This window comes from Xyrauchen texanus, chromosome 17 (genome assembly GCF_025860055.1).
Source record: "Xyrauchen texanus isolate HMW12.3.18 chromosome 17, RBS_HiC_50CHRs, whole genome shotgun sequence".
NCBI classification, from domain to species: Eukaryota; Metazoa; Chordata; class Actinopteri; order Cypriniformes; family Catostomidae; genus Xyrauchen; species Xyrauchen texanus.
In genome coordinates, this window is record NC_068292.1 from 16,602,284 (window position 1) to 16,884,048 (window position 281,765).

Here is a 281,765-nt window from a genome sequence, read left to right on the forward strand (position 1 = left end):
GGGTGACAGACCCCAATCCATACTGGAAAGACTCCTGCAGTTGGTAGAAAGAGACTTTATTTTACATGCGGCTAGGAATAAAGGCAAGTTGTGCTGGGAGGATTGCTGTGGCTCACTGTGGGTGTCAGTTCCCCTGTGGCTAACGAGCATGAGTATAATGCCAATATTAGTTATTTATGTGCACTGCAGGTCATGGTATAAAATTAATAAATTAAGTAAGTGTTAAGGGCCAGTGTTTATACAAAGATTTTGTATGATCTGTAATATTAATGACTAATGTCTTTGCAGTTCAGCCTGGATTAACTGCTGAAGTTCAAATTGATGCATTGTCCTTTGTTAGTTGATTTAGGCAAATAATTGAAAGACTATTTATTCCATTTTAATTATTCATTAGACCAAGGTGATGCAGGCAGAAAACCTGCTTACACGTTACAAAATGATAAGTGCAAGTCATTTGTAACTGTGATAAGTGCAGTCTCTATTGTGATGGGGCCTAAATCCTGACCTGACTGGATACTACATTTTCTAGTATTTTCAACTTAAACAGGAGATTTGAAATCAGTCTATAATTAGCCAGTTCTCCAGGATAAAGTTGTGGCTTCTTAATAAGCAGTTTAATAACTGCCATTTTAAAGTTTTTGGACATGTCCTAAGGATAGCGAGGAGTTAATAATATTAAGAAGAGGTTCTGATATTACAGGGGATACCTCTTTTAAGAGCTTAAGTTGTATTGGATCTAACAAACATGTTGTGGCTGTTGATGTTTAGATAAGTTTTGTTAACTCTTCATGACCTATGACAGCGAAGGATTGAAGTTGCTCGTGAGGAAAATTATGAGATACTGTTTTCTATGGTACTGTGATAGCCGATTACATTATTTCAATTTTATTTCTGATTATTTAAATTTTATCAGTAAAAAAATAGATGAAGTCATTACTATTGTGCAGCGATGGAATATCTGGTTCAGTTGAGGCTTTATTCCTAACAAATTTAGCCACAGTAATGAATAAACAGCTATGATTGTTGTGGTTATTTTTAATGAGTTTGCTAAAATATGCTGACCTGGCAGCTTTTAGTGACTTTTAGTGTCTGTAGCTAAATAAAAACACGTCTGGATACATTTTGTTGTACAAGATAGTTATCTTTAACTACTAATCTAATAAATACAAAAATATAGATCAATGTAACATAAGAATACAGTGCATACATTTTTTAAATATGTTATGGAAAAATAACACTGGGAGAAATGCAAAACATTTTATTTAGCTATTTTTAGTTTTATAAGCTAGCATTTCAAAATCAAATCAAATCAAAATCAAATCACTTTATTGTCACACTACCATGTACACAAGTGCAACAGTAGGTGAAATTCTTGTGTGCAGTTCCGAGCAACATAGCAGTCATGACAGTGACGAGACATATACCAATTACAATAAACAACATACTTACACAAAACAATTTACATATCAAATGTACACATACTTACACAAAACAATTTACAAATCAGATGTACACATACTTACACAACACAATAATTATATACAATGCAGAATATAGAACAGAATATACAATACAATACAATAAGTGGGAGTATATGAAATATATATGTGTATATATATATATATAGCAGTTGTATTGAGGAGAATATGTTGACAGTCCAGTGTGAGATTATAGATTAATAAAGTGCAGTGCTAATTATTGATCCTGATAGATCAAGAGTTCAACAGTCTGATTGCTTGGGGAAAAAGCTATCATGTAGTCGGCTGGTGCGGGTCCTGATGCTGCGATACCGCCTGCCTGATGGTAGCAGTGAGAACAGCCCATGACTTGGGTGACTGGAGTCTCTGATGATCCTCCGAGCTTTTTCACACACCGCCTGGTGTATATGTCCTGGAGGGAGGGAAGCTCACCTCCGATGATGTTCCTGGCAGTTCAGCACCACCCTTTGCAGGGCTTTGCAGTTGTACGCGGTGCTATTGCCGTACCAGGCGGTGATGCAGCCAGTCAGGATGCTCTCTACAGTGCTGGTGTAGAACCGTGTGAGGATGTGGTGGTTCATTCCAAACTTCCTCAGCCGTCTCAGGAAGAAGAGGCGCTGGTGAGCCTTCTTCACAACGGCCTCAGTGTGGACCGGACCATGTGAGTTCCTCAGTAATGTGGACACCGAGGAACTTGAAGCTGCTGACTCTCTCCACCGGTGCTCCATTGATGGTGATGGGGCTGTGTTCTCCGTCTTTCTTCCTGAAGTCCACAACAAGCTCCTTGGTTTTACTGACGTTGAGGGAGAGGTTGTGCTCCTGACACCAGCGTGTCAGAGTGTGCACCTCCTCTCTGTAGGCTCTTTCATCATTGTCAGTGATCAGACCTACCACCGTCGTATCGTCAGCAAACTTAATGATGGCATTGGAGCTATGTGTTGCCACACAGTCATGTGTGTACAGGGAATACAGGAGTGGGCTGAGAACACAGCCCTGCGGGGCTCCAGTGTTGAGGGTCAGTGATGAGGAGGTGTTGCTGCCCATTCTAACCACCTGACGTCTGCCTGACAGGAAATCCAGGATCCAGCTGCACAGCGAGCTGTTTAAGCCCAGAGCCCGGAGTTTCTCATCAAGCTTGGAGGGCACTATGGTGTTGAATGCTGAGCTGTAGTCTACAAACAGCATTCTCACATATGTGTTCCTTTTTTCCAGGTGGGAGAGAGCAGTGTGTATTGTAGATGCAATGGCATCATCAGTGGAGCGGTTGTTGCGGTAGGCAAACTGCAATGGGTCCAAAGAGGGGGCAGAACAGAGCAGATGTGATCTCTGATTAACCTCTCGAAGCATTTGCTGATGATGGGGGTCAGAGCAACAGGACGCCAGTCATTTAAGCATGTGATTATAGCTTGCTTCGGTACAGGCACAATGGTTGATGTTTTGAAGCATGTGGGGACTACAGACAGGGAGAGGGACAGATTGAAAATGTCCGTAAAAACACCAGCCAGTTGATTCGCGCACGCTCTGATGACGCGGCCCGGAATGCCGTCTGGACCCGCGGCTTTACGGATGTTCACCCGTCGGAATGATCGGGTTACATCCACAACAGAGACGGAGAGTGAATCAACCTCTGTAGCGTCAGCAGCGAGTGCTCTCTCCGCGAGGGCGGTGTTACTGTCCTCAAAACGAGCATAAAATGTATTAAGTTCGTCCGGGAGAGATGCAGCGGTGTTCATGGCGGAGACTTTATTCCGCTTGTAGTCCGTGATTGTGTTAATTCCTGCCACATACTTCTAGAGTCAGTGGTGTTGAACTGGCCTTCAAGCTTGTGCCTGTACTGGCGTTTAGCTGCACTGATAGTGTTACGGAGGGCATAACTGGCTTGTTTACGCTCCTCCGTGTTAGGAGAATTAAAGCGGAGGTCCGCGCAGTGAGTGCCGCGCGAACATCGCCGTTAACCCATGGTTTCTGGTTGGGGTATATCCGTATAGTTTTGGTCGGAACAACGTCCTCTACGCACTTCCTGATGAAACACGTTACGCTGTCAGCGTAAACCTCGATGTCGTCATCAGAGGCGGACCGGAACATCTCCCAGTCCGCGTGATCAAAACAGTCTTGTAGCGCAGAGTCTGATTGGTCCGACCAGCACTGGATCGTTCTGAGGGTGGGTGCTTCCTGTTTCAGTTTCTGCCTGTAAGCGAGCAGAAGCAGAACGGAAGAATGGTCCGATTTGCCAAATGGGGGGCGGGGGAGGGATTTGTAGCCTTCCCGGAAGGGAGAGTAACAATGATCCAAAACCCGGTCCCCTCGTGTGTTGAACTTTATGTGTTGGTGGTATTTTGGGGCGATTGCTTTGAAGTTGGCTTTGTTAAAGTCCCCGGCAACAATGAACGCAGCCTCAGGGTGCGCGGTTTCCTGCTCACTTATACACCCATACAGTTCATACATTTAACACAAATACAATATTTGTATGATTTCCTCATTCAGAGATAAGCTATATGTTTTCACTCTCTATTGTGCTGAAGCAGATGTGGGCATTGTTGCGTTTGTTCTGCTGCCTTTTGCACCACCTCTCGTGTCATGTATAGAAACGAAAGTGCTTCCGAAAAAGAGGTTGCAAGATTGCAAAAAGTTATGTAAAATGTGGGGTCGCTTGTATTGGGGGTTGTGGTGGCTGACCTTGGTGCCCCTTCAAAAAAAAAAACATTTGCATGACACTGCTGTCTTGGCCCACCTTGGCAACCCCATGCCTGTAACTGTTCAGCCTATTGCCCCCATACATCTTAATGATGGAAGCAGTTCTGTCCAGAAACACTGTTTTTTGGGCGAATACAATCCCATGTAAAGCTATCAAAGCGCCACATGCAGTATCCAGGTTGACATCCACAAACCGTGTTATTTTGGTATGTACATGATGAGATCACCTTTGCATTCTCTGCCAGAGACACATTGAAAGAATGAGAGAAAAGGCAGAGTAAGCACCTAAACAAAACTAACACATCAACATTTTTATTAGATATTAATTTATGACTTCATTAGAAAAGTAATGAAAAGAGAAGATCATTATAAAATATTTATGCCTACTACGCTTATTGCATTTCTGGCATCTGAAGCAATTTGGAAAATAATTCATCTTGTTTTGGTAGGTCCCTTCTGCACATTTCTCACATTGCGACATCATGCCACTGGAGCATTTCTTTATCAGCTTATACCCTAAAGAAAGAAGAGTAGAGAATTCAATTCAATAGATCTGAACCAAACTTTAGTGACAGAAACAAACATTAGTGGCAGTTTTTGGTTAAACCTAATGTGTGCAGGTTAATTTAGTCATATGTGTTACCACATGATGTACAGTATTTTACTATACACACACACACACACACACACACACACACACACACACACACACACACACACACACACACACACACACACACACACGTTGTGTTTCCATGTTTTATGGGGACTTTCCATAGACATAATGGTTTTTATACTGTACAAACTTTATATTCTATCCCCTAAACCTAACCCTACCCCTAAACCTAACCCTCACAGAAAACTTTCTGCATTTTTACCTTTTCAAAAAACATAATTTTGTATGATTTATAAGCTGTTTTCCTCATGGGGACCGACAAAATGTCCCCACAAGGTCAAACATTTCAGGTTTTACTATCCTTATGGGGACATTTGGTACCCACAAAGTGATAAATACACGCTCACACACACACACACACACACACACACACACACACACACACACACACACACACACAGACAGTTGAAGTCAGAAGTTTAAATACACTTAGGCTGAAGTCATTAAAACTTATTTAACCACTTCACAGATTTCATATTAGCTAATGAAAGTCGTTTAGGACATCAACTTTGTTCATGGCATGATTCATTTTTCCAACAATTGTTTCAGACATATTGTTTCACTTAACAGACTATATCACAATTCCAGTGGGTCAGAAGTTTACATAAACTAAGTTAACTCTCCCTTTAAGCAGCTTGAAAAATACCAGAAAATCCAAGAAAAAGACTTTAGGCAATTAGCCAATTCGAGTCAGTTGGATGTGTACCAGTAGATGCATTTTAAGGCCTACTTTCAAACTCAGTGCCTCTTTGCTTGGCATCATGGGAAAATCTAAATAAATCAGCGAAGACCTCAGAAAAAAAGATTGTGGACCTCCACATGTCTGGTTCATCCTTGGGAGCAATTTCCAATCACCTGAAGGTACCACCTTCATCTGTACAAACAATAGTGCGCAAGTATAAACACCATGTGACCACGCAGCCATCATAACACTCAGGAACGAGACACATTCTGTCTCCTAGAGATGAATGTATTTTGGTGCAAAAAGTACAAATCAATCCCAGAACAACAGCAAACGACCTTGTGAAGATGCTGGAGGAAACAGGTAGACAAGTATCTATATCCACAGTGAAACAAGTCCTATATCAACATAACCTGAAAGACTTCTCAGCAAGAATGAAACCACTGCTTGAAAACCATCATTAAAAAGCCAGACTACAGTTTGTAAGTGCACATGGGGACAAAGATCGTACTTTTCGGACCTCTGGTCTAATGAAACAAAAATTTAACTGTTTGGCCATAACAACGCAAGCCGAAGAACACCATCCCAACCCTGAAGCATGGGGGGTGTCAGCATCATGTTGTGGGGGTGCTTTGCTGCAGGAGGGACTGGTGCACTTCACAAAATAGATGGCATCATGAGAAAGGAAAATGATGTGGATATTTTGAAGCAACATCTCAAGACGTCAGCCAGGAAGTTAAGGCTCGGTCACAAATGAGTCTTCCAAATGGACAATGACCCCAAGCATACCTCCAAAGTTGTGGAAAAATGGCTTGAGGGCAACAAAGTCAAGTATTGGAGTTGCCATCACAAAGCCCTGACCTCAGTCCAATAGAAAAGTTGTGGGCAGAACTGAAAAAGCGAGCAAGGAGGCCTTCAAACCTTACTCAGTTACACCAGTTCTGTCTGGAGGAATGGGTCCAAATTCCAGCAGCTTATTGTGAGAAGCTTGTGGAAGGCCACCCAAAACATTACTAACAAAGTGTATGTACATTTCTGACTACATGTGATGAAAGAAATAAAAGCTGAAATAATTCTCTACTATTATTCTGAAATGTCACATTCTTAAAATAAAGTAGTGATCCTAATTGAGCTAAGACGGGGAATGTTTTCTACGATTTAATGTCAGGAATTGTGAAAAACTTTTAAATGAGTTTAAATATATTCATCTAAGGTGTATGTAAACTGACTTCAACTGTATATAAATTATAATTGAATAAATAATCAGTGAGTAATGTCTGGCTCTGAAAATAAATTGTTACTGTACATTTGACAGTATTTTTAATGAGACTGTGCTTTAGTACATAATGCTCAATTCAATGTACTGTACCTGGAGCACATTTATCACAGCAGAAACCCTCATTCCAGTATTCATTTTTAAAACATTCTCTTTTGTTGCTGGCATTACGCTGCCCCACCGAAACTCCTGCGATCTGCCATGAAAGTTTAACAGTTCAGACAAAAACAACACAGGAAGCTCAACTTTTGTCTTGGTATGTCTTAAATGATTACATTATGTCATCAATGGGCTGGCTCTTGAAACTTGACATAGCCTACTATGTCTCTGTTCTCTTAAGAATAACTGAACCATTACACAAAGTATGCTGATATTTGTGAATGTAAAATAATTGCACTTTATTCAGACTCACCGCCAGTAGCATCAAAATGTGAAGTGCAAGTTTTCTCACATGTTTTCCTTGGTTGTCTTCCATGGATGTTAAATGGTATGCAATAATTCTTTCGGGGGAAAAATAAGATTAGTATATTATGTTATTAGTATTATATACATATATTTCAATTTTGAAAGAAGAAGCTAGTCAATTATACTGTATTACTGTTAGGAAACTTGTCAGGGTTTTGCAGAGAATCAACAGAGGCTCAGGACACAAACGCAGAGTTGGGAATATATTCATACAAAAAGGCAAAAAACAAATATAAACTACCCTGCAGGGGAAATAAATAATCCAGGCTGGGGCAGAGGTAAGTTAAACCCATATTGAGTCCAAATGGTGGATTTATATAAAGTTAAATTGGCATTTTGTTACTTTGGGCTGATAGAGCAACCATCCAGCCAATTACATGTGAGTTTCATGAGCCGAAGCAATAGATCGTAATAGATCCTAAGTCAGACAGTATAATTATATAATATTAGCTCCTTTTTTATCTCTTGGTGTGCAGTCGACAAACTGTAGGAAAAAAGTGATCTGCTGTGTTCTCAGAAGATTCTCAGACACTTACTGAAGTGAATAAATATGTGTACTTTTTTTATACGTGAAAACATACAGACATTATTGAAACTCAAAATTATTTTAAGACTATTAATGTTGTCTTTTGATAAAACTAATGCTTTAAATCTCAATTAAAGTATATTTTTAGGTCTTTAGACATACACATTTTAAAGGATTAAAATTTTCTTTTGACAGTTGATTCAGTGATTAACTCTTTTCACACAAGACACTCATTTGTCACCAACTTCAGGATCCAGATACCATACACCATGCTCACACAGAGACAGACAACAAAACACAAGACAGACATATGACGATGATGTCACAGTCCTGTCACACAAAAATCCAGAGTGACATTACTGTGACACAACTGTGATAAAATATTTAATATTTATATTCTATTGTGTGTAGTACAAAAGTTACAGTATCTTCAACAACAAAGAAGTTTCTGACTTAACAAGCCACACAAGTTAACATGTCAGGCATCAAAGATAAATATAAATCTTTCTTTACTTCATTCTAGACACTGAAATTAGACATTAAAGCTACTTAATTATGTTATTGAAATATTAAATTCCTTGAACTCTATTATTAAAGAGACCATTACACTACCTTTGCTCTGTTTTGGAAAATAAAATTACTAAGCATCATGTTACAGAACTTATTGATGGAAACAAATGAACAAATCTCTTGATTTTATCTGACTATATTGTATAGTGTATAAATATTTATGACTTTACCTCGGTCCACAATCGAATCTAATGTCGGCTTTAAGGTCCGGTGGCAGTTTCCATCAAACAATGAGACAAGAAAGATTATTGGAAGTGCTTACAACTTGTCTTATATAACACAGAGGAAGGAATTTTCTTTATTTGTTACAATCATTTGTCGTAATTTTCACAATGTGTGTTTGCCCACACAATAACTGAAGCTCACGACTAAATTTCACAATAATTAAACATTACTAAACAGGTCTGGTCAGATTAGTCATCACTAGTCAGTAACAGGACCGGAAAACCCCATTCAACCCTTCACAGAGGAAGTGATGTGCCTCAAATCTAGGAAGTAAATGTAAAGTCAAGTCAAGTCAAGTGGTGTAGTAGTACATGTAAAGGAAAACATACAGTACATTTTGAAAAAAAGTTATTATAAGATTTACACATTTTTAATTGCTTGTAATATTAATCTTTTGACCTCCTAATAAACACTCTAGCTTTCTTTTTGACCTTAGTAAATTGCTTCTTAACACGTGATTCACATACAACTGTATTATTGCTGGGTGATTTTAATATCCATGTTGACACTGACTCAACTATTTCTAACGAGTTGAAGTCTAAACTTGATTGTTTCAATTTTACTCAGCATATACATTTTCCAACTCTTTGTCAAAGGCACACACTGGATTTGGTTGGCTCAACAATCTGTCTGTATTGGGAACCTTCGATGGTACAGTACTTTCCACAGTGCAACAATTAACTCCCTTCTGGAAGACCATGCACCTGTTAAGTGTAGACTGGTTCCTTCTTCTCATTCCTTCCCATGGTATAAGCCTGAATTGTGGGCTATGAAAGCAAGGACCAGAGTCTACGTGTAAGCCGGCTCTTCAGGAAAACAGTTTTTTCTGTTTACTCTGTGGCTCTCTCTGATCACATTTCACAATACAAAGCTGCCCTGAACGCTGCACAGGCTAACAATTTTTTGACCCTGCTCCAACTCCTCTTAAACGCTCTTTTCATGCTATCATTACACCAATCTCTCACCTGATTACTGCCTCAGGTATTTTTCCATTATCATTAAAAACTGCGGCTGTCACCACTAGTTAAGAAAGACGGTTCTGACCCTTCTGTACTACAGTATTACAGGCCTATTTCCAACTTTCCTTTTGTGGCCAAAATACTTGAGAGAGTGGTTGCTTCTCAACTGCAGGAACACATAATTTCTAACAATCTCTTTGAAGCCTTTAAGTCATGTTTAAGAGCTACACAGCACGGAAACGGCATTATTACTACTAGGCACTATCATCTCAGCAGATACAGGTTCACTTAATATTCTACTTGTACTAGACCTTAGTTCAGCTTTTGACACGGTATGCCATAAAATCCTTCTCACTCATCTTTCAGCTATAGGCATCTCCTTAAATCTTAAATCGCCTTCAGTGCATTCAGAATTCTGCAGCTATATTTCTTTCTTCCAGTAAAAATTTTGCTCACATCTCTCCCATACTTCGATACCTCCACTGGTTACCAATCACCTATCGCATTCAATTCAAGATATTGATTATTATTTTTAAAGCTCTTCACTCACTTGCTCCACAATACATAAATGATCTGCTTAGCCCTTACACTACCGCTCGCACTTTGAGATCCACTGGTGTAAATCTCCTGAATGTCCCGAAGTTTAGGTTGTCTTATATGGGAGGCAGGTCATTCACGGCTGTTGCTCCTCGACTCTGAAACACTCTACCACAACCTCTCTGGGATCTCACCACTCTCTCTCCTTTTTTAAATCACTAAAACTCATCTCTTCTATTGGCTCTTAGTTATTTTCTTTCTGTGTGTACATGTTTGTGTGTATTTGTTTTATTCATATATTTACTCCTTTGTAAAGCGACCTTGAGTTTAAGAAAGGTGCTATTAAAATAAATGTAATAGTAGTAGTAGTAGTAGTAGTAATAGTAGTAGTAGTAGTAGTAGTATATTAAACACACATTTTTTGCCCTCAAGGAATATACTGGAATAAGTCACCAACAAAATATGACTTACAGTAAATTCCAGTAAATTGTCTGACTCGCAAGGGAAGTTGAACTCTCTAATGATACCATGCTAGATTTTTCCTCAGCACAAAATTATGCTTGTATTGTAAATGTCATGCTTTGCACATACTGTAATTGATAAGAGACTCAAAAATTATTTGGTTACTCTCTTTTTATTACAGTGTATTTTGCCTATGTCTAACTTCCAGTAATCCCTGTGTTTGGCCATTTTGTTTTTTTGCTCCATTCTTTGATTCTGTGCTTTTAATTAATCAAACTTAATTGGGAGTTCACTCTCAAATTATTGACAGGGGAATATTCCAGGATGGCTAAATATTTTAATTTGAACAGTTGATAGAATGTGTGTATTTTTATTCAACAAAGGGGGGCTAAAATTACTTTTTTACTGATGGTGTTCTTCCAGTGTTTAATGCAGAAATAGTCTCCTTGAGAAACTCTTGCTCAACTCTACTGTACAGTTTGCCAAGGCATGCCTTAGTAGAGATGAAAAAGGTCACAATGCTAATAGAGCTGTATATATATATCATAATCTACACACCCTTAACTTGAGAATATAAACCAGAGATGGGGTTCAAACCCACGAGGACTATTGCAGGCTGTTTTGACATTTAATTATGTAAATATCTTATGTAAGGTTAAGGCAGCGAGATACCTTGATTTGGGGCCAATTAATGAAACTTCAGTCCGTATTGAGCTTTAAGAAGTTAGCATCCATCCAAAATCTTAAGTCATGGTGGCATGCAATTAGTGACGGTGGTGGGAATGGTATAGAGGAACGATAACTGACAACTCTGAAGCTCCATAAAGCACATAAAGCATAAAAATAATCCATACAACTACAGTGGTTAAATCCATGCCTTCTGAAGCGATATGATAGGTATGGGTGAGAAACAGATCAAAATGTAAGACTTTATTTTACTGTAAGTCTACACTTTCATTTTCCCTTCCACATTCTGGTGTTAAAATTACTTTCACATTCAGCCTCTTACTAGTTGGGGCTGGTTAAAGGTGGATATTTAAAATTAAAAAAATAACTTATTGTAAATATTTACAATTCTTCCCATAAGGCCTGCACCCCTGAGACTTCTCTTTACTGTTGTACATTAAACTGGTGTTGAGTGGGTAGAATTCAATGAAGCTGTCAGCTGAGGACATGTGAGGCATCTATTTCTCAAACTGATGTACTTATCCTCTTGTTTAGTTGTACATCTGGCCTTCCACATCTCTATCTGTCTTTGTTAGAGCCAGTTGTGCTTTGTCTTTGAAGACTGCAGTGTAAACTTTGTATGAAATCTTCAGTTTTTTGGCAATTTCAAGCATTGCATAGCCTTCATTCCACAAAACAATGATTGACTGACAGGTTTCTAGAGAAGGTTGTTTCTTTTTTGCCATTTTTGACCTAATATTGATCTTAAGACATGACAGTCTATTGCATAATGTGGCAAATCAAAAACAAGCACAAAGACAATGTTAAGCTTCATTTAACAAACCAAATATCTTTCAACTGTGTTTGATATAATGGCAAGTGATTTTCTAGTACCAAATTATTAATTTAGCATGATTACTCGAGGATAAGGTGTTGGAGTGAAGGCTCCTGGAAATGGGGCCTGTCTAGATTTGATAAAAAATGACTTTTTTCAAATAGTGATGGTGCTGTTGTTTTCACATCAGTGATGTCCTGACTATACTTTATGATCAGTTGAATGTCACGTTGGTGAATTAAAGTACCAATTTCCTTCCAAAACAGCTTTTTTTTATTGTTTAATTGCAGTGTATTTTGTCTATGTCTAACTTCCAGTAAACCTTGCTCAACTCTGTACAGTTTGTCATGTTGTATTAGAGATGAAAAAGGGTATAAACACAATGCTAATAGATCTTTAAATAATTGCATAACCTGTCTACACCCTTTGCCATCTCTAGATTGCCTACAACCTTGAGACTAGACTCCATAGGTGATTTCTGCCTAGAAGGGAACCGTCGGGCTAGAAACTCTCAGAAGATTTGCATTTGCTGATACTAAAGTTTAGGGTTAGAGGTTTAGGGCTATATGGATAGGTTAGTATTGGTAGGTGTAGAGTTTCTTTGAGACTATATATAAACAACACAGTATATGAATGTAATTTGCGACTTTCCGCAAGGTTCCCTTCTACACACGGGCTTCAGTTCCATGAGGATCTGAGGCCATTAACACCTTAATTTTTTAACCAACCTGGTTACAAGTCCTCTAAACACACATGCACTGTCAAAATTACGGTCAATTATCTGGAAAGCATCACATTATAATTATTGGGTACACACATTTCATAACCATGAAAATTTGGTTTTGCTATAATATGCTGCATAAAATGTATCCTCTAGAAATCCACTGGAATCTTTACTATCCCATATTGCCAAAGGAGAAGACTTCATATTCAAAATGCTGAATTGGGGGGCTCTTTTCAACTGTGATATATACCAAGAAAGTTGTTTCTTGTGGTTAAATTGTATTTGTTTAACAAGACTGATTTCTTTTCTTGTTGATTTTACATCATAAATTTGGGTAGCAGGACAATGCCCAAGTTATGATGTCCGGGAATGTATTCATACTAAAGAACATCTTTAATTAACAGCCAAAAAGCATGTTCTTAAAGGAATATCAATACAAGCTGACTTCAATCGATAGCATTTGTGGCATAATATTGATTACCACAAAAAATGATTTAGACATGTTTCAAATCAAGGTAACAGTGAGTCACTTACAACGGAAGTGAATCAGGTCAAATTTTGGAGGGTTTTAATGAAGAAATGTGACGCTTATAAATTAAATGCACTTCATGAATTCTTCTGTTAAACTTTGTGTATTATTTCAGCTGTAAAGTTGTTTAAATCATTGTTTTTCTGTTGTTTAGGGTGTAGAGTTTATGGTATTATTTCGTCATGGCAACAAAGTTGTAAAACTGGATGTAATGCTATTCAGCTAATGTTAATCATGTTAACAAGCATAGCCTACTGCTTGTGGGTATACTTTTGAGACAGTTTAATGTTTTCAGATTAGTCCCATTCACTTACAACCGATTTTTTTCTTCCTTTTTTGGGACGAGTCAAAATTTATTTAAGTGGTAATCAACATTATGCCCAAATGCTTTTGATTGAGCTTAACTTGTAGGCTATTGAACCCAGAATATTCCTTTAATTGTTGAAATACAGAATGCAAATTTGAACGCAGCTAGTTTCCTATATTGTCCGTGTCAAACAAAAACAAACAAACAAACAAATATAAATAAATTACACTAATGTAAAACACAGTGAGCGATGCAGATCAAAGTCAAGGCTTTGATGCCACTAGTTTAACACTTGTGTATGTGTTCAGGATTAACAGTATATCTTGTGTACTGAGGAACATTGTGTAACGCTCTTTGCATTTTTACAAAAATAAATACAAATTATTTATATACTTATATATTCAAAGCTTTTATTTTGAAATTCCGTGTTTCCGGTTGTCGTTAGAGTTTCACATTGTTACGCTGCTGACGGCGATTTAATTGCTATTGTTAGCAGGCTAGCTCTTCAGTGAATACTCAGGTGAAAGTGCATTGAGAAACACTTGATATATGTAAACGAGAAGCACGTTGACGAGTAAGAAACGGTTTGTACACGTGCCATTAAGTGGATGAAATCCAGCTTTAAATGGGATGATGTTGTCCAGATAACGACGAGGAACGACTGAATGTTTAATTGCTAGCCTAATGTATTAGCCAGTTTGTCATCTTAATTAATTAAGCAAATGCGTACTCATTGCATCTGCATCTCTTACTAAGAATAAGCTAACTATTATTTATAGATGGGTTCAACTCATGGCTTAACGTGTCTCGTTGTTTTTATGAATGTTTTGGTTGTGGATCGCTGGTGTTGAGTTTTGGTAGTTACTGGCTGTCAGTCTATCATTTGACTGTTTTTCGCGCGCGCGTGTGTTCAGGAATAAGAGAACACTAGGATGCTGTGCACCATCTGACACCAGCTTAGATCATTGCTAAACCATTTCTTTATGTGACGCTCTACTGCATGCATATCTGAATTTAACATTGTTTAAAGAAAATGTTATTTTACATCTGCATTTTGTCATTACTAGTTTTTTCAAGCATTTCAATGCTTTTGAGACTTTGCAAAAAAGTGAAGGGCATGAGTTTAAGCAGATATGATGGATATTTTGGGATGTCTTTGCCTATATAGATTAAAACTGAACTAACAGAAGTATGAACGATGCGGAATCAGCCACGAGAAAGCACGCAAATTCACGAGAGCTACAGAGTGAGTGCACACATAATCTGAATTATATTTGACTAATAATGCATGTGTGAGCTGATGTCACATCAAAAATGACCCATGACACCTTTGAATGTGTAATGAGAATAATGTGCATCTTAAATGTCTTTTATTCCTCTTTCTTTAGCTCCCAAGAATGAGGATGCATATGAAATCTCCATTCCCTTTGAAGATAACAACTTTGAGCAGCAGGGAGGTTTTTACAACCAGAATGAACAGAACTTTGATGGTTCGTTCAGATCATTATGATCCATTTTATGAATTGAGTTTTTGGAAATTATTAAGTTCTGTATGTTAATATGTGACAGTGTATGCTTGTGTTCCTCTGTGTTGTAATGCAGGTACTAATCCGCCAGCACCAGGCAGCTCGTACCTGTTAATCACCAACTTGCGCACCCAACTGCAGATCTCACTGGAAAAAAACTCATGGCTGCAGAAACGCATCGAAGACCTGGAGGAGGAGAGAGACTTCCTGCGATGCCAGCTTGATCGCTTTATTTTCTCAACTAAGAGTCAGGAAAGCAATGGTGAGTTGTAAAGTCATGCTGCATAAAAGATAATTTTCCAATTAAAGGAATAGTTCACCCAAAAATGAAAATTCTCTCATCATTTACTCACCCTCATGCCATCCCAGATGTGTATGACTTTCTTTATTCTTTAGAACACATATTAAGATTTTTAGAAGAATATCTCAGCTCTGTAGGTCCATACAATGCAAGTGAATGGGTGTCAACATTTTGAAGCTCTAAAATCCACTTAAGGGCAACATAAAAGTGCTCCAGACGACTCTGGTGGTTAAATCAATGTCTTTAGAAGTGATATGATTAGTGTGGGTCAGAAACAGATCAATATTTAAGTCATTTTTTACTATGAATTCTCCTCCCTGCTCAGTCAGTATCCACTATAACTTTCACATTCTACTTTTGTTTTTTGCGATTCACATTCTTCATGCATAACTCCCCCTACTGGAGAGATGAGAATTTATTATGAAAAAAAGGACTTAAATATTGATCTGTTTCTTACCCACACCTGTCATATTTTGTCTGAACATAGGGATTTAACCACTGGAGTCATATAGATTACTTTTATGCACCCTTTATGTGGATTTTGGAGCTTCAAAATTTTGGAGCTTCCAACTTTGAAGACCTACAGAGCTGAGAAATAATTCAATTTTTTTTTATTTGTGTTCTGCAGAAGAAAGAACGTCATTGGGATGCCAGTAGGGTGAGAAAATGATGAGAGAATTTTCATTTTTGGGTGAACTATCCCTTTAAGTGTGCTAATTAGAATAGTATTCATTAGAAAGTTTTGAAGGTGCCAGAATCATATATCATGATGTCAGATGTTTCAATTGAACATAAATCTTTCAGGGTGATATCGCAAAGTGTGCAGCGTTGATGATTTGGTCCCTCAAGCCAAATTGATGGAGGCTAAATTAAATTCATATGAATAGTTTAATTAGAAACTCTTTCAGTTGATGGCACTTGCTCCAAAGGCTCTGGATCCACACATTTGTCTAACCATTACAAATAAAGGCCAGACCATTAGTAGTAATATTTCAGTTATAGAGATTTTCTCCTTTCAATGCAGGTAATGATTCCAGGAGTTTTGCTTGGAGGAGGCAGCGAGAGACTGATCGGGGTAACAGACACTTCTTTCTATGCATTATTTTGATCCAGACTTTGTAAAACCATAACACCCTGCTGTTTTTATAAGATGCTTATTTTCATTGTGAATATCTGATCAATGTCCTCGCTATGTTGTTTTAACATGGTAAGGGGTAAAGTCCCTACTGTAATATAAAGAGCAGCAGAATTAATTCAGTTGGTCTTTAATCATTAACGTTTCAGATCAACAAGCAGAGAGCCAGCGGTCGGCCCACCGCCGATCATTCCAGCAGAGGCCAACCCAACAGACCTCAGCCAATCACAAGGTCATGAGCTCTTGCCCGGGTCCAGTTAGTGTTCAGATTAATTCCATGTTTGGACCTGCCCACCCTCAGACTCTTTTACAGGGCCACAGTGGCAGCACCAGCAGCAGCTGTAGTAGCAACAACAGATCCCTTGAACTGCATGGTGGGTCTTAATATTGAATTTTTTACCCGTGCTTTACCTTTATTATTTTTGTTCAACCTACTGTATGTGCCTAGAATATGCATATACACTCCCAATACCATCCAAAATGCCATAAATCAAGTTAAGCTCAGTTAACACCACTCTTTGTCTCTCTCCACTGGCTACCGGTTCATGCACGTACTAAATTCAAGGCCCTGATGCTGGCATACAAAACAGTCACTGGGTCTGCTCCAGCATACCTAAAAACATTTATGCAGAGCTACGTTCCCACCAGAAGCCTGCGGTCGGCTAAGGAACGTCGCCTTGTCGTACCAAAACATAGAGGCACCAGAACACTTTCCCAGACTTTGTTTCATAATACCACGTTGGTGGAATGACATTCCCAACTCAATCCAGGAAGCTAACTATCTTCAAAAAATGGCTAAAAACACAGCTTTTCCAAAAGCACTTAACCGGTCACTTAAAAAAAAAAAAAAACTTCTTGTTGCACTTAAATCTGTTTTGTATACTATTCTGATGATAGTGAAACTTTGTAGTATGGCACTTTTTGTACCACTGTCTCCGTAATATTTATCCTTTTGTAAGTCTCTTTGGATAAAAGCGTCTGCCAAATGAACAAATGTAAATGTTAACAGTATTTGTGGCATAATTTTGATTTACACAAAAAATGTTTTCGACTCGTTCCTGGTTTATATATATATATACACAGCTGTGACCAAAAGTATTGGCAGTAACATAAATTTAGTGTTTCACAAAGTTTTCTGCTTCAATTGTTGTGGTGTTGATTCACATTGTTTCTAGATTATTGTGCAGAGTGATCAGATGCATTTTAAGTCATTGCAAAAAGATTCATTGGCCAAAAAAAAAAAAAAGAACTTTATCACAAAAACCCAAATTTCACAGTTTTTTTGGTCCTGGCACAAAACGACCAGCTAACATCATTTCACTAATCATATCAATAGCACCTGGGATAGTGTGAACGAGTACTAGTCATGTGAAATCACTCTATCGTTCTGGTTGGATTATAAGAGCAGACTGATTGCTATAAAAGGAGGGAAGAAGTTCTTCCAATCATTGTGATCGTGTAAGCAATGGTTACTTCTAAATAAAGACATGCAGCCATCATCGCTTTGCATCAAAATGGCCTCACATGCAAAGAAATTGCTGCAAAGAATATTGCACCTGAAAGAACCATTCACCGGATCATGAAAAATGATATTTTTTTTTGTCGTCATCAACATTATGCCACAAATACTGTTAGTTGAGCTTAATTTTTGTTGAACCCAAAGCATGGTTATTGACTAATGCTGATAATATCAACATGGCCAAATATTTTATGACTTATCATCATTGCCAATACATTGGTTTGTCGTGACAAATGTAAGTTTCTCTATATTCACTGTTGTAGTATGATCAGGACATCTTAAGACTCCTGACTCAAGATTGCTGTACATCATCTTCTGCTTCCATAGAATCACTCTCTCTTCTGGGAGATGATGATGAATACCTGGAGGATAGTTACCTGGAGGAAGAGGAAATGATGTCTGGAGAGGATGTTATATCAGAAAACATGTCACTACAGAATATGGGTGCAGCTGCAAGACCCACCGGCACTCATCCAGCTCTGAAGACGAGCAGGGTCTTCAGAATTCCCAGAGGGAGAGAGAGACAGCGAGGTGAGCGTGACCGTTCAGAGTGTGGCAAAGACGAAAGAAACTATGTGTGCGCTTACATGCACATCAATATGCTGACAACTTCCAAAAATCATCTAATTCGACTCATTTGTGTTTACATGAGATTTGCAATTATTGTGTTTCGACATTACAAGTAAACAGACATGTTAAAATTAGGATAAGTCAAGTGTTTACATGCAGAGCGAAATCAGGGTATTGGGCAAATATTTCGGTGATAAAATGTTGTTCAAGGCATTTACATGACATTACATGTTATTAGGTACCTGTATAATCAGTGTTCATGTAAACACTCAATAAGGTCCTTTTGTATGGCTGGGGGCTTTTTCTCTATCTAAAGGCATTTTCTGTTTTTTTGTCTCCTTGTCAAACAATTGTTACAGTGAAAGATGCAGCAGGTGTGTTGTTCCGCTATAAAAAGATCCTTGTGACGTACCAGAGGCTAAAGAACATGTCCAAGGCCTTCCAGATCCACGGAGTCGATCGAAACACTGTGGCCTCTACCACACCAATTGCTGAGCTTCTGCTGGTAGCCCCGGAGAAGGTGGCTGAGGTGGGCGAGTTTGACCCGTCCAAAGAAAAGCTTCTGGACTACGCCCGCCGCTGTTACATCGCCCTCGACCCCCAGACTCTCAGCAAAGTGCAAGCTCTGAAGAAAAACAACCTGCTACTGCCTATCTCCTACAGGTATTAATACATACTGTATAAGCAAGGGAGTAGGAGTCATTATAACACTTTGACACTCTTCTAGAAGATAATCATTCATCCATAATTAAGTGTTCCTAGATGTTTCCCAATTATAAATAGTGATTTAATACTGAAAAGGAAATGGTATGTATCTCCTTGTAAAGTGATTTAGATTTAGAAAGGCTAAGCCTCCTTTGTCAATTGGTCTATGTAACTTACTGAAATGCAACCAAGGTCATTTACCATTCCAAATAAAAGACTTAGATATTCTTTAAAATAGGAGAGAGAGTAGAAGATAATTGAATTTGGGGATATAAGTAACTTTTATAACATTGACCTTCCCTGACATAGATTTAGTGAAGCCCACCTATCCACATCACAAGAGAACCTTTTCATTAATGGTTCAAAATGAACTCCAACTTAATCCCTCAAATTTGCTGGAAATAAAATGCCTAAATACCTAATGCCAGATTTGAAAGCTGAGGCAGGACAATATGCTTTCAGAAAAAGAGCTTCCAATTTAGAACAATTCACCCTATACCCTGAAAATTCGGAGAAAGAATTAATAATTCTATGGAGGCTAGGCATGGATCTTTTAGGGTCAGAGACAAATAATAATATATCATCTGCATAATGTAGAAGTTTATGCACCACACCTCCTGCTACAATGCCAGGAAAATCATCCTCTTTTCTTATTGCGGCTGCTAATGATTCCAGAGCAAGACAGAACAATAAAGGGGTGAGAGGACCCTTCCGGGTTCCCCTACAAAGAGAAAAAGAAATCTGAAATTAATCCATTCGTTTGCACTGTCACTACTTGTTGTTTATAAAATAACTTAATTCACCCAATAAAAGTGTTCCCAAACTAAATTTACAAAATCTTAAAAAAAAAATAGTCCCATTCCACTTTATCAAATGCCTTCTTGGTGTCAAGTGAGATTTCATCAGTCGGGGTCTGATCATTCGCTACTGAACACATAATATTTGTAAAATATCTAATATTATCAGAAGAACTATGACCATGTAAAAACCCCACTTGATCTATATGTATTATCAATGTGTAATTACTCTTTTTAATCTATTAGCCAGAATTTAGACATTATTTTTTACATCTAACTGGATCAGGGAAATTGGACGATAACTCTTCATTTGGGTCTTTTTTAAGAATGAGACTGTTCAGGGCTTATGTCATGGTTGGCGGTATTTCACCTTTCTTTAATGACTATGTGTAAACTTCTAACATAAATGGAGCCAGTTTTGTGACATAAGATCTAAAAAATGTCTGTGGCAAAACCATTTGGCCCTGGTGCCTTACCTATTGGCAAGGCTTTAATTACCTCAACAAGCTCCTCCAAAAATGTTTGAGGCAAGAAAGTATTTTTGATCATTCCTCAATTTAGGAAGTTCTAATGGCTCTACAAAGTTGCTAATATCCTCCTCAAAAGACGTGGACGTGGAACTATAAAGATCGCAATATAGATGGCATCTTGAGAAAGGAAATGATGTGGATGTATGGAAGCAACATCTCAAGACATCAGCCAGGAAGTTAAAGCTGGGTCGCAAATGGGTCTTCCAAATGGACAATGACCCTAAGCATACTTCCAAAGTTGTGGTAAAATGGCTTAAGGACAATAAAGTCAAAGTATTGGAGTGGCCAACGTAAAGCCCTGACCACAATCTGATAGAAATCAGTTACACCAGTTCTGTCTGGAGGAATGGGCCAAAATTCCAGCAACTTATTGTGAGAAGTTTGTGGAAGGCTACCCATAAAGTTTGACCCAAGTTAAACTATATAAAGGCAATACTACCAAATACTAACAAAGTGTATGTAAACTTCTGACCCACTGGGAATGTGATGAAAGCTGAAATAAATAATTCTTTCTACTATTATTCTGACATTTCACATTCTTAATATAAAGTAGTGATCCTAACTGACCTAAGACAGGGAATGTTTTCTATGATTGAATGTCAGGAATTGTGAAAAACTGAGTTTAAATGTATTTGGATAAGGTGTATGTAAACTTCTGACTTCAACTGTATATAATTTTGTTTTTGTTTTCCACACTTTTTTCTTAACATAAAGCATGCTATTAAATTGTTCATAAATAAAATTGTAATTAAATTGGCTCCAGTAAACAATAACATCAAAACCATAAAGTGAGCAAATGAGATCTACAGCAAGTTAACAAAGGGAGAAAAAAATATTACGGAAAAAAAACGTCAGGCAGGAGCAAGTGGGCAGACAACAGAACAACAAAACCTCTCGGGCTGCATCAGTATCGGTAAAATGCATGATGTTTAGTCTGTATTGTTGATTGAGTGCAGGCAAAGTTACACACTCACTCCGTTGATTTAATGAAGGCCATATCTTGTCGTGGGCATGTAAAAGTCTTACGCCCATCCTTGCTGTCAGTTCTCAGCTTTGCCAAATAGAGTAGTGCGAAGCTTACCTTCTGTTGGTGCAGCAGTTATTTTACACTCTTTGAATCCTTCCCACTTCGCTTGAGTCGATCTAGAAAGTCCAGAAAAACCATGATGTTTTGGTCCGCCCAGCTCTATATTCTTCACCACTCGTAGTAGAAAGTCTCTTGTCAGCCAACCGCAAGAATCTTGCCAGAATAGATCGGGGTCTGTCATCCGCTGCGTGAAGCTAATTGAGAGCTGTGAGTGCGTGCTCTATCTCGAGTCGGCGGCCGGCTGTATCATTCAAATTTGGAATAAGCCCTTCCAAAAACTTGACCTTCCTTTCCCTCTGGGACTCCAACAAAACTAACATTATTATGCCTGCTCCGATTTTCCATATCCTCTAGTTATTCCCACAAGCGTTCCACATCAGCCTTGGTAGCAGGCAGTTTAGCCTGTAGCTTTCTTTCGGCTGACTCTGGAAACTCGTCCTGTTTTTCAACATCATTCATCTTTGTGATCAGGGTGGAAAGTTTCACCTCCATAGATGTGATCAGTCAATGTATTTCTGCGAGGCCCTCCATGTCGATCGATTTTCGTCAGTGCTTTTTAATATCCCCACAGGCCGACGATTTCAAATTTTTCGACATCCTGCCCTCCCGGCACAGTTTAACAAACAAATCTATAAAATTGCTTAAATGGATAATTGTAGCAAAGTTTACGCGTCGCTTGCCTTTTAAGCAACCAAACCTTGCATAGTGTCACTTGACTCTCGATATTAGTATAGCGTTTCGAAGATTTATACAGAAATTAGTTCTGCTTGTTTTATGTATGAGGCCCATTGTCTAATAATGCAGGATATGATTCCAAAGACCTCTGCCTACTGTAAATGTGTCCTAAATACATATATGCTCACACACATCCTTACATAAACACACACATAAACCCTTTCATATGGACAAAACTGACCCTTGGATTGTCTTTTTTTAATATATATTTTTTTTTTCTTCAGGTTGAAAGCAACTGATAATCGATAATTGGAAGAATACAAGGAGCGACTGATTCTTATCCTGCTGTATCGTGAAACCCCTGCACTGTATTTTATTGTTCTGTAGAACACAGATTTACCATCTCAGCCTCCACATTCTGCTGTTCAGTGTACTCTGAACCAATCTACTATTACCTCTGTTCTCCACGACTCACAACTTTGTATAGGCTGCGTACTTGTGCTTTCTGGTTTGCTATTTTTAATTTCACCCCATTGTTTCATAATGTTGTATCTGTTGAGTGGTTTGGATTAATTGTAGCTACAGTTGAAGGTCCAGAATAGGCCTGACATGATAATTACATTATCGACTTATCATACGATATATGAACATTACCTCAATCATGTTTGCTGACCTCGATATTGCTACTTGTGTTTACATAAGAATGAATGTCACCAACATTTTAACCAGTCGCGCTGCTTCTGATCTCTCATCTGCTCTCTGTGTCATAGACGGGGCTCAGGCAGCTCCTCCACACACAAAGAACAGACAGTGACCGGTGAATATTACGTGTTACTCTAGGTTAATATGTGTTTTAATTGGTGATGTTTCCGTCGACTGCATAATTCCAGCCAGAAAGTTTGGAAGTATAAATGGACTTTGTTTCAAAGCTGCATTCCACAGCTCCAGTGTGGGAACATTTTGGCTTTAAGCTGAAAGAGGAGAGCCCATTAACATGAACAATCCGGCAGGGCTCGTAATTAATGCTTGTCTGCTTGTTCGGGACAAGTGGAAATTTTGAAAGGGCAAGTTAAAGAGAATTTTACTTGCTTGAACAGACAAGTAGCCTGATTAAAATCTCAATAAAGAAAGTTAACTTAATAGCGCGGGATTGCAGGGATTGAGCACAATTTTAATCATTCCTGCATGGTTCACTTTCAAAATGCGGGGAATTCCCTCTATCGCGTCGCCCTCTTTCCCTCTCGCCTTCAAGCTGCGTTCACACTGCCAGCTACTTTGTGGCTGCATGTCGCCAGTGTCTGGCGGTTAGGTCACTAGTGGTGTGTATGGAGAGTCTTAACATTTCGTTTCATTATAATAAATATTATTTTTAAAATATTAGGATCACTTGAGCTCTCACATCTCTCATATTGGCTGTCGCTCCCGAAAGTGGCTCTTCATTTGTATAAAGTTAAACATTTCTCAACTTTGTCACTTTGCTGGACACGCCCTCATCCGGTCCCCAACGGTCGCCATTGCTCGTGTTGCTGGAAGTCGCCAGCTTTCATTGAAAATGAATGAGATGAGGTTGTTTTGTCGCTGCGTGTCACTGTCAGTGTGAATGCAGCTTCACTCATGGTGCAGCATTCAGCAGCTTCAGTGGGGAAGAGTTTATTTACTGAACTTTAGATTTTACATGTATAAACCTGTTAATTGGACATGCAAATGGTGTTGTACCATGTTTCTGTAAGCCAGCGATGGGATAAAACTATTGCTCCTGTTTACAATCTACAAAGTTGTCTTCATCGCAAGCCGCAACTTTGGAGAAATCTAATTTTGTCTCATCAAATCGTGGTGCTCCTTCATAAAACATAAGGCAGAATTAGCAAAAATGCTTTGTGTAATAATACCGCCTGTAGAGTGAAGAGAAAGCTTAAAACTGACTTGTACATCTCTCACTTATCTAGAGCTCATCTAATGAATGTATCCGAAGCATTTTCTCTGCCATGTGAATCGGTCAATTTTAATTAGTATTTAACAATATACATTATAATAATATTAAAACTATAACATTAATAAATCACACACAATGAAAACATTATCTATCTTTAATATGCATATCTGTTTTGAATATACAACAGAACAGATTTTAGCTGCAAGGTTCTCTCAGGACTTTATCTGTTAAAAGTTCAATGCATTTTGTCAATATTAAACAACTGTTTTTAATTAAAATTTGGTAACACTTTACAAAAAGGTTCAATTTGTTAACATTAGTTAAACTACACCATTTAAGAATAAATAACACTTTTATATAATTTATTAAACTTGGTTGATGTTAATTCCAATATACAGTATATTAATACATTTTCATATATTTAAAATAAAAAGTTGTGCATTTTAACATTAGTTCATGCACAATGAACAATTATATATTTTTTAGTAACTAACATTAACTAAGATTGATAAATGCTGTAAAATATTGTTCATTGTTTGTTCATGATAGCTAATGCAATATGTAATGGTAATGATCCTTATTGTAAAGTGTTACCAAAAATGTTGTCATCATTACTCAACTTTATGTTGTTCCAAACCTGTCTGATTTTCTATCTTCCGTGGAACTCAAAAGGAGATGTTGGGGAGAATGTTAGTTTCAGTCTATGAGAGAGAAAAAGATGGAGTGACAGTGAATAGTGACTGTGACTAGCATTCTGCCAAAAATATAATTTTGTGTTTCTCAGAAGAAAGAAATTCAGTTATGATTTACCATCTTTCTGCACTGTGTTCTTAATGGTTCTTTGGTGTAAATGATGACGATGGAGGCTTTCTTCCTTTTTTTTTGGTCTCCGGACAAGTAACTTTTTTTTACTCTGACTGATCAAGTAAATGATCAATTTACTTTTCAAGCACATGACAATTCTTAATGTCGAGCCCGGGCCGGTATGTCGACTTTGTTTAAAAACAGTGGTAATGAAAAGTGTCAATACAACCAACCTAAAAGCTCATCTAAAACATAACCATCCCATCCACTTTTCTGAGCTGGGAACCAAAACCGTATTTGGAGATGGAGAGGGGCGTACTTTGACATTCCAATTCCAATGTCTAAATGTTCTTAAGAATTAAAAGTTAATTGTTCTTTGAAAGGGTATACTTGCATTATTATGCTATTATATTATCATTATATCCGTGGCATAAAGTGGTTTTAAAATGACAATAATATCGTTTATCACAATTATTTCTGGGACAATATATCGTTCACCAAAAGTAGTTATCGTGACAGGCCTAGGCCAGAATTGACAATTTAATCAAACATAAATAAAAAAAACCTGTAGCCGCTATGACATCAGCGCTCTGTGATGTGTAGCTCTATAGCAGGGGTAGGGAACCATTTTCCTATTAAGGGCCATTCAACGATTTACAAAAGTATTTGCCTGCATACTATTGCTTGTTTCTGATTGCTGGTTGAAAGTAACCTATTCATTCCGTTACATGCTTACGCACCAATATTTTATTACAATTTTTTTAAAAGGTCTTTCTATTATGCAATATTTTGCATTGTTATTATTTTAACTTATTTTCAGTAATTATTTTAATTGTATTTATTATTTTTTAAAGTTAATGGAATAAAGGCAATTTTTCTGTTTTTCTAATTATTTCTCAAATGGCCCCGTGGGCAGTCTAAAATGGTCTTGGCGGTCCCCATCCCTGCTCTATGGTGCTGTGTGTTGCTTAGAAGTTCTCTAACTGGGGTCACTAGGTCTATTCAGGGTGGGCCAAATTAGTGCCCTGGTTCTCCATATCTCGAAGCACTTACCTGACTGATTTAGGTCCTTCAGAGAACCAGTGCACTTCACCTGTTTTACAATGTGACTCCTCACCAAACAGCACCTGTACCTTCTCATGAACACATTTGGATTGGATTTGTGGAGTTTTTGTGCATGTGTCTCCTATTAAATGACACTGACTGTTCAGCATGTGAAATGTTTATATAATGTAAATCTGATAAAGCAGTTCATGATAAAACAGTTGGTTATAGTACTGGTCTAGTACATAGTGCAGATGCTAATGAGTATGAGTGAGCCCTCAAGTGTTCATGTTTTAACTGGTGCTGAAGTTCATTCGAAATGCTCAAACTTTCGAGTATGTGTGGATGTTTGCCAAATTCACTCTGTGTGTGTGTGTGAACGTGCGTGTGTGTGTGCCCGCACGCTTGAGATTAGAATATTCATGGCTCCTTTGAGCAGAGATTTTTACATCACAAAATAAATGTAATAAATCACAATCTTCCCCATTAAAACAACATGTTTGCTTTAGCTTGCACTTTCATTGTCATTTTACTGTCCACTACCTTTGATTACGGGTCAGGACACTTAGATTTCAGTTATGCCTCAGGAACCAATCATTTGTGGATATTTCAAATACAGTTCAGTTGATCATAAAATTTTGAAAGTTGAACATTGTGCGGTTTTCCATTCATGTTTTTTTTTAATTTCTATGTTGTAATTTGTGTTTGGTTGAGAGTAGCCACAAAGCTGTTCATAGTCTGGTCTTTTTTTTTGTCATACTGAGAGAAACATTTATTAAATGTTCAAATGATTCTTCTTGTAAATGACACTAAAGCATTTGATTTCCTACTTAACAGTGCCACTTGACTCTTATGTTACTAATGTTACTTTCCCATCATTTTGTTTTTTGAAGTAACTTGTTCCTTCTGCATCTTTTGTAAAACAGACAAAGTTTTATGTCTGATCCAAAATATTTTTAAAGGAAATCACTAGAAAAGTATTGTTCCAAACCTGTATGTCTTTCCTTTTATGGTGGAACACAAAGATGGTTAATGTTAGACCCAGTCACCATTCACTTTCATTGCATCTTTTTTCCATACAGCAAAAGTGAAGGGTAACTGATGCAATCATTCTGTTTACCTCCTATTGTGTTCCACATAGTGTAAGAAGTCATACGGATTTGGAACAACATGAGAGTAAGTAAATGATGGCTGAATTGTCATTTTTAGGTGAACTATTCCTTAAACAATTCAGTACTTTAATTCCCATTTAGGTTTTAAAAATAAAAATGTAATCTGCAAAACCATGAAATAAATTTTTATCTTTAAGTCATATTGGAGTTGCAGTATGTGCAAAAGGTTGAATGGAGAGCAGAGATGGTGTCGAACTATTCCATGACAACATAAAACCTTTAGCTTCAAAGTTAAAAACCTATTTTTATGTACATTGCATAGTCACAGTGGACACATTGGTATTGCGCCCTATTTTTGGTCTTTAAAAAAAAAAACATTAAAAATACATAATCTGTAATTATACATAAGTGTGTCCTGAATAAAAGTGCGCACAAAAAGTGAACACGATACTAAAAGAAAAGTCCAACATTTTCCACAAATCCCAAATAAACATTTATCTATTTTTAAAAGGTGCTTCCTTGAGCACAACAAAAAATCCTCTATATACCATTTTCCTGTAAGGCCACAGTCTGACAGGGTTTACATTCCACATTGAAGAGGATGTGATATTTGTTAATAACAAGTGAAAAAAAAAAATTATTGTGCAGTATTCTGCATTACTCTCATATATCCAGCTGTCACAGTTCTACAGCGAGTCACACATATCATAACGAAGACAACTAACTGTTGTTGAAACTTTGGTCCAGAAACTCCCATGACTCCCCACTTCCAAAATGTAAAACAGCCATCACCATGTGTTTCACTTGAACAGTTGGGAAGTCAAATAGAAACTGATTTGGTCTTCAGCAAACAATTATTGGATAGCTGAAGAGTCCAGCTGATGTAATTCAGCATTTTAAAAGCCCCTCTAACAAGGAGTGGAGTCCATTGGCATGGGTAAGGGCATGTCACCTAAATCAGTCAGTGTGTACACACAAAATAAATAGAAACTTCTCATGAAATTGAGGCATAAATCCATACAGGTCTTTCAGCTCTTTTCAGATAAGGCTCTGAAGTAATGCTTAAAATTGTTGAGTAATTCCACTTAAGAATCTTAAAGGCCCCCTCACATTGCAGCCGTAGCAATTTTCATGGTGTCAAGCAGGTTGCGCTTTCTTGCTTTGCCACTGACTATTGTCTCCAGGTGAGACTCCGGGGCCCAACCACGCTGCCTGTCTGAGAGACGTGTCGCTTCCACCCAGCCTGAAACGAGAGAATCTTGAATGAGATTTGGGGTGTTTGTTTTTGCAAAACATGCTAGTCATTAACACATTAACAACGTTAGTATCATGCCTGACACGTTCATGTCCAATTGGAACATGTTTTGGTGGCTGTTGTTAAGAATAAATATACAATACTCTCAGTGCAGTATTGATACAAGAACTGATTCATTTTAATTGCAGTGAGGAGACATCAGTATCTCATGTGTTGGTCTTTGTCCTCAGTAGATATCTTAAATGATGTCCTTGGCCCAGGTGGGAGGAAAAACAAGATATGTTCCTCTTTTGCAACGAGAATATTAAGGGGGTTACATACATCTACATCAAAAGCTAAGAAGTAACTTAACTTCATGAACAGAAACTCAAGGATAGGTTCGATTAAGTGTGAGACAATTCCGGGTACAAGCAAATTTCACTGTTTTGAGGCGGTATCAGAAAGCACTATCGAGAGCTTCTTTACATCTGCATCGCAAGGGTTTGAAGAACATGCAGTGATGAAATCTGTCCCCCTGATCCTATAATCAACCTGAAATTGAGGTGAAATGTTAAAAAAATTGCACTTTCTCGCCCCCTTAGAAAAAGAGAGATGTCTCAAACCTGGAATGTTCTACATGCACACTATTCTTAGCTAGGTAATCCTTCTCCCAATATAAATTGACCCTAAAAGTGGAACTTCCAGCGATCTAGTTCATTACATTAGGACTTAAGTTCTAAGTCTAAGGAACAAGAATGTGCCAAGTGTTAATGTGTACATGTACCTTGTAATGTGCTCTAGACATAATAAAGCTAAAAAGAATTTGTTCCAAGGAGCTAGGACCATCCTGAGCTGAGATACTGTGGTTTCCGTTAACATCTGCATAACCAAAATTTGTTGTGCACCTTAACACAAAGATGGCTGCCATGCAGGGGTGGTTTAGAGGCCTCTAAGATAAGTGACTAAACATTTTCAGATACAGAACCAAATCCAGTTGCTTTTGACTTCATTTACATTCTATCTTGGATAACTTAAAACTAAGGATGCACCGTTCGATCAGCCACCGATCTTTAGCTTACATCTATGATCGGCTATCCTGCCAAGATTCATCTTTTTTTAATTGCAGCACACACTAAATCACATACATTGCTAACTTCGAAGCATGACATTGCAGACTGGAGGGCGAGATTTTGGTAATTCTAAGCATTTGTGTATTTACTCTTTCAGCTATGCTGTAATTCAAGTGACTATGCCGGTTGGTTTTAGAAATGTGTATGAAAAGGTGACCCTTTTCAAGAGTCATTAAGGTAGTAATTCTGACATGTACAGTTCACAGAAAGGACAAAGATACTATAAGCAGATGTAAAAACGATTTAAACAACAAATAAACATGCAAACACAAATATAAGTATACTTGGTGTAATGTGAGTTGTGACAGAAGAGCGATTATGCACACTTTCAGTTTTACTCTCCAACACACATGCTCTTGATGTCAACTGAACATGCACACTGTCAATTTCTCATCATTCACTCATCCCAGCACTATTTTGCGAGAACCCTGATTTAAATCAGACATAAATGTTTGTCGCAATACCACTAATAACAGCTGTAACAGTTTAACCTTCAAAAAAACACATCATCTTCTTTCAGATGCTTAATCACAATGGCCTTTGATAGTGACAACAGAACAATTTGTAACTGTCAAGTCTGTTTTTTGTAAGGAATTCACATAATACAGTATATAATTTGCAAAGGTGTGGCAAAGGACAATAATGATTTAAAAAGAAATATTGGTGATTGTATCTGCCTTAAATTTCCTGAACCGTGCACCACTATTTAAAATTTTTATTTACAATGATCTTGGCCAGCATGCTTTTCTAGGCCAAAATTCTACATCAGCACTAGTGATTTTAGAGCCACTAGCTTAGAGCCAATCCAGCACTGGATGATTCAGCCTTGTAGTTAAATATTAGGGCTATTAACCAATAGGCTGTATGTTCCCACAAGAGGTGATGCCTGAGCATCACAGAATGTGCACTCCACAGGTCTGACTCTTACCTTAAAGGGAGTAATTTTAGGGGATCTTGGAGGAGAGCAGTGTCGAAGTCATACCAACTATGTACCAGAGAACCTCAGGGTTCAGTGCACTTATTTAATATACACAACATCACTTGAACCTATTATTCTGGCACATGGCTTTTCCAACCACTGCTACACAGTAATCACACAACTCTATCTCTTATTCCAGCATGATGATCAAACGCTAAACCACATGGATCTTGACCTGCCTGGTAGACATTTTGTGTTGGATGAAAGAACATCATCTCCAGCTATATCTAGCAAAGACAGAGTTTCTCGTTGTCCCGAGAAACAAGATGTGATGAAGAGGAGGGGAGGCCAGGTCTGGGCCATGACTACACACGCCCGGCCCTCAATCGGGCTAATCAGCCGAGGAGAGGGATAAGTGCAGCCATAGGCGGAAATCGCGGGGGGTCAGGACCCCCTATCTGAGGGTTGCCCCCCCCTAAAATATCATTAAAATATGTGTATTGTAAATAATATAATGATATATTCTTAAAATAATTGTTTAAGAAATAAAATAAGACAAATGCAAATGGGGCAACAACAAAAAAACCCTTGGTGTCCCCTTCAAAAATTGCTCTTGAGAATTGTTATGTTTATTGTCCGCCATTGTCCTGCAGCAGAATGTGGCAGTTCGGGAGAGAGAGCCACACGCAGCTGCAGTGTGTGTATTTGTGTCTTTTTGTTTAAATGAAATATTACTTTGACTTTAGCTGGTTCTCGCCTCCTCCTTTCCCATTTTAACATTGTTACATTGGTGCCAAAGCCCGGGAAGGAAGGAGCAGGGGACGGAGAAGTTGCTGCCGGCCACCTGGACATGGAGGAACGGCCGCCAGCCACGAGGGGAGGAGGGGCTTGCTGCCAGGGGCTGGGTAGTTCCCTACCGGCTGCCAAAATGCAGAGGGGCATTCCATCTGCCAGGGGTCATAGGACTTGCTCTGGTCCGCCCGGTGAGGAGTAGCTGTTGTCTGCCAGAGGGTGGAGGAGTGATCAAGGACCAGGTGATGGTGTGTCTGGGAACCGGCAAGCAAGTTTTTTTTCTCTCTCTCTCCTCTCTCTCTCTCACTGTCAGCCCACCTTGCCCTTTCCCTCTCCTCTTTTTGTTTTGTTTTTCCCTCTTCCCCATCACTCTGTGACTATGCATCCCCGGACCCCAATCGGGCTAATCAGCAGAGGAGAGGGATAAGTGCAGTGGAATTCAAAAGTTCGGGAGAGAGAGAGCCACACACAGCTGCCTTGTGTGTATTTGTGTTTGTGTCTTTTTGTTTAAATTAAATATTACTTTGACTGTTCAGCCAGTTCTCGCCTCCTCCCTTCCCATTTTAGCCATGTTACACACAACTTCACAACTTTGTCAGTGATTACACCATCCAGGACAGCCATAAACCTTGGGGTAGTCTTTGATGAATTTCACTGACCACATCACAAAGACAACCTGATCATGCAGATTTGCATTGTACAACATTAGGAAGATCAAAGCTTTTCAAACTCTGAGCATGTTAAACAACTCCTCATACAGGCTTTTTTATATCTAGACTGGACTACTGCAATGCTCTTCTAGCAGGACTTCCTGCTTGTACAACTAAACCTCTGCAAACGAAATGGCGTGCTTGGCCTGGAACAAGTCCAAGAAATCGCAAGTCATGCCTCTCTTTATCCCATTGCACTGGCTGCCCATGGTTTGATGTATTGATACTTGCCTATAGAACAGCCACTGTGTCCGCACACCCCATCTATACTTAATTCTTCAACTCTATTTGCCCTCCAGAAGCCTGTGATCTCATATAGGTAGGTAAAAAGTCACTTTCCCGAACTTTCACTTCTACCATTTTTTGCAGGTGGAACAATCTTCCCAACTCCACCTGAACGGCCGATTTCCTTGCAATTTTTAAGAAACGTCTAAAGACATCTCTTCTGAGAGTACATGACTCGATCCTAAATCCATTATTTTACCACTGTCACTCATTTTCCTCTCTGCTTGTACTTCTCTTTTTTTTCTTGATTTTCTCCCCAATTTGGAATGCCCAATTCCCAGTGGGTTCTAAGTTCTCGTGGTGGCATAGTGACTCACCTCAATCCGGGTGGCAGAGGACGAATCTCAGTTGCCTTCACGTCTGAAACCATCAATCCGTGCATCTTATCACGTTTGCCGAGCACAGAATGTTGAGCGCATTACCGCAGAGACGTAGCACGTGTAGAGGCCCGTGCTATTCCCTGCAGGATCCATGCATAACTCACCATGTGCCCCACTGAGAGCGAGAACCACACATTATAGTGACCTTGAGGAGGTTACCCCAAGTGACTCTACCCTCCCTAGCAACCCAGCCAATTTTTAACCTACAGCCTATTGGTTAAAGAGACCTGGCTGGATTCACTCAGCATGCCCTGGATTCGAACTCATGACTCCAGGGGTGGTAGTCAGCATCAATACTTCCTTAGCTACCCAGGCTCCCTGCTTGTACTTCTCTGAGCAAATTTGAAACTTTTGTATTGCAGGACTTCCAATATTTTTGTCTCCTTAATTACTTATGCTGTATTCCTTATTGAGCAAGTACAGTACCATTGAGTACGAAACCTACCTCATGTTCCTATAGAGGGACTGGTCATGTTTTTGAAAATGGCTCTGATCTATCGTACTATATCTATAGTACATTGCATGTGTTGCAGTGTACTGTGAGTGGAAGAAACCACATTTCAGTGGCCTCCATACAGTTGCAAAATATAATGATTCTATGTAGGATTCTTTGGAAAATGTTACTAAGGATCTTTCCTCTATGTGATAAACATTATAACTCACCATCAGTACTTTGCTTGTGAACTAATAATACATCAGCTTTCTCCAAACTGAGTTCATCTGGTTGCTGGGCAACAAAGGCTCTAATGCACTGCATTTGAACAAAATCTGCAAAGAAGAACAAATACAAAAATAATATGAGACTATTTAGATTGATATTGCAGTGTTCTTTGGAGTAGAAAGCAGCACGTACCCTCGACTGCACTGAAGTCAATCTCAGGATAAGGGCGTGAGAGTGCTGATATCCAGCGCAGTTTATCAGCTCTGAGGAAAGAGGAGGGAAATGTGTGATGGGCGCTGATTAATCCAAGTTCAAGGTGACAGCTTCCCAGTGACATCCATCAAAACTAGACTGCAAAACCCTTGACTATCTGAAATGTTTTATATTTTTGCCTTCAGACCTGTATGACCTTTTTCTGTTTTTTTTTTTTTTAATTTTTTAATTTTTGATGTTTTTCCATTCACTGCCATTGGTCCCTCCGAGTGATGATCACAAATATGGCGTCTGCAGGGAAAAGTGACGTCACTGAAACAGGTCAATAAGTGAATCTACTGTCCTCTATTACACACTATTAAAATTAGTTTAAAGCTGCACTATGGAACTTGGTGCTCTCTAGCGACATCTGGGGTTGTTACATAAAATTGCAAGCAATTTGCGGAAAGACACTTTACGTTGTGTGGCCAGAAATCCATTTTTTCCGGGACTGGCCCCTATTTAAGCACTTTTTCTTGTGTCCCTACTTATTCTGAAAAAATCTTGTTTTGTCCCACATTTCCCCTCTCCTAAAATTTCTCTATCACCTATGCAGGCTTTCTCAGTCACGTGAGTGTTCTAATCAAAGGTAGCCAAGGATACGGCTTGTAAACCAATACAATCACACCATGTTATTTGAAGTGCATGATTGGATTAAACTATCCAATCACAATCCCCTATCAATAGATGTCCAGTTAGTGAAATGATTAATGAATGAAGAGTCAGTTTGAAAGAGCACACAGATGAAACTGCAGCTGGAAAAATGTCAAGGAAGTGTGCATGTCCATTTAATGATGCTCTTCAAAAATAGATTACATTTCTAAAAAGGAGTCACAGACAGATCCTAGTAAAGTGAGGTGTGAGATTTGTGGAGCTTGCTTTTTCCCATGGAGCCAGCACCGACATCACACAGCATGTTCATACAAAAAAGCATGTGGATACTGCTAAAATTAAGTGCGCCACACCAAGTGTTAGCGTTTTTTGTTTTTTTTTGTGAAGCAAAGTTCCAAATCTGACAAGGTGCACACAAGTGAAGGAATTTTACTTATCATTCTGTTGTGCACGTCCATAGCTTTGCACATTCATGACCTGAAAAAGTCTTGCAGGCCAGGCTGGAGGAATCATTCATACCCTTTGATATTAAAAAGCAGTTGAATGCCCTGGTTGAAGCTAGTGACATGCGAGCGGATGATTTCTTTTGTGCAGTGAGAAATTAGATTTAGCATCGGTGGATTACCTCCAAAATCGGAGCTGCTCACTGGAGACCACAGAAAAACTTGAGTGGGCCCTACTGAGAGACATTCCAGATTGGAAAGACATTCAGAGTAGCCTCGAACACTTCCACTCCAGAATACCCGCTCTCAGTTTGATTGATGAAACCATGCTCTTTAATGAGTTGGCTTGCGTGAAAATCTTTGTCACTCGTCACATCACTGATTGGAGCATGAACAAGCCAGCCGTGTCTGAGAGATGGACAGAAGTTTTTCGTGAGCTGGAGAGCAAGGCCATAAACTTCGGAGTCTTAACCAAGGTCATGGAGTTAGTTTTATGCCTGCCTGGGACATATGCATCTATGGAGCGTGTGTTCTCATTAATGAACGCAGCATGGACACCGGATAAATCTCAACTCAGAGGTGAAACTCATGATATGAGTTCAATGGGAGACTTTGTTATTTTATTTTATATTGCACAGCCTCAGTTGATAATGCAAGTAAAATACTAAAAGATAAATCTGTCAGATTAGTCAACTTTATCGACAACGTCAACAATAAAAAAAAATTTCATTGTCAAATAGTCGTTTGATCTCATTTAACGTAACATGAGATCATATGAAACTCTAATGATGACGTGAGAGAGGAGCACAGCAGCTCACGCCTGACTGAGGAGTGGAAGAAAACACATGTCCAGAGGCACTCTAAACTTTCCAAACAGCTTCAGGTGATGTAGATCTCAAGATATAATGGAATTATAATGGAAAAAAAGGAAATACAGAAGCACTGTCATCGTGAAGTAAAGCAGAGCCAGATCTGGCATTCCCTTGAAGCAAAACCTGCATGTCAGAGCATCTTAAAAGCAAACAACCTGGCATTAAATCTTTAATGCATCCTTTATTAAAGTTCAAATAATAAGGAAGGGCATCATAAACAAACTACAAAAATGGCATTTCTCTGTGTGGTCAACGCCACGTCTATGAGTCACGTGAAGGGGAGAGATTGAAACTGCACCTGACTGAGGCACTCTCTGGCGCGGGGACGCCCGTCCCTCGTGTGCATTTGCTGTAGCTAGATTAATAACATGATGGATTGCAATGGATTGAATCATAATATACTGTAGCCTATGTGTCACATGTGTATCTTATTGTGAAGTAAATTGGTGATATGCAGCTCTATTAAGAAGATTAAGACTGTTTTTGTGAGCTAAAGATGGATCGAAGTGAAAATAAAGGTGAGAGAGTGTAGCCCATTATACACTGCAACAAAGTTTTTGATCAGTCTTTTTTGGCTTGTTTTCCAAAATTAATATCTAAAACGACGTACATTTACATTAGTAGCTATACTACAGAAGAAAAAATATTTTTAAATATCTAAAAACATTTTATCTAAAGATATCTAAAAGATACATTTACCTGAGAAGCAACATATAAGATATTTAGACTTGATTTAGAGAATATGTGGAAAACAATGGAAAATAAGACAAAAACTCTTGATTACAATTGTTTTTGCAGTTAATTTTTACTGAATTAAACTTAAAAAACAAAATTTTCCTTGGAATTCAGTGAATGTCATTTAGAGATATTTTTAAAAGATGATTTTGTCCTCTTTATTGTTAGTAAGCATGTTTAATACAACCTTTTAAGTCTAGGCACAAGCTGAAAAGTCGGCTAAGAGCTAATGATTAATTGCTGCAATAATCAACCGAATATTCAAATAATCTTTCTAATAATCGTTAGATTAGTCGATTATCAAAATAATAGTTAGTTGCAGCCATACTGCACAATAACACAGTAAACTAAAAACTAGAGCTGTCGATTTAACACGGAAATTCGGTGAAATTCATTTTATAAAAAATAACGCGTTAAAAAATTTTACACAATTAATCGCAATGCCCCCGGACCGTAATAAGGAAGATTCCTGAGAAATGCAAGCTTGTAGTACCACCTGTTTACTCCAGAGGGCAGTAAGTGAAATTTCAGCTGTATGGCAACTCACAGTTTATACAGTGAAGAAAACATATTACGTTCTTGCGTTCAAAACATTTGATCGAGCGCAAATTCAAACTAATCGATCTCAAGATGTGTTCTAAATATTAAACATTATTTAACTTGACACAGTGACCTAAACATTTTATGTTTATGACGCAAAGCACCCGAGACACTACACAAGCATTTATTATGAGGGCATGTCTGACGCTGGTGTAAATTGACGGGTCCTTAAACAAGCCCTCATAATAAATCTCGAACTGATTGACAAATTAAAAAAAAAATGAATATTTTTTATTTATATATATATTTAAATATAACTATGTATAATTATTTCATCATTATATATTGAATTATTGTTATATGAGGGGCTTTCAGCAAATATTTGTATATGCGATTAATTAATCGGGACACCATGTAATTGGTGATTAACAGCCCTACTAAAAACATATAAATTGACAAATTAATAATGATGGGATGATATATACCTTATTAAACATGAAAATAACATGCAGAAATACGCAATGTAAAAATTACAATAAAATGTTTAATTATTACTTTAGCAGTTATAATGGATACACACAAAACAAAAATTTATATGTACATTACTGCACTATAAAATCGGTACATTTTAAACAACTTGAGATGATTGTACATTTTATGGGGAACTACATTGTAGTAACTTGTACCTTTTAAACAGACTTGTAAACAGACTGCTAAAAGGACAATAATTGATAGCTTGTGCATTTCTGTGACTGGGTTAAAAGAAATGAGAAAGCAGCGGCACACACTCTAAGGGAACCTGGAATCTACAGCAATGTTATAAAATTCTCAAAAGTCATGAATATTAGTAAACATGTTACAGTAAGTTCACCGGACATATAGAATGCGCTTTATTGCCAAGTATGCTTACACACACAAGGAATTTGTCATGGTGAAAGAAGCTTCCAGTGCAAATGCAACCATATATACATACATACAAACATATACATTTAAAAATATATACATATAGTGATATAAAAAAGATATACAATAGAGCAATAACCTTGATCAAATATTTTATATACAAAAATACAGTTATGTGCAGGTGATGTACTGAAGAAGAGGTAGGATGTGTTTAAGAATATAAAAGAAAGATGGATTTAAGTAGGTACAGATTAATTGAATATTGCACATGGTTGTATTGACAAAAGGAAAGTGTTTTGCAGTTTTAACTGTTCATGAGGTGGATGGCCTAAGGGAAAAAACTGTGCCTGTGCCTGACAGTTCTGGTGCTCATTGCTCTGTAGCGCCGGCCAGAGGGCAACTGTTGGAAAAGGAAGTGGGCTGGGTGAGTGGGGTCCAGAGTGATTTTACCAGCCTTTTTCCTCACTCTGGTTGTGTACAGTTCTAGCAGGGTGGGTAGGGGAGCACCAATAATTCTCTCAGCAGTCCGAACTATCCTTTGAAGTCCTCTGATGTCTGACTTGGTAGCTGATCCCCACCAGGCCTTTATAGTGGTGCAGAGGACAGACTCAATGACTGCTGAGTAGAACTGTATCAGCAGTGCCTGTGGCAGGTTGAACTTCCTCACCAGGCAAAGGAAGTACAACCTCTGCTGGGCCTTTTTCAAAATTGAGTCTATGTGGGTCTCCCACTTCAGGTCCTGTGAGATGGTAGTGCCCAGGAACCTGAATGACTCCACTGCTGCCACAGTGCTGTTCAGAATGGTGAGCGGGTGTAATGTTGGGGTGTTCCTCCTAAAGTTCACTGTCATCTCCACTGTTTTATGCGTGTTCAGCTCTAAACAGCTGTTAAACTTCCCTTCTGTTTGCAGACTCATCGTCATTCTGGATGAAGCTGATGGCAGTAGTGTCATCTGCAAACTTCAGCAGCTTCACAGAGGGGACCTTGGTGATGCAGTCATTTGTGTACAGGGAGAAGAGTAGTGGGGAGAGTACACGTCACTGAGGGGCACCAGTGCTGAATGTACATGTGCTGGAGGTGAATTTCCCCATTCTCAATAACTGCTGTCAGAAAGCTGGTGATCCACTGACAGATAGAGGCAGGAATAGAGAGCTGGGTTAATTTAGTCCATATGAGAGCAGGGTTGATGGTGTTAAAAGCCAAAATGAAGTCAACAAATAGTATCCTTGCATAAGTCCCTGGTCTGTCTAGATGCTGAAGTATGTAATGCAGTCCCATATTGACTGCATCATACACAGACCTGTTTGCTTGATAGGTAAACTGCAGGGGATCCAGAAATGGTTCAGGGATGTCCTTCAGGTGAGCCAACACCAGTCTCTCAAATGACTTCATGACCACAGACATCGGATGGGTCTGATGGGTCTGTAGTCATTAAGTCCTTTGATCTTGGGTTTCTTTGGGATGTAGATATTGTTCGATTCATATGAACATGACACGCAATATAAGTTTCATCAACCTTTCCAAACAATATATCCAAGCATTATAGCAAGAAAAGAACTTCGCCAAACAGTTAACAAATAAACATTCATCCAAACTGCAGTGATGCAATCCCGAACAATGTGACAGTGACAGACTGAACAGCGTATTTTCCCCAGCCAGAACAAGTGACAGCTGGTACTTCTGGTGCATTATATTCAACTTGGAAAGTCTGATTTTCCAACTTCCTACTACTAAAAAGTGCAATGCAAAGCCACTTGAACTTGGAATTCCAACTGGGAAACTTGTGCGGAAATTTTAAACTCCAAATTCGCCGAGATGCAAGTGTGACGTCACACAAAAATGACAACATTCAGTGAGATATACAAAGTAAGTGATAAACGTTCACTTTTATTAATATCGATAAATGAGTCAAAGTTCCTACATTAATATATATTAAAGCGTTTTAAAAAACGCCTGCAGAAACAGGTGTATAAAACATGGTAAATTATACTCTCTTTTGATAATCGTACACCTGTAGCACAAATTGCTAGCGTTGCACCATTGTTTATCAGTTGGGTTGCTAGGAGACGTCTCTGGTTACAGTCAAACACCTGCTAAGCTAAAGGAGTGTTGCAGTTTTGTTTCATTAAACAAATCTTCTATTGTGCAGCTTTAATTAGTTCAACTTTTCAATATTTACCATTTCAAATACATGTATAATGTTTAAGTGTTGTTGGTTTTGGTTTCAGAGTGGAAAATGAAAAACCTTGCACTGACATTGACACTGATACTGTAATTTACTTATAAGAGTGTAATGATGCGATTATAAGGACTACTTCAAAACACTGCATAAACAAAATTGTGTTCTCCTCACAAACAAACATGCACACTAACACACTTACTGTGTATCTGTCCGCAGCAGCACGGCTTTGGGACCCATGTACAGACGGAACAGGTTTTTCTTTAAGGAATGTAGTTTGAACCTGCAGTTCTCAACCCGCAGCTCTGAGATGGGAGCATGGTCTATAACTGTAAACCGACATCCACTTTCAAATAGAAAGAGAAAACGAAAGAAAATTGAAATGCTTTAAACAGCACCAGGAATCCTTTACATTAGACTAAACATGAAAAGCCTTTGTTTATCAATTTATCAAAGAATGACATGAATGACATTACGTATGTTGCTATGCAAAGTCAAAACAGAATAACTATACATCTTCAGAAATCTGAATTTGAAATTGTAATAACTACAAATCCACCAAATAACTTTAAAACCTACTCTTTCCACAAAGAGAGCAGGAGGTAGTCATTGAAAAGGTGCATATAAACACTTCTCTCTGTCTCCTTCAGGGAGAAGTCTCTCAGTTCAGTTACGGGCCCCTCTCGCACCAGCCTACGAGACTGGCTGATCAATGGAAGAGTCTAACAAACACAAAGTCAAAACACAGTTGCTATGAACTTTCATTACACACTATACATTATATGTAGACGACATAAAGCACATATGTTCTTTCCAAAGATTGTGTTTAATGTATCTAATGCTCACCCTACACTCAAAGTCAACTTTGGCATTGAGGGACACAAGTGACTCAATGTTCTTCATTTGAGAGATACTCTCATTACTGTCCTGGATCATCTGTAAAGAAGCAATAAAGAAGGGGATGGAGACAAAGAACTGATGAGAAATTCTGATGTGGAGATGCGGAAGAAAATCATAAATACTATTTCACAGAGATCTCACCTTCTCCAGTAGTTTCATTGCTTTAATGGCCTGTGCCTCATCATTGGTCTTTGAATCTGTTCTCTTTACAATATTCTAACGACAAAGAAAAGATACATGTATGTGTTTTATACAGTATGACATCATATATTTCTGATGCACTGTTGTTGTTGTTTTCTCGGCCTTTCATTGTAACATCTTGGTCTTTGTTTAAGAAGGCAATTTCAGAGATCAAAGTCAAGAGAAAGAGCTTTTAGTGAGCTCTTGAATAATTTGCAGAATGCATGGCATTCAGTGGTTCATGGCACAGAAAAATGTGAGGGGCAGATTCAAACAGGATAGGGAAAGAAATTACCTGCACTAGCAGTTTTAGGCGTGTGATTCTTTGGAACGGCAGGATGAGGAAGGAACGTAAAGGCAGTCGTTGACAAACGGGGTTAAGCTCTAACTTTTCCACAACTCTACGGAATTCATGACTCCCATCCCTAAGAAAAGAATGAAAACAAGAAAATGAACTGGTCAAAAATGAAAGAGGAAAAGGGCATGGAACAAAACACAGTGTAAACAAATACTCACATTAATCTCTGATACGTTTTGTCCTGATATGATTGGTTGGTGAGATACGGCACATACACCTTGCGGAATCGTGGGCAGTGCTTGTTAATGATGTCACAGACGGTAAAGTGCATTATGTCACTCTCCACTTTTTCTTCCAAATGAGACAGAAAACTAGATTACAAAAGAAACAGATATAAGTGGATAAGTAATGCTTCAGTAGATTATAAATAATTTACATAGTTCAGATTTCAGAGCAGACATTATAACTGAGTGCAGAATGTTGTCATAAATTACATAACATGCTACTTAATTAAATCAATTGAATATCCTTAACACTGAGCAAAAGACTATCATTGGCCTACAGTCAACAGTAATCCATTTTGCAACTGAGTTTGTCGATCTGTCCAAGGTAGACTTGATGGTTCAAGGTTCATTTCATGATTAAAGGAGTATTTTGGGTTCAATGCAAGTTCAAATGACAGCATTCATGGCATAATGGTGATTACCACAAACAACAACAACAACACCAAAATGCCTTGTTTTCTTTTAAAAAAGCCAAATTGGAGGTTACAGTGAGTGAATGTGGCCAATTCTTGAAGGATTTAAACACAGTGTAAAGCTTATAATGTAATAAAAGCACTTACATTAATTCTTATGTTAAAACTCATGTATTATTTGAGCTGTAAAGTTATTTACATCGACTATGAGGGTATTAAGTGTTTACAGCGTTACATCATCATGGCAACAAAGTTGTATAATCAGAAATAACTTCACACAGAAACGGTTAGTAGGTGATTTAATCACATTAAAATAATGGTAAGAAGCATACTGTTTATGTCTTGTGGCTATACTTTTGAAACAGTGAGTATTTTTATATTTTCAGATTGGCCACATTTGCTCCCATTGTAAGTGCCACACTGTAACCCAGATGCAAATGTTAAATTGATATTAACACATTAAATTAATCCTAAAAAAAATTATTAAATCACCAGGGCCCGGTTTTTCAAAAGGTTTAATCCGGATAAAATTGATCCGGATTTAGTCATCCTTTTTTTTGCGATCCGTGATCACGTAATCCAGATTACTTTTGAGCCAGTTTTTCAAAGCAACATCGGATTGGATCAATCTGATCCGGATAGGAACTTTTCAGGATCACCAAATCTGGATAACCAGTGCTCAAACAGGATAGGAAATCACAATGTAGAACTATAGATATGTAAAGAGCAACAAGTAGAATAGCCAGTGTGGGGTCAATATAAGTTTATTTTTATTTGAAATGAAAACACACACATTTAAAAAAAAACTAAAAACAAGAAAAACCCCACCCCATCCTCTTCCAGCAGTCCGCTCATCTGAGACCTACAACACAAACACTGTACATTGAGGATATTTATAACAAGTTCCAAATATAGATGTATTGAATAAAAAATAAGACTTAATGTCAAATACTCCACAATAATTTCAGACTTCCTCATCTGATGTGGAGAGACCAGCTTGTCTGAGCGTAGCCTTTAGGAGGCGGATCTCAAGTCTGGCCTTGGTTTGCTGCAGTTTGGTCAGAGTCAGTTGTTCCTCTGCCAGACGAAGCTGTGCTTCTGCCCTTTCAGTCTCTTTTTGCAGAAGTGCCTTGTAATCATCATCTTTGTTTGATGAAGGGCGCTTCAAGCCTTTCCTCTGAGATCCTGTGGCAACTACCACTGGCTCAACCAATGAGGATCCAGCTTCTTCCACAGGAACAGAGCTGAGATTCAATATAAATACGCTCTCTGGATCAGCCTCAGGAGGAACTGGCAGATTCTCCTCCTCCTCCTCAATCCAAGGCTCGCCATCCCCTACAACACCTTGAATACCATGGAGAGCTTGCGACTTCTCACCTCCAATGATGTCGAGGACCACATCTGTGTAATCTCCCTCTTAAATGGCTTGTTGCCTGTTTGTGGGTTTTTGGCTTCAGCATGGTCCTTTGTTGCCCTGGCCTTAAGATTCTTCCACCGCAATTTGATTTGGTCTGTGGTCCTCCTCTGGCCAGACCCTATGGCATTCACATTTTCTGTGATTAAAATCCAAACATCATTTTTCTTTTTGTTGGTATCCTTAGCAGAATTAAAACTTCCCACTATTGTTCCATAATGGCACCGAAAACCCTCTAGTAGTGCATTGTTTTCAGCAGCAGTGAAGTTACAGCTTCTTGAGTCCATGGTTCCATTGCTTTACTATAGTGAACATTGTTCATCAATTATAGGCCTTGGGTCCAATTGCCTCAATCGAACATAAGCCAAAACTGATCAGTTGTAATAGGTGTGTTTGAAAAGACCAACTACACAGCCATATAAATCAGCCTTTCTCAGAGGATTCACAGAGAGACAGTGAAATGGCAGGTGTTGTCCACCGCCACCACCACTTTGCCAGGAGAGGATACCGTCAAAGGGTGTATGTTGAACGTACCAAGCCACTGGAGCAATACACCACTGAGGAGCAGTATGTCCGGTTTCGCTTTGGGAAGGCCTTGTGAACAAGAACAAGAATACCTTGTGAACCTTATCAGGCCAAAACTTCAACACAGAACCCAAAGGAGTCACGGTCTGTCTGTGGAAGACCAGATCCTCATTGCTCTCTGATTTTATGCATGTGGGACTTTCTATCAAGTTGTTGGTGACTATATGGGAGTGGTGAAATCAGCTGTGTGTGATGTGGTGAGAGATGTGTCAATCGCACTGGCCAGCCTGGTCAATGAATTTGTTTCTTTTCCAAAGGACAACCAGATTGCCCAGGCCAAGCGCAGCTTTTTTCTTTTGGGGAATATGCCCAATACTATTGGAGCAATCGACTGCACACATGTGCATATACAAGCACCTCGTGAGAATGAATGGGAGTTTATAAACAGAAAGGGGAGGCACAGCATCAATGTCCAACTTGTGTGTGATGCTGACCTCATCATCACCAACTGCGTTGTCAAGTGGCCTGGGTCTGTCCATGATGCACGCATCCTGAGGGAGAGCGCTCTATATAGAGACCTCCAAACCAACCGACCGGATGGCATAATATTAGGAGACAGTGCCTACCCACTCCTACCATGGCTGATGACTCCTTTTCTAACAGCAAATACACCGGCGCAGGCACGCTTCAACACTGCTCATTGCAGAGCAAGATGTGCAATTGAGCATTTAAATGGAGTTTATAAGAGGCGCTTTGCATGCCTTAACCACCTGAGAGCGGAACCACAGAAAGCATGCAACATAACCCTTGCCTGTATTGTCCTGCACAACATCGCTACTAAGCGCAATGTCCCTCTCTGTGCTGACAATGATGCACCTGAGCCCCTTGGAGACCCTAACCAACCTCCTGCATTCTGCCAGAACGAGCAAACAGGACGTGCAACAAGGGACGCAATAGTTAGACACTATTTCTGATTTGGATTTGTTTTGGATTTCAAAAATCAGTGATTGCCATTCTTTGCATTTTTTTGGTTATTCTGTAATCATTGCATGCATCACTAATAAATATTCTAAAAACAAAAATATTTTCGATTGTGATGAATATATATATATATCAGTTAGTGACAGAATAAAATTTTATTGTTTTTGGTCAATTTTGACAGCTGTTTGGGGGATTATTTTACGAGGCCAAACTCTTTCTATTTTGCTGTAGGCCTATACTGAAAGGCTGAATACGTTAAAGCCTACCTAATCACTGTAGCCTGACGGATGAACAAATACAATTAAAACCTTATGAATAAATAGGATATCTTGTAAGATACTGCATGATCCAAATATAGTATTATTTGATACATTTTTGAAGTTTTCATTACATTTTGGGCATGAAATCCACGCTGAATCCACCCTTCTGATGGGATCAGCTTAATCCAGATTTTTTGGATCAATGTGATCCAAATCCTACAAAAAAGTTCTGAAAAACCCAAACTAAAGGTTCGATCTGGATCAAAACCAAGATTGGATTACGTGATCTAATCCGATTATGTAATCCGTTTTTTCTTTTGAAAAACCCATTTTCAAGATTTGATCCAATCCGTTATCCAAAATCCTAGTGGATTACTTTTGAAAAACCGGGCCCTGCACACATATTGTACTTGAGATATAGGCAGTACTAAGAAAAATAGAGTTGTTTAATAATAATATATTGTATTCGATGTAACATTTCTATGCAATAAATGATTGTGTGATGATATGATTCTAACCTGTGACTGACGGCTCTAACGTCAATTAGCCTGGAGAAGAGCCAGTTTTTGTCTTGTGAAGTCAGGAGGACATTGAGTTGTTTGGACATGACAAAGTGCTCCACTACGATGTCTAAACTGCGGCAGTATGATGCTTCAGAGGTCACTACCTCAAACCTCACCTGGAAGAGACAGAGATTCTTCATGATGCTGTCCTCACTCATAAACACAAACACTTTTAGAGCACAACAACTATGAAAGGCACAATTATTATTAACAGATATTCCATCACTATTAAGTACGCAATGTCCAGAATTATAAATACAGTGGTCCCAAAAGTATTTTGACATTTAGACAATGTATGAATTTTTAGTGCACAACTAACAGCACATATCTATGACATTTTATTATTTACTTCTGTCTTTATTTTGAACCATTATTCTATTTTATCATATAAACCTTTCTTGTGAAATGGTTTGCTTGAAAAGTTTGCTTGTGCTCAATTACTTTAGAATAAATACTTTTATATTTTTTTGTCTAATGCAATGACAATACATATTTAAGGGTAACTTTAAGTGTCCAAATTATTTGGGGCCCCACTGTATTGTATGCGAGGTCAGTTTCAGTAGGGGATACAAACTATACAATATATCTCAAACTATTGTTCTACCTCCTGCAGACGTCTGTCATCTTTAGTGACTGTCTCGAGCTCTGAGCTGGTCCTCACTCCGGGAAGGTCCTGCCACAGTGTAGGTGAGAAGGCAGAGATGGACAGGCGAGGGGAGGGAGGTCTGTTTACGGCTTGCTGTGGCACAGCAAGACTTTTAAAGGAGTTGTTTTGGGACAACTGTGGGGGGTGTAGGGGCACTGGAGGGAGAGTTGGGAGAGGCCTGTGGGATAGCTTAGGGGAATGATTCGGAGAAGAAGATGATCGGATAGCGGAATGATCGTCACTTAACCCTATAGAATCAGAATGGGACAGCAGGATCTCTCTGTTTTGGACAACCTCACTGTACTCCTGATACAGTTGAGAGTCTGCAAGAGAGAGAGGCAGTGTAGAGTAAGTTATTGAGTAAGAGCACAAAGATCAAGTCAGAAGAAAGTAAACAGAGTAGTTAGCGAGCAAGTACAGCAGGTCAATAAATCAATAGAGCAGGGCTCCAAACCAACGGTTTGCAATGGAACTGCAAGGGGTTTGTAGGATTGTGATATAAATGCCAATGCCAATTTAAAATAAATTGATGTGCTAACTTTTCAAGCTTAATTAAAGGAGTTTACAAACAAATGTAAATTCAATAATTATTTACTCATCCCTTCATGTTGCTCCAAACAGACTTTCTTTCTTTGTCGACTGCCTCAGTCACTATTCACTTTCATTGCATCTTTTTTTCCATTCAGTACATTGAAAGTGAATGGTGACTGAGGCTGTCAGTCTCAAACATTCTGCCTAACATCTCAATTTATGTTCTATGGAAGAAAGGCAATCATATAGTTTTGGAGCAAGATGAGTGTGAATAAATTACAACAGAATTTTCATTTATAGATGACTAAAATTTCAGTCTGTTCCTCACACAAAACAATCACATGAGTTTAGAAGACTTGCCGAATAAGTCATATTTTTATGATACTTTGAGCTTGACAGCCCTAGTCCTTATTTACTTTCATAGTATGGAAAAGAGGGGCCAGGATATTCTTAAAAATTTCACCTCTTGTGTTTGACGAAGGAAAGAAAGTCATATGGGTTTGAAACATCATGAGGGTAAATGATAAATAAGGTAATGATTAAATAATAAGTTTTATTTTTGGGTGAACTATTCCTTGATATATGTTGAACAATGATATTGTAATTAATAACATTTGTTTTTTTGTATGAGACATTAAATCTGATTTATTCTGTTCAGTCAAGTTAAAATACTTGCACACGCACACATCAGTTCTGTACTCTCAGTTATCTGTGATTGATGGAGAAAGGCCAATTTTGTAAATCAAACCCGAATGAGATTTCTAACAAAAGTAAATAGATAAATAAACAGGTACAAACCTGCTCTCAGACTAGAGGACTGGCAAAGAAGAATAGCTAAGAATGACAAAAAATTCCCTGCTCTGAACATCTGAACTGCAACCACCCATGAATGTGTTGAATAACCTATATGTTGTAGATTTTGGACATTATAGCCAGTTACAATTTTATATGTACACCACCATTTATACAAAATGGCATGTGGTATGGTTATTGTCATGTCAGCACAACAATACGGTTCTGTGTCATTATACTATTTTTAGTGAACTTCAAAGACATTAAATTGGAACAAATGATTTGCAGTCTGTTATTGGCATGTGCTGAATAGCAAGAAGACAAAATTACCAAGACTTACTAAAGAATTTAGAGTTCTTCCTTGTCATTTTCCTGAAAGTAGGAGAGACATTAATGTCATCATGGTTACTGTTACGATTGCCAAAAAGAGTAAAAAGCAGGTATGAAATACTGTTAGTAGGGTTGGAAAACTTACTGTATAAACATATACAAAAGCAATACTGAAAAATGAAGGTTGTTATCTTACTATCTTTTTAACACATAATATTTTTTACAATCCAAAAACTTACAATTTGAAGCTGAATAATTTTAGCTGTGCTGAAATTCATGTATATATATATATATATAAATATATATATATATATATATATATATATATATATATATATATATATATATATACATATCGTACCTCAAACCCCCTTCACCCCAGGAGAACCAAAATTCATCCTCATCCTCATCTACACAACAAAAACAGAGAACAGAGAGAAATCAGCAAAAATCACACAACTACATGCTTTTTTTTTATCTCATACTTCTTGGGTTTTTTCTAAAACAGAATGAGGAAAATATGGAAAAATCTAAGCAAAATGAATAGTTTCAAGATCTTGCTATCCAATCAGTGAATAACTGAAAAGATACAAAAAGATACTCTACACCCTCTCAGCATGGAGCAATTTAGCAGCTCTAAAGAAAATGTGACAATGAACTAAAACCCTATTGCAATTCAAAATATTAAAGAAGCAACAAGAAAATGTACTTTAGGAAGACTTGTTAGTGAATGAATGAGAATGACTTTGTCAAACAATGGATATCTGGTAGCTCTGAATTTGGTATTTTCCAAGAAATGCTGCTGTTTAGGAGTCTTCAGCAGTCATAACTCGAACCCCCACTAGGATCCTCATGAGCCCTCTGGAGCTACGAGCTATTAAACTGAGACTACCAAAAAATAGTCCAAGGAATACATTATTACTTATGTGATATGAGAACCTAAATTCTACTTTAAAAATAGGAGCCCTGAGAAGAAACTTTTCTTTAAATAGCAATGTACATATATTTCTATTAATGTAAATAAATTAAGTACTGTTTACAGCACTGTTTGTGTTTCAGCATGTGCTAAATCAGTCATTTACTTATTACTTGATTATTTGAGATCCAATTAGAAGTCCTCATTACTGTTGAAAGGAATACTCCATTGCATTGCAAGAAAATCAACATTACAAAACACCCATATTGACACTTAGTTATGGCATCATGACTCATGGAATTTTATGGTACACCATTGCATATGCACATTCATCTCCCTACTTGACATGGTTATATTAACAGCACTGTTATATTAACCATTATAGAGCATGTTCAATGACATTACAAGACCTCTTTGCTCTCCTCTAAGATCAGTGGCCATGTTTACACTGTTTTTTATAGGAATGTCTTCTTGGCTATCCAATGACAAATGGGAAGGTGGCAAGCACAGACATGAAGTTTAGAGCTGAATTCTCTGTCATTCGAGTGGTGTATCTATATTAAAGGTGCCGTAAGCAATTTTAGCTGTTGATTTAGCCACACCCCCTCACAAGAGACCATTGTGTTGGAGTAGATGGAGGACAAAGGGTCTCCCTGACCATTCTGCTGTTTGACCCTGAGCATTTCATGACATCGACTTTTGTCACCGTACCAACTTCGTTTAAACCTGCCTTTATGTTGTCCTGTTTCAAATGAATCGTTCAAAATGCATCTTAATACCAAGTGTAAACAAGGCTAGTGATACTAAAGGGCGCAAGGTGTCCACTGTGGCCTAAATTTTTGGCCCTCCTCTCACCTGATATGTTGAAAATTCTTGTCCTGCGGTCCCTTCCAACTCCTCCTCCTCCCTCCTCCTCCTCCTCCTTCTCTTCTTTGTGTTTGTCCGTTGTCTTTTGAAACTCTCGCCTCCTTATCCGAGCCTCATTCCCAAAATCTTGAAAGCTGCTAGAGCTTAGAACAGCTTCTGGCTTTCTATCTTTCTTCTCATCTACATGCACTTCTTCCTCCCTATCTGCCTCTCCTTCTGAGGACAACACTTGCTGGACAGAACTAGGGTCCAGCAAGTCATGTTCAGATTCCTCATTGGACTCTCTCTTCATCCCTCCCCATTCTCCTTCCTCTATCAGTCCTTTCTCCTCCCTAGGTTCATCCATTTCTGTCTCACCCTCTGTTTGTGTGTTAATTTTGACGTCTATGTGTGGCACACTACCTCTTGTATTTTCTGTGTCCACAGTTACCCCTTCCCATGACTTCCGACCCAGGATCTCTTTCACAACTTTCTTGGCCCATCTGAGGTGAGGCAAAGTAGAACATTGCTTTCTTTCTTCTGAAGCACTCCATGTGTCATCCAAACTAAAATACTCTGCTTCTTTTTCTGTTTCTTGCAAAGGGCTTTCAATCTGTGAAGCCACATACCCACTGTCCTTGCATGACTCCGTAGTTTCTAACAACTCTGGTGGTAAAGGCTCACTGTCTTTTTCTGATGTCTGATTGGGAGGAGTAATTTTGCCTTCTAATGATGATACATCTTTAATTGCCTGGTCATTACTTCCTGTTCCTTTCACTGTGGTATCATGATTGCCTTTGTCTTCATTATGAAGGGTGAGGTCGTCCATCACCCTTTCAATGTTATGTTTAGTGGATCCATAATTTTTTGAGGCTTCATTTCCATCTGAAGTGTTTACTTCACATTGATTGTCCATGTCATGATCTGAATGCTGAATGTGGTCTGCATTTGCATCACGTTTGGCAGGTGACTTAGGAAGGGTCTGACTGATCACACAAAAGACTTTCACAGATTCTTTATGTCCTCTACGATCCTCTCTCTCATTTTCTGTTTGGTTTTCTTTATCTCTCCTGACCTCCAGGTCCTCAATACTTTTGGATTGTCCAGAGAGATCATTGGATGCTCCACCATCCCAAAATTCTTTACAGTCATCAAAATCATCTTCCTCTGCATCATCCCCTCCACTGGAGACTGTCACAAATCCATCATCTGCTGGAATAATTCTATTCTTCTCCTCTTCCGATTCTCCTTCACTTCCTTCCTCATTCTTCAAGCAGCCATATCTATTGCTCCTTTCTTCTTCCTCCCTGTCATTCTCCTCTACGTTATCTGCGACATTTCCCCCATCTATCTGCCTCTCTGGTTCCAGAGCTTCTCTGTCACAAGCCATGTCCCCTCTCAACCTTTCCTCCCTTTCTGCATTCACAACTCTCATGAACTCTCCAGCCTTATCTGGTTCTCTATACCAGTCCTCCTGACTCATTTTCTCTCTTTCTTTCTCTCTCTTTGGCTCTTCTTCATCTCTAGCTGTCTTGTATCTTTGGATATACCTTTCTCTTGCTTTCTCTCTCTCTGCATACTCCTCTTCTAAAGATGACTTTTTCCTCTCATTTTCTGTTCTTGGTTCCAGCCACATTTTCCGCAACTTGTTTTTAGATTTCTCAATTTCTGTTTCCTCAGCCGCCACTTTTTCCCTCCCTTCTTCTTCCCTCTGGGTAGTCCTTACCTCCTCTTCTCCCTTTGTCAGTTTCTCTTTATCAATCTTAGATGCGTTTTCTCTGTCTTTGTCCTTAAAGTTCTCTCTCTTTCCCCTCCTTTGTTCATTCTCTGCATCACTTCCTAAAATCTGCTCTCCACTATTTTGTCTGTTCTTCTCCATGTTACTTCTCTCTGTCTCTCTGTTCGCTCTCCTCCGCCTGTCCCTCTCTTTTTCCCAAAACCTATCCCTCTCTCTCATTCTCTCTCCCTCTTTATACCTTCTTCTCTCAGTTATATTCAAGTATGCATCTCTGTCTGGGTAATCTTTTCTTTTCTCCATGGTAATCTCTTCTTTTCTCATTCTGTACCTATGTCTCTCTGTCCTTTTCTCTATGTCTCTATCTCTCATCCTTTCTGGGTCTCTGTATCGCTCCCAACGTTCCCCTCTCAGATCTCGATAACCTGTCTCTCTTTCTCTTGGCATTACCATGTCTCGCCGTCTCTCTGCTTCTCTCTCTCTAAATCTGTCTTTTCTTTCTGTTTCACTGTCTCCTTCACTCTTGTAATGTTTGTGTCTTAGTTTAGAATCCTCTTCTCTCCTTCTTTCTTTTTCCCTCTCTCCATCACTATATCCTTCACTTTTTGTATCTCGTTGCCTATTTCTCTGTCCCTCTCTCTGTCTCTCAGCCCTCCTTTCCCTGTCTGAAAAGCCCTCTGTCCGTCTGTCCATAAGACGAGGATCAGACCTGCCCTCTCTCTCTTTCTGTCTGAGTCTGTCTCTCTCTCTCTCCCACACGTACCAATGGTCATTGACTCCTGGGTAACTCTCTCTCCTTCTTTCTTTAATTCCCAGGTCAAACTCCTTTTGTATGTTCCTCTGTCTATTTGGTTCCTTCTTCACAAGCTTTCTCATTTCATTTCTTCTTAACTCTTCCCTGTATTTTGCAATTTTTCTTTCATTCTGCATGTCCATGTCTCTGTATCTCCTTCTCTCTCTCTCTCTGTCCCTTTCTCTTTCACTTTCATACAGCACTTCCTTTAGTCTTCCCATTCGCAGCTCCCTGTCATGGTCTGGAAGTGTTACTCTTCCTTCTCTTTCTTTGCTTGGCCTTGTCGTCCTGGGAAAAGTGTCTCCTTTCTTCCTCTCATTCTCTCTGGCATCATGTTCGCCCTGCTCTGAGAATGATGCCCTTCCATTTGGATGTCTTTCTCCATCCCTCTTTCTCTCTCTTTCTCTTGAGTTCATCTCTCCATCTCTTCCTCCTCTGGTTGCAGGTAATCTCTTCCTCTCTCTGGTCCTATCATATGAGTCTGGCTCAATTTCTCTTTCTCTGTCTCTTGGTCTTTCCCATACTTTGTCCATTTTTTGGTCTCTCAGAATCTCCTTTTCACCCAGGTCACCTTTGCAGATTTACTCAAGGGGTATGGTCACGGTTAATTAATGCACTTGATTGACACCTGTCTCATGCACCTTAAGAGGATGGTATGTTCTGGATGGCCCAAATAGTTTGATTGGTTTCCATGGCAACAAGGAGAACCTATCAGAGATAAAAGATGTTAAGTTAAATCTGTATTTAAAAATGATTGAACCAACCAAAATTAATATTCCAATTCATATTCCAAGAGAAACACAGTCAAATGTTTTTACATGTTTGCAAACACTTCTTGTTGCAACATGTCAGATATATAACTTGGCAGCTTACATGGCTCTTATTTTTTGAAACAATTTAAGTAGAAATTTCTGCACAATGATATGAATCACATGAATGCATTTGGCAGATTATGTTATGTTATACAACCTTACATTGCATTCAAGACACACATTTTATCAGATTTTTTCCGTTCGGGATCAAACACAAGACCTTTGCATTGCTAGCACCATGCTCTACCAGTTAAGCTAAAAATACTTTAATATTTCTAAAGTGCTTTTAAATTGTGTAATAGATGTTGCTATTTATTCTGTAGACATTCTTAATACTCCTACAATCTGTGCAAAAATGTAATTAATAAGAACTCTCATTCGTCTATAACACATTAATGCAGCTGATATGCAAAATCAGCAAGCATAATAATGTGTCAGAGATGTAAAAAGAATGAAGTTGAACCAACCACTGCCCTCAGTGCTATTCTTATACCTTGTTCAGAGGCATTTCAATAATTCATGCTAATGTAAGAGCTGAGGAACTATTAAGACGGGTTACAGAATCTTAACTTCAACATGGCTGACTCAGTCAAAACATGGTGAATCATATGAAGTAAGAAGCATTAGCAAATACCTTAGAAAATGGACTGTGGTGACTAGTATCATCTCAGATGAGTCTTAGTATAAACAAATAAATGTTCTCAAGCAAGACAGAGCAGCATTCGCCTGCTGTGTGGACTTGTTCATGAACAAGTTCCAATGTTTTTTGTTTTATCAAAGGTGAACTAAAATGAGAAAAGGAACAGTTTGAAGAATAATGCAAAGGACTCACCTGAGAAGTGTCTTGGGGGACACTGCTCTCTCTCTCTCCCCCTCACTTCCTTCTCTTTCTAGACACTGCAAAATTTGGAGGAGTTGCACAACTCACAGACATTCCACCTATCAGTGTTTGCCCAATGAGAGAGTCAAAGTTGAGTGAGATAAATGCTCTGCAGAAAACACAGATTTAATAACCTGGCCAGCCTGTGTTCTACTTAATCTGTACATCTAAGCAAAAACTGTTATCAAGGAAGTAAAACAATTCTTACAGCCTTCCTTGCTCTCTCTTTCTCTCTCTCTCTCTCTTTCTCTCTCTCTCTCCCTTCCCCTCCTCCCAACCTTTTCAAATACCCAAACAAGTCTGAACAGACTGACACTTACTTTCCTCCACTGCTCCTCCTATTTTTCTTTACCCTCCAGGACTGTCTTGAATCGTAATGTAAACGTCTATATTTAAGCAGGTTTACTTCCCTTTTTATGAACTCAGTAGCGCCACAGTGATTACAGTACAGCTAGTTCCAGAATTTCACCGCTTCACTCATCTCTCCCTCACTGGCACTGCATGCTTCACAGAAACAGGAAGTACAAAGTCTGGGCGTCTATCTGCTGTGCTGTGATTGGTAGGTTTAGAGTTGCTGGGTGTGTCTGTTTTCTCAGGTATGTTGGTTAAAATACCTGAGAAAGAGTGAGAGCAAGGGGGAGGGGTGATTGAGTGTGTCCATACAAAGTAATGTTGTTTGCAAGTTGGTCTTCAGCAGCTTCTAAAAACAGATCCCAGAAAAAATCTGTAATACAGTCAAAGGTGCAGATAAGACATTATTACTGTATGTATATTAGGAAGGATATTAGGAAGACACAAGAAACAATGATGCATGTTGTATGCTTTTAGATACCTGCTTAATACATGTTTTTTAATTACTCTTAAGAGTAGGGGTACAACAGGTTAAGGTTTCCTTAAGGGGTACAACCCCTTAAGGAAAATTTGCATTTATCTGGTCACAAAAAAAAAAATACATTGAATATTGATAGAGCAACATAATTTGTGTGAAAATAAATAATGGAAGGTTGTTTCCATTAAAATACAGTTTTTAAAAAAATGTGGTGAGGGAGCCTTTTACCCCACACTTGGGGTAAAAGCCTCCCTCAGTTGGGGTAAAAGGCTCCTAGGAGGTTTAAAGTGATATTGTGTAGTTTCAGGGGCAACAGCTATAGTGCAAAAATGATCAACTAATGCATATAATTGACAAACAAGATGCTTTTCTGAGTAACAAATTAAGATAATATTTACTCAAAATTACTACTTCACTTCAACTATTACCAGTAAATTTCTAACACATTTGGCATTTTATTATTATCTACAGTATATACACTTTGAAAATTTTTCATAACTAATCAATTCGCCTCACTTAAAAAAAAAACAAAAAAAAACAACAACTGTGTTTAATAGGGCATTTACTAGCCCCTGCAACAGTGGGGTTACCCCAAATCTATCCTTATACTTACTTGGACAGTTATTGAAATGTCCTCAAACAAAACTGAAAATGATAAATATGTATTTTGTCTCAAAATAAAATGTGATAATTTGTGGGATTTTCATTAGCTACATAAATTTACAACATTTAAAAAATAATATATTGTATCGAATTGCCTTAAAATCAACCTATAGACACCACATGCAAAGATCTCATGGATCAGGACAATTTGCAGTGTATAGTGAAAAACAGGCATTTAGGACAGCGCTGTGGTAGTTTTTGTTGCTATTTAGTGTTTTTGGAATAAAATAAATTAAATGGAGCCTTTAGCCCTGTTGTACCCCATGTCTAAATATGCATGTTTTTTGGTAAACTATTCAGTTTTATAGAATATTATTGTGGTGATGATTAAAACATATTGGATGCATGTTAAAATATTCTCGAAGATAAAATACTATTGACAGATATTATATTTGTGTTCCACATTGGTAATCTCAAATGCTTTTGCTCATTTGAGCATAATTAGTTACTTTGAACTGAATATGCCATTTCAAATAGCTCACATATCCTGTCAAAGTCATTGTGAACCATTTAAAAACCTCAACTCAGTCGAGTAATTTTATCTGAAAGCAGGCAAACAAAAATCTTTCAACATAAAGCTGATTCAAATGTCCTGGACAAAGTTTAGGAGAAATAATGCACCAGCATGTTCTAGTCCAGTAAATGGCTTGCAAAAAAGGAGTAACTTGTCTGAGACAGAGTTATTTAGTTAGTTATAAGTTAATTAGATAGAAATCTGATAACAGATCCTCATTTTGAAGGAAGTATTGTAATTTAAGTACAATTTTCATACTTATGCAGCACTAAGGAGACATCAGTTTTAGCAGGTGTTATCTCTAAGAGATCCAGATATTCTATTTATCATACTTTAACCATATCATGTGTTTGAACAAATCCTGTTTTTGTACACACACACACACACACACACACACACACATGTTGGTGTACCTATCATTATGATGACTTTCCATAGACATAATGATTTTTATACTGTACAAACTTTATATTCTATCCCCTAAACCTAACCCTCACAGAAAACCTTCTGCATTTTTACATTTTCAATAAAACATTGTTTAGTATGATTTTTAAGCGATTTGAATTATGGGGACACTAGAAATGTCCTCATAAATCACATTTATAGCATAATACCCTTGTAATTACTAATTTGTAACTTACAAAATTGTCCACGCACACACACACACACACACACACACACACACACACACACACACACACACACACAGCCAAAAGTTTCGAATAATGTACAGATTTTGCTCTTATAGAAGGAAATTGGTACTTTTATTCACCAAAGTGGCATTCAGCTGATCACAATGTATAGTCAGGTCATTAATAATGTGAAAAATTACTATTACAATTGAAAAAAAAAAAAAAAAAAAAAAAAGCACATTCAGAACTTCTTAAACAACTTCAAAGAATTCTCATAAAAAAATCCTCCACATGCAGCAATGACAGCTTTGCAGATCTTTGGCATTCGAGCTGTCAGTTTGTCCAGATACTCAGGTGATATTTCATCCCACACTTCCTGTAGCACTTGCCATAGATGTGACTGTCTTGTCGGGACTTCTCACTCACCTTACAGTCTAGCTGATCACCCAAAAAATCTCAAAGGGGTTAAGATCCATAACACTCTTTTCCAATTATCTGTTGTCCAATGTCTGTATTTCTTTTTCACTCTAACCATTTCTTTTTGGTTTTCCTGTTTCAAAGTGGCTTTTTCTTTGCAATTCTTCCCATAAGACCTGCACCCCTGAGTCTTCTCTTTACTGCTGTACATGAAACTGGTGTTGAGTGGGTAGAATTCAATGAAGCTGTCAGCTGAGGACTCTGATGTACTTATCCTCTTGTTTAGTTGTTCATCTGGTCTTCCACATCTCTTTCTGTACTTGTTAGAGCCAGTTGTCTTTTGTCTTTGAAGACTGTAGTGTACACCTATAAAATCTTTTCAAGCATTGTATAGCCTTAAGACATGCCAGTCTATTGCATAATGTGGCAAGTCAAAAACAAACACAAAGACATTGTTAAGTTTAATTTAATGAACCAAATAGCTTTCAACTGTGTCAAGTCAAGTCAAGTGGTTTTTATTGTCGTTCAACCATATACAGTTAGTACAGTACACAGTGAAACGAGACAACATTCCCCCAGGACCATGGTGCTACATAAAACAACATAAGACAAACACAGAACCACATGAGACTACACAGACTAAATAACATACCTATATAAAGTGCACGTGCAAACATGTGCAAAAAGTATGGGATTAGAGAAAAAAATACTTTTCGGGGCCTGGATAGCTAAGCGAGTAAAGACTAACTACCACCTCTTGAGTCATGAGTTCAAATCCAGGACATGCTGAGTGACTCCGGTCAGGTCTCCTAAGCAACCAAATTGGTCCAGTTGCTAGGGAGGGTAGAGTCACATGGGGTAACCTCCTCGTGGTCGCTATAATGTGATTCGCTATCGGCGGGGCGCATGTTGAGTTGTGCATAGATGCCGCGGTAACACGCTCAACCAGCCACATGATAAGATGTGCGGATTGATGTCTCAGATGTGGAGGCAACTTCTTTTTCCTCTGCCACCCAAATTGAGGTGAGTCACTACGCCACCAGGAGGACCTAGGACACATAGGATGTTTTATATGTTTTATAATAATAATTAAGTATGATATACAATAATATAATACATATCATGTAATAATATACGTTTTATTTAATTTGATATCAAATGCAAAAAAAAAATAAAATAAAAAAAAATCTGCTTATGCTATGTTTTAATCTACAGTACACTCTTAAAAGAATAGTTCACCCCAAAATCAAAATTCTCTCATCATTTACTCAACCTCATGCCATCCTAGATATGTTTGACTTTCTTTCTTCTGCAGAACACAAATTCATTTTGGAAGAATATTTGAATTCTGAATATTTTTTTGCATGAATTCTGCTATGCAAAAATTTCTAAAACATTTGACTTTCTCATCGTCCGTCATATTGACGAACAGGGACTTAAAGATTCCGTCATAATCTATTATTACCCATCATATTAAATTTCATATTTTAATGATAATAAGACATTTAATAGCTTTTATTTTGGTTCACATTTTATTTTTAATCATGAACTTAAAGGACGAGCATATAGCAGATTACGCATTTATTTATTTATGAAGAGAACAGATGAACAACAGAGACACTGCACGAAGCAGATGAATGTTTTTCCCCCGCAGTGACAGGAGGCCAATAAAAGCAGCAGAAAGTGTCACAAAAGGCGACTAGTTTGCAGGAATATAAAGGAATAACATACGAATCAAATTTGCCTTGGTCTTAGAGGGGCGATTTTACAAGTTTACCACGTAAACCACTGAAAATATGTATTTGGAAGAGAGAAAAAAGCTTGCAGTTGCTTTGATAGCAGAAAGTAATAAAAGGACTTGTTTATATTTAGGTCGAAGCATTTTCTTGGTGAATTTAAATGAGTTCAATAACTGGGGTCTCTGATATTCGTAAACGATAAGGTAATATTTAATTATTAGACATTCAATGTCTCTACACAAATGTGGACATTTTTTTTATATTTCTTGTTGCTTAGTACTCTCAAAGACATTATTGGGGAAGCACATGTGTGAAAAACACTTTGGTGTGACGTCACTTCATAGACTTCAGTGTATTCTGCAGCGCTGACGTGAGTCACGTGAAAGACCCTTAACGTGTATAAATATCACTCACATATGCACATTAATCATTGCTCTTCACAATCACAAAAGTGACTGATTGTGGTTTCAAAACTGAGAATTTCTCAGAAACAACAGAACAACAATGCCCTCTTGTGAACACAGCGTAGAAGGGCTGGAGAAAGTGTAGATTTTTTTTTGTTAAAAAAAAGACTTAAATATTGATCTTTTCTCACTGTCATGTTGCTTCTGAAGACATGGATTTAACCAATAGAGTCTTATGGAGAACCTTTATACTGCCTTGGTGTGCTTTTGGAGCTTCAAAGTTCTGGTCGCCATTCACTTGCATTGTATGGACCTGCAGAGCTGAAATATTATTTTAAAAATCTGTGTTCAGCAGAAGAAGGAAAGACATACACATCTGAGGTGTCATGACGGTGAGTAAACAATGAGAGAATTTAAATTTTTTGGTCAACTATCCCTTTCTTTCTCCATAGTTCATGATAGGTTTATGTCTTTAGATGTCATGTTTTTATTTACCTCTACCTCGCCAAATACTTCATGTATAATTATTCATGCATCATGGCTTTTTAGTTAGTATCAAAAACACAGAGATGTCAAGAGGAGAGGAGATTGTCACCACAAGAGATCATTGATACCTGTGGACACCATTTATTCATGTTCAAACCAGAGGGTTGGAGTGAACCCACTGACCAAACATGAGACATGATCCTTCATACAAAAGCTTTAGACAAGCTAACAGAGGTGTTGTTACTGTTGCTCAAGCGGTTGAAATATGACACACAAGATACTTGTTGTAGTTGAATCCAGGGAGAAAGATTTTTGTAACAAAGTCACCGGCATGATCATATCAAGGACAAATATAACTTGCTTGATGAGCTACAATCGAAAGCACTCACTGGCCTCTTGAGCAATGAATAGCACTCAATCTCCCATGCTCACGTGCAGCAGATCAGTTTCCGCTTGATGCAGAGTCACATGCGGCGCCTGTTCAGTTTCACTTCCGCGTTGGGACAACAACGACTAAATCCTATCAATCATGCAATTGTTTTAACGTGAATATTGACAGGATTGCGTAGCTTCACTGTGCGGATCGATGCCTGTGGAGATTTTGACGTGATGTTGTTTAGTGTTATTTAAGGACACTGTTACGACTGTTCAGGAAGGAGAAATTGAGACCCCATTAAGGCTGGGCACAACTAGTTAGGACACACTCGCTTATATTTATTACAGTAAATACAGTAGCAGTGTTTCTGCGCATTCTGAAAGGTATGTTTGGGTTCAACTGAGTGCATTTTTCTATTTCATATAAATGTATAACGGTAGCTAATATCAACAGCATGTTGTTGCTTCATGTGTTGCCTGAGTAAAGTTACTCTTGGCTAGTTGCTTCAGAACTTTCGAACTGTTTGAGATCCACTCAGTTCAATAATTAGTGCATGATGTGATCCTGATGAAGGTATGTTGTGTTGCATTTACTTCTAGGCTCCTTGAAGTGGCCCTTTATAATTTGATGTGTGAAAGGATCCACTAATAATTATATAATCATTCAATAGCCTATATATCTATGTGTATGATATTAATACTTATATACTGAGTCTGTATGCTGCAATATTTAGTATGTGTGTATTATCTATCTATCTATCTGTCTGTCTGTCTGTTAATGGATAAATGGGCTGGCCACATTAAATAATGCAGTGTCTTTTCCCCATCAGGTGCTCCTCCTGAAAGTCATGTTGCTGTCAGTGAGCATAATCGCTCCACTGTTCGTACTGCTTGTAGGAGTGCGAGCGAAGAACAACAACACGGATAACTGCAAGCTGCTTGCCGAGAGTGAATCAGAAAGAAAAGTGCTCCGTTCACTGGAGCCCCTGACCAAACAAAAGTAAGCCACATTTGAAGTCAGTCTTGATGTATGTATGTAGGTTGTTAAAGTTGGAGATTTCATACATATCTTCATATTAACAGCTTCACCGTGGAGGGTGAGGAGAAGGACAAATACACCTACATTTTTCAGGTGTGTGGTGACGCGGATGGACTGAAGAATACAGGTCTTGTGCAGAGAGCCAAGGACAGTGGAAAGCAGACCCCAATTGGGAACTACACTCGTACTCGAGCTATTGGAGGAAGTATGTTAGAGGAATAGTTCACCCAAAAATAAATCATTTACTCACCCTCATGCCATCCCAAAGATATTTAAGAATATTTGAAAGAATATTTCAGTTCTGTAGGTCCATACAATGAAAGTGAACGGTGACCAAAGTGCCATCTAGTGCTCCGCGCATGAATCCAGCACTAGGAAGTGCAATCGAGCTTGAAATCATGATTGTTCCTAGAGACTGCAATGGCAAGATGTACTGTGAAAAAGAAGTTACATTTTAGTCTGTTCTCACCCAAAACTGCTAAATTACTTCAGAAGACATGGATTAAACCACTGGCATTTTATAAATTACTTTTATGCTGCCATGATGTGATTTTTGGAGCTTCAAAGTTTTGGTCAGCCTTCACTTGCATAGCTGAGATAGTCTCCTAAAAATCTTTGTGTTCAGTGGAAGAAAGTCATACACTTCTGGGATGACGTGAGGGTGAACTTTTAATTGTTGGTGAACTATTCCTTTAAGGTATTTTTACCATTACACATAATATAGTTTCAGTCATTCATTTTATTAGTACTTTTTTGTGTTTAATGCATCTATAGGGCAAGAATATTTAGGACAGAATTTTTTTCAACCATTTTGCTACAAATATACTTTTCTGAACTTGTTTTATGTATCTTTGTAATTAGATTATAGATATATAATAATAAAAAATCATTAATTAATTATGCATTGTCTAATATACATTTTCTGCTGATACTTTATGCATAATGACCTTTGTATTTATCTTGTGTTGTAGGTACTTAGTATCGGATACATAGGAATGCAGATTGATTTCAGATCCATATTGTAATCTTAAATAAAACACAAATACTCAAACATCACAAAATGACAGAACTGATTCCGGTGTCACAGGAAGCTGAAATAAGTGATAACTTATTTCCAACCTTAGTTCTCATTTTGTTCTTGTTGTAGGTGACTGGGTTCTGCTCATCTATGAGGGGGGAGAGAAGTATGATAGCCACTGTTCAAAAGAGCCAAGAAAAGCAATGATTATGATTTCTTGCAGCAAAAAAGCTACAGAGGTATGAATTTTGTAAAAGTAAAATTGAGCTATAATGATTGGCCTATTCATAGATATTTGCCTAAATGCTATAAATTATATTTTTGCTGAAAAATCTGTAATGCAAACTTATAAAAACAGGATTCCTTGCATTAGCACCTTCTCACTTATGTAAGGTATACACAAACATTTTTGACCTTATAACATTCTGCTGTAGCAGAAAATAACTCGAATGACTGCATTGTTTCAGCTCACTAATTGTGTTTGTTATTGATTTCTTTGTTTGCCCTTTTGTCAGAGTAAATTTTCTGTGGTTCTGGAGGACAGGGAGAGGCAACAGGACTGTTATTACTTGTTTGAGCTGGACACCAATGTAATCTGCCCTGTAACTCCATCTAAACTCAGTGCTGGCTCAATACTGCTCATTGTGTGAGTGCTTGAAAATTCTCAGAATATTCAGTTACATTGAAGCTGCAGTTGCACTTTTTTTTTTTTTTTACCTAGTGTTGGTATACAACAAAGATGTTTTTTTGCACCATTAAGCACTGAGCAGGGTTTCCATGCTCAAGGAAAACCTGGAAATATCAGAGTATTTTAAAATTGTGATTTCCTGGCCTGGAGAAGAAGAATAAAAAAATAAATAAAAAATTATATTTAATTGACTAGAAAATGTCAGAGCGATCTTTAAAAAAAATCACAAACCACAGGAAAAATCTTGGAAAATCAATGAAATTCATTGGTCAAAAAGCATGGAAACCCAGACCAAGCCGTTAGTGTAATTTAATGAGAATAATTCATGCCTTTTGATCATACATTACAGTGTGTACCTCCCTGATTAATTCTATTTTTTGTCCATAGCGCATTCTCTTGCCTAGCCGTGTATCTCACTGGTGGGTTCCTGTATCAGCGACTCGTGGTTGGGGCCAAGGGAGTCGAACAGTTCCCCAACTATGCATTTTGGTCAGAGATTGGCAACTTATCTGCTGTAGGTGTAATTATGGATGCACTTGTTTCTCTTTATTTCTTCTTTCTTTATCTTTCTGAACCATGTTTAAAGTGAGTTCACCAGAAAAAAAGAAAAAGATTCTCTCATAATTTACTCACCCTCATGCCGTCCGAGATGTGTATGACTTTCTTCTGCAGAACACAAACAAAGATTTTTATAAGAATATCTCAGCTCTGAAGGTCCATACATATTGAGTAAATGATGAGAGAATTTACATTTTTGGGTGAACAATTCCTTTAACATATTTGAAATAAACGTTTTTTTTTTGTTTTTTTCTCCAAACAGGACGGATGTGATTTTGTGTGTCGTTCCCGTGGTAATAGAGAAGAACCGCCCACATATAGAGGTGTGGCTACTGAACCACTTGGGGAGGAGCCAGAGGAAAGAGATGACCATTTACTTCCCATGTGACCAAATTAAAACAACCAGTGAGAAGAGGCTGGACAGTTTTTGGAACCCAAAGAGGAATGTTCAGTTGAGACGTGTTCCTAGTTCAGAAGTGCTGCTTTTCATTTCTCTTATTTACCAATAGCACTTATCCTCTATTTATTCCCTAAAATGTTGATTAGATATTAGTTAATTGTATAAGATCGCTAACTAGTTTTTGAATGTCCAGAGACCCACAGATACATTTTATAACAAAATTACAAAAAACATGCAACAATCACCCTTTTTTCTCTCTTTATAGGAAGTGAAAGATATCACCACTGTTTGTCAGAGCTTTACTGTGTGATATGGTCACCACAGAGATGTAGTTTGGTATAGAATATAGGTACTTATTTTTTTAGTATGATTAGAGTGGTAAAACTCAAAATGAGTTTTTAAAGGGATAGTTCACCTTAAAATGAAAATTCTCTCATTATTTTCTCACCCTCATGCCATCCCAGGTGTGTTTTAGAAGAATATTTAAGCTCTGTAGGTCCATTCAATAGAAGTGAATGTTAATTTCTAACCATACATCTCATATTTCCAGCTTGTGTTTTGCAGATTTGCATTATTTGTGTTTATTACCACCTACTGGGAAGGGAGGAGAATTTATAGTATAAAAGGACTTAAATATTGATCAATTTCTCACCCACACCTATCATATTGCTTCTGAATATATAGATTTAACCACTGGAGTCTTATAAATGACTTGAGGGCTGTTTGGATCTTAAAAAATTAGAACCCATTTACTTGCATTATATGGACCTACAGAGCTGAAATATTCTTCTAAAAATCTTCTTTTGTGTTCTTCAGAAGAAAGTCAGTCAAACACATCTGTGATGGCATGAGGGTGAGAAAATAATGAGAATTTTAGTGTGAACTATCCCTTCAAGTTCACACTCCACAACTTAAGCAACAATTAAATGTTTGGAAATGTATGGCTTTTGATTTCAGAATATAAAGAACATTTACTGAAATACATTATTTGAGAAGTTTGTGAATATTCTAGATTCTTAATCACAAATATGCTTTGCTTCAACATGCCTATTTGTTTGTTAAGGTATATCATGTTTGTACAGAGAAAGTTTAAAGTGATCTGACAAACAAGACCTCTGCTCTGGTGAGGCTTACCTCATTGTCTTTACAAAACATGCATTCAGCCTGTTACAACCTATTGATGTTTCTGAATGATGTTATTAATGATACATTTATATCATAAATGTTATTGATAGGTGACATTTGAGGAAAAATAAGAAAATTACAGAAGTGAAAGCTTTAATAGCAAACTGTTATTTGATTGACATCAGTTAACAGTTTGCAATGAAATATGTTAAACAGGTTTTCATTTGGTTGATTATCTTTTTGTTCAACTTTGTCTACTTGAATTTGTAGATATTAAAGGTATAGTTCAACCAAAAGTGAATTGTGTCCATTTGTATGATTCTTCTTCTGTACAGAATGATTATCTTTCTTGTGTGAAACATAAAAGATGTCAGTCGAAATGTTAGGGACTGATAGCCTCATTCACATTCAATGTATGGAATAAAATCCAGTGCCAACATTCTTCAAAAATTGTCCTCTTGTTCCACAGAAGAAAAAGTCATACCTTTTAACAAAATGAGGTTGAGTAGATGACAGAATTTACATTTTTGGGTGAACAATCCCTTTAATATGAGTCTTTGCCAGTGTGATCTATATTATACATTACGAAATTCCAGACTATGACAACAGCAGTATATTTTTCTTTCAAAGCAAGCTTATTCTTCAAGTATTTTGTGTTTGGTTGTACTAAAGCTTTGAGCTTGATTTTATTTGTTGTTGCTCAGTTTATTCTAAACAACCATGAGGTCATGATTATTGAGTTACAGATTTTATATGTCAATTTGAAATACTGAAGTGTCATTGAATGTATGCAAATGATTTGAATTTATTTTCTTTTTTAAGTTAAACTTTAGTTATTAGTGGATGGTGTACAGATCGGTGCGTATGATGGATGGATTATATAGATCAGTGTACACTGTACAGAATTCAAATTTCAAAAAAGTGGATAAAACGTACGCACGCCTCTTTCGTGGGCAGACAGCACTACGATAGGCTGATCCTCACGTCAATCATCGGTACACCCAACGTCAATTGGCTGCTCAACGCCATCATCACCCGCGGAAGTTTGTACACAGAAAATAGTTGTACTGTCAAATATTTTTCAGAGACCCTTCCATTTTTTTTCTCCTCAACTTCTGTCTTTCCGCATGAAACATCACCAACAAAGACTAACGAGAAAAGCATTTTTAAACGGTTAAATGTGCGTCGATGACAACAAAAGGACTTACATAAACCACGAGCACATAGCTGATAGTATTGTATCGCGGTATTGTTTAGATTTCATATTTTATAGGTCGTCAGCTTGTCAGTTTTCGAAAAAGCAGCGAATTGCCTAGTTGAGCTGCAGTTTAGCAGCTGTCCCTTCTTTTATCCGGAATTTACGTCGGAAGGGTTTAACATTGACATTCGTGTCTTTTGTTGTCATTAGCATGCTAAGCTAGCAGCTGGAATTCATTAATCTGGATACAGATCAGCATCGTCCTCCACGATCAAGTCACCATTACAGTGTCATTGGCTGTCATCCGCACACGGCGAGGGACTAGTCACTGGGACAACTGGTAATGTGAATTTTGTTTGCCTTAACTTTGCACGCGCGCTGGCCACTTAACACCGTTCACACACATATATGTGTGTGACAGAGGGAGAAGTTTATTTTTATGGTAAATATTTTGTTATTATGAACGAAATCCATACAAACTAATTTATAGATTATGTATAAAATATAGATTAATTTATTTTCTCATCCTCAAACCACCTGTCCATGTGGTTTCTGATCTGTGGTTCTGCAGTAGAGCTGCTCACTGTTTGTAAATGTATCTTTACAATATAATCCAGATGGAATGTCAACAATGTAATGATGACATGGTTCTTAATGAAGTAACTCATTAATCTTGGTGCTGTGGTTTATTATATCATGCCAATAAATTATATTTAAGGAATGAAAATTCTCTCGTCATTTACCCCCATCACAGATGTGTTTGAATTTCCATCTTCTGCAGAGCACAAAGATTTTTAGAGGAATATTTCAGCTCTGTAGGTCCATACAAAGCAAGTGAATGGTGACCAAAACTTTGAAGCTCCAAAAGCACATTAAGGCAGCAAAAAGTAATCCGTATGACTCCAGTGGTTAAATCCATGTCTTCTGAAACGATCCAATCAGTTTTGGGTGAGAACAGACCAAAATTTAACTTCTTTTAACTATAAATCATGACATCAGCACAGCAGTCTCCTTGGCGATCATGATTTCAAGCTCAATTACACTTACTTTGCAATCTAGTGCTTGGAAAATGCTTGAATTTCACAGTTAGGTTGTAAAGGTTTGAAATATGCTTGATTTGTTTTTTTAGGTTGTTTACTGTTATAAACTATCTAAAATAAATTCAAATTTGAAATAGATATTATACAGTTGTTACATTTGTTGTGTCTCGTCAGCCGCTCTTTATCTTTCTCTCTTGCTCTGCGCCAATGAAATTATGCCTGCATCTTCTGTTTCCATTAACATGCCGGAGTGCCGTTTCAGTGATAGCTGGCTGGAAGAGGAGAAATAAAATACTGTATCTCTATGCAGTAGAGCAATCAACAACAAGGAACTCAGGAACGGACCAAACAAAATCAGTTTAATAAGCAGTGTTACATGTTCTAAGGTCTTGATGAATGTGTGCCCCAGCCTGTGTCTATACAATTATCCCTCACGTATTATAGCTCTTAAAACAGCTGAAATTATTCAAAATATTAATAATAACATACTATTCTTAAAATCGTCTGATGTTTGCAGTCACATCTTATGTGTGGGAAAACAATCCCATCACACGATATTTATTTCTGCTGCAGATGTGCAAGTTTAGGTTTGATTCCACATGCATCTCATATCTTGTCACTGAATAAGCAGTCTTCATTTAGCCTTTATTAAATACTGTAGCTGGGGGCAAAATATTAGTTGTATAATTTTTGCTTTTATTTGAAGTGAAATTGTCAATTAACATTTTGAATTGGATAATATTTCAACCTTTGAGGTGCTTGAAAAAGATGATTAAGGTACCTTGAAAATGCTTGAAAAGTACTTTAATTTCACTCTTAAAAAGCTTACGAACCCTGGAAATAGGAGGTGTATGAGGTGTATTTTGGTCTGTTCTCACCTAAAAACCACTTGGATCACTTCTGAAGACTTTGATTTAACCACTGGAGTTGTATGGATTAATTATATGCTTCCTTTATGTGCTTTTTGAGGCTTCAAAGATTTGGTCACCAATCACTTGCGTTGTATGGACCAACACAGCTGAGATGAGATATTCTTTCAACAATCTTCATTTGTGTTCAGCAAAAGAAAAAAGTCATACAGATCTGGGATGGCATGAGGGTGAGTAAATAATGAGAGAATTAAATTTTTTTTTTAATTATCCCTTTAATTATATGAAGAAGTAAAATAATGAATTGCTGTAATGGGTAGTTGTACATCTGTTATAATTGTAATTATGTTCTTAGGGTTAAACAGCTACTGTTACAACTGTTGCTGATAACTTTTTTTATTAATAGGTTTTGGTAAGTTATATGTCTGTCATTTCTTTCCTTTATACTTGGATCTACATTTAAACTCAAAGTTTGATCATGTTGGGAGAATGTGGCATGAAAGAATGGGAGAGACTTGCCCTCAGGAGGAACTCTGTTACTCTCTGTAAGGAGATGGTGGTGGATGATCTGCTGGTCCAGTGTCTGCATCAAGATGAAATCCTCACAGACAGCATGGCTGAGAGCATTATGGTACAGATGGCGATTATTATGTGACTTATATAAACACTATGACGTATAACAATGATATAAAGCAATATTTAACTATATAATTGTTTATATATAAACCCATGTGGAATCTACATTTGTTTTATGTGCTGATTTAGGGAGGGAAATTACAGAATTCTGCAGAATGTGAGATTCTGAGAATACTACACATGCTATTAGTAGCTGACAGCATGATCAAATTAGGAAAAACATTCTAATTTGATCTTTTATTTAAATTTTAAAAGTCTTTTAAATCACAGTTAAATGGGGAAATGCAGCATATTGTGAATGATTTTTGTTCAGAAAAGTACATTTGATGGGTAACTTTAAAGCTACCTTACTGTTCTATTTGTTAATCATAGTCCATTAGGGTCTATTTGTTGTTGATACAGTCTGGAAAAAGCGTTATTGAAAAACTCTGTGTATTTTTTGATGGACCAAATCGCAGACTTAATTTCAGTGATGAAAGGAGTTGTAAATTGCTGATTATTTACAAGGCTAAATATTATTTTTAATTGTGGCATGATTTCCTCCTTTACAGGCTAAGCCGACGTCCCAGGGCAAGAGTCGGCATTTGTTGACTCTTTTGCCCAAACGTGGCCCCCGGGCATTCAGCAGCTTCTGTGCGGCTCTTACAGCGACAGAGCAACTGCACCTCTACAGAATGCTCGTGGAGTTCACGGAGAAAGACGTGAGTTGGTTTCTCCACTTAAGCCATTTTCACAAACAGTTATACTGACTTGACAGGTTTCTTTAAGAACAGATTGTGAAGGACCGGGAAAGTTCCCTCACAAAAGTTTAATGAGAACAGGCGAATCAGAGAGGGTAACAGATATGCAGTTATACAATTGAAGAAACGCAGAGGATGCCTTTTTTTAAAAAAAATTTTGTGCAGTTATTTATGTGATGACCTGCCCATAAAAGAAAGAGAATAATCTGTCTATAATTTGTCTATCTGTTTTGTTTATTGTCAAACTTTATTTTATACCACACAGTAATGTTAGATTTTATCTCACTTTCCAAATAGATTTTGCAATAAAATATCATGAGCTATTTTTTGTGCAAGACACAGGTACTTTAGACAAAAAGAGACAGAAGAGTGGCGGTGTGGGGTCAGTGTTACAATCACACAAGTCATATGGAAATCAAGCCACCCCAGATGTCATAGTTGAGTCAATGGAGTAAGAGGGAGAGAGTGAAACTAAAGGGGAAGTTGGAGTGTAGTTACAGTGTGCAGTTGCAGTGATTCTTTTCACAAAAAACAAACAGACAAGTACAGTATCTCCTCTAGAAGAGTGGGAAATAAACAGGCTGTAACTTTCATTATATTCTCACATAAGACCTGCAGTGAATGTAACTAAATTATTTTGTGCTTTTCTCGTTATAGAAAAGGTTTTCAGTGACCTCACTTTCTGTCCCAACTCAGGAATGTGTGATACCTGCAAAAAGAACCCGAACTCGTGGTGAGAGATTGAGCATTTTTCTGTGCAAATGTATTCTATGAATTAGTTTGTTGGCCTACCATAGATAGTTATATTTTTCCAATGCAACCCCAACTTGATTACTGAAGCATAAAAGCTTATACGGTAATTGGAAATTGTTATGTTAAATTAACCTCATATACTGTATTTGAGCTGCATATGGTTGGTTTTGTGTTTCAGAGTCTATGGAGATGTGTTTGGATGCAGACTCCCCAGTGACCACAGCTGTACTTCCCTGCACTCATGAATTCTATGAGTCCCACAGATTACAGGTGGGTAGTTGACTTGAAATACTTATGGAAATTTGACCTGCAGTGCGATATGCTATACTCCATCTTAAGCTATTCAAACAGCATCTTGCTTTTTAGAGGCTTTTATGGCCTCTAAATTGAAAAACTACATGGAATAAGATTTCTCACATCATAAGTCCATTTAAAATTAATTGGTGAAATGGTGACCAGTTACAGGACCAAATATATAGTAATTCATAAATGCATTCACATCATCCTTAACCTACAAGCTTGGTGTCAAGTACCCGCATGCAAGAATACAAAATCATCCTTTGAATGCATATACACACACACTCAAACACCCATGATATATGCATGTATTTTACGCTACGTTATGTAACTACTACATATGAGTATGTAACCACTATTTTTCCTCTCATCTCAGGCTTACGCGATGCGCTCTAGTCCGCGAGGACTGGCATTGGTGCTGAGTAACGTGAGGTTTGACTCTGCAAACACTGATCTGGACATCCGGAGGGGAGGGGAGGTGGACGAGGAGGTTCTGAGGAGACTCTTCACTGAGTTGGACTTTACAGTCAGTCTGCATAAAGACCTCACAGCAGAGGTGAGTCACACACATATACAGAGCAAAGTAATTTATTATTTATTTGTTGATTTGTGTGTATGTTTCAGGCAATGCGCAGGTGCTTGGAACAGTTCGCCCAGCGGCAGGAGCACGCAGAGTACGACTGTTGTGCTGTGTGTTTTCTGACTCATGGTGTTGAAGGCTCTATCTATGGTACTGATGGACAACTGCTGGAGGTACACACAGATTTGTAATTCTTTCTGTAACATCAACTTACTGCTTTGAAAGAAGATCATTGCATTGTCAAAGTTTGATGTGTCTCTCTGTCTCTCAGTTGGACTGGGTGTTTGAGGTTTTTGATAATGCCCGCTGCCCTCTGCTCCAGAACAAGCCAAAGATGTTCTTCATTCAGGCCTGTCGAGGAGGTGAAAAGTTATCAGTGACCAATCCAAATCGGAATCTTTGTTATTTATTTTTACTACTGTCAAGCTTACAAAATTAACCATAAAATCACCGTTGAATTTGTTTATAAGACTCATCCATTTTTTTATTCAAAGTCTCTTGAAGCCATATTATAGTTTTCATAAAAGGCTCCATTTAATATGTAAATAGTTTGAATTCACAAACTTCAGTGAATGAGCACACTCAAAGCACACACTGTGCTCATGTTTGATGCTCTGTTTTCAGCTCATTAAGTGGCTCACAATATGTGAGAGCTCTACACAAACTCCATCTTAGATGTAGATGTTTGATAGTTCGGTTCATTTGTAGCATCAATTGAAATTGGCACGGGTGAAGCATTTCACCAGATTTTGAATGCGAATCAAATTAAACTGCTGTGAACTTGCCCATGCACAGACATTCAAAAGTACTGTGTTCTACCAAAATAAGAGCCTGAGGGTTTTAAAGTTAAAGGTGCTGTAAGTGTCGATGAAATAAGTGTCCTGAGATATCTCACCGGTCTCTGTGACAGCTGTAGACTCCGTAAACCGCAAACAAAAATGTGTCCGCGGACATTGATGCTTTTCACTTGTCAATAAATTTGCTCGTTCTCATAGTGCTGTATTTGAAGCGGATCATTGAGGCTATGATTCATAATGTTTGTCAGTTGAGGATGCAATTGTGCCACTGTTGAATTTGACAGCCACAGGAATAAACAATGCTGCTCTTTTGCTCGGTTTTGGTCTCAAAATGATCTTGGGATGATGGGGTTTTGAGGGGGCGTGGCTAATTCAACGGCTCAGCTAATTGAAAGCTTCAGAACACTAAAATCACTTACAGCACCTTTAAGGAATTAAGGTTGAAATACTGTATATTGCTATTGTATAATAAAACTCTAATATTTATTATTATTAATTGTAATAGTGAAGTATAGATTATTCTTTACAGATTACAATAACAACAACACTGGTATCAAATCTGATACTGAGATTTCAGGCATTGGAATTGGGTAGGGAGAAAAAAGGTGGTATTGGTGCTTCCCCTACATTATAGGGAATGTTTTTGATTAGTTGTCAACTGATATGGGTTTTTAAATGTCCTATGATAATATCTGTTAGCAAGGTTGCAATATAATATCTGATATACAGTATATTTAAAGAATTATATTGAAATTTAATTATTACATAAGCAAAATTGCAGAATGTACATACACACTGTTTATTAGAAAATTATTGCTCTCTGTTTACTAAAAAATGTATACAAAAAAATATTTGAAAACTCCAGCATTACTTCAATCTATTAAAAGCTAACTCACCAAACAGGCACTGGTCTAGTGATATTTTTGACACTTTTTTTCCCCTTTTGTTTCAGAGGAGATGGACAACGGCGTGGACCAGTTGGATGGACAGGAGCATACGCGGTCCCCAGGCTGTGATCAGAGGGATGCTGGGCGAGAGGAGGAGAGACTGAACAAAGAGAAGGAGGAGAAAGACAGAGAGAGAGTGAGAGTCAAACTGCCCCAGAGATCAGATATGATTTGCAGCTTTGCCTCCCTCAAAGGTTTCAGTGTGTACACATTTTGTACATTCAGATTCATTTCATTAGGGTTCTATCATATTTGGCTAAATGTGTCATGTCGCTTCAATGACTTTGTGTGGGTGTGTGTGTTTTCAGGCACTGCTGCAATGAGAAACACCAAGAAAGGGTCTTGGTTTGTTCAGGAACTAAACACAGCCATCAGACAGAGTGCAAACGACACACACATGTCTGACATACTTGTGCAAGTAAGACATTTGGGTTCATAGATAAAAATGCTGTATCTTATATCACATCAGCACTACACAACATAATTTCAATATACATTTATGTTTATTCAGTTGGCTGATGCTGTTATCTAAAGTGACTTCCAGTGCATTCATGTTAGATAGCAGTGTTAATGCTCTGCTTTTCAGCAGCAGGTGTGTTAACTGATGTGTTGTGTTCCACTCGGTCTGGTAACGTGTGCTGAGCCTTATATTTACAGCAATCTAAATTCACTTTAATTGCCCACTACAAGATACTAGAGCTGCACGATTAATCATTAAAAGGTATTTTAATTTAAGTTGTTAATATTTATTTAAATAAAAACGTTTTAAAATAAAATTTGCTTACATGTTTAATACCAAGTTAAAATAGAACTGTTAATGAAGCTTTTTTCTGCTTGTTTTGCTTTTTACTTGGCGTGTGAGATACAGATTATATCGTTTTTTTATTTTATATATATATATATATATATATATATATATATATATATATATATATATATATATATATATATATATATATATATATATATATATATGCATCTAAATTTTTTTACAGGACTTTATAAAAAAAAATATTTGCAATAATCCCAAGGTGCTTTTTGGTTTATAATGTATTCATTGAGCCCTCTTGTGGACTTGTATTGGAATATTTGATTTACAACTTTATTGCATTTTTGCATAGATTGATGCAGGGAACATTTAGCCAGAACCTCTTTTGAATTATATGTTACTTTGTTTAATACCCTCATGTCCAGGTTTTGTAAATCACTGAAATAAGCATTTTTATTCAGTATCAGGAGAGAATTTATTCTATGTAAAAAAATTATGATTCTCAGTTTATCCAGAATCGTGCAGCTCTACAAGTTACTATACAAATCGAAACAACCCTATGACAGCAGGTTTTTGTGGTATTTCACCATATTAGAAGTTACTAGGCGGTCATTTAAAGGTTATTGTTAACGTTACTTCACACGTAAATTTCCAGCAGTTTTTAACCAGTTCCCATTGCAATGCTGCATACAAGTTTAGAAATTATTGGAGAAATATTACTTGCATAATAATAATAATAATAATAATACAGTTATTATAAAAGGCCTAAAATGTTTATATATTTCTGTAATTTCTTAATTTAGAAATAATAACCATTATTATTATGATTACAATTATTCATTATTAAATTACAATTATTTAATATATAGTATATGTTTAATATACAAGTTGCCTGGGTTACAAAGAAAAGTGGGACCCATTGCAAAAGTGCACAGTCTGATGAAACCTTGACTGAATTAATTCACTAAATCGTTGTTGTTCAAGGTTCATATGACAACGTGTAGCAAGCTACAGATAAAATTTTGCAATACAAATACCATATATCTGTAAATATATATGGGGGGGGGGGTTCTGAATTCTGTAGGGAACACTGGTATATAGTAGCCTACATCTTCTCAGTATGTGTGTTCTTGTGGAATCAAACCCATAACCTTGCCGTTGCTAGTAAAATGATCGACCACTTTGAAAACCATTCTCTGCTATATGGAAGAAATACATAGAGGCACAATAAAGCAGTAACCCCTCATGGCCATGTGTTACAGTGAATTTACCATGGTTACAAGGTATTGATGGGCATGATGCAAAGCTGGGGTAAATTGTGGTGAAAACAATAGACATCACAATAAATTATTGTTTCACCAATCATTCTAGTTCACAATAACTATTTAAATAAATCTAAATTTCTCTGCAGGTGAACGATCGAATTAAAAACCGAGAGGGTTACGCTCCTGGTTCAGCACATCATCGCTGTAAAGAGATGTCAGAGTTCACCAGCTCCCTCTGTAAAGACCTCTACCTCTTCCCTAAGTACTACCCCAACAGTTAGTCCACAGGCACAAAGCACACAAAACACTGCCCTCAGAACTGATGCAGTAGCAGGACTTCAGCGGACACACTTGTACATCCATCACGCACTATAAGCTCAGAACACAGACACATAGTGATGTAAATGTAATTAGACCCATTCCACGTTTCATCTGTCTCACAATCCACAGCACAATGGCGGATTAATTAGGACACTTGTGTACATTATTTACTGTGGGTTTGCAAAGGTAGAGAATTTACAGATTAAAAAAAAATTATTATAACTATCTGTCTTAGAGTGGATATGGTGCATTAAGCATCTGATCCAGATATTTTTTCCCCCTTTTCCTTTAGTAAGGAAAGAGTGAAGATGTAATTTGGGAGGATGTGTGAAAAGTGGTATCAGTTTGTTTCAGGCTTAATAGGAAGAAAAATTAAACCTACATTCAGCTTGATGCTTTGTAAGCCAATATATATTTTAAATTTACAGATTTATATTGACTTTTTTTTTTTGCATATATTTATTTTTGTCTATTTGTTTTAAGTTTTATTTGTACAGTTTTGTCTCGGTTGTTCTTGTTCTTCTGTTTCAGAAATTGTGGACCCTTTACACCCTAAAGCCAAACTATAAACCTTTCTAAGACACATTCATACTAACATTGTGCCAGTACCATAGTAAAGTAAATGGCTCGTTGGCACTTATATAACAGATGCCCTTTTTTCTGGGGAACATCTGCCCTTACTTTATTTTTGGTGTCCTTAATGCACCTTTACATGCATTATATCAACCTAAGTACATTTTAAATGCACGCTTTCTTCATAATATCAGTTAATAAATTCAATTTAATCATCCTGTATGCACCATAGCAGCTGTTTTGACTATACAATTAAATTTGCTTCATGTTTCAAAGTGAAACTATCTGCTCAACCTTGCTGCTTTGGTTAGCTCACAATAGATTCTAAAAGCTATTTATCAAACCATGAATGCATGAATGTGTTGTACATCAACATATCCTATTGCATCAAATATTTGTGTAATTCCAAAACATCCAAGAACCATTTGCATTCTAGGTATTTACCCCAATTTTCCATGAGGATTGTGGGGGTATTCGCAAAGTGAAATGTATATATTCTCATAACACTCTTTTGTAGTAATGCTTTTTTTATATGCAACAGTTTTTTGTTTGATTGTTTGGCAGATTCCTCTCACTCTTGCACATGTCTTTTCTCTTTAAACATTCACTGCCAATGAATGCACATTTAATCTAGACTGAAAATATGTGGTCTTATGAGTTCTTAAAACACCTGGAGGTGGCGGTGGAGAGTTAAAGCACTTAACCAGCACACGTTTTGCAATATAGAGGTTGCAACATTTAGACTCGCATAGTCTTCCTGTTCTGCACACACAACATTATTCCTCCTGGGAATGTAGACTGTAAATTTTTGTGTGCTGTTTTTTTCCTCTGTGTCTTCATTATACTGGAAGCATTTTTGTTAGGTTAAAGGTCACAGCCTTTGACCTTTTGACACTGTCATGGCACCCCTGAACACTTTTACATTTTTCACTTGTCGCATTTAGCTTGAGTAATCGCTCAAGACTAAATATTGTTTTCTTTTTTTTATATTATTATTTTTAATTTTTACTATTTTAGCAACCAAAATGTTTGATTACAATGTTGATGCTAATGTTGCTTTCTTGCTAATGTTGTTTGGGTATTAATTTGATATTTTAATTGATGAGCTTCTTTGGCATGGGAGAAAAATATGGGCATGAGTTGTTCTTAAATGTTAGCTGGTACAAGGTCTTGTATATCAGAATAAGGGGCTGTTTTAGAAAACTTCCAAAAATGTGCTTACCTAATGCAAACTCTGTGCCAAAATAATCTAGAAATAGTATTTAAACAAATTACTATTTATTTGATCTGATGATCTATAAGGTGTTGTCATTAATATTATTATTGTTCAAATAAACAAAAGTGGGAATAGAAAATATGTACACTGGAAAAATGTATGAATTTCATCCCCACAGTGCTAATATACTGTGCTTTGAATGAACGACTCAGAGTAGTATTAGTTAACTCCCACAGCTGAATAATAAACTGTATAATAAATGTATTCACCTAGTTTTGATGTGTTCAGAATGGTAATGGTGAAAAGCTATGTGATACTGAGCCCTAAATGTTCTTTTGGTTAAATGGAACATTTAAATGTTAGTTTTTAAAATGTCCTTCTTAAAGTGTTAAAACCCACAATGGAAGTACATGTTCAGCTGTGTTATATAGTGCAGTTTAGTCTCACCCAGCCTGAATACCAGATGAGTGCCTAGCTAACTAAATTTGAAAAGCATAAAGAATGTATTTACTGCCTTTGTCTTCTAACCAGCTATGAAGCTTGCTTAAATCAACTATAGGGGAAACTGACATTTTCTATATTTGTAATGCAAAAACTGCCATGAAATAAATATTGTTCTAAATAACTCTGGTGTTAATTGAGTTTTTTGTTTAAAGCCCGAGACCACTGATAAAAAACGAAGTTATATTTAGTATTTTTCTGATATTTTATTTTTACAAATGTTACTATCAGCTAACAGTTTAACGAAGCTGATGTTATTCCAGCATGATTTGAGAATGTCATGTGCTTCAATGGAAGCAAGGAAATCTGACCTTTTGTTCAAAGGAACATGATTATTTGCTTATTTCTATAATGTACCAAGAAAAAGAACAGAATTAATATTTCATATTTATACATAATGTTTCTTTTTTTTATTTAATAAAAAATCCTATTCTTTTTTTTAATTTACTGGATTAAATTCCATTTTAAATCCCTGATTTCTCACCTGATTTTTCAGACCCCATACAGTGTGTTAGTTGTTTGCATGCATATCGATTAGTGTGTAAATGTTAATGCACACAGAGATGCTTGTGTGTGTGTGTATGTATATGTGTGTGTGTGTATATATATATATATATATATATATATATATATATATATATATATATATATATATATATATATATATATACAGGATACACCAATCAGCTACAACAGTAAAACCACCTACCTAATATTTTGTAGGTCCCCCTCGTGCCACCAAACAGCACCAACACTATTCTTCTCACTATAATTGTACAGAGCAGTTATCAGAAGCTCCTGACCTGTATCTGCATGATTTTATGCATTGCACTGCTGCCACATGATTGACTGACTAGATAATCGCATGTATGATTGCTGGTGCCAGATGGGCTGGTTTGAGTATTTCTGTAACTGTTGATCTCCTGGGATTTTCACACACAACAGTCTCCAGAATTTACTCAGAATGGTGCCAAAAACAAAAAACATCCAATGAGCGGCAGTTCTGCGGACGGAAACGACTTGTTGATGAGAGAGGTCAACAGAGAATGGCCAGACTGGTTCGAACTGACAAAGTGTACAATAACTCAGATAACCGCTCTGTACAATTGTGATGAGAAGAATATCAGTTGGTACCTACACAATATTAGGCAGGTGGTTTTAATGCAGGTGTTTTTTGTGGCTGGTTGGTGATATTGAGCCTGTAAATGCCATGGATAGACAGGGTGGATGTTATGTTCTGTATTTGAGTATTGAATTGTTTAGTATTGGATGTCTCACTCCTTACACCTCTGTTTTTCAGAGTTGTCCTCTGCTTCCGTGGTGATACATTTTTATCCATGTGCTCGGGTTTCTCTGTCCTGCTGTGGCTGCAGGAACAACTGTCATTGTGCCGTTACCCCGATCCCGTAACACCTACCCGCCTGACCTGCTAGCCTGATTATAGCACTGTGGTCTTTGCCACAGACACTAGTTGGTACAAATATAAATCTGTGGAGGATTACTTTAATCACTTTATTTATTTTATTATGCTTTATTTAGTTGCCCATTGAGACCCTTTTCCTGGGATGTCCTGTCTGAACAGTGAATTTTCAGTGGCCAGTTGTGATATGAAAAGTAACCGCCTGCTAGGGCTGATGATAAATGTCTTAATTGTTCATTATTTTCTTATATTTTCTAATTGTGATTAATACAATTTACATTTAAATAATTATTCTTTATTTAGGCTACACATCCAAAACAATCTGAGAATTGTTTTCCTGAATTCCTTTTTGCTGTATTATATACATCAGTATATCAAGACATTGACTCTGTTTGCATGCAACATAAAACAAAACCGTTATTAAAATTTGGACTTAACCATACACAGAACGCAAACAATGGACATATCTGTGATTGATTTCAATGCTGAATTGCTGTAAAAAAAGCAGTTGCAAAAAAACTTGAGAATAGAACATTTTGATGCAACAGGAAATTACCTAAATGGAATGGTGGATTTGACACTTTTCACCATCGGTTAATTATAAAAGCTGTAATTGTAATCTTGATTTTACAAATAATCGTGCGGTCCTATCCAATTCAGAGTCCATATGCTCCACACCAAGCTATGAAGGATCGTATTGGACTGTAAGTCTTGTCATATGAGTCCAGGCTTAGTTTTGCAGCACATTTTTGTCATTGAGCATGTCACATCAGTGGATGCTTTTCCCAGCCCTCCCCCTTGGGTAACGTCCATAAACATCTCAGGCTGCAGAAGCCATCTAGAAGGAAAGGGAGATGGCAGGGAGTTTACATATTCATCAGACTGTTAATCAGAGTTGTAGTTGAAACAAAGCAGCAGTGTGATGTATTTAAAGACTATGCGGGGCATCTAGCTTTTCTCGCTGCTTAATTTAATGCTGTTGTATTGGGTCACCCCCCCACCTCCTTCCAAATCACATACTCACTCATCATGTTACAGGGGCGCCCCCGAGGGGGTGGTGCCCTGTCAAAAAAACTCCATGCTGGCCAGAAGGAACAAAAACAAAAAAAGGTGGAAGCAAAACGGAAATCCAGTTGGGAGGGGTTGGGGGGCCTGTAGATAGATGAGCAGGCATGTTGCCGCTAGTAACGGCTGCTAGTGTGGATGTCGCTAATGTGAGATGAGGCGCACGATTAGCTGTGTGCCCTGGCTAAGAAAAGACTAGCACATCTGAACCTGCATTATCAGTTCAACACAAAACATGCGTACACTCATTTGCACTCATCTGTTTCAGTCAGTCTCGCTGCTTTTCCTCATTTGTTTCATGGTGTTTTTACTCTCTGTTCATTAATTGAAAGATTTGCTGCATTGTTGCTCCAATCCTCATATTGATTTTTCTCTGTTTTAGTTTTTCTGCATTTCCAACCTGCTCTCTCCACAGAATTTTCCATTCTTCATTTATTTCCCATATCCTGACAGTGTTTAGTCTGTTGAGGATTATACGTTTCACACTCACTACAGAATGTGTTTACTATAGCAATATTGTAGTAACCATGACTCTAGTAACAACAGTAATATAGACACCATGGTTTACTATAGTTAAATTGTAGCAACCATGGCTGTAATAACCATGACTGTTGTAACCTTTTTTTGTTGTTGGTAGAAACCATGGTTTTGATGCAATTAACCATGGTTTTAACATAATAATAATATAGTATCTATACAGTAACCATGGTTTTATTATAGTTATATTGTAACCATTACTGTTGTAACCATGGTTAATTTTGTGGTTACTGTTGTTTTACTACAAATACCATGGTTAAACTATGGTTACTGTTGTAAAATCCATGGTTAATGTATCATGGTAATTTCCTTAGTTTTCATCAAAATACAATTTTTACTACAGTTATGGTTAACAGTGTAAAACCACATTAATTTCATAGTATACTGTATATCCTTTAATATGTGTAAGATGTTTCCACAATTTTCTGTTATTTCGTGCTATAACTGGTCACCTTTTCTTTAAAGTGCTTCATTTTGAATCACCTTTTAGCTTTTTGCAGGCTACTTTAATTGTCCTGCAGTGTGACAAATAATTTTTAAAAGTACAAATATGCACTATAGTCTCTATAAGTGATATTTAGGTGGTAACTATGTTTACCATGTAAACTGACTGTATTTCTGTTACTTTTGCATTGATCATTTGTGATACGTGTTTGCACCCTCTGTTCCTGTACTTGTGATGGTGTTGCTGGTGTATAGTAGTGCATTACAGGTAGACTGAGTTTGGGAGTTTGTAGATGTTGTACATTAGTGTGCATGTTGCTGTGTATCTAATTGAAGAATCACATGTCTCATAATTTTTCTTGCATGTGTGTTGCGGGTACAGTGACATAAGAGTGAGACCGCGCGTGTGTGTATTTCTCGGTTTGAGTGGGGTGTTGTGTGTAACTGAATAAATGGGTACGAGTCGGCGTGTGTATATGTTTCATATGCTGTAACACAGGAGTGAGACAGTGTGTGTGTTTATTTTTGGCTCAGTGCGAGCGTGTCGATGGCTGCCGATGCGTCGCAAAGGAAAGCTCTGAGATACCAGCAGACCCTGGTCAGTCACTGTCTTTCTGTCCCTCTCTTTCTCTCTCCCGTTGTCTTGTTGTATTGCGCCGAGGCGTTTCGCTGTCTTGCTGTTTGTGGGTGGCTTGCTGAGGTGTGTCATGGTCAGTCTGAGCTGTTCTAACCTAGAAACGCTTGTCTGCCCAAAATACGACTCTTTAAATAATGGGTCTCAGAGTCTTTAACTTCAAAAGCCAAGGCTTTAATTGATTTTCCATTCTATTCTTAGTGGCAACTCGCATGGAGTTCACTGGGCTGTTCTAGCACAACTCATGAATAGGTATGAGAATTGTCATAACCTTTGTCAGCACCCTGGTGATTAAAGACAGTCTGTCTCGGAAACTTCCATTAGTGTTTAGTCAACACTCAGTACTGGAGATCTGTGGATTAGAAACTTCCTCTTCTGACCTTTTTGCTGCTTGTTTGCTTGATGTCAGTGATTTTATGATCACCACTACTTTGCCTTTCTGAAAGCTTTCCGCCATGTCTCAATCTTTTACTAGATGTCTGCAAGACATTTGGAGTGGGAAAAGTCTCAGGATTATGAAGATTGTTGCAAAACCTCAAATGCCCTTTGAGATTATTTGCAATGTCATAGACTTGCTGATCTAAGTGGGTCTGTGGACTAAACCTCATCATTCCTGTAAGCTGCAATGTAGCTGCAGTTTTTTTGAGGTTGTGTGTATTTGTGCTAACCTACGCTGCACATCTCTGCTGCTATATGCTAGCAGAAACATGAGCATGCAGGTTAAATATATGCCTAAACCCCTCCTTCAGGCTACTGTCAGTGGCCAAAGTGCAGCCACCATACAGCAAAGGAGCGTATGGTCATCTTATGAAGTACAATTAGTTATTTCCATTGGACAGTTTATTAGGAAGGCCAGTGGATTATACAGCAGCATCAAAAAGTATTTGGACACTCAAATACATTTGAATGTTTGTGCCATTTATGAAATGTCAAACCAAGTATTTATTTTATTTACTTTTCAAGCAAATACATTTCACAAAAGCAAGTTTGTTAGGTTTCAAATGAGGAAACAATAGATATGTTGTTCAAATGTAGATTATTTGGACACGATTACCTCGGGACCAGTTGGTTAAAAGGAATAGCAATTTCTGAGACAATGTGTGTAGCATCATTTGTTTGCGGATACCTCTTGGTTTGATATTAGGAAGTCTGATCACACTGTGAATTTGGCAACAGTAGGTCGAAACTTCTGCTGCTGAAATTGTTCTGTGCTTGGTGAAATTCTAACCACTGCCCCAGTGGCCGAAGCTGGAAGTGTTGATGACTGCGTGGCAGGGCTGGACTGGTAATCCGGCATACCAGGCATTTTCCCAGTGTGCCGACGCACTTTGTGGCTGATCAGGGGCGTACTGGACATTTTTAGAACCATTTTGTGTCAACCCCGCTCAACAACTTTTGGATCAACACAACCCCCACCCACCCACACTCAACAACTTTTAGGCCAGTTGCTATGTAAAATCCCGGGGCCGATTTCTAGTCCTTACTTCCTGGTTCCCATGGTACCAGAACTTGTCTCAGAGGCTAGTAGTGCCACAGGGAAAGGTGACCAAGGATATCAAAAATATCTGATGGGGGATAATGCTTGTTAGTAGTTTGGCAGTATGGGGTCGATGTTAGGGTACATGAAATTTTGAAAGCAACGTGTTGATTTGCCATGTGATCATGTTGTATTATGTACATAAAATGAGATTCAGGCATTTGGCTTAAATGTCCAAAAGTGTTCAGATACCTTTTTGGGTCACCATATTACTGGTGGAAGAAAAGGATTGTGCAGAAAATGAGAAGAAGAAAAAAGGTCAGATGTCAAATGAAAAGAAGAGAGAAAAAAGTAGAAGATTAAATATGGCAAATGTATGTGGAGACGGGGTGGAAGAGTGTCAATTTTTCAGCTGTCAGTTTTGCACTCTCACAAGTCATTAAGCTCTCACACATAACCTCCCCTCAACCGTCAATTTCTCCACCTGCCTTCCTCTCTCCTTACCGCTCTCTCTCTCTCTCTCTGGATTCCACATCGATTTTCCTCTCCTGTCGCACAATATTGGAAGATCGCCAGGACCAGGAGCTTTTTTTAACCTCTGCAAGTTTTATGCATAAATGCTTTACTGCCTCTACTCTCCCCTTTCTGCCTGTCTCGCACACACGAGAGATTCCTTTTGGGAAAAGGATCCAGTCAAAGGAATGTTTGTGTATGTTTCATCAGAAGAGGCAGTACACTAATATACCACACTGTGAAATAATCAACATTAATGGGTTTTTTTATGGAATTACTGATATAACGTGACTCTGACTTGTACAATGCCTGTAGAACTAGTAATTACAAGTTGGAAACTCTGAATTTTATGAAAGCTCTTGAACTAAAATGGAAGCAGCCTCAGCATTTAAAGGTAGTTTAGACTACCTTATATAATAACTACTCTTTCCTGAAGTCCTTTCTTTATTTGTGAACATTTTGCAAGAACAAAGAATAGATTGATTAATTAATGTAGTGATAACATTACCATTAAATATATTTCACTGTCTTCGTACCATAGTGTAGCACTGAGGATTTATTTAATCCATTTAAGCGTTGCTATAGAAACAAATAATAGCTCAGTCCAAGGACGTTAACCGCTCTTTGTAGAATCTTTCAAGTTAACTCCACAAGAGTTGTCACAGTTAGATACAGTAATTCCAATGCAATGTGAACACAGCTTGAGGCTATTTAGCCAAAGACGGAGCACTTGTCTTAAAATGAATAGAAGAAATTGGAAGAAATAATGTTCCGCCTTACACATAAAAAAAAGCTAGCCGCCTTTTATATACAGACATCACCTGTCAGTTAAGTTGAGATTGTGCATTAGCTAGACCAGCCTGACAAATAGCATCTCAGCATCATCTGAGCTAAAGAAGCACAATTTATGCTTATTTGAAATACAGTGCATCTGGAAAGTATTCACAGCGCTTCACTTTTTCCACATTTTGTTATGTTACAGCCTTATTCCAAAATTGATTAAATTCATTATTTTCCTCAAAATCCTACAAACAATACCCCATAATGATAACATGAAAGAAGTTTGTTTTGAAATCTTTGCAAATGTATTAAAAATAAAAAACGAAAAAATCACATTTTCACCATGTATTCAGTGTTTTCTGTAGGAGTTAATACACTATATTTCTGTTCAGTAAAGAGCATTTTTTCGTAGGTCTATATAGGATCAATCCAGTGCCCAAGACATTAGTTACTTGTGACTGGTTTAAAGAATTGATTTTTAGTTCCAACAATGCCTGTTTTAATCTGAATACATAAACATTGTGTATTTATTTCAGCTCCAATATTAACAACCTAAAGCATTGACATTGTGTGTGCAATCAGCGTGACTTTGCGTCGCAGAGTAGAGTTTGCGAGGCAGCTGCAAGTAGTCTCGGCACTGAGTGTATTCTTGTTGCGTGTTGCATGCTGAGCTTAGCAGGAAACATTGGAATTGCACTAAATAAATCTATTCATCAACACAATCTTTTGCAAAATATAATATGAAGAAAAATGAAATAAAGGCGTAAACTACTTGCAACTTTTTCACACAGTGACAGCAAACAGTACTTTCTATTCAAGTATGACTGAATCTAAATTGAACCAGATAATATCCTATATTTTGTGCTTAATATTCCGTGTTAATTTGGATGCAAATATGATCTACCTCCTCATATACATTTTATTTATTGAAGAAAGTTTGTACTATTTTTAATAGCTCTCTCCAGTTACAATTTTAGAGTTTATAGTCGTTTTTAAAGGAAATACTCTTATGTAGTAATGCATAATTCACTTTATTTTCTGTATACCACTGCGCTTATTAGTTGGAACAACATAACGCGAGCCTGCTGTTGCAGTTACACTGAAGCTCAGTGTGCACAGTGTGAAACAGGCCTTCATGTGTATTCATTTACAGGAGTGTTTACTTATGAATATGTTGAACAGCACTACGTGTTGTTTTTAATGGGCACAGTTAAGTGATTTCACTTCCAGGTCACACAGCTGTGGATGTCCTCTTCTTTAGCAGAGAGGCCTCTGGGAGTCTGACTGCTGAATGACAGCAATGAACAGACACTGAGAGTAAAAGAGAGAGAGTGAGAGAGTGTATGTGTGTGTGTGTGGAGGAGATGTGCAAGAGAAAGAAGAGGAGTCATGTTTGTCGAGTCATTAATGGGCAGAAATGCAAGTAATACAGTTACGATCATGGCTTAGATTTTTTATATTCACAATGTTTTGAAAGTTACAGGCTACACTATAATATTAGAATCATACATTTCTAAAACAACCTTCTTTTTTAAGGTTGTGTGGCCTGTTTCTTGTCTTCATGGCACTTTTAATATAACTTTTCATTAATGCCCAATAGCATAATGCTTTACTGATCAGTAGTTCATGTAGATTCAAAAATGAAAATACACAAATACATTTTTCATGACATTTCTATTTATTTAAATGTGCATTTATCTAATGAGCCTGTTAAGCGTATCAAAAAGTGTCTGTCTGTCTGACATGTCTTTGTATTTATAATTTGTATCTGTACAAATACTGATTATTTCACAGGTGTAACTCAAAAAACAAAACAAAAACATAGTGGAATATACAATTCTGCCACAAACAAAACTGTTCTCTTTGAATATTTTTCAACCTGACAAATATATATTTTTTGTCCTGAAAAGCACTATTTGGGTGATTCTCACAAAAGTCTGTGAAGAAAATACTCATATTTCAAAATCAATACAAAAAATTAATTACCATAGTTGCAAGCACCAAAATACTAAATGTTAAAACACTGGCACTACTCGCCAGGCCACATGTCCATCGTATACTGCTTTTTACATCATTATGTGGGCAGAAGTTTCCATATTGGTGACACAATTCTAGATCAAATACAATTTGACATCCCTGTGCAAAGCTGATGAGCAGCATGAAACAGCAGACACAAATCAAAAGCAATAATGCACAGATGACAATGAATGAAGTGACTCATGAAAAACTTAACTTTAGGTCTAAAGCATGTCAGTACCATCCAGATACGTGCAGTGGACTAGAGCTTCAGGATTAGGAACTACAGCCATATGAATTAACAGCTGCTGACAGCCCACTGTCAATCACAGTCTCTGAATGAAGTCTGCTGCACTGTGGGTAATGTGGTTTGCTTGTGTTCACCTACAGGACACCCCCTATAAGACAGATAAAGTTACAAATATTTGAATATTTTGTGAAGGTGAAACGGACAAGGATAGAGCGGTAGAAAGGAGGAACATAGGTAAAAAGATAGAAGCAGTTTTGACAGAGGGAAAGAGAGCATAAGATGATAAGGGAACCCATCAACACCTTTGAGACTGTTCTGAATTTTGATCAGATTCTGGTGAGATTAAATCTTTATGATTTTTTATGTAAACTAAAGAGCTCTGTAAATTGAGTGTGCTCAATTTATTGTTAACAGTATTATTTTACACAGGAATCAAATATTATTATACATTGACCAGTGTAATGGATGTTATTGTTCTTTTTCAAAAGCAGTATTCTTTAATAGAATTTAATTCTTCTGCAGAAAGTCAGTCTATGTTCTAGAAGTTTTCATGTGCAGGAATTAGGTTATTGAAAGTTTTCCCCAGTTTTTTTCTATGTATTTATATGATTATGTATTAATAAAAGTTACAGCTTAATGAAACATGATGTTGGATTGTAAAAAGGTTCTGTGTAGAACTTCTGCTTCTCATTGTGTTGCTCATCTGTTACAAATACTAAGTTTAAATATGTTTCTAAAAAAAAAAGGTGTTATACATGTACTTGTGTTGATTGCTGTTTGGAGAAATGCATGAGCAGTGTTTATCCTGATCTTCTGATCTGTCTGTCAGTGAACGAGTCAAATTATATTATTATACTTACACACACACGTACACAAATGCACACACACACTGACCATTATAATTGTGTTTTTAATTAACTCTCAAAGTCACTATGTCCTTCACTGCTTGTATCTGTTAGCAACTTTCACTCTCTCTGCTCTGCCTCTCTTCCTCTCTGCACCATTTTTTTTTGCCTCAAATCCCTTAAGAGTCTAGTAAAATTGATTGTCTTATATGCAAAAATTCTTCTTTGCACTAATATTTGCATGTTGAGCTGTGAGATGGTTTGTTCTTGGTCTCATCCTTGGTGAATTTAATAGTTTTTTCATTCATTTCTGTTGTATGGACCAAAAATGACAATGGCACTATCATTGTTTGTGTGTGTGTGTCAAGATTGAGGTAAATGTAATCATACACTCATAAAATGTAAACAAGCTGTGGGTTTAGAACATATTTAATTTTTTTATTTTTGAGTTTTCAGGTGTCAAATAAGTTGTTTGTGTTTTTGAAAGGTGAAAAATTTTGGAGGTTGTATATGTGGTTGTGCAGTATATCTATATGCAGTATAGAGAGAGAGAGGTTAGACCCTCGGAGAGCTAGGCTTTAGTGGCTTTAAAGTTTAGTGTGAACTGTGGAAATCAGTTATAGGAATGTGGAAAACAGATGGAGCTGATGAGCAGAAGGAAAGAGTGTGTTTTGTACAGAGTGAGAACATGTTGTAAAGTAAATGTTTCTCTGTTCTGTGTCTATCTCACGCTGTCATTCTAAATCAGAGAATTGACCTCAGAAAATTAAAGAGACAATGATGTCGTCAGCCTTGAGTTCTCTCTCTCTCTCTCTCTCTCTCTCTCTCTCTCTCTCTCTCTCTCTCTCACACAGTCTCTCTCTCTCTCTCTCTCTCACACACACACACACACAGTTTCTAGTCTCTTACCTGTCCTGATCATGTAATAGATGAGAAAGTATTAAAAAAGCGTATGTGTGTGTGTGTGTGCGCGCGTGCGTGCAAATGAGTGTTGTTCAATAACGGGGTGTCTCATATTGTGAGATGATCTGTGGAAGAATGTCAAGTTCCTTTACAGTATGTATAATACAGGAGCTAGAAATGAGGTGGGTTTGCATTTGTCTCTATTAAATGTCAAATTAAATGTTTTAATAAAAAAAAATACACATTTAGCAGTCTTTTTGACTTTTGTTCTAATGAATTGTATAACAATACTTTTAAAACTTTCTTTAATAAGTCATTTACAAAGATTACATTATATAATGTTTCATACTGATTATTATTTTATGTATTATCATTTTTATTGTAATTATTTAATAAACTCAAAAAATATTTCTGTCTATTTTGATGATTTACGCATTTTAATTGTGTTAATCTTTAACTAAATTAAATTAACAAAACTTAAATATATTTAAGTTTCATTAATTTAATTTGATAAACTCAATTCAATTTGATGTACATTTATTACTTAGTTGAAATATGTAAATCTTTAAAAAAAGTAGAAGTTATTTAGAAATATCACGAAACTTCATAAAGTATATTCATATATTTTCACATTTATCAGCAGTGAAAAATTAAGATAACAGTTTATAATGTGCTATATAACCTACAGTGTATTAACTTCAAGCAAAGTTAGAATTAAGACTAGAAGAAGGGCAAATGGGAAAATAATAATAAAAAAGAAAAACCCTTGGAATAGTTTTCATTTGGAATGCATTTACATTTATGTTTACATTGAGTTTTACATTTTACAGTAATGTAACTGTTCAAACTGTTTTCAAAACCCAGCAATTGTAAAGTTGAATATATAAAACTGGGTTCTTGTTTAATTATAAATCTAGCTTATTTGCAATTCTCACTAATCAGGTCATTTATACATAATGTTTTGGTAGAACTTTATTTTACAGTATTTTTCTACATTTACTTGTTATGTAGTAATTACTAGATACTAATCCTAACCCCAACCCTAAACTTAACCCATATTAATTACATGTAGTTACCTAATATTACTCACTACTTTCTTGGGTAAGTACACTGTAAGTATTCTGAAAGTATATGTACTGTAAAATAAAATTTTATTGTAACATGCTTCTTTTAAAAAATAAATACATTTCATATTTTTTATCAAGTAATTAATTTTTTTTGAAAACAGCTAACTAAAGATTCACATTCACCTTTCATTTATGTTAAATAATGTATTTATATGCATTTTAACATTAGATCAATTTACAGTATATTTATGTTGTATGGAGCACTTCTTGTTTTTGAGTGTACATGTGTGGACTGAATCTGATCCCTTCAGTCTTGCACCATGTGGGGTCTGTGCTGCTCATGAATGTGTGTGTATTGAGTGTAGTGATAGGAAGGTGAAGAATGTCTATCTTGGTGGATCACTTCCTCCTTTACTGGCCAATATTGAGAGTGTGTGCTCTGTTATCATGACAGCTCATGATGTTTGCACTTGTGTTTGTGTAGCTTTGCATTGTTTTTGTTCTTTCATGCATTTTGTGGTTTGTGCAGTATTGCTTTTTATACAGTTTTGGGGGTTCTGTAAATTCTTGGGGGAAAGTTTATGTGTGTGTGTGTGTGTGTGTGTGTGTATGACAGAGAGAGAGAGAGAGAGAGAGAGAGAGAGAGAGAGAGAGAGAGAGAGAGAATACAGTATGTGTGGTTTGTGTAGAACTCAGGGGAGATCTTTTTCCATTCTGCCCTGTTAGACATAGCCTGACTATTTCTGTCTGACATATACAAATGACTGTAACTCCCCACCACACTCACACATATATAGATTCACTACATATTCCCAATTCCATAAGAACTTCCATGTATACAATCTAAACGAACAAACAGTTAGTCCAAAAAATATTTTGACATTTTTGGACATATGTGTCACTCTCAAAGCATCTGAACGTTATTTCATTAGATAAAAAAAAAAAAAGCAACTAAATTATTCTAAACCTTTTCTCAGAATTAACTTAACTTTTCTAGCCATTTTTTCTTTCACTTTACACAGGTGTCCTAGCAGGGAAACCACAGGTATAGTTCAGCACAATAACGTCACGGTTACTGTTGTAACCTTCGTTCCGTGAGGGAGGGAACGAGACGTTGTGTCGAATGAAGTGACACAAGGGGTCTTCCTTGGGAGCCTCGCGTACCTCTGAACTTGAGAAAAGGCCAATGAGAAATTGGCAGAATTTGCATGTCCTGCCCCCAGACATACGGGTATAAAGGGAAGTGGGCATGTGTCTGTCAGTCTGGTTTTTGCACTGTGGAGAATAAGGTACGGCCGTTTACAGTGGTAGGTCTAGTGCCGTGGCAGGAGGGACACAATGTCTCGTTCCCTCCCTCGACCCAGCGGGCAGCCTCAGTTTGGAGACAGCGTTCCCTTTCCGCCATCCCCTGAAGCAGACAAAGAGCTGCTCAGAACATCTAGAGCTCTGCGTCGGTCCAAATAGAAATGCAAAGAACATACCGGACACAGCAATGAGAAGGCTGGGTCTGCCTCCTCCCGGGGCAGCTTGCTTGCAGGTTCACGATCTGGTCCCTCAAGGGGGTCGTAGGAACCCTGGGCACGTAGCCTGGTCGCGATCTCAGGATATCTTGAGTATGTGCCGGATCGAACTCCAGGCAAGTGTCACTGGCAGAGAACGCTTGCAGGTCCCCAACCATCTTGATGGAAGCTAGCGCTATAAGGAGGGCCATCTTCAAGGAGAGGGCCTTGAGCTCAACTGAGTCAAGTGGCACGAAGGGCGGTCTCTGAAGGCCCGACAGGACCACTGAGAGATCCCAGGAGGGGAACAGGCTTGGCCGGGGAGGATTCAGCCTCCGGCTCCTGAAGGGACCTGATAATCAAGTCGTGCTTACCCAAGGACTTGTCGTCCACTGTGACGTGGTGAGCGATAGCGGTTATATTCACCTTCAAGGTGGAGGGGGACAGCCTCCCCTCCACCCTCTCTTGCAGGAATAAGAGCACTGACCATCTCTGCTGGTCTTCAGATCGGGAAGAACACCAATTCGCGAACAAGTGCCACTTCAGGGCGTAAAGTTGCCTGATGGAAGGGGCTGTGGCTTGATTGATCGTGTCTATGACTGCAAGTATTAGGTCAATCAGATCTTCTGCGTCCCGTCCAGGGGCCAGACGTGGAGGTTCCAGAGGTCTTGGCGCAGATGCCAGAGGGTGCCCAGGAAAGAAGGTCCTTCCTCAGGGGAATTTGCCAGGGAGGTGCTGTCGCGAGGAGCGTGAAATCCAAGAACCAAGTCTGGGTGGGCCAATAAGGAGCCACCAAGGTGACTTGTTCCTCATCCTCCCTGATCTTGCACAGCACCAGTGCAAGAAGGCTCACTGGGGGAAATGCGTACTTGCGCAGTCCACAGGGCCAGCTGTGCCCCATGAGGGGCTTCTGTCAGGGAGTACCAAAGAAGGCAGTGAGTGTTGTCCTGGGAGAGATCTACCTGTGCCATGCCGAATTGACCCCAAATCAGCTGGACCACCTGGGGGTGGAGCCTCTACTCTCAGCCCATCCACCGTCGTGTTGCGGTTTCCAGGGTTATGAGTCACTGCTGACTCCAAAGGAGGAGATGGCGGACGAGTTGTGACATATGACGAGAGTGCAAGGTGCCTTGTCAATTTATGTACGCTACCGCACTGTGCTGTCTGAATGGATCGAGACGTGCTTGCCCCGAATCAGCGGGAGAAACCTCCGCAGGGCAAGGAATACAGCCAGCAACTCTAGGCAGTTGATGTGCCAGCACAGACAGGGCCCTGTCCTGTTGCACACGGCACCCCAACCCTGTTGAGAGGCGTCTGTGGTGACCACGACACGTCTGGACACCTGCTGTAGGGAGACTCCGGTCCGCAGAAAACAGAGGTCTGTCCAAGGGTTGAAAGGCTGACAGCAGGAGGGGGTGATTACCGTACGTTATGTGCCGCTGCATCATGCCCATCTCGGGACACGAGTCTGAAGCCAGTGCTGAAGCGGTCTCATGTATCAACCCAAGTGGCGCGACCGCGGGTGAGGATGTCATATGCCCCAGGAGCCTCTGGAATTGATTTAGAGGAACCGCTGTGCCAGGCTCGAAGAGAGTGAGGCACCTGAGCACTGACTGCGCGTGTACGTACGTGAGGCACGCTGTCATTGAGACTGAGTCTAATTCCATGCCAAGAAAAGAGATGCTCTGAACCGGGCCGAGCTTGCTCTTTTCCCAGTTGACCTGTAGCCCTAGACGGCTGAGGTGCCTGAGCATGACCTTGGTGAAGACATGAGGGGACAGGGACAGGCCGAAGGAGAGGACCTTGTACTGGTACGACTGGCCGTCGAACGTGAACCGTAGGAAGGGTCGGTGTCAAGGCAAGATGGAGACATGGAAGTACGTGTCTTCAGGTCTACCGCCGCGAACCAATCTAGCTGTCAAATGCAGGTTAGAATCTGTCGCCAGCTCGCCGCGTACGGAGGTGGAGTGAATAACGCTGAAACGAGGTGGGAGCACCTGTGTATTGCTCTTTTGTGAGTGAAAATAAACTCTTTTAGAGAAATAAAACTCTTTTAGGAGGAAGAACACTCTTTTAGACTGAAGTGCTGTCGAAGCGCCCAGGGGCGTGGACTACACATTGTGCAGAGAGAGAGAATGCCGCTGGAGGTGAGTGGAACAGTAGTGACAACCGCTCGGCTCTGAAGAAAAAATCTGACTGACAGGCCCGATTCCCTTTATACTTGTATATCCAGGGGCGGGACATGCAAATTCTGTCTGCCAATATCTCATTGGCCTTTTCTTAAGTTCAGAGGTACACGAGGCTCCCAAGGAAGACCCCTTGTGTCACTTCATTCGACACAACATCGAGTGAGGGACAGAAGGGGAACTATGGACATGTTCCACTAACATTTGACAACAAGAAACCATCAAAATGCATTTTGTCTTCATTTTCAACAGTAATGTAAATCTGTTTTATCCTTTGAAACCTAACATACTTCTTTTTATGAAGTTTTATGCTTGAAAAGTATGTATATTATTTTGTTATATTTTAATAGTCAATATAGCAATATTTTAATTATATTGACTATTTTGGGCCAATGTATATACATTCAAAACAAAGTAAAACACAGTAACAGTAATTTAATTCATTTAAATGTGGGGAAGATTCAAGTCAGGATTTTCCTAACAACCAAACTATGGGTGCCATAGTCACAAAGCAATTCAGAGATAATTTTCTCTCACACTCCAAAGGTTTGCAATTTTCACTGAAGTAGCAGAATATTTTTTTATTCTCTTCACTGTGGATAATGTCATACAGTCCCAAAGCGATTTTGCTCAAGGGTAGAATATATTGACTAATGTCTGCATAATGGCTAATAGTGTTCTGACTGTCTTTCTCAGCTGTATGGGGAATACAGGGAGCAGCTGGGTAATATTGCCAGAAGGGAGGCCACACGTCTGTTGACTGAAAGGCAATGGAAGAGACATGCCGGCAATGCCAAGGTAACAAGGAGAAGCCATGGCCGAGCACATCATGTCAGCCTGGAGGCGGGGCCCATGACTTCAGGTTTAAGCCACTCCTCCTCTATAAAGAAGCCCCGCCCCTATTCCAAATGCCAAGGTGAGGGATTAAAGGAGAAATTTATGAGAAAATGAATTCTGTTTACCTAAAAATCAAGTACACTGTTTTAAACACTGGAGTGTGTTTTATCCACATCCAGAAAATGTTGCATTTTCAAATAATATGTTATGTCTAATTGCTTATAGCTGATGGCTATGAACAGCCATTCCAATGTGTTTGTGTTGCAGACTACCTGGCCCGATTCCAGAGGTATATTGTGACAAAGCTGGGGGAGGACTGGATCTTCCTGGTTCTTTTAGGTCTCACCATGGCTCTGGTTAGCTGGAGCATGGACTATGCCAGTGCCAAGAGCCTACAAGGTACAAAACATGACATATTCCATACCAGTGTTAGGTGTGAAAGATAATATTGCAAAGCAAAGATACGAAGGCTAGAGTTGTAAAGATAAGCTGTACAGCTTTCCTTTATTTTATTAACCTCTTTGGTAACACTTGAAGCCTGTATTTAAGCATTAACGGACAGAAGGCCATGGACATTTTCACAACATATTTTACAGTACTATTATATTTACATTTACTCAGTGAATTCAAAGTAATGAAAGTATGAATTCTTAGTTATGGAAGTCTTCCATTGCCTTTAATACAAATGCAAATGTTATGTAATTCATCAGTATTTTCTACACTGTAATACCGTTTTTCCTTTGCAACTTTAACCAAATATTGGTTAAAGCACTTTAGAGTTCCGACCGTGACTTCAATGAGCGTGGGCAAAAAGTGTGTCCCAGAACATTTCTATGTCTCTTGCAGCATATAAGTGGATGTATGGAGAGCTTAAAGGGAATGTGGCTTTGCAATATCTGGCCTGGGTCTCATATCCCATCATCCTTGTTGTGTTTGCATCCCTCTTCTGTCACCTGGTCGCCCCACAAGCAATAGGTGTGTACCTCTCATCCTCATTGTATTCCTGTATTATTTCCCTGTATTCTTTCTGTACCGCTATGTACAGTACATCTTTATTTTTTATCTCTGTTCAGAGCATTTAAAGTCAACATGAAATCAAAAGTGACCTACTCTTTTTTGCTTTAACTATCCTGTTTCACTCGGAAATCCATCACATTATGAAATCAAAATGGGTTGCATAAAACAATTCACATTGATTTTAAAGTCCGCCACTTATTCTAATTCTCTTTTTAGTCGTCTGTTTTCTACTATTATGCTTTCTGTTCAAAAAAGGGTATTTTTTGTCCTCAATCCATCTCAAGAAAGTACAAAACTTTAAATCTTCCTACATAAATCTTTCCAGAATGTGATAATTACAGTCTTGTTCTCTCTTCTGTTCTTTCTCCTCTCCATGCTACAGTTGTTATGACAGCTTTCGTCTAAGCCTTATGTCAGACTAAATCGTATATGGAAAATAATTTTTCATCTTTTATAATCAATGTGACAAGATAAACAGTGTGTACAATTTCAGTGTCTGTTTTCATAGATTAATTTCATACTCATTATTCCTTCTGTCTCTCTGTGCTTCAGGCTCTGGGATCCCTGAACTCAAGACTATTCTGAGAGGTGTTGTGTTAAAGGAGTATCTCACACTCAAAGCTTTTGTGGCTAAAGTTATTGGTCTTACAGCGGGTCTGGGCAGTGGCATGCCCATCGGAAAGGAGGTTGACCTGTTTTTCTTCTCCTGTTTCTATCTATCTATCTATCTATCTATCTATCTATCTATCTATCTATCTATCTATCTATCTATCTATCTATCTATCTATCTATCTATCTATCTATCTATCTATCTATCTATCTATCTATCTATCTATCTATCTATTTATCTGTCTGTCTGTCTGTCTGTCTGTCTGTCTGTCTGTCTGTCTGTCTGTCCATCCATCCATCCGCCTCTGTCTGTCTCCTATCTGTCTGTCTGTCTATCTCTTTCTAAATATATCTCATATTCCTCGATCAATTAGTTCAGTTATCTTGCTCATCAGTTGTACTAATTGCTTTTCTCCTTTTTGGATTTCAGGGAAATAAAATTTGACATGTTATATAAACGTGTCTGTGTACATACAGTACAAATTCCTTGAGTTTATCTTTGTTGGTGTTTAATAACCTCAATTAAATGAATCCTCAGGGTCCTTTTGTGCATATTGCCAGTATATGTGCGGCAGTGCTGAGCAGGGTCATGTCCATCTTCACCGGTGTGTATGAGGTAAAAATCAGCCCCACTGAGTTTGTGAGTTTGTGTATGTGGCATGAGTGTGTGCTCGCTTACTCTTCAGAAGCTGCTGACCTATATGTCTGATCAAATATCATGTAACCTCTCACTGGCACATAAATTCCAACTCTACAGCCTTTATGAGGGTTGTTTTATTAGTACCTCTATATGGATTCCAAAACTGGTCTCTCAGGACCAGTTAAAGATGAAGTGTGCAATTCTTTAGAATTAAAATACTTTTTGGGTCAGGACTATCTGTTTGGCTGACCAATGTTAGGGGGAGTGTTTGAGAAACCTGTCTGATTGTTTTTACAATTTCCTTTGGTGTTGCTATAGTGGCACAGAAATTACACACATAACCTTTAAGGGTTATGATGAACAGATCTTGGATATTAATATACTGAGTTTAACACAATGCAGCTGCATGTCTAAGTGTCTTTGAAGGTGTCTAAGTGTCTCTCTGTGTCTCCCCTAACACCTCATTAGGGCTTTATTAATATGTGATGGTATTTTTGGCATGTGTAATAACTGTGAATGTGTGTGTAACCCTACCCAAATCACCCAGAATAGTGCCCATGTTCAGGATCTGCTGGTGTGTGCCTGTGCGGTTGGAGTGGCTACCTGTTTCGCTGCCCCAGTGGGAGGCAAGTCACGCCCATTTATTATCCAGGATGCATTTCTCTGTACATGTACATAACCTACCAAGATCCAGCAATTCTGTTTTGTCCTCTATAGTTGTGAATTTCTCTGATCCCACATGCCACACTAAGTCCCACTTTATTTTAAAGAGGACATCTTGGGCTTTTCAGAGATACCAGTTATTTAGGGGATTGACTATAACTGTATTTTAACATTGTCTGACATTACAATTCAGCACATTTTATGGAAAGAGGTTATGTTACTTAATATTATTTCATCTTTGATTTATTTATTTTTTCTTTGCCAATTAGGAAACATTTATTTCTTTTTCAAAGCAGAGTCTGATTATTTTAGTACCAATAAAACATGATTTCTTTGGTCTTTAAGGCTAAGGGCATGTGTTTCACCTGTGTTGCAGACACTACAAGTGAATGAAGTTAAAAATAAATTAACAGTATTCCAATTTAAAATGAGATATTCATCTGAAATTTTATGACTTATTATTACTTATAAGTCAAGTTATTAGCCTAACTATTGCAATTAATGCAATATTGTTTTTGTATTACAAGTGACCTGAAAAAATATTTATAAAAAAATAAATAAAACAGCAAATTAGACACTCTGTATAATGTTCAGGGTACCCACGGCCATGGAAATCCAGGACAGGAAAAGTTCGAGAAATTAATAACATTTCAAATGTCATGGAAATTTCTTGAATGAATATATATTTCTCAAGATTTTTCACGAGTCGAGTCAAGTCAAGTCAAGGTTTTTATTGTCTTTTCAACCATATACAGTTAGTACAGTACACAGCGAAACGAGACAACATTCCTCCAGGACCATGGTGCTACATAAAACAACATAAGACAAACACAGAACCACATGAGACTACACAGACTAAATAACATACCTATATAAAGTGCACGTGCAAACATGTGCAAAAAGTAGTATGAGTATGTATATTTGCTCTTGTGTAGATTAAAACTTTCTTGTTTGCCATAGCGATGTTCAATTTGAATCTTTATTTTCAGTCGATTCTTTAAAAAATTTTTTTTTTTAAAAATGTTTTAGTCAAAATGGTTCACAGATCAGGCTACATGATTCAGTAACAATTCGGTCTGAATCAAAATGCTAAAAAAAAATCTTTATCCATAAATCACAAACGCCTGGAAATGTCATGTAAATTCATTGGTCAAGAAGGGTGGCAACCCTGGATCTTAAAGTTGGTCCATGTTGGCCCATGTTTACAAAAATTGTTTAATAAATCAGAATGTAAATACTGTATAAAAAGGATTCTGTTAAATATATTATAACATAACTGAGAACCTATATACAAGGTTTGGTTCATGTATGTTTAGCCGAAGTTCCGATTTCTGTGACAATGTGCTGCATAAAACTCATTTTGATTAAATTCTTATTATGTGCAGCCAATGTTCATTCAATATTTGTTAATATCTGACTCCTGGTGCCATCTACAGAAGGCACCAAATATAATATAAGAGTTTTATTTATTTAGTCATATGCCTCTAAATGTGAAAAACAACAACAATAACAACAACCTAAAAGGCAAAGGTGTTTTTGTTGGGTCTCAGGATGATACACACTTCTTAACAAAGAGAGAAAACACAGCTGATGTTCATCTCTCTATTTTCTCTCTTTTTATTCTGAGTTTATGCAGCTGGTGTGTGTAAAAAGCCTTGGTTTGCCTTTTCTTTACCACATTGGATGAATCCACACTTTTCACTGTATTCATCATTCTCTTTATTTCCTTTTTGTATTCTATCTTTTGTCCTTTCCTTTTACTTTTTTTCCTCTTTCATCTTTACTTCTCTCCCTTCCCATGCAATGTACTCACTGACATTTCTTATCTGTTCTTCTCTTTTACATCCCTTCATTTTCCTCCCCTGTAACCCCCTCCCAAAAAAATCTCTCTGGTGTCAGTAGAACCCCTATAGTTACACAGACATACTGACAGTAGGATGTGCTGTTGGGGTGGGCTGCTGTTTTGGGACTCCCCTTGGAGGTAAATCTTCTGTCTCTCTCTCTCTCTCTCTCTCTCTCTCTCTCTCTCTCTCTCTCTCTCTCTCTCTCTCTCTCTCTATCTTGATATTAGTCCTTCTTTTCTTCCTGTTCCATTTTAGCTTTATGCCTATTGAATAATTAACCTCACCAACACCTCACAGTTAAAAGCACCCGTATGGTATTCATTTATATGCTGTGCACGTTTTACATTGTATTTTAAACAGTAGATATAGTGTACTCAGAGGAGTATGTGATAAAACATTTTCACCATTAAGAGTGTGTGTGGATTTTTAAGTGTTTGTGTATGAATATTAATGCTCTGAGCATGCATTACGCAGATTACTTTTTTCTGTGCTAAGATTTTAAAGGTGAAGTCAAGTGTGTAATTGTTTCAAAGTTAAAATTCTGTCTTTATCTCAGCTAAATAGAAATAGCTGTTAGTAAGCTATTTGTCGCTTGATTTCCCAGAAAAGTGTATATGCTGTGGATCTATTAAAAGTTTGCTCTGTTTGTTTGAGCATCCCAATCCCAATGATAGATACATAGAACTTGTTTGAAAACGGATTATATTTGTAATTCCGTTTGGTGACGCTAATGGCACAGAAGTTACGCACTTCAGCTTCACCAAGAGAGACAATATTCTTTTATCTACTGCTCTCACAAAATTCTCCCCTGTACTTTCATTTGCCTTTTTTTTGCAATTTAACTTTAATCTCTTTTTCTTTTCTCTATTTTTATTCTTCTTCTCTTTCTGTTTCTGTCTCTCAGGTGTGCTGTTCAGTATTGAGGTCACGTCAACATATTTTGCAGTGAGGAATTACTGGAGAGGATATTTTGCTGCTACGTTCAGTGCCTTCATATTCAGAGTACTGTCAGTGTGGAACAAAGATTCTGGTAGGTCTGAATCACTCACACACACACACACACACACACACACACACACACACACACACACACACACACACACACACACACACACACACACACACACACACACACACACACACACACACACACACACACACACACACACACACACACACACACACACACACACTCACACACACACACACGTAGTGTTTCCATGTTTTATGGGGACTTTCCATAGACATAATGGTTTTTATACTGTACAAACTTTATATTCTATCCCCTAAACCTAACCCTACCCCTAAACCTAACCCTCACAGAAAACTTTCTGCATTTTTACATTTTCAAAAAACATAATTTAGTATGATTTATAAGCTGTTTTCCTCATGGGGACCGACAAAATGTCCCCACAAGGTCAAAAATTTCGGGTTTTACTATCCTTATGGGGACATTTGGTCCCCACAAAGTGATAAATACACGCTCACACACACACACACACACACACACACACACACACACACACACACACACACACACACACACACACACACACACACACACACACACACACACACACACATGTTGTGTTTCCATGTTTTATGGGGACTTTCCATAGACATAATGGTTTTTATACTGTACAAACTTTATATTCTATCCCCTAAACCTAACCCTACCCCTAAACCTAACCCTCACAGAAAACTTTCTGCATTTTTAAATTTTCAAAAAACATAATTTAGTGTGATTTATAAGCTGTTTTCCTCATGGGGACCGACAAAATGTCCCCACAAGGTCAAAAATTTCGGGTTTTACTATCCTTATGGGGACATTTGGTCCCCACAAAGTGATAAATACACGCTCACACACACACACACACACACACACACACACACACACACACACACACACACACACACACACACACACACACACACACACACACACACACACACTTAATTTCATGCTATATGTCAGGCTGGCCACTGCTTATTGATCTCCACTAATGAAATACAGTATCCACAAATGAAATACTCTCATGTTTTCCTTCCTCAGTCACTATAACAGCGCTGTTCCGTACAAACTTCCGTATGGATTTCCCCTTTGACCTGCAAGAACTGCCTGCTTTCGCAATCATCGGGTGAGTGAGTTTGTGTGTGCATATTTAAATGTGTATCGAGTGGCCCCTTATACTTTGGACATCTGCGTCACATTTTTTTTAAATTCAATTTCATTGCATTACTTAACAAAATCGTAAACAAAGTGTAATCTGCAAACAAATTATGACTTATCTCACAACTTTGCTTCTCTTAACCATTTTCATTGTTACAAGAACCCTAAACGCAAACACTTTTGGTCCTGAATATAAATAAAGAGTCTTAATTTAATGACTTTTTTTTGTTGTAAATGAATAAACACCCTTAATGAAATAACATTAGGCTTTAAATGTACAGTAAAGAAGACTCTACACACTTTTGGTCCTACATTTAATTAAGGGGCAATTTTTGGTTTTGAATGTAATAATTTTTGGTTGTAAATACAACGAAGGTTCTAAATTAAATAACTGTTGTGCATAAAATGTTGTAAGGTTGCGTTTGCATATATGTATTTACTAAGTAAATGCATGTAGTCACTCATTAAAAAATGGCTTGTTAGAGCTGTAAACATCTTATAACTCTAACTGATAAATGGTTAATTGGTATAAAATTAAAGAATTATTACATATAGGTCCTTTATTATATTATAATTTCATACCATATCTTTATTACATTTAGTAACAAATGTTACTACATTTATGCCTGTTATTATGCTTGGAACCACAAGTTATTATATATAGAGCCTTTATTGCATTTGGGACCAAATTTCTTTACATTTAGGGCATTTTTTTTTTTTTTTTTACATTTAAGACCAAATTTTATTACATATAGGGCTTTTAACACTGTATATTTAGGAACATTTATTACATTTGTGCCCTCAACATGTGTCCTAAAAGACTAACTACAGATGTAGTCACATTAACTATGGACATGTTTCACTTACTGTTGTAAAATTTGAAACCTAACAAATTTGTTAATCTTTGTGTAGTGCTGAAATGTTTCTTATTGTATTTCTGTGTGTGTGTGTGTGTGTGTGTGTGTGTGTGTGTGTGTGTGTGTGTGTAGGATATCATGTGGGTTTCTAGGAGCGTTCTTTGTGTATCTGAACAGACAGGTCGTTCTGATCATGAGGAGACCGACAGCTCTCACACGCTTCCTTACAAAACAGCAAGTCACCAATTATACATGAATAAACACTTTATAAAGCATTTGTTATTCTGTTATTACACCTATTATATTGGCAGTTACATTTTTTGACCTCTAGATGTGGATTTTACACATCACAGTGCTAATTAGTTGCTTGTTTATGTTTGTTTGTTCTAGTCGGTTGATTTATCCTGGTGCCGTGACACTAATTATAGCCTCCATCACGTTTCCTCCAGGCTTCGGACAGTTTATGGCTGGAGAGGTGTGTATTCACTCATATACGCATGCATTTCAAATAGTGGTTCACAGAGCTCTGGTACTTAATCTTAAGCACTTTTTTTCTTTTTTGAAAGTGCCACATTTTAAAAGCACCCTTTGAACATATACAGTATTTCTTGGTTTTTATTAGTGTTGTTGCTTTTAAATTGATCTTTTAAAATGAGATTACACTGCCACAAACAGACGTACATTTACCGTACATTTTACTGCACCATTAAAAATGAGAAAAACATGTCACTTCTTTTCTAATGCTTGATACTCATCCGTATTTATTTTTAATTACATTTAGCCTAGGCTAGATGGTTTAGTGTGCCATTTTGTCCTCTGACTGATTCTGCTGGTCTGGTCTGGTGAGTCACATGGTGAGAGTATTTAAGGGTGTTTAAGGTTTCTTTTGTGTTGCACAGTTGATGCCCAGAGAATGCATTAATTCACTGTTTGATAACTTTACCTGGACGAAGATCTGGGGTTCCCCGGCCCCACCTGGACTGGGCCGCTCTGCCATCTGGCTCCATCCAGAAGTCAGCGTTTTCGTCATCCTCCTCTGCTTCTTCATCATGAAGGTGCTCAATTTCAGATCACTCCCTTCCTCATACATGATCTTGGTCTCATGAAAAATATTTGACTGTGTCGACATTTTTGCAAAATTATATTACGTGGCTCCTTATCTCGTCATGCTCCATATCTCGGCCATTCTGAAGTCTGAAGCCATGCTAAAAGTATGTAAAAATGGCTCCCAATTAGATCAGGTTTTTGAGGTTAATGCTGTATTGAGTTTTAAATCAAGAAAAATTAACTCCTTACCAAAAACCTTAAACTAGAACCTAACTGATAGAGTCATAAAAAGCTAATGTAAGATGAATACAGATGAGGTTTTTAAGGTTAATGCTCTGTTGGGTTTTAAATCAACAAAACCTACCTACCCTAAACTTTTAAGCTAAGCTCACTCAGACTAACGTGTCAACTTGTGTGCTCTTCAGGACTTGTTTCCTGGTCCTTTGCAGTGCAAGTGCAATGCTCTATCAGTTGAGCTACTGTCCATTTTGATTGAACTTGAACAAATTTCTAAATGTAGTTGGTTATGTAATACAAAGAATAGAACAAATCACCTTATAAGTTATGTGCTATTGTAGTAGAGTGTTTTGATGTCAGTGATATGTGAGTAACGAGCCACTTAAACATTATTTAGCAAAAATGTACGTTTGTAACGTGATTCTGAGAGACCAGGTTGGTACATTTTTATTTTCTTATTCTCTCTGGCTATTTCATTCACACATAGTTCTGGATGTCTGCGGTCTCTACAACAATGCCTGTCCCTTCTGGAGCTTTCATGCCTGTTTTTATCCTGGGTCAGTCATTCAATTTTCCATCTACCCTTTCATTACAATTTAAAAATATTCACATATTAATTCAGGTTTTTAGTTCTAAAAATGCTAATTAATTTTTTTAAGCTGCAGTGTTTTTATGTTGCTGCTTCAATAAATATTGGAAATCTTGCTAGTTATGGCAGCATGTAGGATTTTTTCTTCTTTCTTTGTAATATTTTCCAACTTTAATGTGCCTACCTGCAAGTGTGCTTATATATTGTTCTGAGTAGTTCTAAAGATGAACCGTGTTTATACAGTATATTTATGTTAAATTAAATGTGAGCGTGATAAAATGTTTCTGAAACAAGCAGGAGCAGCATTTGGCCGTTTGGTGGGAGAGATCATGGCCACACTCTTCCCGAATGGAATTCTGTTTGATGGGATTGTGTATCAAATCCTGCCTGGAGGCTACGCAGTGATCGGTCTGCAAACCTTCCCCTTCCTAACAATCCTTCACACCTCTAACATCCATCATTGGTCTTAAAATAAAATCTTTTCCCACTTTTCTCCAAATGTTCTTCTTTAAATTCTTTAGGTGCAGCAGCTATGACCGGGGCAGTCACACACACGGTTTCCACAGCAGTGATCTGTTTTGAGCTGACGGGGCAGATCGCACACATCCTGCCCATGATGGTCGCCGTGATTCTCGCCAACATGGTGGCTCAGGGTCTCCAGCCTTCTCTTTATGACTCCATCATCCAGGTCAAGAAACTGCCCTATCTCCCTGAGCTTGGCATTGGCCACATCAGGTAGCACTCCCACTGGAGATTTGAATATTTACATGGGGTATACAATATATCATGAAACTGTGATATGTTGCATATTTCACTTGTTTATTATGTAAGGGATAATGTACAGACAGCTGGTTGTTATCACAAAATAAACCCTGGGGTCTTGCATCAGGCTGAAGGGATTTATTATGCATTAACAACCAGCTAACTGTACATTATCCTTTACATAATAAATGCATATTACATGCTTATTACACACTTATTACATGATACTAACCAAATTAATAAATATATTGACTTTTTATTGATTTGTGTTGAAATTATGTAATTATTTGAGAATAAATAAATCACTGAACAGCTGAAATACACCTCCGTTTTGAGTTCTGTAGGTGTTTGTTTTCTAATTAATGAATGTCTGATTGAACATAACCCAGCTTATTACAAGACTACTTGCCAGACAAATAAATAAATGGACATGAAACTGTGCATTGAAATTGTGTAATTATGACCAGCGTTGTTAACAACAGTCGATTGTTACTCAAAAATACCAGACTGCTAGATGGTGCCATTGAACAATCAGAATCGAGGATTCCAGAGAGCCGTGTAATAATCATTGTGCAATGAGTGCTGAACTTCCTGATTCATCACAGAGCCATAGAAATAGCGTTGATAGGCACATCAGTGTCAGTAATAAACAATGCGAGGGAATAGCATTCCTTGGCTCCAACATGTTTATCATTTCACTTAGAGCTGTGTTGTCTACCATGCTGAATGGGTGGAAATCCTAAGATATACATTTCTACTCTTAGTTCTGAGTTAGCATTTCGGTTGAATAGAAATAATAGAAATAATTAAGCATTCTCACATTTTGCGAGTGGTTGTTCGCAAAAATATTAATATGAAATGTAACGTAAAATGCGGATTCCTGGTATTAGGAAACCAATACAATATTATAGGGTAAAAATATCATAATCCTAAATACAATTTACTTTTCTGCATCTCTGATTTGATAATAGAATTTGTCTTCCTTTCTCTTCAAATATTATTTCTTTAGAGCATTATTTGGGGATTTTGGTCTCACACAAAGGAAACTAAGAAATGATGTACAGAAACTATCTTGCGATTGACATACAATGTCTCTTTTCTCTCCATGACAGTAAATATAATATCTTTGTGGAAGACATCATGGTGAAGAAAATAAAGTTTCTGTCACCTCAGTCCACATACAGAGAGCTGAAAAATCTACTGGAATCCACTTCCCTCAAAACCATCCCACTTGTTGACTCCAAAGGTTTGGGATGCTGATGACACTTTGAATGAATATTACAGATTATTTTGTGCAGTGTTGGGTGTGATCTGATTTCAAATTAATCAGTTATTCAAAAAGTAGTGTTAAGAGTAACATTTAAAATGATTTTAATCTGATTACAGATACTGATTTTCAATTATCTTGATTTTTTTATGTCTAAAATATTATAATTAATGTACAGTACATTTAAAACAACATGTCTATGTGCATTTCTGTGACAGCTGAAGGACAAATGTGTGATACTGAATGTATGACTTGCGTATGACAATGAACAAGGAGGAAAAAAACAGACATTAATAGAATATTTCACAAATATTTGAAATCGATGAAATTTTTTCCCTCCACTATCAGAGTCAATGATTCTATTGGGCTCCATTGAGAGATGTGAGCTTCAGGCCTCCTTTGATTGGTGGCTCTCAGCAGAGAGGCGGGTTTACAACCAGGGTGAGGGTGTGCCCAGCCCAGGGTCACAGGTCAGCTGGGAGTCCTTTGCCTTTGTGGATGAAGAGGTTGGAGAGGATAATGGGGAGAAGGTAAGTGGAGGGTTCAAGGGGCTTATCATGGGAACTACAGAAGTATTCTCACACAGAAGTATTGGCATTCCTGAAAGACCCCCTAACAGATCACTTTTGTTTTGTATTTGGTATGCTTTGAAGTGGAATTTAAGTTCTCTGCTCCGACACCAATAAACAACAAGTTATACAAAGCTAAATTAATTTTCTGTATATCAAGCTAATTATGTTGGTACATTTATCTTATGCTGTAACTCAAATAATTAACAGGAAAACACAGTCTCTGAAGAGTGTAACGGCCCACTGGGGTCTTCTAAAACCACAGACATATCCACTAATCATACCACATCTGGTGAGTTTACGTTACCTGGCAACAGCTCTACACCAAACCAACATAACGACTTTGTATTACACTGTGTCCTAACGAGGTGCAATATAGTTTCCAGCACAAGCAATTTGTCTGTCCGCACAAAACATTAAACCTTTGCGCAATGTAACAATCTGCCAATCAGAAGATATTTGATATTTATTGAGGATCAGGATTTCCGATCAATGAGATTTCACAATTGGCAGGCCTACCAAGCATGATGCCTCATACATAAAAACCTAGAGAAAATAACATGTCCTGTCATGGCTTCAGTGGGTTAGGTCAAAATCAAAAAAAGATTTACATTAAATAAAGCTTTAATCACTGAATCCCATTGCGTCTTGTTACGACACTGTGCTAGAATGTATTCAGAATACCAATTAAAGCTCATTGTGAGTTATGTTAAATCAGGCTTGACTGTTTAAGATCTGATTAGTGATGTTGCATTCTTTAAATTGTAACAGGTACCCTACAGTCAATGCGGAGGACCCTTCGTCGCCTTTTCTCATCCTCTTCCTCATCAGGGCAGGCCGAGCCACAGGTGTGTCTAGTAAAATTATTGTCACTCACAAGGAGAACACAACCTAGACTTTACAAGTGACTTACTGAAGAGATGAATGGAGTTAACATGGATAAATGAATTTAAAGCAGAATTTAACTAACATAAAAAAAACACTAACATAATCCACAAGTACAGTAAATCAAGTAAAGTCAATATTTATAATATAAAGTGGATAAAACTGGGCCCCATGTCGACAGTCCGTGCAGACTGTGCTGCTGATGAAATTTTCGTCACGCATACTGCGTGCAAAGTATATTTTGGCCTTTATGGTTGGGGGTTTTGGTTAATAAAATACATAGTCAGTAATTTGGCTAAATGCAGTTGATTTCAGAGTACATTAACTTTCTGTGGTAACATGTCCATTTTGTGTGTGATTGTGTTGTCTAAAGCCCAACGCACTTCTTGTGGATGAATGTTTCTTTATGTAAAAAAACTTTGCAAAGACAAAATTTGTAAGAAATATTTATCAAATGAGTCTACTTGTCATAGTAGTTAACAAGTATGACATGTAAGTCTTGTGGCTGTATATTCTAAACAGTGTATATTTTAACATTTATCCCATTGAAGAAGAAGTAGTTTTATTAATATAGCGCCTTTTTCAAAGCTCAAAGTAGCTTTACAATAAGTACATTTCAGAAATACATTTTATAATTACAAACTGGGGGAAAAAAAGAGAAAAAAATTTACTGAAAGCATACTGCAAATAGATACGTTTTCAGCTGAGTCTTGAAAGTGGATAGAGAGGAAGTATTATGAAGAGTAAGGGGTAATGCATTCCATAGCCTTAGAGCAACAACACAGAATGACCTTCCACCTACTGTGGACCACTGAGATCTAGGAATAGACAAAAGGCAAAGTTCAGAAGATCTAAGAGACGAGTAGGCAAATAAAGGTGAAGTAGATCAGATAAATGAACCGGAGCAAGTCCTTTTAAAGCCTTAAATGTTAGGAGGAGTATCTTAAATTGAATTTGGATACAACTGGTAGCCAGTGGAGATCATGCAGAAGAGGGGTAATGTGGGCAGAGTGCCATGTGGAGGTGAGGACTCTTGCAGCTGCATTTTGGACATACTGTAGTCAAACTCTTTGGGGTAAGGTGATAAACAGGGCATTACAATAACCAAGGCATGGTGTTATCAGAGTATGTACTAAGATTTTCAGCCAGACTGAGTGAAGATCGGAGTCGTGCAATATTCTGTAAGTGGAAGAGAGAGTTTTTAACAACAGAGGAAATACGAGAATCAAGAGAGAGAGAGGAGTTTAATTTCAACCAAGATTATGGACAGAAGGGAAGGTCTTAACATGAACCACATCATTATCAAAGCACAGGAACATTATATTTTCTTGAGTAGTGGAGCCAATTAATAATTTTTTAGGTTTGTTGTTATTGAGTTTAATAAAATTCAGGGTCATCCAGTGTTAGATGTATCTAATGCATGCATTGAGTGAGTCAGGAAGAGGTGGTGAGTCAGAGCTGGTGGTAAGGTAAATCTGGATGTCATCAGCATAGCAATGAAATTGAAGGCCAAGTTTACATATGATGTCACCAAGAGGAATCATGTAAATAATAAACAGTAATGGACCAAATACTGAACCCTGGGGAACACCTTGTGTTAGAGGAATGGTAGATTTGTAATTTTGTATAGTGATGAAATATTTTCTGTTAGTTAGGTAAGAAGTAAGCCAGGATAGACCTGAACAAGTGATGCCAATTTCAGAGAGGCAAGCAATGAGAATATAATGGCAAACAGTGTCAAAAGCAGAACTTAGATCAAGGAGGATCAGAGGATGTTTGTAGATCCAGAATCCATAAAGAGGAGGATGTCATTAACCACATGTAGAAGAGCAGTCTCAGTGCTGTGTAATGGATGGAAACCAGACTTGAAAGTTTCAAAAAGACCATTAGAATTTAGAAGACTGCAAATGTGAGGCCACTACTTTTTCAGTTATTTTTGCAATGAATGGTACATTTGAAATTAGCCTGTAAATATTCAAATTTAAATGATCAAACCAGATTAAGAATGGTGGTTACAGCAGCAGTTTTTAGTTCTGCTGGATCTGTGGCAGAGGCAAGGCAACAATTAATCAAATGTGTGATGATAGGTGAAATATCAGAGACACACATTTTAAGTAGAGTGGTGGGAGCAGGATCAAGTTAAAAGGATGTAGAATTAGACTTCATAATTAGATCACTTTTAGTAGAAGTAGGAGTGAAGGTAGAGAAAAATTTGGGTGGACTGACAAAGAATGTGGTTTATCATTGGCAATAGACTCAGAAATAGACTTTAATTTGTCTGTGAAGAATTGAAAGCCATTCACAAGCTCATCAGAGCCAGACACATCATGTTCTGGAGGCTTAATGAGTTAATTTACTGTTGCAAAAAGTGATTTAGTTCTGCATTCAGAGTTTTTAATGATTGAGGAGAGATAGGAGCAGCATGCAGCAGTGAGGGTAGTTAAGCATGTGATCTATATAAACAAATGAATGTACAGTGAATCCAGTTTTTCTGTACAATCTTTCAAGGAGACGGCCTTCAGCTTTCATAGCCCGGATCTCGGAAGTTAACCAGGGTGAGGCGTGAGTGGAGGGAACCATCCTAGTCTTAACAGTGTCATGCTTCTGAAGTGCTTTAAAATAGCTTAATTACAGATATAACAGATAGAGTCTGACAGAGGAGAGGCACTTATACAATCAGAGGAAAAATGCTGGGTTGACAGTGCTGATTTTACAGTAGGAAAGCAGATTTTACACATTGTGTAGATATTGGAAAACTGAAGCTAAAGTTTAAAAGTTTGTGTTCAGAGAAAGCAAAGTCAGAGCCAGAAACAGAGATATTAGATTAGCCAGATGTACAAATAAGGTCCAGTATATGACCCCTGGAGTGAGTTGCAAAATCAACATGTTGTATGAGATTGAAACATTTCAATATAGACATAAGTATGTTAGATTGTGCAGTATTTTCATGTATATTGAAATCACCAAGTACAATAACAGATGAAGACATAGCACAGATAATAGTAAGTAACTTTGGAGGTCGATAGATCAAGATTACAGACAATGGTGTATGACCAACAATTTTCAAGGCTAAATACTCAAAAGAGGAGACATCATGAAACTCCAGTACTCAACGCCTGCGACGGGGATGTAGTCAACTGGATCATTTGTAAAAATAGAACATGTCCATTTATTCCAAAAAATACTGATCAAATTAAATAGTGTTATGAGCAAGATAATGATCAAACTCCAAGCTCCAAGACAAACTAACAAACAAATGGGCACCAGTGTGAAGCGGCAGCACAAGCGTGCACAGCATACTCACAAGCATTCGGTAAAGATTTATGTCTTGCCCCCATGACTCCCATTAGAAGTATCTTGCTGTAAACTGTTTTTACAGTTTGGAGGGCAAGTCTAAATTCTTTTTTTGCAGTAATCAACAGCATGCCACAGATACTGTCGTTAGAGTTTAACATGTATTGAACACAAAACATTCTTTTAATAGTGTGCAGAGCACATTGGCTTGGTGCTCCATCACCCTCATGAAACGTCTGTGTTACACCTTGCCTGCTGTTGATGGCATATTACATTTATACATGGAGACAAATTTCAAAAGTTGTTTCATATTTTGGAGTGCATAATTTCACAGTGTGAGCAGCTCTCACCAACAGATGGCATTAAAGGGGCTGTGTGAAGCATCTAGAGTTGCAAAGCAGGATGAACATTTTAAGGTGTAATTTTAGTGTGAAGTTTGATCCTCCAAAAATTATCTCAGTTTGCTTTCCATTTCTTTGTATTTCTCATGCATTTCTTCCTGTAGAGCTCTGAAGCCCCCCCTGTAGCTGATAACATGAACCCTGAAGAGGTAGGGTGACACATTGCTTGATTTCCTCTGCACTTCAGACAGATGGCACAATTAGCATGGCAATTCCTGAGCTATCTGTGTGCTGTCAATCACTCACTGTGACATCCCAACTGATATTATGGTTTATTGGGTTGTTCAGATCAAAGCCTGGGAAGAGGATGAGCTGGATAAGCCGATTGACATTGATCAGATCCGCGTTGACCCCTCACCTTTTCAGCTGGTGGAGAGAACATCTTTACATAAGGTAATCCACAATCGGATTGAAATCACATGTGAATTATGGATTATTATATTAAGCCTTTTTTATGTCTTTCTAAGTGAATCATGAATTAGGTTTTACACATCTCCATATAACAACAACAGCAATTCTAGATATTCCACATTCAGAGATTTATCCAAATCCATCCATCCATCCATCCATCCATCCATCCATCCATCCATCCATCCATCCATCCATCCATCCATCCATCCATCCATCCATCCATCCTTCCTTCCATCCATCCATCCAATTACTTATCTGTTCGTCCATCCATCCATCCAATTACATGCCCATCCATTCTTCCATCCTAACATGTATAACATGTTTGTTTGTTTCAGACTCACACATTGTTCTCTCTTCTGGGTCTCAGTCATGCTTATGTAACCAGTATTGGTAAACTGGTTGGGGTGGTTGCATTAAAAGAGGTAAAGATGACTTGTTTATCTGCTTCAACATGTATCTTCCTATACCCTCTTTTTCTATCATATGTCAGTGTCTTTGTTTGGATGATTTTGCTCCTCTGTCTCTCTCTTCCTCTCCCTCTCACTCCCAGCTCCAGAAAGCAATTGAGGGTTCGACCCGTAGTGGAGTGCGTCTGCGTCCCCCTCTGGCTAGTTTCAGAGATGCGAGACGCAAGGCCAAAAAGCCAGCCCATTCCCCTTCCATCCCATCCTCTCCCACACGGGACAGAGAGTTGTGGAGTGAGGGCGTGACTACAAGAGAAACTAAAGACGAGTCAAGTGGAAGTAGTCTCCAGACAGCTGGGAAAGAGCATAATATCACCATGGGCAACAACAGCAGAAGCAGCATCAGTACATCTCAGGAGCAATTGCCATCACCTTCCACTCCCACGATCCCTCTCACTTCTCTTCATTCCGTGTCTAAAGTAGAGTCGAATGGTGATAGAGAAAGCGACGAGGAGCCTTTATAGGCCTGTTGTTTATAATTTTTCTCAAATTTAGCCCTCCAGGGGAGTCAAAACACATTATAGTGCCGCCTTTGAGCAGAGCATGACTGTAGCAGGTCACCGGAGCTGCACCAATGGACACGCTGGTGTTGGGGAGTTTTAAAAGGGATTCTCTACTCTACAGACAGAACGTTCTATTTCTTTTGAGATGTTCTTACTCAGTTATAGCCTTTATATATATATATTTATAATATATTTTATATATGGGCAGTCTGTCTGATACATCTCACTGTATGCCTTCCCCCACTATGGATCCCAATGTTTGAATGCTGTACTTGGTATTCCCTGACATATACTCTAGAAAGTGAAAATGTAGAGTTGTTATAGGAATAGATCATCCAAAAAATTTAATTCTGTCATTGTTTACTCTCATGTCATTCCAAGCCTGTTATTTGTTCTGTGGAACACAAAATGAGAAATTAGAAAGTTCAGAAGATTCCAAATACATTGAAAAGACATGAGGATGAAAAACAAATGACATAATTTACATTTTTGGGGAAAGTATTGCTTTCCATCTATCTGACCCTTTAAAATGACTTTTGGTGGTGTAACCTAGTGTCATGTTTATTCAGTCATATTCAAAAATATTTTTGACTTGAATGAGATGATTTAATTTTAGATGTTTCCACATGAAGCACAATTTTTAGTCTATCTGACAAAATAATTTTTTTACATGGTAGAGAAACAAGTGCTTTTTGTAAAATGTAATCACTAAACATTCATTTTAAAGTTGATTTTCCAAATTGTTTACTACATAATTTAAGCTACAAAGTCATTATCATTAAATCTTCATTTCATAACTACTGATGAATATCAGATTAATTTTTATTTATACTTGTGTTGTTTTAATGGTCTCATTAGCATGCAGACATTTTATCCAATTAAGGGCATGGAAAGAAATACAATTTTGCAATGTCTTAAAAATACACAAAGTGCGAAATACTGCTTTGTTTGTTTCATTTATTTGTTTGCTCTTCATTATTTTTGGGACATTTCTTTTTAAGGAATAGCAATATTCTTTAGGTCAGGGAGGCCTTTTCTTCGTGCAGGAGAGAGAGAGAGAGAGAGAGAGAGAGAGAGAGAGAGAGAGAGAGAGAGAGAGAGAGAGAGAGAGAGAGAGAGAGCACATTGGAAGAACCATCTTATTATAACCTTCAGAAAAGCATGCATAGTTATATCACAGACCAATTCTTATATATGACATCTTTGATAAGCTCAGTCAGTCAGAACCTTAAATCAATGTATTTTTGTCTGTATGTCACAGTTGGAGCATGGTGAATCAATATCTGAATCCTTTACAAAAAATCCAAAGTATTACTTTTTCTGAATATGATTCTTCCACCAAGAGGAGACAACACAGAGTTTGAGTAATAGAAAGATAACATACAAAGGGCAAGAGAGCGGAGGAAAGACAATACATCAGTTCACAGAGAGAAGAGAGAGGTAGAACAGGGGACTGTTTACAGTGTCATGCTCACAGACAGATTCGTATTGAAAGTTGGCAGTAGAATCGTACAAAAACCCATTTGAAATTAGTTTATCTGTAAACATAAATGATAAACAACTACATCCAAGAAAATACTAATGGCTTTTTGTTATTATTTATTAATTTTTATATTCCTTATCTTGCACAAAAAGCAATAAAACAAGTCATGATATCACTCCTTTGGTTGCAGTAGTATGATCTGGTAGCTTGTAATTGGAATATCAGTTCATTATTAGGGCAAAATCTTTGAGGCGTTTTTCAGAGTTGGAGGATATCTGGGAGATGACATTCACAAAATGATAATGAGGCACACTAAAATTAATAAATAAAACAAAATGGACTGACAGTGAAATTAATAACTATTTTGAACTAAAATAAATGTACGGTTAGAAAAAGTCAAAGTAATTTAATATGTCCAACCGTTACAAATGACTATACAGTATATGCTATATTAAAATTCCAAATGTTGTCCCAGTTTTACTTCAGACTGCTGCAAGAATGCTTTTCTTTCAAAGCACCATACATAGTCAAACGATTTGGGGTTAAGCACTTTTTTAAGGGCACAATGCTGAAACAACTTATGACTTCATTGCCTCTTCACTTTCACCTGTAATTGGGATATGAACTTTGAGCTAGTATTAAAGATCCTTACCCATCAGGCTACCATCACTCCATTATATGTGTACAACACAATGTTGCAGTATAGTTCTCATATACTGTACATCCATTAATTTTTATGGAAGACAGACAGAAAGAAAGAAAGAAAGAAAGGACGAAGCTTTTAAGTTTATCATTTTGCGTCATAGGTCAAAAAAATAAAAAAAAACCCTGAGGAAGAAGGATCACCATTTGGATAGCATATTCTCACATAAACCAGAAAGAGTGATATCATTACAACCAAAAGTGCCTTCATCTCGAAATAACAAATAGGTATTATACAGGCTGCAAACTTAAATCCCTCCTTAAATAAATAAATGGGTACATATTATTTCCTGTGAGCTTTACATTACACAATAACCTCTAGATAAGAGACATGGATCAAACTTGTTAAATGGTTGAATTGCTACATGTAATATTAATGTAGGCTCTGTGATGTTAGTAAATGTAAAACACTATAATTATGACATTCAATGAGATGTTTAAGATCTTAGCTTGTGGGTTTTGTAATGACAAAAAGCACACATTCACAGACTCAGATTTTCCACAGGAGCCTGACAGTGAAATAATATATACCCCAACATATACAGGAATGAGTGATCACAATTCTGTAGAAAAATAAACATTGTCCCAACATTGCATAAATAATCAGTCAATAAATAAATTCATTCAAGCCAATGCACTTGACATAGCTATTAACACTATTTCTTCTTGCCCCAAGTTTGTATTACACACAATCATCAAAGGTGAACTCTGTCCCACAAAGAAACTGTTGCAAATTCTTGGTGAATCATGCATCACAATGCAGTATGATGTAGTTATCTCTGTTTCTGAACCAGACAGCCGCTCACGTCCATTTAAGTACACACACACACACACACACACACACACTGTCAACACAATGTCTGTTGCATCATATTGACTAATAATCAGGGACCATGACAACAGGAACACGCCTGTGCAGTTCTAAATTCCAAATGGCCTGAGAGTTGTTTATGAGGTCACTTTCAACACAAATTAAAGTCCATTGCAATTCTGTTGGGGACATTTTTCCTAATTTATATTTTGGTGAATGATATTTACAGTATGTGGATCAAGGTCCTATTTTCTTCTCCCTTTGTATACAGTGAAAAGAATTAGGCAGTGGAATGCATTTAATTTATAAACAAAAACTATGACATGCTTTATTATAAAAATAATTGAAAAAATCATCAAGAGTGGTCCTGAAAGTACATAGAAGTACATGTTTGAGACAAGTTCTTACTGTAGTAATTTATTCTCTTTATTAATTAGAGTTTTGAGGTCCATCTTTCTCTTCTCACATTGCAATCATTTTCTTATTCAATGTTTTTCTCTTGTTTTTCAGTTAAAATATCTGGTCACACTTTATATTAGGTGGCCTTAACTACTATGTACAAACTTTAAATACATACAAGACTATGCAAAATTACCACATGTGCTGCAACTGAGGTTGAGGTGTGGGTAGGTTTAGGAGTGAGGGAAGGGTTAGGGTTAGGGGTGAGAGTTCTGTTTGGGGTAAGGGATGTGTTAGGGTTAGGGGTGAGAGTTCTGTTTGGGGTAAGGGATGTGTTAGGGTTAGGGGTAAAGTTGAAATGCAAGTACTTTAAATGTAATTACATTGCAACAACATATATGTACATTGTATCAAATGGTAGATAGTAAGTGCATAGTAGTTAAGGCCACCTAATATATTTTACTTTCCCCATTGGGAAATTCTTTTTCTTGTTTTAAGCATAAACTTCCCAAAATTTGGTTAGATTTATGATTCAACCATGCAAAGAACAATTTATCTATGGTGTGAGAAAAATAAACTTCATTCAAGATGTATTCACTGCAAACAAGGATTTTTAGATATTCTTATTGGAAATCAAGACAGATAAATTATATATGATACAGTATTTTGCATTAAATTGATCTAGAGATTTGGAAAACTCCCAGAAACCACTAAAACACAGCAAAAATTTAATTTACAGATGATTCCCAAATTTGGGAAATATGAGTGGAGTTCTGATGTTCCTAAGCTTACTGTTTATCTACAGGTATAGTACGTATATAATGTATGGAAGTGTGACATCTTTTCTTTTTCTGTCTCATAAACAATTAATTACCAATTCAAAAGGCAACTGTTGTTCACCCAGCAAACCGTTGTAAGTACAACAGTTATTTTTAAAGCACAATTCTCTGCTTTATGCAGACAATCAAATCACTAAACACACTGAGCTCACAGAGTCAGCCTCAAGCTCAACTCAGAGTACTGAGTTCCAGTGCAAATATCTATACAGTGTTGTATAGGACTCCAGAGTACACTGACAAACCACATGCATGCCAAAAGACACAGAGAAGAAAGCACACAATGTTACAACCCAGTATTGTACAGAAATACATAGATGTGTGTTTGTATATTTTTTTTCCTGAAAATGCCTCACAGATATAATAAAACCTTTAAAAAATGATTATTGAGGAAAGTGCGTACTTGTAAATTAAATTGGTGACACTATACAGTAAGTTCTATTTGTTAGCTAATGCATTTGGCATCACGAACAAACAATTAACAATGTCTTTTTTACACCATTTATGACATTTTGTTAATGTTAGTTAAAATAATAATACAACTGGTCATTGTTAGTTCATGTTAGTTCATAGTGCATTAACTAAAGTTAACAAATACAACTTTTTTACACTTTTTTTTTTTTTTTACAACTGATTAGATTATGTTGAAAATTAACCTTAACTAAGATTAACAAATGGTGTAAAAGTATTGATCATTGTTATGGAACCTTATTGTAAAGTGTAATCAATAAGTTAAAGGTGCACTCAGAAAGTTTTGTCTATGTTAAGATGGCCTATATGAACTTGACATTATTCTGTGAGAGATAATAGGAGGGTTATCGAGATAAAAATAGGATCTCAACATCTCAAAGAATTTAGTGAGAAGTAATTTAGAACAATAGTCTAAGGAAGGTCCTCACAAGTATAAGGGTTTGTGCATGTCTGTGTATTTGCATGTCTGGGTCTGTATGCAGTGGCCGTTCACTTACTCGTCCTCCATGCTGAAACACATGATTTAACTTAGTTAGAGGATAATAGTTTTAAAGTTTTAAACATGGACCTTTAAAGATAAAGGAGTGTTTGTATTTGTGTGTTGGAAGGGCTGATCACTGAAGATGCCACATCTCACTGCACTGCCAAATATATATCTATTTTGAATCAGTATTTTGTCTGGTTTTCCAATAAAAACAAGATCTATTTACTAGAGAAGCACAATTGCATAAGATATTAGGACTTGTTTTTAAAGAATAAATCTTAAATTAAGTTCGTACCCTATTGGCAAATAGATTTTTATTGCTTTAAACATAAATTATGTAAGGTTCATGTAAACAAAAAAAACAAAAAAATGGAGGACGAAAAATAAGCTGAATTCAAAATATATTCTTTGAAAACAAGTCTTACCTAAAATTACCCTTAAATTTTTTGCTTCTCAAGTAAACAATGTTTTATGAGTGCTTATAAAACAAAAATACTAAATCATAATCTGATCTCTCATAATTGACCTCTCACAGTAAGTATCTGTATGGGACCCGAAGGGGGCATGATCTGCGGGGCATGGCTTGAAAACACTAGTTTATTTTACAATTACATATAAAGTTGTTTGTAGTTTCTTAGAAAATAATCATGTTATTATCATAATGGTTTATTACTATGGTTTATTGTCTTTTTTTTAAGTAAAGAGTGTCACCACTCCTTGCAAAAGCATGCACATATTTATCAGAATGTACTTCATATTTGTCTTCCCGAATTCCATATTTCTCCATATCTATCGCTCCATTTCTGTCTGATTTTTCAGTTTTCTCTCCTCCTCCCCCCTTCCAAGGATTTCCTACTTCCATTTTCTGTCTTCCTCTTTCAAACATCCATAATATAAGGCTTACAAAAAATAACAGCATTCAGGTAAGCAGTTCCGGATTCCATTTTGGGTTTGAACAGTCACTTAAATTCCTTCACAATGGCATTTGATTCCTGAAAAAGGAGTTGATGTTGTTTTATTTTGCTGATTGAAATATCTGTCAAAACCAGCCCTAGTCTCACTCCGGTCACTCAGTTGGCTGCCGTGACATCAACAGATGAGGATTCTGACTCCTCCTCCTTCTCTTCCAGCTCCTCAATTACACATGGTGAGACATCAAAAGCCTTTCGCTCAGTGATTGGTTCTCCAGAGGCTTGACCTGGACTGCTTCCTCCTGTTGAGGTCACTTCCTCTCTCTGTGTCACTGGGGATGGAATTAACGTCACTGGTTCTGGTTCCATACAAAATATTACCTCTTCCTCCTAGAAAAACAAGAGATATTGGACATTAGTCTATCTACAAACTTGAGCCATTATGTATTATATTTGTGTGCTTGTTAATATTTTTTTAAATAAGAAAAAAATAACACACAGGAGTTTGAAGAATTTGCTTTTATGACTCAAACCTGACTGCAACAGAGTAAGGTGTTACTACAGAAAACTTAAAACAGGATTCATATTTTTCATGTTGCTAACTGAAATAGCAGAGGGAGATTTTGCTGTTGACAAATTATGACACTCCTTGACTGTTTATTAGTTGCTCAGCATCACAACCCTTTGTGCAGCTGTTCAGCACAAAGATCCAATATTGTGCCCAAAAATAACAGTGAACCCAAAAATATTTGAACAGTTAAGAAAATATGAATGTCAATGCATTTGAAAACAAATATCAAACCAAAATCCACCTTAAAATTAAAGGAATAGCACACGTTTCTAGATTAAATTTGTATTATTAAAAAACAATAGATATAATGTTAAAAATCTGGACAATTTTAGGTTGTCAAACATGTTGGAACATGTCCATAGTTAATAAGATGAACTACATCTGTGTGACCTGACTTCATACATCCACTAAAAAGGACATTGGGACCAGTTAGTTAAAAGTAATTGCAAAAAATTCTAGACACATATAAATTAAGTTTGCGGTAAGGTCAAGCATCAATTGATTGCAGATGTCTCTTGGTTTGATATTTTATTAAAGCTGAAGTGTGTAATTTCTACCCCACTAGCGCCACCAAATAGAATTGCAAACATAAACATTGTTTTCACACAGCTTTCCAAATATCCCTCCCTTCTTCTGCCATTGATCGAACAAAGGTATAGTCCTGCCCCCTACTCACATCATTGGTGGAGTCATTGTTGTGCAGTGATAGGTTGCTCAAAACAAACAGGATAATAAGTGTACACAGATTTTGACAAAATTAGCCCACAAATGGATTACTTATACTGTCTCTGTATATTAAGAATATGGAACAGTATTTTTACCTTGAAAAAGTTACACACTCCAGTTTGAACTAATTCAATGACATTCTACAATTTTTCGAAATGTGGCTAAAGTGTCCAAATACTTTCCAGGGCACTGTAATATAGCGCATTAATTTTCCTTCTCACCTTGATCTCTTCCTCCTCCTGGGCTTCCAGTAAAGGTGAGTGGTCTGTCGTCACCTCCTCTGTGGTGGTGACTGCTAGATTTCCCTCTACACCAACAGGCATGCCCATATAGCCAACCATGATATCTGCCTGACAGGTCTCTGTTTGCCCCCACAGATCCACCAATGGTGGGTGAATACGAGGAGGCAGACTATGGATGGTGCTGTTTGGAGTAGCTTGTAAGGAATGAGTGGCACTCTGATGTCTTTGTTCCCTTATCTGCAAAGAGAGAGACCGGTTTTAGTTTCCATTAGAACTAAAAGAACCCTACTTTTGCTATGGCTGATGAGATTTGTAGTGTTTGATTCCTCATTTGCTTCAGCTTCCTTTGCTAAATTACTGTGATAATCATGTGTGGCTCAACCATATGGGCAGATAGGGCAGAGCCCCACCTAAATATTCATCCCTTTGAAAACACAGATCCAGATTAGATACTGCTAATAATGTAATTTACCCGTAATGTGTTCAAAATGCTGACATGTGTATTTAAAAGCAGGACTAGGATACGTTTTTACTCTATTTTTAAGTAGTAATGTATCTGAAACATCTGTTACACTGTATTTGATAAGGATATATGGCTATGTGGGGCAGATAATCTGCTACTCTCCCGAACCTCATTTTTACAATGGAAATCTGTGGTCAAATATGGTACTGCACTGAGCCTCAGGTGCTTTTTCACTTTCGGGCCAATGTGAGCCAGGGCCATAAACTCCTCAGCCAGGACCAATAGCCTCTTTAGAGGGCAACAGTTAAAAAAGGGAGTGAGCAGGGTGTGTGGGGTCCAGAGTGATTCTATCTGCATGTTTCCCCACTCTGGAGACCTAAAGGTCTTATAGGGTGGGCGGGGGGGGGGCACCAATAATCCTTTCAGCAGTCCTGGCTGTACGTTGTAGTTTCCCTCTGTCTGATTTGGTGGCTGAACCAAACCAGACAGTTATAGATGTACACAGGAAAGACTCAATGACGGCTGAGTAGAACTGAGTCAGCAGCTCCAGTGGCAGGTTTAACTTCCTCAGCTGGAGAAGAAAGTACAACCTCTGCTGAGCCTTCTTTACAATGGAGTCTATGTGGGTCTCCCACTTCAGGCCCTGAGAGATGGTAGAGCCCAGGAACCTGAATGACTCCACTGCTGCCACAGTGCTGTTCAGGATGGTGAGGGTGCAGTGGGATTTCTCCTGAATTCCACTATCAACTCCACTGTTTTGATTGTGTTCAGCTCACAGTTGTTGTGACCGCACCAGACAGCCAGCTGGTCAACCTCCCATCTGTATGCAGACTCATCACAGTAATGGACGAGTCAGGAGCTTGACAGATGGGTCCACTCCATTCATTCGTGTACAGGGAGAAGAGCAGTGGAGAATAAAATGCCCAAGCCAGCGCAGTTGGTGTTCAGTGACTGTGGCCTCCATGCTTTTTCAGTTTGTCCTAGTTAGCACATCGGAATGGGGTACATGGTCATGTCATTTGATCCCCAGGATTCGCTGCAGGCATCTTATATGGAAGCGCTCCAGAAACTTAGGTGGTTTCTGTTTTAAAGATGTAACTATTGTGAGTGGTTGATGTACTATGGTGAAAACAGGCATAGTGAGTGGGGTCCTCCATTGGCATATCACCTCATGTTGACTGAAAAGCCCAGTCTGCTGTAGGCCTTTACAGCAGTGACAAGGATGGTTTTCAGGTCTTCTGGGGTGTGAGCCATACGTAAGCAGTCATCAGCATACTGCAGCTCAAGGACCTGCACTGCTGTGACTTCAGAGGTTGCCTGGAGCCTTCGATATTAAAAAGGTTTCCGTCTAGCCTGAAGTCTAGAATTATTCCACTACTGCTTTTCAGCTCGTCATGGAGAAGTTTCGTGACACATAGGACACATGGCGCCAACACACACCCTTGTCTTACCCCTGTGCGTACATTAAAAAATTCCTGTCCCCCTATGGTCATACTGGCCACCATCCCATCATGGAATTGTGACAGGATGTTTGCAAATTATTATTTTTTTTTTAGGATTTCCAAGAGTAGCTCTCGATTCACTGTGCTGAAGGCTTTGGAGAGATCGACAAATGCCATGAAAAGGTCCTGATGCTGTTTGTGCCACTTTTCTTAAAGCTGTGCAATGACACTCCAGTTCATCCTGAAGCCACACTGTGACTCAGATGTTCTGTTTTCCACCAGCCACCAGGACCTTGCCTGCAAAAGCTAGCAGCAATATGCCACGACTGTTGCCGCAGATGGATTTGTCACACTTGTATTTGTAGAGAGAGACAATGTTGGCATCCTTCCATTGTTAAGGGACACTCTCCAGGTCCCAGACCTGCAAAGTGTATTGGTGGATCATCCTGGTACACAAGTAGCCACCATGTTTAAGGAGCTCTGCTGGGATACCATAACTGCCAGGGGACATGTTGTTTCTGAGGGAGTTAATGGCTGCTAGCGCCTCTTAAAAGGTTAGTGAGTGGTCAAGGAATTGAATGGGTAGCTGATTTGGTCTTCTGCTGAAACAGTGTGTTCGTAATGGCGAGGTCATGCTCTGCACAGAGTGTTAGCAGCCTCATGCCATTCGCGTTGACCTGCCCAACACCGTGCCAACACATTACTCCACTCCATATATCATTGTTTCTTCCCACCCAAGAATTGAAGTCACTCAGAAGAAAAATCTTGTCATTCTTGGGGATACTGTGAAGGCCGTCATCTAGTAGCTGGTAGAAGCCACCGTTCATACTGTTGTCTGTTGGCAGTATTGGTGCATATGCACTTAGCATATGAGTACTATAGCGTGCCCTTGCTAGGAGGATACATAGGGTCATCAGCCTCTCACTTATTCCAGTGGGTGTTTCAGTGAGGTTTGGTAGAAGATTTTTCTTGATTGCAAGTCCCATACCATGCTGATGTTGGCCACCAAGGGCAGCCTGTCCAGAAGAAGGCGTAACCTCCTCCCTCTTCTTTCAGTGAACCTTCATCAAGGAGCCTTGTCTCGCTAAGAGCAGCGATGTCCACATTGTAGCACATCAGTTCCTCAGCAATCAGCATGGTTCTTCGTTGAGGTCTATTGCTGTCGCTATCCAGTAGAGTCTAACATTCCATGTAGCCAATCTGAAGGGGATCCTTTTCTTATTTTGACCGCAGGGTGGAATTCTCGGTAAGCACGGTAACCTACCCAGGAGATGGTAGAGTGGGCCATTTTTAGGCCACCTTTTCTAGGCCCTTCCCCTGTTGGGCAGGAGCAGTGCGGTCCCTAAATAGGGCTGCTCAGTCGCATGGGGGTCTGCCGAAAGCAACTGTTACTCAACCCCAGCTGCTAGCGACCATATACCCCTTGCCGCAGATGTGCAGGGTTCTTACTTGGAGATCCAAGGCCATTCCTACCAGCTCCAATCACCAGGCACCCCATCGCTGCCAGACTTCAACTGGATGTAAGGTCAGAAATTGTACACCATGGTCAGAAGTGGAGACCTATGTGGTGGAAATTATACTGTTTTGGGAAAATGGCAAAAATGGCAAATCTCCTGTGATGCAAGTGTTGGACATTGTTAGTGTACAAATAATAGTAATAATAATAATAATAAAATATTCAGTGTGACATTTTTTTAATGATACTTCTTTCTTGTACAGTCAACAGCGCTAAAAGTACCCAAGGTTTGAGAAACACAGAGTTATAAGCTGCTTATATCATCTGAATTCAGTCAGATTTAATTAATAGAGTAATGTGCCCAATATATGTTTTTTGACATAGTAGTTCACTCCATTATTTTATATTCCACTATATACTCCATATTCCAATTGCCTATATTTCCATAGATTGCGATGATAAATATATTTACTGTGCATTTCCAACATTTTCTGAAGAGTTCACCATTCTACACTTGGCAATAACCAAGCAGTGAAACTATACTTTTTACTGCTATACACTGCACGAATGCTGTTCCTGTTAAAATAAGTGGCAAAACAGACTATGTGAGACTTGTAGTTTTATGTCTTATTTTTAGTAAACACAGCTGTTGTTGTTACAGATGCAGACAGGCATATGGGAGTTACTGTTTTATGACTCACCTGTTGCTGTTGATACTGCAGGAGTTGTTGTTGCTGGTATTGCTGGATCTGGTGCAGGTGCTGGAACTGCTGTAACTGGCTCTGATACTGCTGCTGTTGCTGCTGCTGTTGGGACAGGAATTGTGCCGCTGCATTTGGGTCATATCCACCCTCAGTCCCCACCGCCATGACATAAGAGCCAGCAGTAGGAGAGGCCACACCTGACTGCTCATTACAGATAGGCTCCCAGGCATCAGAGGAAGAAAGGCAGTAAAGACCTTGGGAGACGTAATTGTGAGGCCACACCTCTGCAGAGGAATGGTGCACAATCTGGTCTGTATGTGTGAATGAGAGAGAGAAAATAATTATTTTGTAATGAATTAAAACAAATAATGGCAGAATTCACTAAGTATGAATTGGGCCTGCTGAAGTTTATTTGCAAGTGCCGTCTGCATTGTTTTAGCACCCGATTTACTAAAGGAATTAAATGTAGAGAATCATGGGCATCAGAATAATGCTCTTCTTCATCATTTACTTCTTCAAGTACTGCTGCCAAGATCAATAGAAAATGTATTTAAATAAAAAAATTTAATTCCTAATCGAACAAGTTTGAATCTACAGCATGAAACATACAGCGCTTCCATTTAAAGTCTGGTATAAAATTAATCTTATACTGATGTGCAAGTTATGAATGTCCAACTCAGAATTAAATAAGAACTTGGGGAAAATGTAGGTAATATAAAAGTCTTAATGAACCATTTTTATATTTTCCTTAAAATGCAAATTTAACAAATACAAAGAAACAATGTACATCAGAATAGTGCCATTTACAAATACTGTTTGCTATAGTTAAGAATAAATGGTCTGTCTATCAAATAATGGAAATGTTTTACATCATAGCAAAGAAATAGTCATTTAAAAGTTTTGGTTGTCTTTCTTTCCTGCTATCTATGCCAGAGATAATGCTAAATCTGACTGTGATTAATTTCCACCAAATTTTAAGAAAAATCTCTTGAAATGTGCCATGTCAAACACATCAAGATTGTTTCACTTTGCTTAATTTTCATTGAAGCAAAAGTAAGCAGTGTGTTTTAGTGAAATGTTGGTATCCATCTATATTGCTGCAGAAAAACATTTAGAGATATAGCGCTGAAAGATCAGTGCTATTTATGGCCTGGGATACATGCAGTGTACACAGCTCCTTTGATTTGTAGTGCTGCTAAACTAAAGTGTAGAAACAATGAGATTGGTCACCCATTGTCATGATGTCTCAAGGCCCAGATGGAACATGGTCTCAATTTTAATCTCAATTGTTTTAGTTATTAACATTTTAAATCATATCTATTGATTTTTAAGGTAAATAAATTCAATGAACATATTATTTACAATCATCAACCATTTTAGTAGGAACAAGTGTACACCTACTTATTCATGCAATTAGCTCATCAGCCAATGGTGCGACAGCAGTGTAATGCATAAAATCATGCTTAAGTTAATGTTCACATCAACCATCTGAATGGGGAAAAAAAGTTGATTTCAGTGATTTTGACCATGGCATGATTGTTGGTGCCAGACAAGCTGGTTTGAGTATTTCTGTAACTGCTGATCTCTTGGGATTTTTACACACAACAGACTCTCGAGCGTACAGAGATTGGTGTGAAAAACAAAAAAATGCATTGTTGATGAGAGAGGACAATGGACAGACTGGTTTGAGCTGACAGAAAGGCTACAGTAACTCAGATAATCACGCTGTACAATTGAAGTGAGCAGAATAACATCTCAGAATGCACAACATGTCGAACCTTGAGGCGGATGGACTACAACAGCAGGAGACCATGTCAACTTCTGTCAGCCAAGAACAGAAAGCTGAAGCAGTAGTGGGTACAGGCTCACCAAAACTGGACATTTAAAGTCTGGATAAACTTAGCATGGTCTTGTGAATCTCAACTCCTGCTGAGGTACACAGATGGTTGGCCCACTGCAGCCTCAGCTTTCTGTTCTTGGTTGACAGAGATCACATTTTACTGAGATCATATTTTTTTCCCCATTCTGATGGTTGATGTGAACATTAACTGAAGCTCCCGATCAGTATCTGCATGATTTTATGCATTGCACTGCTGCTACATGAGTGGGTGATTAGATAATCACATGAATATGTAGGTGTACAAGTGAACATAATAAAGTGGTGGGTGAGAGTATATTATAAACATATTACATACAGTATATCACAAAATATATAAATATATTTGAGTTATGAGCCCAAAACGTGACATTTCATGTAATGTTAAATTGAGACCACTTGATTTTTCCAGTAATGACAATATTGGGTTTTACATTGTACATTCACATATTCTTTTATTAGTGTCACATACAGTTCAGATGTTGAAGAGAATCTACCATCTGCATTTATTAAAGCCTTCAGAGTGTGAGACTCCAAACTAGTTACTTGATCAGAGATTTGTAACCACTCTGCCTTAGTATTTCTCATTACTGATACAATCACGTCTGTAACATGCTGTCATTTAGCATGCAGATGGCTTTTGTTGTTCTGAGCTCTCGTTTGAGTCTTGAAGGCTGTACTGAAGTGTTCAGTGGATTAGTTTCTGATCTCCTGAGAATCACGGGTCCCTGACCTTTAATTATTAATATATTCAAAACCCAATGTGCCCTGAATTCCAAATAAGCTGCAATATAGCAATTACACCCTCTCTTTAGGGGGCTTTCAGTGGAGAACTTTGTTCTTAGAGGAATCTCTTAACTTAAATAAAATAAAAATGAAAGAAAATATCTCTTTTTCAGTCATCAAGGGATTATTTGGGGATATCAACCATATCTTCTATACCTAGTCTTTGATCTAAGAGGGAAAGTTGGGCTTAATGGAAATGGTTGAGTGTTTTATTGCTGCTTATGACAGCAAGTTGACTAAATTGTAACAGCACTCATCAAGGATCACTGTGACAGGACAATCAGACTTGAAATTTCTGTTGTTGAATTGACAAAGTTTTCAGCCTTAAAGTCATCATGAATTGCTGTTTTCAACCCATTTCACTTCCATAATGTGAAATCAGGATATTCAGTAAGAAAAATGTGGGACGAGTCTTGATTTTATCCATCAAAAACTGATTAGATAGTGAAAAATAGGCATTACCAGAATGAAGGCAGACTGAATATGAGTTTGCTAAAATGATGCCTCATGTCAGCAGAAAATGAAAGTTATTTCAGAGGTGAAGCAAGTTATTACATTTTGATTTCAGATAATGAAGATATTCTTTCCTTTGGAATAACACGCACCAATTAAGATCAGGAACATTCATTGAGAAAGTAAACAGGGTAAATTTGGATTTCATATTGACCATACACATAGCAGGGAGTGTTAGTGAAATGGGTTTGGAAAAATTTAGTCAGTACCTCGGCTGGTGATGCTCTCCTGGTTGGCTTCACTCAGGTGGGCTATGCTCCCCTGGTTAGATCCAATGCTTGTGCCCTCTCCATCCATAGAGCTCCAGGCCAACAGAGTCGCCTCAGAGATCGCAAACTGCTGAAGCACACCTGATAGGATTTCAATTCAGGAGTCAAGGCTAATTATTGTGGGCCAGTTCAAACTCATAAAAACGTACTAATTTATCGTGGTTTTAAATGATACAGGTAAGAATAAGTAGAACTTAGAATAACGGTTACTTTTGCATGACATTTTGGTACTGAGACATTTAAAACATTTTACCTGCCATTTTGAAAGTAGCAGCATTTCCACTATGAACAATTCAAGGATAACCACTTAATTTTTATTTGATCTAAATTATGACATTATATCATCACTCACTACCTCTACCTGTCCTCAGACCAAACTCAATACTTCATTTAGTCAAAGAGCATATCCTGTATATTAAATTTAAAGGGTTAGTTCACCCAAAAATCAACATTTAGTCATTGTTTACTCACCCCTGTGTTGTCACAACCCCATATGACTTTCTTTGTCTTAACACAAATGGACAAGCATAATTTAATATTTATTATGGAATTATTTCTTGTGGAATAATTTATTAGACTTTTGATTTAACATTTTGCATGCTTTTGAAGCTTGAAGAGGGGGTCACCATAAACTGCCATTGAATGACATCACTGAGCTAGACGACTAGTCCCTCGGGTCAGGGCGCTGCTCACTTTGGACCTGCAAGTTCTGAACCGGGCCTCACACAGACTCCCGTTCAAAGGTGCTCTCACGGAAACTCATTGTAACATGTGTCTAGCATCTAGATTGTTTCGCAGTGGCAGACCTGAAGGATGCGTACTTTCACTTCTCACTTTTGCCTCGGCACAGACCCTTCCTTTAGCTTGCGTCCGGCTGCACGACGTACTAGTACCAGGTCCTCCCCTTCGGCTCATCCCTGCCCCCTCGCAAATTCATGAAGGTCGCTGAGGCCACCTAAGGGAAGTGGGCATCTGTGTACATGATTTCCTCGACGACTGGCTGATTCTAGCTCACTCTCGAGAGTCTCTGTACACCCACAGGGATCAGGTGCTCAGGGACCTCAGCTGTCTAGGGCTTCAGGTCAACTGGGAAAAGAGCAAACTCTCCCCGGTTTAGAGCATCTCTTTTCATGGCATGGAGTTAGACTCAGTCTTAGCAACAGTGCCCCTCACAAACAAGCACATGCAGATTTGGGAACGGTTCAGCAAAGCACAGGTGGTCCTGTTTGCTTCTCAAGAGACCTCCCACTGCCCGCTCTGGTTCTCCCTAACGGAGTGTTCCCTAAGGACAGATGTGCTGGCACACAGCTGGCCCTGGTGGCTGCGCAAATATGCATTTCCCCCAGTGAGCATACTTTTACAGGTGCTGTGCAAGACCAGGGAGGGCAAGGAACAAATCACCCTATCATCCCACTCTGACTTGGTCCTCAGATCTTAAGCTCCTCGCGACAGCACCTCCCTGGCTGATTCCCCTGAGAAGGGACCTTCTTTCTCAGTGACGGGGCTCCCTCTGGCATTCATGCCTAGACCTCTGGAACCTCCATGTCTGGCCCTTGGATGGGCTGCAGAAGATCCATGTGGCCTACCACCAGCTAGACACGATCAACCAAGCTAGAGCTCCTTCTACAAGGCAGCTTTACACCCCGAAGTGGCGCTTGTTCACGAATTGGTGTTCTTCCCGATCTGAAGACCCGCAGAGATGTGCAGTCGGGTCAGTGCTCTCATGTCTGCAGGAAAGGCTGCCCCCAGGCCATGCTTGTTCCCCTCATGGGATCTCTCTGTGGTCCTTTCGGGGTGCATTTTTCTGGGGTGTTGTGGAAGGGTCCCCCTGGCCACAACACTGAACTGAGCCACTGTAATGGCCGAAACTTGTTCTCGGCTCCTCTGTCTGCAAATTTCTCATAGACCATTTCTCAAGTTCAGAGGTAACCAAGGCCTTCAAGAAAGACCTCTAGTGTCACTTAAATCGACACAATGTCTCGTTCTCTCCATCAGGGAACGGAGGTTACAACAGTAACCTAGTTGACAGCAGGACAGCAGAATGGTGTTTAGGTAAATACCTGTAAACATGTTTAGGAGATTAATCCAAATTGAAATCTTTTTTTTTTCTTCCAGTTTTGTTTTGTTTAGTCCCTGTACTTAATCAGTGCACTGCTTTAAACCAAGAGAAAGAGATGTAGAAGGTTTTTACATAGTCATTTTTATGGTTTTATGTCACTTATGTCTTATGTCACAAAAAATTTCATCATTTCCAGGTATTAACTCAAGGACACATACAAATTTTAAATTTTGACTTCCATCAGTTACATAACTTTAATCTCTTTCACCTGTCTGTGGAAATGCTATGAAGAAGACTCATCACTTCATATATGATATCATAAATAAGAGATAGAGGCAAACACCCCAGCCACATTTCCGGCATTCTCGTCGGCATAAATAAAGTATGATGATGCATTCAGGCTGATTTCCACATTCAGTGGCAGACAGGGGCAGATGAACTGCGTGTGGTAGTGCTATTTCTTTTACCCGATCCTATGCCAAATAACAACACACTGCCTACTCAACACATTTCTTGCAGTATAAAAAAATATTTTACAGTATGTGCTCACAACAGATAACATGTTAATTATACATTATTCTTACTCTATCAGACACTTCCTTACACAAAGTAATGAAATAGTTTTTTACTACAGGAACAATCCCTCTGGAGAACTACTTTGTTAAGTGCCTTGGTTAAGGGTGTAATGGTGGTAGCTCATGAATCCAAGGGTCAAGTTTTGGCTGGTTATGGCCCCGTAAGTCTTTAATAGTAGATTTTGTAGCAACACCATCTGGACCCAAAAAGCATCTTTCTTTATTGGCTCCCATTCAAAAGTAGCCGTTTATTCTGACAAAATATTTTTGTTGTTGTAGCAAGAATCATGTTATAGCTTCAGTAACTAAAAGACAGTAGGAATACATTTTAGCCCTACATTTTTAATGTAGATCTATCATTTTCTCTTTCATCCATCTTATTAGTATCTGTATCTCACCTGCAGTGAAACGAGCCTCTTTCTCTCCTTCGCTTAGATCACTGTATGCGTCATTTTCCAGCTTGCGCTCGCGTTGGAGGTGCAGACTGGAGGTGCGTCCCGCTCCTATGCCCCCCACGCCCACCGTCTGCATGCCCCAGTTCTGCCACTCAATCATATGAGCCACGCGTCCCTGGGCCATCGCTGTCGGCTTGGTCACCTTGTCCTTCATAGACCGAGACACTCCTGAATTGGACAAACAGAGGGGTGGATGAAGGGACAATCAAGGAATTGTGCGTGAGAGTGAGGGAATTTTTGCAGATAATGGACAAAGAAAGTAAAGTAGCTTTACAGTATGAGGTCAGTCGCTCAGAGACTGGAGTGTACGGGTGGATGTAACATGAGCAAATGAAGAAAAGTGGATGGAAATTGGGTAATTGTTGTAGTTCTCAACTGGTTGTGACCCAAACATGGATCAAAGTTCTGTTCTGTTTGGGTCACGGACCTCAGGGAAAAACAATCCTAAATGCTAAATATTAAAATGCAACTAATTATACAATCATGCATAATAGGACAGCAAAATAAATAGGATTTACTTTATAAAGGAAAAAGTGGAAAATGCTTCCATTATCTTTTCTTGTTGACATCAAATGCTGTAGACACAATCAAACTTTACATTATTTTGCAGCAAATTAATCTCTTACTTGGTAGGAACCAGCCAAATTAAGCAGAAGCCAACATAGATTGGTTGTGTGGCATGCCCTCTTCCTCAACAGTTATGCAAGGTTGAAGAAAATTTTGCAGAGACTACATTTAATACATGTTGACTTGCAACAAGGATAAAGATAATTTGTGTCGACCACAGTGTGTTCTGTGTAGTGAATTATTGGCTGACGAGAGCAAAAACACACTGAATTTCAAGAGACATTTAGATACCAAACACACAAACTAAAAAGACAAGGCTTCTACAGTATTTGGCCCAGTGCTTGTTTACTACTTGTGTTAGACCAGTACATCACACTCCTGCTGTTGTTTATGCATTCACAAAATGTTAAATTAAAAAATGTCATGGTAATAACTTTGCATATGCAGATCATAATTAAAAGATGAATTAATTTTAATGTTTTTTATTTCTTAAGGACTTTTTTGTTTACGTTTGCATGATACACAATTTTGGCACTTTGTTGGGTCACCACTAGTCTAGAAGTATAATGTCTGGCACCAATAGCAAAACCAGTTGAGAACCACTGGATTACTGTCATGTATAGTAACAGTTCTGTTGGTGATGGGAATGTGTTGGATTTTGTTTAATTTTTGTTTGTTTGAAATGCAAATGACATCAATATTTAGATGTAGGTGATGATGAAATGGAAAAATAAACAATGTTTTAGCAACAATGGGTATGGAGAAAGGAATGAGGTTTGTCTTGTTGCAGTGACATCTCTCAACGCTAATAAAGATCTACACACAATACAAGACTGTCAAACCTGGTAACAGTGAAAGATAACTTAAGAAAATTCTGTGTGGGGCCTTTACATAAGACACTGCGGAATAAAAAATCAATGCTACTCGAGTAGTCTACTGTATATACAATATTTTACCACTGCATTATTGCAAACCTACAAAGCTAATTCAAACATCTCGCAAGCTCTTAAGTAATGTCTAATGAAACGATGAACATGAATTATTAAAGTTTAAGTAATGTATCTGTAAAACAGAGAAATGTATACACTGCACTGCACTTCACTGCACATTACAGTAGTTCAAAAACACAGATACAAGAGTCTGAGACACAACAATATTACAAAACAACACAGTGTCTGATCTGCACACTTCACTCCACAAGCGCTTTACATACAAAAAACCTACATATCCCATCAATATCATATCTTAGAATAAAATGACAATCCACATGGTAATTAGGGTTATTATTGTATTAAATTTTTTATTTTAATTGTATAATTTTTTTTTATTGTATTTATTAGTCTTGCTTTTAACTCTCATTTACCTCAAGTAATTTGCTAAGAATGTAAGGGTGAGGTTACATTTTATGTTAAACAAAATACTGTATGTTCCAACTGGTAAAGGTGGGGAAAATTGTGTATTTAAACCATCCGCCACTAGGCGAGAGAAGAGAAGATGGTTGGATTGTGTTTGGAGCATGGAACAAGGTAATTTGGTAGCACTGCTTGAGCACAATGGCCTCTGGCCTCTATTGTTTAGGTAGGGGAGTCAGTAATGTTAGTATCTACAGTTCAGTAACAGTAGTTTTTAAAATGACCTTGGATTTTATTTGCTCTTAAAACACTGTTTATATGCATATTTTGCACCTCTTACTAATCTACTAAACAACCTCTTTGGAACACTATTCCTGCTTCTGGGTATGATTCCTCATGACTGACTTGATCCTTAACAAACACTGAAAAACTAAACTGAAAATGATAAATCTAATAATTATAGCTTATATGAAATCTACCAAAAATGAAATTGATGTGACACTGGGAAAATAAAATATAAATAAAGCATAATAACCCAGGTAACAATGCACTATAGGAAATGTATTGCTTACTTTTCAAGGATCTACTCTATTGGGATTGTGATATTTCACCAATGACATGAGACATTGGCGAGTTTTGTAAATGGAAAAGGGAACCCATAAGGGTCCATGTTGGCTCCAACTCCTCCAGCTCAGTCTGGAGCCAACATGGGGGTTTACCATTTCACAGGACAGACACACACCTGACACACCTGTCAGAGAGGACTTAGCCAGAGCACCGATTCCATAGGCATTGGAGTTCCTCTTCTTCAGCCGAGGGAGGATGGAGGTTGTGTCCTCCATGGACAGCTGAAATAAAGGCATTGAAGAGAAAAGAATGGAAAGATGAAGAAGAAATAGATGGAGCAGGAGGAGAAATGAAATGCAAAATTGTGTGTGGCATTTTATGAAAAAGAAAGAGGTGATGAGAAAAGTTTAGATAGAATATTAGCACAGTGGTTGTAAACACTACATTTCACAACAGCCTGCTTCTTAATATCCATCCATTTGCATGGTGGGAAGTGTAGTCATTTTTTTTTTCATTTATGTCCGTAATAATGTCTAACTGCTACGGCACACCAACAAGTCACTCCAAGAGAGACAGATCAACAGAAGGAATGGGGTGTGAGATAGGAGACATCTACTGTGAATTAAATGAATATAAGTAAAGGAAAGCAATATGGAGGAATGACATTCACAACACTTACATTGACTTCATCCCATGAAAAGTCTGTTCGGCCATGCTGAGAGAAAGAGGAAGGAGGGATGGGGAAAGACAGAGTTGGGGAAAGAGAAGAAAAGAGCAAGAGACCAAAGGCCACAGAGAAAGGAGGAGAGAGAAAGAAATTGTGACAGCACAAGGCATTTAAAAAATAATAAAAAACATGTGAAGTAGGAGGAGAAACAGAGAAACAAAAAAGAGCAGAGATCAAAAAAATCCAATTCTGAGAAGTCCATTCATTGGCCGACTAAAAGAGAGGTGGAAAAAAGCAGTGCTTCATTCTGTTTGTTATTATATTTTTTTTCCTTTTAATTGGCTCTTGTGCGCTATCTGTAACAGAGTGTGAATGTGACAAGTGAAACTGGATTTTGCTGAAGAAAATGTAGGTGGTGCCTGCTCATTACAAGGGCGTTGCTACTGTACTGATTTTACTAGGTTAAATTTGCAAGTTTACATGCTTTGAAAAGGATTAATACAGCTCTCCTCTTCAACAAGCTGCATGATTTGATGTATCATTGAGGTTTGTAGTATAGCGCTGGGTGAAACACATGCCAAAATTTAAAGGAATATTTTAGGTTCAATACAATATTAAGCTCAATCGACAGCATTTGTTGCATAATTTTGATTACAACAAAAAATTATTTGAACTCATCCCTCCATTTCTTTGAAAGAAACAAAAATGAGGCACTTACAATGGAAATTAATGTGGCCAATTTTTAATAATGTGAAACTTATAATTTTATAAAAGAACTTAGATTACTTCTTTGATTAAAACTTGTATTATTTGAGCTGTAATGTTGTTTATATGATTTTTATGGTCATTTTTTAGGGTTTTAGGGTTCATGGTGTCACGTCATCATGACAAAAAAGTTGCAAAATTGGATATAAATTTACATAAAAAAAAGCAATTTTATCACACAAAATTCATGTTGACAAGCATATTGTTTATGTCTTGTGGCTCTACTTTTGAAACAGTATTTTGATGTTTACATATTAGCCCCAATTGCTTCCATTGTCCCACACTGTAACACAGATTTATGCTAATTATTTTAAAAAGGAGGGGCGAGTCAAAAATAATTTTATTGGTAATCAACATTATACCACAAATGTTGTTGATTGAGTTTAACTTGTATTGAACCCGGAATATTTCTTTAATACATAGGGTTAGGTTTTTTTTTTAAGTAAAAGTGATGCTTGCCCAAGCAAGTGCTGCTAATGAAAATACTTCAATCCCTGTGTCTCAGTCAGCTCCCTACGTCATGAATCAGTATGACATGAACAAGAATACGGGCACTGGCAAGGGTGTTGATTCACTGAACAATGGGACACTTATGACTCAGTCAACTGCGACATGCTTAAGAGCTTACACATTTAAAAACAGCTGCTATTAACAAGCAACATTGCTGTATAAATTACACTGTCATGCATTTTTGTTGTAGATATTAAAATGTACAGATTTATTATGAAAGATAAACAACATTAATAAAAAATTTAAATATACAGTAAATGAGTGTAATTTAAACCTTCTTTTAACAACTTGTGTTTAAAAAAAAATCCCTTTCATAGTAATTATAGATTAAAGACATTACAAACAACTCTTTTAAAGAAAAAATAAGGCTTTGACTTTGATTTTTGCACTTGCGCCCATCTTCTAACGTCTTGAGAAACTTTAGAAGACATGATCAAATTTCTGGTAAGTGAACATAATGTGCAGCGATGGTCATTTTTAGGAAGTGAACGTTTCAGTGCACTGGAATGATTTTAAGATTGAAGACTGACTACCTGAGGGCCAACTCACTGATCAGTGCCCTGACTACTAAACTATAGAGCTGACTGAGATGCAGACAGACATGGGAGCGCAAGCTATTTCTGCATCCACATAAAAACTATGCCTTCACACCCATTGCTTAGACAGACAAATGGATAAATAAAAGCTGCGAGCAAAGCTTGTGCTGTGAGCAAGACTATTTCTAGTTCCCCGTCTGTCACTCACTCATCGTTGGTCGACTGAAGTGACACTAGGAGCCATGGTTACCACTGAATTTGAGAAAAGGCCAATGAGAAATTGGCGAACAGAATTTGCATGTCCCTCCCCCGGACATACATATATAAAAGGATAGAATCGTGCATTTTTTAGTTAGATTTCTTTCTTTGGAGCTGAGCGGTTGTGTGATCAGCAAGCTGAATTCACTACTGTTCACTCACCTCTGCAAGAAGCTTTGCTGTTGGATCTTACTGCGCATTACCAGTGGCTTTCTCTTCTCTGCACGCCAGTGCAGTCTACACCCCTGGGGACTTCGACAGCGCTTCCTAAAAGAGCATAAGTACTGTATTCTCTAAAAGAGTACACATTGGTGTTGAACATCATTTTAAAGACACGTCTTTATAAAGATGCCTTTCTGCCTTTGTGTTGTTCCTGGATGCGGCAGATATCTCTCCACCTCTGATGGTCATAGACGTTGCCTCTTGTGTCTTGGTTGCGATCACACTGTGGCAGCGTTTGTGGATGGCTCTTGTTCTCATTGTGAGAACTTGACCATGGCATCTTTGTGGTCGCGGCTTTCCTTTCTAAAAGGAAATGCCACTCCAGCCGTCCCCCGTGTTGTGCCATCTTGAGGTTGATCCGGCTGATGATGGAGGTGATTTGGGGAATTCAGCAGGCGCAGTTTCGCCGGGTACATCCACACAAACCACCTGCCTCCCAGCATGCTCGATTGCTTCCGTCCGGGGCCGATATGAGTCCGGCTCGCCTCACAACCAGTCTGAGCTCTCCTTCAGACACCCCCCCACCCCCCCACCAGGGGGATGATGTTCAGTTCTGCCCGACCAGTCTGAAGCTGATGAGCAGATGTCTGATATGCTTGCCCATGCCACCGTGAATGTGGGGCTAGACTGGAACCCTCCATCCTCCCCTCAACCCTCACAGCTAGATGATTGGTTCCTTGGGTCAGGGTGCCACCTAAAGCCTTTCCTTTCTTCCCGGAAGTGCATGATGAGCTGACGAGGTTGTGGAGGGTACCTTTTACTGCCCGAAACCTACCTCCTCGCTCATCTGCTCTCACTACCCTCGACGGCGGGGTGGTCAACAGGTACACGGAGGTTCCCCAGATGGACAAAGCGGTTGCGGTGCACCTGTGCCCGCAAAGCGCGGCAACTTGTCGGAATCGCCCTGTACTACCCTCCAAGGCTTGTAGGAAGACGTCGTCCCTGACGGCTAAAGTCTACAAGGCCTCCAGACAGGCCTTCTCCACCTTGCATGCTATTGCCCTCTAGAAAGTCCACCAGACCAAAGCACTGCACTAGGATAGTCCTGATCCTGATGTGCTTCAGGAACTGTGACCTCGCCCTCTGGGCCACGAAGGTCACAGCGTGAGTACTCAGCGGCCACCCTCATGGTCCAGGAACTCCATCTGTGGCTGAACTTGGTAGAGATGCAGGACACCGACAAGGCTCGTTTTCTCAACGCCCCATCACCCAGTTTGTCCTATCGGTGACACTGTTGGAGACTTTGCCCAGTACGAAGCACAGGGACCAATAAGGCAAAGCACAGGTAGACCTGTTCGCTTCCCAAGAGAATTACCACTGCCTGCTCTGGTACTCCTTGATGGAGGCTCCCCTTGGGACAGAAACACTGGCACATAGCTGGCCCCGGGGGCTGCGCAAATGCGCATTTCCCCCAGAGAGCCAGGTGCAGTGCAAAGTCAGGCAGGACAAGGAACAAGTCACTGCAGTGGCCCTTTATTGGCCCACTAGTACTTGGCTCTCGGATCTCACACTCCTCGCGACAGCACCTCCCTGGTGAATTCCCCTGAGGAAGGACCTTCTTTCTCAGGGACGGGGCACCCTCTGGCATCCCCACCCAGACCTCTGGAACCTCCACGTCTGGCCCTTGGAGGGATGCGGAAGATCTAAGTGGCCTACAACCAGCTGTCGTAGACATGATCAACCAAGCCAGAGCTCTCTCTGCAAGGCAGCTTTACACCCTGAAGTGGCATCTGTTCGCAAACTGGAGTTCTTCCCGATCTGAAGACATACAGAGGTGCGCAGTCGGGTCAGTGCTCTCATTTCTGCAGGAGAGGCTGGAGGGGCAGCTGTCTCCCTCTACCTTGAAGGTGTATGTTGCCGCTTTATCAGCCCATCACGACGCAGTGGATGTTAAGCCCTTAGGGAAGCACGACCTGATCATCAGGGTGCTTAGAGGCATCCAGAGTTTGAATCATCCCAGGCCATGCCTGTTCCTCTCATGGGATCTCTCCGTGGTCCTTTCCAGCCTTCAGAGAGCCCCCTTCAAACCGCTAGTCAGCTGAGCCCTCTCCTTTAAGACGGCCCTCCTTCTCTGCCAGCGACACTTACCTGGAGTTTTGTCCAGCGGATGCACATGTAATGGGAGCCAGCTGGTAGATAGCTGTGCAGTGTGTAAACCTCACTCTCCTGACCTCAAGAGGTGCACTAGTGACTGATGCTAGAGGCTGTAGCCTTTAACCTCCTTGTTAACGCATTCACCTCCCACGTTGGAGATGCTGGCTTGAGTCCCATTCGGAGCAGGGCAACCAGGGCCGGTTGCAATGGTGCCGTGACCCGGATGGGTGTGAGGTTTAGGGGGGTAAGTGTAATAGGACCCAGCTGGTAGATAGCTGTGCAGTGTGTTATCCTCACTCTCCTGACCTGAAGAAGTGCACTAGCAACTGACGGAAGAGGCTGTAGCCTTTAGCCTCCTTGTTAGCACACCCAACTCCTTATGTTCCCAGGTTCCCACGACCCGCTTCACAGACCAGGTAGTGAACCTGCAAGCGCTGCAGCGGGAGGAGGCAGACCCAGCCTTATCACTTCTGTGTCTGGTGCATGCTTTGCACACCTACTTGGATTGCACACAGAGCTTAAGACACTCTGAGCAGTTCTTTGTTTGCTTTGGTGGACAACAGAAAGGGGTCTCCAAACAGAGGCTTGCCCACTGGGTCGTTGATGCCATTGCATTGGCCTATCACACCCAGGCCATGCCAGCCCCCTTGCGGCTTCGAGCCACTCTACGAGAAGTGTGGCATCCTCGTGGGCACTGGCCAACGGCACCTCCCTAGCAGACATCTGCAGAGCGGCGGGCTGGGCAACACCCAATACCTTTGCGAGATTCTATAATCTCCGGGTTGATTCGGTCTCATCACGTGTTTTGTTAGGTCCGAGCGCGTAGAACTCATAAATACAGTACAGCTGACCGGGTGTACCACTTGCACATAGCGCCTTTCCCCTCCACTCTGGTGAACACGTGCGCTCTTACTCCCAGGTGAGCCCATAAACTCATGCTACCTGAATAGCCCTCTGGCTCGTGAATTCAGCGGAGGAATTCCCGACCAGACCCACTAGGGGTACTAATTACTCTGTACTGGAATAGGTGCTCCACAGGTGCCAGTTATCACAGTAGCCCCCTGTGCTGTATTTTCCGCGGTACGGTCCCCTGTCAGGCGGACCCACATCTCCCTTGGGCAGTCCCCCCTGCCCCACTTCCATGTGTGTCTTGTAAGCCCATGTGACGTATTTGCCACATGTTTGACCTCCCCAGCCTGGGCTGGTTGTGGTCTCTGTGGTGTTTTTTCCCCCTGAAAGAATAGGATTGGAAAAGAATGCCTTCCCCGTCATACTGGTTTGGAACAAAATAAGAGTGAGTAAATGATGACATAATTTTCGTTTTTGTGTGAACTATTCTGTATTGGACTATTACAGTGAAGATGTTTACTACATTTACCAGTGTTAATGGTAAAGAAAATACACTATGCAGAGAGGTTTAGGGGCAGGTCAGTAGCAGAGAGCTATGTTTACATAATATTACAGAGATGTTAAGTATTTCTAGTACAAAAGCCTCTGGGTGTTTTATTTATTTGACAGGAGCATATTTTGGGTTGTGGTGCTGGATTTGCTCGAGGGTGATAAACTCTCAGCACTGTAATTACTGAATCAGATGCTGAGTAATGTGGTCTGGATTCAAAAGAACATTAATGTTATTTGAGTTTCATCTAAAGAGCCACAAATGTGGTAAATGAGGACAAATGCCTTGGAAAGCTTCAGATAAATACAACAAATGGAAAAACAATTTTGGTCATCTCTTTCTAAATCACGGGTGAGGCTGTTTCAGCTACGCCCATTAAGTTGCTTTATATCGTACTGCCATCTAATCTCTTTAGACAAACAATTGTAGTAGATTGGGGAGTAACATTTGTGTTCCAGCAAAAAAATGCAGTGTGTGCATTAAACAAGCATGTGGAAACCGAGGTCCATAAAGAAATGGTTTAAAGGCCCCTGCAAACTTCCTACAAAATCAAAGAATGAATTTGTGTGACGTGATTTAGAACAAAGTCTTGCAAAAAAAGGAGTTTGTTTCATTTTGGTGGTTTGTAACAGCTTGCCAGGGTGAACATTGAGGAAAACTTCTTACTGGCTGCTAAACATCATCTTACTGCAATTGGTCCACATCATTGGTAGGTGTGACCTGGAGCTCCACCTACTTTGAGGCAGACTGCTAATTCCTGTTCAGTCAGTTAAGATCAGTCATCATGAACATACTGACTTGTAGAGTTATAAGCGAGCTGGTGCAAATTTACCTACATCTGTACGATCTTTCAAGTAGATATTTTCAAAGACCATGTCTAGTTTTATTAGTCTACAAAAGGAATAAAATCTACTCAAAATACTCCCCATTCACCCATTCACTCTATTGTTTGATATGCTGCTTCACTCTCATGCTGTCTGCAGCTGAAAGCCATTCACACTTGGGATGAGCATTTTTTTTAATAATTTTGTATTAGAATATTTGAGAAAGAGCGTTGCAAAATTATAATTTTTTTCATCATTAAAGTTTCATCACCATTTCAAAACAACCTTATAATTAGATCTAAAACAAGCTTATATTATGTCCTGTGTTTTTTTGTTTGTTGTTGTTGATAACATTAAATAAGTAATGTGTGGGGGAAAAAATATAGAACAAAAGCATTTAAGCTCACCCAAAGCGAAGAAAAAGAAATCCCTACTAAAGTAAACTGCCGCAATTAACATACAGATTTCTAATTCAGAGACAATTGGAAAGAAATTCACAAATAGAAAGCTGGTTCACAAATAAATGTAATAAGATCCGCAAATAAAAAAAAAAAGTTTCACAAAAATGAAATGAATTCACAAATAAAAATAATGAGATTTACAAATATAAGTTAGGAGTTTCACAAAAATAAAAGTGGGATTTGGAAATAAAAAACTATTTACAAATATATTTTTTTAACACAAACACAACTCCAGCATTCCAGCATTCATTTGTGAATCGTGCACATTTATTTTTGGATCGCTTTCGGTGCATATGTGGATTGCAGCTCACATTTGTGAATTCTGAAACATTTCTTGCGAGAGCTACAGGCAATCCACAAATAGGTGGACTCCAAAAATCGTAAAGCAAATCAGATAATGGCCACATTACTCTGACCAATTGTAGCACATTCTATCTTCAACCAATCACACTGTGTTTTACTATCAGGTCGGAACCAGAGTCACAGCGCTCTCATGAGCATGGAATCAAGCACTTACAGATAAGCTCCAAAGCTACAAACTTTTAAAGAAACAGATGCCATCAGAGGAACACTATGACTTAAGGTTCATAAAATTTTCAGAATTAAATTGCACTTGACCCAGCCCATTAGCGTTTAGCATGAAAATATCTCAATTTCACGGCCATACCCACTGACTTTGCACATATGACGGATTGCATAGCGCTGTACTTATGGCATATCACTCTTAAAATAGGGGCCATAGTTGTGCAAACTCATTTCCTTATTCCTCATCCTCGAGCCTGTGACTGGAAACTGATCAAAGTTCACTATAATAAAGGATGTATAAATAATTGGACTCAAGATGGCGCCGAGTATGGCTGCTGCGTTGCGAGCTCCGTTACAACACTGCGGTTTATTGTTTGTTTTGTTTACAGTTCTTTGTTTTTTTGTCTTGGATGTTGTCTGCCTTATTGTTTACGACAGACAAACGCTTTTGGACATTAGTTCTACAATCACACATCGAAAACCGGACTTCAAATTCCTTAATGCCGACCCGCTGTTTACAAACACGCCGGCGGAGCCCTTTGTCTGTGCTGCTCGGCCGCGGAAACGCAGAAGGAAAAGAGGAAAACGAGCCGGCGTTCTCATCAGAGTAAGACGTCGTGCAAATCGACCCCGCTACCCAGTATACTACTGGCAAATGTTCAGTCTCTGGACAACAAACTCTGCGAGTTGAGAGCGCGGATCTCTTTCCAACGAGAGACGAGGGACTGCTGCGTTATGTGCCTTACAGAAACCTGGCTGTCTACGGAGATTCCAGACTCGGCCATCGAAATCACGGGCTTTTCCGTGCACCGAGCGGACAGAGCGAAAGACCTCTCTGGTAAAAGCAGAGGTGGTGGTGTATGTTTTATGATCAACAAATCATGGTGTGATCAGAGGAACGTACATTTCATCAAGTCTTTTGCTCTCCTGATCTGGAATATCTCATGCTTCTGTGTCGACCATTCTGGCTGCCGAGGGAATTCACAGCGGTTATCATCACAGCTGTGTACATCCCCCGCAAGCCGACACAGACCGGGCACTCAGGGAACTGTATGGGTGTATAAGTGAGCAGGAAACCGCGCACCCTGAGGCTGCGTTCATTGTTGCCGGGGACTTTAACAAAGCCAACTTCAAAGCAATCGCCCCAAAATACCACCAACACATAAAGTTCAACACACGAGGGGACCGGGTTTTGGATCATTGTTACTCTCCCTTCCGGAAGGCTACAAATCCCTCCCCGCCCCCCATTTGGCAAATCGGACCATTCTTCCGTTCTGCTTCTGCCCGCTTACAGGCAGAAACTGAAACAGGAAGCACCCACCCTCAGAACGATCCAGTGCTGGTCGGACCAATCAGACTCTGCGCTACAAGACTGTTTTGATCACGCGGACTGGGAGATGTTCCGGTCCGCCTCTGATGACGACATCGAGGTTTACGCTGACAGCGTAACGTGTTTCATCAGGAAGTGCGTAGAGGACGTTGTTCCGACCAAAACTATACGGATATACCCCAACCAGAAACCATGGGTTAACGCCGATGTTCGCGCGGCACTCACTGCGCGGACCTCCGCTTTAATTCTCCTAACACGGAGGAGCGTAAACAAGCCAGTTATGCCCTCCGTAACACTATCAGTGCAGCTAAACGCCAGTACAGGCACAAACTTGAAAGTCAGTTCAACACCACTGACTCCAGAAGTATGTGGCAGGGAATTAACACAATCACGGACTACAAGCGGAATAAAGTCTCCGCCATGAACACCGCTGCATCTCTCCCGGACGAACTTAATACATTTTATGCTCGTTTTGAGGACAGTAACACCGCCCTCGCGGAGAGTGCACTCGCGACTGACGCTACAGAGGTTGATTCACTCTCCGTCTCTGTTGTGGATGTAACCCGATCATTCCGACGGGTGAACATCCGTAAAGCCGCGGGTCCAGACGGCATTCCGGGCCGCGTCATCAGAGCGTGCGCGAATCAACTGGCTGGTGTTTTTACGGACATTTTCAATCTGTCCCTCTCCCTGTCTGTAGTCCCCACATGCTTCAAAACATCAACCATTGTGCCTGTACCGAAGCAAGCTATAATCACATGCTTAAATGACTGGCGTCCTGTTGCTCTGACCCCCATCATCAGCAAATGCTTCGAGAGGTTAATCAGAGATCACATCTGCTCTGTTCTGCCCCCTCTTTGGACCCATTGCAGTTTGCCTACCGCAACAACCGCTCCACTGATGATGCCATTGCATCTACAATACACACTGCTCTCTCCCACCTGGAAAAAGGAACACATATGTGAGAATGCTGTTTGTAGACTACAGCTCAGCATTCAACACCATAGTGCCCTCCAAGCTTGATGAGAAACTCCGGGCTCTGGGCTTAAACAGCTCGCTGTGCAGCTGGATCCTGGATTTCCTGTCAGGCAGACGTCAGGTGGTTAGAATGGGCAGCAACACCTCCTCATCACTGACCCTCAACACTGGAGCCCCGCAGGGCTGTGTTCTCAGCCCACTCCTGTATTCCCTGTACACACATGACTGTGTGGCAACACATAGCTCCAATGCCATCATTAAGTTTGCTGACGATACGACGGTGGTAGGTCTGATCACTGACAATGATGAAAGAGCCTACAGAGAGGAGGTGCACACTCTGACACGCTGGTGTCAGGAGCACAACCTCTCCCTCAACGTCAGTAAAACCAAGGAGCTTGTTGTGGACTTCAGGAAGAAAGACGGAGAACACAGCCCCATCACCATCAATGGAGCACCGGTGGAGAGAGTCAGCAGCTTCAAGTTCCTCGGTGTCCACATTACTGAGGAACTCACATGGTCCGTCCACACTGAGGCCGTTGTGAAGAAGGCTCACCAGCGCCTCTTCTTCCTGAGACGGCTGAGGAAGTTTGGAATGAACCACCACATCCTCACACGGTTCTACACCAGCACTGTAGAGAGCATCCTGACTGGCTGCATCACCGCCTGGTACGGCAATAGCACCGCGCACAACTGCAAAGCCCTGCAAAGGGTGGTGCGAACTGCCAGGAACATCATCGGAGGTGAGCTTCCCTCCCTCCAGGACATATACACCAGGCGGTGTGTGAAAAAGCTCGGAGGATCATCAGAGACTCCAGTCACCCAAGTCATGGGCTGTTCTCACTGCTACCATCAGGCAGGCGGTATCGCAGCATCAGGACCCGCACCAGCCGACTACATGATAGCTTTTTCCCCCAAGCAATCAGACTGTTGAACTCTTGATCTATCAGGATCAATAATCAGCAGTGCACTTTATTCAGCTATAATCTCACACTGGACTGTCAACATATTCTCCTCAATACAACTGCTATATACACATATATATTTCATATACTCCCACTTATTGTATTGTATATTCTGTTCTATATTCTGCATTGTATATAATTATTGTGTTGTGTAAGTATGTGTACATCTGATTTGTAAATTGTTTAGTGTAAGTATGTGTACATTTGATATGTAAATTGTTTTGTGTAAGTATGTTGTTTATTGTAATTGGTATATGTCTCGTCACTGTCATGACTGCTATGTTGCTCGGAACTGCACACAAGAATTTCACCTACTGTTGCACTTGTGTACATGGTAGTGTGACAATAAAGTGATTTGATTTGATTTGATTTGATTAATTTCAATGCACGGCGAGGAGCTGAGCAGGGGCTGTCTGCGAACAAAAACTGACTCTGGAGAAAATGTGTTGACAGGGGTGGGGATGGAAGGGTGTGCAGGTAGTTTGGGAGGGGGCGTTGGGGGATGTGGTGCAATGGCAAGTTGTCGACCCGTTGGGTGTTGGTGTTTTGTTGTGTTTTGCTCTCCCCGTCTGCATATCGCAGCCTCTTTTGTCATATCACGACAGTCTTACAGATTCCTTCAGCTTATCGTGGCCCCCTTCATCATATCCCCAAGCGGTCTACATCATCATGTCCCGGTTCTCCTGTAGGCCAGTCTGCCTCTGGAGGTGAGGACTGAGGACGGAGGAAGCGTCTTTCAGAAATGAGAAGCACCCATATCTTAGCATGCATGAGGCTCATGATACAGTGTTTTTGGAGCAGTGATCCACACAAATAACTCTTGTACTCAGAGTTAACAGAGGTGCTAAAGTTTGGTTTGGTGTGCTAACGTATGCTGATTGTGTTACATTTACAGCACTCTAGATTCTCTAATTGCACATTTGTGCAATTCCACATATGCCTTGCAGCTAAAAGTTACAATCCAAATCTAAAGTAACCCCATAGAACTGGGAGTGAATGAAGGCATTTCACTGCATTAAAAGGCAATTGTAATGTCAACAGCAAAACAACTTCCTTCAGTTTTCTACCAAAATAAAAGCTTCCACCAAGGTTTTAACCGGACTGCATATTAATGCTGCATGCAAATGAAATTAATTAAAGAAATATGGAAATATTTTATAATAATAAAAATTATGATGATAACTATCATATATTAACAATCCATTTAGTGTTGAATTAATGTTAACTTTAAAGGCTTTGAAAAAAGAAAGAGGGAGATACAGCAAATCTTATCCTTATGCTTTGAGCATGTGGGCTGTATTTTCATGAAAAGTGCAGCGCTACGTGCTACGACCGTGCACAACATCTTGTCCAATTTTCATGAGAGCACTAATTCTAAGAGCAATTTTTGTGCCAGCACAAATTGGTGTGGTTGAGAGTGTTTGCACTATTGTGGGTGTATGCACGCAAACTGTGGGTGTATTGTATGTTTATAAAGTGGCGCAAAGTGCAATTAGCTTTTTCATTGAGAAATATGTTGTTGCGCTAAGACATTTCAACACCACCTCTTAACTCAGCTCCAAGTTCAAATTCAGTTCCTGCATTTGCAGTTTGGAGATTCCACCAGCAGGAGGTAATAAAGTTCATATCCAAATTCTGAAAGTACACAACATCAAATAATGTCCTTGACAATCACAATTTTTTTCAGGGGTAAATGCTTGAGTTTTACACTTCACTCTCAAGAGGTCATAGTTTATTTTTTTCAATTATTTGTATTATTATTATTATTATTGTTATGTTTATATGTATTATTATTATAATTATTATTATTGCATTTTTATAATTGTATTTGCAATTTAATTTGTAGCCTACTAGTATTTTTCCACCTGTTGTTGAGATTTTTAAATCACTGCAAAATGTGCTGGTGGAAGAAGGAGAGACTAAAACTAAAAATACCCTGGATTGAGTATGATTTTTGTGCCACTTTGTTATTTTGATTATATTTTTATATTTTTTTGATCAGTTTAAAGTTTAGTTTAAAGTGTCATTTGAATTTAGAAATATCTTTGGTTTATTTTTTTGGTGTTTAAATACATGAATTTAATTGTATTTAATCAAAATCGTCCGGTAGAAGCGAAGTGCCAATACAATCACTGTTAATTCTAGCCATAATTTGTGTCAGTAGATGAAAATTATTAATAATACTTACACTCCCTATAATTTAATTGAGTGCCTAAATTCAGAAGAGAATCAAATTTTCTATGCATATAAAAGGAACGTGTCATAGAAATATGATTGGCATTCATCAAGGACACATTTAATGCACATTTTCAATTGTTCTAATTCATTGCATACAGTCCATTTCCACTACCAACTTCTTATGAATGTGCTTTATTTGTTTATATTGCTGGAGCTTGAAAGGGTATGGATATAATAGGATGCAGATCTTGGAAATCCATGAGAAGAACCTCAGAATTGAATTGCACATAATCCAGCCCATTTTTGCATTGCGCGGATGATTTCGCCAAACCTACTTGCGCCTAGACTTGCACAAAAAATACCAAAATTTAATGACCATGCCCACTGACTTTGCACTTATGACTTATGGCATAGTGCTGCGCTTAACGCTATAGCACTCTTAAAGTGAATGTGCTTGCTCATTTCAATTTTGTAACATTATGAATAATGATAGAGAAAAGAGTAGAAGAAATAGAAGCCAGCGATGTCAGTGGTGATGCTAATTCTGCTTTGAGCATCCATTGAGCAAAAATACCATTTACCCTTTAGAACAGACCCAGAATCAGTCACCAATGTCACTGTACAGCAGTAGGCAAATATTACATAAGTCTGATTTCTGGGTCAGTTCTTAACGCACGGTACTACACAAACTTAAAGTAATAGTTTGCCTCAAAATGACAATTTTGACATTACATAGCATTCTCATGTCATACCAAACCTGTATGCAATTATTTTTTCCACAGAACACAAAAAAGAGAATTGTAAAGAATTTTCATGAAGGTCTTTTGCATACAACAATAGTTCATTGTGGCAAAATTTCTTAAGTTCCAAAAAGGACAAAAAACAAAATTATTCCAAGTCATAAAATAGCTTTGTGTGTGGATAAGCTTCCCCTAAAGTGAACTGTTGTGACGGCTGCAACTGAGTCAGTGAATTCACAATGAGATGTTCAGTATGATTTGCGAAATAGATCGATCGATTCTTTTTACACAAAGCAATAGCATGGCTTCAAAAGACTTGGAAAATAGTGCATATTTCACTTCTATGTTGCTTTTTGTTATTTTTGGAGCTGAAAAGACGCGGTCACTATGTTGTTGTATGAAAAGATCTGCATGAAGATTCTTCGTTTTGTATTCCAAAGAACAAGCACAGCATAAAGGTTTGGAACGACATGAGGACAAGTAAATTATGTTAATTTGTGGGTAAACTATTCCATTAACCAAAATTAAATGCTTACAACTATAACAGCAAAACATCTCGTTTACTGTTTTAGCATCTATTCCCTTCTGTCACTCACTCGATGTTGTGTCGATTTAGTGACACTAGGGGTCGCTCCTAGTGTCACTACATCGACACAACATCGAGTGAGTGACAGAAGGGGAACGTCTTGATTACTGTCGTAACCTAGGAGCGACCCCTAGTGTCACTAAATCGACACAACGTCGAGTGAGTAACAGAAGGAGAACTACAAGCCAGTCCTGATAAGCACTAAACTACATGCTGTTCATTAGGATTATGTGCTAACAATGTCTTTCTGCAGTTAAGGAGAAGCTGGCTCACTTCCCTAACTGAGATAATCTCTTCCTGTTCTGGATGCCTCCATCTTGGAGCAGAATGCATTTCCCCCTAAACAGGAATTTGTGGTGTGGGGTGTCATAGCTTGTTAGCGCTGTTCAGTGATTTGGCTAATTTACTGTAATGGTGGTATAATCAGTGTCTTCCTTACCTGCTCCCCATCCTTCTGCACAGGAACGCCATCTGCAGCTATAGAAATAGAGAGGGAGATAAAGAGGAAATTATAGCAGGGTGCTTTGACACTCGAGTAGGGAAAGGTAATAGCAGTGGATACATGTTGTGAGTTGAAATGAGGAGGTGACTGTATTGCAGAAATGAGACTATGAGAGAAAATGGTTAGGGCAGTCAACAACAGAAAATGACTATACATTGCAAGTGTAACTGAATTAGATGCCAACACCTTTTACCTTCCCACATACATGCTGTGCTTTCATTATGAGCACAGCTTGACCTAATGATACGAAGGTGATGGAGAAGCACAGAAAGAGGTGGAAAAAGTGAAAAGTGTGCATTTTTACTGATACTAAAATACTTTCTCCAATCCCAGCGTAATATGCAAAGACAACTATAAGTAAGCCATTTCTAGACTGATTTCTTTGAAAGTGTGCATTCCATTTCTGTGGTGCTATCAAAACATTGCTATGTTTGTTTGTTAGCGTCCCGACCACAATGACACAGCATTGGCTCAATCAATGCATGAGTTTGGGGTGGGACTACAAATTTAACCAACCAATGAACGACAATGGGAGTGTCCAGGAAACCTGTATGAAAGCAGTCATTTTTGCAATTCCATTTGGTGACGCAAGTGGTCCAGAAATTACACAATTAAACTTTAAAGAATTCAGGTAAACCGAAAATGACAGACTTGTTTTTCTATCTCCCATCCAGTGTAACATAACATTGTTACAGATTCCATTAGTTCTCATGCGCTGGCCCACTTTGTAAGTGGCCTAATAACATAATTAAATAATTATGCATGCCATCATCTAAATAAATGGATGGGATAAAACAGATAGAGTGAAAAAAGGTCACCTGTATTCAAGCCTCTCTTTGAATGATTAACGAATCCTATTCTTTTATTTATTTATTTTATCCTTTCTATGCTAAACAGTTTAATCCTGATTTCACAAAAAACTTAATTACAGAAGGCCCTGTGCAAATTAAGCTTAATTACAGTTTTGGTCTCTGTTGGATTCTTACATTATTAAATGAGTAGTATTCTTTCAGTCTAGTTGTGACGTGTGCTCTGGAGTGTGACCTTAACCTGTACTAATTATGTTGGCTATTTAGCAACATGTTCACATGGGAAATCTGTATGTTTTTTCTGAGCGTTTCAGCACCCTTTGATCGGCCACATTATGCTTACTGACTGACAAGCGGCATCTCATATCAGAAATATTTGTATCGGCTCCAGCGTGTCTACCTTTCCTTGTGGAGTGATCGGAAGCACGTTACAACAGCTGTGTGGGAGACCTGCGTTTGGATCCCAGGTTGAAACCAGAAAGTTATCGTGTTTGCATAATCGTGTTAAAAAAAGCGTTTTTGAGGTTGCATTTTTCCCTCTAACATTAATCTTTTACTCCACTGATGGTTATATTTGAGGTTTGGGGCTAGGTTGGGGGGTTCAGTTTATAAAATACACATTTCTCTTCACTGTATCACAGCCTGTACAGATGAAAACAAACGCATAACTTACAACAACACTTTCTCCTTTGGCCACTGGGGGCAGTGTTTTGAATTTCGGTAAGCACAGACAAATCAACCTGCTGTTTCCAATTTCATTGTTAGATCATCATGTACTTAGAGAGGATATTTCTTTGGTTGGTGACCTTTTATTTCTATTCCAAATAATGGGGTTTGCTGATGCACTTTTAGCTTATATATGACATTTAAATATGATTTTAATCAGTTAAACAATACAGATAAATAGATACTGTATGAGATCATGAATATGAGCTGTGTTTAAATCTCGGCGGATATTACATTTAAACAGATAAATTCATTAAACAATAATTTGTGTATGAGGGCCTCATGCATTTATAGAATAATTATTGCTCCTTTGAAACTGTAGCTTGTCAAGCTACAAACTACTCATCTAAAGTCGAGTTCAATATTCAACATGTACTTAAAGGTTAAAGTTCAATTACAGTTACCCTTTTGAAAAAAGTAGTTAGCTACACTACAAGTTGCTAACAAAATTTATTCAAACAGATTACACAATATAGCACAAAAGAGTAAACACCATACTTTAAGTGACCTAAAACATAGTGATGAACAGCTAATTTGTGTTAGTTACTCCCCAACTCTGAACTCAACATATGCCTGATGTTGTACATGTTATATCATGAGGATGCAGTAAATAGCAGGGCAGTTGGATTTGAGAGAAGAAATGTGTAGTTGATCTCCCTGTCTGGGTGACAAAGTAGCTCTGTGGTCTCTGTAGTGATGGCTAATGTTGTGACACACTGATCTACTGATACACTACCGTAGCTATTTTATTCTCTCCCTTTAGAGATCACTAACTGTCTTTTTCAAGATCAGCATTCAGGAGACAGACCATTTAAAGATATATGTCTCTCTCTCTGTCAGGCATGGTTAAAGTCATGTTTAAAAAGGTAGATAGGTATCTGTTGAACATAAATGTGCTGCAAGTATTCACTAATGGGGTGTTACAATAAATCATTTTTACTCCGATGAACAGGTTTATTTTTAAAAGTCAATTTCTGTATAGGCGTATACCTCCAAATCTTGGCTTCAAAAGAGGATGTGAAGATTCTGAAATGTATACCAATATTGCCAAGGAATAAAAATAAATTTCACTGAACACATACTGGCCTTTTGTGACAACATGCTCCACACTATATAGGGTAAGGTGTAACAGTGGAAACAATCATTAAATAAAATTTTATAGGATATTTCAGCTAAATTTAAACAGAAAAACAATTAGAAACTTGCACAAACCTGGCATTTATGAAAAACACCCTTGTTCTGAAAACACAGTTTAACCTTTCAATTAAAATCTACATTTATTAAATGGCTGAATTTTATTGGATGGAGCATTTTCACTCTGTGACCATGCACTACACAGACCACCATCTCTGTTGCACACCATCTCATCTGTTTACATATGCGACTCCCGCTGCACGCACCTACATGCGCATGAAAGGCAGGGGCCCGGGGATACAGTCCAGGTAAGCCTGTGTATTAATGTGGCCCTGGATGTCTCAGGGATCAAAGTCTTCAGTTTTGGAGCATTTTGGATGGTTTTCTTCTCATCATGTACAGTAAGTGACACTTTTACAACTGTCTCATCAGCAACGCTGATTTCTCCTCATTAATGTGAAAATTAGACTATGAATTCAATATTACATGTTGTGAGGAGTGCCAACCTTTCTAAATTCTGTAGCTATTATTATTTCTGGATTGAGTATTTAATTTCACAGTTTTCAAAGAGTGTTTGGTCTCCATTTTTCCCATTATTCGTACATATCTTTATTTAATTCACTTAAATATATGTGATAATGTTGCACTACTTTTCTGTGTCTGATTTAGAATGGGCAGAATTCCACATCTAACAATCTGTAGATAAAGTTAACCGTTCACTTATTCTTTAGATAAGGGACAAAACATGTCTTATACACAAAAGTCATCTTTATGATAAAAATCAAAGAAATTCATAATAATAAAAATACTGGAAAAAAAATACACCTGAAGGCATTTATTACTTATATTTTTTCATATTTTACACAAACAATGTCTCTGTGGTCACAGCTTCAACATGTCAACTCTGCCATTCCCATTATTATAATTTCTACTTGTGGGATACATTTTGGCATTTTAGTTTAGGCTATAGAGGCAGCTTCAGCTGAAGAAAAAATAAATAACTGGCTCCAGAGTACAACACAATTCAGATTTTAAACATATTTTATCTCTTATCTCAAGAATCGGGGTGGAATTTTTATCCTTCAAGTAAAAATTTTCACTGTAAATATCAATGGCAGCTGTAACTTATCCATGCTGGCAAGTGAACATGGTATAAGCAGGATAATCCATGGCTAGGTGTGCGTTAAATGGTTTGAATACATGTTTTGGTTCTTCGCCTTCACGTCGTGCACTAAAATCGTTTATTACATGACTCTCTAGAATACTCAATTCTGATGGGTCAGTGGCGCCATCTAGCGGTCTGATATTTCTCAGTAACAACCGCATTTCCACTTATCGGACCGTTCATCCGGGTATTGCGAGCCATCTTTCCTGCTTCTTGGATCACTGCAAGATATCTACAAGTAAGCTATTAAAATAATTTCAATTCAAATCAATGTTTCATGTGCATTTATTTATTTATTGGCAAGTAGTCTTGTAATAATGAGACGCAGCAGTATGTGCAGTCAGATGTTCATTAATTACAGAATAAACACCAATAGAACTTAGAATTTTAGCTGTTCAGTGATTTAATTCGTCTCACAGAATTACTTAATTTTAATACCAATCAATATAAAATGTCCATGTATTTATTTATTTGGTCAGTAGCCGTGTAACAGCCAATTCTTGTCGGGGTCCTGATCACCCTGTCTGTGTTTATTCCCCTGTTGGGGTTTATTATACAGAATTATCCCTTACAAAATCAGCCATTTTAATCGTGATTTGTGTGAAAGAGAATAAAACACACAGTTGTTGTAGCACATCTAGGGTTAATTTTCACCAGGAAAATGTGATCAATTGTAGAATTTGGCACATAAAATGTACTGTAAAATTAACGTTCCCCTTCTGTCACTCACTCGATGTTGTGTTGAATGAAGTGACACAAGGGGTCTTCCTTGGGAGCCTTGCAGACCTCTGAACTTGAGAAAAGGCCAATGAGAAATTGGCAGACAGAATTTGCATGTCCCGCCCCCGGACATTTCATTCGACACAACGTCTCATTCCCTCCCTCAGGGAACGGAGGTTACAACAGTAACTGTGACGATTTGTGTTCTCTTTTTACCTGACAGCTATGTCAAAACGATGATATTATAATTTTAGTTTGGAGATTTACACACACACACACAAATTAATTTAAAAAATATTATAATTCTATTAAAACATTTTTTTGGATAAAATGGTTTTTGACACACATATCCACTTCTAGAGGAAACACAGATTTGTTTAATGGACTTTTGACTCAAAACCTTTTTTAAGTTACTGAGATCATCCTTCATTGTTAACCCTAATGTTGTCATTACTGGAAAAATCAAGTTCTCTTAATTAAACAGTATTGAAATGTCAAGTTCCCCTTCTGTCGCTCTCTCCACGTTGTGTCGGAGAAGCGACACTAGGGGTCTCTCTTGAGCGCCGATATCCACCTCTGATCTATGAAAAAAGGCCAATGAGAGTTGGCAGCCAGTATTTGCATGTCCCGCCCCCGGACTTTCTCCTTCGCATTGCACGGCATGCATTGTTGCCCCTGAGCGCTTCGACAGCGCAGACACACACACATACTGTGTATTAAAAGAGTTATTTCCCTTAAAAGAGTGAATTTCTCTAAAAGAGCAAAACACAGCGGCGTTGAACGTCCTTTTCAGGACGCGTCTTTTTCAAGATGCCCTTCCGCCTCTGTGTTGTTCCTGGATGCTCTCTGCTTCAGACAGCCACAGGCGCTGTCTCGTGTGTTTGGGCCGCGATCACACCGAGGCGGCGTTTGTGGATGGCTCATGTTCTCACTGCGAGAACATGACCATGACCACGTTGCGGTCGCGGCTTGCTTTCAACAGAGAGCAAGCCACCCCAGCTGCACCCCGCATTGCTCCTTCTTCCCACGGGATTGAGGACGATGCGGTTGGCGCTGGGGGCGATTTGGGGGTGGCAGCGGGTGCAGTTTCGCCGGGTAGCCCCCCGCGAACCTCCCGTTCCCGACATGCTCGCTGGTCCCGTCTACGCTCGCGGCGATAGCGGCTCGCCTCACGGCCCGGCTGTCTATCCTCCCGAGCCCGAAGCAGATGAGCTCGTCGCTGCATCGGAGAGTGTGATGTCTGATGCCGAGGACTCCCCTGGACTGCCGCCGGGCCAGCAGGCCCAGGCTGAGGCCGGCGCTCAGATGTCTGACATGCTTTCCGGGCCGCCGTGAGCGTGGAGTTGGATTGGAACCCTCCATCCTCCCCACAGCCTTCACGGTTGGATGACTGGTTCCTGGGGGCAGCGCGCCGTTCGCGGCCACGCATCCCCCCGGTCCCGTTTTTCCCGGAGGTGCATGACGAGCTGACGTCTACGTGGAGAGCCCCGCTCTCCGCTCGTCTAGGTGCCCCCCGCTCCACTCTCACCACCCTCGATGGCGGAGAGCCCCCCGCGAACCTCCCGTTCCCCGACATGCTCGCTGGTCCCCGTCTACGCTCGCGGCGATAGCGGCTCGCCTCACGGCCCGGCTGTCTATCCTCCCGAGCCCGAAGCAGATGAGCTCGCCGCTGCATCGGAGAGTGTGATGTCTGATGCCGAGGACTCCCCTGGACTGCTGCCTTCGGGCCAGCAGGCCCAGGCTGAGGCAGACGCTCAGATGTCTGACATGCTTTCCCGGGCCGCCGTGAGCGTGGAGTTGGATTAGAACCCTCCATCCTCCCCACAGCCTTCACGGTTGGATGACTGGTTCCTGGGGGCAGCACGCCGTTCGCAGCCACGCATCCCCCCGGTCCCGTTTTTCCCGGAGGTGCATGACGAGCTGACGTCTACGTGGAGAGCCCCGCTCTCCACTCGTCTAGGTGCCACCCGCTCCACTCTCACCACCCTCGATGGCGGAGAGCGCCACGGATACAGGGCGATTCCCCAGGTCGATAGGGCAGTTGCGTACCATCTATGCCCCGGTAGCCCTACCTCCTGGCGTGGCCGCCCCGTACTCCCATCCAAGCCCTGTAGGACAACATCCTCGCTCAATGCTAAGGCCTACAGTGCGGCTGGACGCGCTGCCTCCGCCCTGCATGTGATGGCCCTCCTGCAAGTCCACCAGGCCAAAGCACTCAGAAACATGCACGGGGGTGGACCTGATCCTGATGTGCTGCAGGAACTGCACTCAGCGACCGACCTCGCCCTGAGAGCGACAAAGGCCACAGCGCAGGCACTCGGACAGGCGATGGCCACCCTAGTGGTCCAGGAACGCCATCTCTGGCTCAATCTGGTCGAGATGCATGAGGCCGACAAGAACCGCTTCCTAGACACACCTGTCTCCCAGATTGGCCTTTTCGGCAACACCGTCGAGGACTTCACCCAACAGTTCTCCGCGGTGAAGAAGCAGACGGAGGCCATCTCTCACATCATGCCCCGCCGCACACCTGCCGCTACGGGCCCTGCCCCGTCTGCCCGCCGAGGGCATCCCCCTGCAAAGAATCCAGCTCCTGCTCCGCCTCAACCCGGGCCCAGCTCTCAGCCCCAGCGTCGAGCACCCCGCAGGCGGCGCACGCCACCTGTCTCATGAACCCCCTCTAGGACCCGGAAGGCTCCCAAGCGTTCCTGAGACAGCCAACCCAGAGCATGCCAGTTCCCTGCGCACGGAAATCGCGACCCTCTTAGCCAAGGGTGCGGTAGAGCCCGTCCCTCCAACCGAAATGAGGAAGGGTTTCTACAGCCCTTACTTCATTGTACCCAAGAAAGGCGATGGCTTACGACCAATCCTGGACCTGCGAGTTTTCAATAGGGCCTTGTTAAAACTCCCGTTCAAAATGCTCACGCAGAGAAATATTCTGGCTGGCGTTCAGCATCAAGATTGGTTCGCAGCGGTAGACCTGAAGGACGCGTACTTCCACATCTCAATTCTGCCATGACACCGACCCTTCTTACGGTTCGCGTTCGACGGCCAGGCGTTTCAGTACAAAGTCCTCCCCTTCGGCCTGTCTCTGTCCCCTCGCTTCCTCACGAAGGTCGCAGAGGCGGCTCTTGCCCCGCTACGAGTAGCGGCATCCGCATTCTCAACTACCTCGACGACTGGCTTATCCTAGCACATTCTCGAGAGTTACTATGCACACACAGAGACCAGGTGCTCCGGCACCTCAGCCGCTTGGGGCTTCAGGTCAACTGGGAAAAGAGCAAGCTCACTCCGGTTCAGAGCATCTCTTTTCTCGGGTTGGAGTTAGACTCAGTCTCAATGACAGCACGTCTCACGAGCGAGCGTGCTCAGTTGGTGCTGGATTGCCTCGCTTCCTTCAAGCCAGGCACAGTGGTCCCTCTAAAACTTTTCCAGAGGCTCCTGGGGCATATGGCGTCCTCCGCGGCGGTCACGCCGCTGGGGTTGATGCATATGAGACCACTCCAGAACTGGCTCCAGACTCAAGTCCCGAGACAAGCATGGCACCACGGCACGCATCGGGTAAGGATCACCCCCACCTGCCTCAAAACACTCCGACCCTGGACAGACCTCTGCTTTTTATGGGCAGGAGTGCCCTGCAGCAGGTGTCCCGATGCATTCTGGTCACAACCGACGCCTCCCGGTCTGGGTGGGGTGCCGTGTGCAGCGGGCATGCAGCATCGGTCCGTTGGAAAGGGGCCCCGCTGCATTGGCACTTCAACTGCCTGGAGTTGCTGACCGTCCTTCTCGCCCTCAGGAAGTTCCTCCCGTTAGTTCGGGACAAACACGTCCTCGTGAGATCGGACAGCACCACGGTGGTGGCGTACATAAATCGCCAAGGCGGCGTACGCTCTCAGGTCGCTGCGTGCCACTCAAATCCCCGGCAAGCTCAACGTCGTAGCGGACGTGCTATCACGACAACGCCTGCCCGGCGGGGAGTGGAGGCTTCACCCCCAGTCAGTCCAGCTGATTTGGGAACGGTTTGGCAAGGCCCAGGTAGACCTGTTTGCCTCCCAGGAAACCTCCCACTGCCCGCTCTGGTACGCCCTAACAGAGGCTCCCCTTGGGACAGACGCGCTGGCACACAGCTGGCCCTCGGGGCTGCGCAAGTACGCATTTCCCCCAGTGAGCCTTCTTGCACCGGTGCTGTGCAAGGTCAGGGAGGACGAGGAGCGAGTCACGTTAGTGGCCCCCTACTGGCCCACTCGGACTTGGTTCTCGGAACTCAGACTTCTCGCGACAGCTCCTCCCTGGCGAATTCCCCTGAGAAAGGACCTCCTCTCTCAGGGACGGGGCACGCTCTGGCACCCGCGCCCAGACCTCTGGAACCTCCACGTCTGGTCCCTGGACGGGATGCGGAAGAGCTAGCCAGCTTACCGGCGACCGTTGTGAATACAATTAACCAAGCCAGAGCCCCCTTTACCAGGCACCTTTACGCCCTAAAGTGGCGCTTGTTCGCAGATTGGTGTTCTTCCCGAACCGAATATGCGCGATTAGGTCAGTGCTCCTGTTCCTACAGGAGAGGCTGGACAGGAGGCTGTCCCCGTCCACCCTCAAGGTATATGTTGCCGCCATTGCCGCCCACCACGATCCTGTAGACGGCAAGTCTTTGGGTAAGCACGACCTGATCCTCAGGTTCCTGAGAGGCGCCCGGAGGTTGAATCCCTCCCGGCCAGGCCTAGTTCCCTCCTGGGATCTCTCAGTAGTCTTGGCAGGACTCCAGAGACCCCCCTTCGAGCCGCTTGAATCAATTGGACTCAGGGCCCTCTCTCTTAAGACGGCCCTGCTGATCGCGCTCGCCTCTATCAAGAGGGTCGGGGACCTGCAAGCGTTCTCTGTCAGCAACACTTGCCTGGAGTTCGGTCCGGCAGATACGTCTGTGATCCTAAGACCGCGACCGGGCTATGTGCCCAAGGTTCCTACCACACCATTCCAAGATCAGGTAGTGAACCTGCAAGCGCTGCCCCGGGAGGAGGCAGACCCAGCCCTTTCGTTACTATGTCCAGTGCGCGCCCTGCGCATTTACCTGGACCGCACACAGAGCACCAGATGCTCTGAGCAGCTCTTTGTCTACTTTGGGGACGGCAGAAAGTCTCCAAACAGAGGCTCGCCCACTGGGTTGTCGACGCCATCACACTGGCTTATCACACCCAGGCCGTGCCCCTACCCTTGCGGGTCCGAGCTCACTCAACAAGGGGTGTTGCGTCCTCGTGGGCACTGGCCAAGGGCACCTCCCTAGCAGACATCTGTAGAGCCGCAGGTTGGGCAACACCCAACACCTTCGCGAGGTTTCACAACCTCCACGTTGAGTCGGTTGCGTCTCGTGTTTTGTCAGGTCTGAGCCCATAGAACTCGGTAACACGTAGACCGACCGGCCGGGTGGATCGCTTGCGCCCAGCGCCCTTTTCCTGACGTCAAGGTTAAGTAGTGCGCCTTTTTTCCCAGGGCGCCCCACTCCGAGTCAGGACCCTGGTCGATTCCTCCCCAGCCCTCCGGGTCCGCGGTTCAGCGGAGGAACTCGCCGACCCAAGCTGCTGCGGGTACCCTGATGGCTACCCTGTACTGGTATAGGTGCTCCACAGGTAAGGCCTCCTGCTCGGACTCCCCCTGTGTGTATTTCCACGGTTCTGTCCCCTTACGAGCGGACCCCCGTGTCTCCCTTAGGCAGTTACAGCTGCCCCGGTCGCCGTGCTGTAGCAACTCCCCCCTTTCAAGGCTGGATCTACCACCGCACCATACTTTCCACACGAGTCCTAAGACGGCCGTGTGACGTGTCTACCACTTTTCCTCCCCAAGAAAAAGGGCAGGTGTGGTCGCCGCAGGGTCTGGGTAAGACCCCCTTCCCTATATGCGTGTAAGGGCCCCGGCCGTGATTGCTCTATGCGGGAAACATAGAGAGAAAAGAGGCCCAGCCAGGCTGGCCCGTTCCCATGTTGGCAAACATCGCCTTGTTCCCCTCTCAGGATAACTAGAAGGATCCTGATGTTCGTATGGGGCATTGGGAATGGTACGTGCAGCCGGGTACAGACGATGCGTGGCACTGGATGAATCCGTGCCCGCCTCTGTATCGGCAGTTCACGTACACGGTTCAGCACATGGCAAGATTGGAATGGGTCCCCTAGTGTCGCTTCTCCGACACAACGTGGAGAGAGCGACAGAAGGGGAACGTTTGGTTACGTATTTAACCTCCGTTCCCCTAGGGAGGGAACGACACGTTGTGTCTTTCCTCCGCCATGTCGCTGAACCGAGCCACTGTTGTGGCCGGACCATTTCCGGCTCCTCAGAAAAATCCTGAATGAACTCCCGTATTTGCGCCGCTTAAATACCCGTATGTCCGGGGGTGGGACATGCAAATACTGGCTGCCAACTCTCATTGGCCTTTTTTCATAGATCAGAGGTGGATATCAGCGCTCAAGAGAGACCCCTAATGTCGCTTCTCCGACACAACGTGTCCTTCCCTCCCTCGGGGAACGGAGGTTACATACGTAACCAAACGTTTTGGGCTCATAACTCAAATAGCTCCTTAAACTTATTTATCTAATAAATCTATATACTTAAGATAGAAGTGTGCATAAATTAAATGATTAAGTACGAAATTGAGGCTATGTAGAATATCTAAAATCCCTTGTGCTTGAATTATTTAATTATGTTTCCTTAGTCGAATGGAACTTAGAGGGGCATTTAAATATTTGTTATTAAGAATTCATAGAGGTTTTAACTCTTTTGTAGAAGAATTTGTTTTGCTGCAATTAGTTGCTTTGTGTGATGTCACCATTAGGGTGATCGATGTCCCCTTTGGTCAAGTTAGACCCTGCAAAAACATTTTTTGTTCACCTTGTGCATGTGCAACTGAAGTACAGGTTTATATGCATTTCAGTGGAGAATTACATTTATTTAATGACTGACCTTGATTCGCTTGTAATATTCTTAATAATTTGACCTGTGTTATTGTATGATCTAAATTTTAGTCAATTCAACAAAAATTGTTAAGTTGAAACAACAACGTTTAAATAGCAAATATGAGTTAAGTCTACTTGCATCTAGTTACCTTAACTTAAATAGTTAAGTTCATTCTATATGAACAACAAGTTAAGTGAACTTCATTACACAAGTTTTGGAAATGCCGTTAATCAGTTCAATTGAGCGAACAAGTTTACTTAATCAATTGAGTAAAGTCAACTTATTAGAGTTATTAATGTTGTGACAACTTCCTCAGGTGTGAACTAGCCTCAGTCTCTCTCTCTTTCCTAGCATTTGTCCCACGTAGGTTCAGGATCCACTTCGTGATAGTCTGCATATATATTTGATTTGGCACAACTTTTACACTGGATGTCCTCCCTGATGTAACTCCAGTGACTAAGGAACCTCACTCACAAATATACGGGGTAATTTAGAGACTCTGATTCACTTAACCTGCATGTTTTTGGACTTGTGGGGGAAAAAACTAGCCTCAGTCTATGGAAAATTAATTGATCCAACTCTTCCCAATAAGAAACTACACTATGAACTTCACAGCCAAGAAGGTTAAATGCTATTTAGAGGAAAACAAACACAGAGTCGCCCTCAGTTATGTTTTCCTGTGATGTGCTAACACATTGATTTGGTAATGATGGGCAATTTTTATCAAATGCCACTAAAGGTGAGTGTAACAGACTCTTGTACATTTGACACATATGCAACATGGCTGCGTGCATCTCTCTCCTGAAAAGGAGTCTCCGGACCCCTTTATCTAGCTCTCCCGCTGATCATCTGATTCAACACTGGTCATGCACACTCATGGAACGGCCACTCCCTCCTCCTCATCACACTCCTCCCCCGCCCGATTCAGGCAGGGACGCCACCAGTCTGACTTACTCCCCCATCTCTGGAGGAGAGACGCTGCCCTTCCGGCTGTTCTGTCAGCCGATGGTCCACCCTGCCTCCTGGAAACCTGGGGGAGAGACGAGGGGAGGCGTGGGGAGAGAGAAGTTGCGAGCAGGAGACAGAGAGAGAGAGAGAGCGAGAGAGAGAGAGAGAGAAACTTGCTCGCCAGTCCCAGGACACGCTATCACTCGGCCCTCAACTGCTCCTCCCCTCTGGTGGACGACAACTCGCTTCTCACCCAGTAGACGACAGCGCACCCTCTGAACCCTGGTGGATGGAACTGCTCCTTCCCTTCTCGGCGGACTGCAGCGGATTCTCCAGCTCTCGGCGACCTGCAACGGCTCATCTGCCCCCAGGAAGACGGCTGCTCCTTTGGCGGACGGAAGCGGGGAGGACTCCGCGACAGCACATCCCTCCACTGTAACAGTTCATGGATTGGCAAGGAGGAACCGGGAACCGGATGAACAGTAAACTTACAGTTTTAATGAGGAACTCAACTTAAAACAAACAAAAACAAACACAGACACATACTGTATGCAGCACGGGCATGTGCGTCTCTCTCTCTCTTGAACCGGTGTCTCCAGCTGCCCTTTAACTTGCTCTCCCACTGATTAGCTGGTTCAGTGTTGGCCGTGCTTCATCACAGTGAGGAAATAATTATTGTCTACCGCAGCTTCTAATCACAACCTTAAAAATCATTTTATTGAATACATCACTCCATACAGCAGGCAATTCAATTAAAGCTGTGAATGTTGCACTCATCAGTCTATGGCATTTTTAACCTATCAAGCTGGCAGATGGCATTTTTGACCTTGAAGGAACTAATTCCTGATCCTACATTTCTTTGTCTTGAAATATAACTAAAGGCCCATGGTACATACAGCTTTTATGACTGTAAATCATTCATGAATATCACAGAAATATGAGTAGCACAAGCATTATAATTCATTATGAGTCTGTTTAGACTCCATGACTGTAGTAGCTCGCTTCCTTATTCATGCAAACCTTAATCACCATTCATCTTTTGTTTATTACACAGCAACAGGGATTCTGTGGTTCCTTCTTGACTTTTGACCTTTTGACCGGTCCATTGAATTACACACCTCATCCAGATAAAACATATTTCCCTGATGTAAAAAGCTTAAGGTGCCCAAGGCAATGTGTGTCCTAGATAACAATACAAGCACACACCCACACACCCAAACACACACATATTAACTCACCTTGAGGATTCATTTACCCAGGATTAAAACTTTATACACTCCTCTCTTTGACTCACACAAACTCACTGGATAAGGACTAAGCAAAAATGACATCACACCTCATAGTGTCACTCAACATTCAAAGTGTTTTGTATGTGTGAGGATTGCAAACAGGGATTTGACTTATTCACAATAATGCCATCCATATGACATGCTGTTATGAATAAGACAAAGGCAGACGAGCGGTGAGGATCTAAATGCAGCTTCTTTAATGAAAGAGGAAAAGGTGAACAAGATAACTAAAAATAACTAAACAACACAGGGAACAAACAAAACATCCGAGGGGACAACAAAATATAAACATGAGAAACATCGACGAAGGGCAAGGCAGGAACACAGTCAAGGATAACCATAACATTAACATTAGATGACCGACAACGAATGAACAAACAACGGGGTTTAAATACAGAAGGATGATGATTAAATTAAACTCAGATGAGAACAAAGACACTGGAAGTGATGAGGGCAGGGGATTATGGGAAGTGTAGTTCGGGATGACAAGTGAGAAACACAGGGCAGACAACAGGGGATCGTGACACATGCATAGTTGTGGGTTCGGGCTCGGGCTTAAAATAGTACAGATTGTGTAGGGTTGGGTCACATGTGTCAGGGACGGGTTTCATTTTAAGGCCCACGCAGACCTCTACCCCCAGGCAGCCAATTGTGATCAATTCAAGTACAAAATCGGTATTATCAGCAGCAAACGTTTTAATTGTATAGAAAAGTAAATTACTAAAAAAGCACACTGATTCAATGCTATGTCTTCTCCATACAGTCATAGACACATTGTTCTTGTTACTAAGGAGCTAAAGAATTTAATATGCCTCAGCCTACAGGTTCTCAGTGCTAATAGGAGAAGAACAAATGAGTATCTTCTTTCAGCTATTGCAAGACAGGAGGCATGGTTGATGTGAAACTACCCAGAAGATATTTTTTTTCCTTACCACACACATACTATCCTCTTTGATGCTTAGAATTATACAGTGTTTTATACAGTTCTGCTTTTGAACAAATCTTCTGGTACAGGTTCCACAAAAAAAAGAAAAACAGATGAACAACAACAACACACACACACACACACACACAAATAAATAAATAAATAAATAAATATATGAATTAAGAAAATTAATTATGGGAAGTGTTTACTCAGTTTGCGTTTCTTGGTAGAGAGTCTATCAACACAGCTAGGTAAATCATGAAACATATTCGCTCTCATTTCTCTACTGGGACTCCCAGTATAATCAACAAAAGCATCGCTTGAGGACTTGCAGGCTATTGCTGATGATATTTCTAAACATTACCCTGTATCATCACTGTAAGAAATTCCCACTCATGCGTTAATAGACATCCAAGACATCATTTTAATTTATTTATGTATTTCTTTTTTTTGACACAGTTTAATCGTTGCATATGCTAAATAACTGTTACATTTTTTCCATGAAAAGTGCAGAATAGATGGACAAAGAGCGACCTACTCTGTTTAGCCTATTAGAGCTGTTGCAGCTGCTGCATAAATAGCAACAACAGGTGAGCACATGATCCTGTATGATGAGATGACTCGTTTTCCCCTGCGCTTCTCTTTTCTCTGATACCTCCCCTGGGGCCCAGTTATGTCGCATCTCTGCTAGTAACGACGCAAAGCAGAGGAGGAGAGCAAGGGATGAGAGAGAGAGCAGAGTGCGGCTGTGCGGAACGAAGGACCCGCATCAGGCACATTGAGTCTCCTGCAGCAGCAGTAGTTATTATGACAACCGCTGCAAAACTAGGATGCATGAAAGACGCTGTTGGTCTCTTCATATGAGAATATCTGTTAACGGAAGTCTGACTTGGAATCCTCAAGTGGTATTGTTTTAACAGGGGATGGTTCCCTGTTCTAGATGGTCAATGCTGTGTTGTGAGATTCAGGCGAGTCTGCATTTAACCATAAAGCATAGTATATAATATATATAATATAATATATAATAATGTCTTTGAAAGTACTAAGCAACATGAAATATTAAAAAAACTGTCCAAATTTGTGTGGAGACATTGAATGTCTAATAATTAATTTTAATTAAATATTACCTTATCGTTTACGAATATCAGAGACCTCAGAAAGGAAACCAAGAAAACGCTTCGACCTAAACATAAACGAGTCCTTTATTACTTTCTGCTATTAAAGCAACTGCAAGCTTTTTTTCTCTTTTCCAAATAAATGTTTTCAGTGATTATTATGCACACCTCCCGCTTTTTTACATGGTAAACTCGTAAAATCGCCCTCTGTGACGCTTTCTGCAACTCTGTATTCAGCTACATTTGGAAATTGGAGCATATAGTGTATATTAGGGGTCATTGCACTCACAATGCAATGCTCAATACTCATTACTCATAAGTACTTTCAAATTAGCAAGTATTTTACTAGTACTTTGAGTAGTTTTAAGGACAGGTACTTTTACTTTATTCACACTATATTTTTGGGGAAATAACAGTGCTTTTACTTGAGTATTATTTTTAAGTACTCTCTCCACCCTTGGTAATAAAGTTCATGTCCAAACTCTGAAAAAATTATGAAACATCAAATTATGTCCCTGACAGTTGCCATTTTATGAAACTAAAATTTATGAGATTTGTGTTAAATTATCTATAGATCATGGATTATTTTTAAATTATTATTATTATTATTATTGTGTTTATATTTATAAATGTATTTATGATCTGATTTGTATTGGTATTTTTCAACCTGTTGTCTGAGTGATTTTTAAGTCATTGCAAAATGGGCCGGTGAAAGAAAAGAATGTTTGGATTTGGTATGATTTATTTAACCACATTATTTTGATTATATTTTCATTTAGTTTGAAGTGTAATTTGAATTAAGAAATAATTTTGGTTTCAATAAATAAATTAAATTTTTCTACCAGTAGAAGTGAAGTTTGTGCCGATACAATCAATGTTAGTACTAGCCATGATGTGTGTGCCAGTAGATTAAAATTGTTTAAAATACTGACATTCTCTATAATTTAATAGAATGTACCTAAACATCCAAATCCTTACGAGACTCAAATTTTCAATGCTTATAAAAGGAGCGTGTCATTGTCTTAGAAATATTTCTAATTCAGTCTTCTAATTCATTGCATACAGTAAGTACATTTACACGACCAGCTTTTATGAATGCTGTCTTTGTTTAAATTGCTGTTGCTTGAGGGAATGTACTATAATAGGACACAGACGGTGCAATAAACTGAGAAGAACCTTATAGTTAAATTGCCCTTGGGCGAGCGCATTAACGCTTTTGGCTTGAAATTTCACCAAACCCAATGCGCCTAGACTTAGAACATGCTTGCACAAAAATACTTAAATTTCATGGACACTGAACATAACTGTAAATGTTCGAAAAGGCAGTTGAATTGGAAAATACTACACAGAAGAGTCAAAGTTCCTAGACAGATGTCAGGGAGGAAAAAAACACTGATTCTTATCCATTCCATGTTCATGCCTGTGCACACATCCAAAGAAGAGGTGAGTTCACTTTTAACTCACTCATAAAAATGCTCTCTCTACATGATTATTAGATGTGGGAAGAGTAAGCACTATGATCACCATGAGTGCTAAAATCTCTAAATATCCTGCAGTGGTCTCATCCAGCCTCATTAAACTTCTAGGCATCTCAGGTGCAATTTTTCCATTGTGTTGCAAAAAGGTCAAATATGTTTGAGAAAAATGCCATAGATAAGTTTTGGCATTAAGCATGCACGACTTGAGGTCCACAGTCATTTGCCCACTATTGACATGTTCTCTTGCATTTGTCACCACTTTGTCATTGTTTAATTAATTAAACTAATTCTTATTGCTAAAATCCATGAGCAGCACCTGCAGATCGCATGCTCGTTTAGAACATACAAGTGGGTGTTGCAAATTGTAGCTCCTCTGAACAGGATTAAACATATTTTCTGTCAATCACTGTTTTGGCTATTTGATTGATTGATTGTGTGTGTGGAGAATTTTTTTTATTTTTAGCTGCGTAGGCAATGAATTTTTCAACCCGCCAAAGTCATTGCAAACCAGCCAAAATTTTGTCCACCCGCCCAAGCAAATTTTCCCTGCATAATTCAGTCAGAAAAAGCCAAACTGGGTGAGAACCCACCTCCCAATGCGTGGGATTTGACCCTGTCTAATTAATACACATCCTTCTGTCTAAAGCATACTGCCCCAAAGCTTAATCTATGTCTTAAACATCATAGTGTAATCATTCATGAGATTGCAATGTATGTTACACTGTATAATGACTGCAGAAGAGCACTGTTAGCTCTGAATGATCAGAAAATTCTGTAGTGTGTCAAACCTCATTCAAACCTCATTTGCAAGACATTGTTATTCAGCTGTTGAATTTCAACAATACCCCAATAGAAAAGCGAAATGTGTGTGTGTGTGTGTGTGTGTGTGTGTCTCTGTGTGTAATAGAAAGAGAGTGAGAGAGAGCTTTTTTGTAATCATATATCGTTAAGTGGGTGTCCCTTAGTAGCATAATTTCATAGATACTGTGCAATGTGCAATCATATAACAAACGGAGAAGAAAGAGTTGCTAAAGGCCCTCACTGCCATCCATTAATGTGTGCTGAATGTAAAAAACTGGTTACTGCAGGGTTTTTAGATGTGGTTCAAATACACTTAAAAAATACATCATTATATAGAATGGGTTAAGTAAATAATTACAATATAAATGCTAACATAAATCCTTATTCAAAAACTTAGGCAATGAGCAAAAAGCCATGAAAGGCTGTGCCTTACAGTTATTTAACCACGGATAAGGGGTGTTCTAAGGTATAACGTGAATTGGCTTTTATGTGAAAAAAGATGTCAATGTTCAAGTTAGATTTGTTATTTTTAATGAACAGAATAGACATTTCTTCCGCTGTAATATATTGTATATTTGTTATGCAATTCGTTACTGATTACAAATTGCTTATCAATAATGTATTTATTTATTTATTTTTTAATTAAGAAAATCTGATTATTTTGAAATTACTTTTGGGTTACATCTGACCTAAAACTTATTTATTTTATATCACATGATGCATTTGAATAGGATATTATATGCTATTTTTACATAATGTTGCATAAATGTATTTAAGAAAACTTACTTGATCAAATTATGTTAATTATTTGGAATTGTTCTTTTTTTCTTTTTTCTTTGCACTCTCCACTTGTCTGTTACGGAGTGAAATTACAAAAGTCACTAAAAGGGACAACGAGATGTTGTGTCGAATATAGTGACACAAGGGGTCTTTCTTGAGAGCCTCTCATTCCTCTGAACTTGAGAAAAGGCCAATGAGAAATTGGCAGACAGAATTTGCATGTTCCGCCCCCGGACATACGGGTATAAAGGGAAGAGGGCGTGCGTCTGTCAGTCAGGTTTTTGCACTGAGGAGCCGAGAATAAGGTACGGCTGTTTACAGTGGTAGGTCTAGTGTCGTGGCATGTGGGACACAATGTCTTGTTCCCTCCATCAGGTAACAGTGGTTCCAACAGTAACCATGACGTTCCCCATCTGTAACTTACTCGACTTTTTCGAATGTAGTGACACAAGGGGTCCCATTTCAAAGCGTTTACGTGAACTGCAGACACAGGTGCAAGCAGGCTGCAGCGTGCTAGAAGCAACTTTATTGGCCTCCCCAACCCTCCCCAACGCACCCAGAAAAAGGTGTCACATACAAACCTTAGGTTCCCACGACCCCTAAGGGGGAAATAGGCACTACATGACCATCATTGGAGCAAGCCAGCCAGCCATGGCCTTTTTTCTCTCTGTGTTTCTTGCATAGAGCCTAAAGCGGCTGGGGCTATCTTAACACCATGAAATGTGTCGGGGAAGGTGATCTTTCCCGATCCTATTCTTTCAGGGGGGAAAAGACCCTGCGGAGACCACATCCTGCCCAGACTAGGGGAAGGTGATATGTGGCCAATATACCACATGGGTTGTCAAGCCACACGTGGGAGTGGCACGGTGGCAGGTCCTTCCTGATGAGGGAGGAGCTCTACAAACACAGTGGCCGGGGGCAGAGAAACTGCCTAAGGGAGACGCGGGTCCGCCGACAGGAGTACTGTACCTCGGAAAATACATCACAGGGAGTTGCTTGAAGAGTGAATTAAACCTGTGGAGCCCTACCGCAGTACAGAGCACTTGTAGTGGGTCTGGTTTCAAATTCCTCGTTGAGTGTGCTCAAACCCGCAAGGGGGCGGGCACAGCCTGAGTCTGGAAGGCCAAGGAAATGGCATTGATGACCCAGCGGGTAGCCTCAGTTTGGAGACAGCGTTCCCTTTCCGCAGTCCGCCGAAGCAGACAAAGAGCTGCTCAGAACATCTAAAGCTCTGTGTGCGGTCCAAATATATATGCAAAGCACATCCGGACACAGAAATGAAGGCTGGGTCTGCTCCTACCGGGACAGCTGCTTGCAGGTTCATGATCTGGTCCCTGAAGGGGGTCGTAGGAACCTTGGGCACCTAGCCCGGTAGCGGTTTTAGGATGACGTGAGTATCTGCCGGACTGAACTGTGTTCGCAGCCCAGACATGTGAGGCAGCGCTTATGACCATCAGGAGCAGAGTGAAAACAGCCGCATCCAGGAACTACACAGAGACGGAAAGAGATCTTTAAAAAGATGCATCCTGAAAAGGACATTCAACGCCTACTGTGTATTGCTATTTTGTGAATGAAAATACTCTCTTTTAGAGGGGAAAGATACTTCTCTTTTAGATGTATACACTCTTTTACAGAAGCGCTGACAAAGCACCCAGGGGTGTGGACTGCACAGCATGCAGAGAGGGAGAAAGCCTTTGGTAACGCGCCGTAGCTCCAACAGCAATGCTCTGGTTAGAGGTGAGTGGAACAGTGGTGAACTCAACTTGCTGCTGCACAACCGCTCGGCTCTAAAGAGAAAATCTGACTGACAGACGCACATCCGCTTCCCTTTATACTCGTATGTCCGGGCGCAGGACATGCAAATTCTGTCTGCCAATTTCTCATTGGCCTTTTCTGAAATCCAGTGGTACACGAGGCTCTCAAGAAAGACCCCTTGTGTCACTACATTTGACACAACATCGAGTGAGGGACAGAAGGGGAACATCTTGTTTTGGCCTAGATGGCAGAAAATGATGTTGAGTTACAGTATTCTTGTTACTGATTTGTCTTCCAGGTTTGATTTTTGTTTTGTCCAGACTTCCACAATCAATAATCAGTGAAAGTCAATGGATATGATGTAGACTTAGTACTTCATCAACAGTGTTAGCTAACTTCCATAATTAATCGTCATGAGAAGATGATAATGAATCATCACCTGTAGGTTGATTTAGAATTTAATCTCAAAAGATTAAAAAAAGAATGGGTGGGATCAATAAATTATTAACAATTTACTGTTGTTTCCTGATTAATATGTAATCATTAAATCATAAAAAGTAACTGTAATCTGATAAAAGATTTTGGAGCTATTGTTAAATATCTTTGTGTGAGGAACAGACCTAGATTAACTAGACATGTTCCTCACACAAAGCTATTGAATGATTCGTCTTTGAGGATAGTACACATTTGTTTGGACTACTACAGACCCTTTTCACACTTCTGGGTTTTGGAACGCTGAAGCAAATGATTGCAGGGTAAACTTTGATAGCATTGAATGGGATTGAATTGTAGACCCTGCCAAATATAATTTTTACTTGCCCATTTTCTCCAGAATCAAAAGGAAAGTGCAACTTTCCAGCGAAGAAAAAAATGTGCGATTGATTACGACTCTCTTAGCAGCTGTATCATCGCATCTGTGATAACTTTTTATTTACTAATTCCATGGTAGTATAATGCAAAATATAATGTAATAAATTTACACTAAATATTTAACAAAATTGCAAACATAAAAAGGTTTGCTAGATTTATGTTGCCAAATAAGGTAGAAACTATGGTGCTTTTATGGTGTTTTGATATTTTTGGACCTTTAAGGACACACAAGGTTACACAAGACTACATGTAAAAAAATCTAATATTGAACTAATTTGACATTAAAATGTTTTATCACACTTCATGTCTCAGTCTATGAGTAGAATTCAAACACGATCAGTAAAATAAGCTGTTACATATGCAGTTAATAATGTGTAGTTTGTGATGTTTACATTCTGAATTCATAGCGCTAATGCGCTAACATGTTATACACTGCCATATTATGTGCCGATAATTGGCTACTGTAATTTATGATGACACTGTTATTAATGCAAAAGAAATAGGTGTATAAAAAAAGTGTTAATGGGTAGAATACAGACAAAATATTGATGATAGACATTTCTTAATTTGGGCAGATGTGTAAATGGCTGCAGATGCCACATGAGTGAAGCAGAATATAAAACAAATGAATGAAAGGACACTTAAGAGTATTTGAGAATATTTGATTCCTTTTGAAGACAAATAAAAAAAAATATATATATATATACATATATATATTTTTTTATTTGTCTATATATATATATTCTTGTAAAATGTCTCTACATGAATGATCGTACAGATGTAGATTATTGGCACATAGCATTATTGGTAAATTTGCACCAGCTCGCTAATAACTCTACACGTTAGAGTGTTCATGTTGACTGATCTTAACTGAGCTCCATGTCACACCTAACAATGACGTGGACCAATGGCAGAAAGAAGGTGTTTTGCAGCCGGTAAGTAGTTTTCCTGAAAGTTTGGCCTGTCGAGCTGTTACGAACCACTATAACGTAAAAATAACACCTTCGTTTTGGCCAGATTTTGTTCTAAATGGCATGTGACTGAAAAAGTTCGGCAGCCGGTAAGCAAGGTTAATGTGATTAATTGATGTGCCTGAGTGCATTCCTCAATTTAGCTTTAAAAAAGAAATACATAAATGACGATGGATTTATGATGTAAGTGTATACAAGTTTACATTTTACTTTATGTTATTTAAGATGCATTAAGTACTTTATTCAAATGGAAAGCATTGTACACCTAGAGATATTTATTATACTTTTGACAAATATGTTTCAATTTATATACATTTCTACAGAGATGCCACGATTCACTCATATCAGTGGCCTAGAAAAAAGCTATTTTATTCTACATGGAGATGATTCACCTACATGGAGATGATTCACTTTATCTCAGCAACAAACTATTATGGGATACTTTCAGTGAAATTAATAATTTCAAGATCAATGAGCATCATCAATAAAGAATTCCTTAAATCTATGAGTACAAAAGAAACTACTTGGACAAATTGCTTATTTGAGCTAAATTTGACAATTTCATGGAGCAATAAATCTACATCATCTGGTCTTTATAGGTGCATTAGCACATTTGATTGCACATACTGTATAAAAAAAAAATCAAGTAAAGTGTAACTGAATTTTGTTATGAAACATTGTTTTGTCATGTTATTACATGAGGCCTCATGACTTTATGTCACAAACTGTATTAACAAGAACTAGGCTTGCAGCTAACCTTTTGGAAAAGAGATCATTTGTATCAACAAACAGCCTTTGAACTGGTGATGCAGTTACAGATAACTGTAGAGACCTAGATATCAAAAGCTGTTGTGGATGTTGTTTCTATGAAGTAGCATGTTATGAAGTCTGGAGATTTACACCTCCATTAGGAATTTGCGAGACATGCTTCTCCGACAGTTATCATACAGCAGTTTGAAAGGGGCTCATGCCTCCTCCAGCAAGTACCTAGGGTGCACTCACAAGTGGAGTATGCATTTGAAGTTACGTGTTACCTTACAGTGAGGAAGGAAATCAGCAGTACTATCCAAAAAAAAAAAAAGAAAACAGGGAAAATGTAATTACTGGCTCAGAAAGCTTCCGTAACGTCATACACACTTCTCTGCACACGTGTGAACCAAGTCAGGGGTTCTAACAGATTGAATTGGCCTCCCTGAGGAACAATATCACCCATGCAGAGAGTTTAGTCTTGGGAATAGACCACACTTTGCATGACAGGTGCAATGATACTAATATATGACCAGTAACCTAGTGCTACTTCCCTGGGTTACACTCATTCACTCACTTAGTAATTTTAATAAAAAGCATATTCCCCATCTGGGTTTTGACAGTGTGCGTGTGTTATTTGCAGAATCAGCCAGCGGGAGACACGGCATCATTATGAAGCCCTCACTACAGACTCACGGCAAAGCCCACATCATGCTGCACCAACTTCAGAAACTGCTGAGTGTACTTTCCAAATGCACAACTTGACTAACCTGCAGCTCTCAGCCCCATTCATCCATACATCAAAGTCTCAGGTATATAGCCTGATTAATACTTATCAGATCTGTGAAGTCTTCTATTATTAAACCAGTAATGTACACAGATACATTTCGTTTGATGTAGCTCATTTATTCGCATGCATTGTGTAAGGTATATTTTGCAGAACATTTGTTAAAAGCAAGTAGAACCCAACAATATTACATTAAACTGAATTGTGTAATGTTTAACAACATTTAACATTTTATGGAATTTTGTTATAAAATTTGACATTTGTAAATTGAGGAGCTTTGATGGTAAAAACAAAATGGCTTTTGAGTAAATGTTTGAAGTATTTGAAGTGTTATTTTATAGTAGTTTTTCAAAAAATATTTTGTCAGGTGACAGAATATTGTACTTCATGTAGTAAAATTAAACTTAAAGGGGTAGTTTACTCAAAAATGAAATGTTAAAAATCATTTACACACACTAATTTCTTTTTTCCTGTGAAACAAATTTGAAAGAATTGAAGAATGTTACTGAAGAATGTTGACGCTGCTCTTTCACATTATATGAAAGTTAATGGTGACTGAGGTTGTCACTGAGCTTGTTTACATGGACACCAGAAAGCCTTTTATTGGGAGAAAGCTGCTTAATGTGATTTAAGAACATTTCAGCTCTGTAGGTCGATATAATGCAAGTGAATGTTGACCAGAACATTGAAGCTCCAAAAACCACATTAAGGCAGCATAAAAGTAATCCAAAAGTGGCAAACTCCAGTGGTTCAATCCATGTTTTTTTAAGCAATATGATAGGTGTGTTTGAGAAACAGATCAATATTTAAGTCCTTTTTTATTATCAATCTCCACCTTTGACCAGCCCTAACCAGGGACGGATTACCAACTGGGCCAATGGGGCCAGTGCCCAGGTGCCATTGATTACCAGGGGGCCCTTGATTGCCCAGGGGCTGCGCAATCTAGTTTGGTGATTCCCCACGCAGTCAGTAAGCAGCTTTCTCCACAGCAATGTAATTTCCATGTGATGCTTGTGTAAATAACAAACATGGCATCTGGGGAAGACTTAGCTATTTTATTCTCTGTTGCTTCCCTTTATTTCCAGATATTCCAGAGTTGTTGTTGTGTTTTCTTCCTTAACTTTCTGTCATAACCTGCAAGGCTGCAATTCCCCCAATTAACTTGAGAGCATTTATGTGGACATGAGGGACAGTAGTTGATATTTTCAGTTGGTGTGTACAAATGGGTATATTTTATAGTGTATGTGATTTTCCCTTTTCCCACTGAATTTCCATAAATTACGTATTCTTTCCTCTGTGTTGACTTGTTGATTTGATAGGGATCCATCCTATAAAGTTTGTTATAAAGTCGGTTCACACACATAATCTTCTAAAACCTGTAAGTACTCTGGCTCTGAGTTTACATTACTACATAACCCGCATTCTCCAAAAGAAACCCAGGTGTGTTAAACCACTTTCTCTTAACACCTTAAATGCCGTAAGTGGCAGAATGCCACTTTCTGCAAAACCCTGCAATAAATAGTTTCCTGCAAGTGCATGTAAACGTGGTCAGTCTCTAACGTTCTGTCTAACATCTCCTTTTGAGTTTCACAGAAGAAAATGTCATACGAGTTTGGAGCAACATGACGGTGAGTAATTGATGACAGAATTTTCACTTTTGGAATTATCTCTCCCTGAAGGCTTTATTAAAACCTAATTTTGTCAAAAATATGGTATGACTTAATCAACCCAACTATATAAATTAAAAAAGTCACTTTAAAGGGTCAGATCAGGTAGAAATAACTCCCTACGGATACAACTGCAGATTTAAATTTCTCACAGTGCTTCCAGCCTAACTGTCTGACATCTGAGACATAACTGCTTATGTGCAGAATTAGCACATAATATTAGATAAAATATTGGTAATTTTGTGATCCAAAAGCAAACAAAACAAGACAACAAACCACAGAACTACTTTCAAGTGCTTTGGGCACTTCTAACCAGACAACCAGAGACAAAGCCAACACGATCTCATGAAAATTCATACATAGTTTACAAGTTAGCTTTTTCGTATGGTCTCACACGATGTTGTTCGCATCAACTCGTACGACTTCATCATGTGCAAATATCCGAATGTGTAAGCGTGAGTTCCGAGCACGAGGTGTTTAGGACATACTGTTATGCCCTTACCCAAACTCCTTATCTAAACTTAACCAATCTTTGAGTGTGTAAACATTATAAACTTTACACAACCAATGAGTGTGTAAACATTATAGGAAGCTGTTATGTGTGACAGACGCAAGTAATTGTTGCGTATTAGATGTAAACGATGTCCAGTGACATCATTGGCTGTAGTGAAAGTCGTAGGAATTCAAATTTTAGAAAAGCCGAACAAATCCTGACGATTTCACCATGAGAACATGTTGATAAAGCAGAAAAAATAAGGAAGCAAAAAGGCCATTGAACAAGCTTTCAAAGAGATGAATTTATCGCTATCTGTTATAAGGATAATTTCATATTTGAAATGCTGAAATGCCATTAAACCACAAAATCAGTAAGCATGAGAACCATGTTTGTTTGTGATCATGTTAAATAAATGGATAAAAAACATGATTTATTGGTACAATGATGAGTGTTATTGATGCTTTTTGACCCATTATGGTGAGACTATAATAATGGATGCGAAAACGCTTTCAAAATTTGATTTCCTTTCAAGACTCTTCATTCATCTGAACATATACACTATGTACCAAACCGAGTTTTGTAAAATAAAACTGAATGTTTATTTGCATTATTGCAGTGCTAAGCTGTATTTGCTTGTTTGTTTTGAACCTCTTACTACAGTGTGCTTAGTTGGATGAAAGCGTGTTCAGTCTTTGTGACGTCCATTGGCTTCATATCACAAGGCTTCACTTTACAAATTGGTCTACAGAGCTAGGCAGAAAGAGTGGTGCACACCAAGTATTCTACACTACTTATAAACACACACTGATACAGAGGACTTATCTGTCTCATACTATAACACTTTGCATTTCAACCCAGTAATAGTGTATGAAAAGCTACACAGCATCTGTCATCAGAGTTTGACAAAAAAATTATGTGTAAACATATATATAGTTCCCCGTCTGTCGCTCACTTCGATGTTGTGTCGAAGAAGCGACACTAGGGGTCTCTCTTGAGTGCCGATTATGCCTCTGATCTATGAAAAAAGGTTGGCAGACAGTATTTGCATACCCCGCCGCCGGACATATGGGTATAAAAGCGGGAAAATATGTCAAGTTCATTCAGAAATTTTCTTTGGAGCCGATGGTCGTGCATGCAGTCAACTGCGAGTCACACACCTGTACCTGTTCCTCTGACGCTTTGCCTGCTGTTGGATCTACGGCGCACTTCAGTGGCTTTTCTCCTTCTCTGCACAGCAGTGCAGTTTGGCCCTGCTTCAACAGTGCAAAAACTTAAAAGAGTTTATTTAAAAGAGTGATTTTATCTATAAAGAGTATTTTCCTCTAAAAGAGCATTACACAGCGGCATTGAATGTACTTTTCAGAACGCGTCTTTATAAAGATGCTTTTCCGCCCCTGTGTAGTTCCTGGATGTGGTAGAGTGCTGGTCTGCGATCACACTGAGGCAGCGTTTGTGGATGGTTCATGTTCTCACTGCGAGAGCATGACCATGGCAACGTTGCAGTCGCGGCTCGCTTTCAACAGAAAGCATGCCACTCCAGCCGCCCCCGCATTGCTCCTTCTTCCCACGGGATTGAGGATGATGCGGCTGGCGATGGAGGCAATCTGGGGACGGCAGTGGGTGCAGCTCCGCTGAGTACGCCCCCTCTTACCACCCACCCCCTGGCACGCTCGTTGACTCCCGTCCGTGCTCGAGGCAACAGTGGCTCGCCTCACAGCCAGTCTGCCTATCCTCTGGAGCTCGAGGTGGATGAGCTCGCCGCTGCATCCGAGCGCGGCGTCTGACGTGGTGACTCCCCTGGGCTTCCGCCTTTGGGCCAGCATGCCCAGGCTGAGGCTGACGCGCAGATGACCGGCATGCTTGCCCAGGCCGCCACCAGCGTGGGGCTGGACTGATACCCTCCGTCCTCCCCACAACCATCCGGTCCCGTTTTTCCCAGAAGTGCATGATGACCTGACGTCTTTGTGGAGGACACCCTGTGCTCCCCTCCAAGGCCTGTAGGACAACTTATTCACTGACTGCCAAAGCCTACAGTGCCACCGGACATGCCACTTTTGCCCTGTATGCCATGGCTCTCATGCAAGTCCACCAGGTCAAGGCACTTAAAGATCTGCACGGGGGTAGCCCTGCAGGAACTGCGCTCAGCGACCGACCTCGCCCTCAGAGCCACGAATGTCACAGCTCAGTCACTCGGGCAGGTGATGGCCACACTCATGGTCCAGGAACGTCATCTGTGGCTGAACTTGGTCGAGATGCATGCTTCCTCAACACCCCTGTCTCCCAGTTCGACCGTCGAGGACTTTGCCCAGCAGTTCTCCACGGTGAAGAAGCAGACGGAGGCCATCTCACACATCCTGCCCCACCGCAAACCTGCTGCCATGGGCCATGCCCCGTCTGCTTGCCGAGGGCATCCTCCTGCGGTGAAGAAATGCCATGCTCTGCCTCAACCCAGGCCCAGCTCTCAGCCCGTGCGTCGAGCACCCCTCAGGAAGCAGACGCCCCCCATCTCACGGACCCCCTCGAGGACCCGGAAGGCTCCCAGGCACTCCTCAGACGATCGACCCAGGGACCAAGATGTTAGGTGGAGGGCCGGGAGGAGAATCTTTTGTTGAATTCATTTCATTTGCCCTAGACAGGGCTGCGGTACCCACATTCTTAGTAAAAGAGCTATTTCCTTTGTCTCTGGGTCACCTGGCCCGCAAATGCCGTTCTCATGATACTCTGCCACCACACCTCAACAGTAACGGCAAGCTGGACGTGGACCCTCTGCCCCACGACTGTTCCACGGCCAGCCGGTTCTGACGAGTCCAGAGGACGCCTCTACTGGACCTCCTCCTGAGTCACTAACCCACCCCCTGCCGGGAGCGTGGAGCAAGGTAAGTGCTTCAAGACTTTTCTCAGCGTCCTCGCCTCCCGACGCCGTACTACCTGCTCCACGCCGCTGCTCCGCCCCGCCGGGTACGTCAAAAATAATCGTCCCCTTGGTGCCCCTAGCAAGGAGCTTGGATGCGTGGCTTTCACTTCCCAATCCGTCACGCTGGCTGGCCCGGACCATCCGACTCGGTTATGCAATTTTTGGGTGATTGTAAAGGTATTAATGGAAAGGAGGAGGCGAGAACCAGCTTGACAATATAAATAATATTTTAATATAAATTTGAAACAAAAGGACACAAACACACACATATGATTGACAGCTGCCCGTAAACGCTCTCTCTCTCTCCCGCACCACCATTTGCAGTCTGACTTTATCCCTCTCGGAGGCTTGATTAGCCTGATAAGGGGCCAGGTGTGTAGAATTACAACCCGGCCCCGCCCTCCGTGCTGTCACATTCCTCCCTCGATCTCTCAGGCTGCGGAGCCCCCGGCATGACGTACACCCCCCTCTTCCCTGGAGGGCCATTCCTCCACCCATAACGACGACAGCCGCACCTCAACGGGTGGATCGGAGGCAGTCCTCTGGCCCCTGGCGGACAGAACGCCCCGCCACATTCTTGGGGAACAGAAAGGGTCTCCCCCACTCCTGGCAGCGGTTCTCCCACTCCAGGTTGTCGGCCGGGAGCCCCTCCCCGCTCGCGGTCGGTGGTCCTCTCTTAACCACACTGCGTTTAGCGGCTGGTAGGGGTCTCCCCCGGCCCCTGGCTGCGGACCTGACCGCTCCAGGTGGTCGGCTAGGAGCCCCTTCTCCCCTCGCGGTCAGTGGCCGTTCCTCTGCTTCCAGGCGGCCGGGCTGCTCCGTCCCCCGGCAAATTGCCGTGGCTGCTCCGTTGGGGTGGATGGTAGCGGCGAGAACTCCACTACAGCATATTCCTCCTCCTTCCTGGATTTCGGCACCAGTGTAAATGTATTAATGGAAAGGAGGAGCTGAGAACCAGATTGACAATATAAATAATATTTTTATATAAAACTGAAATAAAAAGACACAAACACACACATATGATGGACAGCTGCCTGTAAACGCTCTCTCTCCTGCACCACCATCCACAGTCGGCCATTATCCCTCTTGGAGAATTGATTAGCCTGATAAGGGGCCAGGTGTGTAGAATCATGATCCGGCCCCACCCTCCGCCCTGTCACAGTGATCTATTCCTTTAAGGCACTTTAAAAATATATATATACATTTTTTGCAATAGGTAACAAAATATCAAAACAAGTGACATTTATTTTGAAGAAATACAGCACAAATAAAACAAGAAGTTTTTTTTAAAGAAGTTTGATGGGTTTAAAATAATAGATATACTGTTAAAAATGAAGACAAATAGTATTTGGGCTTTTCCAGTTGTCAAACCGTAGTGGAACTTTTATCGCAAGGTTAATGTGTTGAAACTGCACTGTCACTCTGAACTCGATATTATCATTAATAACATACATACATTCAGCACATGTCTACTCCAAACACACTATGTGCAATCAGACATTGAACAAGGGCTGTCTATAAAGCTTTCAGTTCTCTAAATCATGACATTGGATATGTGCTGGATATGACTTGGAGTGAGGTAACACCCACAGCGATCTCTCTGCTCTCTGTCCTATCAGATTTAGCTGAATTGTTTTTTAATACTTTCATTTAGTGTATTGTATTATTTTTATATAAAAAACACAATTAATGCCCTGTAATAAGTCAACATAGTGTGTTTTACATTGTCCCTTTATTTAGCTTTTTTTTTCCTTTTTTCTTTTGCTTTAATTTTTCCCTCCACTTGATATTTTTTATATAAAAATCCATTAGACTATACATCTGTTCTAATAGGGTTTTATTATTTTAAATAAATAGTCACAGTAAGATAATGATTTGTTGTTAGATTTTGAATGTTATTGAGCTAAATCAAGAAATTTCACCTGTAAACATTTATTTTTGATGGCTGAGAGAGCACTGTTATGAAAAAAGTAATATTTGAAATGTCAGATGACCTACAAGGAGGGCACACCAGTGCAGAGATTAATTTATGTTTGTGGAAATGATTTGATCGCAAAGAAAACATCTTCGAACGAGGGTCACAGCCATCGTATAGTTCGACTGAATTGATTACTGTTTTTGATTACGTACTTTAAAACAGAACGACTACCAATCCTGCACAGTGTGTTGACCTCAATTTTAGTGCAATGCTGTGTTATAAACACTATTTATCAAGCCCTCCTCCTTTTCCCTCCTCTCTCCAATCCTCCCCCTCTCCCTATTGCTCTCTTTCCTTCCCTCTGTGTGGATGTAAGGCAGGTGGCCCAGCAAGAGAAGTTTGACAGTTTCTGTGTCTGATGTTTAATGTACTGTAGCGGCGATACTGAACCTTGTGTGACTGTTCCGGGCCACAATCAGTTTTATTCTGCGCCAGTTCTTGTATTATAATGCCTGACAAATCATGAATACAGTATGTAGTTGAGCACATTCACAATTTAAAATGCAAGATCAAACTACAGGAAATTGTCTAGAGGCTCCAACTTTGAAAAAATGTTTGGCTTAAAAAACACATTTTTGCTTAAATTAGTTATAACTAATTAAAAATTGTCTCTAAAAATGTATGAATGTCATTGCATTAGATAACAAGATATGTTATATATATATGAGGGTGCACCTGGCGACTTCCATCCCCTGAGAATCACCTGCCTGCCGATCATCACGCAAGTAAGGACTCCATTTTTTATGTGTTTATTTATTATATTAATACCTGCCCCATCACCCAAAATACAAAGTCTGGGGCAGAATAAAATCTGAGTGCCCAAGACCTCACAGACAAAACTCTTGAATCTCAACACAGGACAAAAAAACATTAGCTATGTCCCCATCCTCCAACTGTAATCACCAGCAAGTAGGTGTGTCTTTAAGGGGGTCCAATAAAAACGATGCAGTATCTTAAAATTGAATGAGGCGCACCCTTGCATCCCTAGACATAGACTTGACATTTTTAAAAATCCTACCCCATTCTCCATCTTCTAGTACTAAATTAAAGTCTCTCTCCCATAACTTCTTAAGAGATGTTAAAACCCTGTCCCCTAGACTCTAAATTAGCCAGGAATATTACACTGAAGCGTCATGACCTTGTCCAAAACCAGCAAGCACCATCTCAAGAGTGTCTGCCATTTTAGGGGACTGCGTACTATACCCAAAGGTGGTACAGAGTAGATGGCACAGCTGTTAGTACCTGAAGAATTGAGATCTGGGAATCCCAAACCGCTGTATAATATTTTCAAAGGATCTCAATGCTCCATTATCATACAGGTCACCCAGCGTAACAACTCCCTTCTCAATCCATTCTGTCTAGCAAAAGGGAGACTTGTTAATACACAATTTTGTGTTTAACCAAATACTTGCGGCAACATTCAGGTAAATGTCCAAATTGAGCACGTGGGAAACTTTTGTCCACACTAACTGTAATGAGGCCCACCTGCCCACTTCGCTCGAAAACCTTTTTATTAAATGGTCAAAGTAACTCTGACTAATGACTAAATCTCACATAAATTTGCTGGGAATAAAATACCCAAATACTTACTGCCCTGTCTGGACTATTTAAAGAAACCCGGCTGAAAAGCCATTACTGGGCAGTACACTGTCAGAGCCAAAGCTTTAGATTTAGACCAATTAACTCTGTATCCTGAAAATTTAGGATGAATAATAAAATATAATCTGCGTAAAGCAAAAGCTTATGCGTCACACCTCCCACCATCACCCCTGGAAAATCATCCACTTTTCTTATCGTGGCTGCTAATGGTTCCAGGGCAAGATAGAATAATAATGGGGAAAGATGGCAACCCTGCCGAGTGCCCCTATTCAGACTAAATTAATCTGAAATTAATCAATTTGTTTGTACCACTGCTATAGGGTGTCTATAAAGTAAATTAATCCAACCAATAAATGTACTCCCAAACCCATACATTTCTAAAATCCTAAAAAAGATAATCCCATTCTACCATATCAAACGTATTTTCAGCGTCAAGTGAGATGGCAGCGACCGGAGACTGATCATTCGCTACTGACCACATGATATTGATGAGATGCCTAATGTTATCAGAAGAGCTACGGCCTTGAATAAACCCCACCCGTATAAGAGATTTCATATAAGAGATTTCATCACCTTACTTAATCGGTCAGCCAAAATTTTAGATACATTTACTTTGATCAGGGAGTTTGTATGGTAACTTTTACACTCACTTGGATCTTTGTCCTTTTTAAGAATCAGACTGATCAGGGCCTGTGTCATGGTTGGGGGAAGCTTTGCATTCTTTATTGATTCAGTATACATTTCTAACAAAAGTGGAGCCAATTCTGTAGATCTAAAATATTCTGCAGAAAATCCATCTGGCCCCGGAGCCTTGCCAGTAGTAGGGACTAAATTACCTTGTCAAGCTCCTCCAAGGTTATCTCAGAATCAAGAGATTTTTTTTGCTCAGTCGTCAATTTACGGAGTTCTAATGGTTCCACACATTTTCTAATATCTTCATCAGTAGATGAAGATGTGGAACTATAAAGATCAAGTTAGAACTCTTTAAAGGCATATTTATTAACAATGGCCTAGTTAAAAATTTTACCACCAGCAGATTTCACTGAGGGAATGGTGGAAAGAGACCCTCTCTGCTTAATATTCCCTGCTTTGTCCCCCGACTCAAAGTACGAGTGTCTTACCCTGAATAGCCAAAACTCCACTTTCCGCGACAAAATAGTATTATATATATATATATATATATATATATATATATATATATATATATATATATATATATATATATATTTCAATCAGGTCAATTCTCTGAGGCCATCAGATGCCATACGATGCTTCAGCTCTGCCTCGGCACTTTTAATATTTCCTTCCAACTCCACAAGTTCTGGTGCTTTAAATTTTTTAATGAATGAGGCATACTGTATGATCCGACCCCTAAGAACCGCCTTAAGTGCCTCCCAAGCCATGCCCACAGAGGACAGTTGATCTCCATATAAACATTGATTTCAGTCTTTAACATTTGTTGGAAATCAGGATTTTGCATGGGATACATTAATACATTAAAGATGTCGGATCGTGGTACTATTCATCTTACACAACTGTCTGTCTAGTCATATAAGTCATAGCATTTTCAAATTACACCAATAATCGGCGACATGGGTGAACACATTACAAGACATTTCACTGTTGATGAATCCCCCTGGACTCCAAATTACGTTTCACAACAGAGTTACACACAGAGAAGTGATACGAGATATGAAAACAAATGCATGATCACATGTTATGCGTTTCAGAATATGATGTGTATGTTTTTAATTGCCAAAAGGCATCATATATTTTATTGGTTACAATATGAAAAAGTACCTCATACTGAAAAATCTATCTATTTGTTTACCTGACTGTCCAAGAGAATAGGCAATTTCTCTCCAACTCTTCTCTTTCTCCACCCGATTGTGGTACAGTTCAGATGAAACATAAAATCTGGTCCTCCTGCCAATGTTCCACCAATTATTCTTCCATTGCTTTGGTCCAATGTGACTTTCTCGATACCGCAGCCTGTTGCAGGAACATCAGGACTCAGGTAACTTCCCATGCCCCGTTTCTTGCTCTCTCATTGGCTGTATGTCAACGCTGCATTTGTATTCAGTCAAAACATATTTCACATTGTGCGATTTGGAATCACCGAATGGTCCAGATTTTTAACATTCAAAATATCTCGCTGACAGCGGCGACACGTCAGCGATTCTCTCAGATCGTGTCTTAGATAATTCATACATTGCGATCGTCGCTCACGGGAGCGAGCTCTGATTTGCCTACGACTTCGTGCTTTTGACGCCGATCACCACAAAACTGTCGAGAGCGAAAATCGGGCTTAAAATCGTGTAGTTTAAACTCAGCATAAGGTGCCAACTATATGATTCATTTTTCCCTATATTTGGCAACACCTTGAAACTCACCAGGGCGTGATCTGAGACTAAAATGTTTCCAATTGAGCAACCCAAAACAGATGAAATGAGAGATTTGGATATAAAAAAAAATAATCTATTCTAGAACAAATTTTATGGACTGATGAAAACAAAGTATAGTTCAGACCAGTTCAAAAGTCTCCAAATATATGTAAGATCAAGATTTGTACACATCCTGTGAAGCGTCAATGTTGCTCTAGTGGGCTTACACACTTTTGCTTCACTATGATCAAGGACTGGGTCCATCAATAGATTAAAGTCTCCTCCCAATATTATTTCATGAGGGGTGCCAGCAGCTTGCAACATCCCTTCAATATCTATAAATAAAGGCCTGATCATCAGCGTTAGGTGCATAAATATTAGCCAAAATCAGCCTTTGCCCCTGAATTTCATCTAAAACAATAATGACTCTTCAAAATTATTATTAATCTGTTTGAGAAATTTAAATTGTAGATGTTTATTTATCAGTGTTATGACTCCCATGCTTTTACTTGAGCCTAGGGTTGTGCCGATGGACGATATCATCGTCCATCGTGATGGCTGACCAACATCACGATGTAGAGCCACCATCGTGATGCCACGCCCCCTTTTGCGAGTCTTGCTAGTGTGACTCACTAATCCTAGTCTCTTCTATAGTTAACCTAAAAACTTTGCAGGGATTGCTCTGTAAATTAAATTGAGAATATAACTAATGCATATATGCTATTTTAAATACTGTAGTATATGCCAGAGACGTGACGTGTTAGTCTGTGAAAATACCGTGTCAGGCAGGCTACACAAATATTGATTGTTAGCTTCGTCTTTTTTTTACATGTCTTACACTGTACATTTAGATTAAAATATTTTATGTTGTAGGCTACAAGAAAATAGCCTTTATTAATAAATTATTAGTAGTTGTAGTGTCTCAGAAAATCTTGCTCATTGTCACATAGCTCTTGTATACACTGAAGCGGCAGTTTAAGATAAACCCAGACCAGCGAACGTCAAATAACTTTTGTCTGGTTAATACTTTTAAAGAAAAATTTCCTTGGCCATAAGTCCATAATGTCAAATCAAATGAAAGAAACAAGTTGAATATGAATAACACACATTTATTAAAACATAGAACAACAAATAAAACAAGAAAACGGGAACAACACTCAGACCGAATCTCGGCATTAACATTTCACTTATAATTAGCAGCACAATTAACTTCAGCACAGGCTACAAAATAAATTATGTTATTGAAATATTGTAAAGTAGTCATATGAACTACACAAATGAGCGTTTAAAAAATAATATGCAAAATCGAATAGCTCCATAGCGGATGGCGAAAAATGCGTAAAGAAGTCTAATATCTTTCACCATAGACCATGTTTAAATTTCGATGTTTCTGGCCAGAAATACCAACATATTCACTTTATCTGGTTTTAATAAGCTGCGGATTGGAGTAACTACACTACCCGCTGTGCTGAAGACCCGCTCTGATGGAGTACTGGTAGCACATATGCACAGATATTTCCGTGCTAATCTTGCCATGAACGGAAACCTTTTGTTGTTCGTTTTCCACCAAGTCAGCGGGTCCTCTTCCCCATCAATGGCCATTTCCTGCAGGTACATGGTCATTTCTGCCTCAACCTTTTGCTCATCAGTGAGCGTGGCTGTGGCTGTTCTCTTCGCAAGAAGGCTGCCCAAAGACGACTTTTTTTTCTTAGGCGCAATATATTAAAAAGCCCGGACGAGTACTAATTAGTTGGGCTAGTAAAATAACTTAATTATAGTTTTTCAGTAGAAAAAAAATATCTATGTAAAGAGATATATTAAAATAAAAAGTGCTTAAAAGTGCACAACTCTTCTTAAGTGGAAGAAATATTTTTCCCCCTTACGTGCAACCTATTGGAAAGCGCGGATGAGTCAGTTGGGATAGTAAAATAACGAAATTATAGTTTTTAAGTGGAAAATAGTATTTATGTAAAGAGATATATTAAAATAAAAAGTGCACAACTCTTCTTAAGTGAAAGCTAAAAAAAAATGCTTCACGTGTCGTGCAACCTACTGATAAAGCGCCGACGAGTCATTAGTTGGGTTAGTAAAATAATGAAATTATAATTTGTCATATAATTTTTGAAAATTATATGAAATTATATAAGCACAAAAAGAAACAAAACAGGCATCCGGGTTTCTTGGATGGTCAAGAGTGTATTGAGCGAGTCAAGTTCACTCGGAGGCCGCATTAAAAAATACACCATGACTTAGTCTGTCAACTTTATAAGGCATCCTTTGTGTAGGCATGTAGAAATTTCAACCAAAGTGTCCATTCTCAAGCTAGCTGAAAACTTCAGTGTAAAAGCGATCTTCCATCAATGTACAAGACCCTTGGAGTGTCATTCCACAAAACAGACTCCAAAAGCTAGGTGGAACCAACACAAACAGAAACAAAATTTATGCCCAGCTTCCTCCAAAAATTGAGTCAATCCACTATCATGGGGTAACACCCAATGGTTACTCATCCATTAGTTTTATGCTTGCTTTGGGCACAAAAATACCTTGCGACCATCTATTTGGTGTCTATTCTCAATATAGCCAGAAACATCAGTGCAAAAGCGATCTTCCGTTGATGTAAGAGTTTCTTACATTCCTTTAACCGATCACGTTTCTCTCTTGTCGAATTCGCAATGTCTGGGAACAAGAAAATATTGTGATTCTTCCAAGATTTCCTTTACTCCTCAACTGTCGCCACACAATATCTTTATCGGATGATCTCAGAAATTTGGCCAGGATTGATCTCCCCCAGCAGATCTCTGAGCCGGAACTCTGTGAGCTTGCTCGATTTCTAGCTTCTGGCCTGTTATGTTGAGCTAACTTGGGAAGAGCTCATCTAGGAATTTCACCATATCTCTGCCCGCCTCATGCTCAGGAATTCCAACAATTCTGACATCAATAACTATGTGTCCAAATATGCTTTTGGATGAGTAATGAGTAAATAACAAGAGTAAAAGCATATTAAGTCTGTCATAAGCATCTTAGGTTTAGATCAGAATAATTTTATCAGAATAAAACAATGTCTGATACCACAAACCTTTTAAATCAAGACATCAAATCAATGCTATGAAAGATTTGGGTTTAAAGCAGATTCACTGCAGGCTGTAGATTGTAAAAATACTGTACAAAATAAGTACAGTTTAATTAATGTCTAGCCTATAGTCTAGCATACAGATCTCCCCTGAAATCCCCCACAGTTTTTAAAAAATGCAATTGTTTAATAAATCAGATTCCGTGACTCTATTTTGTGTATTGATGTACTGAATGTGCCACTGACCCAGCTGGACTGATTATTTGCACTTATTTGTCAAGTGTGTGTGTGGATTCAATTTTAGGATAGTCCCAACCCTGATTCCCTCCTCTGCCTAATACACAAACACACACACACACACACACACACAAACACATTTTCTCTCAGTTCTCCTGCATGTATAACTCCTCCCTCCCTCCCTCTCTCCACCTCCCGTCTTCCTTTCACTGCAATGCAATACAGCATGTATGCCATCTCTCTCTCACGTTCTACCTCTGTGTGCGCCGATTTCTATGGGCAACACGATACCATGAAAGCATCTGCAACAATAGAATTTTCATTCTCTTCCACTCTCACTCCTCCTATCTGCCTCCAATCACGGTAAACAGGCTCTATCACTGCATTTCATCTCTCCATCATCTCTGCCTCCCACACACAAACACCATGCAGTAGAATAAATCAAGACATGTGGGATGAAACACACACACACACACAAACACACAAACACACTCATGAGAATGTACATGCAAGCAAACACACAATCTGACTGTTCTGATGTTTACCTCAACGTTTCCTAGGTTTCACACAACCAGTCCCACACTGAGATTCACACGTCTCAAACGTGAGGTGAAAATCACTAACCCAGTGTTTCCTCACACACCTGCAACCCCCTTTACAAACACTGTAATTACCCCTCACACTTAATGCGGACACAAACACACTCTCTCTCACATGCAGGCTGCCAGCAGGCAGAAGAATAGAAGAGGTCTTACTGATAGTTCGGGAGCCGATACATCCCATGGTTTATTCACAAAGGCCCTGAATACAAGCAAGGAAGCGCAAGCCTTTCACCATACATTCTCTCCCCCTCTCTCTCCCTTTCTGTTCTCTGACTGCCGAATCTCTCCACTCTGTTCTTTCTCCCGCTCCCTCCCTCCCTCTCCCTCTCTCTCTCTCTCTCTCTCTCTCTCTCTCTCTCTCTCTCGCTCTCTCTCTCTATGTATTATCTATCTCTCTCTCTATTTTCAATTTCAATTTACATACAACATTGCCAAAGCATTAATACACAAAACAGATGACAAGACAAATAATAATAATAAAGCAGTAAAAAATTACAATAAAAATAGAATTAAAATAAGGTGCCAGGTAATGAATTAAATAAAAACTACAATAACAATATACACTATACAATATAAAATAAAATATGCATTTAACAAGACATTATGAACATTAAAATAATAATAATAATATATATATATATATATATATATATATATATATATATATATATATATATATATATATATATATATAGATAGATATATATATACTTTGACCGAAGTACATTAAGGCAGTAATTGGTTTCTGAAGGTGTGCACTTCAAAAATTTATTTTGCTGCAACTGATGCATGATGGTCCTCCCCCAGTAACACCAGCATTTGATCTGTTTCTGCCAAACTGGAAAACTCTCTCTCTCTCTCTCTCTCTCTCTCTCTCTCTCTCTCTCTCTCTCTCTATTCAATTAAATTCAGATTAGCTTTATTAGCATGACCATTTACAATGCACAATGTTGCCAAAGCATTCATTTAAATAAAAAACATGTATCACATACTGTGACAGGGCGGGGTGCGGGGCCGGGAGTGCAGCATGACGACCCGGACATCCAGGTAGACTGGGATGACCTGCCGGCAGGCATGCCCCTCCCCAGGGAAAGAGGGAGGTGGGGTGTATGTCATGCCGAGGGCTTCACGAACGAGGGAGGAATGTGACAGGGTGGAGGGCGGGGCCGGGTATTGATTCTGCACACACTAACAGGCTAATCAAGCCTCAGAGAGGGGATAAAGGCCAACTGATAGCTGCAGAGTGACAGAGAGAGAGATTTACGGGCAGCTGTCCGACACCTTTGTGTGTTTGTCTTTATGTTTAGTTCTTCAATAAACTATTATTTATTTCATCAAGCCGGTTTTCACCTCCTCCTTTCCATTAATCCCTTTATACATACATATATTCAAACAATAAAATCCATATTATTATTAATAATATTAATAATAATAACAATAATAATAAGCATACAGATAAGTGTCAATCAAAATTAATCTAGAATTGAGAGGCTTTCACATAATCACTCTTCTGTAGGTGAGAGCAGCAGCAGGTCATCTGCGTATAAAAGACATTTCATTTCTATGTCCTCTAGTGTGATGCAGGGCTGCATGAGTTTTGACAAATTCATTGATATACTTAACATATTCAACAAAGTTGGCCTTAGGCCTTGACAAACTCCCTTATTCTGGCTGAAATATTTAGTTTGTCTGTTGTTTATTTTAATGCAGCATTTGTTGTCTTTGTTCATGTCCTTATTAAATCATTTAATCAAAACTGAATCAGTTTTAGGAACAATCCATCATGCCAAATCAAAAGCTTTTTTTTTTAAATCAATAAAACAGTCTAATATTTGTCCTTGTTTTGTTTGGTGCACATGTTTGTGTGTTCAGTGTGTTGATGTGATCAGTTGCTCTCTGTTTTGGCATGAATCCAGTTTGACAGCTGTGTAAAGCGTTGTTTTCTTGGAGATATTGGGTTAATCTGTCATTTATAATGCAACAGAATAGTTTGCCAAGGTTGCTGCTCACTGAAATGCCCCTGTAGTTGTTCAGGTATAATTTATATATTGTTTGAAGATTGGAGTGATTTGATTTTCTTTCCAATTATCAGAAAAGTGTCCTGATTTTAAGAGCAAACTAAATAATCAGAGAATGGCCTCATTCAGTTTGCGGCTGCCATGTTTCAACATCTCATTCAAAAAAATATGATATATAGTGATATAGGATTATCTCTCAGATTTTTGCACTTATTTGATACTGATATAATTAGGATCATAAATTATTGGAATAATAATAATTTTGCATAAATTAATTGGCTGTTTGAAAAAGTACAAATATTTAATTTTGGTGTATGTGTATAAGATGATAAATGTAAAAGAATAAAGGTAGTAAACTTGCAAAGTGGCAAAAAAGGTAGCATTAAACTAATTTGATTTATTTGTGTTTGCATACTAATGGTACAGGTTTCCATTGATAATTAAAGTGAAAATTATTATGAACACTGTAAATTGGTACTGTATCATAATGCAAAATTACAATTTAGCATGAAATGTTAAAAGCATAGCTGAAGTGGCAATATACTATAAATTATTTTATTTATAACAGTGTACATGTGTGAACACATCGTACAGGTTTCCATTGTTAATTATGCTCAAAGATTATTGGTAATAATTATCATAATGCCGAATCTTTATTTTCATTAATGGGTGTTTGAAAATGCAGAAACATTTTATTTTGGTATATTTGACTATGCCAAATCTTAATTTAGCATAAAATAATTAAATAAATACAAAATTAAAATGCAGAAACATTTTATTTGGGGTAAATTATATAATTAATAATCAAACCATTCAATTATAATAGCAATAATCTGCGATAATAATTATATCAGTATAGTTGCACTCACTTTAAGCATTGTACTATGCAGTTTTCCTGTATTTAAACTGGTAGAGAAGATTGTGTGTTTGAAACTCAAACTGATAAAAATGTATAGTGAACTGTTAGTCATTCTGGATAAAAGTGTCTGTAAAATGCAAAAATGTATATTATTTTTAACACTGTAATTATTTACAAATCAATTTCTGGTTTAATAAATGTACTAATTTAATTATGCTTATCTTTTTATATTAATGTTTTATAAAGCCTTTTTTTAAGCCAAAGTAGCTTGTATAATCTCCATGTATAATTAATATTTTTTTAGTCTTTCAGCTAAGACTGTTTTTGTACTGTCCCTACACAGACAGATAGACAGACAGATAGATAGATAGATAGATAGAGAGAGAGACCAAGAGAGAGAGATAGATAGATAGATAGAGATAGAGAGATAGATAGATAGATAGACAGACAGACAGACAGACAGACAGACAGACAGACAGACAGAGAGAGAGAGAGAGAGAGAGAGAGAGAGAGAGATAGATAGATAGATAGATAGATAGATAGATAGACAGACAGACAGACAGACAGACAGACAGACAGACAGACAGACAGACAGACAGACAGACAGACAGACAGACAGACAGACAGACAGACAGACAGACAGATAGATAGATAGATAGATAGATAGATAGATAGATAGATAGATAGATAGATAGATTGATTGATTTTGGTGTATTTGATTAGATTGTATGTGAAAAGAACAAGCTAATCTCACAGAGTGGTTGAGCTGGCAAGAAACTAGATTTTCTCTTCATTGTATTTGTGTGTACATGTCGTACATGTTTACATTGTTATTGCTGCATCTGTGCACTGCTGTGCGGCGGCTGGGTAGAAACACAGGATTCTCTCCCTAAAACACCTCTCCCAATGCACTACAGATGCCTTTCTCTTTCTCTGTCCTCTCTGCCCTGACCACTGGACCCAACTTGAACAAACACACTCATTACTACAATACTAGAAAATCATGAGATCTCACCACAGGGTATTCCTGCGGGGCATGCAGAACTTGAAAGCTCTCTCTCTCTCTCTCTTTCCTCATTCTAGTCACTCTCTCTGTCTTGGTGGCAAAACACCCACAAGAGGAGTGACTTTGTTATCTGGAAATCACAGCCACACTCTACCTCTATCTTCCCTTCCCACTATCCATCCACTTTTCTGACCTGCATATTTGTTAAATTACCATTAAGTGACATCTTCACCCCCCAAACCCCCCACACCCTCTCTCGGGGCAGTTCCTATATGCATTTGTCATAAGCTCAGTGATGCAGACTGGGTATAAAAGGAGAGTCAATAATTTTTCCTTGATTTCACACAGGGAAAGACACTGAGATTGAAGAATGAAGAGATGGAGGGATTGAGAAGTTGTGCAGGTCAAATAGAACTGTGTTAATCATAAGATTATTAAATTGGTATTCTAGCAGTGAGAATGAGAGACAGGAAAGGATATTAAGAGAGTGAGAGAGAGAAAGGGGCAGAAGAAGAGAGAAGGAGATGTGGGGGAGGGAGATGAAGCAAAAGAGGAGATTTGGGAAGAGAGAAAGTGAGTGAGAGAGAGAGAGAAAGAAATATGGAGAGAGAGAGATTTGCTATTTATAGATTCTCATCTCTCCTACTATGTGACCATGTGTGTATTCTTTGATTGGATGCAGTATGATATTGTAAACTGGCATGCCCTATAAGAGCCAATAAATGTGTCCTGATTGGTAACACTCTACATTAATGTTCTCTTTTTTAAGGGTTTATAAAGGGTTCATTAATGACTAGTTATTAATTTACAAATGCATTGTAAATCACTGATATGAAATAATAACAACTTACAAAAAATAGTAACTTTTTTTCATAAAAGTGATTTTATATAACATTTTATAAATGTTAATTGAAGGAATATCCCAAGTTCAATACAAGTTAAGCTCAAGTGACAGAATTAGTGGCATTATATTGATTACCACAAAAATGTATTTTCACTCGTCCCTCCCTCTCTTTGAAAAAAGCAAAAATGTGGGTTCCACTGAGGCACTTATAATGGAAGTGAATGGGGTGAATCTGTAAACATTAAAGTATTAAGCCACAACTGATATACAAAAGTATAGCCAGAAGACGTAAACAATAAGCATGTTAACATTATTTTAGTGTGATAAAATCACTAACTAACCTTCCCCTTCTGTCACTCACTCAACATTGTGTCGAATGAAGTTGAACGTCCTTTTCAGGATGCATCTTTTTCAAGATGCCCTTCCGCCTCTGTGTAGTTCCTGGTTGCGGTCGATATAGCTCTCCAAGACCGATGGCCACAGATGCTGCCTTGTGTGCCAGGGCAGCGATAACACTGAGGCGATGTTCGTGGATGGTTCATGCACTCACTGCGAGAACATGACCATGGCAGCGTTGTGGTCACGGCTCTCCTTTCTCAAGGTGAATGCCACTTCTGCCGCCTTCGGGCAAGCCCGCCCAGTCTGAGGTTGATGCGCAGATGGCCGACATGCTTGCCCGGGCTGCCGAGAGCGTGGGCTTGGACTGGAACCCTCCGTCCTCCCCACAGCCTTCATGGCTTGATGACTGGCCTTGGCTCTGGGCACCGCTCACAGCCACGCCCCCAAGGTAACATTCTTCCCGGAAGTGCATGACGAGCTAACGCGGCCGTGGAGGGCACCTTTTACTGCCCAGAGCCGACCACTCCATTCGTCCGCTCTCACTACCCTGGATGGCGGGCCGGCCCACAGGTACACGGAGGTCCTCCAGGTGGACAGTGCGGTTGTATGACCACTGGGGGGGGTGTTTGTCGAGTGGGGAATGTTCGGTGGGAATGGATGTAATTTGATTCTGCATTTTCTGTTATGTTTATTTAATTTGTTGAATGGAATCAATACAAATTGTTAATAGAAATGTAATTAAAAAAAAGACAAAGAAATGATTTAGAACATCTTAAACTGATTGTAAATTATTACCTAATATTTGCATAAAAAAATGTTTATGACATTTTCCCAGTGCCGCAAGACCCTCCAGTACCATCTATTGTACTATGATGTTGTAGGGGGGTTTAAAACTGTGAATTGTCTTTATTCATTTTGCAAAAATAGCAATATTTTTCAATATTTAAAAATTTTCTTTAGTAGCCTAAACTTGTATATACAGTGCATCCGGAAAGTATTCACAGTGCTTCACTTTTTCCACATTTTGTTATGTTACAGCCTTATTCTAAAATATTCTAAAATTCATTATTTTCCTCAAAACTCTACAAACAATACCCCATAATGACAACATGAAAGAAGTTTTTTTGAAATCTTGAAATGCAAATTTATTAAAAATTAAAAATTAAAAAAAATCACATGTACATAAGTATTCACAGCCTTTGCCATGACACTCAAAATTGAGCTCAGTTGCATTCTGTTTCCACTGATCATCCTTGAGATGTTTCTACAACTTGATTGGAGTCCACCTGTGGCAATTTCAGTTGATTGGACATGATTTGGAAAGGCACACACCTGTCTATATAAGGTCCCACAGTTAACAGTGCATGTCAGAGCACAAAGTCCAAGGAATTGTCAGTAGACTTCTGAGACAGGATTGTATCGAGGCACAGATCTGCGGAAGGGTACAGAAAAAGTTCTGCAGCATTGAAGGTCACTCAATGAGCACAGTGGACTCCATCATCTGTAAACGGAAGAAGTTTGGAACCACCAGGACTCTTCCTAGAGCTGGCCGCCTGACCAAACTGAGCGATTGGGGGAGAAGTGCCTTAGTCAGGGAGGTGACCAAGAACCCGATGGTCACTCTGACAGAGCTCCAGCGTTTATCTGTGGAGAGAGGAGAACCTTCCAGAAGAACAACCATCTCTGCAGCACTCCACCAATCAGGCCGGTATGGTAGAGTGGCCAGACGGAAGCCACTCCTCAGCAAAAGGCACATGACAGCCTGCCTGGACTTTGCCAAAAGGCACCTGAAGGACTCTCAGACCATGAGAAACAAAATTCTCTGGTCTGATGAAACAAAGATTGAACTCTTTGGCCTGAATGGCAAGCATCATGTCTGGAGGAAACCAGGCACCGCTCATCCCCTGGCCAATACCATCCTTACAGAGAAGCATGGTGGTGGCAGCAACATGCTCTGGGGATGTTTTTCAGCGGCAGGAACTGGGAGACTAGTCAGGATCGAGGGAAAGATGAATGCAGCAATCTACAGAGACATCCTTGATGAAAACCTGCTCCAGAGTGCTCTGGACCTCAGACTGGGGCAAAGGTTCATCTTCCAACAGGAAAACGACCCTAAGCACACAGCCAAGATAACAAAGGAGTGGCTACGGGACAACTCTGTGAATGTCCTTGAGTGGCCCAGCCAGAGCCTAGATTTGAACCCGATTGAACATCTCTGGAGAGATCTGAAAATGGCTGTGCACCAATGCTCCCCATTCAATCTGATGGAGCTTGAGAGGTCCTGCAAAGAAGAATGGGAGAAACTGCCCAAAAATAGGTGTGCCAAGCTTGTAGAATCATTCTCAAAAAAGACTTGAGGCTGTAATTGGTGCCAAAGGTGCTTCAACAAAGTATTGAGCAAAGCCTGTGAATACTTATGTACATGTGATTTGTTTTTTTTATTTGCATAAATTTCCAAAGATTTCAAACAAACTTCTTACATGTTGTCATTATGGGGTATTGTTTGTAGAATTTTGAGGAAAGTAATGAATTTAATCAATTTTGGAATAAGGCTGTAACATAACAAAATGTGGAAAAAGTGAAGCGTTGTTAATACTTTCTGGATGCACTGTATTGTGTAGCATTAAAGAATGGTCTAAAACATAATGTCACCTTTTCACATTACATAGCACAAGGTGAAGTTTATCAAAGTTACCATTCTCAAAAGTCTGCTGTGGCAGTATCATTGTACAGTGATGGTACAACATGGTAAAACCTTGGTATTTTATTATATATAATAGGCCTATATCATGATATTTATATGGAAGGCTAATTCAAAGAACATGTCCAAAAAACATGGTATTGGTTTGGTTTTGGTACTTTTAAGCACTTTCATGTAAGTGTTTTGATACACATTTATTTTTGAAAGTATCTTTACCTGCAGTAGACAATCTTTCACGGGCTGCAAATGCACTCGCACATGATCATCATCACTGGCATGTGATGCAGCTGCAGGTTTTGTTTAAATGAATTGTAAGTAAATATTCCTTTAATTCAGCATTGTTTTTGAATAAGGTATTCAGCTTCGGGTACATCCCTAGTAAGGCATTTAGTACATGGTCTGTTTGATCCATGGGGGGTGCCTCAACACATCACTGGAACGCACAGGCCGCATTTTGTTAGACAGAGATTGAACACATACTGTACTTATTGGCTCTGCCCCCAAAGTGATGCCATCCTGTTAAAAGCCTAGCTGCCACATTTTGAACTAGCTGTAGGCAGGTTAATGCAGTTTGGGGGAGACCCATGTACAATGAGTTACAATAGCCTAACCTTGATGTAATAAGTGAGTGGATCACAATTTCCAAGTCTTTATGGGGGAAGAAAATTTTTTATTTTAGCGATAGATCTCAGGTGGAAAAAGCTACCCTTGACAACAGCACTGATCTGCTTATTGAAAAGTGATGAGGAGTTTAAAATCAGTCCAAGACTCCTTACGCACATTCTTGTACATTTGATGACAGAGGATCTAACTAGGCAACCAGGAGGACATGGAGGAACCTAAAACCAGAACTTCAGTTTGCTTTCATTTAATTGTAAGAAATTTATTTACAGCCAAATATTTATATCTTTGAAGCAATTTAGGGCATTCTCAGATGAACAATTCTTGTCTACACTCACTGGGAAATTAAATTGGGAATCGTCAGCATAACAGCGATATGATATGCTGTACTTTTGAAAAATAGAGCTCAGAGGAAGCAGACACAGGGAAATAGCAAGGGTCCTAAAATTGACTCTTGAGGGACACCACACTGTAATTGAGCCGACGCAGAAGAAAAATTACCTACATTTACAGAGAACTTGCTTTCTTTTAGACAGGACCAAAGGATGCCAACTATAAATTCTCGACAATTGAGAAAAATATTATGGTCGATAGTGTCGAACACTGTGATCTAATAAAACTAAGACGACAGGTGAACCTGAATCAAAAATATCATTAGTGACCTCCAACAATGCAAGGGTCTGAAACCAGACTATCTGGTATCTAAAATGTTAAATGCACTTAGATAGGAGTAGAGTAGACCTCAAAACTGGAATACATGTCCATAGGTAGTCCAACACCACCTCCTCGCAGTTAAGTCTGTGGGGAATTTAAAAAGTCAAAGCCTGGCGGTGTTAGATCTCCCAGGGCCATTTGTTTGCCAGGATTCAGCCAGGTTACTGTGATGAATAAAATGTCCAATGATTGTGATATAAAAAGTCATTCAGAATAAAAGACTTTGCATTAATGAGGGCCATCTTAATTATGGCGACATCTGTGTTTTGCGGTGAAATAAAAGATGAGCGTTTCAGCAAGCTTGGAATATCAAAATTGACACCCTACTTCACATCACTTTCACCAATCGGAGGGCAATGGCATGAAGATCATATGGCCTCGTATGTGATGGTTGTCAGAGGACTCAGTCGGCAATCTGCAGGGATGTTGGGGTGACCCTCGATAGACACACCGGGGGCAATGTCCAATTTCAAGAGCAGTGCAGTATTTATTAACTCGAAGAATTCAAATGCCGTAAATCCAGAGATGAGTAGAATAAAACCATATCAGAAGAAATATGATTGAATGAACTTCCAAACAAGCATGGAGCTCTCCGCTGAAACTGGCGAGGGCCAACAGAAAAACTCCAACAGTCCAAGATGGGCAACAGAAGGCAGATCACCCTCAATTAATCCACCGACGTGACTCGAATTCAAAGTCCACATCCTCCAGCCCCACTGGACATGGAGGATGAACAGGGAATCAAGCAGCCTATTTAAGACTGCACGTAGCAGTCCCAGCGAAGACTATCGGTGAATACAGCAGTGTTAATTTCCTTTTATGTAATCCAGTCAGACGTGAGGTGTAGCATATATTTCAAATAAACTAAAAAGTCAATAGTCTATAAAAGAGAAGATTAAATCTTGACTTCATAAAGTCACTCATACAAAAAGGTCCAATAAAACAAAAGCATCTAAAAACATTGAAAAGAACCCAGAAAGCAGTGGCAGACAAACGTGCCAGCATTCACTCTACCCAGGGTTGGTGAGTAACAGAATACATGTAATGGGATTACGTATTTAAAATACAAAATATAACTGTATTCCACTACAGCTACAGCTTAAATAATTGGTAATTAAGATATAGTTACATTCAAAAAGTATTTTGATTACTGAAGAGATTACTTTGCATTTTATTGTCATTTGTTTCATTTAATATTTAGTCCTTTCAGATGGAAAACATTTATACATATAAATGATGTGATCCAAAGTGCATCTGAACAGCGATGAAACACTTTCTTATGATGTGTTACATTCATACGAGCAGACTTGTGTACATTGTCAGCTTTACGCTAACCTAAAATGCTATTTCTAGCCATTTTACATGCACATGTTACCAGGCACGATCATATTTTTTTATCAAGAAAAGAAAAGTTCATAATTGCTTTTTTCTAGCAAGACCTTTGATATTAGCGCAAACATTTTATTCTTGATAATAATTTTTGTATTGTTTTCCCATAAAAATATCTAAAATTCCTTAAAACATGATCTTGATTTAGAAACAACACTGCATAAGATATTTATGTTTTTCAGAGAATGTATTTATAACATGTGTATTATGTCTTACTGTACTGGCAGAGTTTTTATAGTCAAAACAAGTGAAAAAATCTACCAGTGCTGAAGAAGTAATCCAAAGTATTTAGAATACATTACTGACCTTGAGAAATCTAACATAATACGTTACAAATTAAATTTTACAGCATGTTTAATCTGTTGTGGAAAATATTTCAAAAGTAACCCTCGACCAACCCTTACTCTACCTTGCATTGTCCTTGCCACAATCTAAAAACTGAAGCGTTGTGTCAAATGAAGCAACACTTGGGAACTTTCAAGGCCTCGGTTACCTCTGAACTTGGTAGACAGAATTTGCATGTCCCTCCCCTCGATATACGGGTATAAAAGGAGGGAATCGTGCATATGTTCATTTAGATTTCTTGCTTCGGAGCCGAGCAGTTGTGCGATCAGCTAGTTGAGATCACTTATGTTCCACTCACCTCTGCAGAGCGTTGCTGTTGGATCTACAGCGCGTATCAGTGGCTTTCTCCTTCTCTGGCTTTGCCCCTGGGCACTTCGACAGCGCTTCTGAAAGAGAATGTTTTCCTAAAAGAGTTTATTTCTCTAAAAGAGCACATACAGCAGGCGTATCCTGCTGTATGTGCTAGAGTATCCCGGCATCTAACGCGGAAGACTCGACTGGGCTAACATTGTCACTGACTGCCAAAGCGTACAGCGCCACCGGACAGGCCACCTCCACCCTGCATGCCATGGACCTCCTGCAAGTCCACCAGACCAAGGCACTTAAAGATCTGCACTTGGGTAGTCCTGACCCGACATGCTGCAGGAACTGCGCTCTGCGACCGACCTCGCCCTCCGGGCCACGTAGGTCACAGCGCGGGCTCTCAGGCTGGCGATGGCCACCCTTGTGGTCTAGGAACGTCACCTGTGGCTGAACCTGGTTGAGATGGGGGATGTAGACAAAGCCCACTTTCTCAAAGCCTCCATCTCCCAGCTTGGCCTATTCGGCGACACCGTCGACGATTTCGCCCACCAGTTTTCGGCAGTGAAGAAACAGATTGAGGCCATTTCTCACATCATGCTTCGCTGCCGTTCCAGCACGAACTGTGCTCCGTCTGATCACCGAGGGCGTCCCCATGCAGCTTCCAAACATTCTTGCCCCGCTAAGGGAAGTGAGCATCCGCATACTCAACTAACTCTACGACTGGCTCATCCTAGCCCACTCTCGACAGTTACTGTGCGCACACAGGGACAAGGTGCTCAGGCACCTCAGACACCTAGGGCTTCATGGAGTTAGACTCAGTCTCAATGACAGTGTGCCTCACCAACGAGCGCAAGAAGTAGGTGCTGAAATGCCTCACCTTGTTCAAGCCAGGCACAGTGGTTCCTCTAAAACAATTCCAGAGGCTCCTGGGGCATATGGCATACTCCGTGGTTGTTGTGCCTCTGGGGCTGATGCATATGAGACTGCTTCAGCACTGGCTTCAGACTCGAGTCCCGAGATGGGCATGGCGCCACGGCACATACTGTGTGTTCATCACCCCCGCCTGTCGCCAGACTTTCAACCCCTGGACAGACCTCTGTTTTCCGTGGACAGGACATGCTGTCGCGACAGGGCACGCTCGGCGGAGAGTGGAGGCTCCACCCCCAGGTGGTCCAGCTGATTTGGTAGACCTGTATGCTTCCCACGAGACCTCCCACAGCCCGATCTGGTACTTCCTAGAGGAGGATCTGGTACTTCCTCTAGTGGCCCCTATTGGCCCACGTTGACTTGGTTCTCGGATTTCACATTCCTCGCGACAGCCCCTCCCTGGCGAATTCCGCTGAGGAAGGACCTTCTTTCTCAGGAACGGGGCACCCTCTGGCATCCGTGCACAGACCTCTGGAACCTCCATGTCTGGCCCCTGGTGTCATAGACACGATCGACCAAGCCAGAGCTCCCTCTTCCAGGCAACATTATGCCCAGAAGTGGCGCAAATTGTTGTTCTTCCTGATCTGAAGACCCGCAGAGATGCGCAGTCTGGTCAGTGCTCTCGTTTCTGCAGGAGAGGCTGGAGGGGAGGCTGTCCCCCTCCACCTTGATGGTTTATGTAGCAACTACATCAGCTCACTGCAACGCTGTGGACGGTAAGTTTTTAGGGAAGCACAACCTGATCATCAGGTTCCTTAGAGGTGCCCGGAGGCTGAACCCTCCCAGGCCATGCCTGTTCCCCTCATGGGATCTCTCCATGGTCTTTTCAGGCCTCCAGAGACCCCCTTTTGAGCCGCTAGATTCAGTCGAGCTCATAGCCCTCTCCTTGAAGACGGCCCTCCTGATCGCGCTCACTTCCATCAAGAGGGTTGTGGACCTGCAAGCGTTCTCTGTCAGCAACACTTGCCTGGAGTTCAGTCAGGCAGACGTCCATGTCATAAGACCTTAACCGGGCTATGTGCCCAAGGTTCCTACGACACCCTTCAGGGACCAGGAAGTGAACCTGCAAGCGCCTGCAGACCCAGCCTTATCGTTGCTGTGTCCGGTGTGTGCTTTGCGTACAAATTTGGACCTCACACAGAGCTATAGATGTTCTGAGCAGCTCTTTGTCTGCTTTGTCCACTCTGTCTCCAAACAGAAGCTAGCCCACTGGGTCGTCGACGCCAACGCCTTGGCCTATCACACCCAGGCCATGCCCGCCCCCTTGCGGGATCGAGTACACTCATTCTCGTGGGCACTGGCCAATGGCAACTCCCTAGCAGACATCTGCAGAGCGGCAGGCTGGGCAACACCCAATACCTTTATGATATTTTACAATCTCAGGGTTGAGTCGTCTCGTCCCATGTTCTCTCAGGTTCGAGCACGTAGAACTCGGGAGTACGGAATGTCTGACCGGGTTTTCCACTTGCATAAAGCGCCCTTCCCCTCCTCGCGCTCCCTGGATGTCCTTCCTCCATAGCCCTCTGGTCCACGAATTCAGCAGAGGAATTCCCCGACCAGACCTACTACGTGCACTAATTACACTGTACTGGAATAGGTGCTCCACAGGGTTGGCCTTCAGGTATTAATCCCCCTGTGTGTTTTTTCCATGTTACGGTCCCCTACCGTCTCCCTTGGGCAGGCCCCTCTGCCCCCCTGTTGCTGTGTTTGTAGCAACTCCTCCCTCTCAGCAGGTACAACCAAGGTCTACAACCAAGCCACTTCCACATGTGGCATGAAAACCCATGTGATGTATTCGCCACCTTTAACCTCCCCCCAGCCTGGGCAGGGCGTGGTCTTCGTGGGGTCTTTTCCCCCTGAAAGAATAGAAAAGAACGCCTTCCCCGATGTATGTTAGCGTTACATGGCCCCAGAAGCTTTAACTCTAAGCGATAAACATAGAGAGAGAAAAGGAGCTGCTGGCGCAGTCTGCTCCCATGCTTGGCACATTGCTTGTTCTTATGGGGCGTTGGGGAAGGGTATGTGCATTCTGACACAGCCTGCTGCTTTGGCACGCAACTGCCTGCCCACACCTGCATCAGCAGCTGACGTACATGGTTCAGCGCATGCCGTGATTGAATAGGGAAGCCTAGTGTCACTTCATTCGACACAAGGTCGAGTGAGTGACAGACGGGGAATGTCTAGGTTACTGTTGTAACCTCCGTTCCCTGATGGAGGGAATGAGATGTTGTGTCCCCCCGGCCACGATGCTGAACCGAGCCACTGTAACGGCCGAACCGTATAATTGGCTCCTCAGCACAAAACCTGAACGAACAGATGCACGATTCTCTCCTTTTATGCCCTTATGTCTGGTGGAGGGACAAGCAAATTCTGTCTGCCAATTTCTCATTGGCCTTATCTCAAGTTCAGAGGTAACCGAGGCCTTCAAGAAAGCCCCTAGTGTCACTTCATTCGACACAACGTCTCGTTCCCTCCATCAGGGAATTGAGGTTACAACAGTAACCTAGATGTTCTAGTTCTAATTTTATGGTGATAACACTCTAATTTATGTCAAGTAAATTTTCTAAAAAGCCTCCTAGAAAACAACATTGATTAAATTCCTTTACAATATACACTCTCTTTGTATTAAGCCTGATACGCTGCAAACTGCTTCGTTATGTTTTCACATTCACAATTATGATTGAAATACAAATCATGTAGGCTTACTGTACATTAAATATTTTCAATTTGAAATGGTGAATATTGCTACATGGCTGAATAGTTTGCAACCTTGGAAATTACTGTTGGACTTGCTATTAAAACTATTAGTTTAAAGGATTGGACCTAAAATAAAAAGGCAATCCACCCATGTAATCTTCAGAGAATTATTTAAAAAGCCCTCATACAGTTGTCACCAATGAAGGTGATTGATGCATCCTGAACAGCACTGAGAAAAGTAACAGGTTCCATGTGACAATGCAGTTTATGCACCGCTTCACAAAATGTTGGACAATAAATGATGACACTGAGAATTTTTAACAGTGATTAAAGGTGCTATATGTAATATTTTTGCTGTACTAATTCATAAAATGACCATAATGTCATTAGAGAATCAGGAAACATGCTAAGTTGAAATACTGGCTTGTCATGAAACGATGCCACAGACAGTATATTCAACTTTGAAGTTTCCATTCAGGGCCAGAACTTCTGTTTATGTTTTGACCTGTGTGATCCCATCCACTGCACACTCACCAGTAGTATTGCCGGGTTACTAGATTTGAACAAAAACACTGCGTGCTGCAGCCATGGAAGCCAGATAAGATAACAGATTCCACCCGACCTAAAAAGCCTCGCCATCCGTCTAAAAACCACCATGACCAGAGGCGTAGTAAAACAAGGATAAATGTTTTAGACATTTTAAGTTTCACTCGTTTCTGTTGCATGTCCTCATTCTGGCAACCAGCATGAGCTTCAAGTCTGGGGTGGGGCAGACAACTGTCCAATATTTTGAATTTAGACTGCAGTACCCATTTCAAATGCTTGTTGTCAATCTTACATATAGCACCTAAATTGAATATAAATAGCATATTAGTTGTAGGTGTGCTATTCCATGGCACCTATTTTAGTGAGATCTTACAGGAAATATGGCATTTTGTACTTTGTACTTGCTTGTGCAAATTTGATTAGTGTGTGTGTGTGTGTGTGTGTGTGTGTGTGTGTGTGTGTGTGTGTTATGCAGTTCATGTTCAGTTGATCTGCAGAGAATGAAACGGATAAATGGAAAAGTGTCCACACAGCACACATTTACAACCTACACCACACAGATCGACTTAATGACATACAGTAGATGGCTTAGACTATTCAGGGTCTGTTTGTGTTAGGGTTTTCACATATGCTTAGAATGTGTTATGCTGTGTGTATATCTGCATTAAAGGATCATGGTGATAGAGATACACCAGGAGAAGTGGATTTCAAGCTCAGTATATCCTTTCTCACAATCCCTGTCACAAATTTCTCACTCACGTTTTGTTTTCCACTATTGTTCCTTCTAAATTTCCTACTGCCCATCATAGTCATATGCAGGGGCACCGTAACAAGGGGCGGGGGTGATGGGTGAGGTCAGGTAGGTTAGGACGATTCTAAGGGCCCTAGACAGACAGGGGGCCCAGTAGAACCCCCAGGTGTCTTCCTGATTGATTTTGTGATAAATGGCCACTTTGCACAGGTTAGCTAAAATGAAGACTGCTCTTACTTGATAATAAAAGATGATCTCCTGTGTGGGATTCCCATTAAGACATACAATGGTTCATCCCAAAAATGCTTTTTATGCGATAAATACGCTTCCCATTTGAACTGTGTGGATGCGCCATAAACCAGGCTCAGACCATAAAACATCTCATAATGATACAGCCCCAATATTACAAAAGCGCTGACAAGGAAAATACAAGCAAACATAGTGTGTGCTATTGCTGTAGTAACACTAACTGATGTAAGTTGTATGATTTGACAGAAGTGTTATAGATTCATTTAAAAATTATAAAAAGAGAAGGAAAAGTGTACTTAGTTTTATTATAACAAAGGCAGTTTTATTTAAAGATTTTAAATGCTTAGGCTACTGTTTTTTCCATAACAAAATGGTATAGTATGTTTTAGTGAAACCATAGTTACATTAACCTACTCAATGATGAGCCATTCATGGTCTAACTTGTGATCATTCTTAAGTTAAATCAAGGGCTTTAATGTCTACAACCTCTTTGAAATATGGACCAAGCTATCAGTTTTTCATATATATAAAATATTTTTTATTCTAATGCTATTTTAGGAGGAAAATCTGTTTTTGTTTGCCTTCAGACTTTCATATTCTCTTCATATTAAGAGATTACTCATATCAACATTGAAAACATAAAAAACGAAATCCAATATTTTCTTTAGAAAAACTGTCCCAACTCATAATGACATGACCAAGCATACTAATATTCATTCATTTATTTATTGTATAGATACTATAAGAAGGTATTTTAATGAACTAAAATAAAAAAATTAAAAATAGTTTCTCTTAGTGAGTGCAAACATGCTTATTTTTAAATGTATTATAATGATAACTTTTTTGTATGGTTGTAATCAGATAGGGGCCCAGAGTGCAAAGTTGTCAGGGGGCCCAAAAATCTTAACGGCACCATTGGTCCAATGCAAACAACCTAACAGTCAAAGCGCTGATTAATATCTGTTCTCTATCACAGCACAGCAAAGGAAGGAGCAGGGATCAAAGAGAGGGAGACCTCACTGTGTATACTAACACTATCAAGGCCACCCAATGGACATCCAGATCAGGCCCGATTCCACAGGGGAGCAACCCAACCAGGGCCCACTGCATAGATGAGTAAAAGCAAACCAATTTCAGTTCACATTTATATGGGAACCATAAAATACTGGACATTTTTGTTATATATTCACACATTACTTTATCATATAATCATGAGTCTCTGCATTTGGCTTTTTATAAGAATGGTCAGCACTGTGCATTTAATTCTCACTTAAACAAACCCTAAAATGTGATGAGCTTTGACCTGGATCCTGATATTTATTAATGGCATATGTACTCTTTATTTTAGTTGCTTGTAGGTTGCTCGTCCGAGGTATTGTTATTGTGTATGCCGGCAGCTGCTTGTGGACCCAGGCTGTGCTGCTGTTTTGTCTTTTGTTTGTTCTTATTTATTTTCCTGGTAGTGCCATTTTGGAACATGATACCAGACTATGACTGGATTATTCTCCAGCTCTGCTTGGATTGTCCAGTGATCTCTGTGGAGAAGTACTGTAACTGATTGTTGTGGTGTTGAAATTAATTTACTGCTATCTTATGTTTGTGATTGATTTTTAATTCTATGTTTTCAGTGCCACAGGGTGGGTAGTTACTATGTGTCAAGCCCCTTTCACTTTGCACCTGATTAATTGTTCTTTAAAGACCCAATAAAATCAAAGTAAAAGTTTAGCCCATGTCTGTTAGCTTAAAGGTCATCTGTATGCAAGTGTACTTCTTAACATGAACAAAATTTGCTTTAAGCAGATACACGCATTCAAATTTTCTTCTGGCTAAAAAGTCCCAGGAAAATTAATGACGTTAAAAAGCTGCTGAAATGCTTTTAACCAATCAAATGCTTTCTAGAACATGAACTTACTCACCCTCTACATTTGCTCAGTGCTCCAGAGTCAAGCCATTTGACATGTCCTGACTCCTACCCCAACAACACACCAAAGAACACTTGCTCATCAAGGACATTCACAGGGACTTTAATTATTGCAGTGTGTGTGCATTAGTGTGGGTGTGGTAAGTATGGTGTTTTGGGGTACATCCCTTTGTAAACTGCCCCCATGGTGGCCGGCCCAGACCCGGCGCCAGACACAAATTCACGGACGGGCATTACATTTTTTTCAGGGGGGGCACAACTGAGATAAACCTAATTCCCTAATTGCTTAATAACATTAAATGATATGACCGATTATGAATTGAATATGTATGATACAATGATAATGATTGATAGTAGCCTGTTACATAATGTACTGACGCTATTCAAATTCATTACTGACGCTAAAGATTTGTGCTGTTTAGTCTCGCGCAGCCTCTCGATGAAACAAATAGGCCTAACTGCAGCTCACACAAAGAAACTCAGTTAGCATACTGCGGTAAAAAATTAAAAATGTGTAAGTTAGTTTTTATATTTATAACATGAAGCAACACCATACAACCAAGTGCTGAATACCATCACGATTGAAAATGTAACACTGATTTCGACAGTTCAATAAACAAGTAATTCATATTAAGTCACTTACATTTTAGATGCAATATTGACTTTTTGTTCTATTTTAAAACAAAGATCCCAGCAGAAACAGAACGCATCTCACAGTCAACCGTGTTTTCAGTACTAAATGATTCAGTGTTTTAAACGAATCGGTTGAGTCAAAGATTCATGACCCATTCATGAACGACTATTTTATTCTTGATGAATCAGTTGTTTGAACGAATCGTTTGAACAAATGACTCAATGACTCGCTTAACACCGCAGCCGCTTATCCCTTACCCACCTGTGGCCGTGACGTCCCTTGCTTGAGGCTATGGCTTTGGCAAGTAATGTTAGACCAACTTCTCCCCTTACCTCGCTGCTCTCTTCTGCTAACTTTGGTGGTCTTTGATTAAAGAAACGCCGTATATCCATGGTAACTGTCACACGAAATAGCTCAGCATAGTTGTTTAAAAAAAAATAACAGCTATCTTTATTAAGCGCTACTATGCTTAGGACACAAACAAACATTCCCGCGCTCGCTATCGACAAACCAATCAAATTCATTTAAAAATATTATTTTTTAAATCAGACCAAACACATTTTTATTTTTATTCAGGAGTTTATTCATCATGTATATACAAAACGACAACTTACCAACTTGTAACGAAAGTTACAGTAGCCTATTGATAAAAAAATATAAATAAAAGTGCAAACAAGCAAGGACTGGTGGTTGGTTGACTCCAGCGGGACTACTAATATTCACAACTAGATTTGATGATCGAGTGCGGGCGCGGGCGGTAATGGGTTGCGGGAGAATAAAACGATTCGTGGGACTCCCTATCTAAATAAAACATCCAAAAACAAATACATTGTTATTCATCTATTGCACAAAAGCAATAAGAACATCTAAACAAAATAATGATTTACAGTCGCAAGCATAAGTAGATGTTCTCATTATAACGTGTTTTTGCAGCGTTGTGCAATGTAGCCAATCACAGACATATGTGTTGATTTCTAAAACGCAATGGCCAATCAGATGCATTTCAGATAAAATCCACTCACCGCTCAAAATGTTGGAGTTTTTGTTCAGTGCTGAATTCTGCATGCTGCATAATAAAAGAGCTTTGTGAGATCACGATGAAATGAGATGTGAGACGTGACGTAGAGTTGATGAAGGGAGACAGGATCGTCCAGGGCGGGCACTAGTGACTCACAGGGCGGGCCAGGCCCCCCAATGCCCGCTCATGGCGCCGGGACTGGGCCGGCCCCGGTCTTCCAGTGTGACTTACTGTAATTAATTGACAGTATTAAATTTGGTATGTAATTTATCAACTTATATTGCATGTGGTCCTATAAAGTGACATGCTTGACTCTTATTTATGTTAATTTCTAAACTTTAAATATGAATCTAAATGCGCAAAACTCTTCTCTTTCTATTCTGGGTATAAACAATCTACATCCTTTATAGGATAAAGTTATGTTATCCTGAGATTGTTAGGTATTTCACTTTTCATCGACAAAACCTTATTTCCTTGGGTGAAATTTAATTCAATTAAATGATGAATAAATTCATTTAAATCTATTTAATGTGTTAACATCTAAGGCCTGAACCATTACATATGTATGCGTATGCATGATGCAAGAGGCTCAATGCAATTCCAACATGTGAACCGGTTGAACATTCTTACATTACTGTGGCAGTAACAAACCGTGGTACTCAAAAGGCCGAAAGAGTTACCTTCAGAAACTGGTGCCTGTCAGAAACTGACAGTTCAGTTGAAAGAGAAATCACTGTAGAAGTGACGGTTCACAATAATGTCCAGTATAGCGCCTCCTGAGTCAACGCTGAGAATGCAACACATTCTTGCATTGAGTGACGAGTTGTTGATTCCCATATTTCCTGTCACCTCTCCACTGTCCTCCCAATAAAAGTGGCAAAATCCCCAAAAACATAATAAAAATCCTAAATGCTATTACAGAGTATTGCGAAAGTGGTTTGTATCTTTTGCTGAGTGCAGTTGAGAGTAGAGTATTCCCAGACTCCTGCACATGACAAGCAGTTGTATGACAAAGTGAATATCCATTAAATAGGGCAGCATTTATAATAAGCACAGGGGTGGTCATTCCCTCAGTGTGGACTGGATTGTGCTTGGATCTTAAGACAAATTTGGTTAGGTAATGAGACTGGGATAATTAGGACCACCTGTGATCTCCCTCCCACACACATACTGGTAGGCATTAATGCAGGACTCTGAACCCTTTAACCATAATTCTGTTTTTCTTGCTTTCTCACACACATGTACATGCACACAAAATGGCAAAAGGAAACAGGTATCTGGATCGATATTTGTTTGTTATTTTGTTGTCTCATTGAGGGCTCTCTCCGACAGTGCTCATTCAATTCTAATTATGTGGAAATTGTGCAAAGGAGAGGCTGGTCTGAGATGCACTCCAGGGCCCTGATTTATGTCTCTAGTGGTGGGCTATGATTCAATATCACACAGAAGTGTGAATTACATTTAATTAGGTGTGCACTGGATTTAGACAGCTGTTTTAGTATGATGAATATCTGTTCATTCAACTTCATTTCCCATCTGTCCAAACTACTCCTTTTATAAGTCTTGTCAACTGTTCATCCTCTAAACTTTGTTGTCCATCAAACGTTTTCCTATAGTGGACTTTACATCAGTTTCTTTTTGCCCAAAGCAAGAGGTCAAGGATTGGCTGGTTGGCATGATCCAGTTAGCCTCTCCTGTTAGATTTTGCAACTACACCATTTTGTTGGCAAAAAGCACCTTTTTTCATTGATAGCCAGTCTTGTTTAGTTTTTTTTAGTTTTTTTATCCCTGATATTTCCAGGTTTTCCATGCCTGTTAACCTAGGTAACAACTCTTCAGCTGACACACACAACTGTAAAAAATTTTTTATTTCCAAACCACACCCACGATAAGTTTTAACCAATCATCAACACTCTTTGACCAGCCGAGTTCTCCTAGGTCAAGAATTTCAGACATGTGCATGAACAGGGAAATATCACCAAACTAACACATTGGCAGAACAAAAACGTCACTGCATTTTCTTATTATTTATAAGCAAACAAAGCAAAGCCTGTTTGCCTAGTAAGTATAAAGTAGCCTTAAGTCTTACAAGAGACTCATTTGCTGTTTCTAAGGTGATCTAGGGTTAGATTTAGTGGTTGGGTTAATGTTAGTGTTTAGGTTTAGGGGTAGGTATAGGGTTTCTGTTGGACTCCAAATAAACACAACAAACACAGTGTGCATTTGAACATTGCATGCAATGGTTACCTTCTAGACACAACAATGTTCCTGTGTTCTTGTTTCCTATTTTACATGCTGATTGTCTTGTTAAGTCTTGTTTAACCCATAAGTCTGTGTATATATACCCAAGTGTTTGCTCATGTTCCTTGTCAAGCTTTGCCAGCATGCCATTGGTTCATTTAGTGGTGAGGTCCTTGTTTTCTTGTACCTTGTCATGGATATTTTTTATTAAATTCTGCATCGTGACTCGCCTGACCTTTATTACAGAAACCTTGAACAAATTTGAACCAAGCTGAATATATCAAATGTATCCAGCAACAGAACTCTTGGCTTTTCTGCAGGAAAAGTGACAAAAAACAACAACCAAGAACTTCAAACTAAATACACAACCTCCAATGGCCGCTAGGGGGAAGGTCCCATGCATTACAGCAACACATCTATGGTTCAGGAGGCTGGTTAAAAAACAAACCAACAACAAAAATAATAATAAACTGGGCCAGAACTAATGCGGCCTTCAATTGGAGTTGGAAATATCATAGTTCTGACTATGAATGACCAATTGAAGACATATTTACTAGTGGGAAACTCGGATTAGATGATTCCCCATTTTGCCGAGTTGAGACATTGGAAGGGGCAGGTCGATTTCAAAGATGATGGAAAGCAATGAATGTGCAAAGTTATTATTATTAAGTTATTGTATGTTATATAAAAGAGACACAGGTGTATTCAACTATGCTTATTCCGGTACAACAGAAGAAAAAAAACAAGCTTTTGCCTTCATTCACAGTACATTTGTTTAAGTTTGGCTTCTTCTGTATTTTGTTTCTGATTCAAATAAGTGACGTCATAATAACGAATGCACACCTTGGCCGTAGGAGTGGCCCTAATGCCCTTAAGGTAGCAAGAGTGCCCATAAGCAAAAGCCTGTGACAGTGAAACAACTGCCATTGAGATGAATAGCAATGCTATGTTCTTTCATTGCACTGATAGACTGTGTGCTGGCATCTGGTGGACAGTTATGGAACGGCAACCGTGATTTTAGCCAAGATTAACAACAGCAGTGGGTAAATTTGATTTTTGTATTTTCTGAAGAAAATGTGAATAGTGATTGCCCATGCTAAACTCACTGTAACGATGCAAGGGTGTTGAGGGTGGCTGCCAGAGCATTGGATTGCAGTTACTAGGATATACTGGAAGAAAGCTAAGGCATTGCTAGGGTGTTTTCTGTGGTTTCCTACCAGCCCAAGTTAGAAGAGCCCATTCCCAGATATGGCTTGGGTTCCTCCTTCAATGTAAGTCAATGGAATGTTTTCCCTTTTGCCAAGTGGAAATCAAGTCTGATCAGTTTCAAAAGTTACAGCACAACTCAATAGCACAAATGTGTGTGATGTGTGTAATTTAGTTATACACCTAAAGTTTAATAATTAGGGGTCTTGAAAAACCACTAACCCTACATTTTAGCAATAGTTTTTGTAGAGGTTGCCTCAGCAAGCACCACAAATGTGTGAATTTTGGTGTGGTCTTGTGCAAATAAGTGGAGCAGTTTTTGTACTTTTTATGAGTAGGGGGTTGCAAATGCATGAATGTGTTTGGTTTGTAAAGTACATGCTCATGCATGATGACTGACTTATGCATGTGACTATGCACATTTCTATAAGACAACACAAAAAACATTGTTTTTGTAAATACACATAGTCTCTGAAAAAAAGGAGAAAGAGTATTATGACTCTCTGTGTGTCCAGTAAATTAGGCTGACTGCATCACCAAATGTGCATGTTCCAGTTTAGCTGAAAAGTACATTATACACTCACTATGACTCATAGCGAGAGGGATTGTTCCATGCTAAGTATTGGCAAACTTACCTTAACACTGAAGGATTCAAGGGCTTCAAGAAACTGCCCAGCGAGTTTATCTCGTAAACTACACACATTATGCATGCATGTCCTCTTTGTTTGTTTAGGGTTAGGATATCCTCAGCCTTTTCTGAGAGATGGCTTACTGTAAACTTCTATTTTACTGTCATAACTAACCAAACAACCACACCGGATGTTGGTTGGGATCTGGATCCGTATGGAAGGATCAAAACAAGTACTGTGTTTAATGACAACCTTTTCCATAGTAACAAAATCTTGTTGTTTTGTTGTGCTGATTTTGAATGCCGGCCATATGTTCCCTTGATATTTCGCTCTGCATGTGTTCTAAAGGGAGACTGCTATGGAGAGCCATGCAGTCGGATTGAACAGCATATATTTTCCAGGCCAATGTGTGAAGAAGAAAAAAAACAACAAAAAACAAAACAATGCACCTGATTCATTAATAGGCCTCAGGAGGATAAACAGTGTTAGGGTCAGAAAAAGAAGAATAAGAGGAGTTAAAAACTAGCACATATGCAGGAAGGGTGGAATTACCTTCCTGCAAGGTGGTTAACTGCCACATCCTTTCATGAGTGTTATCTCTAATAAACCTTTTATTTTTCTGGCAAATTAAGCAACAAGTATCTTTTGATTAATAAATTGGTGTGTAATAAGTGTGTAATTTGAGCACCACTATTGTCTCCAAACGAAATTGCAAAAATAACGATTGTTTTCAAACTGTTTGCAGATCTGTTCAAGAGGTAATACTAATACTTTAAATATGCCTTGTATTGAGTATTTCCACATGAAGAAATAATATACTGGTTCACGTAATACTGTAGGGATTATATTCAGTTATTTTTTTATTAGTCATCTCAAGCTTCCACCGCAGCAGCAGCGTTTCTTCTTGCTGTGTAAATGTTTCAAATCTTCATATTTTTCATATAATAATAATAATAATAATAATAATAATAATAATAGACATCTTAATCTTCAGCAGAGAAGTAAATCACGTTGAATCTCTCTTAAGTAAATCTCATCGACTCTATCCATGTATCATGTATTGGCTGTTCACTTATTCATGTACACAAGCTTCAGGGTTAGCCATAAACTCTGGATTCAACTGAGTTGAAAGAGAAGATTTATAGCGAGTGTTGTGAGACCACTGAACCAATCAAAACTGATTTGGATTAGTTTGGTTTTGTCAAACTGAAACTTCTAATCTAAAATTTTGAGTTCGTGCAACTTACTTCATGAGACAGGACTCAGCATGAAGTCCTGGCTGGTTTATGGTGGTCAATGCTAGTTTGGTGCTAGTTTAGTGGGTAGATGTGGACCACTAGACCATGCTGTTCACCAGCAAAACTTTAATGGTGAAGCTGGTCATCTGGCATCCTCTTTCTGAAGATGATGCTGCTTAACCAAATAAATCTATCTGGTTAAACTAGTCAAGAAGCCTTGCTGAAACATCAGCATACCAGCATCCCATGCTATGGATCAGCATGCAAAACACCACATATTCTGTGCTGGACTTCTCAGCAGAACAGTGGTCACACATTTTTTAGGCGAACCAACCTAGAAATGGCTAACTTATACTGGAGATGTCTGTGTATATTAAAGTGGGCTTGGAGAAAGTAAAAAAAAATTTAATCGAAAACAATTTCACACTTCAGCTTTAACTCTTTTAGAGAACAATAACAGTTCCAGTACATGAAAGAAAGAACTTCTAAATTTCTTTTACCTTGGATGTGTGCTGAACTCTGTCAGAACTGAAACTGTTAATGTCTTTTGTGTGACCCTATTTGCTTCAAATTAAGCTGGAACCTGCAGTGGAAATAGTTGACAGCAAAATAGAGGTTAACCATGACTATTGAAACTGAATTGACTTTGAAAGTTTTGTTATTGATAGAGACTCTGGGTTTGATGTCAGTTTGATTGCCACACTAAGCACTCTCTGTTCCTCTCCTCTCTCCTGTGTACTGCCAACCATTCCTGTGTCTGTACTTAATCAACCCCCAACCTCCTTTATCTCTCCCTTTTTCCCTCCCTCTCTCTGGCTCTCTTTTTTAAACACGTACTCACCCACTCTGCCCTTACAAGGAAAGGCAGGCAGGGTTGATGTCATATAATGAAGAATGTTTAAAGAATCCAAAAGGGGGTGAGAGAGTGGGGGAAAGAGGGAGAGAGCGAGAAACATTTGATTTGAAATACACATGACCTGCACAAAAGTCAAACGAGAGACAACTTGTTTGGAGGGAGGGATGGTGTCATTCCTTTAAGAGATATTTAGGGGGAGGGTCCAACAGCTGTGCGTGAAAGAAACAGGAGTATAGACAGCAGAAAAAAGTTATCATCTAAAAAAACAGAGTTTGTCAGGCTTACAGAGAGACATACAAGTAAGTGGAGGATAAGCACAAAGAGGGAGAGCAGATTCGTGACAAACAGGTAAGCCAAAGCTTTTTTCAATAGAACAAGACAATGTTTATCCTTTTTATTTAATCACTGTCCAATGGCTTTCAGAGGGAAGCCCATTTCTGCCACAGGTAAAAAAAAAATATATATCTTAGATTCAAAATCATAATTTTGAGGGAAAAGTTACTAAGTCATATTTACAAGATTATGTCAAAATTATGAGATAGTACCATAAATCATATGAGATGCTCCTCTAATTTTTATATTCTTATCTCATAATTATGACTTTTAATCTCATTATCTTGACTTATTATCTAATCATTTTGACTTCTTATCTCATAATTATGACTTTTAATCTCATAATCATGATTTGCTATCTAATAGTTCTGACTTTTTTTATCTCATTACAACTTTGTATCTCATAATTAAGGGCCTTATTTTAAGAGTGCTAAGTGCAGTGCTATGCGATATGTCATACACAGAAACGCAGTGGGCATGGCCACTAAGTTTTGGCAGTTTCATTATTACGTCTAGGCGCAAGTGGGTTTGGTGAAACTGCCATCGTAATGCGCTAATGGGCTGGGTCCAGTGCAAATTAATTCTGAGGTTCTTCTCCGTTTATTGCACCATCTGTGACATATAGTCCATTCCCTGTCAAGCCCCAGTGATACACGTAAACAAAGACAGCACATTCATAAGAATTTGGTAGCGTAAACAAGCTGTATGCAACGAATTAGAAGAATAGAAATATGGACTTACGTTATCTTATGCTTTAACTGTGTCCATGTTGTGCATATTTCTATGACAGTAACATGCTCCTTTTACACACATGAAAATTGTGGTTCTCATCAGGACTTGAATGTAGGCTCTGTCAAATTATAAAGAATTTAAGTATTAGGCCAATTAATCAAAATGATCTAATAACACACAAAACATGGCTAGTATTAACAGTGATTGTGCTATATCAGCATTCCAGGTTAGGCTGTGGATCAAGTACAAAGATCATTTTTTCTTTGTACTTTTTTGCATGCAATTCCCTCATTCAATTTTGCTTTAAACATTTATAGAAATTTAAACTTAAAAATTATGTAGTGGTCAGAAAAATTTTATATAACCACCTCCCCAAATCCTTCAACATCTTCCACTGACCCTATTGCAGCGACTTAAAAATCACTTTACGAAAACAGTTGTAAAAATAACAAAACAATTAAATCTTAAATACAATTGTAAATGTAAACACAATAATAATAATAATTGAAAAATAAACCTTGACCTCTAGAAAGTTTAACACAAATCTCATAAATTTGTATTTCATAAAACGGCTACAACAGTGATTGTCATTTGATGTTAGACTATATTTTAAGAGTTTGGACATGAACTTTATTACCACCAGCTGGTGGAATCTCTAAACTGCAAATGCAGGACCTGAGTTTAATCTTTGCTCTAATTAAGATGTGGTTTTCAAACATCTTAGCGCAATGACCTATTTTTCAGGAAAATAGCAAATTGCTCCTAGCGCCACTTCATTAACCTACGATACACCCACAGTTTGCACACATACATCCACAGATAGCGCAAACACCTCACAGCCATTTGCGCTGGCACAGAAAATGCATTTACAATTAACGCTCTCATGAAAATTAGATAAGGTGTTGTGCACGGTTGTTGCGCTGCGCCTAGCGCGGTCATGAAAATAGAGCTCCAAATCTCAAAATTATGATATTGAATCTGAAGGCTGAAACATACTCTTCGCAAGAATGTGAGCACAGACGCAAGCACTTGGTCACACCATTACCAATATCAAATTAATTGAAAGACTGCATGGAATGAATTTGCACTTTTTAAAATACATTTTTAACACACAAGAGCATTGAAGTTATGCCAGAGATTGTTTAGCAGAGACGGGCCACTTATATTTAAAATGAAAGGGAGAAATTGGAATGCCCAACCAAGGAGCTCTGAGTGCCCAACGGTCAATGGATGTAGAATGGATGTCCCGCCTTACAGTTAAAAGAGCCAATGACCTTTTAGATACAGACATCACCTGTCAATCAACTCTAGAACACTCATCCGCAAATTACGCTAAAAATAGCATAATTTTTTTAGCATAATATGAAGTAAAGAATAACAATTTAAGATTCCAGTATTGTCAGATTTTATGCTGATTTGAAATATAATCGATACCTTCGCCAACCGTTTTTGAGATTTTGGTCTTTCTCCATTCAAGTAGATAGGAGCTGCACTGTTATGACTGAAAATAGCATCCCAAGAGCATTCCAAAGATGGCCGCCAGTGGACTGACTTCCTAGAAAGTGAACTGCAAAAAAGCTAAAAAGGTGATTAAAATTATGACAAACATAAAATTAATGGTGATCAGTAACAGCAAATAAAATATAGGTCTGCACTTTCCCTTATTTGTTCATGTAATCGTATCCTGAGACCTCAATGTTGAATGTCCAAGTTCATGTCCATGTTCTTTGTCAACTAGGCATGAAAGTAACCATTCTTGACCATGAATACAATTAAATATTTAACAGTCTCCTTGGGGGCTTTGGGATTGCTCGAGTGCTCTTATTTGCATATTCTTTGAGTCAGAGCCTCATGAAGATGTTTATCAGAACAGTGTTGTCATCGTTGGCCACAGATTTGTCCCACCTCCAGAGATCAGGGGAATGCGGAAGCGCGAACCGGAAGTGTGTCTAGTGTCGGTACATTAGGAAAAAGTTAATGCAGACAGATTAGATTCATTCGCGAGCAACCAGACAAGTTTTTACGGAATGGTGCTTAACGCAGAGACACTACCATAACGCGATATACTGTAAAAGGTACACTCTTTAAAGTCGGGGGTTTATCCAAAAGACTGTATGTAATTGTGTCTGCATAAGAGAATGTTTATCTTTTTCTGACGTAGCTGCACCTCTCTTGGAACACCGACCAGTAAGTGGCTTTATTTCACCTATTTCTACACCCCAATAAAGCCTCACGGCAGTTAGTCACACCGCAATAGTGATGTTATCAGTAGTCTCCGTTACCACCACCACAAACGCTGTATGCTTCCACGGTGGTTTGTTGAATAAATATAGGCTTGGTTGTAGTGAAACAATCATCATGATGATTATATGGCTGGCAAAGGATCTGATCATGTTTCGTGACATGTTTGTGGAACATCTTCCGACGACAGTGATTAGTGTATTAATTAAAATGATTTATGACACGTGTAAATGCATTCAAAGAGAAAGGGGTGTGGCATTAACTGTGTATTATACCGCATCAACATGTCTAATGTAAACAAATGTGCATCTAGCTTTAGATTCAGGGCTGGAATTTGCTTAATCAGATGGGATCAGATTCTCTGTCACTGGGTTTCCAGTCAGATATCCATATAAGGTGAAAGCAACTTGTTTTAGTTTGCACAGCGCAGGCGTTTGGTACAGGAACACCAGGGACAGCTTTACGGATCTAAAAAACTCTATTGCGCCTAAAGAATGAGGCCGAAATTGCACGTCATGTTTATTCAATGTGTAAAGTAATACAGCATTAATTATAAACGCAGGATTTCTCTAAGTGGAGTCCTCAATGACAATGGGGGTTTGGTCTTTAGTGATTTTAAATAGTTTCGTTCAATAAGAATTAATAATGTATATTCCCAGATGAATGTTGATAGTCGTCGGACTGGACTCGTCATTTGACTGATTTAACTGATCATGTTTTAAAATCTATGGCTTAGTTCTGTATAAAACATCCCTAATAATTGCAAAACAACTTTGGAATGCGGTTCCACTCATAGTTGCATTTTTAAACGACTTGTAGCTTAATTTAAACTTTATAAATTTAAATATTGCATATTGCGCCCAGTGCTTGCTTTGCTTGGCAACCGTAAACAGCCCACAGTGTTAATGAACCATATATCTTGGCGGACGAATTGTTTACTCTAATAAAATTAACAATAAATGTAGCTATTTATTAAACATAGGTCTTGTGTTTTAATGATGTGCCATTTAAAGCAATAATAAGCTACCATCGATAGAAAACCACAGTTGTCTTTTTTTAAAAGGGTGTAAGCTCAAAATTGACACACTCTGTGATGTAATGACCCATACTATGACCTCCTCCTCCCTCATATGACGTAATGCATTCTGTTGTATACCTGATCCCTGAAACGTTCTGGGATGATATGTTTAAAAAAAAAAAATAAAACCTTAAATGTTAAGGGTTGCTTCTCAAAGGAAATGTCCACATAGGAACCATACATTAATGTTAGGGGAACATTAGCTGTTTGCTGGGATGAATGCCAAGCATATCCAAGAAATTGCCTGTGTGTGTGTGTGTGTGTGTGTGTGTGTGTGTGTGTGTGTGTGTGTGTGTGTGTGTGTGTATATGATCCAAGGGAAGGACTGAAAAGTATTGAATCCTGAGGCAATGAAGCAGGCAGACATAAAGAAAAAGTGTGTGTGTGTGTGTGTGTCTGTCTCATGTCATGTCACGTCATGTCAATTGCCTAAAACAAGCGTGTCTTTGTACGTTTTTAACACTGGATCCAGGAAAAGAAAATCCTCACATTTTAGTCATTGTAAACAGGTAATGTGATAGAAGTTATTGTGGAATGATCAATGATGTCATAGGAGACAACACCTTTTGAAACCGACTGCATGTGGTAGTGTCATGCACTGGTGAGTTGACAGCTGTCTGTTATTGCGTAAGTATTTGTATTATGTGTGAAGAGCTGTAGCTTTCAACACTGTTTCATTTAGGCTACAACTGATCTTAAATTAGATCAATATTACACTTCATTCTAGCCATTCATCCTCATCGTTAATCATATGATTAGAGATCTGGAGAACGTCATGTGCATGTGCAACGAGCATTCAAAGATAGCCTGAGCCAATCAAAAGCTTTGGTCATATTTATGTTAAGCTGTTGACATGAGCACCGGAAGTTACCGTGTGCAGATTTGACCTGCGTAGTGCACTTAATTGGTAAATTTTAAAAGTATTTTTTTTTCCTAATGTGCTGTTGGATAGATTAGTTAAGCACCATTCATAATTTCTTTGAATTGTATCCCATTGCGTTGATGTGTCGTTGATGCATTGGTTTGAATTAGATTACATTGACAGCTAGATATTGGGAGTCTGTCGTTTTGATTAATTTTGTTATGCTGTTCATTTGAGTTAGTGAGATAATATACACACCCTTTGATTTACTTTTACGTTTACTTGAGCTTTTTGATGTGGATGTGTACGTCTTAGTGGTGTTTTGTGCTGAGATTAATCATTAGGAATGTTTCTGTGACATCATGTTCAGAAGTACACTAGAAAAGTCTTTATTCATCGCTCTCTGTAAAATTTCTGTCATGATCTATTTTATCAGTTAAGCTTGTTTTCATTTTTTAAGTACCAGGGCATTGAGGGACGTAGCATCCATTATAATGGCACATACATGACAGTTTTAATGAAAGATTTGTTTGAGTGTGATGAAACCAAAGATCATCAAATAATTGATTAAGTGATTGTTTGTGCCCCACTCTAGATAATGACCCTGAGACGCATAAAGAGCTATCTTCCCATCGGCAGTCTATGCTGTCAGCACAGTCATACTTTTCTTACTGCAATTTCAAGATGTCCCATTAATTGTTTGCTTTTGTTTGTTGAAGGTTGAATTTTGAATAATTTGTAGGTCTCATGCACTGATCTCCAACTAGTTCCCTATTACAGGCAACATGTACAAGGCCTTGTGAATACAGAGGTCGAGTTAGATTAGTGTTCAGGATCTCTCAAATGAACTGCTTCTCTCATCCATTGGGGGGAAAACAGTCAGACTCCTTATATCTTATACTCATACTGATCGAATGATGAAATGCAGACGCATGAGTAAGGCCTTTGGAATCTTTATATTGCAGCTGTTTCTCTTTTCATGGCGCACACACACACACACACACACACACACACACACACACACACACACACACACACACACAGTAAGAAGGTGTTAGTTCGGTCAGACCTATTTCTTTACTGGAGCTGTTCTTCAGAAAATCTGCTTCAAATGCACAAATTCCAGTTAAAGTGATAGTTCAGTCCAAAATGAGAATTCTGTCATCATGTACGCAACCTCACGTAATTCCAAACCTGAAATAATTTCGGTCTGCTCCACAAAAAAGGTATCACATGGCTTCAGAAGACACTAAATATAAGTCATTTGAACCATTTTTATGATGTTTAAATTATGCTTTTGAATAATTTTTGAAGCTTGAAAGTTCTAGTCCCATGGAATATTTTCATAGAAAGAGAAACCAGTAAATTTTTCAAGTTTTCTCCATTTCTGTTCCATGACAAAAAGCTGTACTGTTATGGAACATGTGAGGATAAATAGCCTAAATGTTCACAGAATTTTTGGGTGAACTATTCCTATAAAATAGTGGGTAATGAAAGTCAAGTCAGTGTGTTTTCCCTGGGTATATGTTTAGAGTGGTTTGGATTGCATTGTGTTACAGTTAGAAACAGTTGTTTTGCATGAGAAGGCTCTAATTTCTGTATTGTATTGACTACCTTCTTCACATTATCATAGAGTACAACAATGTACCCAAAATACTGAACAGAGAGACCTGATACAGTAGGCTTACTGGCAGCAGGTGGCCTCAGCAAGGAGGGAACATCCTGCATAATTTTCAGTTAGGAAACCATTGACCCAGAATTAATCTTTCCCTTAACACACATTAGTTTCAGTAGACTTTTCACTGTTTTGTTATCGACAAAGTAAAAAGGTTTGTGAAATTTGCTGTCTTATGCTTGTTACCATTTAAAATGGTCTTTTATCGATACAAATGGTGTGTGATGAAGGCAAACAGTTTGTTCCTTAAGTTTTGGTTTATCGCAAAAGAAATCTGCCCTTAAGCCGTTACCATACAGGAAAATGTGTTTTTCGCTAATTGTGTAAACCCCCCAAAAGTTAGGGAGATAATTAATTGAAATTAGCCAGCTTACTGTCATTTTAATTTCACAATTAAATGCAATCAGAAGATGAGGAATTGCACTTTAAAACGGAACAGTTGCCCTTCTGATAGTATTGTAATATTGGTCCTGATGTTGCATCCAACACAGGTTTCCACCAGTTCCGACCCGAAAGCCCTTTCAAGTCATGGCCCTGTTCAAGATTGCAGCCTGCACCAAGTAGAGGGGGAAACTTTCGGTCTTAGTATAAGGACTATCCATCAATGTGAATATGCTGTGTGCACAGCAGTTAAAGAAAAATTGATGCAGTGTGTAATATCAGGGTGTTGTGAGGTTCAGTAATGAGGAAGCGGGAGATGGCGATTGCAACTCAGGAATGTCACTTTTCTTCAGCACAATCAACATTGCTTACAGCATAACAGGGAAGCCTCCAAAGAAAACTCAAAACAGTTGTGACGTGGCAGCGGCCAACACACGAGCAGCTTCTCAGCTGGGCTCTCCCTCTCTCAACCGCTACTGTCTCCTCTCCTTAAAAGCCCCAGGGTTAGATTTCAAATATTTAAGTTTAAAAAAAATTAAAGTGAATTCAGCATTGGACAAATAGTTTAGAAAAAACTAAACAAAAAAATTGTAGAACATTCTGAGAATCATTCAGACAACTTTTTTCTTATACAGAACAGGGTGAGGCTAATTTAAGTTTGTGTAAAGAAAAGGCAATTTTTAAATAAATATACTGTCATATTTTTGCATTAATCCCAATGTTCTCGACAAAAAGTGTTTCCAAATCAGTTTTTTGCAACATTTGAAGTATCGACATAGTTTATGTGCTGGAGTTTAATGTAAAATATTATGTCAACACTTGTGACATTTTAGCGATAATTTGCGTTTCCATCAGCCATATAGGTAACAATTTTGATGCGCTACACCTTTTGTTGCCAAAAACCCTTGGATGGAAGCATAGGTGGCCGAAGAAGAATGGATAGGTGCCAGCACTAAAACTAATAGAAAATGTGGCCAACCTGTTGGTCTCTTCTCTATGGTGCACTTAGCTAAATGGAACTCAGAATTGGGGATGTGGTCATCATTTCTATTTTGTGGAAAGGGACCCTCAAAAGGAAGTCAAAAAGGAGTACCAATGTGTGCTCTGCAGAAGATCAGTTAGTGGAAATGGCTTACACAGAAAATTGCATACAAGTTCAGTGTTAGTTCTCGCATGTTTGTATTAAATACAAAAATAATTCCAAGGTTTTGGCTTGTCTTGTGTGAATATTTCATCAGAGCATGCACTTCTGAATTATTAAACTCCATAGCTGAACCAGAGGAAAAAGGTGAAGAATTTGCACTTTACATATGACTGCCTCTCACAGCACACTCAAAACTGGGGACTAAAAAGAGTCTGGGACCTCTGCCTCTCTCTTTTTTGGCCTTAAAATGTGTGCTCCCATTTAGTTATACAGAATCTGTTAAGAGCCTCTCAAATGTGGAGATGGTATGCTGGCCTACTTCAAAGCATCTTTAACTTTTACAGAAGAATCTTAAATTAGCCATCAAGGCAAGGCAGAATGGATCTATTGGCTACCTCCTGTCAGGTGATGAGACATTTTAGGAATATTTGTGTGAACTGAAACTCTTTTGCTATTGTCAAAAATTCACTTCATGCCAGAAATATTCTGGAGTCTGTGGGACTCAACTGCTTAATGACCCATAATTTCTACCCTGAATAAAATTAATTCACCAATGGGTTCAGACTAGGGCTGGGTGATATGACTGTGAACGTGTTTGCAGCATAATCAAAAAAAGCAAGAAAATCATGTTTACATGAGATTTGAAATCATTGGACGATTCCGTGCTTTTGACGTAAAAATTGAAACATGTAGGTTTAAACACTTGTGCACACTAGATAAGCCACTAGGGATGTCAGTAAAGGTGTTTAAATGCTAGTGTTTCCCATTAATTGACTAGACTCTGGCGGCCCACCACAGTCTAATTTGCCCCGCCACGGTCTCATAATGAACCGAAAACATTTTTACCCTTCTCATCTAAAATGTTTTTGCATTTCTCGGTCTCATAATAATATAAAATAAAATGTTGTGTTTTGCGCTCTCTCTCTCTCACGCACAAGTCAGCTACAGTCAGTTCAGTCAGCTCCTCCCCCACTGCTGTAAACTCACAAGCTCACACACATTCGCAGATATATGCATTGGAGTATCCCTGGATCCGTCTAAAGTCAGTTGGTTGAGGAGGACAACAAATCTTTGAGGTAAGTAACGTTAACTTTCATTAAATGTATCCACTGCATTATACACCTACTCCATACACAGTTTATCATCATCAGTGTACAAGAGCAAACAGATAATATTACTGCCGAAGTGCTTAGCGTTACTAGGTTAATTGCCATAGCGTTACACTGCTTACGGCTTCGCTAACTGTCGTTAGCAGTCTGAGATAACATTAAAAGATAAAAAGCTGAAACTGACTTTGTACCCTGCTTTTCAGAATGAGTATACAAAAATATTTTAGCTAATCACTTTTGGCGAGGCAGGCTTTGGCTCTGTTTATGAACAGCTGTCAATTAAAACCTGGCTGGGGGTGATGAGCATCATGTATATAGGGAAGAATTGGGGGTTCGGTTTCTCACAATTCAATTTATTTAAAAGTTGCCTACTGCAGCTTTAAGAGCACGAAACTGTTTACAAGAACACAACACTAGCCTCTTAACTTTTCTCTCAAAGTGCACCAGATGGAAGTATTTCACTTTAAAATGTAAAACATTTTTTTTCATATGAACCATTTTTATGATGTTTAAATTATGCTTTTGAATAATATTTGAAGCTTGAAAGTTCTAGTCCCATGGAATATTTTCATGGAAAGAGAAACCAGTACATTTTTCAAGTTTTCTCCATTTCTGTTCCATTTCTGTTCCACCCCCAGAGGGTCGGCGGTCCACCCCCCCATAGTCTCACAAAATCCTGTGGGGAAACACTACATGCAACTAGAATTCAGGGTAACATGTTTTGTTCAGTTTAAAATAGGAGTGCAATGGTTCGTTATTATAATAATAACGAACCATATGGTTCGGAAAGCATTTGCTATGCGGTTCATCTCTAGTGTAATAACGCATCTGGATCATACAGTTTGGCGAATAAAATTAAGTGCCAAATAGACATGCACAGTTGTAACCTCTAATGAACCTGTATGGCTCTGTAGATGGACACACTCTGTCTGTATTTCACGTGGGTCAACCTTCTACTGCGAGAAGCTGTCCTATTAACTGTTAGTATGTTAAATCAGTTGATGACATCATAGCTCTTCATGTGTTAGTTGGCAAAATGGCAAGCGGAGAAAACAAGCCACAAGAGAGCAGCCCCTGCATCATTTAAGTCTCATGTTTGGGAACATTTTTTTATGCAGTCAATTACAACAGTAATGGTCAAAAAACATGTACAAAACAGGCAGTGTTTGCAGACATTGCTCGATGCGAGTGCCATATACTGATAATACACCAGTATTTCATTAGCTATTTACGCTGACTTTACCAGAGGATATATAGAGCATGGTGTGCACAGACCGCAGGTGAGCCTGAAACTGCACACAGACACACTCCTTTTTTGTCTTTAAACAGTCACTTGCTAGTAGACAGACATGAAACAAGAAATGGAAGTGGAGCGTAGTTCTAGCGGGAAGACCAGCAGGTGCACATCATCACATCATTAGCTGGGTAACTCCTAGCCAATCGCACGTAAGCCAATGCTTTATAAGTCTGCTCACAATCTATCACATTGCTGTTTCGGTGTGCTAACACTGCAACCTCCACCTCCCCACCACCACCAGTTGAGCCCTGTCCCGCAGAGGGGTAGGCTCCTCGCCCCTGCCTCCTATCTCCGGCAGGACATGACAGTTCCGGGTACAACTACCTCGGACTGCTGGACGGGGCCTACGCCAAAGAGAGAGACATCATCTCCCGTCTTACATCTATCAAATAAATGGCATCTCAAACTTGACTCAAGCCTGCGTGTCTTCCCGATAGAACTAATATGCTTGGGGTGTTCATAGCCAAAGTTATGTTGCCCTTACTCCATTGATAAAGATGTGGGATTTCCATGTTTTATTGATTAAAATACTTGAGTCGTGTTATGACCTCCATTCTTGTATTCATTTTAATAGCAAGTTTATTTCTATAGTGACATTGAATTGAGTTTGAAATGCACTTTATTTTGACGCATGTAGCATAACAATGAAGGTATTAAGTTAATGTTGAGTTTGTAATTATGGAAAGTGAAATGAAAATTAACCATGGTTTTACTATAGTAATGTTGTAGTAACCATGACTGTAATTGCATGACTGTTGTCACCATGGTTTTCTTAGCAGAAATCATGGTTTTCATAGAATGATTCATCATTACATGGTTTTATGTAGTAATACTGTAGTAGCTATTTATTAAACATGGTTTTACTATAATAATATTGTAGTAGCCATGACAGATGTAACAATGACTGCAGTCACCATTGTTTTCATGGCAGACATCATAGTTTTGATGCAATTAACCATTGTTTTACAACAGTCATATTGTAGTTTAAATATATTAACCTTGATTTTACTATGGTATTGTCATGTCAGTAACCATGTTAATTTTGTGGTTACTATGATTTTACTACATATACAATGTTTAAACTATGGTTACTATTTTAAAACCATAGTGATTTGTTGTGAGGGCAAATCTCTTGACGTATCTGTTACCAAATTTTTACTTTGGAATTGGCAGTAATATGTTTTCCCCCTGAACATAACAAATACCGAACCGTACTGAAACAGTGACCCTAAAACCGTAATACAAACCGAACGGTGAGAAATTTGAACCATTACACCCCTAGTTTAGACTGTTTATGACCTTACCCTGATTAAGGAATGCTGATTAAGGCATTTACATTATGGCTTATTAAAGGTGCATTTAGTAATTTTTTCCTCATTAAAATAGTTGTACTCCTTAAATTAATTAAAATGAAACATATGTATAAAATCATGATTACTCACATGAGATGAAGACTCTAGTTATTAGTAACCTTATAAAAGCTGTTTTATTCAACATGGAGAGTGTCCCTTCATGGGGGCTGCCATGTTAAGATCACATGACCAGCCAAATACTACTCACTTAATCTCAGTTACTGCCCTGTTATTGGACATTTTCCCTCATTAATGAAGTTTAAATAATGAATATAATAAAATGGATCATGGCTTACTGTAAATGGTGAATTTCTAAATTAGCATCTGTAACTGAAAACTATTGCTTTTGAATGATGCTGCATCCAAGCCGCTAAGTGTCAGTGCAAGCCTAAGACAACGTTAAACGCACCTTTAAGCATGATCGTGTAAGAATGAGAATGTTAATGCACTCTATGTACAGTATATATTGTGCGATGGTAGAAATATGAGGTAGATGAGGTAAGAAATCCATCGGAATAAATGAGGTAGAAATCCACGGGTAGAGGTTTGGTATGCTGTTTATTTGTGGTAGACGCATTTTAATAAGTGGGAATGACTGCTGTGAACACCAAAGAAAAATAGAAAAAACATTGGAGACACTTTCACAAACTATTTTATTTCACTTACTGGATAGGTTTACTGGCAATATTATCATTCATTGACATTCTGAGGGATAGTGTAAAAGAAAATTATATAAATTGTTAAAACATGTTAATGGTGAAAACATTTTATCAGTATTAACAATTCTGATGATATGCCACTGCTAGGCATACTGTATTTACTTGTGTTAAGTGCATTTGTTTAAAATCTCTGCATAATGCACGCTCATAATGACTGTTAAAACAAATGTTGTCAGTTGGAACAATACCGATTGTATCTTATTGCCATATACACTCACCTAAAGGATTATTAGGAACACCTGTTCAATTTCTCATTAATGCAATTATCTAATCAACCAATCACATGGCAGTTGCTTCAATGCATTTAGGGGTGTGGTCCTGGTCAAGACAATCTCCTGAACTCCAAACTGAATGTCAGAATGGGAAAGAAAGGTGATTTAAGCAATTTTGAGCGTGGCATGGTTGTTGGTGCCAGACGGGCCAGTCTGAGTATTTCACAATATGCTCAGTTACTGGGATTTTCACGCACAACCATTTCTAGGGTTTACAAAGAATGGTGTGAAAAGGGAAAAACATCCAGTATCGCGGCAGTCCTGTGGGCTGAAAATGCCTTGTTGATGCTAGAGGTCAGAGGAGAATGGGCCGACTGATTCAAGCTGATAGAAGAGCAACTTTGCCTGAAATAACCACTCGTTACAACCGAGGTATGCAGCAAAGCATTTGTGAAGCCACAACACGCACAACCTTGAGGTGGATGGGCTACAACAGCAGAAGACCCCACCGGGTACCACTCATCTCCACTACAAATAGGAAAAAGAGGCTACAATTTGCAAGCGCTCACCAAAATTGGACAGTTGAAGACTGGAAAAATGTTGCCTGGTCTGATGAGTCTCGATTTCTGTTGAGACATTCAGATGGTAGAGTCAGAATTTGGCATAAACAGAATGAGAACATGGATCCATCATGCCTTGTTACCACTGTGCAGGCTGGTGGTGGTGGTGTAATGGTGTGGGGGATGTTTTCTTGGCACACTTTAGGCCCCTACGTGCCAATTGGGCATCATTTAAATGCCACGGCCTACCTGAGCATTGTTTCTGACCATGTCCATCCCTTTATGGCCACCATGTACCCATCCTCTGATGGCTACTTCCAGCAGGATAATGCACCATGTCACAAAGCTCGAATCATTTCAAATTGGTTTCTTGAACATGACAATGAGTTCACTGTACTAAAATGGCCCCCACAGTCACCAGATCTCAACCCAGTAGAGCATCTTTGGGATGTGGTGGACCGGGAGCTTCATGCCCTGGATGTGCAGCCCACAAATCTCCATCAACTGCAAGATGCTATCCTATCAATATGGGCCAACATTTCTAAAGAATGCTTTCAGCACCTTGTTGAATCAATGCCACATAGAATTAAGGCAGTTCTGAAGGCGAAAGGGGGTCAAACACAGTATTAGTATGGTGTTCCTAATAATCCTTTAGGTGAGTGTATATCTGCTTGTGTTGAACATTTGCTCAAAACCTTGCATACTATAAATTAAATGTGACAAAAATGTAAACGATACAAGAGTCTATTTAATGCACAATAAAACAGAAATCCCAGCCAACAAAACCCATCTTCAGTCTGACCCATTATTAGATACCACAAACATAATGACAACACAGCTGTTAATGACTAAATGTTAACAATAGCACAGCAATAATTACATAATTTTTCAGAGATACCACCATGATTTTGGTATAAAAGGCACTTCGTTACAAAGACACGGAGTGCACTGCAAGTCAATATTAAAATATGATTAATATTTAGCTAAGAAAAACACTTAAGATCCGTAAAGTTCTTTATTAAAAAAGAGATACAAAGACAAAGATGCCGCAATATAGTATAGTATAGTATAGTCTTCCACTAGACCTCTCTCTCTGTCAGAAGATAGTAAATATCTCAAAATATCAGAGTTCTACATGATAAACAAAACCAGTCAACATCATCAGCTTGTTATGATAACCCACTCTTCTACCAGCACAAGAGTTGGGCTGAGTCAGCAGGGGAATATACAGTTTTAGAAGGCAGGAGTTGAAGTTATGGTAAAAATTAGCAAATATTATTGAATAATCTTAATTGCGTCTTTTCCAGTTAGAACATTTGATTCTTCAAAGACAATCCATGAAAAATCAGAGAGGTTACAAGGGGATACAAGGCAATGTTGCTGCAATATCATTTACATGTTAAGAGAACCCATATGGGAATTTATTTTTTCTCAGTTTTAAAGGAATTTCATGCAAATTAAATACACATTGTCCCTGCTGGACCAGAATTTCTTCCTAAGGTTACTTCAGTGTTTATTTCAGCTGTCAAAACTGCTTTCTATGCTTTAGCACTACCAATTGCGCCGATTTTGGAACTGTAGTGACTCCTGACACATGTTCCAAAACTCGCATTTTCTAGAATTTTAATAAAGTGAAAACAGAACAATTTATTTTCAACATGTCATTGTATTATGTTTTAGTAAATGAAGAATTTCTATACTGATACTCACAGCAGAATCCAAAACACAACATTTGAGGTTTATGTATTTATTTAGTCAAATACAGTGCTGCACAGTAGAGTGAAAGCAGAAAATAAAATCTTGTTTGTGAGATATTGCTTAGATATAATGTAATAATTATTGTTATATTATTATCATTATTAATACTACTACTTCGAATTTTACATTTTGCTATACAGAAGTAATATATATCGCTTTTTTACATTTTAGACGTCTTGTTAAAAGGGACTTTTATTTTGATGTTTTAGTGAGAACCAGATGCTTTAAACGACTTCACCTGACTTCTCTTTGTAAAAGCAGTTCACTTACTGATGAAGCTTGCAGCTCAGCCATGGTTTTTAATTAAAAAAAGGATTTTGTGGTTTAATCATCCATCATACTAGGAAAATCACGATGTTAATTTGATTAATTGTGCATTTATACATTAATTATATCCCAAGTTTGTCCATTTCCATGATATTCCGCTTTCTATAGTTAATAAAATTTTTAAGACTGGATTCTGCGATTCCGTCTGTTTTCCGCAACCCGGAAATCTTAGGGCACTAAGGTGTGAATTGCTCTATAGGAATCCGTTGTTTCTATTCAAAATTTATAAATCTGCATACGTGTGCAAAGGGCTTTACGTTATTTACACACGAGAGTGACAAATTAACACTTGCAACAGACGTGTCCCAAACCAGTTAAAGCTAGGGATGGGCATTCATCAATTATTTGGTATTCGAAAATTTAAGATCATAAAAAACAAATATTTTAATATTCTATTATTTAAATGAAGGTAATTAATGAGAGAGTAAAATAAAATATTTTTTTAGTCATAAAGGTTGCATCACCATTAAAAAAACAAGCTTCTATACAAAACAAGCTTATATCATGTCCTGTGTTTTTTGTTGTTGAAAATATTTAAACAAGCAATGCGTGAAAACAAAAATGTATAGAATGAAAGCATTGAAGCTCACGCAAAGCGAACAAAAAGAAAATGCTAATGAAGTAGACTGACGCAGTTATCGTACAGGATGAATACAAATACTCAATATATAATAGTTATGTTTATATTGTATATCATGTTTTTGTTTTTAGAAACATGCTCCGTAAACTATACTCATTTATATACACCAGTTTAAATTATGGAATGTCCCTTACCTCAGCTAGCGAAGACTTTCTCGGATGCCATGTTTGTTGTTTACAGAAATGTCACGGGGATTAGGTTGTTATGGGGACACCGCTTTCTGCCAAGCTGCACATATACGGGAGTAAAATGTACACCCCTTATCCAGTACATTTAACGACAGGAACCCAGCTTTCTAACAGTAAGCCACATTCTGGCAATAACCCCGTTTTTTTTGGTGTCCATCTGAACGTACTGACACAATGTTTTGCTCATCAAATGTGATCAACTTGTGTCCACATTCAACAGTGGCACCCAGTGCAGTCTGTTATAACTGCCAGTTTTAGTTTGTGTCTTCAGAATTTAACATGCATTTCACTGTATTTACGGCCAGAAAAGCAAAACTTTGCAACATATGAATAGTGTTTTTACTATTCAAATAATTATTGCAGAATGAATACTTGAGTATTCGACTCAAGCACATCCCTAGTCAAAGCAAGGGAGAACTTTAATGGATGCTGTAATTAGATACATTTTAGTTGTTTAGTTTGCAACTTTCTGCATTACTATAGAATTCAACAGATGTGAGGATGCATGTGTAAATAATCCATATCACCTATTTTATGAATGTCAGTCAGAATTTAGAGAATTATTTGTTTCATAGTAGTGTCATTGTTCATTGAGTCATTGCGTATGTGTGTGTGTTATAATGACAAACTTATCATTCATTTGTTATGAATAATCTTATCTTTTGGTCTCCATCCCTCAAGTTCCAAATTAAAACTGAAAATGAGGTGAAAGGTCTTTTATTTAAGTATTGAATTGTTTAATATATATATATATATATATATATATATATATATATATATATTATACACAGTATCTCACAAAAGTGAGTACACCCCTCACATTTTTGTAAATATTTGATAATATCTTTTCATGTGACAACACTAAAGGAATTACACTTTGCTACAATGTAGTGAGTGTACAGCTTGTATAACAGTGTAAATTTGCTGTCCCCTCAAAATAACTCAACACACAACCATTAATGTCTAAACTGCTGGCAACAAAAGTGAGTACAGTCCTAAGTGAAAATGTCCAAATTGGAGCCCAACGTGTCAATATTTTGTGAGACCTTGTGCTCCTCCACCTTCCGTTTGAGGATGCCCCACAGATGCTCAATAGGGTTTAGGTCTGGAGACATGCTTGGCATGCATCAAATGTTTACAAAAATGTGAGGGGTGTACTCACTTTTTATGAGATACTTTGTGTGTGTAAATATGTATGTATGTATATGTGTGTATGTGTATATATATATATATATCTATATCAGTTAGTTCTGGTCCTCAAATCTGATTGGACGAGAGACGTTCCACGAGCACTGATGGTCTGACAGAATCAGCACTCGGATGCTTCACTGTGTGTATCACCCAGCTTGAGTTCGTGCCATTCTAAACTAAGGTGTAAGAGCAGTGCATATATATAAGGAGTTAGTCTTTATTTTTGAAATTACATATGTTAGCCAGCAGGTGGTGGCAAAAGATCATGATTGTGTGTAATATGAGCCAGTTGGTAACATAAATTGAATCCGTTAGTCATTGTTTACATAGAACAGCGCTCTGTGATCGATACTACATTACTTAAGCTAGGACATTGTTTTAAAAGGCTTTAAAAGAACAATTTCAGGATTAAGGCTCATTGCAGCTGAGAGATACAAAGGACTTTTTGATTACAGAACTCGAGGTGCTTACCGAGTTTCCACATTGGATACACACTGTTTAAAATGGCGGAGGATATCGCCGTTTCTATAGTGATCGACTCTTGCGCGGCTACCACGAAATAGGGAGAAATACCCCCACTTGGATGCTATTTTTCCACCGAGAAAGCTGACCTTCAGAATGCTGACAGCATTTCTGCTTGGGAGTGGTAACAGGTGATCACACACACTCCGTTTCTCTCTCTCTCTCTCTCTCTCTCTCTCTCACACACACACACACGCACACCCATCCTTGTTTATCCAATAACTTGTTAGAATCAGCCCAATCCATACTATTTCTGAAGTGAACTTTTTGAATTACTAACGAAGGCTTGGATGCATCATTTGTTTTGAACCAGCAACAGCAGATTCTGATCCGTCGCGTAAGAAAGTAGTTCCATGCACAAATGCGTGTTTATGAACGTACTTGGTTTAAAAAAACATTTTTTTTACATGTACTTGTTCATTGAACTGTTGTATATAAGCAATATCACACTCGCAATCATGCGATATGGCCTTACATAACACTGCTGTAATTAACTACTGCCGAATCACAGCAGTGTTAATGTAGGGCCATAACGCACTCTTGCTCGTGTGATATTACTTACATACATATATATATATCCTGGCAGGCAAGTGTTTGGAATAATGTACAGATTTTGCTCTTATGGAAAGAAATTGGTACTTTTATTCACCAAAGTGGCATTCAACTGATCACAACGTATAGTCAGGACATTAATAATGTGAAATTATTTTTACAATTTGAACAAAATGTTCAGAACTTCTTAAACTACTTCAAAGAATTCTCATCAAAAAATCCTCCATGTGCAACAATGACAGCTTTGCAGATCTTTGGCATTCGAGCTGTCAGTTTGTTCAGATACTCAGGTGACATTTCACCACACACTTCCTGTAGCACTTGCCATAGATGTGGCTGTCTCGTCGGGCACTTCTCACACCTTACAGTCTAGCTGATCACCCAAATCCTCAATGGATTTAAGACCATATCACTCTTTTCTAATTATCTGTTGTCCAATGTCTGTGTTCTTTGCTCATTCTAACCAAATAAACTAAAACAATACTAACAAAAGTGGCTTTTTCTTTGCAATTCTTCCCATAAGGCCTGCACCCCGAGTCTTGTCTTTACTGTTGTACATGAATCTGGTTTTGAACAGGTAGAGTTCAATGAAGCTGTCAGCTGAGGACATGTGAGGCATCTATTTCTCAAACTAGAGACTCTGATGTACTTATCCTCTTGTTTAGTTGTACATCTGAACCTTCCACATCTCTATCTCTCCTTGTTAGAGCCAGTTGTCTTTGAAGACTGTAGTGTAAACTTTGTATGAAATCTTCAGTTATTTGGCAATTTCAAGCATTGTATATCTTTAATTCCAAAACAATGATTGACTGACGAGTTTCTAGAGCAAACTGTTTCTTTTTTGCCATTTTTGAACAAATATTGACCATTTGACATGCCAGTCTATTGCATAATGTGGCAAATCAAAAACAAACACAAAGACAATGTTAAGCTTCATTTAACAAACAAAATATCTTTCAACTGTGTTTGAAATAATGACATGTGATGTTCTAGTACCAAATTAGTAATTTAGCATGAGTACTCGAGGATAAGGTGTTGGAGTGATGGCTGCTGGAAATGGGGCCTGACTAGATTTGATCAAAAATGACTTTTTTCAAATAGTGATGGTGCTGTTGTTTTCACATCAGTGATGTCCTGACTATACTTTATGATCAGTTGAATGCCACGTTGGTGAATTAAAGTACCAATTTCCTTCTGAAACAGCAAAATCTGTACATTATTCCAAATTTTGGATGCCAGTGTGAATATATATATATATATGTTTTTACTGCTGTTTACTTTTGTACTATAGAGCACAGATCAGGTTGAGGTTGATAGAACTGCAATGAGAGGAACGAAAATGTGTAAAACTACATGTGAATAGGATACCATACAAAGCATGTCACCCTTCCTTCTCTTCTCTTTTTCTTTTTTTTTATCTTATTGTTCTCCATTGGCTGTTGACAAACTATAACATGATCTGACAGGATATAATGAGGTAATCGGGCAAGAATAACAGGCATGTGGCTTCAATAGGTAATGCTAGATACTTTTCTTTCTATCACAAAATTCTTGTATACATCTCCCTAGAAAGGCAACAGTGGGTTGAAGGCGAAAGCTGATTGGCTGGGATAGACAGCTGAATTTACTGCATGTAAAATGTTTACCATCATCCGTAATTCGTACTTTCAAAAGTAGGAGTCTTTGATATGGTTTACTGGCAGTATTACGAGAATTACAGTGGAAAAAATAAAAAATTACTCAGTCATTGGGTCAAATGAGACTTGGATCTGCTGCAGTAGAAAGAGGAGGAGAGTGAGGTAATGCCTTGGTTTTTAATGGCAAACATGCTTGAAGAAAATATTTGTGCATAACTCATGCTATTAGAGCACTCCTGAGGAATATCACATCCACATGTCTCAAGCACTTCAACAGTCTCTAGCTCAAGTTCAGTTGACCATACCTAAGGCTTTAAAAGCGAGAACGTCCGTTCGCTTGCATGCACACATTCAGAATGGAAATTATATCCTCTAGACGACAGTGTATCGTGATGTTTCTTTCACCATCTTTGTCAGCTGTCCTGCTAGTACGTGACTTAAAGGAAGCGTTCATGCAAAAATGAAAATCTCTCATTATTTACGCAACCTAATGTTGCTCAAATGTTATGACTTTTTCTTTCAAGGGACACAAAGGAGAAATTTGAATAATCTTTGTAATGAAAATGAATAGCCTCCGATTGTCAAACTCCAAAAAGGACAACAAATAAACCCTGCCTAAAACCACAGCAAAAAGTGACTGTTGGATTCAGAGAGTGAGAACTTTTTTGGATTTGAAACAAAGTCAAACAAAGTGTGGAAATGAAACCAGTCAATTTAGGCAGCAAAACAGTACCTGAGATTATATAAGTGGAAGTGGCCTGAAGTATATGGACAATGTTGGACATACATTTCTAATTTGGCTATTTCAGCTACGCCTATTATAAGTTTCAGCATGACAATGGCCATGTCCAGACTAGCCCCATGTAGTGTAGTGTTTGTTTGGCATCTACTTCATGAAAATTATTGTTGGCAATATTTTAGTAAAGGATTTCCTTGTTTTACCTCACCCAAGTGATGAATAACGGTTGGGCAGACAGACAGTTGTTTAGTTCCGATCTGGTTAGACAGTGCGCTATTCATGGCTTTTGCATGTTAGTTTTAAACACTGAAAAGTTTACAGTAAAAACTTGCCTTCCAAGCCAGAAATTTTGTGCTGAAAAGACAATAAACAGCAATGTGGACCATGATGTATTTACTTCTGTGTAATTACAGTAAACTCAAAAGAGTAACAGATCATCGCCACCTGTTCAGCATAACTAAAGAATGCTTTTGAAATTATCTTATTTTACAACCATTATGTTATTGGAAAAACTCTGCAAACATTGCTAAATTGCTCAAGTTCAGGCTGTTCAAAACTTGCAACCACCAATATTATATTTTAGAATTTTTAATGTATTATTTATTTCCATTTTATTTTAAATTTGTAATGTCAGTTAAAAAAGTTTTTTTTCTAGTTTTATAATAACTTTTAGTTTTTCCAAGTATATTTAGATTGTATTTTGTCATTTAGAGTTTACTTTTTTTTTTTTTTTTTTTTGCCTTAACTGATCTAATTAAAATATTTAATATCTCTGGGGCATTAATAGTGGCATTTTCATCTTTAATGTAGACAGGTTGTAAAGGTTTTAGTTTATATGATATACTGGGCATCTTAAACCAAAATTATTTTGTAGTCATTTATTTTATTTTAGATCAAATTTGATGTATTGTAGTTTCGATTAAATACAAACATTATGTGAAAAACTGTAAGTTAACATTTCATTTAGTTTTGCTAAATAACACTTGGGAGATGTAGGAGAGGACTTTGATTTGGCCCAGATGTTTAATCTACTCACAGGAGGACTCTCTAGAGCAGGGGTGAGGAAAGAAAGGCCTCAGGGGTGTAGGACCGCAAGACTATTTTGCCCAGCATGCGAGGCCATTCGAGAAATTATTTTTAATTTTAAAATTATTTTTAACTGTAAAAAATAATAATTATAGAAAGATCTAGTATGAAAATATTACAATTTCAACCCATAATCAGAAATGGTAAGCAATTGTATGGCCCACGAATTATTTTGTAAATACTCAAATGGCCCTTAATAGGAAAAAGGTTCCCCACCCCTGCTCTAGAGTATCAATTCCACACAAACAAAGCTTTTCCAAACACCGAAGCAATAGACCACTGACAAAACGTTCAGATTTTACATGTGCTATTTTGCCAAACTATGCAAACATGATCAGTCCTGGTGGTCTTGAATTCGTTTTTTTTTTTTTTTTTACATTGCACATGAACTGAAAAAGACAAGTAATTTTAAACTGTAACACTGATGCATTTTGTTGTTTGTTGGCTCATGACTATAATGCCCCCACATATTGTCCATTATTTTCAGATTAAGATGGCTGACTCCAGCAGCAGCAAGCCCTTTGTGGTAACTTCCTCTGTGTCCCTCAAAGTCACCGCCCCTTCATTCTACAACCAACCAAAAAGGTTTGCGTCAGTCGCACCTCCACGGCCCAAGGTACAGACCATAAGCACAGGCGTAATTGGGCGAGTTGGAGAGATGCCCCCACCCCCTTCAACAGTTTGTGAGGGTAAGACTAATTCCTTTCAATTAAATCTCTTTCATTTATTAAACTATTTTCTTTAAAGTTAACTACCTGTGAGAACTTAACAACGTGTACCCCTTTTTCCACTGATATCTAGTTCAGATGATTTGTTTTGCATCACCTTAGACTGGTGATGCGGTTTGACATCAGGAACTGGCATCGTCACCTTTATTTAGAAAAGGGGCATTATAGACCTTATCCTTTTAACCAAAGCAACTAGTAATCATATTTTCTTCAGTTTACCATCTCGAAAGCCTCAGTTGGATTGTTTCTGTTTTATTATTACATAATACTGTATATGAGGTGCTTTTGAAAAGTTGCACTACCTGTTTTTTAGACTTGAGCTTTGTTTATTTTTGCCAAAACTAACATCTTGCACAATTTTAGTAATCCTCTCCTTTTAGCCTTTCATTGCAACGCATGTGCTTGGCAACAAAGTGCATTTCCAAACATTACTGTTAGAGAGATTCTGTACAAGAGAAAACAAGTTACCACTTTCGAGCCAAGTGTTAAAGCGTTTTACGCGGTTGAATCTTACTCAAAGCATTGCATTGCAATGCATTATTTTGTATTCAATAGCTATATTGTCCATGTAATTCCAATTCCGAGGATTCCAAGAGTTGTATTTATAAGAAGCAATGATGTAAATATATACTTGTACACTATATACAAAAGCTATGTGATCTTGCTTTGTGTTTAGGTGAAAAGACACAGCGGAAATGTTTGTGTTTTGTCATTGTTAATTGGTGCTAGTGTAATGAAATTCACTGCCTCTGTCTATTAGACTTCCCACCCCCTCCGCCTCCTCCGCTGGATTATGCAGAGCTCCCAGCCCCCCCTCTGGAGTGCCATATCACACCCCCTGCATCTGATGTTCCTCCTCCTTCATTCCCAGCCCCGCCCCCCGTTGCAGAAGACCTGCCCCTCCCTGCACCTCCCGAGGAGTTCACCTCCGTACCCTCTGCCCCCTTCCCGCCTCCCCTCCTCCTCCTCCTCCTCCTCTTCCTGAGACTGGTGCAGGTGGTAACTCTCAGGTAAGCCTCCAGACATTGGATTTAAGTGCAGGCTGATTTCAAGTCTTCAGCAAGAGATGTTTACCTTAAAATAAAAATTCTGTTATCATTTATTCAACCTCATTTTGTTCAAAACCTGTACAACTTTATTTATTTCACTGAACCTAGAAGACAATATTTTGCATAATGTCCAAATTCTTTGTCATTTTTAAGAGCCTAAAAGAAAACATGAGCACTCATTTTGCAAATATATATTTTCCACAGCAGAAAGTCAAATGGGTTTTGAATGACATTAAGGTGTTAGTAAATGATGACAGAATTTATACTATTCCCTTAACTGCCCATAAGTCTAAAGCCATTTAAAATGCTTCTGCATTGTACCGACCAATATTTCACTGCATTTGCCTTTATTACGGCTTGATACGGAATTCCTGCTAGAACATTTTACAGAATTAAATTATCCTAGTTCATGACCCAGTTATGTGTGCTGGCTGCTGACATGTGTATATAAGCCCTGGCTCTATTAGTGGATGTGTTATTGTGGTGTGTGCAATATTTAATAATTGGGCAACATCATAATTTTCACAGTACCTTGTTGAATCATACAGACCTAGTTTAAGCAATAAAACTACAGCACAAAAACATTGCAATTTGTTCATGCAGCATTTTCTTAGAAATGTATCTAAGTGTGTGTGTGTGAGAGAGTGTGAGTGTGTGTGTGTGTGTGTGTGTGTGTGTGTGTGTGTGTGGTTTACGAGGACAATTGTTTAGGTTACAAACTGGCAATTACAAGGGTATAATGAGAACATTTCTAGTGTCCCCATAATTGAAATAGCGTACAAAACATATTAAACAATGTTCTGTGAGGGTTTGGTTTAGGGGTAGGGTTAGGTTTAGGGGATAGAATATATAGTTTGTACAGTATAAAAATCATTATGTCTATGGAAAGTCCTCATAATGATAGATAGACCAACGTGTGTGTGTGTGTGTGTGTGTGTGTGTGTGTGTGTGTGTGTGTGTGTGTGTGTGTGTGTGTGTGAGATCACTCTTACATTGCCACAGTCAGGCAGTGAAGCTCACTGTAATAGAACTTAGTCAAGGTAGATGTCATATTTAATTTTTGCATGAATGAAAGTGAGGCTGTGAGGAAGAAAAGTACCGTTCATTTAGTTTGTTGTACTGTTGTGCATAATTTCGGCACCGTTAGCTTCACCAAACAAAATAATAAAATGATGACTCTTTTCAAACTGGTTTCTTGGAGAATACCCCCAGTTTACAAAGAGATGTTGTTTGAGCCAAAGTTTCTGTGTTGGGAGGTCGGGATCCTCAAACAGAAATACCATTATTTTCATAGCACGACAGAGCCATAGTGTTTACACTTATCAGTAAACCCCAAAGTATACTTCGGTTTTGACGTGAACTCTTGGCGTCTACATACAGTGGAACGCTCAGACTTTCGAAGTACTGTATACTTCATTTAACTGTGCGCGCATACACAGGCCGTTGGCCGTTGCGCGGTACGACTGCTATGAGATACTGGACTGTTTCTCTTCAGGAGTTTAGACCCATAAAAATGTATTTTATAATCCTTCAGCTCGAGTTATACAAATGCGGGTTTCCAGACCTCCTCACACATGTGCTTTTGACATGCACATCTACTGTTGTTTTTTCCACCATCGTCTCCTGTTGTTTTTCTGCGATTACCTCTTCTATCACTACTTCATGACCGCAGTGGCTCAACGGTGAGTTTTGCTACCTTGTGGGCCAACTAATGACTGTAAATAATTCCAGGCACATGTGTTAGAGTACACACGATTACATAAATTGGGTTGCATGCGTTTAGTGCTCGTGAAATGGTGGTGAAATTTGCATCACACGTCCTGTACGCAGACACCTAGAGTTTGCATCTGGTCTGACCGAAGTATACTTGGGCTTAAGCCAACTTATTAATGACTTTGGTTGTAGTTGTATCTGCATATGAAATTAGTATAGATTTTAAAGTATAGATTGGATTGTGATTTTATCGTAGAACAAGGACTACACACTTCACCTTTAAGTCAAAAAGACACCTCTCCAAAAAATTTCCATTGGACAATTAAAACAAATATGTAATCTAGCACATTCAAAGAATGTTCCAGGTTCAATACAAGTTTTTTCGAAATTATAATTTTTTTATGCCACTAATGCTGTTGATTGAGTTGAAATGCTATTGAGTCGTCAAGTGTATTTAACCTGGAACAATCCTTCAAGAACCCCACAGCCTCATTTTCATTAGAGTCAAATAAAATAGATAAAAAAATAAAATACGACTATGATCATAGAAAAGTGCATGTTTCCGCTTCAAACAGGGCTCATTGCTGTGATCGAGTGAAAGACTGTCATTTGTTTCTTCATCCCTCTCATTGTGGATTCAAACACACATTCTGCCCTTTTATTTTCTCAGAATTTACATTAATTATACTCCAGGCACAGTTTCTTTCATCCTTATTTATATCTGTACTCCACACATTTTAGTTTCTCCTCAGGAGTATTTTGTTCAGCTCTGACCCTGTTATTTTCTCTTCCATATTTATATAGTCTATTTTATTGCTAAGTATCTCTTTCCCACCCTTTTATTGCCTCAAATTTGAATGTGCTTGCTCTCTTTCTCACATAACATCTGATCTCATGGATGATTCATGCTTTCTTGTCTTCTCTCTTGTCCTAAAACACATCTTCTCACCCCACACTTATTTTGTCTCATTGCTTCGCTCCTCTCACCCTCCTCCTCCTCAATGTGTCTCTTTTTCTCTGGCTGTAGAGGCTGCTGGAGAAACAGACAAGTTTTGACAGGCAGCTGGGCTCTTTGTCTGATATGCTATCAGAGATGGAGACTAGTGGACCTTTTAAACCAAAGGTAAACACAACAAACAACCTTTTTAACCTCTGACATGCTAATCTTGACCTTCACGATTTAATTACTTCACTTTAATGAGCCTAAAAGTGATGGTTCACCAAAAAAAAAAAAAAACTGTCATCATTTAATAACCCTTGTGTTGTTCCAAACCAGTACGACTTTCTTCAGTGGAAAACAAAAATAAAAGTTTAGCAGAGTCTTCACAGTGCTCTTTCTTCGTGATGAAAGCATATAGTGAACAAAGGGACCAAAAAGCACCATAAAAGTAGTTTATACGACTCAATATTCCAGTCTTTTAAAGCCAGATGACTTAAAATATAGTGCTCAAGTCATATAGACTAATTTTAAAGTATATTAATGGTGCTTTTTTGTTGTTGTCCTTTTTAGAGCTTCTTAGCCCCTGTTTTTACTGTATGCTTTCAACTTTCATTGTTTTCCACAAAAGAAAGATAAGTTATGGTTTGGAACGACATGAGGGTCAATGATGATTCTATTGTTATTTTTGGGTGAATAACCTTTTAAGCAGTTTGAACTTAAAGTTTTCATGACAATGATAGGTGGAGGATATAGGAATTCGTCATGTATTGATAACAATGTACTGATTCTCTAGAACAGCAATTTTCCAGAATCTCAGTCTTGCAACACTCTGATGTTACAATTTAGTGATTGTGTAAGCCTGTTAAGTTCCTTTTTCCCATCAGATGTGTGACACATGCTTCTGTCTATTTGTTTGGTCAGTTGCCTAGCCAATTTTCATCAGTACCAGCATCAAAGCCGGCAGCACCACCACCAACTGCCCCCAAGCCCGCCCTTTCCTTTCTGCCCCCTCCTGAACTACAGGATAGGCCTCCCCCTGCCCCCTGGGCTGAGGAGCTGCGTGCCCGAACAACTTTCCGACCGGCAAATCAGAGCCAAACCTCTGCCCCCGCCCCTACACAGTCATTGGCTAAAGGCCCATCTGTTGCTCCGAAAACCAACTTTACTCCCAGTCAGCCAAATTCTAATTTTGGCTCTAAAACAGTGAGTGCCGCGCCCTCAGGGGTCGCAAGAGGGTTTAATCATGCCATTAAACCCCCTGCCCAAAGCTCATTTCCACCACCACCTGCTGCTCCTCCTGCCCCTGTTGCTCCTCCAGCAAGTGTTCCTGCCCCTGCACCTGCTTTTAATCACTCTGTAACATCACCTATTGGCAGCCAGCAAAATGTTGCCCCGCCTCCTCCAGCTGCACCTCAGTTCAAGACATCACCTGTGTCATCATTCAATAGACCAACAGGAAACACTGGCTCTACAAAGGTGGGTGTGCTTTAGATTGTAACATGATGCATTAATATAATTTTGAAAAAGATAATGTAATAAGTTAGGAACTAATAAATCATGACAGAATTTTAATTTTTGGGTGAGTTATTCCTGTGAAGTATTAAGTAAGACTAGGTTTTACTCTGGTTCTGCATTAGTGCTGCTTCATGGCCACATTTAGCACACATTTTGTTTTCTATCGGCTGCAAATAAGGATCAACACACATTCACTGTGTATTGGAAGACAGAGATGTAACTATAACCTATCATTTACATGTGAAGAAAAACCCAAACCATCTTTTCTAATATGGGTTCTAAGACAATTGATGCAAATATAATACAGATCCTCACTGCCGGTTTAGGACTTCTTTCTTGAGTTAATGCAGCGTTTAATGGCGTTGGTCAAAACCGCTTTCTGTGCTTTAGTGCCACCAGTTACGCTGGTTTTGATAACTGCAGGGGCTCCTAACACATCCGAATCTCATATTTTATTGGCTGGGGCATTTCAACACAGGGCAAGGGGAAAAGAATCTGCATACTCGCTGTAAAAAAAAAAAACAACTGTGTGAATGGCTCCATAGGAACCCATTGTTTCTGTTAAAAATCTTCATTGCAAAAAAAATCTTCATTGCAAAAAACATTCTTGTTTGGTGTGAAAGGTCCTCATAGGCAGCAATAATTGGAAAAATAGCCCTATCACAATTCATAGGTACATATAACAACAAGGTCTATACCGTTAGTTAGATTATGATTACTGAACAATGCATATCAATTTCAAATTTCAAACGTACATTTTACTAATCTTAAATTTCTTGAGTATAAATTTGACAAATAAAAATAAAACTGATACAGCAACTAAGTCAAAAAGTACAGTAGTAGTTTGTTATGCAATTTCTAGTTTTAAAGGGATGTTTTGGAGTAATATGCTGTTGTTTGCTAGCTGTCTGGTTCAGGCTCTGGGCCTGGTGGAGCTCCTCTCACCATGAGGGAAGTAGAAGAGCTGGAGAAAATGACAAAGGATTTCATCAAAGACATGGACAAACATCCTCCTGTGAGCACCTCTCCAGCTACAGGTACACACACACACACACACACACACACACACACACACACACACACACACACACACCGTTATCACCTGTCGTCCTACAGGTACACACACACCATTATCACCTGTCATCCTACAGGTACACACACACCGTTATCACCTGTCGTCCTACAGGTACACACACACCGTTATCACCTGTCCTCCTACAGGTACACACACACCGTTATCACCTGTCCTCCTACAGGTACACACACACCGTTATCACCTGTCCTCCTACAGGTACACACATACACACACACACACACACACACACACACACACACACACCGTTATCACCTGTCCTCCTACAGGTACATACACTTCGCACTGACTGAACTCTAACCTCTCCATCCTGCGCAAACACACCCACACCCTTTAGATTTCACTTTGCATTCCTTTTAAAACTTTTTCTCTTTGCATTGATGTCTTGGTTCTGTCATTATTTTGATACTACATTTCAGCCTCACTGGCTTCCATATGGCATATGTTGGAAGCACAGCAGACAATCTGTAATAAATATGGACTGTGTGATGGTGCCAGACTTCTCTTCCTCTGTCTGTCTGTCTCTCACTCACTCTCTCACTTTATCTGTCTTGTGTAGGTGTTCTGGTTCATACTGACTCTCTATGTTAGTTTATTTTTCTAAACACCATATCAGTTCACCTCTCCCTTGTCTGTATTTTTGAGTGTTATAGTTATGTTTCTCTGTCTTTGTCAGCATTGATTTTGTAGGTGCCTCTTTAGTGGTTTAATTTGTTGGCCAACCCAGAAGGCTAATTACTGTGTGTTTTAGAATAGCGGTTTTCGATTTTCATAAATTACAATCAAACCTCAAATATGAGTTTTATGCTTTATAATCACAAGTTGCTAATTAAGTACCACAGCTACCACAAGTATGTTTAAATGCTCGATGAATCATGCAATCGTTTTTTTGTTTTAATCGTAAATGTTTTCTTATGTTTTAAGCACACTGAGCTATCTTACATACACAGTCTTACGCCGATTATGCTTAGCCCAACAATATGTAAGGTCATGTAAACTCCTTAAATGGCTTCCCTTTATCAGGGTAAAGTCATACAGCTTAAGTAAAAACCCATCGACACCCTGATCTCGCGTTGCATGCAAACACCTTCACTAGTTCTCTTACCGGCTTGATGTTGCACGTTCGAATCCAGGGCGTGCTGAGTGACTCCAATCAGGCTTCCTAAGCACCCAATTGGCCTGGTTGCTAGGGTGGGTAGAGACAGATTTTTGGTAGTTAAAAAAAAAGAAGTGTATTTTTAAAATGTATGGATTTAGATATGGTTTCCAGTTTCATAAAAAAAAAAATTATTTAATTTAATTGTGTAACTTTGTTAAATATTACTCAATTTTGTTATGCAATTGAAATGCTTATATCTTGAAATATCATCGTTTCAAGGCGGGGCGTAGCAAAGAGTCAATTAGTCAAATAATCTATAAAAAAATAAATAAAAAAATACACCCCAAAAAAAATAATTATGTATATCCTTATTTACTTACCCTTATGTTGTCTCAAACTCATTTGACTTTCTTTCACTTTCTTCCACAGAGCACAAAGATTTCTTTTGGAGATTATAAAAACGCAAGTGAATAGTGATCAAAACTTTAAAGCTCAAAAATCAGCATAAAGGCAGCTTTAAAATTATACATACTACTCCAGTGGTTTAATCCATGTCTTATGAAGTGATCCAAACAGTTTTGGGTGAGAACAGACCAAAATGTAACTCCATTTTCACTGTACACCTTGCCATTGCGGTCTCTTGGCACAATCATGGTTTTAAGCTTGATTAAACTTCCTAGTGCTTGACGCATCCACAGAGCACTAGATGGTGCTATAAGAAGTGTAATCAAGCTTGAAATGGTGATCTCCAAGAAGACTGCACATGTCAAAATTTATAGTGAAAAAGGAGTTATACATCTGTTCTCATCCAAAATGAGACGCAGTGTAAAGCGCTTTGAAAACCGTTAAGGCTTAAAATCTGCACTATATAAGTGCAGACCATTTACCAATTACATAATTAAAAACTACACCATAATTAACATCCCTTACATTTAAGTTTGTCTATTATTTGTTTCTAATAAAAAAGTTTTCTCTTTCAGAGGTGTGTGGTAAATGTGGAGAGGCTTTGTCCAGATCTCAGCCCGCAGTCAGAGCGATGGATAAACTTTTCCACTCAAATTGTTTCTGCTGCGTTACCTGCCTACACCCCCTGCAGGGCATGCAGTTCTACGACCGTGACGGCACACCTGAGTGTGAGGACTGCTACACGGTGAGGAAAAACATCTTTAGATATTTTTTTATTTATATTTAACTATATTTCTATACATTTAGATTTAATTATTAAAATGTATTTGACTTGTTTTTCTATAAAAATAGCTAAACATCCATACAGAAAAAATTTAGCTGAACAGTGTGAGAAATGAAGGCTTGTTTTCAGAGTATGTATCTTGAATATAAGTGTATATTGTCCTGTGGAAGTGGCAGATTTGTTCAAGTGAAAAACCACAAAAAATATCTTCCAGTCCCACAGACCAAAATACACTCAAGATACATACTCTGAAAACAAGCCTTAATATCTTACACAGTTTTGCTTATCAACTAACTATAACTTGCTGTGAGGATGTTTAGATATTTTTACTGGAAAACAAGACAATATACTGATTAATTCATTCATAAAATTATTTTTGCCGTGTACCATTTTGTTCTGAGAAGGTAAATGTCTATTTTCTCTCTATTTTTCTGTATGTGTGTTTCTAGAAGTCTCTGTCAGTGTGTTCACGCTGCGGGGAGCGAATCACAGATCGTGTCCTGAAGGCGGTGGGCCGATGTTTCCATTCCCACTGTTTTTGCTGCACTACATGTAGCTGCACCCTGGAGGGCGCTCCATTTATCACTGACGATAACAACAACCCCTACTGTGTCAAAGATTACCATCGGTGAGCCATTGCACTGAACCACAGCACTCAATTATACTGTTAACTCTTCAGTAGTTTAGCTAATTATCCCATTTAAGGAACCATTCACCTATAAATTACAATTCTGTCATCATTTACTCACCCTCATGATGTTCCAAACCCATATGACAGTTTTTTTTTTGCCGTACACAAAATGAGAAATATCAAAGAATGTACCTCCCACTCATTTTCATATAGTGAAAGTGAATGGGGATACTTTGTTGAGCTCCATAATGACAAAATAAAAGACAAACTTATTTTGAATAATATGTGGGTGAGTAAATGATGACCAAATTAGAATTTTTGTGTAAACTTTCCCTTTAATACTATCGTGAATGTCATAAAAGAGAGATTCTATATATGTTCTGTCTTGTCAACTTTTAATGCTCTCATTTTCATTCTCTTTCGTATTTTATTCTGTCTCTCAGTCGTTTCTCTCCACTTTGCGTAAGCTGCAATGAGCCAATTGTTCCCGACCCTGGAAGTGAAGAGACAATCAGGGTTGTTGCCTTGGAGAAGAACTTTCACCTGAAGTGCTACAGATGTGAGGTACGAAGAGACATAATTTATTTATTCGTTCAACATATGTTCTAGCGACAAAGTAGTCAGCAGAAGAATCATAAAAATAAAAAACCTGCTTTAAAATAACAAATTGTTCCTCTTTTTCATTGCAGGATTGTGCCCGCCCCCTGTCCATAGAGGCAGACGCTGATGGCTGCTACCCATTGGATGGTAGAATTCTGTGCATGAAGTGCCACTCCCAACGAGCCAAGCAGGCAAAGCCGTGATTGGTGGAAACCTACCACAAACCTAACCCAAATTTAAGACACAAAAATTGTCTCAGTTTTGATCATGTATTTGCCACATATCTTTTGTGTTTTATATTCCTCATTCTTTTTTGGCTTCCTATTTTCTTGCCTTCCTTAATGTCTGTTTAGCTGACAAAGCTCTGCTGCCTTTCCTTTTCTGAATGGCCTTATTCAGAGCCAAGGCCATACGTACCCTCCAAACACCTCTCTCTTTGCTGATCGGGCTTGATATGTGTGAGCATAATAGTAGTGCCTCCGTCTTTACTTCTTATTGGCTGAATGTTGAGCCAATGACACAATTTAAGCCCTAGATTGTTTGATATATAATGTGGAGTGGTGGAGAAGGGATGGGAGTTTAGGGTGGAATTGATTCGTTGTTTGGACCTAACTGTGACTGAGTCAGTGCAGAAGCACTGTACTGCACTTCAGTCTCAATTCAGCGAGCCATATGACTCCCAGCATGCCTTTAATAAAACTCAAAACATCCATAAATTGTATCACAGTTGACTACTGAGGGGACACATAAAGTCTGTATATCCACAGCAATGCATGCACTTTCAATAGGGCTTCTCCCAAACAGACTTTTTAGCTTTTAGAAAGGCTTGGTATGATGTGTTTCTAGAGTCAGAACATAGATGTAAAAAAAGCAAAAACTATGGGAGGAAAAGGGGGGAACAGTGCTATTTGTTATGCATGCTTCATTTATTGAACTGCTTGCTTATAATATTTAAAAAAAGCAAAAAATTCCTTTGACCTAAAAGATATTGAACAAAATATGATGAGACAATGATGAGTTTTTGCATTGATTATCACAGCCAGTATCAATTGAAGAATATTTTCCATAACTGTTTTCCATTGTTTGAGAACATAACACATTTTGCCAGAGGTATTTAGTGATTGCACAACTGCATTAAAAGTATTTCCAATTTACATGGACATACTGTAATAAGTCTATGACAAGACATTGTAGTTACAGCTTTAAAGAAAATAGTTATAGATAGATTAGTGATTAAAATAGTATTATCTGCACAAAGGCTTAAAGGGTATCCTTAATTAGAGCCGCCTTGTTGTATGCAACAGAATTAATTTGACATCTTAAAGCTGAAAAGATAAAAAAAAATTATAAATGTTTGGTGAAAAAAAAAAGCCAATAGTTTTACTGTGGATACAACTGATTCAGCATGATACAAAATAAACATAGTTTTAAATAGTCAGCATTCCCTGTAGTTCGTTCAAACACTTCTAACTGATTTTAGTTTCTTGATCAGTTCTTATGTTAAACTTTAAGAAAAGAACGTTCTGTAGTGTATCCTCAAAAAAGGTCTTATTTTAGTCATACTAACACCACTGTTGTTCAGTGTGGCTTTAAGGGAGCTTGGATATAATTTTGAGAATAACATTAACCTGTTTGCATAACTCAAAAACATTAGGTTTGTCCGTCTTTGTATCTCCAGGTGTGTCTTCCTCTCTGGCCTTGTCCTTGGCTCTCCAGTCCAAGAAATTTTAGTATTTGACGTAGCCGAATAAAAAGTAATGTCTCCTTTCATAAAAAGAAACAAAGGAATGACCAAATCTAACCCATTGTGCATGATTTGTTGATATGTTGTTATTGTCATGTTATAACAGTGTTTTCATACATCATGTTTCAGTAAGAAGTGATTGATCATTTGAACACTTCTAATTTAGCCTCTCATGTATTTACTGTTATATAAGTGCTTTATAAACTGAACATCTAAATTCCTCTCTAATATGTGAATGTGTGTATGTTTACGGTCAGAAGTATGCCAACATATTATTTTTGCTTTTATTGTTTTTCTCCCACATTTGTACTGTATTCTAAACTAATAAAATAGCTCAATTCTGATTGACTGATTCAGTAGATGTTTTTTTCTATTGCTCGATCATAAATAAATGTACGTTTGTTTTGTAGTTTTTTAATTTGGTTGGCCAAGCATTCCAAGGACGCTAGTGCATTATTAATTGTAGGTCACTATTTGATCACTCCACTTCACTGTGCTCACAGCTTTCCAAATAGTGGTGGGGAATTTGATTCATTGTTCATTTCTTTTCACGATTCATTCATTAATCATTTCTGCAGATTATATCTTACACCAGCAGATAGCAACTAAATGAACCAATTTGGTAAAAAAAAAAACAGCCGTTCACTGAAACAGTGGAAAAGAATGAGAATTAATTTACTTAAGTTTCATTCAAACACTCTCGAGTGAGACACAATATCAGCACTCTTGCTCATGCAATATTGCTTAGTCAAAAACCAAATCACTTTTTGAGAATGCATAAATAGGCCTACATACAGAATATACATAACATTAAACTGGTTTGCAAAAGTACTTCAGACAGTTATTGCAATGAAACAGTCTTAACATTTTTCAGTTTCAATTTCATGTGATAGGAGCATGTATTTTCTTTTTGTGAGTGCTTGCGTCTTGTGTCGTGTGACGCCTTCTCAACATGCTTGTTTCCACGCAATGTGTGACGTGCTCTTTTGTGGTTTCACTCCTCTTACACCCCTTCATTTCTTATCAGCACACTCCAGCCTCACACATACCGCTGATAGGAGTGCCGACGTGTGTGTGCGCAGGTTTGGGTGGTTTAAGAGGAAATGTTTTTAGGTTATACACTAGTAGTTATGATGGTATTATGCTGTAAGTGTGGTTTATGAGGACATCCGTAGTGTTTTATTGAAAATGTAAAAATGCAGAAAGTTTTTTGTTAGGGTTAGGGGATATAATCTATAGTTCATACAGTATAAAAATCATTACATCTATGGAGAGTCCTCATAAACCACAAATACCAAACTATGTTTGTGTGTGTGTGTGTGTGTGTGTGTGTGTAAAAATATCACATTGGAGGTGTTAGGATGAACTATACAGCTTCATTATACACTAATGTAACTTTAATCAAATACTAATTGGATTGTTTTATGTGTGTTGTGTTTTTCCCCAAGTTAAACTTCGGTGTCTTAATCCAAATAATGGACTTTGGGCTACAATCTTTTTCTGGATAATATGAATTTGAGTAATAATGAAAAAAGGATATCCAGTACCATTATCAAGTACAGTGGAGCCCACTTTTTATTTTTTATTTTTTTATTTTATGTTTTTTTTTTCATACAATTTGATTCCATTTGTTCAAATATTATACGCTCAACCATATTGTTGAATATTGAAATATTCATATGAATTTCAGAATTTTTCAGAATTCAGTATGTCCATCTGTTTCTTTAATGACAATATGCACTTGAGCTGGGCATGGTCTCCACAAGTTTGCCTGATGATTCGTGTTATCCAGCACAATTTGAGAATGTTCTAAAAGAGCATCATGTGTGCTTCAATGGAAACAAGGACATCTGACCTTTTTTACAAATGTCACAAATTGGCTTGATTAGTGACCTAGAAATAGCGCATACTTGTATATATTTCTTGTGTTTTACATCATGTTAGTTTGTTTTAAAATTTTCAAAATCCTGAAACAGTTTTATTATTATTTCTGGGTTTAAAATAGGTTTTCTGTGATTTTCAATATGGACTGACACTTATGGACACCCCCTAACCCCCCTACCCCCACCCCCAGCCAGCCCATTACATGTTTATCAGTCCGTGAGAGTGTGATGAGGGAAGATAGTAGTTGGATGACTTGTGGTTGACGGAGGGAGAGATAGAAAGAGGGACTATATGACGAAAGACAGAAGTGTCACTGGAACACCAATATGTGTGAAGAATCCTGACAGAAACAGTGACAAAAGAGAAAAAAAGAAGATGGATGAGAACCAATCTGTTTTTCAGGTGAGTCTATTAATACAAAAAAAAAATTGTATTCTTATTAATTGGCTTTTGTTTATATTATCCACAGGAGGGTAGTGAGGTCACAGGAAGCATAGTGTTATAATGTTTTTTATTATCATTATTTGCAGTCAGGACATTCTGTCTAGTGTGGTCAAGCATATATCTATATATATATATATATATATATATATATATATATATATATATATATATATATATATATTGTAAATACATACAAAACATACAACTTCCCCCTAACGTCAGCATATGTTTCCGGTTTGGTTATTTTTTGGGAACCAATTTCTAACATTCTGGGAACATTCTCTTTAGGTTAAAACCATAGACTAACCTTCCAAGGATGTTGCAGGGAGGTTTTTGTGTGACAAACGTAAAATAACATTCTCAGTACAATACAGAATGTTCTGTAATGGATATTAGGTTTTATTTCTATAGCCATAAACTAACCTTCCCAAAACATTGCTTGGAGGTTTTTTTAAGGGACAACCTATAGAGAACATATACAGAATGTTCTTTAATGGTTATTTTTTAAGTTTTATTTATATAACATAAACTAACCTTCCCAGAACATTGCAGGGAGGTTTTTGTGTGACAACCTATAGATAACTTATAAAGAAAGTTCTCTAATGGTTATTTTTAGGTTGTATTTCTCCTTCACATTTTATATTATTTTACATTATTATATATTTGATCATTTTTCATAAATGTTGCAAAGAGGTTGAGCTTGGCTGTATGGCATTTAATTACACGTAGAAAAAAGATCACAGAACATGCGATTGAACACATTATAATGAAAAGATGAGAAAAGCATTAAAGAATATGCTGTACCTTCTCACTTGTCTTAATATCAAATGGGCAATGCTATCTTCTTACCTGCCTGCGTCTGATAGCTACAGTATATGTGAACGCGCATTTGATCCACACGCTCTATTCAGCCAAAGAAAATCGCACTCTTGACAGACTGACATTTTGTATCGCTTTCCTCAATAAATAATTACTTCTGAATGTGAGATTAACTATAAATGTTACTGATTTGATTCAGATTTGACTCATATAATCGAAAAGAACGTGATGTGTATGTGTAGGCCTAACCGTTTTTTGTTTGTTGACTTCAAATTAAAAGAAACAGAGATGTCTCAGCTAAATTGTACAGAGCGTTAAGAAACTAATCTAATGTTGGGCTAGTTAAGATTAATTGCCGCACAGCGAAAGACGCATTTGATGGGTGCCGATTACCTTCTCACCCCTTCAAAACAGCTGAATATCAAACCATACTTTCTTTACAAGTGCTTTGGGTGAGTAATACGGGACTGATGAACACTGTTGCCTTTTCCGTATTTCCTGCAGTGCATCACACAGTTGATTTAAAGATGGCACTTTATGACTTGATGATGTTGTTTTGTGATGTGATGGTAAATCCAAGCTCTGAGACTATTTTCTTGACCGGATGTCATTTGAATGGAAGTATAAATCTCTTGCATTATGGAGGACAGCAGAGTAGATGCATTACTATAGAACGGTGATTAAAACTGATTGGAACTACCTGTACATTAAATGGTTTTAATTCACACATTCCAGTCAGTCAGAATCAAGTATTTGAACAGACCATTAAATCAGTATATGCTTACAGAAATGTAAAACACTGCCTCCTGTGGCCAAAGCGGTATTTGCACATGTGAGCTCCATTTATGTCCATGGACGAGCTCAAGAAGCGAGTTGTGAATCGAGTTCCTTTCAGCTGAACCGGATGTAATACAGTGAAGAGGAAAGCATATTTTATGGACCCTACCTCCCAACCCAAACCTAACCATTAGTGTAGTCAAATTTAAATGTTAGGGAGAAAAGTGCAACCTGCTAATCATCGTCACTGATTAAGCAAACACGACTACTTCCTGGTTTCAGCATGGATACAAACCCAGATCTCTCATGCTGCTGATGCAAAGCACTACCAGTTGAGCCATGTGGGAAGATAAATGAAACCGATGCAAAAATGTCTGGTGGGAAATGCTGCATGTCAGTGATTCGACATACTGTCGCCGATCCTAGGGTACCAGAACTTTCTTAAACAGCATGCCAACTTCCTGTGTGATCATGTTGCCAAGTTCATGCCAAAACGAAGACTATTTTGCCATTTATTCACCTGCAAGTTCCTCCAAGCCTGTGAATTTCTTTCTTCCATGAAATACAAAAGTAGTTATTAGGCAGAATGTTAGCCTCAGTCACCAATGACTTTCATTGCATGGAAAAAAGATTAAATGAAAGTGAATGTCCTTTTCTAAAACTGAAGTTGTTTTTGCAAACTAAACTTTTTCAAGAAAGTTATTTTCATGGTTCTTAGTGAGTTGGCCAGCTCACTCTAATTGTGGTTGGATGTTTGACTGCCAACATAATTTCAATCCATCACAAAGTCTATGAATTATGAATTCCTGCTTTTCCCTGTTGTGCTTTATAAATGACAGTTCCATACAGCACATCCAGCTCCATAAAACATAAAGAGTGAGTCAGTCACTTGTTAAACCTTATTTCCCCACAGGAAATGGTAACGATGCCAGAAGAACAGCCTCAGTTTGATGAGCTAAATCCAGTGGCCTGCAACAAGTGCCGCAAGCTCTTATTGGTTGTCTTTGCATTCTCTCTCTTCGCAACTGCGCTTGGTTTGGGGATCTATTACCACCATCAGAAGTCTAAAGACCCCTGGATGTCACAATGGAAATCAGGTACAGACATGACAAAAACTATTCTGTCGTCCACAAATACTCATACTTTATTGGTTTTACTTCATTGGTAACAGTGTTTGTCATCTTGTAGCTCCTCCTTGCCTTTCTCCTGCCTGTCTAAGAGCATCAGAGAGTTTTTCAGTTGCATTGGATCCCTTTTCTCGCCCCTGTGACTACTACCTGTTGGCCTGTGGGGCTGGTGGATCTTCCGCCAACAGGGGGAGAAAAAGAGAAAAGGGGGTCTCCAGTGAATACAGCGGAGGACAGGACAAAAAAAGAGCAGTAAGGAGGGAAAGATTGGTGGAGATTAGAAGAGAGACAGATGTTCAAGGAATAAATTATGGACAGCAAGACAAGTTTCCAGACAGACAGACTGCTTTGCTGAAAACCATTAAAGAAGTACTAGGTTAGTACATTTTCATTAGAACTATCTAAGTTACAACCAGTTAATCTAAGTAATCTATGTATCTATCTATCTGTCTATCTATCTATCTGTCTGTCTGTCTGTCTGTCTGTCTGTCTGTCTGTCTGTCCGTCCATCCATCCTCCCGTAATCTATCTACATCCAAAGTTTGTCTTGACGAGTTTTCCTGTAGTTACATTTTTGACATTTGATGTGTATGATTTCTGTGTGGTCAGAGGCTCCTGATGAGGGTGTTTCTAGGAATACTGCAGAGCAGAAGGCAAAGAAATTCTTTAAAAGCTGCATGGACTCAGAATCCCCAGAGAAAGTGGGCTCAGAACCATTCTTCACATTACTCCATCAGGTACACATACAGAACAAAGACACTTACATTCAGTTATTACATTTTTTACAGAATTCTTCAATGTTAAGATTTCATTCATGCTGTCTCTCTCTCTCTCTCTCTCTCTCTCTCTCTCTCTCTCTCTCTCTCTCTCTCTCTCTCTTCCTCATTATAGTTAGGTGGCTGGCCAGTATCAGGTGTATGGAATCTGACAGATTTTAACACCACACTGGCCCTGCTGATGGGACAATACTCTACATTTCCATTCTTTAGTGTGTATGTGGGGCCAGACTCCAGTGAACATCAAATTGATTCCAATCAATACTACATACAGGTGAACACTGAATAAATATGGAATATTAACAGCTAGCAGCTTAATTTAAGAACCCCATGAAATGGTTTGACAAGTTTTCTTTCGTATTTTGACCCAATTGATATAGGAATTTGTGGCAGGGCATATCAAAGGGGCATATTATTTTCGGAGTGTCTATTTGCACCCCGGTGTAAATAGCATCTGCCACACAGTGCAGCTATTTGCACCCCAATAGTCTGGTGGAACCACAGAAATAAACGACAAACTAAACATTAGGTGTCGCTGCTGTGGCGTGGGGTGTAAAGATGGCATGTGAATGTGTACTGTTGTCCTTGTGACTGCAGTTCCAATCCGCATTTTGTCCTACTCTTTTCCCATCTAATTTTACCTTTAATACTACTTAAAAATATTGATTTAATTGCAGTGATTTGGTCACTGTGAATATTGGGGAGTGAAGAGAAGGTTTGATCAGGAAGTGGCGTCTGTCGATTGCACTCATTCCCATTTTAATGCAATTACCATGGTGTTAGTACAGTAATATCTTGTTAGTATAGTAGCCATTGTTAATTGTGTGGTTATTGTAAATTTACAACAAAATACCATAGTGAAAGGGGTTACTGTAGTAAAATCAAGGTTATTTTTTCTAAGGTAAGGTTAGGGGTAGGTTTATCGGTTGGTGTTAATGTAGTGCAGTGGTCGGCAAAGCAAAGCGGGTGCATTTACTCGCGCGATTAACCGAAAGTGAAGCGCTGCCGGCTCATGATGCAGGAATGGCTTGCATGCGCTGCACGAGTCTGTTGGGTATACTGCAGTCTCATCACATTTTAACTTTTTGTTTAGCCTCCCATTCAGCTCATGAAAACATGCTGCGTGATCATGAGGAAGGATTACATCAAGATGTAGATTGGAATGCAGGAATTTAGATAAATAAAATAGTCTACTCCTCTCTCTCCGTTTCTGGCATGTCAGTGATTACGCCTCTGCGTGGCCAAGGAGAATTGATTTTTAATGATAACCACTGATAAAAGTTGTTTTTTACTATTAATTGTCATCTTTTTTTGATCATGAATCTTCCCTTATATGTTTTAAATGTGTGCATATTACATCTATTTTTGAACGACTAATAAAAGACAGAGGTTGTAAATCGATGATGTATGCTCAATCCGCATTATCTCGCCTTCATTAGAACATTGACTAAGGGCCACAAAGTTGAAACTTTTAGATTTTGGTAATATGGAGTCTTTTAGAGAGGCCTTGTTTTTGTGATTGTTTTTACTTTCTATATGGCGGTTAAGAAATGCACATGTCCATGTTCCATAGATTGATGAGCCACACTTTCAACTCCCCATCGACTGGAATAGCAGGACACATAAATCCAAAGCTAGTTCACAGGTAGGTTTATTTGCCTTTGGGTCTGCAGATGATTCTGTCCAGATTGACGTTGTAGCACAAGATTCTACCCTTAAAATTTGTGGCACACCAGTGTCTAATATCCAAAATGCATTTATTAGAATATCCTGGTAACAATATATTGTTGTCTCTGTTCTTCTATCAGTATTTGCGTCCATTCTTGTCTTCCTGTGGTCAGTATTTGACTCTCCTGGACATTCCCTCCAGTAGCTTCAGGACACACTGTGGTCTTTACATCTCTCTGTTTACAAATCTGGCTTTGGCCACATCCCCTCTTTCCTACCGCCTCAGTCAGCAGTTACTCTACAACAGAATTACCATCCAAGAGCTACAGGTCTGTGTGTGAATTCTCCAACTCAGATTTCATATGTCATATGTCACAGTGTTGGGGAAGATACTTTGAAACTGTAATTTGTTAGCTACACTACAACTACATTAAAGTTTCTTGATAGGGCAATATCTTTTTAACTATATAACTATTGTATTGTATAATTCATAATTTAATAAAAAAAATACTTCTAGTACAATCAAATGTTTTGTTGAATAAACAATCTCAATTTGGGTGATTGCATTAAAGGAACAGTTATCTCATCATTTACTCACCCTCATGCCATACCAGATGTGTTTGACTTTCTTTCAACTGCAGAACTCAAATGAAAATTTGTAGAAAAATATTTCAGCTCTGTAGGTCCATACAGTGCAAGTAAATGGTGACCAGAACTTTGAAGACCTAAAGCACTTAAAGGCAGCATAAAAGTAATCCATAAGACTCCAGTGGTTTAATCTGTATCTTTTATAGGTGTGGGTGAGAAACAGAGCAATCTTAAAGTCCTTTTTTACTATAAATATCCACCTTTGACCATCCCCAACCAGACAGGCTGACATGCACGGAAAATGAAAAATAGCCAAAAAACAAAAGAAGAAGAATTTGGCAGTGACAGTGAAAGAGAGAGTGGAGATTGATAGGAAAAAAGATAAAATACATGTCTTCAGAAGTGACATATAAATGGTGTGGGTGAGAAACAGATCAATATTTAAGTCCTTTTTTAGGACTTAAATATTCTTCTTCATTTGTTTGTTTGGCGATTCGCATTCTTCATGCATATCGCTACCTACTGATTGGGGCTGGTCAAAGATTTTTAGATTTATAGTAAATGACTTATATTTTGATATATTTCTCCCCCACACCTATTATATCGCTTCAGAAGACACGGTTGAAACACTGGAGTCTTATGGATTATCTTTATGCTGCCGTAATGTGCTTTTTGGAGCTTCAAAGTTTTGGTCACATTCACTTGCACTGTATGGACCAACAGAGCCGAAATATTCTTCCAAAAATCTAAATTAGTAAATTATGAGAGAATTTTCATTTTTGGGGAGACTATTCCTTTTAACTTTAATGGGTAAAAGAAACCCATTCATATAACTGAGTGGAACACGTAGTTATGGACAGCAGCTAAATATTTCACTACAAAAAAATCAAATACAAAGCTCAAGTTAGTATAGTTGCTACTTTTCTTTAATTACTTTCCAACACTATGTAAATAATATACAATAATAATTCCTTCCTCTCTTTCCTTTCCTTCACAGACTCTGGCTCCTGCCATTGATTGGCTTGCTTGCCTGCAAGCCACATTTCAGCCACTTCCTATCAACCATTCAGATCTTGTTTTAGTGCACAATCTTCCGTACATCCTCCACATGTCCCAGACTGTCAGCCGATGGCAAGTCCAGCATGAGATTATGGGCACGTGAGTCCTGCAAGTCACTTTTTTGTGTCCTTTTTTTTTTTTTTATCTTGACAAATGACACATATTCTGTTTCTCCCTGTTTTCATGAGCAGCAGTCCTCTTCATACATACATGATCTTTAATCTTCTGCAAACATTAATACCTGCACTGGACTCAAGGTTCAATGAAATAAGGAGAAACTTTTCTATTACAACTGGAGATGCACAGGAGGTGGGTCTGCATGGACTGAATTGTTTGTATAAAGTGTGGAATTGCTGACTGAATTCTCTCTCTTTAACTGTGTGCTATTGTAGGACACACCACGCTGGTTGAAATGTGTCCAGCAGACAAAGCGAGGGTTTGACACCTTACTCAGTCATGTGATCAAAGAAAGACATACACAGAAAGAGGTACATTTGATTACATTTTGGTTGGTCTTAAAAAAAATAATTAATGGTGGATTTAATAAAGCAATGGCACATTTTAAGACTACATTCATAAAATGTCTAGCATCTATTAGATATGTTCTTCTCCTTACCAGGCTGAAGAGCTGATGCATGATATTTACTCATCCTTCAAGATAAAACTGGCAGATATGAGTTGGAGGGACATGAATTCATCAGGTGTTATGTTGAATAAGGTAAAATGAGAATCATACAAACATCTAATTATACTTTGAATGGATTGCATTCAGATAATCTCACATCTTTTTCAGATAAAATCTGTCACTCCAAGTCTCTCCACTAAAACAGATGCCCTGAGTCATACAGAACTCAACCAGATCTATGCAGAGGTAGCTTCAGATGGTTGATTGATTGTATGAATGAATGAACCATCAGCCTAATGGAATGAGTGATAAGTGAATGAAATCATTTCACTCATAAATTGCACAGAGGGCTTCATTCGCTCTGTTTCTCTGCACTCAGGTGTTTATCCGTGAGGAGGATTACTTCTCCAACTACCTGGAGGTGCTGGGACTGGAACAGAAGAGCAGGAGCAGATTGCTCTCACACGGCACACAAACTGAAGGGTTTGTGCTTTCATAAACTCATACGATGAAATGTAGATCAATCTTCTGTCACTTTAAATAGGGTCCAACCAAATTGTGTTTATTTATTTGTATGTTTGTTTATGATATTTCTTACCTTTATTCTGATTTTAATATGTATACAAATATTTCTTCAGATTAAGCCTGTATGTCCTAAAATAATATGTTTTCATTTCTGAAATTAGCAATTAATTGCCCAAATTATGAAAGTGACATTCAAAATGTCAAAATTAAACATTCGTTATGCTTTCTAAAAATCTGTACATAGTTGTAAATTGGATTTAAATAGCTGTAAATAAATGCATTATCTTATATTATCTTATATTCAGCTTTTCATGTGTGATGGGAAGTGTTAAGTGCTTGTTTTTAAACAAGTAAACAAACTGGGTTATTTGATAATTAAGGGTGTTATTGTGCTGAATTTTTTTTTTTTTTTTTTTGTTTGTAACATTAGGCAATTGCAGTTGCTAATGAAAGTAGACTGTATTTTCTTTCATTAATGTTTGCAGTCCGAGGTTTGACTCACTCGCTCACATTTTAGGCTCATGTTTTTCATATTCTTTTATTGTGTTTTGACTTATCTTAGGACATCCTTCAGTTTACGCTTCTGTCTTCCCTCTCCTCTAGTTTATCTATCACTCCATTTCTCTCTGGTAATGACATCATCATCCCTGCTGGAATGTTTGTGTCACCTTTCTTCCATCCCTCATATCCCAGGTAGCTTGAGACAATATAAACACATGGTATTCTTTGCACCAGCATTTGTAAAATGTTTTTGTTGATGTTGTGATACCCCTGAAATAACGATTTTTGTTCTAAATTGTCCAACTATCCATTCGTTTTTATACCTTAATGGTGCACTCAGTATTTTTGAAACAAATGCATAAAATCATCAGCACTCACATGAGACATATAAGTAATTTTATAAAAAATATATACAAATATTTCTACATGGACAGGGTCTCCTCATGGGGGGTTTCCATGTTTGGATCACATGACCAGCCAAATACTACTCACTTAATGTCAGTAATTGCCCTGTTTTTGGACATTATCACTAATAAATTAAATATAATCCTGGCTGACTGTGAATAGAGAATTTCTAAAAAGGCATTATTAATGGAAAAATATTGAGTTTGAATGGTGCATCCCAGTTGCTAGGTGTCAGTTTAAATCCGAGATGACATGTTCAAATAAATTACTTTAATCTGTGATTCCACACTTTTATTTGTCATATGTATGTTAAATATTTTTTAAGTAATTTTGCATTATATTTTCTCCAGGGCAGTGAATTATGGGACACTGGGATCTTTGATGGCTAAAGATCTTCTGCACCTTCTGCTGCCTGATAGTAAGTCAGTCTCTAGACATGGAGGAGTACAAGTGTTAATTAATGTATGTCAGCATTTGGATGTGTTCATATTTTTTGTTTTGTTTTTCATCGTTAGTCCACACACAGGCCAAGAATCCAGAGTTGGAGAGTGAATGTATGTGGTCTCATTATCTGAGTGTGACCGAGGATCCAGGTCGGGTTGGTGCTTTCTCTCTTTCCCCCTCTAAACAACAGGAGGTTTGGGTGCAGTATACCGCTCTACAAGTGGCACTGCGTGTAAGCTGACTTACTCTAAAACAGTACTCTCGTCATAGCTGTTTAGCAAATAACCTAACATTTGTCTTTTTCCCCCTGTTGAAAACCAGCTTAAACCAGAAATAAACTGACAGCCAATGTGTTAGGCTGGACTTAGCCAGTTTAAGCTGGTGTTTAGCTAACTGGCTGTGAGACCAGCTAACGGCCTTAGGCTGGTTTAGTTTTTTCCTCCATGAGGGAAACTTTAATGTCTTATACTGTTCCATATTTGTTCCATAGGCTTATATAACAAGTTTCACTAGGCATCCTGCAGACTCATCTTTATCAGGGCTCTCTTACGCTCACCTCTTCCTCTCATCCTTTATTAAGGTACAGAGAAAAATGTCAAAGAGAAATACATTAGCACCCAATAAGCACGTGTGTTAATCAAGCATTTTATTCATCTCTCACAGGTAAGCTGTGACGCTGACTCCTACAGTGAGTTCATGCCCTTTGAACCATCCTTTCTGGTGACAGTTCTGTGCTCCAATTCAAGCATCTGCCCAAAACCACTGACCTGCCTGAATAAAAACCAGAATTCTACCCTTGAGATGTGTCAGAGTCGAACGCTGCCCTGAATCTGGGAGTAGCACATGCCTTCTGAGACCTGTAGGATCTGGTGTGGGAATGTTGGACCATTGGAGCTGCTCATTGTTTAATGAATGGTGTTGGAGAGTCTGAATGAAATGGAGAGTCATCCTTGCTGAAAAGACCAGCTTAAGGCCTGTTCATATTAATTTACATGCTGGTCTAGGATGCTGGTTTGTGCTGTGTGATGAGGAGGAGGTTGGGGCCGGGCCATGACTACTCATGCCCGGCCCCCAATCGGGCTAATCAGCTGAGGCGAGGGATATGTGCAGCCGAATGCGGCAGTTCGGAGAGAGCCACATGCAGCTGCCGTGTGTGCGTTTAGGTTTTTTTGTCTTTTAGTTTAAGTTCCTATTAAAATATTACTTTGATTGTTCAGCTCGTTCCCGCCTTCTCCTTTCCCATTTGAACGTTGTTACATGCTGGTTTATTGTTGGTCTGGCTGGTGGAACAGCACAGCCTGTTGCTCTCCAGCAAAACTGATGAAGCTGGTCAACCAACATGGTCTTTCTGGAGAAGCTGTTTGACCAAGGATTTGGCTGGTTATGAAAGCTAAGACGCCTAATGGGGAGATAAATATTTGATTGCACAATGATTTAGAAATATCATAATGTCAAATTGAAGTAAAATATGATCACTTGTGATGTAAGATGACAAGTTAAAAGCTGCTTTGTAGATATTGTCTCTCACAGCCCTTACAAGAATGTACCATACTTTTACAATAGTAACACTAGCTCTAGTAACTATGGTGTTTTGGTGGAAATATGTAATGTAGTAGATTCATGCAAATGAATCCTATTTGGGGAGTCAGGAAATATAAATAAAAATATATTTTAAATAATAAAAAAAACTCTGGTTGTATTTTTCACTACAAATAGTTTAAATAAGCAAAAATATAAAGGAATTATGAAATGAAAATACACCAAATATATAGACATAGTAAATTTATATTTTCTTACATTTATAGATCAATTTGGTTTAGAATATACCTTATGATGAAAATGTACAAATGTATTAATCCTAGTAGTATTAAGCTATTTTAAGTGCATTTCTCATGTGTTAAATTTTTAACAGGAAATCATAAACAGGTATTTTTTAATAAAGTTTTTTATGTGAAAATTCACTTCAAGGATGAATAAAATATAATATATGTCTAATAATATAATTAGCTTATGTCAGAGGGTGAGGGGAGACAAATGCACCCAAACGCAGAAGGAAGCAGTCAAGGAGTTTATTAACAACTTTTGTAAACAAGGACAGGCCCACACAGCACCGGCTGCAGTAATGAGCAGAGTCAAAAGGCTATAGCTACTATGGGCTAAGGAATGAGTGTGTTTGTATGATGAGTGTGTGCATTGTGGAAGTCAGGAGCAATCTGAAGAGAGTCCGTTGAAACTGGTGTGGTGAGAAGCAATGCCCAGACAAAATCCTTCTCCAACAAGTGGGCAGAGACCAAGGAATATTCCTCAAAGGGAACTGGGCATCAATACAGGCGAAGACGACAGTGAAATGGAAGGTAACCACACCTCTACAGACAGGCAACCAACAGACACAAGAGCACGTGCTAGCTACACAAGAGAGCAGAGTTAACATTGACAGCAAACAATAAACTGGCAAAGAAATATCATCGTCTCCCTAGATCAATCAGCATTCCCATGGAAATGCTGATCACAGGTGCTGGCTCCACCTGTGAGACAGGAGGGAGAGAGAAACCCAAACAAGAGTATGAGCCGGCACAAATGCCGGAAACGTGACAGCTTAATAATAGTAATCTCTAAAAACGCATTTTTGTTTTCATGACAACATAAAGGTATTTTTATAAAGCTGTTAATGCTTGTGAAATGTCACTAATTAAAAAAGATGACAAATATGATATAATATAAAAATATAATATAATATAATATAATATAATATAATATAATATAATATGATAATATAAATAAACTAATAACAGTAATCTCTAAAAACGTATTTTTATCATAATAACAAATGTGTTTTTTTTTTTTTACAAATAAATCCATCTTTTAAATATGAATTAGTGAAACATGAATGGCTTGATTTTTAAACGAAAACAGATATTACATTACATTAAAGAGGAGGCCAGGCATAGTATTATACATCACTTGTTTATTATATAACTGTGAAAAGAACTCGTCATTTTGCCGCTCTGACCAAATCTGTCAAATCCCTTCTGCCATGGGACCACAAGGTTAGCGTAGATTAGCGTAACGCGGCCGTTCCATAGACATTATATGGCGGTACACTGGCGAGGATGCCGGTCTTTTTGAAAGGATGTTCACAACGCTGAATAAAACGCTTTTGTGAGGAAACACCTAATAATTTAATGAATTGACCACCTTTCAGCCAATCTTCAACATGTTGTACACTAAACACTCTTTTGGAATGATCTATGAGTGGAGTTTACAACGATAAATTGATGTTTTATAAGAGAAGTCGCAGACGATTTTGCGACAGATAGGTGTCACTTTACGACACTCTACATTATTTGTAAGGCAACTCCAAAGGTTGACTATCGTAACACGCTAGATTACCGTTACTAGCCGTTACGCTCTCTACTATGGAATGATATTCCGGACATTATTCAAAAGGAATTGCAAATTGTATTTGCAATTGCGTTTTCAATTTGTGGACGCATAAAATGTGACATAATCCAAACGCAATTGCAAATCGCGCATTACCGTTTGCATTTTCGTTTAAGCGAACGCACAGTGACTGCCAGATTTCAAATGGAAAAGCAAAGTCCGTTTGCAACTGTGTTTCCCATATCTTACGAGTTTTGGCCCTGTCATATTTAAATAGCAATTTCAATTACCACGTCTGCTTTTTCACTTTCTCAGCGTCGCGTATGTAGCCAGCCAAAACTCAAATGGAATACTAATTCCCTTAGTATTTCCATTGATGCCTTACACAGAAACCTGTCAATCAGGGTCAAGGGTGGGATTATGCTATGGGGCGTGTTTGTCTTGGGAAGAGATGTCACTCACAGTCAACGGTCAAGATCAAATAAACCGGCGTCTGTTCAGGGCATCACCTCTTTATTTATTTTGTATTTATTTTAATGTTTATTTGACAGGGACAAATGCATAGAACATTGCTTTATAAATAATACAAAATAGATGCCAAGCATACATGTTTCAAGCCATGACTAATTTGCAACCCCTGTCCCTGGTTAGGCTTATAAATTTAAAACAAAAATTACAGAGTATTGAGTTTAAGATTTATAATTAATAAAATACATACAACAAATACATCCCATATATGAAATAAGATATGGGCTTAAGTAGATGTGCAAGTCACTATAAAACAAAGTCTAGACACATTTAACAATACAAGAACACAAAAGTGTGCATATGTCTGTGCGTGCTCACATATGCAACATTATGTTTGTATGCATTGTGTTATGTCCTGTACAGTCAGTGTTCACAAAGTTGTTTCAGTTTCAGCCATTGCTTTAAATGTGTATTAAAAACCTTGAAGTCTGTCAATGTTTTAATTTCAGATGCATTCCACAAATGTATGCCTCTTACTGAAAATGATGTCTGACCAAATGTTGTTCTACGTTTTGCGGCTATAGTTTCCACTTATTGTGCCTCTAGTTCTTATTCTGCTCTTTTGTTTATGTACTAGTTGACAGAATATTTCTGGTGCAACGTTGATCACACACTTAAAAATTAGTTTTAAAAAAGAAAAATTTACAAAACTGTCAAAACTCAAGATATTATGCTTCCTTAGAATGATGCAGTGATGCCATCTTACAGATTTCTGGTCCATTACTTTTAATGCTTGTTTATATAATGGCCCTGTCCCAAATGGCACACTCCGGACTTGTGGACTTCCTCAGAGTCCACACTTCGGTGACGTCATGTAGTGCAGACTTATAGGGCCCCTCGCGCAAGTCCACAAGGGCGCATTGAGAAGTATTTTGGGACAGACTTCGATCGTGAAGCGTGGTTATTGTTGGACAGGAGCTGCAGGTTCGGTTCGGGAAATATGCTGCCTATTGTTGTTGTTTTTACTATTGTGTTTGCGAGATGGCTTGCCATGCAGAGAAATCACATTTATACGCTCCGACGTCGTAGAAGACAAGATTATTTTCATGCATACAAGTGCTGATGTTATGCACGGAGGAAAGGGTAAGCAAGTAAATGTTATTGACTTTGTAGATAAACATATAACTTGTCAAAAGTCGTTAATGCATTAAGTCATTATTATTTGATTTACTGTTTAATTTTCTTTTTTCTTTATATACATATATATATATATATATATATATATATATATATATATATATATATGTATTTTATATTTTTTATGTGTACCTTGTTTTTTTATGTCGCTTTTAATTTACAGGTTTAAATATCCATACTTCACTTACATATGACTCAGTAAAGCCCTGCCATTCGGTTCTATATAATGAATCGTTATGCGATCAGCCTATTATTCAGCTGCTATTACTATGTTTGAGACATCAACCACTGGTCGATGACCATAATGTTTGTATAAACTGTAGGTAACAACTGGTAAAATGTACACAGTCATAAAAACCATAATGATACTTACACTTAAATATTTTCTTCTCAGCCATGTTATCAATTGTCTGTGTCCGTGAGCGAAAGCGCTCTTCACACCAGTTGTCTGATTGGCCTTTCGCAAGGACTCCTGGGTACTTGAAGTGCGTGAAGCCTGGATCTATGCGGGCTTCGCGGAAGACCGCTTCAAGGGTACAAAGGGGGCGCTGCTGAGCACACTTCAGAGCGTTAAAATGCTAAATGGGACGGCCTACGGACTCGTAGACTCAGCGAGCATGCGCAATTTAAGTCCACGAGACCGAAAGTCTGCATGAAGTGCACCATATTTGGGACAGGGCCAATGACTCTTTACCGTCGACTGTGAGTGACGTCACTTCCCAAGACAAACATGCCCCATAGCATAATCCCACCCTTGACCCTGATTGACAGGTTTCTGTGTAAGGCATTGGAAATGGAAATACTAAGGGAATTAGTATTCCATATGAGTTTTGGCTGGCTACATACGCGACGCTGAGAAAGTGAAAAAGCAAACGTGGTAATTGAAATTGCTATTTAAATATGACAGGGCCAAAACTCGTAAGATATGGGAAACACAGTTGCAAATGGACTTTGCTTTTCCATTTGAAATCTGGCAGTCACTGTGCGTTCGCTTAAACGAAAATGCAAACGGTAATGCGCGATTTGCAATTGCGTTTGGATTATGTCACATTTTATGCGTCCACAAATTGAAAACGCAATTGCAAATACAATTTGCAATTCCTTTTGAATAATGTCCGGAAAATCATTCCATAATGTCCGGAAAATCATTCCATACTCTACAGTGAAAGAACAGCGTAAGTTGTTTATGAGAGCACTATAAGATCTCTGAATATGTTGTTGTTGTGACGCACAATTGTGGCGTCGTATTTCTGTCAACATGGCTGCGCGCTCTGGAATCAAGCATGGTCTGGAGCATTTGGATGAATATGAACTGGAATCAAGCGTGGTCTGGAGCATTTGGATGAATATGAACCTCAACAAGCTAAACAACATCGAAGTCTGCATGATCAGATGACGGAAAACGTATCGGTTACCTAACGTAACCTCGGTTCTCTCTAGATGAGGGAACGAGTATTGCGTAAGCTAGCTTACGCTATGGGAAAGATTAATCTTTTCTGAGATATTGAAGCCAAAAAATTATCCTTAATTTTTGTATCCATTGTCAACGCAGTGCGGCAGCTGCAGACCTTGAGCGGGCTATCTAGCGAGCTCATAGGTTGCTCTGCGGCAACTGCTGCAGCCTATAGACGAGCTTGGGCGAACTCGCATCCAATGAGAGGCGTCCGCGCGCTCACTGCATCAAAGCCTGCCAAAATGGGCGTGACTAGAGTGCATATAAGCGTAGTTCGTAGGCTGGAACCCTGGTTTTCATTGACTGAAGCGAAAAGTCGCCGTGGCGCGAGCACGGCCGGCTACGCAATACTCGTTCCCTCATCTAGAGAGAACCGAGGTTACGTTAGGTAACCGATACGTTCTCTTACGAGAGGTTCTCTCGTATTGCGTAAGCTAGCTTACGCTACGGGAACCCATTGTCAACGCCGTGCGTGCCAAGCATCCACTGTATGAGCCCCAGGGAATTAAGGGGGACCCGGGGAGCCCTTATGAGTGGGGAAATAATTGGCGGCAAGAATGCGGGTCATTGATTGTGTAATACATAAGCACATAGTGGGAAGGGAACGACAGAGCGGCGGTGCCGGTCTGTGTGGAATGTGACCCATCAGTGCAGCTCACCAGGGGAGCTGTAGCGTATTAAACCGCTAGTAGTTTTGCCTGCAGAGCGGGCACTTCCATATTGTAAAATCTGACAAAGGTGGAGGGGGAAGTCCATCCCGCTGCCACACATATGTCGTGAATGGAAATCCCGCTGGACCACGCCCACGAGGATGCCATGCCTCTAGTGGAGTGAGCCCTAATGCCCAACGGGCATGGCAGGTCTTTTGACGCGTATGTAGCACGTATGTAGCGTCCACTATTCATCTAGATAGTGTCTGTTTCGAGGCGGCGAGACCTTTGGTGCGCCCTCCGAACGAAACAAAAAGCTGCTCAGAGCGTCTGAAAGCGGCGGAGCACGCAGTATACAATCTCAGTGCTCTGACCGGGCAAAGGAGATTGGCGTCGCGTTCGCTATCGGGTGCTGGCAGCGCCGATAGGGAAATGACCTGTGCTCTGAAAAGGAGTACCGATCACCTTGGGAACATAGCCGTGTCTAGGCTTTAAAATGACCTTGGAGTCACTTGGTCCAAACTCAAGACACGCATCGCTGACAGACAGCGCGTGAAGGTCTCCCACACGTTTGACTGATGACAGGGCAGTCAGAAAACGGTTTTGAGTGAAAGGTATTTCAAATCCACGGATTGAAGTGGTTCGAAAGGGGGCTTTCATAGTTTCGAGAACTATAGAAAGATCCCAGATAGGAACCGATGGGGGCGCTGGGGTTCATCCTTCTAGCTCCCTGAGGAAGCGGATGACCAGCTCGTTTTACCTCATGACTGGCGTGCAGGGGTTCAGCGAACGCCACAACGGCCGCCACATACACTTTGAGCGTGGATGGGGATCTGCCCTTATCCAGCAGCTCTTGTAGGAATACGAGCAGCGACGACACCCCACATGTCCGCGGGTCCAGGTCTCTGTCGGTGCACCATTTTGAGAACACAGACCATTTTGACGCATAGAGTCTTCTCGTGGAAGGGGCTCTAGCGTGTATGATGGTGTTTATTACTCCTTCTGGCAGAGCGACGGGTAGTCGTTGATCACCCACGCATGCAGCGCCCAGCGCTCTGGGTGGGGATGCCAGATTGTGCCGCGAGCTTGAGAGAGGAGATCTGCTCTCACTGGGATGGGCCACGGCGCTGTCAGTGACAGCTGCTTAAGCTCCGGGAACCATGTTGTGGCAGCGGGGGCGTGGTCAAGCGCCCGTCCGGGAGAGAAAAGCGGTAAGGGCGCTTACACCTGAGCTAAATTATGTCTAAACACCTGTCTCTAATTTCAGTGAGTACGAGGAGAGCGGCATAAAAAGGCAGCGAGAGGGCCCCAGAGGAGGGAGATGACATGCGAACCCAGTGTTTGGCATTGTGTTGTATTGTGTTTGTAAAATAAGATTGTACGGAACAAAAAGGGAATAAAACCTTACCTTGTGGTGAAGACCTGTTTCCTGTCCTCCTTCCTTGGGAAGTGTTACACTGGTGCCGAAACCCGGGACATTAAAGGAAACATGGAAAGTGGTCGCCCTATAGAGTCCTCCCAGCTGGCAGAAGTCCTCCAGTCCCTCGCGACGCTGCATCAAGGCCACCAACAATCCCTGCTTGAGCTCCGCAAGACCAAGATCGCCGGTTTTCGAAATCATGCGGGCTCAGGCAGAGGACCGGCACGCCATCCGAGCCTCCTCAGCCAGGGGACGCGTCAGCCACAACCGCGACCCCGGACACCCGCGCTACGCTGCCCCCCCCCAATGCTACAGAAGATGGGGGCAGCAGATGATCCTGAGGCCTTCCTCGATTTGTTTGAGCGCTCAGCAGAAATCTGGGGCTGGCCCCGCGAACAGTGGGCAGCCCGCCTGATTCCCCTTCTGTCCGGGGAAGCTCAACTTGCGGCACAGCAGCTGCCGGCGACGAACCTCCTGGCATACCCCGATCTGAAGAGGTCTATTCTGCAGCGGGTCGGTCGGAGCCCAGAAGAGAATCGCCAGCTCTTCCGGGGCATGAAGCTAGGAACGTCCGATCGCCCCTTCGCGTTCACTCAACGGCTCCGGGAGGTGGCTGCTCGCGGGGGACTGCGACGTCGAGGGAGTAATCGACCAGGTGGTACTGGAACAGTTCATTCAACGGCTGCCTCGGAAGACGGCGGAGTGGGTCCAGTGCCATCGCCCGGCGTCGCTGGAGGAAGCTGTTCGGTTGGCGGAGGACCACTTGGCGGCGATCCCGAGGGCGGACGAGCCCTCTTCTTCGTCTCTCTCCCCTTCCCTTGTATCTGCCCAGGCCCTCGCCCCCCCCTGTGTTTTTTCCTTCTGTTCTCTCCCCAGGGCCCGTTACTGCCCCGCGCAGGCGTGGAGGGTTCCAGAGACCTGCTCCCCGGCCGTGGGAGAATGCGCCCTCCCATTCCCCGTCTTTCAGCCGCTCTCCTCCTCAGGTGGGGGCCCGCCAGCACAAGTGCGGCCGCAACGCCTGGGCCGGCCTGTTGGAGGTGCGGAGACCCGGCCACTTCCGGGATCAGTGTCCGCTGATGGAGGTGGGGACGGTGGTGCGGGTCTCCGACGTCCCGCAGGCTGCCCCTATCGGGCTGGAGCATACCGGATTCGGTAAGGATCAGGGGGTATTTACCAAGCTTTGCTGGATACCGGCTGCAATCAGACCACCATCCACCAACGCTTGGTTCAACCCGGGCTTTGGGTTTATCTAAACTGGTGAGGGTGAGGTGTGTGCATGGGGATGTTCACAAATATCCCATGGTGACGTTGGCGATGATATTTAGGGGAAAAGAACATAGTGTGGAGGCAGCGGTTAGTTCCGCCTCACCCATCCGCTAATCTTGGGTACTGATTGGCCGAATTTTAAAGATATATTAGAGGGTATTTGTGCGGATGGGTCCTGCATAAAGAGGTGTGCTGTGCGATGCTTTGGCAGGGAGGCGGAGCCGGACCGCCCTCGGCTGCTCGGAATGACGAGGAAAGGGGCGAGGTGGCCGCCTCCTCTCAGGGAATTCCCTGAAGGGACTTTCCTCTAGAGCAGTCGCGGGACGAAACTCTTAAACATGCTCTTGACCAAGTGAGAGTGATTGATGGTCAACAGCTCCGGCCGGCGTCGCCATTGCATACCCATACTTTGCTATGATTAATGATCGGTTATATAGAGTGACGCAGGACGCTCAAACAAAGGAGGAAGTGACACAATTATTGGTTCCACGAAGCCGCGGAAATGGTTTTCCAGGCGGCTCACTATAATCCTATGGCCGGTCACCTAGGGGAACGGAAAACACTTCTCCGCCTAATAGCCCGCTTCGATTGGCCGGGCATTGGCGGTGACGTCCGCAGGTGGTGTGCGGCGTGCCGTGAATGTCAGCTGGTAAACCCACCGGCCACCCCAAAAGCGCCATTGCGCCCTCTACCATTAATCGAGGTCCCCTTCGAGAGAATTGGGATGGACCTCGCCGGGCCATTAGAACGGTCAGCACGCTGACATCGCTTTGTGTTAGTCCTAGTGGATTACGCGACGCGATATCCGGAAGCAGTGCCTCTGAGCAACATCTCCGCGACGTAGTGTTGCAGGGGCACTCTTCAAGATAATCTCCGGTGGGGATTCCGAAAGAAATCCTCACCGATCAAGGCACCGACTTTTATGTCACGTAACACTTCGCGAACTTTACGAGCTCTTGGGCATCAAATCGATTCAGCACTAGCGCTTACCACCCGCAGACAGATGGCCTAGTGGAACGATTTAATAAAACGCTCAAGAACATGATTCGTGAATTGCATTACACGAGGACGCTTAGAAATTGGGATAAGTGGCTAGACCCCTGTTATTTGCAGTACGAGAGGTCCCACAAGCCTCCACCGGGTTCTCCCCGCTTGAACTGCTGTACGGGCGATGCCCCGCGGGTCCTTGACGTCATCCGCGGCGTGGGAGGAGGGACCTTCTAATAGTAAAAATGAAATTCAGTTCGTTCTCGATCTTAGAGCAAAACTCCACACACTGGGGTGATTAACACAGGAGAATTTGCTCCAAGCTCAAGAACGCCAACGCCGGCTGTATGACAGGGGTGCTCGGCTACGGAATTTGCACCGGAGATAAGGTACTCAGTATTACTCCCAACATCGAAGCTCTAAATTACTCGCCAAGTGGCAAGGACCCTTTGAGGTCACACGATGAGTTGGGGATCTCGATTATGAAGTTAAACGCACCGATAGAGGGGCGACGTCAGATTTATCACCTCAACCTCCTGAAATTATGGAGGGAGGAGGCAGCCTCTGTGACGTTGGCCACTGTAGTTCCGAGAGGGCGGAGCTCGGGCCGGAGGTAAACAAAACTACAATCTTAACACTCGGTTACTTGTGGAGACCAACTCTCACCGCGGCAACTCACAGAGGTTTCTGAATTACAAAAGGAATTTGCGGATGTGTTTTCCCTCTACCGGGCCGTATAAACATCATACAGCACCACATCGAGACCGAGCCGGGCGCTGTGGTGCGTTGTCGCCTCTATCGCTTACCCGAACATAAAAAGAAAATAGTACGGGAAGAATTAGATGCGATGCTCGATATGGGCGTAATAGAGGAATCCCACAGTGATTGGTCCAGCCCGGTTGTTCTTGTTCCCAAGAGTGATGGGTCTGTTCGATTCTGTGTGGATTACAGGAAAGTCAACGCGGTGTCTAAATTTGACACATACCCAATGCCCCGTGTTGATGAACTGCTCGATCGGTTAGGTACTGCTCGATTTTATTCGACCTTGGATTTAACAAAGGGTTATTGGCAGATCCCCTTGACACCAATGTCCCGTGGAGAAAACAGCCTTCACTACGCCGCTTGGGTTACACCAATTTGTGACGCTTCCTTTCGGTTTGTTTGGGGCACCAGCCACGCTTCAGCGACTCATGGATCGGATCCTCAGACCGCGACACCGCGTACGCCGCTGCCTATTTAGATGATATTATCATTTATAGCAATGATTGGCAGCGGCACATGCAACATCTGAGGGCCGCCCTGAGATCGCTGCGGCGGGCGGGCTCACGGCAAACCCTAAGAAGTGCTGACGATGCGGTGGAGGTACGGTATCTGGGGTTCCACTTGGGTCATGGCCAGGTGCGCCCCAAATTGATAAGACCGCGGCGATTGCGACTTGCCCTAGACCTAAGACCAAAAATGGGGTGAGGCAGTTTCTGGGGCTGGCTGGCTATTATAGAAGGTTTGTGCCTAATTATTCGGACGCCACCAGCCCGCTGACTGACCTCACTAAAAAGGTGGCTCCAGATCCGGTCCAGTGGTCGGAGCAGTGCCAACAGGCGTTTATGCAGGTTAAAGCCGCACTTTGTGGGGGCCGCTTCTTCATGCACCTGACTTCTCTCCCCTTTTTATTACAGATGGACGCTTCAGACAGAGGGCTGGGGGCCGTACTCGCAGGTGGTGGAGGGAGAGGAGCTCGGTGCTGTACATTAGCCGTAAGCTCTCCTTAAGGGAGACTAAGTACAGCACCGTGGAGAAGGAGTGTTTGGCCATCAAGTGGGCGGTCCTCACCCTCCGTTACTACCTGCTGGGGCGGGCCTTCACCCTCTGTTCGGATCACACCCACTGCAGTGGCTCCATCGCATGAAGGATACTAACGCCCGGATCACCCGTTGGTATCTAGCTCTCCAGCCCTTTAAATTCAAGGTGGTCCACAGACCGGGGTGCAGATGGCTGTCGCCGACTTCCTCTCCAGAAATGGGGAGTGGTAGGCAGGCCGGATGACGCCTCGGCCTGAGTCGGGCGGTGGGGGTATGTGGCAGCGGGGGCGTGGTCAAGCGCCCGTCCGGGAGAGAAAAGCGGTAAGGGCGCTTACACCTGAGCTAAAGTATGTCTAAACACCTGTCTCTAATTTCAGTGAGTACGAGGAGAGCGGCATAAAAAGGCAGCGAGAGGGCCCCAGAGGAGGGAGATGACATGTGAACCCAGTGTTTGGCATTGTGTTGTATTGTGTTTGTAAAATAAGATTGTACGGAACAAAAAGGGAATTAAAACCTTACCTTGTGGTGAAGACCTGTTTCCTGTCCTCCTTCCTTGGGAAGTGTTACACATGTCTGATTCTCCCAATGCGGGGCTATGAGGAGCACCGAGTGACGCGTTTCCCTGATCCTCTGCATTACCTGTGGCAATAGCGAGACGGGAGGGAAGGCGTAAAGCGGGCGTCTGGCCAGTCCTGGGCCAGCTGCGTCCTCGCTCGAGAAAAATATTGGGCAGTGAGAGTTCTCTTTGGACGCAAAGAGGTCTATCTCTGCTCTGCCGAATAGGTGCCATAACGTCTGGACTGTTTGAGCGTGCAGGGACCATTCCCCTGGGGGAATATTGTCTCTGGACAGTCTGTCCGGGCCGTCGATCAGGTGGCCTGGCACGTGCGTCGCCCTCAGCGAGCGCAGGTGGCACTGGGACCAACTCAGTATGCGTTTCGTCAGATGGAAGAGGTTCCTGGATCTGACTCCGCCCTGACGGTTTAGGTAGGATACCACAGATCTGTTGTCCGAACGGACCAGGACGTGGTGACCCTGAATGACCGGAGAAAGCGACGCGGCGTACTCGACCGCTATCATTTCCAGACAATTTATGTGAAGGAGCTTTTCCTGAACTGACCATAGGCCGAAAACCGGAGAGCCCTCGCAGACCGCGCCCCAACCCGTGTTGGAGGCGTCTGTCGAGATGACTTTTCGGCAAGATACAGCTCCCATTGTCACTCCCCGCTGATACCATTAGGCCACTGTCCAGGGCTGCAGAGCTGATATACAGGTCGAAGTCACCTTGATGGGCTGGCGGCCTGTGGCCCAAGCCCGGCGAGACGCGCGGGTGTTTAGCCAATGCTGAAGCGGGCGCATGTGCAGTAAACCCAGCTGAAGTACTGCTGCGGCTGAGGCCATGTAACCTAGCACTCTCTGGAATTTCTTCAGAGGCGTGAGGCTGTTCATCTGAAAAGATGCGTCTAGTCGCTGAACACGGCGCCGCTGTGTAGATAAGCGAGCCGTCATTGCCACGGAGTCTAGTTCTGTTCCAAGGAAGGAAATTGTCTGACTGGGCTGTAGTGAGCTCTTGGTCCAACTGACTGCAAGACCCAAACTGTTCAGATGGCTGAGGAGAACTGCTCTGTGAGACAGAAGCTCCATATGTGACTGTGCCATAATCAGCCAGTCGTCCAAATAGTTCAAAATTCGCAAACCCTGACTCCACAGGGTGCGAGCGCCGATCCATGCACTTCGTGAAAGTACGGGTGCTAAGGACAGGCCGAACGGGAGGACGGTGTATTGATAAACCTGGCCGTCGGCTGAATCTCAAGAATGGCCTGTGACGGGATTTATCTGAATCTGAAAGTATGCATCTTTCAGATCGAGAGAAATAAACCAGTCCCCCTCTGGCGCACATGCGCGAGGAGTTTCCTGATTGTAAGCATTTTGAACGGTCTTTTTGCAAGCACCTTGTTCAAAACCCTGAGATCTAATATGGGTCTGAGGCCGACGTCTTTCTTGGGAACAAGAAAATAACGGCTGTAAAGCCCCGACTCGCTCAGAGAGGGTGGCACTTTCTCTATGGCCCTTTTGCACAGAAGGCTTGCTATTTCTGAACGAAGCATGCACGCTGCTTCCGTGTTCACAGCATTGTTGCCAACTTAGCGAATTTGTCGCTATTTTTAGCGACTTTTCAGACCCCTTTAGCGACATTTTTTCAAAAAAGCGACTAGCGACAAATCTATCGACTTTTTGGACAAACCTTAGCAACTTTCCAAATTCCACATATCGCCAGTACTGCAAGCGTGAGGTCTTACTTCCCCGCTGCGTCTGCTCTGTTCAGTGAGCGGCTGAGAGGAGCAGCACATTCCGTTGACTGCACGCCAGCGGACATAGACATGAATGAGCTGCGCATGTGCACGCTGTGTTATTAGAAACCAATCAGTGATCACATATCAGCTGCCTTCTCCTTTGTTTTAATTCAAAACATTTAATTTGACCGTTTTTCGGCTATATACTTATATAAAAACAGTATGAGCACGGTTTAGGGGAGATAACCGTTATTATAAACTGAAGTAGGCTACAGTACCGACAAATTAGGCAGAATGCAAATACGACGCGATGACGTCATTAATATGCTAATGACGCATGACGTCATCTGGCGACATTTAGCTACTTTTCGAGCAGGCCTTAGCTACTTTCCATTGAAAATAGTTGGCAACACTGGTTCACAGTGGTTTCGAGCCGCGCTCTGAAGCGAGGAGGGCGGCGATCGAACTGTAGCAAATAGCCCTGTTGTATTGTGCTTAACACCCACTTGGATATCCCTGGAATAGCTTCCCACGCTTTGAAGCGTAACGCTAGAGGGTGAATGGCCAATTCGCTCTGAGTGCCGCACACAGAGCGCTGAACAAAATGTGTGAGCGCGTTTAGTGTGTTCATGCATGATTGCTCGCAGACAGCATGAACAGGCTATTTTGTGAGTGACTTCCCGATTGGAATGAATGGGGAAATAGTCACATCTGTTACGTGATGCGCAAGCATAGTCATGGGCACGGGACTTACACACAGAGGAATGTTTGCTGGCCGTGTAACAGAGCGGGCAGAGAATGGGTGCGCGCACGTATTCGTGGGCGCATTTATTGACTCTAGCGCTCGAGCGGTTCGTAACCGCTTTATGTGAGCGTGCTCTGGTGGGGACACGAGACATGCAGTGCTTGTGTGCAGAAGTGAACACTGGATTGTGGGCACATTTTCTACACATAGGGCTGGTCGTGTGACAGAGCGGCCAGAGAATGGGCGCGCGCATGCATTTGTGGGCGCCTTCATTGACTCTGACGCTCGAGCGGTTCATAACCGCTTTATGAGAGCGTGCTCTGATAGGGCCACGGGATGTGTTATGCTTGTGTGTAGGGGCGAACACTGGGTTGTGGGCACATTTTCTACACATAAGACATGTTTGCTCTTTACAAGATTTATTTGGGTCGCCGTGAAAACGGCGTTTGAGTGCAGGCAAGCGGGCAGTGTCACCGGCTTGTTGGCTGCTAAATTCACCACTGTAGTAGCCTGAGAGAAGGGGACTGACAGGGGGCAAAGCTTTGACGGTGGTCCGGCCGCGGCGGGACTGAGCCGTCGTTTGTTCAACAAAGTTAGGAAGACTTCGGTTGCTATGGTTTCAGCGTTACCTTAAATCGAGGCCCGCGGGGGGGCGGCGGTCTGCGGCCTGCGGCGGCTGTCTGAGCGCGATCGAGGGTGGCCGCCCTGTCGACGCTGAGAAGTCTGAGATTGTTGAGCTGGGCGCTGTTAAGAGGCTCGTGCAGGAGGCTGATCACGTGAGCGGCCTGCAGAGGCGCTAGCGCGACGAGATTCATGGCTTGTGTGGCTTTTTGGACCTCTGAAAACCGGTCAATGATACCACTCACCGCGGAGCCGAAGAGACCGGATGGAGAGAGCGGTGCGTTGAGGAACGTAGAGCGCTCTGCTTCTCCCATGTTGGCTAGCGTTAACCACAGATGTCTCTCGGTCACAGTCAGCGCGCCATGCACTTCCCCTTTAGCTTGGGCTGCAGCTTTGGAAGCGCGAGGGCGAGGTCCGTGAGCACTCCGTATGTCTGCAACGGCCTCTGGATGCCTACTTTCCTCATCCCACTCCCGCAGAAGGTCCGCTTGGAGGATCTGTAGGACGGCCATAGAGTGCAGAGCAGATGCAGCTTGGCCGGCGGCGGAATAGGCGCGCCAACACAGGCGGAAGTTGTTCTGCAGGCCTTAGACGGGAGCACTGGTTTAGACCGCCATCTCGCGGAGGGCGGGCAAAGGTGTGCTGCTACCGCATCCTCGACCGGAGGGATGGAAGCGTAGCCCTTCTCAGTGGCGCCGTCCACCGAAGCAAGAGAGGTGGAGATGTGGGATCGGACCCTGGCCGAGAAAGGCGCTGCTCCATGATTTGGAAAACTCGGCGTGGAGTTCCGGCAGGAAGGGAGCGACCCGGTAGCGGGTGCTGCCCGGTGGCGGCTCTGTAGAAAGCAGCCGTCAAGTCTGTTGGGTGCCTGCTCAAGGGCGGTGACCACTCGAGCCCGAGGCGGTCGACGGCCTGTGTGAGGAGGCGTGTTAGTTCCCCTCGACTCGGCGCGGGTCCTGCTGGATTCCTGGGCTGAGGAGGAGGCGTGTGAGCCTGACCACCTCGCTGTCCGAAGCCATGATGGAACAGCCCTTATCCTCCGCTTCTTCGTCCGAGATGGCAGCAGAGCAGCCGCCGGCGGCAACTGCGCTGCTCCGGTGGGCGGGAGGGTGAAGGCGATGCTCGAGGGATGGGCTCCGGCGAGGCAATCGCTTCTACCATTGTTTCCGGCAGCCTTTGAGAGCGGCGCTTTTTCTGCGCGGCTGAACGGAAGGCGGCGCGGCGGCTTCGGTCCTGAGCGCCGAGTCGAGCCCGCAGGGTCGACATCGGCAGCTCCTCGCAGAGATCACATCCGCCGGGCGAGCGAGCTCTGCATGCCCCAGTCCCAGGCAGAGAGCGCAGATGATGTGGCGGTCTCCGGTGCTGAGAGGAGCGGCATGAGGCGCAAGTGGAGCGAGGCATCTTAAAAAACGCTCGTACTCTTTTGTGAAGTTCTTAAGAACTAGCTTGCTTTTAAAAGGATACGTCGCCGGATGGCGTAGCTCGCAGGACGGCTGAAGGTGGCGAAGACGGCCGGCTTCTTCGACGCTGTCCACGCTTGCTTGATGCCCCTCGAACGGCGACGCGGCTTCCAGTTTAGTGATGCGAAGAGCTTCGCTGAAGAGATGAAAATCGGGGTTCCAGCCTACGAACTACGCTTATATGCACTCTAGTCACGCCCATTTTGGCGGGCTTTGATGCAGTGAGCGCGCGGACGCCTCTCATCGGATGCGAGTTCGCCCAAGCTCGTCTATAGGCTGCAGCAGTTGCCGCAGAGCAACCTATGAGCTCGCTAGATAGCCCGCTCAAGGTCTGCAGCTGCCGCACTGCGTTGACAATGGATACAAAAATTAAGGATAATTTTTTGGCTTCAATATCTCAGAAAAGATTAATCTTTCCCGTAGCGTAAGCTAGCTTACGCAATACGAGAGAACCTCTCGTAAGAGAAACGTCTCGTTGTTGTTTTAGAAGGAGCTACGCTTGAAACCGTAAAGGTAAATTACAACGATACTCACTAAGTTGAAAGTTTGCATTAGTTGATCTAAGTGGTATTCACTGGAAAGCCACTAGAACTGTGGCAGTAAGATTTATCTTGGTAAAAAGGTTTACTTTCATAGGATGCTGAATATAACCTATTTCTATGCAGGTTGGTAAGACATTTGAGTTGCTGAACTGTGATCAGCATTAGAGTATGATAGAGTGGAAGAGACCCTGGAAATATTCGCCCTGACATCACTCATCAGGTAAGCTTTGCCCAGTCATCCTGATTCACTAGTAAATCTACTAAGTGTTTTAATTGGGTGTTAAATGTATTGAGGGTTATATAAATAATTACATTTAGTTTTACGATTCCCATATTGAATTAAGAAAATATTCCATCGTAAGATATTTAAATTATTTTATTGACAAATGATTGCCCTGTCTTCAGTGGTATCCCATCTCATTTTAATTCTTTGAGTGTCTGACTGTTGTCTTAATTCTCACAGTGCTTGTTGATGTTACTGGACAGTCCTTTGAATTGAGCTGGACTACTTCAAGTGTACATTCACACAGAGAAGAACGTTTTAATCGAGATCAACCCACAGACAAGAATTCCTCGCACATTTGTGAGATTTTGTGGTCTTATGGGTAAATTTGCATGCATTGGTACATTAACTTCCTTTCTGACAATGTTTCCTAATTATACATTATTTCTTAAAACTATAGTAATACAAAAGAACTGTTGTAGCATATAAAGGCCAAATTAGTCACCTACTGTTTTCCCTCCTATAGTCCAGCTACTGAACAAGATGAGTGTGAGAGCAGCAGATGGCCCTCAGTGTTTGTTAAGACTAATTAAAAATCCAGTGTCAGACCACCTGCCACCTGGATGTCCCCGATATTCTACATCCTTCAAAGCCGGAGATGCTGTGTGTCCCAGAACAATTGTCCCTACAGACGGACCTGCTGCTATTGTCATTGGAGCATTTGCACATGGAAAAGTATGTGTTTATCCCTGTATAGATTTGTAGCAGAACAGACTTTTCTCAAAAATTCAAGCATCTCCAAGCACAAAATCTATAGAAAAGTGACATGACATTTCATAGTGATCACAGCTATCAAGCTCTACAATGGACAAAAAATTATTTTAAAATGAAACGTGCGTTTGGAAATACGTAAATGATGTCAATTACATTTTTTGTGTGCAATTTTTCTGTAAAGGGATAGTTCACTCAAAAAGGAAAATTCTCTCATCATTTACTTGCCCTCATGATACAAAGATTTTCAGAAGAATATCTCGGATCTGTTGGTCCAGACAATGCAAGTTAATGGTGACCAAAACTTTGAACCTCAAAGCACATTAAGGCATCATAAATGTATTCCATATTACTCCAATATTTTAATTCATGTCTTCTGAAATGACATGATAGGTGTGGGTGAGAAACAGGCCAAAATATAACAGATTTTTTTCACTATAAACCTTGACACCTGCAGTCTCCTTGGTGACTATGATTTCAAGCTCAATTATGTTTCTGTATAAGTGACGCATGTGTACAGCGCTAGATTGCGCTAAGAAGTGTAATCAGGCTTGAAATCACGATCGTGCCTTGAGACTGCATTGGCAAGATATAACGTGGAAAAGGAGTTATATTTTTGTCTGTTCTCACTCATAACTTATTAGATCGTTTCAGAAGTCATTGGTTTAACCATTGGAGTAATGTTGATTACATTTATGCTGCCTTTGTTTTGCTTTTTTGAGCTTCAAATTTCTGGTCACCATTAACTTGTACTCATTAACTTACTATTGCCCTACAGAGCTGAGATATTCTTCTAAAAGCTTAGTTTGTGTTCAGCAGAAGAAAGAAAGTCATACACGGGATGCAAAAGATGCATTTTCCTTTTTGGGTGAACTATCCCTTTAACAATCTTATTCCATCTTTGTTGTAAGAGCACCTTATTTGCAGTCTTACAGAAATCGAAGTGGCAAACATGATGTGTCCTGACTTTTAAAGTAAATCACTTTTAAATGGTCAATTTAAACACTTTATGACACATTATGACAGCAGCTCTGACCTGTGCCAAAATCTGTTCTGCGTTCGAGGAGGTATGGAGAGTGTTATGACGAAATCATCCTGTTATGAACAGTCATGTTTCTGCCTGTGTGTGGAACAGGCCTTTGGTCTTCACCCCGTGTGTACGCACATATGCGGCCCAGTCGTGTGTGCAAAATGTGCTGTCTGTCACCACACGAGATTATGTTTCATGTGTTATAAGACAATTATAACTCAAACTGAAGCAAACAACTGTACCCTTCACAGTGTGGGGTAGGCAGTTGGACTTAATTTTTCTTTAGAATTTTTACAAATTGGTTTATGCATTTAAAATGTCCCATTTTATATGTGTTAATATGTCTTCATGATGCCAATAAACAGATTTGGTTCCTGTTATGTCTCATGACATACCTCAGGCTTTTTCCCAACAAGGCTTTTGTCTTAATTTGTACTCACTCAAATGACCACTACAGTCTTTGGATGTTTGCCAGCCATTTGTGAGCATTTGCCTGTAGATATTTTCAGTTTGTGTGCTGCCTCTGTAGTTTTTCTATTCTTATTCTTCTCTACATTTTCCTGCTCACTCCTGAGCCATTTTCTCCTTGATCATCTCTCCTCATTGGCCTTGTCTTTACAGCTTTCCTGTCTGACATATTCTCTTACATGCAACACCTAATTTCAGTACCTTTCTGTAATCAAGAAGTTAACTAGTCATTTGTCCATCCAGAATAACTACTGCTTTACAATTCACAGCCTAAAATGGTTGGTCAATATCTGATATAAATAGTAGGCTTTATTTAATATGTAATAATTTCTAAAAAGTATTAAAACATTTCTACTTTTATTCAGAATTTCCTGGTCCTTTAGTTTGCTGTCTCTCACTTATGCTTGTTGCATTCAATAATACTTTTTGATGTTGGGTCCTGGGTAGCTCAGCGAGTAAAGACACCACCCCTGGAGTTGTGAGTTAGAATCCAGGGCATGCTGAGTTACTCCAGCCAGGTCTCCTAAGAAACCAAATTGGCCTGGTTGCTATGGAGGGTAGAATCACATGGGGTAACCTCCTCGTGGTCACTATGTGGTTCTCGCTCTTGGTGGGGCCTGTGGTGATTTGTGCATGGATGCAGCGGAGAATAGCGTGAAGCCTCCATGCGTCTCCACGGTAACGTGCTTGACAAGCCATGTGATAAGATGCGTGGATTGACGGTCTTTGACACAGAGGCAACTGAGATTCGTCCTCCACCACCCAGATTGAGGCGAGTCACTACAAGGACCTAGAGCGCATTGGGAATTGGGCATTCCAAACTGGGGAGGAAAAATTATAATAATAATAATACTTTTTGATCCAAATCTAAACAAATGCTTGGTATACCTGCTTTACAGAGACTGGCCCACAAATAAATGCTGCTGGGCTTAAAACAAATTTGCATACACTAAATTGACATCCATCCATCCATCGTCAACCGCTTATCCTGTGTACAGGGTCGCGGGGGGCTGGAGCCTATCCCAGCTAACACTGGGCGAAAGGCGGGGGACACCCTGGACAGGTCGCCAGTCCATCGCAGACTAAATTGACATGAGTTTGTTTTATTTTTCCACTTTAAAAAATGAATTCCCTTTAAAAGACCTGCATATTGTATCTTTCTATAGAAAGAGTAAAGTATTACATCCATATTGGATTTATTTTGGATATTCTTTTAAGTAAACAAACAAAATGCAAACCAACTGTTATTATAAACCAAAGAATATGTATTTACATGAATAATCAAAGTCTTGATTTGTCATTCAAGAGCCTACG

The 281,765-nt window shown here is 39.6% G+C and overlaps 8 protein-coding genes and 1 pseudogene across 17 annotated transcripts; 7 read left to right on the forward strand and 2 right to left on the reverse strand.

The window, feature by feature from the left end:
* Positions 1-14,085: 14,085 nt before the first annotated feature.
* On the forward strand, positions 14,086-24,739 carry LOC127657764 (coiled-coil domain-containing protein 106-like). 3 transcript variants are annotated; one of them, XM_052146651.1, is made up of 9 exons: positions 14,086-14,131; positions 14,780-14,857; positions 15,000-15,101; positions 15,214-15,399; positions 16,463-16,513; positions 16,723-16,947; positions 18,420-18,623; positions 19,022-19,325; positions 22,741-24,739. In XM_052146651.1, the coding sequence occupies exons 2-9, from the start codon at positions 14,803-14,805 to the stop codon at positions 22,763-22,765; spliced, it is 1,152 nt and encodes a 383-aa protein (XP_052002611.1). In that variant the 5' UTR covers positions 14,086-14,131; positions 14,780-14,802; the 3' UTR covers positions 22,766-24,739. The 3 variants fall into 3 exon arrangements, with proteins under 3 accessions (XP_052002611.1, XP_052002610.1, XP_052002609.1); XM_052146650.1 differs by having other exon boundaries at positions 14,088-14,195; XM_052146649.1 differs by having other exon boundaries at positions 14,102-14,185.
* A 79-nt stretch (positions 24,740-24,818) lies between these two features.
* LOC127657763 (zinc finger CCCH domain-containing protein 13-like) lies at positions 24,819-54,577 on the reverse strand. Its single transcript, XM_052146647.1, has 16 exons — positions 54,416-54,577; positions 54,048-54,154; positions 49,885-53,111; positions 48,475-48,523; positions 48,124-48,155; positions 46,419-46,783; positions 45,770-45,930; positions 41,593-41,745; positions 41,372-41,501; positions 41,038-41,112; positions 40,843-40,932; positions 40,576-40,718; positions 40,199-40,342; positions 33,653-33,723; positions 33,463-33,567; positions 24,819-28,592 (listed from the first exon to the last, which is right to left on the reverse strand). Exons 3-16 carry the CDS (start codon positions 52,934-52,936, stop codon positions 28,456-28,458), a joined length of 4,707 nt encoding a protein of 1,568 aa, XP_052002607.1. The 5' UTR covers positions 52,937-53,111; positions 54,048-54,154; positions 54,416-54,577; the 3' UTR covers positions 24,819-28,455.
* A 5,659-nt stretch (positions 54,578-60,236) lies between these two features.
* Positions 60,237-65,588, forward strand: LOC127657977 (cation-dependent mannose-6-phosphate receptor-like). Its single transcript, XM_052147019.1, has 7 exons — positions 60,237-60,538; positions 60,985-61,154; positions 61,238-61,398; positions 62,341-62,450; positions 62,727-62,857; positions 63,287-63,413; positions 63,720-65,588. Exons 2-7 carry the CDS (start codon positions 61,003-61,005, stop codon positions 63,843-63,845), a joined length of 807 nt encoding a protein of 268 aa, XP_052002979.1. The 5' UTR covers positions 60,237-60,538; positions 60,985-61,002; the 3' UTR covers positions 63,846-65,588.
* A 411-nt stretch (positions 65,589-65,999) lies between these two features.
* On the forward strand, positions 66,000-77,582 carry LOC127658435 (caspase-2-like). Of its 4 annotated transcripts, none has more exons than XM_052147729.1 (11): positions 66,000-66,520; positions 68,561-68,720; positions 69,277-69,426; positions 70,123-70,198; positions 70,397-70,488; positions 70,892-71,041; positions 71,140-71,268; positions 71,367-71,457; positions 72,845-73,039; positions 73,148-73,257; positions 75,020-77,582. In XM_052147729.1, the coding sequence occupies exons 2-11, from the start codon at positions 68,568-68,570 to the stop codon at positions 75,152-75,154; spliced, it is 1,281 nt and encodes a 426-aa protein (XP_052003689.1). In that variant the 5' UTR covers positions 66,000-66,520; positions 68,561-68,567; the 3' UTR covers positions 75,155-77,582. The 4 variants fall into 4 exon arrangements, with proteins under 4 accessions (XP_052003689.1, XP_052003688.1, XP_052003686.1 ...); XM_052147728.1 differs by having other exon boundaries at positions 68,578-68,720; positions 70,892-71,071; XM_052147726.1 differs by having other exon boundaries at positions 66,003-66,520; positions 70,892-71,071.
* A 3,877-nt stretch (positions 77,583-81,459) lies between these two features.
* Positions 81,460-113,063, forward strand: LOC127657997 (chloride channel protein 1-like). The gene is made up of 23 exons (XM_052147047.1): positions 81,460-81,548; positions 93,817-94,036; positions 94,225-94,356; positions 94,804-94,932; positions 95,527-95,660; positions 96,122-96,199; positions 98,789-98,867; positions 99,635-99,760; positions 100,784-100,868; positions 101,890-101,991; positions 102,148-102,232; positions 102,657-102,812; positions 103,529-103,598; positions 103,928-104,038; positions 104,152-104,365; positions 105,505-105,638; positions 106,008-106,189; positions 106,439-106,520; positions 107,000-107,076; positions 110,913-110,957; positions 111,097-111,201; positions 111,555-111,641; positions 111,770-113,063. The coding sequence occupies exons 1-23, from the start codon at positions 81,498-81,500 to the stop codon at positions 112,145-112,147; spliced, it is 2,862 nt and encodes a 953-aa protein (XP_052003007.1). The 5' UTR covers positions 81,460-81,497; the 3' UTR covers positions 112,148-113,063.
* A 79-nt stretch (positions 113,064-113,142) lies between these two features.
* On the reverse strand, positions 113,143-187,603 carry LOC127658352 (uncharacterized). 5 transcript variants are annotated; one of them, XM_052147598.1, is made up of 9 exons: positions 187,500-187,595; positions 148,381-148,418; positions 135,805-135,909; positions 133,082-133,187; positions 130,364-130,588; positions 127,272-127,412; positions 123,885-124,198; positions 119,802-120,059; positions 113,143-118,673 (listed from the first exon to the last, which is right to left on the reverse strand). In XM_052147598.1, exons 4-9 carry the CDS (start codon positions 133,179-133,181, stop codon positions 118,443-118,445), a joined length of 1,269 nt encoding a protein of 422 aa, XP_052003558.1. In that variant the 5' UTR covers positions 133,182-133,187; positions 135,805-135,909; positions 148,381-148,418; positions 187,500-187,595; the 3' UTR covers positions 113,143-118,442. The 5 variants fall into 5 exon arrangements, with proteins under 5 accessions (XP_052003558.1, XP_052003556.1, XP_052003555.1 ...); XM_052147596.1 differs by lacking the exon at positions 135,805-135,909 and adding an exon at positions 133,586-133,621 and having other exon boundaries at positions 133,091-133,187; positions 187,500-187,593; XM_052147595.1 differs by lacking the exon at positions 135,805-135,909 and adding an exon at positions 133,586-133,621 and having other exon boundaries at positions 187,500-187,592.
* Positions 187,604-222,782: 35,179 nt separating this feature from the next.
* Positions 222,783-248,372, forward strand: LOC127657921 (zyxin-like). Its single transcript, XM_052146914.1, is given in 11 exon segments — positions 222,783-222,920; positions 236,221-236,422; positions 237,222-237,413; positions 237,416-237,471; positions 240,251-240,346; positions 241,085-241,639; positions 242,583-242,715; positions 244,851-245,020; positions 245,509-245,687; positions 246,134-246,254; positions 246,380-248,372. Coding segments are annotated over 10 exon segments (1,812 nt in total). The 5' UTR covers positions 222,783-222,920; positions 236,221-236,226; the 3' UTR covers positions 246,494-248,372.
* A 1,798-nt stretch (positions 248,373-250,170) lies between these two features.
* Positions 250,171-261,329, forward strand: kel (Kell metallo-endopeptidase (Kell blood group)). Its single transcript, XM_052146229.1, has 18 exons — positions 250,171-250,320; positions 252,872-253,055; positions 253,147-253,461; positions 253,695-253,822; positions 253,977-254,135; positions 255,435-255,506; positions 255,670-255,858; positions 257,115-257,275; positions 257,368-257,485; positions 257,569-257,664; positions 257,796-257,894; positions 257,970-258,047; positions 258,181-258,284; positions 258,930-259,019; positions 259,583-259,650; positions 259,748-259,908; positions 260,167-260,256; positions 260,340-261,329. The coding sequence occupies exons 1-18, from the start codon at positions 250,210-250,212 to the stop codon at positions 260,502-260,504; spliced, it is 2,388 nt and encodes a 795-aa protein (XP_052002189.1). The 5' UTR covers positions 250,171-250,209; the 3' UTR covers positions 260,505-261,329.
* A 598-nt stretch (positions 261,330-261,927) lies between these two features.
* Positions 261,928-280,038, forward strand: LOC127657624 (ribosomal RNA small subunit methyltransferase NEP1-like; annotated as a pseudogene).
* The last annotated feature ends 1,727 nt before the right edge of the window (positions 280,039-281,765 follow it).

Bases quoted from the DNA above. Each gene is read 5' to 3' on its own strand.
- LOC127657764 (XM_052146651.1), top strand. From the start codon at position 14,803: ATGAACGATGCGGAATCAGCCACGAGAAAGCACGCAAATTCACGAGAG. The intron at 16,948-18,419 runs GTGGGTCTTAAT...CTGCTTCCATAG, and splicing joins CAGATCCCTTGAACTGCATG to AATCACTCTCTCTTCTGGGA. The intron at 18,624-19,021 runs GTGAGCGTGACC...CAATTGTTACAG, and splicing joins AGGGAGAGAGAGACAGCGAG to TGAAAGATGCAGCAGGTGTG.
- LOC127657763 (XM_052146647.1), bottom strand. From the start codon at position 52,936: ATGGACAAAGTATGGGAAAGACCAAGAGACAGAGAAAGAGAAATTGAG. The intron at 48,524-49,884 runs GTGAGAGGAGGG...TTTGTTGTGTAG, and splicing joins AAGAATTTTCAACATATCAG to ATGAGGATGAGGATGAATTT. The intron at 40,719-40,842 runs GTGAGCATTAGA...TGTGTTTGTTAG, and splicing joins AAGTTGACTTTGAGTGTAGG to ACTCTTCCATTGATCAGCCA.
- LOC127657977 (XM_052147019.1), top strand. From the start codon at position 61,003: ATGTTGCTGTCAGTGAGCATAATCGCTCCACTGTTCGTACTGCTTGTA. The intron at 61,155-61,237 runs GTAAGCCACATT...TCATATTAACAG, and splicing joins GAGCCCCTGACCAAACAAAA to CTTCACCGTGGAGGGTGAGG. The intron at 62,858-63,286 runs GTGAGTGCTTGA...TTTTGTCCATAG, and splicing joins GGCTCAATACTGCTCATTGT to CGCATTCTCTTGCCTAGCCG.
- LOC127658435 (XM_052147726.1), top strand. From the start codon at position 68,568: ATGTTGGGAGAATGTGGCATGAAAGAATGGGAGAGACTTGCCCTCAGG. The intron at 70,199-70,396 runs GTGAGAGATTGA...TTTGTGTTTCAG, and splicing joins AAAAAGAACCCGAACTCGTG to AGTCTATGGAGATGTGTTTG. The intron at 70,489-70,891 runs GTGGGTAGTTGA...CTCTCATCTCAG, and splicing joins ATGAGTCCCACAGATTACAG to GCTTACGCGATGCGCTCTAG.
- LOC127657997 (XM_052147047.1), top strand. From the start codon at position 81,498: ATGGCTGCCGATGCGTCGCAAAGGAAAGCTCTGAGATACCAGCAGACC. The intron at 102,233-102,656 runs GTGTGTATTCAC...TGTGTTGCACAG, and splicing joins GACAGTTTATGGCTGGAGAG to TTGATGCCCAGAGAATGCAT. The intron at 102,813-103,528 runs GTGCTCAATTTC...ATTCACACATAG, and splicing joins TCTGCTTCTTCATCATGAAG to TTCTGGATGTCTGCGGTCTC.
- LOC127658352 (XM_052147595.1), bottom strand. From the start codon at position 187,527: ATGGGATGTATCGGCTCCCGAACTATCA. The intron at 148,419-187,499 runs GTAAGACCTCTT...CTATTTCTATAG, and splicing joins TATCGGCTCCCGAACTATCA to CTGCAGATGGCGTTCCTGTG. The intron at 133,622-148,380 runs GTAAGGAAGACA...TCTTTCTCTCAG, and splicing joins TGCAGAAGGATGGGGAGCAG to CATGGCCGAACAGACTTTTC.
- kel (XM_052146229.1), top strand. From the start codon at position 250,210: ATGACGAAAGACAGAAGTGTCACTGGAACACCAATATGTGTGAAGAAT. The intron at 253,823-253,976 runs GTACACATACAG...TCCTCATTATAG, and splicing joins TCTTCACATTACTCCATCAG to TTAGGTGGCTGGCCAGTATC. The intron at 259,909-260,166 runs GTAAGCTGACTT...TTTGTTCCATAG, and splicing joins CTCTACAAGTGGCACTGCGT to GCTTATATAACAAGTTTCAC.